General features: G+C 43.6%; 2 protein-coding genes across 4 annotated transcripts; both read right to left on the bottom strand.

Moving 5' to 3' along the window:
• Positions 1 to 45,658: 45,658 nt before the first annotated feature.
• On the bottom strand, positions 45,659 to 148,201 carry TBX15 (T-box transcription factor 15). Of its 2 annotated transcripts, none has more exons than XM_047082451.1 (8): positions 147,997 to 148,201; positions 90,335 to 90,548; positions 84,913 to 85,014; positions 82,965 to 83,136; positions 81,783 to 81,950; positions 71,607 to 71,671; positions 56,546 to 56,643; positions 45,659 to 46,443 (listed from the first exon to the last, which is right to left on the bottom strand). In XM_047082451.1, exons 1-8 carry the CDS (start codon positions 148,199 to 148,201, stop codon positions 45,659 to 45,661), a joined length of 1,809 nt encoding a protein of 602 aa, XP_046938407.1. The 2 variants fall into 2 exon arrangements, with proteins under 2 accessions (XP_046938407.1, XP_046938406.1); XM_047082450.1 differs by lacking the exon at positions 147,997 to 148,201 and adding an exon at positions 143,874 to 144,180.
• A 36,291-nt stretch (positions 148,202 to 184,492) lies between these two features.
• On the bottom strand, positions 184,493 to 280,956 carry WARS2 (tryptophanyl tRNA synthetase 2, mitochondrial). Of its 2 annotated transcripts, XM_047084281.1 has the most exons (6): positions 280,867 to 280,956; positions 229,425 to 229,682; positions 203,889 to 203,969; positions 200,036 to 200,121; positions 187,707 to 187,825; positions 184,493 to 185,014 (listed from the first exon to the last, which is right to left on the bottom strand). In XM_047084281.1, exons 1-6 carry the CDS (start codon positions 280,954 to 280,956, stop codon positions 184,566 to 184,568), a joined length of 1,083 nt encoding a protein of 360 aa, XP_046940237.1. In that variant the 3' UTR covers positions 184,493 to 184,565. The 2 variants fall into 2 exon arrangements, with proteins under 2 accessions (XP_046940237.1, XP_046940236.1); XM_047084280.1 differs by lacking the exon at positions 280,867 to 280,956 and having other exon boundaries at positions 229,425 to 230,448.
• Between the last annotated feature and the right edge of the window lie 7,402 nt (positions 280,957 to 288,358).

Genomic DNA, 288,358 nt, shown 5'->3' with positions numbered 1-288,358 from the left:
ATTCAGTGTCATTTATACCCTCTTGAATCACCTTCTGGCACAGCAAGTGGAAGCAAAACCAAGAAGGTAAAAACCTATTCACCCTCCACGATCTTTAACGAGCTCAGTTTAGGGTCTTCTGTTTCCTTGGCAACATACCTGACACTAAAACTACTTCCAGTTCCCACTTTTCTCAGCTACTTTGAGTGTTTCCAGTAAAATACTTCCATGCCTTTCTGCTTTCTTGGCACACTCTATTGCTGTCACCCCACATGAGCTCTAGGGATGGTTTCCAGGCTGGGCCCCCCACTTTAGCACACAGCCCCTTCCTTAAGCTGAACTCTAATTGAGTCCAACATTTTCTTTCCTGCAGCGTGGGCTGGACAGTCTAAGTGCTGTCACTTAAGGAACCCCAGGTGCAAAGGCTGGGCCTCCCCCAACCCCATACTGTCATCTGTCCACCTCCCACACTCACCAATTGACCTACACTGTCAAGATCTCCTAAGCCAGTGCCTGAAGTCAGGGGTATTTGTGGGTTCCCCTTGGAGACTATCCCATCCTAAAGATGATGAAAGGATTAAGGCGAAACCAACTTGAAACGATACCAATAGGTTTCAGCAGAAATGCCTCCGGAAAACACCAAGGCTGTGTTTCTGCACAAAATCCGTGGCCATTCACCCCTTTGTTTTTTCTCTATTGCTCCCAATTTCCCTCTCTTGGCCTTCAAGCCCCTGCCCCACCCCCACTGCTCCAGAGGGCTGGTTCCAATTGCAAGGCCATTCCCGCAACAATCTCTGGCAACTGGAGTGAAAGGTGCCGACAAAGAGGCCCTCTCCACAGCTCCCTTTTCACAAGAAGCATGTATCCAATTAAAGGATTTTAATTAAAATGCTTTCTGTAGCATCCTGTTTCTACTCACTGTTATAAATTAAACTTGACATTCTCTGATTTAACAGGTGGGTGAGATTATTCTGAAAGCTGCCAGATGAGAGGAAATAGAAGCTAGGCTAAAGCAAGCTGTGTGCCTGGGAGCATGAGCATGTGTGTGTGAAAATGTGTGTGTGTGTGTGTGCGCGCGCACACGTGCTGTGTGCACATGTGCCCTCATACTTGCGTGAGTGCGCAATTAGGTGTGCATGTGTCTATCTTTAAATTGGTTTGAAATTGTTCCATTTTAAATGGAAAAGTCATGACACAACAAGGGGGACACCAAGAGAAAACAGAAGCTCCATCGAAAAAATTCGATTCTCATGCAACATCCGTAAAATCTCCATCAGCTCCACCCATTGGCACATTTCTTGTGGGTGACATTCTTTTCTAAGTGTCAGCTCAGAAAAATCTGTAACCTCCATTTGTTCTTTCCTATAAATGATGTCTTAATCCACACTATTTCTTTATGCAAAGTGATAAGGAGGGAGGGAGTTTTGGTTACAGGTTACAGGTTACACCTCCACAGTGCCTTATAGTCATTGCTCAAATTAAACGCTCCAAGGAGTCCTTATAGATTGTGCATCACACCTTTGTATGTAAACTGGCCACCTCAAGGACCCTCTTTGTTCCAACCAAAGTAAGTTACCCACAAAACTGTCACAGCATATGTCATCTAAACTCCACACTGTTGTCCCTGTCATTCTCCCTGCCTAGACCTCTTCTCAACAAAACTGCCTCTTCCTTCCAGACTCAGCTGCTGTTTCTACTCCCCCATGACACTCTTCTTGACCACCATAGCCATACTTTCTGCTTTAAGAACTTACATATTCATGTATTTATTTAGCAGGACCAAGCAGTGCCATAGATGTGGAAGGTACAGCAGTGAACAATAAGAAAATAAGCAAATATAAAATTTGTTCATCTGGATACAGATTCGGAAGAAAAATAAGACAAATTGATGTGGACAGAGTGTTGTTTGTGTTTTTATCGAATTCTATCATTTAAAGTTTTATAGGTTTATATCACATTTCCCCAATTGGATTATACTTCCCTTGAGGATGGGAATAATGTCTAATACCTAGGGGTGCATTCAAAATATTTAACAGCTAGTACAATAGAGAAACTAACCAGTGAGAGTGGACCTCAGCCATCCTAGCGTGTCCCAGCCGAACATGATCCCTGGTAAACTTCATTGTATCCTCCAGGTTACGGTGTTACTCAATATATTTTGATCCGCATATTGATTTCATATGATTTGGTTTCTCATATTATCTAAATGGTTCTCTAGTGACCTGAAAGAGTAAATGTATTTCAATCAAACAGTCTAACTTATTTTTTTATAATGTTTATTTATTTTTTGAGAGGGAGAAAAAGAGAGCGTGCATGTGCACATGCGTACAAGTGGGGGAGGGGCAGAGAGAGAAGGAGAGAATCCCAAGCAGGTTCCATGCTGTCAGTGCAGAGCCTGACATCGGGCTTGATCCCATGAACTGTGAGATCATGACCTGGGCAGAAATCAAGTGTCGAACAACTAACCACCTGAGCTGCCCAGACGCCCCTAACATTTTTTTGTAATTTTTTTAACGTTTATTTATTATTTAAAAAAAAATGTTTATTTATTTTTAACAGAGAGAGAGAGACAGAGCATGAGCAGGGGAGGGGCAGAGAGAGAGGGAGACACAGAATCCAAAGCAGGCTCCAGGCTCTGAGCTGTCAGCACAGAGCCCAACACAGGGCTTGAACTCACAAACCTCGAGATCACGACCTGAGCCGAAGTCAGACACTTAACCGACTGAGCCTCCCAGGTGCCCAGCCCCTAACTTATTTTTAAAGAATATGCAGGTTGGGGGGTGCCTGGGTGGCTCAGTCAGTTAAGCCTCCAACTTCGGCTCTGTCTCCATCTCTCTGTCTCTGCCCCTACCACCCCCTCAAAAATAAATAAACATTTAAAAAAGTTTAGAATATGCAGGCTGAGCACTCCTCAAGCAGGGCCAGACAGTTACCACTGAGCAGGATGAGTGAATTTCCTTTCAGTCTTGACAACTCATCTGATGTCCTGCTCACCTAGGAAAGATTTTTCAGGAAAAACAGGCCCTTCAAAGCCTTATCTCTGCTGGAAAAGTCCTCGTTTGCAGCTTTCCCATTTTAGTTCCCAAGGATAAATGTTTTATTGTGTATTAGAAAGATCGTGGACTTTGGTTTAAAATTTTTTTTTTAAGTTTATTTATTTTAAGAGAGAGAGCATGGGAGGGACAGAGAGATAGGGAAAGAGAGAATCCCACACAGGGGTCAATGCCATAAACCATGAGACCATGACCCAAACTGAAAGCAAGAGTCAGACGCCCAACTGACTGGGCCACCCAGGTACCCCTGGACTTTGGATTTAAAACAGATCTGAGTTTGAGGAGCCTGGGTGGTTCAGTCTGTTGAGCATCAGATTCTTGATTTTGGCTCAGGTCATGATCCCAGAGTCGTGGGATCGAGCCCCACATTGGGCTCCTCACTGGGCATGGAGCCTGCTTAAGATTCACTCTCTTTCTCCCTCTGCTCCTCTTCTGCTTTCTCTCTCTCTAAAATTAAAAAGCAAACAAAAAACAAAAACAAAAAACCAGATCTGAGTTTAAATCATGACTTCACCTGCCATTTGTTTCAGGTACTAAGTTAGCCTGGTTAATGAACTTTTCTGAGGATTGGTAATGTTTACTGTAAAACAGAAAGCATAATGCCAACCTTGCAGTGTTTTTGTAGAAAATTTAATGAAACAAACTGAAAAAGTCCATGGTACTTACCTGATACAAAATCCATGATTTGTGAATGATTGCTATTGTAGGTGTTGTCATTATCAAAAATGGTACAATCATACATGTGGTCAGATAGTACATTATACAGATACAGATCACCCTCACATGTTGGTGATATTAAAAAATGAAATTCAAATGAGTAAGCTTGAAATCTAATTTGTGTGTGTGTGTGTGTGTGTGTGAGAGAGAGAGAGAGAGAGAGAGAGAGAGTGCACAGGAGCAGGGGAGGGGCAGAGAGAAAGAGAGAGAATCTTAAGTAGGCTCTACACTCAGCACAGAGCCCAATGTAGGGCTCCATCCCATGACCCTGGGATCATGACCTGAGCTAAAATCAAGAGTCTGATGCTCAACCAACTGAGCCACCCAGGGCCCCCCAAAAATCTAATTGGTTTAATTAAGCAATCCATGAATCTGGAAGCATCCCATCTATCAAGTGGATGCTCCGAGTAGTTATACCTTAATGGAAGGTTTTTATAGGAAGGAGGGTGGGACAAGGAAGTCGACGGCAAAAGAGAAGAAAGGCTTGTTTTAGACCACGACAGCTTTTGTGGGGGAAAGGACTGACAGGATTTTTATCATGCAGACTACCTCACTGGTGCTGATCAGGACATTTAAGATTGTTAAAAAGCTGCATTCCCAGGATAGGCTGAAACTATACTTAAGTCTTGGTTTGCTATTGTAGGGGCAAATGACTCCATTTTGGGTTTGTTTCTTTTTTTAACAGTGGACACCTATGTATGGCTTATACTCCAAAATGCTCAGAGTTCCATTTTTACTCTGCTTCCACGACCTCATATCCAGGAAAGAGAAGAGGCATGTTCAGCTCAAATACACAGCGTCCTGCAAGCTCCTTGAGGACACGTCATCCCAACTTCCATCTAATCTGTATCCCACCTCTTCCCACCCTATTTCTGTGCCATTGCTGGCATAAGGCTCCGCCCACAAGCTGAAACAGGACAGGAAGCTGCAGAACTGGAGAAGAGTAATCGAAAGATTGAAGAGCTGTGGGGCAGGTAATCGGATGACTTAAGACTTCTGAGCGAGACTGAAGGAGAGCATTCTAGAGTCTACTGAATCATAAGCCTGCCCATCCAGTGAACACACTCTTTCATTAGGAGACCCTGGCTCGAGCTGGAAAGAGGCAAACCTAGAGGGAATAAATAAATATGTCATTTTCCATGACAGATTTTATGATTATGGAACTCATTACTCCCGTGAAGCGATGCGAGCCAAAACTATAAATGGCTGCAAAAAACGAACGAGAAAAGCCCACGGAAAACCAACCTATCTCAGGGTACATTAAAGGGAATTAGACCATTTGCCGCATAGTGGCAACAAGCACTTGCAACAAGCACTTGCTGGAGCCCCTCGGTGCCAGGACTTGTGCCAAGTGCAGATAGAGAAGCAAAGGAATAGAGACAAGGCCCCAGGCCTGAAGGCTCTCACAAAACAGGGGAGGTGGGCTGTGCCGGCAAACGGCTACAGGGCGAGTTAGAGTCCATCGACAGCAATGAAGCGCTATGCAAAACAAAAAGGGGAGAGCTGTGGCTTCTAATTTGAAGGCTTCAGTGAAGAGGTAGCATTCGGATACGCACTGAAGATGAGGTGAAGGGGCACCTGGGGGCTCCGTCGGTGCCGACTTCGGCTCAAGTCATGATCTCACAGGGGCGCCTGGGTGGCGCAGTCGGTTAAGCGTCCGACTTCAGCCAGGTCACGATCTCGCGGTCCGTGAGTTCGAGCCCCGCGTCGGGCTCTGGGCTGATGGCTCGGAGCCTGGAGCCTGTTTCCGATTCTGTGTCTCCCTCTCTCTCTGCCCCTCCCCCGTTCATGCTCTGTCTCTCTCTGTCCCAAAAATAAATAAACGTTGAAAAAAAAAATTAAAAAAAAAAAAAAAAAAGTCATGATCTCACAGTTCGTGAGTTCGAGCCCCGCATCCGACTCTGCGCTGACTGACGGCTCAGAGCCCGGAGCCTGCTTCGGATTCTGTGTCTCCCTCACTCCCTGCCCCTCCCCCACTCACCGGCTCTTTTGCACACGTGTGCTCTCTCTCTCAAAAATAAACAATTTAAAAAAAAGAAGAGGTGGAACGGGGCAGTGGGAATTAGAGGCAGAGCCACTGACAGGGGATATGGGAGGTGGGCTGAGGGAGGATGGACTGAGAGTGATCTTCAGTGTAATGGCCCAAACATTCCCCCTCCCTTCCCTGCTTGGTGGAGGCAGGGAAGGGTCTGAAGAAGCAGAAAAGTTCAGGCAAAGAGAAGAAAAGGAAAATGACAAGAAGGTTATGTGTCTATTGAATTATAGGGGAAGGGATGTTTGAAAAGATGACATCTAAAATCTCTGGCAGCTCCTGAAGAGCCTTAATTTATTTTATATCTAACTCTTGCCCCAAAGGAGTTAACACCCTGCCCACACCACCCCACTCCCTCAACACGCTTACACAATAAACTCTAAGGGGCTTAATAAATTCCATTTCTTAAATAAACTTATAGTCTCATTTTGGGGAGATTTGTATACGGTCTCACAAACATGAAGAAACTAAGCAACTAGCACACTGGAGAAGGACAGCCAGCCCTGGGACCAGATCAGAGGGGGCCAAGTAAGGATTGAACACTAAACAGATGGAGACACAAATAAATACATGCTTTCAGTCCGTGACACAAACCTTACAGAAAGAGATTGTGTCTGGGTGGGAGAGGGTGACTGAGGGGTGACAGTAAGGATTTCTGTCCCTCTTCATGGGAGATGTCTAAATTTACCTCAGATGTCACATTTAGCTTCTCAGACGATTTCCCATCCCTATCTCCCAGCTCATTTTCAGCCCCTCACCATTTAAATACTACTTTCACATACATCACCTCTTTACAGCATATATAAAAGAACATATAGAAGCATGGTTGAGAAAACCATCATTGTAAAGCCAAAAGCCAAGTTTTAGAGCATAGCTGGGCACGCACTAAGCATCTACCCTTTAAGTCCCTGGGGTGGAATCTATATATGGGTCAAAACATTTTCCCCAAAGCACCCAAGGAGATGAACTTTCCCAAGAACTCTCCCCCAAGATGCACCGCACTTTTCATCCCAGGAGGAAGCCTCCTTACAGACGAGTCCACGTTTGACTTGCTGGTAAAAGAGGAATTTGTTGAGCAGTTACGTGGGACACCCTGTCAACTCTTCTGGCATTGAGTAAGAAAGGCATAAAATATTCTGTTTCCTCATGCAGGGACTCAGTTATTACCCATCAAATTCTTGCTGCGAAAATACGGGCAGCAAAGGCCAGAAACCTAGGCCCAGACTATCAAGATTAAGCAGGGGAGCGTTCAGGCACCCTACGAAACATTTGCCCATCTTCTGTGAAAGATGAATCAGCTGTTAAAATGCTCAAGGAACCAGGGCGCCTGCCTAGCTGAATCGGAAGAGCACATGACTCTTGATCTCAGGATCATGAGTTCAAGCCCCATGCTGGGTGTAGAGCTTACATTAAGTGGGAAAAAAATGCTTAAGGGAACTATGGGAATGCCCTGAAGTTAAAACAGAAAAGGTTTGACCAGACCTTTCCTATGGATACACACCAAGAAACTGCATTTTATTTCTCAGTAGAAGTAACAAAGAGGGTCCTTTCAGGATAATTTCTTCAGTTCTCAACTGCCTTTTGCCCCAGCAGGCCCACCCAAACAGTGGTTTGGCCAAGCATAGATTTAACAACTGCTGTCTTTCAGACATAGAATGTAAGCCTGTTCTTACTCTGGAATACTTGCTGACGGCATCTCAGAGACACGGAAGAGAACGGTAATCCTTTCTTCTGCTGGTCCTCTTACAGGCACAGTAACTGCTGTGGCCCTCCCTGGGACTGACCTCCTAGCACTGAAGATTCTAGCACCTAGCACTGAAAATCTCACATCCCAGGGAACCCCTTGGTCCCAGGTAAGTCAAGTTGGTGATCCTTTTAGAGCACACCAAGTCAAGTCTTGACCCACCACTGAGGCACAGGCCTGGGGAGTAGCATGGAAATGCTGACTGAAACAACATAATAGACACTCCCAGACTCCTCCTGGGGCCCGGGTCTTGACTGAAGAGAAGCTTTAACTGTTACATTCTTTGGCACTAAACAGTATAAAAATTACCAAATGGGAGCAATATCCAAAACTTTTCCTTATTCTGGATAAATTAAGATGCTCATGACAAGAAAATATAAAATGAAAATTTTATTCTTCATATTAGTTGTTTTAAATGGAAAACAACTAGCCATTTGTGGTGAAACAGTGGAACCATTGAAAATATCTCAGAGAAGTCTTGGCTTTCTGTTTCATGGGTAGCAGAAAGTAAAAATACAATCCCTCAACTATAAATTGTACCTTGAATAAGTGGAGAGGTTGAAAAACAGTCTGAAATGAATGCAGAAAGAAAATTGTTAGTTCCTGTTGAGCTTCTGTCTTATAATCAAGGAGAATGTTCTGAAAACTGGGAAGAATAGAACAAGCACCATTAAGAAGGAAATCTGGGGTGGGGGGGACATCTGGGTGGCTCAGTCGGCTGAGTGTCTGACTTCGGCTCAGGTCATGATCTCGCAGTTCGTGAGTTCAAGCCCTGCCTCGGGCTGCTATCAGCACAGAGCCTACTTCAGATCCTCTGTCCCCCTCCCTCTCTGCTCCTTCCCCGCTCATGCTCTCTGTATCAAAAATAAATGAATATTTTAAAAAAAGAAGAAGAAGAAGGAAGAAATCTGTTCTCAGGAGAGAAGGCAATAAAAGATAACTTATATCTCTCATTCCCAAATGTTCTACCATAGATTGGCTATAATAAAATCGCTTGGAAAACTTGTTAAAGACACAGATTCCAAGCCCCAAGTCTAACAGTGATTTGGGTCTGGGTGGACCAGGGAATCTGACTTTAACAAGCTCTCTAGGCGATTCTGATGAACAGCTAGTTTTGGAATCGTTGACTCAGATGATTAAAACGGTTTAATGGCAAATTCACATGGATTGTTCTCCAGACATCTCCTCAGCAGTCAATATAGTTTGATGGTTAAGAGTTTGGGATCTCTTAGGGTATAAAAGGTCCTAAACAACCTAGGATAGAATTCTGGCTCTGTAACTTGTTAGCTACATGAACTTGGAAAAGTAAATAAGTGTCTTTGTTTCTCAATTTCCCCTTCTAAATATGGGGATAATAATAGTAACCTCCCAGAGTTGTTGTAAGGTTGAAATACAGGCATACTTCATTTTATTATGCTTTGCTTTATCTTGCATTGGCAACGTGGCATTTTTTTTACACATTGGAAGTTTGAGGACAACCCTGCATTGAGCAAGTCCATAGGTGCCATTTTTCCAACAGCATTTCCTCACTTAATGTTTCTGTGTCACATCTTGGTAATTCTCACACTCCCTCCAACTTTTAAACTATTTACATTTGTTATGGTGATCTGTGATCAGTGATTATGACTTGCTGAAATCTCAGGCGATAGTTTGCATTCTTTAGCTACAAAGTATTTTTTGATTAAGGTAGGTACACTGGGTTTTTTAGACATACTACTATACATGTGTAATCGACTCCTATTGGAGTCATGCATACATAACTTTTGTATGCAGAAGGAAACAAAAAAATTCTTGACTTGCTTTATTGCAGTATGTACTTTATTACAATGATCTAGAAGTAAACCCACAATATTTTCAATGTATGCCTATGAGTGACACATGTCACACTCTTAGAAAAGTGAGCCACATGGTAAGCTCAGTGCATGTGAGGAGTTCTTATTATTGTTGAAAGAAATGATACATGAGGGCTCAGAATCACCACTGGTGATTCTATATGCATTCACAATACAAGAAAAATGGCAAAGAGTAAAGACAGTCATACTAACTAATCTTCAAAGAGAGCAAAATGATTTCTAACAAAATTCTAGAGCAGAAGAGTGTGTTCGATTATTATGAGTACTCACATGAAACACAATCACTAGAAGCCAGTCTGAGTTCACCCACGATATGTAACGTGCATACTTCAATTCAGACATTTCGATCGTCTTTAAAAGCTGCTCTTTTATTTTTATTCCAGGAATTCTTTCCTAATATTTTCAGGGCATGGCATAAGGAGTTTGGAGCTCAGGTAAGAGGAATCTCCAGGTGAACATATTCAGAACAGCACTCAATTCTCCCTTGTGCCTCCTAAGTGAACTCTACCCAGCTTTCCCCCATCTCAGAAACGGTACCACCATTTACACAGAAACTTGGGAATCGTCCTGAGTTTTAATCCCCACATAGACACAAACAATTCGTCAAATAAGTCACATAAATTCTACCTCCAAAAAGAATCTTGAATCTATCCACCTGTCTTCGTCCTCACAGCTATCACCGTGGTGCATCTCACCATCCTCTTTCATCTAGAAGCTCCCAACAATCCCCTAACTGACCATCTTATCTCTGCTCTGGGTCCCTACAGGGCATTCTGTATACAGCAGCCAGAGTGGACTTTTGAAAAAATATTCTTTGGGTGCCTGGGTGGCTCAGTTGGTTGAGGGTCCGACTCTTGATTTCGGCTCAGGTCAGGATCCCTGGGTCATGGGATCAAGCCCCACATTGGGATTTTCGCTGAGCTTGGAGCCTGCTTGGGATTCTCTCTCTCCCTTTCTTTCTGCCTCCCTGTCCCCGCTCACGTGCACATGCATGGTCTCTCTCTCTCAAAATAAACAAATAAGCATTTAAAAATACACCTCATGTCACTCCCCTGCTTAAAATTCTTCAATGCTTGGGTGGCTCAGTCAGTTAAGCATCCGACTTTGGCCTAGGTCATGATCTCATAGTTCGTGAGTTCGAGCCCTGCATTGGGCTGACAGTGCAGAGCCAGCTTGGGATTCTCTCTCTCTCTCTGCCCCTCCTCCCTCATTTCAAAAAAAAAAAGAAAAGGAAAGGAAAGAAAAGAAAAAAAAGAAAAAAGAAGCCTCATCAATGCCTTCCCATTGCCTTTCAAATACTAAGTCAAAATTCCTTGCCATGGTCTATGAAGCCCTGCATAACCTGCCCCCACCCCACCCCTGTCCACATTTACTTCTCCACTAGAGTCGCCTGCCACTCACCCTTCCTCATACACACTGGCCTTCTTTCAGCTCCTCAGCAGATAAAACTCCCCCCTGAGTCTCTGCGCTTACAGCTTCCCCAGTCTTCATGCTCTTCCCCAGCTTCTCACATTCCTCAAGTCTCAGTTTAAATGTCCCTTCACAGAGAAGGCTTCATTATTCTACATAGCCGCACCCTATTTCTTAGCTTTCTACTGCTTAACACAACTTGTCATTACCTTTATTTAGCTTATTTGCTTGATTATCTTCCCCAGAAGAATGCAAGCAGCGTGAGAACAGAGACCATGTCTGTTTTATTCAGCAATACATCCCTAGTACTGTATCTGGCTTATATTAGATACTCAAATATATTTGATAAGTGAATACATTCATGAAAGAGGTAATCATAGCCAAGTAAATAGCCATACTCAAAGACTTGGCTAATGGGCATGTGTTTTATAAATTTATATGTAAATAATTGATAATATTTATATTATTTATAAATAATGATATACACGGAGTGGGGAATGCTATATGATAAAACTATGTGATCCTTAGAGTACAATTTCAGAAGGCATTAAGGGGCAGCACCTAATGAGTTGTCCTGAAATCTTGCATAGTTGTCTTTTACTTACCCTAAGGCCAACCCTGTGAACATTGTTTAATCTGAATCTTCACTCTGACCTTGCACAATGCTTGGCCAGATCCAGTTAATGGAATTAACTAAATTGGCCACCGGTGAAATGTATTAAAGTGCCACAGAGCAGGACAACAGTTAATGCAACTAACAATGATGAGTGGCATCGGTTTAAGGGGGTGTTGGGAGTGGGAGAGGCAGAGCTGGGGAGCTCAGCTGAGCAAAATCCACATTTGCTAGGGATTCACTACCTTGTCTCTAAACTACTCCTCCCAAGGAAACCTACATAAGAGCTGTTGGCAAGGAGCCAGAAGGGCTGATGAGAGTTCCACACCCACTCACTCCTTTCCCCAGCCCAGGTCTCTGGAAGAGGTGCTAATGAGCAGTAAAAAGGCCAGAAGGTGAGGAGGAGGAGGGGGTAAGAGAGCCTGGATTATCCATGACCTGTATAATCAGTCCCTGAAGATTTGGTTTAACTAGATTTGCAGAATCCCCTTTCTACCCATGAATGTGTGAGAAACCCAGAGGAGATGGTAAAGAACCAGGAGTCAAGACACTGCCTTGTTAAGTGTGTGCAAACATTGACACAACTTCTATAAGAAGTGCTTTATGGGGGACAGAGGATAGATGTTGAGTGCTTGTCAATGGGAGCTCTCTAGCTGTAGAATTTTTATAGCTCATTCAGTCACAAAAAAATACTATGACATATTTGGGCAAAGGTTTCTGGAAACTATTTCCCTTCACCACTCCCATGGCTTAATTCTATGGGCTTCCTCTTCAGAGGAGTAGTTTGTCAAAGTACAACATAGAGAGTGGTAAAATCAGGTCTCCAAAGGGAGCAGAAACATCAGTGGGTAGAATTTGCAGATATTCCACGGTGAAATACTACCAACATGATATCACTGAAGACAGAGTTGGGAAGAAGTAATCAGAATCAGTGGTCACAAGCTAGTAGAAGCTGGCTTCATCATAGGACTGATCTGCACACTGATTTTAGGAGCCAAACAGATTAAGCCCCAGTGCTGGGTCTGTCCCTTACTAAGTATGTGACCTTGGCAAATTACTTAACCTCTCAAAGCCTTATATTCCTCGTCTTTTAAACGTGGGTAATGCAAATAAAACTTAGTTTAAAATATATGTTTAAAGAAAATAGTGTTGAGCATATGATAGGCACTCATTAAATGGTGGAAGATGGTGGTATTACTGATGAGTTACTTCAGCTAAAAGATCAATAATTACTGTAAAGACCCAATGAGTAGCCAAGGGTTCCTATATTGGAAATCCTCACAATAACTCCAACAAGTCAAATAAACGTAACTATTTAGGCACAAGGGCTTCTAGAAGTATGTATCTTGAGAAGGAATTGAAGAAAGAAGGAATACTATAACTTTTTATTAAAGGTATAGTTTGAATTTTTAACAGCAAGAATTTTTTAAATATTTTAAGTGCATAGTCATTTTTAACTTTTAAGCAAACCATGGAGAAAAAAATTCCAGAACTAATGCTTTCAGCATAGTAGAAATAAGGATTGAACATTAAGATTGCCTGAAAGTTGACAATTATATACAGTTCATTTACTGTGATCCTCTAGTATAGACCCAGAAAAAATTCCTGGGGAAATCTTATCAGAAACTATGAATTTGGACAGTGGGATACAGCAAAGAAGTAGGTTCAGCAGAATTCCTGGAGTGAATTTTTACAGATGAATTGAGGACATACACTCTAATGGAAATTGTTTTAAAAGAAATGTAATGATCATGTGAAAATTAATAAAAGGAAATCTTCCTGGAGTCAGAAGAAGTCCAGAAGAAGTCAGGAGCTCTTATTCCCTACCACTCATAGTCAACTGCAGACCCCAACAAGAACAAAGTAATTTACATTCCCAACAAGAGGAATGTACTTTACTACTCCAGCAAGAGGAAGAAAAATTTTCTCCTTGCCTGGCAACAGCCCAGCCAATAAGAGACTATCACGACTCAGCCAATGAAAACCCACTACCCTTCAGTCTTCTAGTTTACTCCAATGGACTTTTTGCATGTAGCAGCCCCTCCCAACTCTGCCTTTCCTCTATAATAGAGCATTCCTCTGCTTTGTTCTCCCAACTTGCCCATGGTTTTACTGCAGCTTGCATGTCCTGGACTGTTAGTCCCAATTACACCCATGTTTACTGATAAAATACCTGAGTTTTGTTTTTAAGGTTACAATCACAAAACAAATAAAAAATTCAGTTTGAAAACTATTCATGGTGGAAAAAAAGTGTCTAGATAGTATGGAGTGAAAAACACATTAACCTCATGAAATCACAGTTGACAGATATTATGTAACAACAACTCACAAAGTTTAGAAAATAGCCTGTGGGGGGGAGTCTTAAGAAAGGAAGGTGTCAGGATGGTGAATTTCAGTGATTGAGCAATGTGATTAGAAAAGGCATATATTTCATAGTTCCATTGTCCCCGAGATCTATGAACAGACATTTCTCAGTGGGGCAGTCAGATCATCTACTCACTTGTATATGATTCACTGAAAGCTGACCAGGAGCCAGAAATCAACTCTGTGTGTGATGTAATACTACCAGCAGTCTCTGGGGTGTCCTGGGATAGGCCTGAATACCACCATCATCCAACTATTTCTCAAAGTCCTGCCTCAGCTCCCTTTGGATCAGGGCTGGAGGCAATACCACCATTATGGTATTTGAACATTTTTTAGCTCACATCTTGAGAACAGTGACATCATGGTCCAAGACTCAGGTGGTTGTGCTATCCCCGACACCTCAACTAGAACCTGGACAGAGGGCCATACTTGTGAAAACTCTTTGGACTTGGCTTTGTGAAGTACGTCAAAGCATGAGTGCAATAACAAGGGAGGCTGCATGGAATGATGGAAACCAAGACTCAGCCTGATTCAGATGTTGAAATGTAGCTACATGTGTATGCTGGTGGGGTCACTTTAAGAAAAGTCAAGGTATGGAAATCTAAATTGATTTAAAATATAAACCAGCAGCCAATTCCTCTTGTCACAAATGGAATCTTTCTCTATAAAACTGCTCAAAATATGATTATCCTATTCCCTACTACTGTTAAAAATATGCTTGGTTCACAAAAACTAGATCCATCCATCTTTCACTGAATGTACCTTTTACATAAAATACAGCGTAGCTGTATTTAAATGAATTTAAATGAATGAAATATGAGTTTGGTTAATGTGATCTAGGGGATCAACAGTTTTTATAAATATGAGAGTCAGTTCTAGTTCAAACTGTTTCATTAGAAGTATTTTTATTTCTTTGCTGTGTGTGTGTGTGTGTGTGTGTGTGTGTGTGTGTGTGTGTGTGTTGGGGGGTTTTTGATCATTATTATTGGAGAAGAAGCTTCAATCCAGTTCAAGGCTCAGAAAGAGATTCATAGGTGGTTTCTGTTTAAATTCAGCAATTCTGCCAGGGATTTCTGATTTCGTTCAGTTAAAGCTCATAGATTTGTGTGTGTTGTATGTGTGGATGTGTATGCATCAAGTATGATATAATACCTTGAGTTTTATTCAAGCTCATTTCACCAGTCACTAGTCACTTGGCTCTTGGTTATGGAAAGAGACCTCTGGGTGCACAATAAAGTCTGAAAATTCATAAAGAGAGAAACAGCTCCCTGTGGCTGAGTAGGAAGGCCACCAGGGTCAGCAGCCTGGGATGAACGCCTCCTCGACAGCACTGCTCAGGCAGTGTCCTACTGCTCCGACCCCAGCTCTGACCCCATCCTGAGCCCCCATTTCTAGCTGGAAAGGGAGGACAGGGCAATGACCTCTACTACGTTCATCCATTTAGTAGATATTTGAGCGTGTTACAAGCCAGGCTCTATTTCTAGGCTCCAACGATTCAACACTGAACCAGATAGACACATTTCTTGCTCTCATAGAGCTTGTAGTGGTCTTCACTGAGATACTGGCTTCTTGAGTTCTAATAATTTTCAGCAAATGTATATTTAACTTTATGAATGATAATATTCACTAACACTTGGGGTACACAGTTTCAGTCTTGCCTCTCTCTAGTCAGAAGTCTATAAATGGCCACCTTACCTGGCATTCGCTATTAAATGAGATGATTTCAAGGGCTCTGAAAATGCATCTGAAATGCAGATGATCCTTGAGAGATGTTTAGGTTTATGCTACTTTTATATCAAGTGTGGGGCTTGCCTTCAAGAGTTACCTGTTAAAAGACCTGGTGTGAATAGATACCATAGTAGATTTGGGGAGAACGTCACTTACTATAAATCCATTATTCAGTTTGCTACCCAAAAAATATTTATTGAGCCATTATTCTGAGCCAGGCACCTGTGTCTCAGGGCTTATTATAAATGTTGTCATATTCATCACCTGCGATGATTCAGAAAATTGTCCTACGACATAGATATGATAAATCAATCATTGTTATTGTTATTATTGTTATTATTATTGTTATTATTCCCATTGTAGCCCTGAGTACCGAGGGTCAAAGGGTTCAAAATGCCTCCTCAATATTGCTTAGCTCAGAAGCAGTGCAGGCAACTAATCAGGGGTTATGAAGACAGTCTGGAGTTCTGCTACTTGGGATCAAATTCTGCCTCTGCTGTGTGACCTCAGGCAAGTGACATCTCTGTGCCTTGGTTTCCTCATTGGTACGTGGAAAAAGTAATGGTTCCTCATAGAGTTGTTGTGAGAATTAAATTAAATTAAATTAAATTAAATTAAATTAAATTAAATTACAAATTAGACACTGAGGACTGTGTCTAGCAGCTGGCAAGTGCTTAATAAGAGTTTGCCATTATCATCAAACTCAGTCTTATGGGGCAGACACCTCTATCTGCTGCCTCTGTCCATAACTCCTGCCTGATTTTACTTTGCTCAGTGTTTTACTCCCTCAGATCAGAAGCATTTATATTTCAAAGTCTCAAATTCCCCTGGAAATTCTGAGTAAGCCAATCAAAACCATAATGACAAAAAGCCTTAAGACTGGTGGCCATGAACCAATACAGCCTAACAAGTTTTTCACTTTCCATAGGAAAAAAAATAGTTAGATTTTCCAAGTCTCTCTATCTTTCCTTATAGAAACTAAACCGCCTGGAATTCTGGGAAGCATGTATTCTTTTCCTTGAAGCACTGATTATTTTCTTTATATAGCAGAAGTAAAATTTGCCTCTAAGAACTGATACACGCTTTAATATCCTACACTAAGGATCCCTTGAGAATTAAAAAAGAAGGTTTAGTGTAGTTCAGTTGAAGAGAACTTCTATGATTTTTGTTCTCACACAATGACCCCTTAGCCAGCAGTTAGCACACATTTCCTGAACACTTATCTTATGCTGAGCCCTGCGATAAATACTGGACATTCAAAGATAAGTAAGAAGTGGTTCCTGACATCATGGCCAAAAGGAAATTGGAGAGGCAGCTGCCCTCTAAATGGGTATCCACATGTTGCTATGAGTTACCTTGTTTGAAGAAATCTGACTTGGAAGGAGCATTTGAAAATTGCATGCTGAGCTCACTTCCTTTGGTGCTTTAAGCAAGTTGAAGGTGCCAAGAAACTGATCAATCTCTTAGGTGCTATGACCTCCATAGCAAACACAGAAAATATTGGATCCATTCTGCCTATAAAGTCACAACTGGGGGAAACCCTGCAACCTCATGTCCAGAATGGGCAGACACTTTGGCCAGGTGGAGAACCCGATGAGGTGGGCAAACGTCCTACAGTAGGGCTCTCAGGCCCAAGATCCATGTTCTCTTGGCAAAACAGCAACTTCCTGCTTCAAAGTAAATAGGTTTAAAGGCTTATGGAAATGGTTCTGAAAGATGCTTGGCTATCCAAAAGTTCTTACAAAATAACCTTTCAAAAAGTCAAGTGTAAAAGAATCAGAAACAGATGGATTAAGTTTCCTACAGAATACCCAGGGCTTAACAATTAACAAGGAAAAAAAAAAGTTTTAAAAAGGGAAGAAGGAAGCCGCGTTTGGCAATTGTCCAAGTCAGAATCCTTGAAGGAGGATTTGGGATGGTCTGTCAAACACCTAGCTTTGTCAGGTCCTTTATTTTCTACCACTCCACAACTGTGGAGCCTCAAATGAAGTTGAGTTTGTATATAGCTGCAGCCTTCGCCAAAATCTGAACCATGAAAGATCCAGTCAGATGCCCCTTAGTTGTGGAGATCCATTTCCCAGTATATGTTCCACAAACCTCTGGTTCCACGAGATTCAGACCTCCATGCCTTGCTCATGCCATCCTCTCTGCCAAGGAGGCCCTTCACTGCTGAATTAAACCTTCACGTCTTTCAAGGTGCACCTCAAATGCCAACTTCCTGGAGACATTTTCTTCGATCGTTTTTCAGCTGGGTCTCCCACACAGCACGACAACCGTGATTCCTGTTGGGTGGCTCCAGACAGCCGCCACCAAAGAGAGATCCTAGTTGTCCACAAACCAGAGAAAGAGCAAGAACAAGTGAGCACCTCTGAGAACTAAGTCTGCACTCCATCCCCACTGCACAACTCCAGGGGACACTCGTAACCTTGTATTCTGTGAGAATGGCACCTTCTATAGCGAAGTGCAATTGCATGATGCCTCTTGAGGTACGCAAAAAGGCAACCATGCTGTACTCATTCATGGCCCTACCTCCTCACACTTAGCCATGTACATAGATGACCATGCTACCCAGGATACAGCAGAAGCAGGAGACACACCGTAGTTTGAAGAAAAACAGGAGAGAAAAATAGGACCTAGGAATTTCCTCGGAAATTCCTAGGAAACCAAAATGTGGAGCGGTCTACACATTGATCCTGATTTAATAATGTTGGCCAGTATTTTCCACACTATATTCTGTGAGACATTTAAGGTGTTAAAAATATAAGATTCCCTGGTCAAATTAATCTGGGATTTCTCCAGGATTTCTGAGAGCATGTTATTTTGCATTGTGAATTTCCAAAGTGGGAGTGGAGACAGGACCAGGTACAGTGTTTCCCAAACTCATTTTACCAAGGAACCTGTTTTTGCAAAGCATAGTTGAGGCTTTCTGAGAAATGCATAAAATAAGAAAAAGAAATGGTTTCCTGCCTTTTTATAGTACTCTACCTCAATCTGACTGTCTCACTTTGATCCCATAATAGTTATTTGGCACCGTTTGTCATTAATGTGGGATCCATGAATTGGTTACAGGAGGTCTGTGAATGCCCTGAAATCGCATGCAAAATTGTGTTCCTGTATGTATTCTCGGCAGAGAGATCCCCAGATGTGAGGAAGTGTTCAAGACTCAAAGTAAGGCAAATTCTCAAGCCCTCTTTAATACCTTAGTTCTAGGTGGATGGTGAAAGAGAAGAGTTCCTTTTATGCCCAGGTAGATAAGCATGCCAGAAACAAGCTCGAGAACATAAATGCCTACCTTAATAGTATCCCCCTAGTCTGTGACAAGGCAAATGATGTTCCTCATTTGGCCCAGAGTCCTTCTCTAGGCATGATATGGAATTTCCACTTTGAAAGGCTTGATTTGGCATTTAACCTCATGATGAGAATTCTGGTTTCCAAGGCCTTCACCTCACCCTCTGCCATTCCAACGACAGGCCGGCTGGCAAAGGCATGGATGGCAAATCCATTGGAGGGGCCCCCAGATGCCTTCAGGCATCACAGAAATGGGCCTCATTGTACAGGAAAAGGATCTAAGGAAAAACGAAGGAGTTCAAAAGATCAAGATGCACTTTCATTGATCTTGGACTTGTAAGAGCCACACCATCAATCACAGTCATTTAAAAATTCCTATTAATGGCCCAGAGTGCCGGGGCTCCCATATGGTTTGTCTTTGTAACATTTGGTTTGAGCATCTCTTTGGAATCAGCATGAGAATTCGTCAGTGTCAGATTCAGACTTGTGCCTGCTGCCTCACTCCCAGGCAACAGTGTAAGGGAGGGAAGGAAGAACCTGTGCTTAAATACAGTAGATGCTTCAAGACGATGGATATTCAGGGCTCCAAGAAGAAGCCAGAAGCCTGAGAATTCCTTGTCCCTGGGAGACAGCAGAAAGCTGAAGCAAGATTCAGCCAAGCCAAGGAGAAGGTCCTAGGACATGTCTGGAACAATAGTGAGGAAGGAGCATGTCTGGAAAGGAATTCTGCCCCATCCCATCTATCTCAGATGTATTAGTAGCACCAGGGGCAGGCCTGGACCTGATGCTCCCTGGTAGAGAAGCAGTGGGCCCTTGCAAGGCTTTGTGCTTAGGACAAATCAGAAGGAATTGGGAGAGCACCAGAAGGCACAGTGCAAAGGGCAAAAGCCTTCCTTTCTAGCTCCCTCTCCTGCCGCCACCAAAGCAGTGCAATACAATGCTCACCGACCTGGCGCAGGGAGGGGAGAGCCCAGCACTGTGCTATCCAAGATGGAGTACGTGACAGCTGGTCATGCGTGACAGCTGAAGACCTGAAATGGCTGGTCTGAACTTGAGATATGCTATACATGTAAAATACACATCAAATTCAGACTTGATGTGAAAAAAGGATTGTAAAACAAATAGCATTAATAATGCTATATTGATTACATGTTTAAATAATTGTTTTCATTTTTTTTAGCCTGATCTTTTTTTACAGTTTTATTAAGGTATAATTGATATACAAAAACTATACATGTTTAAGTATTTGATGAGTTTGGACATAGGCAAACACCTATGTGTAATCCTTACCACAATCAATGTAACAGACCTACTCATCACCTCCAAAAGTTTCCTCATGCCCCTTTGTTTTGCTGTTGTTTTGTTTGCTTTGTGATAAGACCACCTAACATGAGACCCTACCCTCTTAACAAAAATTGTAAATGTATAATACAGCATTGATAACTATAGGCACAATGTTGTACAACAGATCTCTATAATTTACTCCTCTTGTGTAATTGAAACTTGGGTTAAATAAAATATATTGTTGAAATTAATTTATCTCTTTAACTTTTTATGCAGCTACTAAAATATTTAAAATTGCACATATGAGTCACATATGTCTATCGGACAACACTTTTCCAGAACATAACTATATTAATTCCCTAGGGCTGCTGTAACAAAGTGCCACAAACAAGGTTGCCTAAAACAACAGAAATCTATTTTCTCATAATTCTGGAGGCCAGAGGTCTAAAATCAAGATGTCAACCAAGCTGTTGCCTTCTGGAGGTCTCTGAGGGAGAGTCTGTTCTGTGCCTTTCTCCTTGCTTTCAGTGGTTGGGCAGTCTTTGGCATTTCTGGACTTGTACAAGCATTGCTCCCATCTCCACCTCCGTTGTCATATGGCCTTCTTCCTGATGTGTCTCTGTGTCTGTGTCTTTTCTTCTCACAAGAACACTCGTCATATTTGGGACCCACCTTACTCCAGTATGGCCTCATCTTAACTTACTAATTGCATCTGCAAAAACTCCATTTCCAAACGAGATTATATGCTAAGGTTTCAAGAATGACATGAATTTGGGGAGGGGGGACAATGTTCAACCCGATGTAATGGCTAAACTTGTCATTTTAAGGAAAAAGGAGCCTGTGCCTCCCTACCACGAAGAACACACATTTTCTCATCATGGAGTGGTGAGGTATGTCTGCCGTATCCCTTTCCAAACTCAAACCAAGAACACCCAAACAACTACTGCCTGATAAGGAGCTTGCTCAGGTAAAACACACTCAGGGCTGGAAATGAGGAGATGTAGATTCTAGCCCTGGCTCTATCATCAGCCATTAGCAGCATTTCCCTGTCTCTGCAGTGGAGGTACTGTCCCCTTCACCTCCAAATTTGCAAGATAGTTGTGAAGATCACATTGGATAACTATGAAAGTGCTTTTAATCTACATGCAAATGTAAGCCTGTGTTACAGGATGCCAACTCTGGTCCTTTCTCTCTAGCTTTGAGAGAAACTGGAGAATCACTCTGAATGCTAGAGGATCTGGGATCTCTCAACCTCTGGCACAGTTGGGATGGACTCCTGCAAAATTCTCCCTACTGAACTCCCTACCCCAGAACTGTCCATTTCTTTTTTTTTTTTTTGATGTTTATTTAGTTTTGAGAGAGAGGGAGACACAGAATCTGAAGCAGTCTCCAGGCTCTGAACTGTCAGCACAGAGCCCAACACGGGGCTCGAACTCATGGAGTGTGAGGTCATGACCCAAGCCGAAGTTGGACCCTCAACCAACTGAGCCACCCAGGCGCCCCAAGAACTTTCCCTTTCAATCCAACCTTTCCACTGCAGCTTGAGGGTTATTCAGAAATTTTTTTAAACATCAAGTATGTCCCTTGCTCCCTGATATATATAGAGAGAGATAGAAAGATGTATTTAAATAATGAATTAATGAACGACACAGAGCTTGCCTACTTCTGATCCAGGGACAGAGGGAGGTTGAGATGGTCTTCTGCTAATCTTCCTCTCACTGAGGCTCCAGGATTAGAGTCAGGCAAAATAAACAGAAGAACTTAACTGATGAAAGATTTGAAAAATTGATGTCTGGAGAAGGAAGTGGACACTGTGCTGCATGGAATACATGAAGCTATTCAGAGGAAACCCAGGACAACTAAGCCAACTGTGAAGGAGGCCCAATCGGCTGGGCAAAGAGCAGCAACTTTTGCAAGACCAGGTTCCAATGGCACATCAGAGAGAGGAGGCCCAGAGGAAGCCTGAATTAGAAACACTTGCTGTTTCTCATTAGGTCTGAGAAATCTATTTATTTTGTTTTTCCCAGACTGTTTTATTTGGCAGATCCTGGGTGAAATGGCATCCTCTTTTCCCAGGGTCCTCGAAGCTGCTTGTTTGTTTTTGCAATTGGCCATTTTACAAGTAGGAGTCATAGGCACTCACGCGGAGACCTGATGCCACCGGCGAGCACATTACTCCGCTGAAATACAGGGCGCGGGTAGGGTCAGCTGAGTGGCAGAAAGTCCTGGCCCGAGGATGGCAACGTACTTCCCACCTCCATTACTGATGGCTACTGTTTGCGGCTCTGCCAAGGAGCCTCCCAAAGTCCTCCTCCCTCACTGTGCGCTGAGAATCTCTAAGTCAACTGTGAATTTGCTGTTGATGCTTCCTGCATTGCCAGCCACTGTCTCTCTCAGTACCACCTCCTCCCTAAGAAAATCCCAAGGCTCCGAAGCCGTCCCAGTGAGCCGATTCTGCGAGAGGCTCGCCTCAGACAGTTCTAGTATACACTTGTTCTACAGATACGATGGTGCCCCCTTTCTCTTCAAATTCCCCTGGCCTGGATGACAAATGAGAAGAGCATTCTGTTTCCAAACTGTGTTTTCTGAAGAGTGTTCTTCTGAATGATTGTACCAGCAGGTGTCCAGAGCAGTAAGTTTGGAAAATATCATACACCTTGTCTTAGTTCCAGTTCATGTTAAGCTCTCAGAAGTCCCTGAGTAGAGATGTTCCCAATATGTATTAAACCACACTCTGGTTAGAAAAAAACAAACACTTATTAATAGTTTCTTGGAAAGGAGTTGGGAAATGCTTCTCTGCAGTGTTAGAGACCTAATGTGTTGTTCCTCTCAGATACCAGATTTCAAAGATAATCCTCATAGAGAAGCACGCATTCGTCTGAGGGGTAGACGGTGCCCTTTGCAATCATCCACATTGGTCATAACCATATTTTTTGAACTAAAAACCTGGCAGTGTGAGCTGACACATAGTCTAAAAATGAGACAAGAGATTTGAGGAAGGGACAGACCTACACAAATCTGAGTCTTCTATACACAGCCCTGCCTCCATTCTCCCTCAGGTCAGCCTCAGGACAGCTTTTCAGCCTCTTACCAGAAACCTGTGTGACTGGTGCCACTGCTATGCCCCAGCCTCCCAGAGCCTTGCTTGCTATACTGTACAGAAGTCATCCACTAAGAGGCCAACTGCTCAGGCATGAAGGGAGCTCACACATCCCTGCAGGAGGCCTCCCTGCATGGTGTCACAGTGGCCTCCTCTCTGATGGGGTAAAGATAGAAATAACTAGAACTTGCCCACCCACCCAATAATTGTTGCCATGGGACCAAACGAAAGCCTTCTATACTAACAAATCTGGATGTCTAAAAGAGCTAAAGCCTTATTGTGCAGTGCCCTAGACATAGGAGGCATCTGCACATACAAGCTGAAGACACTTACAGCCTGGAGAAGCGGACATCTATGTTTTCTTAGTCATCAATTTAGGGGTTTTCTCCTCCTTTGTTTCCATCATAATCTCCTATTTCTCCATTCAGAATATCCATAAGTAAAATGTTTCTGGCTTTGAAGCCCTTTTTCCATTTGTGACAGGTTTGTTCATAGTTTTACATATCATCTTTAATGTTCCTCTGAAGTCTTAAATGGTACATAGGTGATGTGCCAGCACCCCCTCTTATAAAATGACTTCCCCCTGATCCTCAGCAGAGAGAGTGAGACAGTATGGACTCTGAACATTTCTGGGTATAAGTAGGGGATGATATAAGAACACAATCTGGAGGTGGGCTTCTGGCAATCCATAAGCTATTATAACCTCCTTATAATATACTATCAACTATCATAGTCCATTATAATAGGTATTATTTTTTAAAATAAATTATTATAATCTATAACTGTGATAATAATAAATCACTATAACATATTATATTTAAAACTATTTTAAACTATTATTATATTGACATTGACTATTATTATAATTGACATACAATATGTGTCATATTATTTGATAACACCGAATCACCTTAGTGTAAGTTTTAAGACATAGATCCCCTTTAATCTTCTGGGGAATTTTTTTTTCTGGGCCAAGGTGAACACTAAATTACATAATACTAGGAGAACTTATACAGCTGGACTCTCCTTGTCCTGTCATGCCATGCTGACTGCATCCTGGCCTCCTGAATATTGAGGGCTAAACTGGAAGAAAGAACCCTGCTATTTGGTATGACTCCATCCTATAGAAGTTTCTGGGAAGAGCATTGGGTGTAGCTGAATGGTTGAAAACTTAAGGCTTGCATGACTTTATTAAAGAGACAAGGATTGTTTCTCTGTGAAGGTGAAGGATGAGGATAGTCTACAGCTTGTTATACAGAAATGACGTCTACATTTCCGCTGAAACCAGCGTAAGAGGAAGTTGGGAGTAGGAAGCAATTTTGTTCTGTGGCAGGATGCTGGGAAAGACACTCTGGACGGGGGATAATTCACTCATTTACTTCTTGTTCATCAGTGACTTAATGAAAACTTACCATGGTTTGGACACTGTAGTCCTCTACAAGTCCAAGCTTATAGAGACCAAGAAGAACAACTCCAGTTCTTTAGGTACACACCGACTAGTTGGGAGGGCAGTATGCAAGTGAATGGTGGCCATATATGAGTTAGTACACACGTGCATAGTACTAAGAGAAGGAGTGGGAGCCCAGAGGACGGAGCAAGCAACTGAGATTTTGAACAACATCTTCAAAAAGTAAGCGTTCTTCTTGTGGGCAAACAAGGGCATTCCAGCCCAATTAAATGAATTCCACAAAAGTAAACAAGAGTAGAACAGTATGCCAATAGCACAAAGAACAAATGGGGGAAGTGGTGAGAGAAGAGGCTGGTGCTAGATTGCCCAAAGGCACAGGGGTGGACTACTGAGGTCCCCACAATTCAATAACTCTAAGATTCATGACTGTTTTCCTCCAGGCTGTCACCAGCTTTTATGCCATGAAATGATAGAGTAGCTCTTAGTAACCATGTCAAAAGCTCAAAGTGGAAGGTCAGACCCAAGCAGGAATGAGGACAATGCTGATGGATTTCCCTGCCCAGTTTAAGAGGATCCGTATGTTCACTGGAAACTAACTGCACCAAGGGCCAGGATAATGTGCGTATACACCTCATACTGCCTTACAAAGAAGCTCATGTAGGTTTTTCCCGATAATAGATATTTGACCCAACCAACAATATCCCCAGCCGCAGGAGAAATCATACTAGCTTGTGCCTACCTTAAAATTTCATAATCATACCATAGCCAGCCATCCTTAATGAGGCTGCTTGAATCTGAAGTCTCCACAGAACCACGGTGCCTCCCATTTGGTTAAGCAAAGTGGGTGTGAATTTCTGCTAGACGAGAATTAGGATTTGCCCCACACTTGAAGAAAGCAACACTGCCCTCAAGAAAGCAAGCTGCCCCCAAAACCGAACCCAGAACTAATTTAGCAGAAATGGCTTTATGGAGTTCAGTGGGGGAGATGGCAGGGCCCAGTGCTTTTCCATGAGCTGTAGCTTGGAGTGGAGGCCCCTGGATGTCTTCAGAAGAAACCTAGGCATCCAGCACCAGAAACACTGGAGCTGGTAAAAAAAAAAAATTACTACAGGCACATCCTGCCCTCTGGCCCATATGTTGTCGTAAACATTACTGAATCCCTCTGGCTCAGAATTCTGTTTTTGTTTGAAATGTATGTGACTTCTCCTAAAGACAACCGGAGATCATTTCTGTGACACTGAGAGTCCCAGGGATCTATGTGGGGCTTTCTTTTCTACAGGATCTTGATGAACAATTAAATGTTTGAATGATTCTTCTAGGAAGTTTACTACAAGCTCAATTCAAATATCCCTGTATTGACAATTCATCTGTTACCAGGGCTGACTTCATAGGTCCCACACTCAGAAGGGCCCACACTTGGTTTAACGCTCTGCCATGCCATCTTAAAATTCTCAATAAAGTTTGAACAAGGAGCCCCACATTTTCATTTTGCACTTGCCTGTAGTGTTCCTGACTGCAGCCAAAGAAAGACTAATCTCTGGTTTTGGAGTAACACAACTTTACAGTTTCAGAGTGCTTTCATATCCATTATCTCATGTGAGCCTCACAACTAAGCAGTCAGAAAAGAAGAGGAAGTGTGGAGGAAACATAATGTTGAAGTTAGAAGAGATCTGGGGTCAAGTCTAGACTCTGCAGTAATCTTAGGCTAATGAGTTAATTCCTGTGATCTTCAGCTTCTTCTGTAAAACAGTGCTACCGGCCGCATTGAAGTTGATGTGGTAATTATGTTTAAAAAAATGCATGATGTTGTCTGGCACAATGTAGTCACTGAGTCTTTTCCCTTCTTCTCTTCTAGATCTTCTCTCTGTCCCCCAACTCACTCAATTTGCAGGGTATAAAAACTGAAACTGAGAGGTTTACATGATCTGCCAAGTGTGTTATTCTGGGTCCTCTGAAAAGCAGAAGTCAAGCTGGGACTATGTGTCCAACGATTTTATTAGGGGGAACGCCTGTGTGAGCAAAATGGAAAGGGAGCCAGAAAAAAAGACGGAAGAACTGTCAGACCAGGAAACCCTCAGAGCAAGACGTGAATCTAATCCTGAGGGAAAGGAAAAGTGAGAAAAAGTTGAATGGGAGTGTCCTAGAGTCCTGTACCATCTAAGGAAGATCATTTAAGACCACTGGGGAATCCTTGAGCCAGCAAGAGTCATTTGTCGTCAGAGTCCCATGCCTCACAGAAATGGGCTTGCCTTAATATCCTAGCAGCAGCTCGTTGGAAGTGTGGCCTCCATGTGAATGGCATGGTGGGTTTCAGGGTGCAACATTTAGGCCCTTGGTCAATTAGTCTCCCTGTATTTGGAGGGTTGTACATTTTCATAGTTTCCACATCAGACTTGATGTTGAGTTGGTGCCAGAGCCAAATCCCCCTTGACTTTTACCTGTAAGGAATTCAATTAGTCTAGTATCTTCCTGGAACGTGAAAGAAGTGATTCTTGAGCCACTGCTTTCTGGCAGATCAGAAGACCTTTCTGAATTTGTGACTCTGCCTGGTCCTGGACCCAGAGGATCTATCTGCTTGAAGATGCCTTTGTCCAGTCTCTGAGGAAGCAAAATATTTCCACAGAATGCCTCCATTGACACTCAACGTATCTCCTGAGCCCAGAAGAGGAGACTCCTTCAGCCATGGAGACAACTCCTTCCATACATTAAGAGTCATTCAGGGGGGAAAAAATGCTCAAAAGTGAAATATTTGGTTGTAAGCGTCCACGAAATGATTTTTAAATAAAAGAAGGGAAAATAAAGAAGGACACAAGGGTGAGGGAGAAGGAAAGCAGCTTCTTACTTACAAAGAATGTTCACATGTGTTACAATGTTGACCCATTACTATGACAAGTGGGTGAAGATAAGTTGGGTGATCTTATTATTCCCATTCTTAAAATGTGAGATTCTTAAACACTGAGATTCATGAACAGTAAGCCATGTTCCCAGATTTTCATAGTTTATGAAAGACCAGCTGGAACTTCCGCCCATGCCTTCTGCCCTCTTCCAGTAAGACTGGATCACCGACAAACACCAGTAAAGTCCTTCAAATGATTCATAGAAAATGTTAGTCATTTCAACAGATCATTATTCTAGCAGTGTGATGTCCTCCCCCAGCTCCATACACTTCCTCTCAACCTCTCTTAGGCTCTAGAGCCCATTCATGGGAGGGAGAAGGGAGAAATCACACACCAAAAAACAAAGTCAAACAAGCAGTGGTGGGCAGAGCAGAAGAGGGAGGAAGGAGAGGACAAGGCTCTGGCCCTAACTAGGCATGAATCTAAGTAATCTAAAGTAATGTTTTCAAAGTAAATTCTGCTTTACTTTGTTCTTCTCACCTAAATGAGGTTTTAGCGGAAATTCTTCAAAGAGTTACCTTAAGGAAAAAAATTAATTGTAATATATGTTTCTCATTCACTCAAATGTAACTAATTCAGAGCTTTTGATGTTTAGAACAGGGCCTGAAACATAGTTGGCATTTCTAGTACATGTTAAGAAACATAGTCTAAAGCAGTTAGTTTGGGGGAGTGGGGGCGAGTAGGAAACAAGAATAAGAGGGAATTTGTCATTAACCCACTTAAGTGAAAACTAAAAGCCATTTACTCATTTAGAAGCTTGATTTATTTGTCAGAGAAGAAACATACACAATAAGTTAGGCTTATTCACCAAAAGCCTACCTAAAATGAGGTAAGATTTAATCAGGTTGAAAATCATAGAATGAAACCATTTTTTTTAAATATTATTTTATTCATTCTTAGTACCTCATTCAGACCAGCCTTCTTCTATCCTCCTTCCTCTTCGTCACCACCCCCCACAACTTCACACATACACACCCTGCTCAGTTAACCAGAATTAAAGACATTTTACTGTGTTTGCATGGCAAATTTGTAGGAGCCTGTTTCCGTCCATGATGCCAACTGAGAAATTGGAGGCCCATGGCAAAAATTTTAAATGGGCATAGTGTCTTTTTTTTCTCCCCACAGAATCATAGAACCAAACCTTCTACCCAATCTGGAGTCACTGCAACAATATTTTTCAAAGTTACCCCTTCTTCCGCCACAGGAACTCTCTGGGGACAGACAGCTCTTAGCAATGCCAGGAATTGTGGCTTTACAGAATGAGTCCAACTTCTAAAAAATCATTTCTTCTACCTCAAGTTCAAATCGACTCTTTAACTATTTGAAGGTATTTATCCTCCCATCCATTTGGCTTCTCCTTTCCAAGTTATACATAAACAATTCTGTCAAGCTCACGGGACATCTATAAAGAGGTTGGTCCTGTTTCTTCGAAATATATAACTTGTCATTATTCTTCTTTAAGATTAATACATAGATCTGAATGGTGCCACCACTGAATCTGTTTCTTCTTTAAAATGAGATTAACAGTAGTTATCTACCTCCTAGGTGTGTGTTGAATATGTAAAGAAATAATACAGACTTTTAGTGCTTACCAGTGTGTGTGTTGTTCATCCTCTTGGGCACACAGTGGGAGTACACGTTCCAGTCTTCCTTGAAGTTAGGCAAGGCCGTGTGACTGAGTCCCGGGCAATGGAAAGTGGACAGAAGTGATATCTACCACTTTTAGATATTCTTTTTCCCCGACACACACACAAATTTCTTGCGTGGGACCTTCCTTCTCTTTTTCCACCTGCCTACTGAATGAGGATTATTTCAAGGGCTTAGAAGAAGATGGGGCCATAAGATAGAAAGAACCTGAGTCTCTGCATGACTGCATCCCCTCACCCCAGACTCTCCCCCGTCCCTGTGAGACACAGGCAAGAATAACACTGTATTATATTAAGTCACTATGATTTTAGAGTTATTTCAGCCATTCGCCTAATACTGCTATGTGTATTAGGCTAATGTATTCATGTAAAATCACAGTACCAGGTATAGAGAAAGTGCTTGATAAATATTAGCTACCATTACCACAGGCAAACCCCTCCATCACTACTACCTCTGCAATTACTCCTACTGCAGACATAGTCTGACTGGAGTCCAAGGTCTTATCTCACTTGATCTAGTCACTGCAGCCTGAAATTGAATCTATGACTTGAGGAGTCACAACAGACATGGACTTATGTTGAAATTCCAATCGCCAACTCTGAAAAGAAAGAGAAACTGATTTATTATTATTATTATTGTTTGTGTGTGTGTGTTTGTGTGTGTGTGTGTGTGTGTGTGTGCTTCTTGTGACATAGTCCTCCCCCTTCCTGTACTTTGAAGAACTGAAAACTTTGGAATTTAGAAGTACAAATAAACAAGCACCTCTGATGAGTTGGCTATTTTCATTATTGGCCCATTTTCAAGATTGGCAATATATGTGTGTATACATTTTTATTAAGTTTTTTATTGTAATACCAAATTTTCATTATTAGCCCATTTTGAAGATTGGCAATTATTTTTCAATCTTGATCCTCTTGTTCACTACATTATTTTCCTCTCTGAGTTTTCATATGAACTACACATCTTCCTGACATGTACTCTATTTTCATACAAATTGCTGATGAAGATGTCACGAGGAGAAGGCCAAATAGAGACCCCTGTGGTGCGGCCCTGGGGGCTCCCTCAAGAATTGAGAGTAGTCCACACACTTGGACTATATTGTCATTCAATCCAGTCTCACCATCTCGTTCACAAAATATCTTGCAAGCTTTGTCAAATGTTACATCAATAGTGTGATTAATCCATAGCATTCTCCTACTCAATTAGTAATTTTGACAAAAAGTTAAAATGGTATTTACTTGCAATCATTTTTTTCCTTAGCAATTCTAGCTGACTCCTACTAATCATTGCTGTCCTTTCTAAACTATCTGTTGTCTTTTCTAAACCATTTGCTGTCTTTCTCTAAAACTTTCTGCTAGTTAACATATGCCAAAATTTTGCCTGGGTTGGACACCAAGTGTGTGCCTTTGAAACCCTCTTCCTTCCAACTCCCCTTTCAAAATAATGACATTTGCCCTTCTCCAGTTTTTCTAGGAATCCTCTCGGTAACCATGATTTCTTAACCATTACCAATGACAGTTGCTTAATCTCATCTATAAATTCTTCCAGTACCCAGGGTACAACTCACTTGTATCTAAAGAATTGAACTTACTGAAGTCTGAAGTCCCCCCCAACCCCCCAGCCTCCCTGGTCACAGAAAGCTCTTACAGCTACCAAATACTGTAACCATGACTACAAATAGTCCCAGAGATAGGTCAGGAAACTTTATCTTACTTATGGAGCACCTCCAGTCTGGGAAACCTGCGTATCCACTCAGCTATGTGATGAGGGTCTGCCATGTGCCAGGCATTTAACACACATACCTCATTTAATCCCAACCATGAAAACAGAAGTTCAGAGAAGAAAGTTGACCAAGGTTACACAACCAGAGTCAGGCGGAGTCAGGAGCCAAACCCAAGTCTGTTCAATTCCAAAACCCAGATTCTTCCCACTGAGCCATACCTACCTTCTCACTGGGACTCTCATTCTGTCTTCCCACCTACCTTGGCCTTCAGTTCCCTTTTGATTCTATCTGTTCTGCACTTCACACTATTAACACCTCTCCTTGGTGAAAAAAATGGGAACTTGTCAGAAACAGAGATGCTTTCTTCCCTCTCATGTCTGTCCTTACCTTTTAAGCATTCATCAGATAGTTGAGCGTGTTCTAGCAGAAGGAGCTTTATCATTTTTTCGCCATTTCAACTTCCACTTTTATGTTGACCCCAACCTCACCCCCCATATTTCATCAAAAATTCCCTTGATCATGCTGGTGAGCCTTGGTTCCTCTGGATCCTAAGGATATGCATTCTACTCTTTATCAGAAGTCCATATTTCTTATATCAACACTGTTCTTTGACTCTATCCTCCTAACATTGGGGCCCTTTCCATGCTTTTCTTTCTATGCAGGGCAAATCTACAAATGGAACTTTCCTCTTCCTTTCTTTGCAATGCCTCATCCACCTTCTTTCAGGCCCATTCTGTGCCCTCATGGACTTATAATCTAAAAACATGGCCTTCAACCAACTGTCCTTTGGTATCAGCTGATGAGCACTCCAAATCTCCCTTTACTGGGAGGCATTTTCGTCTTTGGAAGGGACTGACGAAGTGAGGTATAATGATTCCCACCACAACATCTGGAGAATGATGCAAATACCAACTTTACTACCTACTACCTATGTGACCTTGGCATTTACTTAACCTCTCTGGGCCTCCATTTATTTCTAGGATGGGGATAATGGTTTTATAAGGATAAATGTTGGCTATTATCATCAGGTGAATCTTAATGTTGGCATTTTGGGCCTCTAGGTAAATGAAAAAAGAAATATTGAAGAGTTGGGAGCTTTGAAGTCAAATGAATGCCACTGCATTCATACTGTGCGAGTGGTTAGCTCTTCTGCTTAGCAATGGGTAGCAACAGAATTTCTGAGCTATAAATGTCATCACATCGAAGCCAGAGGCCAGAAGTTACAGACTCAAATACCAGTGGAGCAGACCAGTTAAAGACCCTGCTCATGACCCTTCGGAGAGGATGGCCCTACTTGGCACCCACATGAAACTGAGGCCTCAGTGTTCCAAATCTTTCTTTGGTTTTTCCCAAGAGATACCAAATATCTAGACTTTTATGTAAAATCTCCCAATTTTTAAATATTGGCAAATTATTTTCTAAAAAGTTAGCATTTTACATGTTTGAGAACAACATACGAGCAGTTTGCAGTCTCTGGCCTAAAGCCTGAAGTCTGAAGCCCCACACCTCTAGTCACAGAAAGGACTTGTAGTTACTACATGCTGTAACCATGACTACAAATAATCCCAGAGATAGGTCAGGAAACTTTATCTTATTTATGGAGTACCTCCAGGATGGGAAACCTGCGTGTCCACTCAGCTATGTGCTAGAGTCACCCTTTTTTTGCCACAGATATTAATTTACCACAAGACTGCTCTTGTCGGATCCCCCAGAATCTCCAGGTCAAATTCCTGGCCCATCCCAAGATTCCAGGCACTCACCGGTGATCTTATTTATGGTGTCAGTTACTAATGGTGCTGAGATTAAGAACCTGGTGAAACAGATGCCAGACAAGCTGTTGCTAAAATTGTCTATGTATGGTTAGAGACAGAACCCTGCCCTGGGCCTGAGCATCTGTGGAAGAGAGGGGGGCGGTCATTGGAGCCAGCACTCAATGTGTTCACGGTCAGGCCTGCTGAAGCCCACAAGATGATCCATTTGGGGAAACCAGGGCTGGTAGCAGCTGTTGAGTAAGCCTTACTCATTTGAGGATTATGAGAGAGTTGAAGAAGCCTTGATAAGTTGCTAAGAGCCAAGTCTATCTTTGGAATCCAACATAATTTTCCAGCAGACTCAACCCATAAAGGCTAGAGCTAGGATTAGCTAAGGTTTAATGCCTACAAGTGGCCAAAATATATATTTAAAATTTTTATTTTGGCATTGTTTGTGTTGGCTAAATAAATAAATAAATAAAATAGAAGCGAACTAAATATTTATCTGGAGAGAACTGGATATAAATTATAGTGCATTCATCTAATGAAATAGTATACAGCCAGTTATGGGATAAATTAAATTAGTTTTTAACAGCTATTTATAGAATAATATGTATGGTATTATCACTATTGGGTTAAAAACAGTTGAAGAAAAGAAGGAAATAAAAACCTATGTGAATGCATGTGTAAGTGTGAGCGGACATGTGAGTGTGTGGGCTAAAGAGTCTCAGGAAAAGACTCTAGAAAGATCCATACCAAACAATTAATAACAGCATGCCAGGGGAAAAATAATTTTATTGAATATATGCTTTTCATTTTACTTTGTTACAGCAAGCAAGAATACTTTTGTAAATTAAAAAGGTGAATATCTAAAGAAAGTATTTAATTCTTAAGAGAGAAAGAAAATATTTAATTCTTATCAAGTGAATTAATAATTACTACAGCATCCATTGTGACTCCAATACTGTGCTATATGCCATCAAGAACATAAAAGAAAAACTCCTCTTATCCTTGAATATTATGATTTACTAGGAGAGCCTATCTAATGTATGTATAGTTTATAAACACTAGTCAAGCCCAAGTAATTGAGTCCTTCCCATTTTATACATAAAAGAGTTTATTATTCCTTTTTCATAGATGAAGGAAACTGAGATTCAGGGAAACTCAGTACCAGCAAGGGAGGGAACTGAGTGCTGGTTCTAAACCCAGGGATCTTTGCTACTGAATGCCTTTAAGTAAAGTAAATGTCTTCTTTGTGAAAAAGAAAAAATATTTCAATAAAAACTGATCGAGAAGCATTTAGAAGTGCTTGGGGGAAGAGGAGATACCCGAGTTGTCAAGTATGACTTTCTACACAAGTTAAATCTGTCAGTTTATGGTTGATCTTGATTTTCACTTATTTCTTTAAACAGAATCCACTGCAAAGATTGACCAAAAATCATGGACGAGATCCAGCTATGTTTCATGGGCCATTAGAGATGGCAGAGACCCTAAAAATCACCTCTTGCGACATCTCTATTTTTAAGACAGGAAACTGAGGCCCAGAAAGGCCTGAAGACTGTCATACAGCTGACCAGAGGCAGGACTAGAACTTGAATCTACTACCTTTTCAACCCATTCATGCCTTGCTCATCCTCATGAATGACCCAGTGACTCATCACTCTTAGGTATCCCAGTTGACAAAGCAGGTACTCCAGTTGCTGTCTGACCTTGGCAAGATCCTCACTGGTTCAAAGTCCCCCAGACCAGCTTTGATGGAGCAAGAAGTCACTCACTTTTAATCATGTCTTTCTTGAAACAGCCTTTGATATCATGTTATTTTCTATCAGGAAGACAGAAGGACCACCGCTAGCCCAGCTAGCATTTATTAACAAGTGGCTGTCCTACAGCCCTCACTGAGAGTAGGGTTTTTGATTACATTATCTTTTAACAATCTAGGAAGTAGATTATGATCTCCATTTTACAGCTAATAAATGACAGAACCAAAGGCTCAAATCCAGGTTTTTTTTAAAAATATGCCCAGGTCATGTTCCCTGTGTGCTGCCTTCCATGTAGCAGGGGAGAAAAGAAAAGAAGAAGAAGAAGAAGAAGAAGAAGAAGAAGAAGAAGAAGAAAGAAACATTGGATATGGCCCAAAGACTGTAGCTTCTTTAGAAGCAAAACATGCTAATAAAATCTCTGCTTCCAGGAGGGAGTCAATGGAAATCAAATAAGAGTGCATTTCATTCTGTCATCTCCTGACCTATAAAAGTGAGTTAGAAGACTAGACTCCTGGAGAGTCATTGCCTCCAGGCTCTACAAGAGTCTCTGCTCATTTCTCAATGTTCCAGATTTCTGGGTCTTGTCTTCAGGCCAGCTTCCTGCTCTCTTCTAATCACAGCGGCACTCCATTCTGTGCTTGGACAGTCTGTGAAATCTGTGCTCCCTTGGAGCAGATGATAGGTCTCAGGCTTAAAAATCCCATAAATCCCATCCACTGAGGAGAGCTGAAAACAAAAATTAATGTGCTTCAGTTAAGTCTAAGGGTTATTCTACCATCCCCCCATCTCCTCCTTAATGTCTCCTGGTTCTGATGCGATCTACCAGTTAATGTAGTGGGAGAAAAAGGATGGTTTTGTGTGCACCAGCAGGTCCCATTAAAGTTCATGCTTCTATGGTACAACTCTTCGCAAAGCAGCATTTTCTAAGATAATGACATGGAATGAATAAATCCCCTACTGCTGGTTCTTCTTTAATTATTTCCCTAAACAGAAAGGACTATGTCACTGAAAGTATAAAATGCACCTAAAAAAATATTCTTTGGTAAAATGCAACAGAATCAAGGTGTGACATCCCCAAGAACAGCCAAGTCACAAAAGAGCTAGTCATGCTAGAGGCCAAGTTAAATAACTCATAATTTTGGATCTCTGGGTCCTGCTAGCACTCTTGAGTGTAGGCTTATGAAATGCCTGAACAGGCAACACGGCCCCTGTTGAATCTTGCTTGACTTGGCCCTTGCATGGGTAACTCTTCTGTGATTTGGCTTTCCTCACACATCTCACACCTTCCCACAAGTGACCTTTTCACTCTGTGCTTGGCTTTTCTATGGTGGGTTAAGTGTCTGCACACATTTGCGTCATCAGGTTCGTGGTGTGAAGATGATGTGGTCATGCATGGTATTGCTCTCCAGATATGCAAGAGGGGTTGAAGTTCTGCTTTGGTTCCTGCAATCTTTTCTGGGATAATTATGGATTAAGAGGATATGACAAGATGATGTATGCCCTACGTTTTCTCCATGACACTGCCTCTTGTAGCTCTTTGAGCTGCCCAGCACTTTATATCAAAATGAACTTCCACATATCCAGTGGTGCCCATTCCCTTGGACTCTAAATCTTAGACCATGTGTTATTATTTTCTACCATTCCAGAGCCATTTCCTTTGATACGAAATTTCCCAGAATTCCACAGGCCTACTGCATCATGTGGCACTGGGCACTGCATTTCCTTGGAACATTACTGTAGGCCAACCTGATGACAATCACGGGTCCTCCACTTATCCTATGTCTATGCTCAGCACAAGAACTCTTACTTTTAGCCACCCATCATCATCTCCAAGAAGTCTTCCTCCAACTCTGGACTGACCCAACTGCTTCTCTTTTGTGTTCCCATAGCATCCATGTTTATTTCTATCATAGCATTTCCTCACTACAACAACTGTTTCTGTTTATGGCCTGTCTCCATACTGGACTGTGAGCTCCTAAATTGTATGGGCTAGCTCTCATTTATCTATGCATTACTAACACCTGGCACCATGTCCTGCACAAAATACTTGTTCATGCTGATGAGCCATTATTGAAGGTTTGGTTGAATGAGTTTGGGTTAATACTATTTCCAGGCCTGTGAATTACTTCTACTTCAGAAAGTCATTTTGTTGTCAGTATTAGTTTCCCATGGTATATGTCAAGTATGGCTTGCGCTGACATTCAAATAGGAGAACACACATCCAACTGAAGTTGTCACTACAGAAAGACTAATTAGTTTAGCACTCAAAGGGTAATGTGATTTATTAGGTCTTGTGGATGGGCCATGTTGACAGAGATGACTGACTTTCCCCATACTTTCACCTTGTAAGAGACAAGGAATTTAGCAGCCACTTTGGGTTGTCCTTTACTTTGGTGTACAGCTCAATATTCTCTGACAGTATCTTCTTTAAATCCTCCCTAAAGGCTCTGCTGATCTTCACAGACATTATCAAACCAAAATGCCTGATAGGACTTATGAACCTCTAACCCTCTGTATCAACTTTCCAGCCACACTACTACCATAAAAGCATGCTTCAGTCTTAGATACAGATTGGGAGCTGCCAAGATCATCTTTGCCGATCTCAGCAACTTCAGTTTGCTTGAGGATAGCTCTGTTCAGCTACATAATAAAGGATGTCCTTGAGTGCTTAAGTCTCAAGGAGTCTCACATCCTAAAGCTTTGAGTAGAAAAATGAGTCTTTCCAATTCTGGACTTACTGACTTTTGCCCTGATTATTTTACTAGGGCCTCAATCTTTCTAATTCTGAATGGTTAAGGAAGTCTTTCCCTGGCCATGTTTCAGGAGAATGAGCCCAATTTAAGGTGGGACCTGGAGACCTTAATGAGAAGATGTATGTAACCCATATCGCAAAGAAACAAAACCAACATTTAGGAAAAAGGCTCCATTGATGGAGCATTAAATCCTCCACAGACAAGCAGACTCTGGTAATGGGATATGGAACCTGTGGCAGGTTGCCTAGGTGTTTCTGGGAACCATTTCTGGATGATGGGATTGCTAATCAAGTTCCCTGAAAAGAAGACTGACTGGCAAGGGGACAAGATGGTTGTTGGCTTGTTGTCCTGGGGGCCTCACTCTGTGAGTGTTCTGAGGGGCATCACTGGCAGCATTCTGAGGCCAAAATCTGGTGCTGTCACAGGGTTAGACAAAGCCTACTTCCAGAAACCCAGTTTGGGAGTCACGTAGGAGGATTTTACTGGCTCCTTTGGGATTGCCCAGAACATTATATGACAAGGCTTTCCATGATCCTACTTTGGGGCAGAAATTGTCATCTGAAGACCTGCAAACCACAAGCTGAGTAGAAGATGATCCTGACACTCTAGAGATGGCTTACATATCCACGTTCATTTTGTGTTCGCCTCAGCCTATTGATAGTGATGCCTGGGGCATTTGCTTGAGTCCCTACTACTCTTGCTGAACCCCCACAGATATCTCCCTGATTGACTGGAGCCAATTTTGTGGATGGACCAGCCCTTGTGGTTCTTCTTATGATTGCATGGTGCATCTCAGCAACAACCATCAGGGCACACTGAATAAACCTCCAGGTTCTGGAAGGTACATGGCATGCCAGAGCCCCACAGTGAGGTCATGGGAGACATGGACCTGACCTGGGGCGCCGCCTTTGCTGGGGCTGCAGGTGGAGTGCCTAGGGTTTCACAGGTTCACTCTTGGTGAATTTAAAACATAAGAGCAGGAACTGGAACACTGGAAAAGAAAAGGGTCACTCGAGTGGGCTTTTCTAAAACGGGGAACTTTGTGGGCATGGGCGGGACGGCCTTTATTTTAGTCGTGTAGCTAGCAATACGTTTGGAGATGGATGTCTGGATGTCTTTGAAATGGATGCCTCACTAATCAAAAGCTTACCACCTGGGCACTTACTTCTAAGGCACCTAACACCACAGTGTCATGCTTGAGATCTTTCTGGATGAAACACAGTAAGAATGGATTCCTTCTATACTTTAAGTTTTCCTAGGGCAGGGAATATGACTTACCTATAGCATTCTCAGCATTGCCCAAGTAAATAAATATAAAAACAAAAATCCTGCTGTAAATTAGCTAACTTCTAGTAATTAATAGTGCAAACTCTAAATGGGACAGCCTGAGTATGACCTTGTGTAAGATTTTTAGCATCTGTAATTTTTCTCTCATCTATTATATTAGCATAATAATAATAATAATAATGCTGGCAGGTAATAATAAGCACTTGATAAATGTGTCTTGTTCTATAGTTATTACCACATGGGAGAAGCTCATTCTGCATTGCATAAATCCTCAAGATGTTTTAAGAGAATGGGAAAGAACGCCTACTGAAAGATACCTCTTACGGATAACTGACCTCTAGTGGGGTAAAGTCAACTGCTCCAAATAGTTTTGCCAAACATTCAAGAAGCTGGGACTAGAAGTTAGACTTACCTTTACCAGTCTGGGGTTACAGGAAGAGCAGATCTTCGAAAGTGAGTCCAGATCACTCAGGGGCTTACAGGCACTCCCTGATACCTACCAAATCCATTTCCTTTTCTTCCTAGATTCTCAACTAGACTGTATTTCCCACCTTCTCCTGCAGGTACGTGTGGCCAAACTACACGTGAGTTCAAACTACAAAATCAGGAGGAAGTCATGGAGTCAGTTCCAGGCCTGATTTATAAACATCTTCCATGTTCAAGTTTCCATTCTTTCTCCATCTGCTACTTGAATGGAGAGGAACCAAGCTTGTGTGTTGAAGATAGTGGAGCCTGGAAGGAGCCTGGTTCCTGGAATCACTGCTTGGAAGAGAGCCACCTAATCAGGAAGCCCAGGTAGGATTGCAAGGTGAAGGAGAAATAAACAATAATGTGTTGCTATTTGAGAGTTTGGCTGTTACATCATCCAGAGACAACTTAGGAGAGGCTTTCCCTGCCCATGGGTGGAGGAAGGATGGGCAGTGTGGCAAGAAGGGAAAAACTTCACAAATTCTCTTCACGGAGTCCAGAAATTTCTCCTAGAATGAGAACTGCTGGAGGGTTGACCTGGCAGTCCTCTGGCAGTCCCCTTTGTCCACTTCAGCTTCACTGGGTGAAAATACTAAAAAGGACTCAAAACCTCTTTGGTTTTCTGTGCCTCTGCAGGGCCTGCAGTAAAGTCTAATAAAAGCAGAAAGTGTGAGTAGGAAGCATCTGAAGTGGGAAATGCTGTTAGGCTGGCCCATAAAAGATGAGTGCTATGAGCAGTAAAATGAGCTAAGAAGGAAAACATGATGAATGTTTTCTCGGCCTTAAACAGCAAGATCCCCTTTCACAGTCCCACGTGGCGCTGCATGGCTGGCTGTGGGATCAAGGGGCTCTATGCAGAGCTCGACGCCGGGACTGTGGCAGTAAGCTTGGCCTAGGGGCGCTGGCGGGTTTCGGGGGGGTTGTAGCCTGACTCCTCTGTGGCCTCCCAGCCCCCACTGGTTCTTTCCAGGATAAAGACTCCCACTGAGACCCTGGAGGAAATCCTGAATTGCCCACGTTACAGTCAGGACAGCTCACATACAAAAAGGAAATCCAGACTCATGGTACCAGGAGCAGGAGGGAGAACATTTGACTTAAGACATTTGAGAGTTGACTTAAGAAGGTGAACATCCTCTCCCCACTGCCAACCGCCATAACTCATTGTCCCATATAGAAAATACTTGTCGTTAATGTGCCGCTTCCCACCCTCTCCTCAGTTTACACGGTTGCCAGTTCTGCAAACAATTCAAATTCCGCCTTCTCCGTGAACACTCCTCTCTTTACTACAGTCCCTTTGAATCTCATTCTCAGAAAAACATAGTGGTGGAAAGACCTGGGCTGGAGCCCTGTCTTTGTTACTTACAAGCTCTTGTGATTTTGTGCACACTGCTAACCTCTATGAGTTTTTATTTCCCCATCTATAAAATAAGGATTGAAATACAAATTCTGTAGAGTAGTTGCAAGGATTATAGGATAAACTTGCCCGATGCATAACATGTAATAAAAACTCAATAAAAATGTGTTTCCTTCTAAACTTCTCTAAAATACACGGTCTTTACAACAAATGCAATACTTTCACTGTTCACTGTTTCACATGCATATTATCTTGACTCCTCAACTAAGCTGAAATCTTTGTGAAGGTAGACATTTTCTACATCTCCATATTACATAGAACGGTTCTGAGAAAATTATAGAATGCCAAGCCATATTTAATACTTTTTAATTATCTGTTATTCACCATTTACCTGACTGTTATTAATTAATTGATCCCTTGTTTAGTCATGAAAATAGGACATTACTGGGGCCATGTGGAAGATAGATTTAGATTTGAGGAGTCTCTAAATGACCCCCATCCCAGAAGGCCAGCATCCAGGCTTCAGCAAATAAGGAATGATACTACAGAGCCCAGGGAAGAATGAAATACCCAGCCTCAGCTGACGGAAGACTAGCAGAGCACATCTTCCAGTAAGGATACGGCTGCCCTCGGTGTAAGTTGGAGAAGCAAATTCTGAGGCAACTTCCGCATTTGTACTTGCTCAAATGTCATCTCCTTAGAGCAGCCTTCGTAGAAAACCCTATTTAAAGGAGTCTCCATCCTCATTCTCCAATTACTCTCTAACATTCCTATTATTTGTAATTACCTCAAAATGATAGTTGGAGCCTGGAATTACATTGTTCGTTTGCTAGCGTATCCCATAGTAGTCTCTCACCAGATCACGAACTCCTCAATGGCAGGAACGTGTCCAATTATTCACCTCTACACCCTCATGTCCAGGGCAGTGCTTGACACAGAATAGGCATGAAATACATGCTTATTGAAATTGATCCAGATGAATGAATGAAGCTGTCACAGGCATAGCCTTCTCTGGAAATCAGATCTCCAATTGACAATCATAAACACAAAAGCTTTGTGAAAATTTATCTTTGTGGCTGGGTTTCCTTAGGAGGACAACTCTCCTTTAGTTTACTGAATGCACATTGGTACAGCAGAGCTTCTCCGAAATCCTCCAAGTACTAAGCAATAAATCAAACGTTTAGCATCAGCCAAGAAACTGTGCCCTTTCATCTCAACCTTTATACCCCCACTAATGATAAAAGATTTCATAGAAGAGGGTATTAGTCTATAGGTTACAAGAAGGTTCTGAATGTCTTGTTTTATTAAATTACTAAATTTGAATTGAGATGCTATCATTTTTCCTCCAGAAGTTACTTATTTTATTGACTTTTAAGTTATTTGATTCTTTTTCTTATATATCTATTTATTTTTGACAGAGAGAGACAGAGCATGAGCGGGGGGGGGGGGCAGAGAGAGAGGGAGACACAGAATCCGAAGCAGACTCCAGGCTCTGAACTGTCAGCAGATGCTGACAGAGCCCGATGCGGGGCTCGAAACCACAAACTGCGAGATCATGACCTGAGCCGAAGTCTGACGCTCAACCAACTGAGCCACCCAGGCACCCCAAAGTTATTTGATTCTTAACCCATCATTCCTTCCATAAAAATTCTGAGCATCATTCAAAGCTCAACCCGTGAAAACAGTTCCAATGTCACCTTCTTACACTGAGCATCTCCTCTGAATTTTTGGTCTTTTATATCATTTGCCCCACAAGGTGCATGACTGCCTCAATAGTGAATGCTTTGAAGAAAGAAACTATGACATGCCTTTTTTTCTTTTCAGCACTCCATTATGTACAGGGGATCCTGGCAGGCTAGTATCAAAATTAAATTTACATTAATCTGCCATGGAATACGAGATGAAGAATAAATCTTTGTTAATATGGGCCCATTCCTTTGGCGTCAATGCTAATTCAGCCATGCAACCATTTTGCACTGTCCTTGAAAAATGGGTTTGGTTGACAAATTCAGCAGTAAGAATGGCTATGTATTGAGATTCTATACTAGGTCACAAACTTTCCTGGGATGCAAAGAGGAACAAGACAGCCTTTCCTCCAGAAACATGAATGAGGGCAGAATAGCTTTCTACTACCTCTATGTATGTAATCAGTGTGCCAATTATAATGAATTATCACCATTACCTAAAGAGAATGGGGTAAGGCATATTCTTGACAAATTCTTTATCCAGTTTGTTAAAATAAATGTTTTTATTACTTTCTCATTTATAGATAGAAACATATGCCATAATTGAGATGTAATTGATTTGGACCATTCTAATTAATACAAATTACAGGAATTTTTCTGTAATTAACACTCATAAATGATTATTGAAATTATTATTCTGTTCAATGAAAGTATGGAAATTTCTATGTAAAGTTTGCTTCTTGGCATATTATGATTATCTGTTACCTAAAACCTCAAACACTATTAGGCCAGTGCATAATATTTGGTATGCTGTTAAATCAGAAAGAAATAACTGTAAGCTTTATATGTAGTTGTTTTCTATCTACCATCATGAAGCCAAGGATTGACTGCAAGATTTCCAAGTAAATAATGCCTATTTAAATCTTGAGATATGTCATACCCACAATCCATTGAGATTGGGGATCTAGCCCAATGGAGATCCAGCCATTATCTCAGCTATTTTGGCAACCACGTGATAGCTAATGGAATTAACTTGGCATGCCAGTCTTTGAAGTTATTTATAAAACTGACGCAATGATTGGAGAAGTTTTTACTCCCCCAAACCAAGCTCCATTTCCAGTGAATGGGTGTGCTCATGGACAACCTGACCCCTGAAATCGAGCCCCGATGAAATGGGTCAGTGGACTCCCAACGTCGCTGTCAACCGGAAATGATCCAGGATGGAGGGAGAGCAGGGGGCTCTGCTGTTTGGCTCTGCTGCTTCCCATCCATGTTGAATCACTGGCGGGTCACAACTTTAAGAATCCTCATCTCCCATTTGCAAAAACAATACTTCCCACCCTGTCCTTGGACACTGTGAGGCTCAAATGAGAGAATATGGGAGTGTTTATAAGTGAACAGCCTGAGGCACTTTATTAGTCTCTTATCAGTCATTTGGTGCATGAGAACTCAAAATCACGCCTCTGGTCTTGCGGTGGTGTGTTTAAGGGGGGGGGGTATAAACTTATGATTAATCAGCCTCAGAGTCACTCTCCCCTCACTCCCTTTGGATAGAATTTCTTTCCTGATTGCCCAAGTGCTTCATGGGACTGCTGGGGCCCTGCAGGACTCGGAGGTCAAATCGCCAGCTCAATCACTTGCTACCTGAGGGCCTTAATCAAGTACTCAAACTTTTTAAAGCCTGTTTCCAGATCTATGAAATGATGATAAACTAATATCTCACAGAACAGTGGGAGGATGAGAGGAGATAGTCATAGAAGGGTATCACGCCGGGCACATAGCCAGGGTAAGGATCGCTGTTAGACTGGCACCTGCAGCTAATGTGAGAGGCGAACATCCCACAGAGTTAGACCTGGTTTCAAGTCCTGGCTCCCTCTCTGACACTCTGTGATCCTGGATAATCCGCTCAACCTCTCTGGAGCGCAGTTACTAATCATAAAATGAGCATGGTAATATCTACTTCATGAGGTCTACACAGAGATCACGTAAAGTGGTATAGATGACCGTGCTGTGCTTATTACAAAGCATAATGGAAACGCATAGACTTTTTACTTTTTCCATACAAACACACAGGAAACAATTGCAAAGATTTTATTTAGCGGCTTTCTGTGCTTGGCACTTAGAAACAGTTCCGTGCATAAGGGCAAATTTTTTATACACCTTTACTTCATACATATTTTACATACCCTTTTTATTGCCCCCTTTTTTAATATTCATAATATTGGATTCCCCACTAGGCACATAAATACATTTATCTACAACACCTCAAAACCAAAAATCTTAATAATATCTGTATTACTTGGTATTATTTGCATTTCCACACCACTTAAAAAGTTTAGCTTGCACCAAACTTTGTTTTCTTAACATTAAAGGATTTGAGGGGAAAGGGAAAGATGAAGGAAAAAAACCCAAACTTCAAAATGCAATAAACTATTTGATAAAAATGGAGACCTAAGGGCATGTGGAAGGATGCAGAAAGGCCCATTTGTAATTCCCTGGAACGTGACTGGATTTCTCCTGCCCCGGGGGCTGCGGGGCAGACAATCCAGGTCAGGTGTCTGGATCTGGCATGCAGACGGCCAGGCCTCGATTTGTCGCCTCTGCTCTTGGTATCATCTGTCGGGATTATAACACCCTTCCTTCTTCACACTCCTGTTCCCCCTCCCCCGCCAGGCTTCACGCTCTGGAATGGGCACTTCCCAGGCAGCGCACCCCTCTTCTAGATCATGCTGGTCAGAGCTGTGGGATCCAAGTGCATTCCTTGCCCGGGTCCTCTCTCCAGTGCCCTGACTCTGCACAGTGTCCCAGAGAGGCTTACTCCTCGGTAACGCCATGATTCTATCACCTGTAGGGGGGAGGGGGAGAAACGACCCCAAACCAATCTCCTCGGTGCATTGTCACTCTCACCATTGCTCACACTTCCTCTCTCAGTCTCGCTCTCGGCCTCTCTCTTGCCCACTACTCCTTCTCCTCTTTTCTCATTCGGCTACTCTTACTCCCTTTTCACAGGTACCACTGGGAACGTCAGCGATCGAACAGAGTGAGGAGAGCCAAAGTTCAAAAGCCATCTTTTTCAGGAAGCCAAGTCCAGTTGTAGTGGTGGTGTCTGTCCACCCTTGTGGATAGGAGGGGGTTCCAGGATACACGGTTCATTCCAGAAACAGGGTAAGCTGCAGGGGAGAAAGGTTGGCAGCTACTGCTGGCCCAGTCCATCTAGCGTTGTACATAGACCGATTCTTGGTGAAAGCACCCACCTGGGCCCCCCTCCACAGAGTTCGCCCAGTTCCAAGTCTGTGTGTGTGTGTGTATCGCTGTAGGTAAGTTTGTGTGTGAATATGTATGTGTGTGTGTGCATGCATGCACGCATGTATGTATGTATGTGTGTACGTATAGGTAGGTCTGTATTTGTGTGGGGGTAACTTTTTATGGCTGCTACATGCTAGCATCTCCCTTAACATTATTATAAAATGATAATTCAGTTTCTTCAAAGGCCACTCTAGAGTAGACAATGCTTTATAAAACTAAAGTTTGGGAAGGCAGGAGAATGGCCACTGAGTCGGAGATGATTCCACACGGTTAAGTATCCTTCAGTGGCTTAAAGGTCTTTTGTTCTTCTTCGGGATGTGCTTTCCTCCTCCAGAAAAAAAAAAAAGAAAAAAAAATACACAGTTCCCGTTTTTCAAAGGCGGTGGGCTCCCAAAGAGGAGGATCTGCCCGTGGAGACTCTGGGGCCCTGGCTCCCTTCTGTTCGGCCTGGCCATTAAACCATGTGCACGGACATCTGGGAGGAGGAGCCTGGGACCGCCCCGTACTGCCGGCCGTCACAGGTGTTAGTCGCCTGCTGGTTGTTGGGCGAAGGGCTAATCATGTGCATGCTGTGCTCCATCCCCGTGGGCAGGTACTGCCTCTCTCCAAAGGCCCCGTTGGAAGGAGAAGAACAGAGTAAAGTGCTTTGAGAGGCGCTCAGTTTTTCCGGGCTTGCGGCTAGCCTCGGAGAAGTGGGGAAATTGTATCCGTACAGATTGTAAGGGTTGTGGAGAGAGAAGGCGTTATAGGAGCTCTGCTGCATGTGGCTGCCCCCGAACATGTGTGGTGAGGAGGAGCTCGAGGCTGCATTGCCGGCCTGCATGACATACTGGAACTGGGAAGTGGGGAAGGACCCCAGCTGGCCACCGTAGGCTTCCATCTTGCTGTTGCTAGGCAACGAGGGAGGAGTCGGTATTCCTGAGATCAGGGATGGAGTCCTCTGAGGCATGAAGGTTTCGGAGGGCTGAGTGGCTGAAGCAGTGCCACTCTGGAGCCTGTTGTAGCCACTGTCACTCAGCCCCGGGTAGCTCTGCAAGGCAGCCATGTTGCTTCGGGCACATGGTGGATAATCAGAGAGGTTTAGATTGCACAGCTGGCTCTCTCGACAGCCCACGTTGAAAGTGTTGGGGGCCAGGTGAAATGTTGGAGGAGAACAGGATGGAGACAAAAGGTGAGAAGAAGCTGAAGGCGATGGTGTCCCAGTGCTGGAGGTGGTCGGGGAAGTGCCTGTGCTGCCCCCTGAAAAATAAAAGGTAAATACCATTGAGACAGAGGTCCGTCCAGGCCAGAGGCAAGCCATGCAGGAGGTACCCTCAAATGTCCCAGACGGGCTGATTTTTACAGAACCACAGCTTTCTCTTAACTCAGCAGACCTAAGTGATTCTATCTGTGCACACATACATAGGCATACACACACACACTCTCCAAAAAAGACAGAGATGACACAAAAGAACACTAAACTTTTGTTTGTGTGTAAATGCCTTCAAAGTCTTCTTTAAAAAAAAAAAAAAAAAAACCCTTCCAATATTCACTTTGCCACTTCTCACTTGAGGCACGAAGAAGAAACAAATTCACTTTCCAGTAAGACCTCTGGTACTCAGCATTAAAATCCCCCCACAAAACTTCTTCCGTTCTCAGTGGAAAGGCATGAAATATATGTTTTCACCAGGGACTGTTGCAGACTTTGCCATATTTAGTCTTCCAGGTAAAAACACAGCATACCAAATCTCAGGACCATACCCACAGAGGAAATGGGGCATTGGGTCAAGGTTGAGGACTGAGAGGGGCCCAGGTAGTGGGAAGGGAGGCACTGGCCTGAAGTTCTGTCATATGAGAGGTATTATGAGTACAACCGAAAGAGCTAAGCAGAGCTAACCTGTAACTAAATCATCATAATCTAGAGGGTCTGCCAATCTCCCTCTGTAAGACCCTGTCCAGTCTCAGAGACTGGAACAAGGACTGTAAATGTAGTCTGTGGATTTGGGATATTTGTGAGGGCAGGGGTTCAGACAGTCACAAAGTCAGGAGACCTGCGCCCTCACAGCTCTGCCACACGAACCCCCCCCCCCCCCCCCAGCTAACCCTGAGCACATCACTTATCTTCTCTGGGTTTGTTTCTTTATCCAGAAGATGAGAAATTGAATTGGATAAGTTAGGAGAAGCTACAAGCTTTAAGTGACAGGATCCCACCTCAGACCAACTAAACAGCAATCAAATGATTCTAATGTGCAGCCGGGGGTGAAAAGCAATGATAAAACCCAAATTCCTTATTTCAAAGTACCCAGAATAGCAATCCTTAAACTTTAAGGGCCATGAGAATCACCTGGAAGGCTTGTTAAAATAGATTGCTGACTGTCCCCACCCACCACCCCGAGTTTCTGATTCTACACGTCTGGGGCAGGGCCTGAGAACATGCATTTCTGAGATTGATGCTGTTTACTGGCATAGAGACCACACTTTGGGGTAGAGGAACTCCAGCTCCCTTTCATTTCCTAAAGTCCCCGTATCTGTGTTTGAAAGAGTTGCTTCTCTGACATGTGGATATTAGAACTGGATTGGCGGCTGATGCACCAACAGATGAAGGGCCAGTTCAACCCAACCTACTTCAAATGTGTTCTCAGAAGCCAAAAAACAAATGGCCTTTCCAAGGAAGCCAAAAAAAAAAAAAAAATGGACTTTCCAAGCTTCTCCTTTCCCAGGGCTAGGAAGCAGCAGGGTAGCAACCGCTTTTTGCCTCGCCCACTGGCAAAGACAGTGGGGACTGCTGGGGCCGCTGGACCTGTTATCTGAATTCCAGAACGGGAGGCTGCTTTGTCCTCCACAGAGACCCTCCGATGATGGACTCCCTCCTTCCGGGCAAGGTTGGGAATTTCCCAGAGTTCTTTAAAAGCACAGCTACCCCCCACCCCCACCCCACGAGCCTGGTTACCTTCAGGTCATCCACAACTCATGTGAGGAACCTGAGCTGCTATAAAAGGGTAAAGGACATTTTAAGTGGAAAGGAACAGGAATAAGGTTTTTATCCGTGAGAGAAATGTGAAGAAAACCAGCAGGATTCCAGGGATATTGAGATACAGAGGAACCATCCACAGTGTGCCAGGGAGGAAGATCCAGATGTGCACACCGAGACGCAGATACCTCAAAGAGAAACCCAAAGTTAATTTTTAGCCTCAGCCTACGTGCACAGATATGGTAGTAGTATTGAAGTACAAACTTAGCTCCTGTCAACAGCTTTGTCAGAGTTAAATTTTTACAAAACCCAACTAGTATCACTTCTTCCTTGGTCACAAAAATTTCCCCCATGAAACTTCCAAGGTAGAACTACAAACAGGAGCTGATTTTAGTTAGAGTCATTTCAGGAAATTCTCCTTCTTTGTTTCTTCTTCATGCCTTAAATTCCTTTAAGAGGGTTCGCGAAAAGATTTTTATTCCACAAACTGAGAGAAGGCCAACATTGTCAACACCCCTGGGAGAAGGAAGCCAGCAGCTGACGGTCATAGGAACAGCACCCAGACAAATTCTAGGTCTGCCGGCCTCCACCCGGCTCATGACCACAGGCAACGTGTCCTGCCTCTTCGTTCTCCTCATCTCTGAAAGACGGTCTCAAACTGATGAGGCTTCACTTTCTATCCTTGCAGAATTATATTTGCGTCTGAGGATGAAACTTACACAAAAGTGTGCATGGCCAACAAGGACTTTTCAAGGAATCCTTTTAATATAAAGGAGTTTGGGGAGGGGACAGCTGAGAAGGAGGAGGAAGAACATCTCCCACTTCTTGTTTTTGGACCACTGCGTGGCCTTGGCGACAAGGGCCGGCCGGGGAAGGTCAGAGATTCGTTTTCTGCAAGCGGCATTCTGCACACATCTTCCTCCTCTTCCACCCTAAACACTGTGAGCTTCGGTGAAAGCAGCGCTGTGGCGCAAGTGGAGAAACTTGACTCCAGCTGTAAAGAGGTTTGTGTTTTATGGGATATGTATCTGGTCTCCTCTCTTTGAAGGTCCGTTCTTGCTCTCCCAGATCTGGTGTTTATGGGGTCCCCGAAGAGACCCCCTGTTCGGCACACTGTACCGTCCTGTTGTGGGTTCGCTCTGTCAGGCACTGGCCCTCGCCCTGCAGCAGGAAGCGCAAGATGCAACAGATGACTTTTTACAACTCTAAATGGTTTTCTCAGATGGCCCGAGATGGAACGAATGGTACTGATTTAAGGCCTCAATTGGTTTCACTACAAAAAAATAAGAAGGGAGCTATTAACAAGTCACAGGGATTTCTGCTGAGCAGATGAGAGGTACATGTTAAAAAGTTTGTAGTCAGCTTGCTTTGGCTTTTAGATGACACTCCCTGGAAATGAGACTTGGTGGCCTGCTGAGTTTCAGGGGGCGGGAGCCCCCACATGAACCAGTGTTTGAAGCTGGGGAGCAAGCCTGTCCAAGAGAAGGTCACATTGCTTCCATTCACTTTGAAGAAGTGCTCTTGTGCACTTAAAGTACTCAATACAAACGACAGCTAGTTTTCAAAGTCCACATAGAGAAGACTGTGGCACTCATTTTGCAGAGAAGCAAACGAGATACCGAGAAGTCTTTACTCTCGCATGATCTAACAGCTTGTCGGCTGTTAAACAAGATCGGAAGTGCCAGCCAAGCGCTAAATAAGCATAAGGAGGCAGGCTGCCCTCCCTGTGCATCTCAACACTCGGCTGCCTGAGGCCTCTCATCACAGAAGAGCTAGGGCAGAGTGGAAAGCTAGGCGACACTGATACAAAGGGGGCAGAGCTGCCTCTCAGAGAAAAGCACACCTCCCTTTCTTGTATAACATTCTCGCCTCACCCCTCTGCCACAGCCAGGTCCTGAATGCTCTCAGGGTCTTGATTGAAGCTTTATTAATAGAGGAGTGTGGGCTGTAGCATTTGGATTGCCCAGCTGTCTTACTGATTACGGGACCTTGCAAGTTAGCCTCTCTCTATACAAATGGAATTTCGGGTATCTACCTTTGTAGGGATGTTCTGAGAAACAGATGAAATAACATATAATACAAAGTGCACAAAGGCATTAAATATTTATTTCCATTTCTTTTCCCTTCTGTCAGTGAAGAAGGAGTGAAAGAAGGAGAAAGGAATCACAGGGCATTTGAGTTCTGATGGGGAGACTCTCAGGTGTTGGCTTCTGTCCACGGAGCTGAGCATGTCTGGCCTCCCCGCACTCTGGTGAGCATATGTCACAGCTAGATGCCCGGATGTAACAGGCTGGAGGAGCCTGGTTGCGAATGATAGAGCACTGGGCCCGTGACCACTATGGGCCCACTAAGCCTGTACTCCCAAAGGCTAAACCAGCTCTGTTTCCTCTCTGAACGATCTTTCCCTCTCGCCTCACCCCTGCCTCATGCTCTGTGTCTCTATTCTCAGATCAAGCAAGCGGAATTGAACACAAATAGGTAGGTTGGTGTCTTTCCCACTGTCCCCAGAGGCCTTAATCCATGTCTGAGAGGTGATTAAAATGTAATGCCCTAAGTAGCTGAAAACTCTCTGGTATTCCAGGACCAATCCCCCACCCGCCCCACCTCCCTGCATCTTGTTTTACCCATGGACCCAAGTGAGGAGATACTCATTGAAATTCATATTCAACATTAACTTGTTCCAATATTCAAGGCTCACAGCCAAAATAACCAAAAAGAATACATGTTTAGCAGTGATTCCATACGAGGACAATAACCTAGAATATACTTGTGTACCATGAAGACAAGTACAATGTGACCATGAAAATCCTGAATACCAAACCTGCTGACTTTTGCATCTTTAAATTGATCACTTCCAGATTGTAATATGGAGGCGTTCACATACAGTTTCCTTTTGGGTTTATTTTGTTGTGCTTTCCCCCCACCCAAAAAATTGAAAAACAGTAAAAACAAGACCCCATCTGGGCTAGTAAAGAATAAATTTCCATGTAATTACTTGGTTGCGTAAGCCAGACTCTTCTCTCATATAACTTGGTGGCATGTGTCCCTTGGAGAATGTGGGATCACTGTGTCCCTGAGTAGCCGCCTTTGAGGCGTTCAAACGGGGAAAAGGTAAGATGTCAGCACCCTGTGGACTGATCCCAGGGAATAAACCCAAAAGCCATAAAGTTAAGGGTAACAACTCCATTCCTCCCTACTATGGAATTACCCTTAGTTGAAATGATGGCCCTTCTTAGAATGCAAATGTGAAACATTATAGTGCTAATGAGAATTGTGTGGTTTCAATCTTAGAAAGACTCTTAATGCATCCTTCTCCATAAAGCTTAAAGATATACATAGATCCAGACCTCTTCCTTTTTTTAAAATGTTTATTTTTGAGAGAGAGAGAGAGAGAGTGAGACAGAGGATCAGAAGCAGGGTCTGCGCTGACAGCAGAGAGCCCCATGTCAGGCTCTAACCCACAAACCGTGAGATCATGACCTGAGCCAAAGTCAGATGCTTACCTGGTGCCCCTAATCTAGCTTGTAATATATTCACCCAATTCTCATTTTTCACATTGGTCTTTTGGGTTCTGAGTCTCTCTGTTTCCTGAATGGCCCTGTTTCACACCTACCACCGTGCCTAGCTGGGCTGGCCCTGTTTTTTCACATTCCATGAACTGGTCTGTTTTCTCTGCTCCTTGTTTTACTGCCTTCCCTGCGGCCATGTACACACCAATTGTGATCGCCATTGAGGGCCAATCTGCCCGTCTCCTGGCCACAGTACCCAGCTTCCCACTGAGAAAACCCCCATCCCCCGCTCTCAGCTCTCCACCCCTACCTCCAGGGAAGGCATGTGACTAAGAGCTGGATGGTCCACGCATCATATTCCCCACCCCCGACCACAGTAATTGGTTCGGGGGTGACGCAATTTGAGTCAATGAGACTCAGAGATTTTGCTAGAAACCTTAAGAGGGGCACATGACCCTTTCCCTCAAATTGAAACTTAAGATGTAGGTCTACTGCTGCTCACAGCTATGTTACCATCATGGGGGTCTGAGGATGAAGTCAGGTGGGAGCCTGGAGCAGGTGGTGGCAAGGGAGATTAGAGGTGTGGATGGATTCCAGAACTTGGAGATGGGGGCTACCTACGGTGGGGAAGAAGGCAGGGAAACACCCAGGATGATGCATATATATATAGTGGTGTTCTTCCCCCAGGAGAGGGCGCCAAGTCTGTAAGGTAAATCGTGTGCTAGATTTCTGGACACGTTGAGCATCAGGGACTTTGGGACAAAACAAAATGTATGTCGCCACTGTTTTAGTGGACTGAGTTCAGACACCCTGTCAATCCCTGTCACGAGCTCCTCACAGCCATCCTTCCTCACCTCAGTGATACATGAGATCTGCGTAGCTATCTCGGAATCATTACAGAGTAATCCACAGTAATTCAAAGACAAGCTGTCCCTTGAACTGTCCCCTTTCCCTGTGTTTTACTGGTTTGAATTTCTCAGTTTCTGATCCCTTTCCAGGACCAACCTCTAATTGTTATAAATCAAGCTGATGAAAATCCCAGCACCAACAGAGATGCTCATATCCTTTTAACTGCCTGACAAACATTAAAAGACCCAATAGTGTTGAGGTCTTTTCTGGTGAGGTCTGCTACCATTTGAGGAAGAGGGAGTGTTCCATAAATGGCAGGTCTCATTTCCACAGATGGAGATGGACTGCCAGCTCTGGTGTCACTGGTCCAAGATGGTTCCTTCCTGGTACTAGAGTTGTCAGCCCCTTGGACACGGATGGTGCTCACACAAGCTCTTTCAGTTTGGGCCGTACAAACAGCTCCACTGTATATATCATCAGAACAACAGGACTGCACTTGGCCATAACTGACCTGGGCTCTTCTTTTTTCTTCTCTACCTGTGTTGCCTCAGTCAACGTCCCCAAGCATCACCTACTTGGTTAGTTCATTTTGTCCCTGCCACTAGCAGTGTTCAGGCAGAAGCCCCTCCTGAAATAGAATCCTATCTCCAGACTCTCCAAACATGTAAACTCCCTTGCTGATTCTAAATGAAGACATCTGAAGGTAAGACCATACACTTGACTTCATAAAAATAGAATATCGACCTATTTAGAATTAATGCTCAAGGTGTTGGCAAGAAAACATCAATTGGAAGTGTAAACTAAAAAACAATGTTGTGGACAATCAAAGCTCTAGTAAGAATGAAGAAATAAAATGTGGTCTAATGGAAAGGGAACTGCCCTGTCAAGATGGAGACGCACTTCGGAATCCTCAGCTCACTTCTGCCACCATTTACCTGCAGATATGTGAGCAGACTTTGCTCGGTGCCTCGGTTTCTCTGTGTGTAAAAGGCAGAGGATAATGAATACCATGCATGCTTCTCCATAGGAGAAAACAACTATATAGAATACCCATTCAATATATTTTTTTAAACAGAAGGATTTGGGTTTTTGCAAAACTGTGGCTAATTCAACTAAGGGCTTTCCTTGCAATGTTATCAACAAATGGGACTTCATGAAAGAGAAATAAAAATGACAGCAAGGACGGGATGAAAAAAGCATCTGTAACCTCATTCAGACAGAAGAGTCTAGCTTCCAGCAACAGCAGCAGAAGCAGCAGTAGAAAACAGTCTTAGGGCCATGTATTTGACATGCCAGATATTCATATGTCTGAAGCAGTGAGGTTATATGGACACTGGGTAAGTCAGTCATTATGTGGAGCTTAGGTTTTGTGTCAACACTGCCAATACTCTCTTCACCAAAAGGGAATTACTGCAAGATCAGTCTGCCACCGAAGTTCCCTCTAGAAGGTCATCACTTTCTACTCCTTCTAAGACACGAGACAGTTCAACACAGGTGGCTATGTCTCTTTTCTTCGTTTCATGCGTGATACTGTCCAGAGCTACCGGAATTCTTAGTTCTTAAGGGAGGAGGGAGTGAATGTTGTTTCTTTTATGTCCTTTGTTAATGTGAAGAAACCAAGCCACATATTTTTTAATAATGAGAATCTGGATCAAGTTCAATGTATAGTTCAAAAATGGATTCCAATTAAACAATTGAATAGAATTTTGGCTCTCCCTCCAGCCCCATCCCACTACCATATGTATCTAGTAATTCCAAGTTCATCCCCCACCAATAAAAAATGGACTCCCTAATTAAATGTGACATTTTACTTCAAAAGTCCAATTTCTCTTAAACCATTGTTTCCCAAGTGTCAACAATAAATTTATCATATGGATAAATTTTCGATAGAAACACCGTGAAACCGGCCATGTTACACACCTAAGCAACTCACGCCAGTTCCCTCTGCCTGTGCCTGCCTAACGGCCCCACGTGCTGCTGAAATACAGGTTGCCAACCCCAGTCATCACTCCACATCCACATCTACACACATATTAGGTAGTTGTGCTCCAAGCACATGTATCAGACAGTGACCCTGCCTACCTGAGCCACAGTGCCACCAAGTGACTTCACTTGGCATTGTTCATTAGGTACTTCCAGGGTGCCAGGCCCTGTGACAGTTCTTGAGAACACAGCAGTGAACACAATGTCCCCACCCATGCCTGCTTCTCAAGAACTGGCAATACCCCTGCCAACATTCTCACACCAGCCTCCATGATACAAACTCTTGCTTAGCTAGAGCTTGCAAAATCGACATAAAGCAAGGGTAAAGAAGCAAGGAGCCACCTCAGAAATAAACAGGATCAAGTAAGTATCTTTGCATGAGAATGACACATATTCCTTTATGAAGCATGTTTACATAATGATCTTGTAAAAAAATTACCCCTCTTTGGTGGGTGAGGAAAACAGATTCACTAGAAGTACCTTGCCCAAGGTTATAGAGAGGTAGTGGCCATCCAAGATGGAGACCCAGATTTCCCAACTGTCAGAATACCTCTGCCTCCTAAGGGCCACAAGAGCCTAGAAGCAATAGCAACACCCTGAAGATGCATTGACCCTTCTTTTCTCACAGGATTATGAGGAGAAGGCTGCTTCATGCAGAGGGCTTCCATTTCTCCTCCATTTATTAAAAAAAAAAAAAGAGAGAGAGAGAAATTCTGGATCACTTGCCTCACCAGATCCCTGTGAAGGTGAATGGTCTAATCATGTTTTAAATAACTAATCATCAGAAAGGCAGTATCTCTTGTCCCTGATGCATCTGCCTCTCAGGTATCCATGTACAGGGACAGAGAGGGACAGAGATGGTGGCAATGACGACCACTGCCACCACCACCACGAGAGCTAGCATGTCGTGAGCGCTTCCCCTGTTTCCATTGTCTCATTTAATCCTCACAAAAATTCTCCACTTTGCACATGAGAAAACTAAGTATCAGAAAGGATTAGGGACTTGGTCAAGGTCCCAAAGCTAGGAAGAGCCTAACCCAAGCGGTCTGACTCCAGACCCTATGTTTTCAATCGCTTTATCTTACAATCTGTGAGAGAGTGCAATAATATAGGTTACAAAACCTAATTTAGTGAGCAAACCACCAGAAGCTCCCCTGGGAGGGGAATGTAATATAATGTATCATCAAGTCCTAGAAGGGTCTCCCATATGGCAGAGCCACAATTTCAAAACTCAGGGCTCTATTAACGGCAGCCATGTGACAGAACAGAATAAGCTTTGTCTGTAATTTTGGCCCGTGCCACTCTGGGACGGGAGGAGGTTGGAGAGGGAGGCTTATAAAGCATCTGACACTCTGGAAGCTTCCCCAGGTGAACGGGGGCTGTGCTGGGAAGAGCCACCGATGGGACTGAAGAAAGGAGTTGAGGTCAGCCCACGAATCACCTGTGAGCAGGCCACAGGCTTCCCGACCTGAGCTGCCAGAGAGGGCAGACCCTGGAAGAAAGGACAAAGCAGTGCAAGGAAAAAGTCCACCCAGCCCACCAACCTGAGGCAGGTGTTGTTCCACGTAAGCAAGAACAGGAGGGAACACAAGTCGAGAGACTCCGACGGGCTTGTGGCAGCCCCCCACCCCCCTTGCTGTCAGACCTGAGCAATTCACTGCCGTTGTGCGGGCCGAGTTTGTTCTCATCTACAAAACTAGATTAAGAAAACTGATAAGGCTGCCATGAGGAATAAATGATGTTATTATGAAGATCTCTTCGAGTACCAAGGGCTATGTGAACGTTCAGGGGTAGAAGTAATAATTTCACCACCATCATAATCGTGAACCTAACCCTGCTTTTAGGAAGAGTGAAAGCGTGCTGCCTCTGGAACTGGCTTGTTTGAGCAAGTGGTTATGCTTTGGTTATTTAGGGCGCTACCAAGTACTCTTCGTTCTAGAAGAACGGGTGTAACTCATGGCTTGGCTTGGGGCCAGATGTGCTATATTCAGTTCTGCTCCCACTCTCCTCGGCACTATCACCAGGCAGAGGCCGTGCCCCACGACTTTACCTTGTTGCTTTTGCATGGTGGTGAAATCCTCAAAGGTGAGTGTGCGCACAGGGGGTCTCCAGAACGCGTAAGTCTCCATGATGGCTTCCAGTCCGGTCCTGCCAAGGAGAAAAGTCAGCAAAGGGAGTTGTAAATAACGCCAAGAAATGCACTGACTTTTTAAAGATCTGTGGTGATTTGTCTGAGAAGTGGTATAGACATAGGCACTGAGAGATATCACCACTGGGGGCAATTCGTCTGGAAGAGCGCAAGGTATAGATGACACTGAAGTGCAAAAGGAAGAAGAAATTAGCCCAATTCAGATTATTTGCGAGTAAGTCGTAACTATGATGGACTTTTCCTCTGAGCTTTCTTCAAAGGATGTCTGGTCTGCATGGAAAAAAAAAAACCCACCTTAATTGTTAAAGGTCAAGGTCACTAATATCACGAATGGAGTTGAACAGAGAGTAGCGCTGCCGGTTTTTCTAGCACAGGACGATGTCGTCATCATTACCACAGTGACACAGACACAGACTGCCCCAGCTCTATCAGTGAATATGTGGAGTCAATGAAATTGTCAAATACCTGTGGCTTTACAGGCTTCTTAAATCAACAGAGGCAAGCAGGGCAGATACACTTGAGTTTCCGTTGCCTTAAAAAACACCCACCTGAAGGCAAAGAAAGGGTTTGGTCCCAGAAACTATACCTCAAGCAAAAAGGCCAAGACCTTTCTGTAAATATTTACCTGTATTTTATCATCTAATAATCAAGCTGGTCGTTGAGGGTCACTTACTTGAGACAGTCAGACCACAGGAAACATCCAGGATTTTACGAATACATTAAGGCTTCTCTGTTTCATTGATACTGGAGGTTCCATTAATTGAAATATGCACACAGTGCCTACTTTACCCGTCAATAAATTCTCTGTCATATATATGAGGTGCTGATGGGCACAATTTCAACATAACTGTCCAAGTTATCTCAGACATATTCTTGCTGATACTCCAAGTCCTCGGAACAGAGTCCTGGCTGGGGCTTCGTTTAAAGCTTTGAACATAGCTTCTGATTATTCACTTTTCTTTAAAATTAACTGCTTCACTTCTAAGTGGAGGGAAGGGAAGTTCAGGGACTACGGGGAAGGCAGGACAAGGAGGGTAGAGAAAACGAGGTGACATAGTCCTTTCATTGCAAAGTTACTGGAAGGTAACATGGCGTCCCTTCCCAGAAAAGACAAGCTTTCCCTCCTGAGATGAAAACACGCTGCCTGTCCTGCTCCCTAGGCAATACATTTCCAGAGTTGTCTTCAGTCCTGCAGACCAAGAACAAAGTGAGAAGTTTTAAGTGAGAACAAATATCCTTTCCTTATAAATGACTATAAGATCCCCTGAGGTTCTTCTCAGATGAGCTGCTGATACACTGATTGGCTCTTTATGTTGGAAAATCTCCTCTCTGAACAGCCCTTACTTGCACAGTTAACTTTCTAAAGTCTTCCCTGGAATCTTGGAGGCTTTAAATACACCAATGTTGGCAAATCGAACTCTGTATTTTTAGAAGAGGTTGAGAAGAGAGGGTGTTGCATGGTGTTTATTAGCTGTTAATCTGTTAAAAGTAGGAATAGAAGACGTGTCCACATACTCACCTACATCAATGCTGAATACAGTACATGAAACTATTTGTGGAGAGAAAGAGTCCAGGCAATTAGGGAGTTCACAATAATAAGGGGATAGGCAGATAAAGGCATGCCGAGCTTTGATGATTGTAAGAAAGAGATAGGCCGGGCCTAGATCTCACTGCCTTGCTCTGGAATGCTGGCCACCCACCAGAACATCTTAGGATTCCCTTTAATGGCACGGCAGGCTCCCTGCAAATGGCAAGGCCTTTGTTGCTCCACCTCTGATTCCATTCTTCCCAGGAACATGTACTAACGAGGGGCAAAATATTAGCTCAAGGACAAAGAACAGTCCCTTCTCATTTCCTAATAAAGTGACAGAAGACTGAAGTAACAATAATACACTGTTATACTTGCCAATATTGTATTTATTAAAGAAATATAAAAAGCTTTGATTTCATTTTCACAACAGGCAAAAAGAATGTGGCAAAGGTATTCATGATTTTATTTAAGCAGTCAACTCTCTATAGGATAGTGGCCATTTGCCCATCTGTCCAAGTCTAAAATCCAACTGAAAGACTGAGTCATGGAATCAATAGGTTTAAAAATTGGGAAAGTTGGGGTGCCTGGGTGACTCAGTCGGTTAAGCATCTGACTTCAGCTCAGCTCATGATCTCGCAGTTTGTGACTTCGAGCCCCACGTCGGGCTCTGTGCTGACAGCTCAGAGCCTGGAGCCTTTTTTGGATTCTCCGTCTCACTCTCTCTCTGCCCCTTCCCTGCTCGTGCTCTGTCTCTCTTTCTCTCTCAGAAATAAATAAACATTAAAAAAAATTTTTTTTAATAAAAAAACAAAAGGGAAATTCCTGGGTATCACCTACTTCTACTTCCTGTGATGCCAGCTTGGATGGTTATTCAGCCTTTGTTGGAGTATTTCCCAAGGAAAATACTCAGTTTTCTAACAGACGTTAGAAAGTTCTTTCTGACCTTGGGCTGAAATCTCTGATGTAACTTTTACCCTCTGGTTCCTTTACCAATGAGGAAATGGTGACAGTGCCAGACGGTTTCCACATCCCCTTCAGGAAGACTTTCCTTAGCCGTTAAGAATGTAATGTACGAGATTCCACATATGGACACAGCCATGGTCTATCCAGTCCAGGGGTCGGTCACAAGATTCATTTTGGTGGTGGGGTGGTGGGGGAGGGGTCACGACTACTGAAAAATAATGACTAAGACCACACATTCCTCACCACACTTGGCCGTGGCTCCATCCTTCACAGAATTATCCTGGATACTCCCTGAACCTATTTATATATGCAAAGCATGTCTCTTTTTAGAAAAATTAATCCTATTTGTTTACTATATGCCACATCTTACTTGTCCTCAAACTCCCATTAAGCTTCACTGGATAGATCTAATTGTTAGAAAGTACTAGTTCTATGTATCAGGCTCGGGTGATGGGCCACGGCAAGATAAGTTCCAGGTAATCCAGCCCTCTCCATTACTAGCATGTCTGCTTTGGATCCCATGTTTCTCTGTGTCCCAGTGCTTAAGGTGATGCCTATTGCCTGGTTAGATCTCAATTTACATGCACTGAATTCATTAAAAAGGAGTGAATTTTCACCCTGTGTTTTATTACTGAGCCATCGTTTCATGAACTGTAGCCAGCGTAAAACTTAGAAAAACAACTTGATGGAAAATCACGACTCTGAAGACAACAGGACTCCTTTGGTATTGGAGAAGTGGGACTTGTTTCCATAGCTGTTTGTGCCTTTCTTGACTCAGGTCCCAGAGGGGTTTCACTTTTCCTTTGGTTTCTTCTGTTCCAGTCACAGAATTTCTGACCTGCAAGTCTGAGTCCCCTATCAGAGGCCCGTCATTTCTACCCTCATCTTCTCTTACAAGAGTCTTTGCCAACTACCCATTAACATCTTCGGCCACTTGGACATCTATTCAAAGTTTATCGTGAGCAGCACATTGTTTACTTATTCATCACCATTGAACGCTGGGTTTGTAAAATTTTATCTTAAGGTTCTTAAAAGTGAATTCATTGTCTAGCAGATTTAAAAAAAAAAAAAAGGCAGTCTTAGGTAACCTCACGTCATTAACATGTTCCACATGGTGGGCCTCTCTGGGTCCGTTGCACACCAGAGACCTGATGTCACGTCTGAGGTTTCCAATCAGAGATGATCATATTGGCAAGTGCCTCCTTCTTGCTTACTTTTCCTTGTTTGCTCCAGTGACAAGAGAGGCCATATCTAACCCTTTTTGTTCAGTGCTTTGGCTGGAATCATCTCTCTGATTTCCAGGCCTCTTCTCTTTAGACTTTTCAGTCTGCTCACTGGCCAAACCAACAGAATGTGCTCAAGAGGAGGGAGAAAAGGAAGGAAAGGAAGCAAGCCAAAGATCTCTTTTACAAATTGATGATGCCTCAAGATCAACTGATTTGAAAAAAAAAAAAAAAAAAAAAAGCCAGACTGCAAAGAATTATTCTTCCAAATTCTCATTAAAAATAAAATGTGGGATTGCCCCGCTTTGGAGTTCAGCAAATATTTGATAATTATAACAACAATTATAACTACATTCATGAATCTATTAGGTAGCACATTGATGTATACTTTGTTTTTTTATTTGTGTTGAGAGACAGGGTTGCTTTTTATGATTCTTCTATTTATTTTCTCTGTAGTTCTGACTTTTAACTCTTCCCCAAGTTATTTGCTGGTGATTCCGGCAACAAAGGGAACCTATACTAGGGATTGATAAGGCCATCGGCCATCTGTCAATAACAGACAGTCAAGAAATACAGAGATGGGGTTTTGAAGTCACAAAGAAGTTTTCCAACCAGTAAATGTGCCATGTTCAGGAGATTTAAAAACAAAAAAGAGCAGAGGGTCTTTACTGTAATTTGGGAGTGTCCTGTTTAACAAAAAGAGAAAAACGTGTAGGGGTGCCTGAGTGGCTCAGTTGGCTAAGCGTCCGACTCTTGATTTTGGCTCAGGTCATGAGCTCACGGTTCACGGTTCCAGCCCGACACTGGCAGCATGGAGCCTGTTTGGGATTCTCTCTCTCCCTCTCTCTGTCTGCCCCTTCCCTGCTTACACATACCATCTCAAAATAAATAAATAAACTTAGAAGAAAGAGAGAACAACATGTAAATGACTAATTCTGACCTGTGTGATCAGTGCTACACTGACGATACATAGAAGATGCCATGGAGCCCTGAACAAGAAGTACTTCCTACACCTGGGAAACTCCAGGATCACCCCATGATAGGCCAGTGACTTCAGCTTTATATTAAAGGTTACTCAGCAGTTTCCCACACAGACAAGAGGCAGAAAGACCTTTCCTAGGAGAGCTAACAGTGTGCGCAAAGCCTTGGAGGTATGGAAGGGAAGGCACGTTCTGGGAACTGAAAATAGTTCAGGGTGACTGGAGCTCCAGGTGCAAGATGAGATGATGGGGCAGATACTGTGGATATTTATGCCATGTTAGGTGCTTGGATTTTATCCCATGGGCGGTACTGCACCTCTGATCTTTCCTCTCTCTTCCTGTTCCAGCATTTGAAAAGACACAGAACCAGAATACACTGTTCTTTCAGATCTAATTACCATATCTCAACTTTCTAATCCTTTTTCTTAGACTGTCCTTCATCCACTGAGGTGAGGGCAAACCTTCCACACCTCCTTCTTTCCTGGATCTGGAATTGGCTCCTACGTATTTGTTGTCCAGGAATATTTTAAAAGGCCCCCCAACAGAGGTCTGCAAATTGGAAACAACACCAACAACAAGCCATCATTCAAAACTTGGCTTTAGATGGTACAACAAGTATATCTACACGCTGATTGGCTGTCACTGATGTGCCTTACAGTGGTTTGGAAGAACAGGTGTCCAATGGGCACATGCTTGGAGTTGAGTCAAAACTGTTCCTTCCCAAGGGATTCCCAGCTCGGGAACCCTGCCCCCCACCCCACATGGAGTCTGAATGGGTAGCAATGGGACTCTCGAAGGAGTTTTCATTGCCTCAGGAAGTACAGTAACAATCCCTGATGACACAAAGCAGGCTAACTAAAAGAGTAAGTTTCTTTGCATTTGCCTGGAATGGTCAAACTTTAATTTGGTAATCACACGAGATGCAGATTAGCACAGTGGTTAAGAAGGACCAAAAGCGGGGCCCTTGGGGGACTCAGTTGGTTGAGCGGCCAACTTCAGCTCAGGTCATGATCTCACGGTCTGTGGGTTCGAGCCCCGCGTTGGGCTCTGTGCTGACAGCTCAGAGCCTGGAGCCTGCTTCAGATTCTGTGTCTCCCTCTCTCTCTGCTCCTCCCCGGCTTGCACTCTGTCTCTCTCTGTCTCTCAAAAATGAATAAACGTTAAAAACAATTTTTTTTTTTTAAAGAAGACCAAGAGCTTTGGAGCCAGACTGCCTGGGCCCAAACTGCAACCCGGCTGCTTATCAGCGCAATCTTGACCAGGCCATACAACCTTCTCATGCCTCAGCCTCGCTCTCAATAAAACGGAAATAATGATACTACTCCCTCCTCATTGTTACTTAATAAATGCAGATTGATTAAAGACAAAATACATCCGAACAAGAGAAAAAAACATAATGAAAGCTTGAGGACCATCAGTCTAACTCAAGCAAATAAAATCCCACCGTCAGCTCAGGTTGTGACCTGAAACAGGAGAAAACACTCTTATTTCCCTGGAATTCAAAACTGTGTCAGCCCTCTGGTTCTGGATTGAATGTGGAGGGACCTGCATGTTACCTAATTCCATCTCTCATTCTCTCCTCAAGGAACTGAAAACGTGTCCCTCAAGCCTCTGTAGGCCTCATTATCTTGCAGATATTTCAGACTCCAATATGTTAGCCATTAAAAAGACGTCACTCTGTTAGATGACACCATCCCTGGGCGAGAGCCATAGATAATAAAACAACTGCCAACTTTCCCTGGCAAACCAATGGAGCCAAGAGGACAATGGTGGAAAAGGTTCATGACAGAGGAGAGAGAACAAATAACAAGGCAGAGAAAAATGTTAAATACTGGCTGGAAGACCAAAAGCCAGGGGACGTGATAAACAGCCATGGCCTGGAAGAAGAGGGGGAGTCTGGCAGGACGCTGCCACCAGAGTCTAGTACAGGGCCAGCTACCTTGACCTGTAGATGCAGCAGTTCCCAAGAAGGAGTCTAGTGCCGATTACTTACTTTAGATCTGCTAAATGGCACCCGTGCCAGGGATAACAAAAGAGTCTGAAAAATCTACAGGGGCTAGTAAGAGTGCCAGGAATGAGCAGGATGAGACTGGCTGGAAAAACACAGTCAATGGCTTTAGGGAGAACAAATAAAAATATAGAAATTGAAAGTGAGGGAGACACTTGGAAGTCATGCTGGTTGAAAGAAGGCAAGTGGTCAGTGCATTGGCTCTAAGTTTGCTATGTGAGCCTTCATGAGCGACAGGGACCCGGAGAGGGACAAGAGCAAAGCTGTCTGCTGACTGGCAAGCTGTGCCTAATAGAGGACGGTGACATCACCCTCTGGATGCTGCCATTGGCTGGATTTGCAAATTCTGAAAGCTAGTACCTCACTCTACTCAGCTTTACCATCCGTCAAATGGGAAACACTCTAACAATACCAATCAACTTGGAGATAAAAAGGGAAAACCTGGACCACCGATACTACGTGAGATGATTATTACTAATGTTATCGTATACTTATGATTCAAATTCCTGGAAATGAATATACAAGGTTGAACGGTATGAAACTGCCGATATTTTACCTCTTTGACCCACAAATATAGTAATTTCATATGTTCAGCTTAAGAGGTAGGCCAGGGTGTGGACAAGACTGGAAACACTTGGTTGTAACAGAATTCTTCTAACAGACTTTGACGGAGACCCACCCTGCACACTTCTTCCCCAACTCACAAAGAAAAATGGTTTCTTTCAGACCTAAGCACCGATGACCTGGCCCTGGGGCTAGTGTCTGGCTGACTCTTCCTTTTCCTTCCTTTTCATTTCCATTCACTGGAGGCATTCTGATTCCACTCTGGGTTTTGTGAGAAAGGGCTGGGCCTTCACAAGGTTTCCTGTCTGTGCTCAAGAAGGTGATTCTTCACTCTATGAACATTGTCTTGGGACAGCAGCTGCTGAAGACGGGGGTCACAGGAAAATCTTTTACTCCCAAATATCCACCCCCGCCCCATCAATGGAGATTCCTTCCTTTGTGTTAAGTATTAGCCTCATTAAGCATCCTCCTCCTGCAAGCAAATATATCCATTCCCGTAATGCAGTTAATGGCTCCATTTTTAGATCACTCTCCCCTGAAATATTATGTAAAGGGACACTAGGCACCAAGAAGGACAGCCACCAGCCACATTCCCAGCAAACAGCAGTGCTGGCTGAGAATCAGCCTAGACACACATTGCCTCATACACCTTATCCTGAAGTGCCTCTTGTTTTTTCAGCGAGGGACAACCTACAGTTACTTGTATGAACCAAGTGCCCCATGATATGAGGCCTGCCTCCAGCTCCTTTCTGATAGTTCCTAAGTGGGATTTGAGTGTCATGGTAGAAGCCTCCACAGGTGGCCTCCAGAGAAAAAGATACCCTTCTAAAAAGGTCCTGGTCCACCAGTTCCCTGGACCGCAGAAGGGCCACTCCACTGGGGACCTACAGCAGTGGAACCAACAGCAGTGGCTTCTGAGGCACCACATGAGCTGCGAGTATCTGGATGAAACCACATCACGTGGGATAGTCGCCCTTGCAGTTGTCTTAGATGCAACGGAGGCTGGGAGTAAGGTAAAACCCAAGGTCAAAGACAGGATGAAGGCTACTGAGAGAACCCAGAGTCATGCACTCCATGCTACTATTAAGACAAGTTCATAGAACCTTTCACTCTCCAGACAGATCATAATTTTAATCCTCTCCTTTTTATGTATGTGTTTGCTTTGGAGGAAGTCCCTGGGAATTGTATAAAATTTCCCAAGCTGACTTGGGCTTTCTGTAAAATCTTGGCAGCCACTCCTAGCAGAGACAAGGCCTTCACATTAGATGTGGACTGAGAGACCCAGAGACTCTTCGTTCCTTCTGTTCCTCTGCTATCCCTTTCAAGTGCAAGGTCTTTGCAGGTGTAATGCTCCCCCTAGCTGAGCACAGTGGGCTCGTCAGGCTTGTGGACAGATGTATCTCCCCAGGCTGCTTCTTGACCATGGGACACACTGCAAACACTTGGTTCTCTTCAGCTCCATGACCTTTGTCTTCTCTTTGGAATACACTATCCACTGGAGTGCCCAACCATAAAGATGTAATGTTACCTCTCCGTTCGCTACTGAGCAACCTTTCTCAACTAAATTTCACTCTGCCTGGACTCAGTCTCTGGGACTCCTTCTTTCCTGCACTCACAGACTCTGAAACTAGCAAAAAGCATGTTCCCACTGTTCAGAGCCAGCTGTGACGGCCTGAAGGGTGTGTGTGTCTAATCTAGGATGAGGCTAAATCAGTGTCCACAGCATCAGTCCATCTCAGATGGACCTGATCTCAGATTTGAATCAACATTGCCCCCAGTCTTGAGACTAAGCCTATTTATAGATTCACTCTTCCTTCCCTTCTTAGTTCGTGTCCAAAACTAGTTCTCCACTATTGTTGCATTTGATTCACCCTTGGTTGGGCTAAGGTTTTCTCACTCCAGAGTTCCTGGTTTTTAATTTCTCTGCCACTCATCAAATCTTTTTGCTGTTTTGTAAGTAAATGAACAATTATCATTTTACTCTGTGTACCTGATGCTGTAGGAAATAGCTTAAGACTACCTGACATAGGTACAGTCTTCAAGAAACTCTTTTTCTTTTAATTTTTTTAATGTTTATTTATTTTTGAGAGAGAGAGAGAGACCACAACCAGTGGAGGGGCAGAGAGAGAGGGAGAGACACAGAATCTGAAGCAGGCTCCAGGCTCTGAGCTGTCAGCACAAAGCCTGACACGGGGCTCGAACCCACAAACTGTGAGATCATATCATGGGCCAAAGTTGGACACTTAACCTACTGAGCCATCCAGGCGCCCCATGGAACTCACATTCTAACACTGGGCAGAGCCCAGGAACACAGACCACAAGACATAAGCTAATCAAGCTGAGGGGATCTGTTTTCCCTAGGAACAGGAAGGTGTTACTATCTCCTCCTGGAAGGAGAAATCTCCCAGAGCTAACTCTGGATATCGTGCCTGGGACTAGGCCTGATTAAAAGCAAATATACATGGATCTCCTCCAACCTCCCTAAAGCCAGATTTGGGCCACATAATTTCTGAGAAATCTAGGAGGAACAATTTAGAAGTAAACACAATTGCCCTCCCATTGCAGAGACAATGCCTGGAAGCAAAATCTGTGAGTGTCTCCATCCAAAGGACCACCTGTCTACCACTCTTCTCAACATGAACACACACACACACACACACACACACTTCTGGTGGAGACTTCTAATCAGGGGCACAATCACATGGCAATGCAAAGTAGCAGCGCCATAAGTACAGCTTGAGGAGTGGTGACCTTGTCACACAGAAGCATGTGAATGGCACTTCCTAAGGAAGCAGGGAGGACTGTGACAGGCTCTGGTGATGATGACACCACAGGGATGACACCCTGCCTCACTGGGGCTTCTGGTGGGGTTCTGAAAGGCCCAATTAATGTCACCTCTTGTCCTCATTTGAACTCAGAATAAAGTCCAAGAAAGTCCTGGGAGCCTGAAGCAATGGAGACTGAAATACCAGCTTTATTACTGACAAAGGTGTCTGGATACTAAGGCGTAGGTGTGGAGGCTGAACGAGCGGGCTAGAACTGCCCTGAAGAGGGACCACTCCCCAGAATGGCAGGCTGCCTCTTCTGGACTTACCATCAATGGCAAGAGCCCAGAATGTACACTCGCTCTAGGGAAGCAGGTCCTAAAGAGTCCCCTCTCCCAGGCTCAGCAATCAGATGGGGCACTGCGGTGCCCAGTGAGGGGAAGGAAAGAGTGATAGGGCTGGGAGTCAGGAGTACTCTCCATGGGTTTCTCTTTATATTAAAATATGAGGTGGGGCGCCTGGATGGCTCAGTCGGTTAAGCATCCGACCCTTGATCTCAGCCCAGGTCATGATCTCATGGTTTGTGGATTCAAGCCCCGTGTCAGGCTCTGCACTGACAGCACGGAGCCTGCTTGGGATTCTCTCTCTCTCTCTCTCTCTCTCTGCCCCTATCCAGCTCAGGTTCTCTCTCTCTTTCTGTCTCTCAAAATACATAAACATTTAAAAACTATATATCAGTAATGGAAATAAGTGTCCTCACCCGAGCCTCCTCAGTTCTTCTCTGTGCTCAGGACACTGTGGTCGCCTGGCCGCACTCAGAGGGTGCTGCAGAGAGAGGCTGGCAGGGTGGGAGAGAGTCTGGAGAGGCATTTGAAGAGAGGGCAGCGGGTGGCTGTGTCTTCCCCATCTGCCCTCTACACCCCTCCCTTCCTGAGCCTTTGGATCGCGCTGGAATAGATTGAGATCGACAAACCTAAACGTGTTTTGGTTTGAGGTTTGGCAAATTCTGTAACTGCAAAGTATTCCACAAATGTTTTGTGTTCTGCAAAACCAAAAAACATTGGCCAAGCACTTTCCCCCCTTAATTTTTAAGCCCATGTGTTTTTAAAGGAAATGTAATCCGTATGTTTTGGGTACGTTTATATGCAACTCATCAAACCATGCTCCTCTGTATGAGTCATTTGATGTCTAAAAGGCATGAGGAAGATCATAGATTTATAAGAACTCTGTTAGCACAAGCAGGGCAGTAGGTGAGGCACTGGCTGGAAGGTGATGAACTGGATTCTGGTGTTGGCACAGAGCCCCCAGATCCCAGAGGATTTACAAATAATCCCCTCTATCCTCATCAGTCTTTCTCATCTGCAACTTGACATTAATAAGTCTTGTCCTTATCAGATCCTGCAGGCAGGTAGTGAGATTTCAAGCCTGATTATCAGGTAATTTTGACCTTTTTAAAAGAGAAAATACAAGGGCCACTGTACTAGCCCCCAGAGGTCTATTTTAATCTAGCTTCCCAGAGCACTGGAGGATAAAAATGGCTTCTATATCTAATGATTCATCTTTGCCCTATTGTGAGACAGGGGACTTCAGGGTCATCATGTCATGGTTTCACTTGCTAGGGAAGATCAACCTGACTTCCTGTCCTCTACTAGGGAATTCCTTATTTACAGGGGGGCACAGCAAGCAAATGACAAAGCCACGGGGAAGTCTACAAAGACAGACAGAGAACACACATTATTGGCCATTAGAGGAAGAGTTCTAGTCTCTAAATCTGTCGAAGGTAACATAAGTTAAGTTTAAACTCTTAGCATGATAGAGCACAGAGTGCACAGGTGGACCTGGGAGTTAGTGCTCCAGCTTTCCTGTGTGACACTAGCTCCCTGAGCCTCAGTTTCCCACAATATACACAAAATATAGGTCATTTTAAAGATTAGAAAACATGTAAGTAAAAGATCTTGGACACAGTAAGTGTTCGATCTGAGATAATTTCTATAACTATTAACATTACTTAAAATAAAATAGCCTGCAGGTTTTAATGGGACAGAACGAAGAATCACACTACCAGAAAAATTATATATAAATAAGCCACTGAAATGGGCTAATAAGGATCCATAGTTCTGCCCTCCTGGAGTCCTTACAAAGAAGAGTAGCCCACTAGGCAAGACAAATAACTGTCTGTCTGAACAGTAAGACATTCACCAGCCCTAAAGCAGACCCAGGCCAGGACCAAATGATGTGTCTAGCTCCCTTCTAGCCCAGTGAGGGGATAGGAGAGTCTCAGGACCTGAACCAAGATGTCATCACAACTTCCTAACCAAGGCAAATGCTTCAAGACACGTAGACTTATTCCCAAGATTGAAGTGTGGCTCCAATTCCTAGAACATAGCTGCAACACTGGTCAATACAGCCTATCCCAATTTTCTGTCCTAGGTCAGGCCTCAGAAAAACAAGGACTCCAATGGGAGTAAAAGGCAAAGAAGAAATCAAAACAACCTTTAGAGCGCCAAGAAGAAAATAAACAAATAATTAAATGCCACTGGAGATACAGAAGGAAAGAAAGAGAAAGTGGTTGAATAACGAAAGTCATTAGGGTTGACCCCCAGCTGTGTCTAGGGCAGAAATTCTTAACTTTTGGTGACGGAACCTTCCAAAAATCTGGAGAAAGCTAGAGACCTCTCCTAAGAAAAATGCATACCTGTTCATCCACACACGATTTTCCTTATAGTATCTGGGAACTCACAGAACCCCCAAAATCCAGCCACGGGCTCTTAAGCTAAAGATCTTAAATACCCTAAAGACTTCTTTATCAAAGGCCAAATTCTATTCTGAGAACATCATCACTAGCAAGGTCCTCAGTAAGTCTAGAATGCAGAGCCCTGAGAAGGAAGCAACGGGAAACAGCTCACAGGCAAGTTCTGTAACCTGAACATGGGATATAAACTAACTGGCAGAGAGAGTACCCATTCCTCACTGGCTACATTTTGAGGACAAAGGTCTTTCCTGAAAGGGAAAGTATTTGGCCTGGAGTCCTTATGCCTGAGTTCTAGTGTGTCCACACCACTAACCAGTTGCTTGATCTAGAACACATTACTCAATTTTTGTCATCTTCAAATTAGAAGTTCAGCTGAATTGTACCTTAATCAATAGGTGTAACCTCAAGAAATTCTGAGGTAAATAAAAATTTCTAGAAATCTAAATGGATTTTAAGTATACAAAAAAAGAGTTTCATAAAGAAGTTCTTCCATAGGGGATGAAGAATATACTTATCACAATGAGCACTGAGTAATACATAGAATTGCTGAATCTCTATACTGTATACCTGAAACTAAGGTAACACTGTACATTAATTATCCTAGAATTTAAAAAAGCAAATAATGTTTTAAAAAAAGAAGTGCTTCCATTAATCATTTTGTGAAGGAAATGATCACTACAGATGACTTTTAGCATACATCTGGGTTCTAACAGAATGTGCTATAAAGTTCATGAAGTGATTCTAAATATAATACTAAACAGTTTCTCTGAAAACTCTTGCAGGGAAAATAGCACAGATAACTCTTGACAATCTGTGTCATTTCGATGTAAAGAAATGCCCCCCGGATGAGGAAAATGTCTGAACACTAATGTAAATAGTTACTGCAAAGCCTGCACACTTTAAAATTTTTTTAATGTTTATTATTTTTGACAGACACAGAGAGGGAGCAGGGAAGGGGCAGAGAGAGAGGGAGACACAGAATCAGAAGCAGCTCCAGGCTCCGAGCTGTCAGCACAGAGCTGAACACGGGGCTCAAACTCACAAACCGTAAGATCCTGACCTGAGCCGAAGTTGGACGCTTAACTGACTGAGCCACCCAGGCACCCCTTAACCTGCACACTTTATAAAACATGCGTGTCACATTTGTGGTTTCAGTACAGTTTATATAAAGTGAATTTTTCTGACTGCATAACTTTAGATAGATCTGTGTTTCCATTTCAGTTCTCACCTAGCTCTCTGGATAACAGATTTTAATTTTACAGAGGAAGGGTGAGAAAGAAAGGATTTAGACAGAAGCAGAATTAACCAGAAAAATGCTATGTCGCTAAGTCCACTTACAATAAGAGCAAACAGTCCCTCAAACATCAGCTGTTCCTCAGAATTTCCCTATATGACAACCTAATCCTAATGATGCTGGGCCATCAGGAAAGGTTGGGTTTTAGAAACTGTCTTTATCAAGGTAGACAACATCTAATATATTTTGGGAACACGTCTTAGGAGAAAAATGGCTAATTTCTTACCAATGTTTTAGCTCTTAAAGGTAATAATTTCCTGGGCGCCTGGGTGGCTCAGTTGGTTAAACATTTGACGCTCGATTTCAGCTCAGGTCATGATCTCATGGTTTGTGAGTTCGAGCCCCGCATTGGGCTCCACGCTGACGGTGCAGAGCTTGCTTGGGGATTCTCTCTCTCTCTCACTCTCTCTGCCCCTCCCCTGCTCATGCTCTCTTTCTCTGTCTCTCTCCCAAAATAAACTTAAAAAAAATTTTTAAAGGTAACAATTTTCTGATAATTTTTATTTGTCCACAATTCCTTGTTTCCTGATAACGCAAAATAAATGAGATGTCAGTGTAAGTGCTATAGCCACCCATGCACTTATCAGAAAAAGTGGCAAAATCTTCTGAGGATAATAAAGCACCATAAAATTTGTTTTAAGTGACTGGATTACCAAGTATTGATGTACAGTGTGTTAACAGAAAGTTGGAAAATTCAACTTTTGGGGGACAGCTCTTTGATCCTCGGATCAGCTGTCCATTTCTCTTTGCCTGAGTCAGCAGAGCGGCTAGCATGCAAGCAGTCTCCGACAAGTAGGAGCCAAAAGCTACGCATGGGGAGCCGGGGGAAAAATGTCACATAGAAGAGAAATGTCGGTGAGTCTCTTTCTCAATTATTCTTACCTGTTTCTTCCAGAATCTCTGAATCCTTTAGCAAAAGGGTTTCGATCGATTTTTAATCTGGTGATCTGGAAACAAGCAAAAAACATAAGTTGTGTTTGTATTAACGGATTTCTTTTTCGGTTGCTCCTAGAAAAATAACAAAAATCACTCTGTTAGTAATGGCCCTTGTTTTTATTTAGTTTCCATTAAGTTTGAGATTTAAATTGAAATGGAGATAGGACTCGGGCCTGGCACACAGATGTCTGACCCAGCTGACACACTGCTCCCTAAAAAACCCAGGTTTTCCCGGTATGTGACTGTAAACTCCTCTGCTCACCTTTCCTGCCCTCCCCCCCAAAAGAGGCTAACTCATTTGCCTAGACAAACAAAGGCATGGAAATGGAAAACTGGGCGATGGTCAAGTCCATGGAACATGACACACAGGGAGCACCTGAAAAGTGTTTGCTGAGCGAGTAAATAATGAATGAATGGATTCAATCCAATCCAGTGAAATGAGGGCACCAGACAACTGCCTCAGCCTGAAAGACCCAAATAATTGCACATCCCATCTCACTTAAGTTGCCCCTTCCCTGTCCCTAGAGATCATTCATTTAATGACCTAAAGTGGTCTTTTTTTTTTTTTTTCAACGTTTATTTATTTTTGGGACAGAGAGAGACAGAGCATGAACGGGGGAGGGGCAGAGAGAGAGGGAGACACAGAATCGGAAACAGGCTCCAGGCTCTGAGCCATCAGCCCAGAGCCCGACGCGGGGCTTGAACTCCCGGACCGCGAGATCGTGACCTGGCTGAAGTCGGACGCTTAACCGACTGCGCCACCCAGGCGCCCCTAAAGTGGTCTTGTAAAAGACACAAAAAGCAGCTAGACCTTCATCAAGTTTGCACCCAAGGCAAAATCTGCAAACGGGGACTCAAGGGAGCTGGCTACAGTGCATTTCTTCCAGTCTCCAAGGCTCACAAGCAAATCAGAAGACACAAACCACTGTGTGGCCCAGGTTGGGCAGGTCCTCTGGAGCATCTGGCTCAAACTCCACTTCAGTGCAGAAGTCCCTGCCTACTGCATCTGACCTCAGTCCCCTCGAACTCGGCGAGGTTTGGACACATCACCCTCATGCCTCCAGACTAGACCAAGCCTGACCAACAAATTCCACATGTGCTCTTTCGTTTCCGCTCTCAGCCTTGGTCATGGGAGGCCCTTTCGAGATCTTTGTGTCTAAACCAGATGTGAATGACTCACTACCTTCAAGCAACAGAGACTTAGGGGTGGGGGCGAGGGAGCTCAGGAAAGGATGAAAGGCACTCTCAACGGAAGGTAATTCTACACAGAGGGAATCTCATTATTTAAGACCACCTTCCCATTTCTGCTCATTGCAGACCTTATCAACTAGGATGGCTACAGTTATTTCTTATGGAGCAAGTCTTTCCAAGTCCCTCTTTGGCTCACTTTGTCAGAGTGGAATTTCCCAAAGCCGCAGTCTTTAAAGGTCTTTAAAACGCAACGTGAGATTCCAACCAACAGACTCTGACTTGAAAGTATCAAAGTTAATTTTTTTCCCCTAAAACAGTCCTTGCCTCTAGAATGGCACACTAATAATGTAGCACTAATAATGTAGCAAAAGCAATTTTACATCTATTTTATAGACCAGAGCAGGAGCCTGAAGCCTTTGGCTTTCTAAAGTCTAGTGTCTGCCCTGTGAATATTGTATTGCGTTTAAAGACTGTCACTGCTTTTCTGTTTTTGACTTAAAATCCGTTCTTTCTTCCTCCATAATCCGCAGCAATAAACCACACACCATATTTTCTTTTCAAGTTGGGGTTATAATATTTTATTTTCTCTTTCAAGTTGGCTTATCCTGTCCGGCTCATTTATGATAGGGGTTCCTGATATATGATTGTGCTGCCATGTTTGGGGGGCCTCCACAGGCCCCTGTAAATAAAATGACATTCTATTTCATGGGCCTGGGAGAAAAGGTTGAAAACCTGTTTGCCACAGCTCATTCTATCTCAGGCCAAGAGGTCTGCATGGCAATTTAATAGAAAAATGCCACCAAATGTTAGGAAAAACAGCACCTCTATACTTGTTTCAAAGCTTTTAATGTGAGATTTACAGAGCTTTATGTAGTGTATACTCATTATTTGTTGATTATCAAGTGCCTTTGTGTGCAAAGCAAGGTGACAGGATGCATAGGTGATAGTGATATATAGTCCGTATTTGGCTATGTATTGTCTGGCCTTCCCCCCCCCCAGACAGAAGCTTCTAATCTAGAAGTAAAAAGCAGATATACACACCAACACAAAACAGAAATTGATAAGGTTCACAACAAAGGCAAAGTGCCGTAAGAACATAAGAGGAAGTAGCAATGGGTCCAAGTTGAAGGTCTCTGAGGCTATCTCTCAGATATAGCACATGAGCCAGGCCTTGAAGGATGTGTAGGATTTTCATGAAACATGCAAAAAGGGGAGAAAGGAACAAGGGAAGTATTTACTAAGAAATGTCCTACATAAGCCAGTGCACCGAGGTATAGAAGCATGAATGAATGAAGCATACTGGAAAAACACTGAGAAGTCCAATTTGGCCAGGGCATGGGGTAGGAGAAGAGGGGCAGAGAGAGACAGCTAGAGGCTGCCCTCAGGCCCTATCACAGAAAGCCCTCATTGCCCTGCTTAGGCATTTACACACCCTACAGGCAGAAGAGAGCCATTTAACAATATAAGCCAAACTATGACCCCAGTTAATGCTGATGCTGACAACTTTGGCTGTGCCTACCAATACCAAGTGTAACAAGGACAATAATTTGGAGGAACAAACCAATGTATTCTCAACCTCAATAAATCCATAGGCCCACAGTTCCCATATGGAGAGCCAGCCTGGTAGCCTCAGATCTTGTGAATATCTCATATAGCATAGGAAGGGATGCGAATGACAGCTGGGCCATAAAGCCTGCTGTCCTGCGGAAGACAAGGATGGGACACAAGACGAATTTGTATCAAGTGGAAAGAGAAGTAAAAGGTCTTCCCCTCGCACCCCAGTGGAGTAGGGAAAAAGAGGAAGCCTGGCAGGGCCACCTCCATACATACATAGGGCTGGCCGCATCGAAGTGAAAATGCCGCCTGGTCTGATGAGTCAGGAAGAGAGGCCCAAGCTAGCATCTGCAGGCCTCCTATTGCCCTTCCATGGGGGGTCAGGGACTCAGAGGTCCTCACCTGCCATGCCAGGGAAGGCAGGGTGGCCCTAACCCCAAGGTGCTACAGCCTAGGCAGGAGCCAAACAGAGGACCTAGACGAGCCCTGCGGGGAGGCGGGGCCAGCCAGGGAGGCCCAGGAGGTCCAAATGACGCAAAAACACAAAAGCACAAGCTGAGTAGTCTTCTATCAGTAAAGCATGTCCACACAAAGGACCCAAGGTCGAGAGCAGATAATGACAGCCACCAGCAGAGGCCAGTGAGGACCACAGCACAGGGACCCACAAGTAACCACTTGAGGACATGTCGACCCCTGACGCCTCTGCGCACACGCCACACGTGTGGCCATCTGGGATAGTGCAGAAGGCTCACTGGAATAATTTTCAACTCTACTCCATAGTTCTGTTTATCAATTAGACCCAAATATGGCTGTCAGTCTCCACCTCCCCACCTTCCACCAATACATTGCCATCTTTTCACTAAACTACTCTACATAACCTTTAAACTGATCTCTCTTCTCTACACAGCCACCAAAGTGGTCTTTGTGAACGTGTACATAGATTGTGTCATTCTCTTCAGTGGTTACCACCCCACTCAGAACCGAATCCAAACCCCTTGGCTGGACTTGCAGGCCCGGCGTGGCCCCTGCCTAGCTCTCCATCCCCACCCACACTCCTCTACGCCTGGGCCACAGGCTCCCGCCAAGCTCAAGCTGCTCTGAGTGCTGGAAAGTGCCAAGGCCCTTCCCTGCTCAGACCCCTCACACTCAATCAATCCCCAGACGAAAATGTTCTTTACTCTTTACCCAGCTGCTGCCTAGTCATGAGTCTCAGTCCAAATGTTATCTCCTGAGAGAGATGTTCCTTGATCATCCCTCCAAACAGGGTGCTTTCAAGGTAGGAACTGCATCCATTTCATATACCATTTTATCAAGAACCGAACATGACACGCTATTTGTGTTCAACGAATGAATGAGTGCGTGAGAGCATGAATGAATAATGTGGAAAACAGGAATCACCAGCGCCAGAGCAGTAACTGGCCCTAGAGAACACAGACCAAACAACTCCCTCGATCCTATCTGCTTTCACTGCAGCACTGCAGACGAGAGTCTTCAATGTCCCACCAGGCAGAACGAGAGGTCGATTAGTAACTCTCCGTATATCCAAAGCTATTCTACAGCGGTCATGTTCAAACTTGGTCCAATGATAACGAGGAGGCATGGAAAGTCCAGAGGTTGGGGAAGCGTTTTTCCTCACTGATTTGATTTCCACGACCTTCTACTGATTGGTAGAGTCTGTGTCACTGGGGGCTGTAGCACACGAAGAGGTGGCTGCTGGCCTGCCACCATTGGTTTGAATAATTTTCACTGACCTTTCACCAAGGCAATTACTAAATGAGGGACACCTCACGGTACACAGCGTAGACATAAATAGCACAACCCACAAAGACAAGGAAACTTTGATATCCTGAGTATGATTTTATAATACCAAGGCTGAAAAGGCCTTCCCTTATGAACACTCTCTTAGTTATTCTTATTATTTTTTTTTTTTACTATATTGCTTGAAGGGTGTTCATCAGGGAAGAAAAAAAAACTTAGCCCGTATAAAAATAAAAAATAAAAAATCCTCTGCACTGACTCGATTGGAACGTGAGAACACAACTGGCTCGATAGTTCAGTACATAATGAGCGGCTCAGAACTCCTATTGGATTTGCTTACACAGACCTGGCTGTGGTTTCAGACTTCCGATCTGGTTCGTGTAGCCAATTCTCATCAAGAAATAAGACTGTGTTACCTGAGGAGAACAGGGCTGTGTCTTTTTGAAATCTAGTTTCCTGTTTGGGGGGGAAAAAAATCAAGGTTCAGCAGTCTTTTCCCCTTAGAGAAGACAAAGACTCTGCAATGGAAATTTCCTGCTAATTCCATGAGGACATGCTGGCGTCAGCTTCTTCCAAGAAAAAGCATAAAGCGTAGAGTCGCCTTTATTCCCACCTCTACCACTTTATTCTCCACGATGAGATTCTGGGCATGGCGTACCCTCCTCTCTGCCTTAGGCCTGCCAAGTTGGCACTCCAAGAGCAAATAATAGTAATAATAACTTCAGTATGCTAGCAGCCCTGGGAGTCTACGGGTCAGTCAGCAAGGGTGGGAGGAAGGAATGGGAGGGGGGAAAGAAAAGCATAAAATATTTTATGAAAATAGAAACTCTTTCTTCACATTTCACTACTACTTATATCCAAAGAAGCGAACCACAGATCTGTAAGGAAACTGGTAGTGAAGGTGTGTTGGCTAATTATTCATGCAGTCCTTTTCCAGGCACATATTCAGTGCTGTGCACTATGAGATAGACACGAATACCTTAGCATTTTGGAGATGGAAGTGTCCTTCTTCTTAATTAGTGGTTTCTGGGCTTCAGGCCAATTTTAATACCCCCCCAAACATTTGAGGGATCAACATTGATATTCCAGTTCTTTATTCTACCAAACGAAAAGAGTTACATCTATCTACTACCTCCTGCCATCATTATTTAATAAAATAAATGACATTTTAGTATCAAAAAAAGTGAAAAGGACAAATTAATATATGGTCTATTTAAATGAATGCATACAGGTATAAAACGGCCCTATACTGTCTTTATTGTTACATCTTGCAATGGATTATAAAAAATTTCTCCATAGACTGGTGGCTGAGAAGCACTGATTCAGAGCAAACCATCAACTCCCAAACGAGAATTCTGAGGTGGAGTGATTTGTCACAGGCAGTACAATCCTTCAGCTACAGAGCTGGGTCTAGAACCTGAGTCTTTTCACCCCTGACCTGGTGATGGGGTCATGAGAGAGGGATAGCACACTAACAGTTCGATGAAGGAGAGCTCATCTGCAGCTGAAAAATGTAAGGGATGTTGTAGGAGGGAATGTTAGGAGGGTTTGTATCTGTACCGAACTTGAAGAGTGGGAGGAATCTAGACAGATAAAGAGGAACGGAGAGGTCATTCCTGGAAAGACAACAGCACGAGCAAAAGCAGGGCGGCTACAAAGCGCAAACCATGGTAAAATTCAAACCAGACCACTGAACTCTTGTGGATGCATGACGAAGACGAGCGGAAAGTGAGCCTAGAAATGTAGCTGGTGACTAGCTGCAGAGGACCTTAATAGGAAGACTTGGGATCTCGGGCTTTACTCCCTTAGGCGCTGGGGAGTCATAGACAATTTGTGACAGAGAAAGGATGCAACCAGAGCTGTGCTCTAGGAAGATCCATCCCTCAGCGAATATACGTGATGGCTCATGAGACATTAAGCGTGTAGTCCAGGTGACTCAGTTGGAAGCTGTCACCACAGACTAAGCTGGAGGGAGGGCAGGTCCAGAACGAGGGCACAAGCAATGACAGTAGAAAGTAGAAGATATTCCACTAGTAGAAGCAACACAGTGTAATGGCAGATGGGACGTGTGGAGAGTCAGGTGTTCAGCTGGTCTGGCTGACGAGATAGAAGCCAAGAGGAGATAGACCTTAACAAAGGAGAGGGCTAGGAGGAGTGACAATGAACAGTATCGCTTGGAATATTTTGCTGACCAGCAACAAAACACCAAGTTCCTGCCTTTCCAGTGTGGACTTGCTACAACTCTGTTGGTCTAGACCGTTGTGGAGGTTACTAAATAGTTGACAGACATGAACATTCTAATAATTTTTAATACTTGTGTGTGTTGACTGCCTCTGCTTGAAAACAAGAAATTGTTTCCAACCCTCATTAAAAATCATGCAGAAAAAAAAGAGGAAGAAATTACGATTTCAGAGCTAACAGAGAACTTAGAAAACACAGGCCAATTGCTCGTTTTCCTGAAGAAGAAATCGAAGCCCAGAAAGAGAATACCTTGCTCAGAGTGACACAAGTAGCTAGTGGGACACTTAGGACAAAAACCCAAGTCTCTAAATGCCTAGCCCACTGCTGTCCTTCCCTATCCAGGAAAGGACACTGCCTGAATCTGACTGACTGAATAACATTTCACTTCAATTCCATTCCTTCCATTGTCCTTCCTTCATTGAGTTCCTGAGAACAGTGAGGACCCCCCACCCACCCCCTGCCCACTGACTTTTCCTCTTTCCTCTCTCACCGGCCTCCTAACCATTCCCTTAAAAAGAAATACATGAGGTAAATACTTTTGCCATAAAATATTAATCGTTCCCATTCAAGAAAGTTGAGGGAGATAAAAACAGTAGTAGGTGATATAGCTCACAAAAGAGAATAGTTTATACTACCCGGCATCTTCATGACAAGTCTGAAAATTATGGCTAGGTAGCAGGATGCAGACCCCAAGATGCCTGGGGGAGAGACCTGAGGTTAGTTTGCTTTATTAGGAGACACTGTGTTATATGAAATCATATCTACACAGCCAAAGGGAATGTTAAATAATCGTGCCTGTTGATGTGAGACTTGTTAAACAGGCAAAAGCTGTTATCTTGATTTCAAACTGCACAGAATTGAGTATGTGTGACTCATCTATTTTGAATGTCAGCACATCATGAATTCACCAACGTGACTTGAGAACAGAAAGATCAAAGTAGTTGCCTATTGGTTATAATCCCTTCAAGAGCCAATGCACGTCCTCCAACTCCCAACGATCCACTTTCTCCTTAACGAGCAATCTATTCTGTAAAATTGCCTCTACTCGCCACTCCCCTTCATGCCTGTGCAGACCCAGCTGTTTACCAATTCAGGCTGACTGCTATGAATCAGATGCCAGGTTTGCGTCAGCGACTTGACGCGTGTTCCCTCATCGAGTCCTCGTCACTAACTCGATGAGGCCAGGACATTTTCAGACCAGGAAACACGAGTGAAAGGGGTTAAGAACCTTGTTCAAGGTCATACAGTTTGTCAGTGGAAAGGTCAGAAATCAAGCCAGGTATGTCTGCCACTGAATGCCATGAAGTTAATCATGGCGTCCTGCCCCCAGCAAACCACCACTGCCCCCCCCCCCGGTCCAGAAAAAGACAAAATATTTATACAAGTAGAATGTACTCAGACACGGGAACGCTGTCTATGAAAGAAGGTAGAAAAGTGCAAGGGATTTCAGGTTTCCCTGTTAGCTCTTCTTTTATTGTCACAGTGAGTTGTGGCTTTCTAATTTCAGGTTGGGTCACAGTACTGACCCTATTAGCCTCTACAACCGATCTCGGCGAGGCAGTAGAATGTTCATTCGCCAGTGTCCTAGTTTGCTGCACACACTAAATTCTGAAGTTGTAATATTTGTTGCCACAATCTCTGCCTTCATGAGAAACTAATGATTAAGATGGTGGGTGAGTGTTTTGGAAAAAAGTCCAATCAGTGACTCAAAGAACTTAGACTCGTGCTCCCCCTCTCCTGAACCACAGTTAATCCCAAGGTCCCAGTTGCTGCAACAGGCATATCTATATTGATGCTCTATCTTGTTTCAGAGTTTGCAAAAAATTTTCTGATTATGAAAGTTTCCTGTAAGGACCCTCGATGGCCTCTGCTCTTTTACTATCTAAGGCGTTTGAGAGGGTTCAATAGTTTTTAAGTAGCACCCAAAGCAAACTAAAACTCTTCCTCTACTTTAGATCAAATGTGGCACCCACCAGGAAAATCTGAAGTTGGGAATGCTTTACAGCTGCTGAGAAAGCCCAGCAAGCATACAGTACTTTTCTACCAGACTAAGGGGCTGTTGTATATCAAATGCCTCTGGAGGCAAAGAACATCTAAAAAGTCTTATCCAAATGCGCTATGAAAGATTAAAATATTCTTTCTCTATGAACCAAAGATTATATCACTTTCACTTGCCTGGCACACAGTAAGCACTCAATAATATTTAGTAAATGATTATTTTTCCTCTATTTCTTTCTTAGAGCACTAAGCATAGTATCCAAGTACGAAAGGTATTGAGTGTTGTGGTAGAAAGTTCATTTTGCTCCAAGCAGGCCCAAAATAAAAATATGCAGGCATATTAAAATAAACAAGCGAAAACTCTTATTTTCAGAAAGGGAGTCACTGCAGGATCCTATTGATGAGACAAATTGTCAAAAGATGAAATACACTCTAATTTACAAAAACAAAATTCACATGCAACTGTCGGGAATTGCATAAAGTGAGATCACTTGTAGATCCATCTAGCCACCCTCCTCAAAACAAGAACATTGTCTAGAATGCCGACAACAATTGCAGACTCACCGTCTCTCCCCCTCTCCCTATGCCCCGTCCCCACATACTTCCCCCATTAGTCTGGCCAATTTTTATGCACGTCTCAACATCAAAGAAAGCATCGACTCCTCCGGGAAAACATCCCTCATTCCCCAAACCCAAAAGCACCCTCTCCGCGTCTCTGTAATTCAATTAGTCCACTGTTTTATCCTTGTGTATTTACGTGTCTTTCACTCAACTCAAACTCTTCTTTCCTCGTGGAGAAATAAGTCTTCACCTGCTCGATCTCCCTACTAAACGTGCAATATTGTAAGTTCTAGAATATTTATGGAATGAAGGAACATATTGCTGACATCAAAACACAGATGTTAGGGTGTGGCTGGTGATCACACAGAGGTAAATTTAGTCTGATAGTGTAAATGAAAGCAGTTGGGTCTTCAGTGGAGCTGGAGAGGCTTGATGACTTTGATGTAGCTGATGCAGGGATACACAGAAAGTTGCAGAGAAGAGGGAAGGAATGAATCAAACCTTGGTACTTGCAAATGATGAAGAACATTTGCCAGAATGCAGGGGAGATCATGAACACAGGTCCAAGTACAGGTTGAAAATGACTGAGGAGATTCGGTCCTCCTGGTCAAAGATTTTGTCTTTGATCTAAATCTAGACTATACCAGCTGCTACCAGGCATCACGGCTTGTCATCACCAACATGGTGTTTGCAGAGCAAGCCTGGCATCGCTCATTCCAGCTCTTCAGTATCACGTAGAAGGACTATTTCTTACCAAGAGCATGAATAAGCTCCTTTAAAAGCTGATGCAGCAAGAGACTCTCAAAGGCAGCCTCTTACCTGCTGGTTCTGGTAGGCTGTGACTGTGGTGAACACGGTCTCAGGAAAGTTGAATGTTTTCACTCCATCCCCAACAGGGACAGGTTTGGTGGGCGACAGGTCACTGCTGAAATCCTTGCGGATCACGTGAACTCGAGGCTGGTATTTGTGCATAGAGTGCAGAATGATCTGAAATGAGAAGGGGCAGCATTATGCTAGACTCAAAGAGCGTTTTGAATTCGCAGGCAAATACAATCGCAGGACAGAAGCATCACAGGAAGAACAGAGACTGGGACCGGGATGTACAGGAAACCGGAAGTCAGTGTTCTTGCCCGCGGCAGGAAGGACTAAGTGATTGGATAGCACTACACGGAACCATACAGCAGAGTACCCCAGTCACAGGTGGTGATGTAGTATGCTTGCTTTAACCGGACATACTGAACAACTGTCCCAATCCCAGAAGACAACACTCTGCTAAAAGATCTCAGACCCTCTGCTATGTGACAGCTGCTCCTTCCTGCTTCAAATGTTCATCATGGGCTCGTGCTGTCTTTAAATTCTATCAGCTATTATTTGTACCTTGTTACTAAATTTATGGACATTCCTTATGTCCTGTGAGAGTGAATGGTATTCCTCAGAATATCGTCATTTCCGTAAAGATGGGAGCCATGGTTTTCCTTCTTTGATCTTCCTGCAGCACTCAGTATGGATCTTGGCATCAGTGAAAGTTATAAAGATAAATTAATAACATCAAGGGCTCTAATTATACCTGGAAAGTCTTAAGACTTATTCTTCTCTTAAAAATGCATAAATTACTTGGCAAATCCACCCAAACTGTCACCTTAACTGTTTCTCTGAGTTTATTGCCCTGTGAGTTATTCCACTGAATGGTGTGATTTCTTTCACCATTTTAAAACATGTCCTGTACTTCTGTCTTTAACCTCTCCCTTGATTAGACTGTGGGTCCCTGGAGCATGAGAACGGGGTCTGGTAAACACAACCTGATGCACAGCAGACATTTGCTAAATGTTAGATTTGTAATAAATGAAATTTCGCAGGAGGAAAAAAGAACTTTTAGGATTACTCACTTAAAATGACTCAAAGTGGCATAGAGATTCTTATTTTACACATTTGGAAAAGCCTGGGGCTAGTCAGCTTTAGAGCCAAAAGGGAGGAAGAGGGAGATGGGATTCTTTGACTCACATGTCCTTGATCATCCAATTCATTGTTGGTCAGCTTGAGTTTGTCGAAACTGACCACCTGTCTCATCCAAGTGTCTCCAGAAGCTAGAGAATCAGGGTGTATATAAACTCTTGGGGGCACAGGGGAGTCCGCATTGCCAGCCACCATCCACTTGGAGCTGTGGTACACATATCTGAGGCAGAGAGGGAGAGAGGAGAAATCAGAGACAGATACAGAGGGAAGAGAAGCCCAGGACGCCAGTAGAGACAGGAGAGGGGAGAGACAGAGAGATGACAAGATGGAAACAGTAGGGATTAAAGAGAGAATACAAGGAGAAAAAGAGAAGGGCAGATAAGCAGGACAATCAGACAGAGATGAAAATGGAGAATGAGGTGGGGTGGGGGAGGGCAGCAAAGTGTTGTGGTTAATGATCAAAGCTGCAGCCCTCACAAGGAAAACATTCTCACAGTCCTTTTTCTTTCTTCTCCCTCTCCTTGCCTTGCACCCCTGTGTGCACACAGGCATCCTGAACCCACGTGTCTAGCTATGGAAAAGGTATTTTACTGCAACCTTTCACCTTTCAAATGCAAACCATATAATCCGTTGGCCACTTGTTCAGGATTTGGTTCCTTATTAAAAACATCTTCCATATTGTCCTATAAAACACAGCCATGTGCAGAGACCTTCCAAGCCTCTCACTTGTTAACCATTTCTTTGCTGGTTAAATTTTGAGGCATTTCTATGAAAATAGAGGGTCTCTGTCTTAGTGCAACCATTCCCAGAAACACCACCAAGTCTTCCCAGTTAGTGTTTTAGGGTTTCTTTGATGAACCCAGTTTGGAATGTCATCATCCTCCATGTTATTTTCCCACAAAGCCACTGAAAGTAAGAGATGTTGTTGGTAGCAAAGGAGGTCAGTTTTCCAGAATTTGCCAATTGCCCTATATACAGTTCTGAAGAGAGTGCTCCGTGGATGTGACACTTCCCTGCTTTTCACTTATAAAGGACCATGCGGGACCTGGACCCTAGCAAACAGAGACACTCAGTCCAAATCACAACTCCCATGATCCTCTGAAACAGATCAGAAGCATCTCCTGTCCTGAGTCCTGTATCTAGATCACTTCTCTCTTAGCCAGCTCTCTCCCTCTACCATACTAGTTCTGGTCTTCCCCCTTCATTCATCTCTTGCCTCCTAATTCTTGGGGTTAAAGCCAAGTACTCAAATATTTTGAAAATGAGTCATGATTCACTGATTTGATTGAAATCTCAAGAGATTGATTATGCCACAAACTTGTTTTAAATAAGAACTACATAATAAACAAATAAATAAATAAATAAATAAATAAATAAATAAATACGTGTAAGCCATCCAAGAGACATAGACATTGTATTGGCCTTTAATGACTCTGAAAGAAAGCTATTTAACAAACTTACTCACAACACAGTTTGATAAACAATAATTCACCTAACTAAAAGTTATTCTTGAAATCTTACCCAGTCCTCCTCTTGTTGCCCTCCCTCATCCACAGAGCAAGCCATCAGCTATATGATTGAATATACTACACTGGTCCACTTCTCCTCCACCTCTCCAAAATAAATCATCTCAACTCATTTAGCATTCCATAAACCGAATCATTCAATATGTTAATCACTTTCAATGTTTAACTGACTTCATTTTAGACTTAACATTCATTTGATTTCTGCAACCCTTGCAGACACTATACAAGCTCACTCTTTCCAGAGACAAGGGAGGATTCCACTCTAACCCGTTACCAAGTCCTGATTTCTAAGCACTAGTGACTACTTCCCGCCTGGTGCTCTGCTATGGGTTATCGGCATATCTGCCATCTTCGTTCCCTGTTTAGTGCATAGTACAGTGCACTGTTAAAATGCTTCATGTAATGAGTTTAAAGAACTGTCTTGGAATGCTGGTGATGTCCACAGTTCCACACCCCAGAGTCATCATTACCTGTATCTTTTATTGTCCACAGGCACAATGTCCATTGCTATGTAGTATTGCTGGTGTGGGTCCAGGCCAGTGATTTTTACTCTCATGGCAGGAAACATCCTCCTATGAAGGGGAATAGACAGTAAGCTCAATAATCAGAGCAGGAGAAGTAGCAGGAATAAAAGCTTAGACAGTCTCTTCTTATTTCGAACTCTAAGCACACTAAAGTCCAATTCTTCTAATCCTCAAAGTTGGCTGCTTTTTCACACTTTGGAAATGATTGCTATAAAATATGCTGAGGATTCACTGCTGAAATAGTACGTCTTCTTAACTTAAATTGAACTATTTGATGATTCATACACTCCAAATGCTCATACCTACCTTGATTTATATTATTAGTTCATCTTTAAAGTGATTAGACAGAAAGATACATAAATAGATAGATAGATAGATAGATAGATAGATAGATAGACAGATAGATAGATAGACAATGTGTGTGCATCCACACATGTATTTCTTATTAGACTATAACATCCTTGAAAATACACTCTTACACTTAATGTACTTGAATAACTTATGCTCTTACTAGTCAAGTAGCTTATCACAGTTGATTGTAGGTGATCATGAAATAGTTTTTGATTGACTGAGTCTATTTAAAGGTAATCTTTTGAGAAAATAAGTAAAATAGAAGAGGCTATCAATCCCCAAACAAAGGGCCAACAAAGTTGGGGTTTTTTTTAAGGCATAAAACTGTAGAAAAATTTCTGCAAGTTCTCAGGCTGTCAACATGTGTGTCAGAGGGAGGACCCTGTGGAATAGGGAGCAAATACCAAATGAATTCTAGTGGCCTCTGGGCAATACCTTGTTTCTACCACAATGGCTTGTTAAACTTGCCAAAGCAAGCAAGGTCAGGATATGGCACTTTACAACTACTCTCATAATTGAAGAGGAGGAGAGGGAGCAACCCAGAAGAGTATTGAGTTTCAAGGGGTCTAGAATAAAATTCTCCATTCTTCTTTAACCATAAGAAAGAAGGAAAACATCAAGCTCTTTTGTATGTCATTCATTTAGGAGTCAGACATAAAAAGTGCTCAGTTCAAAACTTTGCATTGCCTGAATGTGCTCTAGGATACTTGTACACAAAATGCTGCACTAAGCTTAACCATCTGGGGCCAGTTAGTTTAGCTGGGCAGAGCACGGTGCTAATGAGGTCAAGGTCACAGGCTTGATCCACATACAGCCTAATTGGCTTTGCTCCATTTCACGGCCATAGACCATACCCTGACCCCAGACAGCCATCTTGCATATGTGCCCTAGTTGTTTACATGAGGGCCTTCTGTGCTAGTCACACACTGAACTGCCCACCAGAAGCAACTCAAAAAGCAAATGTTCTCTGGTAATAGGTCAGTGACATCATAACCATATTTGAGGACAAGGGGGACCATAGACTTTCAATAGGGATGCTGGCTAATTTGTAAATAGTTGCAAAGAATAATGTATAACCATTCCTTCTTTCCTACTTTATAACTTTTCAGAAGCTTCTATTGGTATATCATCCTAGATTTTCTCCCTCTAGCTCACAAGTTTAATTAGAAAGCCTTATATTTTAGTCTTACAGTCAGCTATTGAAACTCAATGGTGAACTTCTCATAATAACTAAATCCAGGATTCACTATAGGTTAGGCACTTTGATACACATTAATTCTTTTCCAAAATTTGGGAACCTTGATCTATACATTTAAATTTATTTTTTTAACATTTATTTATTATTGAGAGACAGAGAGAGACAGAACATGAGCATGGGAGGGGCAGAGAAGGGGGGAGACACAGAATCTGAAGCAGGCTTCAGGCTCTGAGCTGTCAACACAGAGTCCCACGTGGGGCTCGAACCCAGGGACTGCAAGATCATGACCTGAACCGAAGTCGGACACCCAACCGACTGAGCCTCCTGGGTGCCCTGATACATTTCAATCTAAACCATTAATTCCCTTCTTAATAACAATGACTTATGGCTGCCTTGTATTTATAAATGGTTGGAGAGTACCTTGCCAGGGATGGAAAGAAAAGTCCTCTCACTTGTTATCTGAGGTAAGAAAATGTGGTTCCTCTAAGTCATCTAGAGAGGCTTACATTGCAAAAGATGAATGTTTTTCTTCATGACTTCAAGAAAAGGGGTTAGATGGTCTTAAATTCAATACCTGTTTTGTCTGGAACATTTATATGACCTTGAATGGAGAAGTTACCCATCCTTTACCAATAAATACTCAAGTTCTAAAATGAATGAATTTGGAGAAGTTATTTAACCTTATTACCTATAAAACAAAGAAAAGGGACTATCTAGTCTCTAAGGTATCCTCTTGGTTTAAAATTCTATGACAACATGTGAATTCTCTTCCTAAAAACTTACCAAAAGTTGCTTTTTCTTTTGCCGGTATTTTAGCACAGAATATCAAGTGAAGTCATAACACCCTAGGGAAAAATTAATCTTTCATGTTCAGAAAATGGGATGTGTTTGGTTTTAATTTTATGGCTACGTTTAGGCCAATTCTTGTGTCTTCCAAACCCATTAATCCCTACAAGAACCTCTGTCCATGGTGCTGATTATACAGATTCCATTGGTACATTCAAAGATTGAGGGCTCTGTAGACTGCAGTAGCTCTGAATCAACAGGATTACAGTTTAAGGTGTCAGAAGAAGTAGATGGTGACTAAGATCTTCTGAGCATGAAAAAGAACAGAGAGTCATACAAAACAAATGTAACTAAGAAAATGGAAACTGAGATTAACATTGAAAGGGACACTACAAAGGAAGGAAAATGGAGTGAAAAGGAAGAAACTGACTTCAGGAAAGGGGAGAAAGTGAAGAAAATTCACAGAGAGAAAGCTAGAGAGAAAGCTTTATTTGTCTGTTTCCGAGTTGTTCCAGAATTACTTGAGCAGAGTTACATGTAGCAATAGCAAAGGCTGAGGCAACCCACTACAGAAGTAATGAATAACATTTCTAAACCTAAACAAAGGATATGACTAAAGAACAAACTGTGTATGTACTGGGAATATCTGGGTGCATCCAGGTATCAAGTGAATTTGTGAAGGCAGAGATGTGGGAAAGAAAACACTGCAGTACAAATCATGAAATGAGGTCACAGGAGAGCTGTGAAAAGGGTGTCGGGGTAAACTGAATTCACTGAAGTGCAAAAAACAAGGGAATGATATCAGAGACAAAAATGACTGGAAGACACATACTCAACAGTAGTAAGTGAAAACCTCAAATAAAACTGGAAAATCTGATAAACAAACAAAAAAATGTAATATTTTCCCTTCTATTCAAACCAACCCCCTTGCCAAAAACTAAGAAGAATAAAGGGGCACCTGGGTGGTTCAGTTGGTTAAGGGTCGGAGTCTTGATTTCGGCTCAGGTCATGATCTCACAATTTGTGAGTCTGAGCCCCTCATCAGTGCAGAGCCTGCTTGGGATTCTCTCTCTCTCTCTCTCTCTCTCTCTCTCCCCCCCTCCCCCACTTGCACATTTTCTCTCTGTATCTCTCTCTCTATCTCTATCTCCCTTTCAAAATAAACAAACTTTTTTTAAAAAAGAAGAATAAAAACTTTTTCCTTGAATTGCTCTGTTTCCTTCTAAGCCATAACATCTCAAAATGTAGAACAGAAGTAGACTGAAAGCCAACTGACAAGAGATGGTATTGAAAATAATTTCCCTTCATAGGTGTTCTCCTAAAGTGCTTTTTAATGGTTTTGTTCACTACTAAAACTTAGAGAAGGAAGAAGCTTCTTTTTAAAAATTTTTTTTAATGTTTATACATTTTTGAGAGACAGAGAGAGACAGAGCATGGCGGGGACGGGGCAGAGAGGGGGAGACACAGAATCTGAAACAGGCTCCAGGCTCTGAGCTGTCAGCACAGAGCCTGATGCGGGGCTCGAACTCACAGACCGTGAGATCATGCATGACCTGAGCTGAAGTCGGACACTCAACCGACTGAGCCACCCAGGCGCCCCAAGAAGGAAGAAGCTTCTAAAGGAGAAACAAAATGAACAAGACTTAAGGTTCAGTTTGACTTCATGTTTTTGTGGTGTCTTGTTGAATTGGAAGGTTTCTCTATATGCATTCAAATATTCTTTTACTTTAAATGTTGATGTTCACATGACAGCTTATGATCAGCTGGGTGGCTCTTTTTGGTCCCCAGGATGTGAGACTATGTAGACTGGCTTTGAAAATATGAAAGCAGCATAATTGTTTTAACTTTAATTAACTATTCCTATATACTCAAAAACTTAGTCTAAATTTATTTTTATTTAAATCATTTTGTTTTAATCCAAGGGGCAAAAATTACAACCATTTCTTAACAGTGCAGAATTATAAATAGTTAAGAACATTGTTTTTAGAACCAGACAGATTTATGTGGAATTCTGGAGCCGCCCTTTACTACCTGTGTGACCTTAGTCAAGTTAATTAACTTCTTTAAGCCTTTTAATCCCCATCCATGTATGGGATTATAATGTGTCTAAATAGCATAATATACATTGAGTATCCAGCACAAAACAGATACCTAACTATGAAAAACTGAAAGATGCCAATGAAGGAATAAGCTTAATAAAAAGTGCTTATTTTAAGAGAAACTGTATTTTAAAAACTTATATCATTCGGGGCACCTGGGTGGCTCAGTTGGTTGAGCGTCTGACTTCGGCTCAGGTCACAATCTCATGGTTCGTGAGTTCAAGCCCCGCAATGGGCTCTCTGCTCACGGCTCGGAGCCTGGAGCATGTTCTGGATTCTGTGTCCCTCTCTCTCTGCCCCTCCTCAGCTCATGCCATGTCTCTCTCTCTCTCAAAAAATAAACATTAAAAAAATAATAAAGAATTGTATAAAAACATCTATCATTCTACACAAATAGTTTTGCAAAAGTTTCCACGGGGTCACCATTAAAGTTCTGTAATAATTTCAAGCCAACAATAAAACACATGGATCAATAAGCAGGGCTCAGACGTGTACCAAGCCCAGTTCTTACCAAAAAAATCTTACAAAAACATCTGGCTGTTTTAAATGCCTTAGAAAATGCAAGCTGTTGCTTGGGGAGCAAACTTTCTCTCTTGAAAACGTTGGATGGTGACATAATACTTGCTTTGGAAATCTACCGTTTGGCCCTTACGTACCACGGATCTCTGGTGCGAGCTGAAATACATTTGTAGGCAGAAAATGTTTGTGAGCATAGGAGTGATTCAGAGGTTGGAATGGCCCTCGGAGGAAAAGAGCAAAATCACAGTAAACACAAGATCACTTTACCAAGATGTCCACATGCAGAAAAGTGAGTACAAGTTGCTTTGGCTTCACCAATGCTACCTACCACAAATAACGGGAAAGAAAAATGTAATGGCTCCTAGTTTTTTTCTCCATTCCTGGAAGCTGGTGGTGCAAAGGAACGTGTCCTTACCTGCCTGCTTTGGTGATGATCATCTCAGTTCCAATGTCATGGAACCGCTTCCATAGGTCAGCACATTGCAGCTCCACCTGAATCTCTTCCATGGAAGACATGGCGGCAGGCACAGGGCCTGCAGCACCAGGGCCCAGGTCAGTGTGAGTGTCAAAGGAGCAGGAAGTCCGCTCAGTGAGCACCTCAGAGTCTGAACCGGTGCTCTGCTCGGAATCTGCAAAATAAACAAGCAAGTCTTAGGTGAGAAACTTCAGAGCTACTTCCCGCCCATCACCCTAAAAGATGGGAGGTTGGATGGGGGGCATGGAGTGGGGGGGGGGAGCTGAACAAAAGGAGACTTAAAGCTGGGAAGCTCCAGAGCACAGCACTCGGCGTATTTTATTATTTTTTTTTATGGTTTGTTTTTGTGATTTACGACCATCTTTTAGGTTTCGTGTTTCCAACATGACATCTGGCATTTTAGTAAGTTTTAGCAACAGCTGAAGAAAACTAGTCCACAACAGGCGATGTAAAGAGTACCAATGACAGCATGGTGAAGGCATTGAAGCCAAACTGGGGCAACGTAATACATAAATGCCAAATTAAAAAATAATAATAATAATAATAATAATTAGACACCACACAGCTCCAAATCTAGACAATTTCACTTGGAGGGGGGTGTTAAATGCCAACAGTAACGTGTTCTTTAATTCCATACCACTCGGCATCATTGCCCACCAGTCAGCTATTTTCAAACACAGCATTTTCCCCTCTTATTTATATATCTTGGTCATCAAAAGTAAAAGTTTTTTGGGGCTTTTAGAAGCACTTGGTCATATATTTGAGTAAATGGTTTCTCCTAAGAGTCCAATCAGGCCATTTTGGATGAAAAATGAAAAAAAAAAAAAAAGTCTGTTGTAAGGCAAGGATATAAGCATATGGAAAAAGTTACCCAAGAAGGCGGTGGAAACAAAGGGAATAAATGAGTTCAGGAGACACCTTGATTGGTTTCTGAAGTATGAGCAGAGGGGAGGGGTGATCCAAACAGGAAGGTAGGATTGAGAGCAACCAAATAAAAAGCTGGCATGCTGTGCCAGATGGTCCTTTCTTCCTGTGTCTTCTGTACTCAACGAAGGGGCTGGGGGCGGGCGGGAGGGGGTGGGGGGGCATGAAGACTGATGAAGAAGGCTGGAGTCAGATTTACCAGGGAATTTCCTACAATTTTTAAAGCTTTAAAGGCCCAATGCCAAAAAGCTTGTCTCCTAAGACTTTCCAAACTCAGATGGTGCAATCTCCTTAGGTCAAATACTGCAAGCTAAGCCTGGGAACCTCTTTCTCCAACCCACCCTTACCATCTAGGATTCTGACTGCTTCCCCTGTAAATAAATACATACATGAGTAGAGGCCGGAAACAGCAGTGTCTTAGGCTGACAACTGACTGTTCATTGATGTCAAAGGTCAAGGCCTCCTGGGCATCAGTCCTCAACGTGAGCAGGATGAAGAAAGACGGGACAGAAAGTCAGACCATCTTGTGGCCATCCTCACTTACCCGTAGCAGGTTTCTAGGCTTGTGAAAACCCCTCCCATGAGACCTTCCCTTTTCTTTCCTTCTACCCCTGGTGTGTTCCTCTCTCACACCCAGGCACCCCTCCTGGCAAGAGTCTCCCACAGCACTGCTGGCACCCACAGGGAGCAAAGTGCCATTTCTCTCCATCCTCCTCAGTTCATCACCCTTCACTTCTGAAGACATTCAGGGAACTGCAGAACTGAACCAAGCTCTGGCCACAGGAAAGTCTGCCCCAAAACTAGTTTACCTCTCATCACTCACTAGTAAAGTCACCATCTTCACGAGAAGAGAAAAAAAAAAAGTTTTATATCTAGGTTTTGTGTGCCTAAGCACATAATGGTTATACTTGGAGCCACACAGGGGCTAATTTTGGTCCCCTTCAAGCACAGAAAAGTGGAGCTTCTCGTCTAAGATGAGAGCCGCTGCTGAGTGACAAATCTCTGTCCCAGCCTGCTTCTATATGCCTTTCCGCTGCAGAGCTGTGGCATGGTCTCACACACGTGGCCACACACAGTAATTCAGATCCCCTGAGTCAGGGATTCCCACATCCCACTGTTTCTGTGATAAGCCAAGAGCTCCTCACTTATCACAAGTCTTGTGAACTTTAAAAAAACTTCTCAAAGCAAGAATTAAAAAAAAAAAAAGTCTTGTCCTACCTTTGGGAACAAAGTGGTATGAAATCCCCCTTACCACAATGTGCAAAAATTATGAAAAGGTGGGAGGTTTTGGATGTGTGATTTCTCTAATGAGTGTTTAGGAAGAGGGAGGGGAGGGAAAAAGATCACTGCATTAAACGATAACTTTTTAATGACGAAAATGGGGTCTGGGATTGGAATGGGGACTATGGCTGGAGAATTAGGAAACCAGAGATTCTGCTCTTATCTCCCTATGTCATCTGGAATAAAATGGGAGCTCAAAGTGTAACATTAAACAGACTAATGAGTCACCTTGAACAAGTCACTTAACTACAATGGACCTATTTCCTTATCATGTATTTAGAAGGACTGAGCTGAAAATTTCATAATCTCTTCAACCTCTAATGACTTGAAGAATGTCAGAATCTCTTCTAATGTAACTTTCAGTGATAACTCAGGCAACTTCAATTAGAAGCATAAAATGAAAACTGCTTGGGCAAGACAAGTGAAATAAGGAAAAAGGCTAGGGGCTCAGATTATCACAGAAGTTAAAAAATTCAGTGGGTACTCTGTTTATAGTTTCAATCAAATCAATCAATAAGCACCTATCAGCATGTGGCCCTATATGAGGTACCATGTAGATAATTTGAAACAGAATCCCAGACCTTGAGAAGTTTCCCGGTTAGTGTTGATTAATTATGTGTTTATTGGGTGCTTACTATGTGCCTGGCACTGTGCTAGATTCTGGAAAATACCAAAGTACGGAGTGGGGCTCCTCCTAAAGGTATTTACAGTACAAGTGGAAACTGAGCGCATTCACAAACAGAGACCAAGAGACCAAGAGACCAAGGTAGTATTTACTACCACGCAGTTTTCCACACCGTTACGCACTGCCTTGATGTCTCCTAGGAATCCAGAAAAGAGAGGGATTTGCTAGGGCTAGAACAGCCCTGGGAAACTCATGCTGACTAGAAAAGAAATGGACAAGATGTGGAGGCATAGGCAGTATATGCCCAAGGAGCATTTTCAGATACATTTATTTGTTTCCTGGAAATACTCTGTGTTCCTGAATTCTCACTCCCTCACAAAGTGACTTTTATATACAGAATGGAGGCACCAGCTCACATTTTCAATAACATAAATTAAGCTACCCTATAATACTCTTAAAACAGGAAACTCAGAGTCAAGATCAACACCTTACATAAAAATAAAAGTTAATCCTTTGGAAAATACATTGCTAAATCATAGCTATATAAAATCTTTAGGCTAACCAGATCAGTTATTTCAGCTATTAATCAGAATGTATACTCAAGTTAACTAAATCATGATTATAAGAAATGCAGAACAGGTTATTTCAATCAAATAGGGTCATGTATTCAAAAATACAATCAGAGGGGCGCCTGGGTGGCGCAGTCGGTTAAGCGTCCGACTTCAGCCAGGTCACGATCTCGCGGTCCGGGAGTTCGAGCCCCGCGTCAGGGTCTGGGCTGATTGCTCAGAGCCTGGAGCCTGTTTCCGATTCTGTGTCTCCCTCTCTCTCTGCCCCTCCCCAATTCATGCTCTGTCTCTCTCTGTCCCAAAAATAAATAAAAACGTTGAAAAAAAAATTAAAAAAAAAATACAATCAGAAAACACCTCTGTGTTTTCAAGCTTTTTTTTTTTTTAATACTCGGCAATTTGTGACTTCCTGCCTTCAAAAAATAACCATTAGGAATGCATTTGCATGACCTGGAAAGACTTCTTGGCCGTCAGATGTTTGTTGTGGATAGTATTTTAACAAGGGAAGTTTCAGCCAATCAGGAACATAAATGATAATGTTATACCTGACTAAGGAAGTTAAAACAGTCTTTGGGAAATTTCATTGGAGCCAGTTACAAGTCACTGGAGAACATCATCTGATTCATATAGTCAAACTAACATTATCTATTATCATCCAAAAAAATTCCCTGAAAAAGAGATTCTAACCATCAGCTCATAGTGTCACTCGCTTTCTCTCTCTGACCTGTTTCATGTTGATAAAATGGACATTGTAACACTAAGTTCTCATAGCAAGTTGAGTTTAGGGAAACAAATTGCAAGAGGCTCTTGATAGAGAACGAACTGTGGGTTGAAAGAAGAAGGTGGGTGGGAGATGGGCTAAATGGGTAATAGGTACTAAGGAGAGCACTTGTTAAATCACAGAATTCAACTCCTGAAACCAATACTGCACTGTATTTTAACTAACTAAAATTAAATTAAAAAAATAAATAAATAAAAATAAAAGTTTTCAGAAAAGAAAGAAAGAAAGAAAGAAAGAAAGAAAGAAAGAAAGAAAATTGAGTTTAGCTTACAGCAAGTTCAATTCTCAATTCATGCAAAATAATAGCAATAATAAAAGTTTCTTAATTTACATTTTACACATTTAATACATCCTTCCATTTGATGAGGTAGAAATGGCTTATTCTTATGCCCATTATATAGATGGGGGGATTGAGACTAAGAAAAATTAAAATGAACATAGCATAGAAAGGAGGTCTTCTGCCTTCTGATCCAATGACCAGGTCTCTCCCAAGATATTAGGTTCAACCCTGGCCAAAACAGCCAGCAATTCTGTAACAACCCTCAACTATTGTAACCATCCTTACAAATGAAATGGTTTAATATGTTTGATCCTAGCAAGTCACATGACTATTCTGACCCTCATATTCCTTAATCGTTTTAGCACAGCACATGCACATTTAATTAGAGGTGCTACAAAGTCCCTTTTAAGTCTAATGAATCATGGATGGATTAGTAGTGCAGCTTAAAGACCACCAGGTCAAACAACAGCAACTCAACCATGATAAGTTGAGTTGATTGACATATGTAGAAAATGCCTCACTCATGTGCATTTTGACTTAATATCAAAACCAGACATTCTTAAAACATATTTCACAATCTTCCAGGTGATTTTCATCTCCACTTAACTAATAATTTGGGGGAACAATTCATTAGTACAATGAACAGAGCACATTTATTCCTGGGGCTCCACTACTTACCATGAGTGGGGTCTTGGAAAGTCACTTCATTTCAGGGAGGCTCCGTTTCCTTATCTTTACTATTCACTTACCTTTATCTGTTACTATTTCCTTATCTTTACTATTAGGAGCTGGTGGGAGATACCCTCCTGCTTATAAAATTATACTTATATCCTTATTATAAAACAGAAACTAATGATTCTATTGATAACAATGCCAGTGACTTTGGACAGTGAGATGAATATAAGCCCACAAGAACTATCCCACCAAAGAGTTAACGGTCAACATCTATTGCACATTACTATGCATCTGGTGCTCTGCTAAGACTTTATATAACAAATTTAATGAAACAAATCTAAAAGCTATTATTATTATCTCCATCTTATATATTATTGACACCAAAATCCAGATCACATCAGCTCTATTTTCTAAGGATTTCAGGCATATGAGTCTATATTTAATTCTGCTTTTATTTCACCAAACATTTCTGCTTTGCATAGATCAGATTATATATTAATGGACCAAGACAGATAAGCTCCGAAGGAGCTCACAATCTGATGCGAAGGACACACAAACTGTTAAAGACTGACTGATAGGCAGCCCAACAAATATGGGAGTAAGGAATCCAGGAGCTTTGGAAAGCAAGCAAGTGGTTTATATACACAATGGAGTACTACGCGGCAATGAGAAAGAATGAAATATGGCCTTTTGTAGCAACGTGGATAGAACTGGAGAGTGTGATGCTAAATGAAATAAGCCATACAGAGAAAGACAGATACCGTATGTTTTCACTTTTATGTGGATCCTGAGAAACTTAACAGAAACCCATGGGGGAGGGGAAGGAAAAAAAAAAGAGGTTAGAGTGAGAGAGAGCCAAAGCATAAGAGACTCTTAAAAACTGAGAACAAACTGAGGGTTGATGGGGGGTGGGAGGGAGGGGAGGGTGGGTGATGGGTATTGGGGAGGGCACCTTTTGGGATGAGCACTGGGTGTTGTATGGAAACCAATTTAACAATAAACTTCATATATTGAAAAAAAAATAAAAAAAAAGAAAAAAGAAAACATACTTGTATCTCTAAAAAAAAAAAAAAGAAAAGCAAGCAAGTCAATAATTTAGGATCAAAAAGCCTTCACGAGGTGATATTTGAGAATAGACTTGAAATATAAGTTCAATATAAGCACACAAAGAAACCATGGAGATGGAATTTAAGGTAGGTGGAATAGCACAAGTAAGGACTTGTCATTTTTGGAGAATGACAAGCACACTGATATGGCCAGAGCTTAAAATACATACGAGAAGAAGGGAGGTGAGATAAGAGATAAAGGTGGAAAGTCAGGCTCAACTCAAACTCAAATAAATGACTATTTATTTAACATTTACTATGTGCCAGTCACTCTTCTAGATTCTTGACACATCAGGGGAAAAAATCTCTGGCCACATGGAGTTTATATTCCAGAAGAAACTTGGGTGTCATAATATGGAGCTTAGACTTTGTTTTCTTTATTCCAAACTCTTCTTTCAAATGAAAGTGATGATAGCTGTCTACCCTTCCAGATTATGAATTCTACAAGCTGAGTTTAATGCTTTGCTACATCTTCTATATGAATGAGGTAGAATAGCCTGTTTTCATGGTGGAAGATGGGTCACAGAAGACTGCTATAAGTCAGATAAGAGATCCAGAATGTTCTGAGATTAGATGTACAGTGCCACTTCCATAAGCCTGGACTTCAGCTATCATATTTTACTCCAAAGAAGAAAATAGTTTGAAACAAAGGAGAACGACACAACCCAGATGATAATCAAACAATCATTTTTTTTCTGCCAATAAGTGGGACACGACTACATTGAGTGGTAGATCCTATCTGATATTGGTGGGGCAGCCACTCCTTGGTCTATTTCCTAAATCCTGAAGTCTCCAAAACCAAGACTCCCACAGCCATCCAAGGGCTCTCATTCATTCATACCAGGACAGGCAGCACTCGCTGTACCATGCTCAAGTAAATTCTTATTTCTAGAGGACCTGTGCCGTTGAAGTTGGTTCTGCGATGTCAGATTTTATCAGGTAGCTTAGCAAAATCTGGTGACGAAATTTTTCACAGAGTAATTCTAAATATGGCAGAAGCAGAGCATTTGGCACTGACCCGAGTACGGACTGACCCCAAATTTGATACCCAGTCCAGAGCTTCAAGGGAATGAACTATAACCCAGGTTGGATTAAACTAAAATTATGATGATAGCAAACACTCAAACAAGCCTGTTAGATGACTTTAGTGATGGAATGAAGTCTCTGAGCTCTCCATGCCCTCCAAGTTCTATTTGGGAAAAGGAGGAGGTAACCTGAAGCCTGCGATTCCTATGCCAATAAGCCAATTAAGGAGACCAAAAGCACATTCTCTCTCAGCTGCCTAAAGCACTCTCCACCTGACAACCAGCATCTCACCCAGTGATACACAGAACCAGAGGCAAGGACCCAAAGTCATCCCTGAGAACTCAGTCTTTTAAAGAGGCTTTGCAAAGAAGTGGCAGCAGTAACTTTTATATTAATTTCTTTGATCAGACAAAGGCTCAACGTCATTAAAGGTTCAGCCTCTAATGCTCCAGCATACTTTGAAGGTGGACGCAAAAAGGGAAGAGGTTATAAGCACTACACTAGACACTTTGTATACATCATCCCATGCAATCTTCGTAGAAAACTCTATGAAGTAAGCAGTACTGTTGCCACTTTACAAATGAGGAAACTGAGGCTTGGCAAGATTGAGAGACACACATTATATAATAGGTGTCATCGTGGGATTTGAGTTAGACTGACACTAGAGTTGACATTCTCTCCACCGTATAAGATTTTCCCATTTTCAGAATGAGACCTACAGAGCTAGGTGCTTCTCACGCTGAACTTGGAAATGTGGAGCTAAATTCAGGCTGCTCAGTCAGAAGACAACTCTATGGAAACTAAGACATTGTCAGTTCTTTTGGGAAAGGAGAAAATTCAAGCCAAAGTCAGACAGGAATGTTCCTTTCTCAGTAGTGGGACAGTTGTATTCAGGAATATTTGAGGTGTCTGCCCCAACTTAACATTATTTAATAAGTTTAAGTACAAGCACACAAGGCCCCCTTTTGTTGTATTTCACTTCCTGTCCCCAGTACCCACCCTGGGGAAAACATCCAAAGGTGAAAGTTCACTGAAGATCACTGTCAATGTCAAGTCACTTTCATTCTGGCCTAGACCATAAGCAAAACAACATTAGGAGGTACTTGGAAAATGTTTGGACTTTGAGAAATATGTAATGACAGTATTGAAAGACAAGAAAAAAGCAGCTGAGGGAGTTCCTACTCGTGCAGAATTTGGTTAATTTAGGCTTAACTCAGGTCATAGTTCACAGCCCAAAAGTTTTGATAATCCTAAATGGATATCTGTATTTAAGGAGAATCCGTCTGGTAGGTAACAATGTATGTGAAAGCATTTATAAACAAGAAAGTATCAAATTAACATATAAGATTAGATGCCAATGAGCAAGTTAATCAGGAAGACCAAGAAAAAATAAAGACAAATATGGGTCTTGGATTTTCCAGAAGAGTCCTAATTCCAAATATTTTATTTAATTCTTCCTACAGAATTAAAATTTTTCAGATTGACTTTTGGTTCACAAAATATTCCCAATGGAAAGCCCAGAAAACGCATGAGAGAAATAATAAAAAACTGGTTACAAGCCACATGGCAATATTCAGTCTAAATACCTCTTCTACCAGAGGTCCTCCAAAAGTTGATCCTAATTGACTGGGTGGTCTTCAAGATTTACCAGTCAATTTTGGGCCAGCAGCTGTCAACACAGGCCCCGCCTTGAGGCTCTTGGCATTTTTTTTTTCTGAGTGAAGTAACCCATCAGCTCATCCCCAAGCCAATGCTTGTTTGCTGTTTGCAACCACAACTACTTTGAACCTCCCACCACCACCCTGGCCACTGCCATAGCACCATCAGACATCTGTCATAGTGGTCTTTACATTTCCATGAAGTGCGAAGGAGGCCTTCCCCCAAAGGCCCTAGAAGAACTTGCCTTCTACCTTGTTAGGATATTCCCCCTGAGCACCAGTAAGTAAACAAATTCATGCTAATACACTAACAGGGAAGGAGTAAGAAGCCAATTTCCAAGCAGCAAGTATAATTTAGCTCTGACTTCCATAAACAGTGCCCTTGGAGATGGCAATTTCAAACGCGTAAGTAGATTAGACATTTGTGGACAGCCAGGAAGATGAAATTCCCTTCAAATTATACACAAGAGACCACCAGCTACACTAAGTTGAAAACCCAATGTATCATGCCAAACATACAGAACCATCCTGTTTAATGAATATAAGGGAGCTACACAGCCAGCAAGTATGTAACAATCTCCCCAATAATCTTCTAAATCCATCCATTCAATAAATCATTTATTTATTCAGTAAATAGTTACTTATTAACTAGCTTGGACCTAGCAATGTGCTAGGTATTAAGAGGGGCACAAAATTGACTAAGATATGATCTGTGTTTTCAGGAACTTACAAAATCACTTAGGAGACAGGACAGCACAATAAACAATCCAATAAAAGTAGAACAGTCAAAATCCAATAGGGCACAGAGCACATTGGGGATTGGAATGTGGAATTCAAAAGACTGAGTTCTAAAGTTCACCTCTTCCTTTCTAACGGTCTAATCTTCAACAAGTCACTTAACCTCTTGAAGCCTTAGTTTTATCATTTGTGATACAGTGGGTACTGTATCACAGTAGTAATACCTACTATGTGAAATTTTTATGAATCACTAACCAAGTATGTATGTATGTTTATGTAAATACCTTATCAATAGTAAAGGGGATAGATAAATGCTAACTTTCATGCACTACATCGAAGGGTAGTTTCAACAAAATGCTCTGGAAGTTTAGAGGTGAGAAGAACCCCTTCTAGCCCAGTGGTCTTTTTTTTCCTGGCCTAATGAAAAGATGTCTGCAAGATAAGAAGAAAGGAGGAGAAGGATCTTCCAGGAAAAGGGAAGCATGGCAGTAATGTCTCCCAGACAGCTTAGAAAACGGCAAGTGATTCAGACCACATCTGCTTTAGAACTTGTATCCTCAGCACCTGGGACAGTGCCTGGCACCTACTAGGCACTCAGAAAATGTCGGTTTTTATTGAATAAAGGAATAGATGAAATGTTGTATGTTTAGCAAGGCAAGTGATGGTAAGACTGTTCTCTGAGACAGTAGACTGAAGGTGAGACGAAGAATCTCAAATGCTATTCATTTCCTCATCTTCTTCCGGAGACCAATATATCTCTGATAATGAGGTGTCCTCATTAAATGCCATGCTCCCAGTGAAATCCCAACAGGGTCACCTCTACATAGAACCTAAACTATTGGAACCCTACCCACTTTTCCTTCCATGACTGAGTTGTGTTAAACTGATTGACAAGGTCTGACCTGAAGCCCATGAGAGCCTGTGCTGACAGCTCAGAGCCTGGAGCTTGCTTCAGATTCTGTGTCTCCTTCTCTCTGCTCCTCCCCTGCTCATGCTCTGTCTCTTGCTCTCTCAAATAAATAAACATTAAAAATTTTCAAAAAAAAAAACCCCAGAATCACATAGACCCAGATGTATGACTTTGAGCAAGCGACTTAACCTTTCTAGGCCAATTTCCTCATCTAAAATAGAGGTGCCAGGGGCGCTTGGGTGGCTCAGTCGGTTAAGCGGCCGACTTCGGCTCAGGTCATGATCTCACAGTTCGTGGGTTCGAGCCCCGTGTCCGGCTCTGTGCTGACAGCTCAGAGCCTGGAGCCTGTTTCAGATTCTGTGTCTCCCTCTTTCTGACCCTTCCCCGTTCATGCTCTGTCTCTCTCTGTCTCAAAAATAAATAAAAGTTAAAAAAATTTAAAAAAATAAAAATAAAATAAAATAGAGGTGCCAATAACTCTCAGTAAAGCTTCTGGCACACAGCAGGAGTATATTAAATGTTAGTTCCTTCCATCGTTTGGGAAGGGGAGTGACCACAAGGGTTAGATCTTTCCCCAATCATTCCCTGTCCATATCTGAGAGAGAAAGAAGATTTGTATTCTCTCAAATGGAGAAAAGCAAATCCTAATAAAGAAAATGTAAAATGTGAAACAGGAAAAGATCACATGGTGAAGAAAGTAATTCAGGGCCTGGAGCAGAAACTACCAAAACTGAATAGTGTTAGAAGACATGATGGAAAAGCAGAAGGAAGGAAATATCAGCGAAGTGAAAATATCAGCGAAGAAAGCATGCTTTTGTGTGGGTCTGCTTGCGTGATGCCCTCCTGGTCCACAATGGCTGCCACGCTGTAGAAAAGGGAAATGACCAGAATCTGAAAGAAGAGACAACAGGGAATACCACGGGGCAAAGATGTATGCTGGACCCTCAGTAAGGAAATGAGGCTGGAGAAGCAAACTCTAGCCTTGAGCAGAGAAGCAGAAAGGTCAACCTTGGCTAGAGAAGCAGTCCAAGGGCACTGTTCCATGAGAAGGGGAAAACACAAGAAAGAGCAGGGAAGCTGCAGCGTACCTTGACTCCAAAGTTACACCCTTGTCAAGAGCACTCGCCCTCTGTCTCAGGATAAGGAACATACACACGGAGGAGGCAGAAAAGATCTAGAGCCTGAGGGAGTCTCCCAAGGAGCATAAGGATGAGGTCTGAGAGCTGTGCCCTACAACCCTATCACTGAGACTCAGCCAAGGTAACCTGCACAGAAATACCAGAGAAAAGAAAAGGACCGGTGTCTTACTCCAAAGCTTGAACTCATCCACCGGGCCACACGATCTTCAGAAATCCTAAAGCCAAATGCCTTGACAAGAGAAAAGAATCCACTTTTGGGCTGCAGGGCAAGTGCTGAGGGGGAAAGGAGCACCCTGGATTAATCATGTTCACAACAGCGTCTTTATATTTACAACTCAGCAACCCCAGCTGGAGACGCTTACAACACTTGGAATGCCATCCTCCCATCCCAAGTCCCCGGAGCCCTCCAGGAAAAGCCCCCCTCTTGTCTTCTCTGGTCTTCTTTTTTCCCTCCAAAGCCCTCTCCAGAAGAGAATGAGTTGTCAAAGGATGCTCACCCCAGGCAGATTTCTGGTGAGGGCTGAGAAGAGGGTGGGGCAAGGTAAGAGATTGCCTAACACTGTCCTCTGCGTAACGGCTGGTTTGGGAATCCCAAAGTCAACATGTTATTCCTAACTCCATTACTGACTCCTTTAGTCACCTTGCCCAGATCACTGAACTCCACTCATTCCTCAGCCAACACCTTGGCTACATACAGCATGCCTCTGCTTTCCCCCAGGCCTACCTACCTCGGTCAGAATGACTCTTGAAGAGACCGCGTCCTCCAAGTATGTCAGCAATTCAGAATCTGACAGCTTCTAAAATAGCTGGTGTGTCGCCGGGTGCCTGTTGCTTTCTGAAAGAGTGGTGGTGTCGTCGAGGCAGCGGGATTTCCTTGCCAAAGTTGCTCCTGTCCTCCTCCCCATAAGACTCTGCAGGGCCTCTTCCTGTCCCAGCCCAGGAGGGCCTGGAGCCCAGGGGCAGTGGCATTTAAGCCGTCAGAGCTCCCACTGCAAAGCCCGTGGGGGTGCCAGTTCAGCATCTGTCATGATGACCCAGCCTGAACTGTATTTAGAAGCTTCGGACATGGCACCGTGTCCCGGCCCATCTCAGAGTGACAGGAGATTTCCTGAGCACCTGGGTCTGTGATTCCCTCCAGGGAATGGGGGTCAAAATGACTTTCCTAATGGCCTGTTTCCTCCTCAGGAGGGTACCCTTCTGATGGAGGTCTGTCTCAGAGACCCAACCTCCATCAATGCTATTAAATCATGCTATTTTAAAAATCCAGACTTTTTACAAAGTTTGTAAGCCACGTTAGAGAAAAGAGAGAATGAAAAAATCTTTCAGAAAAGGGGTTTAGTGCTCTGTCCGTGGACTATTCTTACAAAGATAAATTTCCCTGGAATTACATCTTGGGAGTGCACAGAATCTACCAGATATTGTCAGGGAACAGGGAAAGCCTGACTAGCACCCTTGACTTCTTGGGGGACAGTACATAATAATTCATTTCAGCTTCTTGGCAGCCTCTATGTCTGTCTTGAAAGTAGCTTACTGGAGTCCAAAAAAAATTGTAAGTTATTCCCGTTCAGTGGTTAAAAGAAACAAACAAACAAAAAACAACTCTTTTATTTACACTTCAGTGTAATCCCCACCCACACAGGCAGACTGATAATTGTGTAACACTAACAGAGTGGGCTGTCCGTTCTGAGGGTTACTGCACACAGAGCGGGTCTAGTCCTCAACTCTGCTAGAGCACAGGAGAAAGAAAGGCTTCTTCCCTATTGACCCTCAACTCTCTGCACCAGTGTCCCTGACCAGAGTCCCATGGAGATACCCTGTCATTTAAAAGGCATCAGTGTTTGGCCTCTCCCATTTCTGGGCAAGTACCCAACACTCAGAGAATGTGGTTTTAGGATCATGGCATCTAATCCATTCAAGGATTATTTTCCCCCCTACTGCTCAGATGGGTGTGTTAATCATCACCTCCCTTTGTTCTGTAATAAATTCAGCCCCAGCTAATTCCAAGCCTCTATGCATCACTGAAGTTTAAAGATGGCGTTTTGACAGGTCAGATACTTAGAATCAATAGACCACCAACCAGTCAAAAATCCTAAGTAGTTTTAGAAACATGTGGAAGTAATTTTTTTCCCAGAATTCACAAGTCTGGAGGATGAGATCTTACTGATGGCGTGTGGGCCGTTGTATATATTAAAATATTACTTTATATACTATATTCTACATGTAATCAAAATTGATTTAACAGTGAAGGCAGATTTTCCTTGTTATACCAAATATTACATGTGTTATCAGATACAAATTACAATGGAGTAACACTACACAGCATCTTTATTTTTTAAATTTTTTTTTCAACGTTTATTTATTTTTGGGACAGAGAGAGACAGAGCATGAATGGGGGAGGGGCAGAGAGAGAGGGAGACACAGAATCGGAAACAGGTTCCAGGCTCTGAGCCATCAGCCCAGAGCCTGACGCGGGGCTTGAACTCCCGGACCGCGAGATCGTGACCTGGCTGAAGTCGGACGCTTAACCGACTGCGCCACCCAGGCGCCCCTACACAGCATCTTTAAAAGAACCAATAAAAAACTAAGATCAAATTATAAGTGAATGTGGTCGTGCCGGGCTAGCTCAGTTGGTAGAGCATGAAACTCTTGATCTTGGGGTTGCGAGTTCAAGGCCAATGTTGGGCATAGAGCTTCCTTGAATATATATGTGTGTGTGTGTGTGTGTGTGTGTGTGTGTGTGTGTGTGTGTATACATACATATACGAACGTGCAATGACTACAGATGTAAAATACAAATGTTATCAGCTAGGGAACTTCATAGAAATCAGAATATTTTGTGTGTCACTGGATGTATACCTACGTTTTAATTGTAACCATCTCAGCTGCATGTAGTGAATCCTTCTGTAAAGAAAAAAACTATTTCGTAAAATATTAATTTCTAATCTTTCCAATGAAGAAGATATTAACCTAATGTCAGCGGATGGGCTTTCGTGGTTTATCTGACCTAAAGTTGTGTCAAATTTGTAAGTGCTTGAGTTTGTCTAGGAAGGGAATGTAGGGTATTTATGGGATTCTCAAAGCAATCTATGACTTTAACAGGACAAGGGCCACTGGTTTGATAGGCTTTCTTCAAGTGGGGAAAAGATCCATTTTCTAAGCTCTTCTGCTACAATGTAAAGCACGTCCTCTTAACCAGATATTTCCAACAGGAAAAATATTCAAAAGAATATAACCCAGAACAGTAGTGATGCATCTTCACAAAAACACATTCTTTGTCCCCCTTCTAAAGACAAAGTGGCCGTGTTTGTCTGTGAGTGTTACACTTTCTCTGTACGATTCCTTTTTTCTCGAATAACTGTATTTTAACCACATATACAGGTATGTATAACTTTTTTCAATTATAGCACAATCAAATCATTTGCCGGCATTAGGGGGATTAAAAATTATCTTTAAGAAGGGGCGCCTGGGCGGCTCAGTCAGTTGAGCATCCAAGTCTTGATTTCGGATCAGGTCACGATCCCAGGGCTGTGGGACTGAGCCCCAGTCGGGCTCCGGGCTCCGTGCTCCTTAGGATTCTCCCGCTCCCTCCCTCTGCCCCTCTCCTCCACTCTCTCTCTCTCTCTCTCTCTCTCTCTCAAATGAAAAAATGTATGTATATCTTTAAGTGCATGTTAATGGGGCTTTTTCTTCAGCCTTGCCACCTCTAGTCATCCATCCTCCCTTGCTCCCCTTCCCCCTGCCCCTCAGAAAACCCTCAGTGACACAGAAGCCCGGGCTCACTGGGCTGTTTCTCCTCGCACGTGCTAAACCACAGGAAGGTTGCTACTGTGGGACACACAATCTGGCCCCCTGCCCAGGGATGGGCTCCAGGTCGGTGGTTCCCGCACCTCAGAAGAAACCCTCCTCCCAGCCCTCCCCTCCACCCCTCGCCCTGTGTCCCCTAGGGCAGGGCCTGCGTCTGGCCCTGGAGCCCAGAGGCAGCTCCTCCGGGAAGGCGAGTAGGTGACGCTGCCCGCCCGCCGCAGGACTGCCAAGGCTCCCGAAAGGCCACGGCAACCGAGCCTGCCCACGAGAACATTCTGGTGAGCTCAGTTTGTTTGCTCCTGAGAACCTCCTCGCCCTCACGGTCTATTTTTACCATGCCGTGACGCTGAAGTCTCCGCTGCCACAGAAGTGAATGATAAATAAACTCTCCATTATCTATCATTATGTGGTGAAAGGAGCCCTGGGTCCAGAACCAGAAGGCAGGAGTGCAAGCCCTGGGTCTGACCTTGGTCTGACCTTGTGGAAGCCATTTCATCCCGCTGAGTCTCAGCTGAGGCATCTGGGCTGGGGAGAGTGGATAAGGAACCCTACCGCTTACCGTACGCGCGGAGTCCTCGGCAGGGTCAAATAATGTAGACGAAAGCACTTTATCAACTATAAAGTGCCTTCGAAATAGGAGTCATCAGCATGACACGTGATCATTTAACCCGCAGAGATTTCTCCCTATGCTCTAAACACCATGTTAAACCCGCACCTATTTTTCCACGCCCATGAAAGATAGGAAACTGAGGCTCAGAAGCAAAGAGGTGACGTGAGAAGGTCTGCTGGCTGGGAGCCTGCACTCTCTCCTCTCACTTCCCCACCCTCCCCTCCCCCAACCCCTGCACGTTGTGCACTTAACTTACTCTTGCTGAACAGCTACTGCCTCGCTTTAAAACGGAGATGATAATCCTTGAGGCAAACGTCTAGACAAAATGCTCTCCCCAGCGTCTCATTCCATGCCCTGTGATTCTGCTAGATCTGAGCAAGGTCTCGGGGCACCTGCTGGTGGGGTGAGGACTAAGCACCCAGGTCTGCTGACCAATGGATCCCATCGTATCATGGCTGCCACGGCCTCTGAGCTACAACACCTGGCCAATGCCCCAGTGAGCACTCTGCGGCATGACAAGATCCCGAATAATCAATGAGAAATCACAGTACAGTCAGGGTCTCTCCCATGCTATGTGCATTTTACCATATTCCAACTCTCTGTTAATCCAAGTATGTTGCCTCTTTTCACTGATCAAGAAAAATAGCCCATTCCCTAATGGCGGCAGGCAGGTAAATATCTGTAAGTGATCAGATTATAGTATATTCCAGGAGATCTGTTCCATCACACACCCTTTTACATGGAGATCACTGGGCTATAGGATAGCCAAATTGTTTTATTTTTTTTTTAATTTTTTCAAGTTTATTTATTTTGATAGAACACATGAGCAGGGGAGGGGCAGAGAGAGAGAGGGAGAGAGAGAATCCCAAGCAGGCTCCAGGCTCCCAGCACAGAGCCCGACGCAGGGCCTGAACCCACGAACCATGAGATCATGACCTGAGCCAAAACCAAGAACCAGACGTTTAACTGACTGAGCCACCCAGACGCCCCTTACAGCCAAACTGCTTTAGCCATTATCAGTGACAGGAGGCTTTGTTCACTCCAGTGGCAAAACGTTTTGTGGATTCCACGGGATTCCCAGACCTGCCACAGAACTGGTCTTCTGCTCCTTAGTGTGAAATGAAGGCCAGTCCCATGGAGACTTCAGGTTTTCCATAAAGCTACTCAGCTTCTCCAGCGTCCAAAATTCCTGTCTCTCTTCTCCCTGGGCTCCAGTGTAGCTCTGCTCGCAAAACCATACCTCACTTCTGTGCCCCACTGAGTCACTGTTGTGGCTGGACTCAACAACGTTGACAACTCTGCAGGGAAATGCCTAATGAAGGAGGCTGCTGTTGCTTCTCATCCCTCAGAAGAACTTTCTGGAGCATGCTGCTTATTGCCACAGAGGAAGTGACTTCTCTTCCTTCCAAAAAGACCCTTCTGTGGTCTGAGTTGGGATTACACATCTGGATTCAGCTCTCGCAAAATTGGTTATCGCTGGGGATGGATGTTCTTCTAACTCAGTCTTTAGAAGAAAGAATGTGACATGTTTTTGTCAGGCTCTTAAACTAAACTATCTGTGAAAGACTTCCTTCTTGTCATTATTTATAATTTAATTATGAGCCCTTGTGGTCCATGATAAAATATATCCTCTCAGGCAAAGAGGGAAAATGAGTTTTAACACATATGTCAACTCTGGTCATTTGATGGTGACAGTCAAGAGCACAGAACTAAGGAGGCCCAATCCAAGCTCAAAGAGAAAAGTACCAGATCGATTAGCAATGTCTGCCATGGGCACAGAATAGAGGATAGCAGCCTACATGTTACATAGTCACTATTATATTCTTTCCAAGGTTTCTACTACAATGCTGTCATGCATGAATCAGCATACTGTCCCTCTCACCTGCTTTCAAGGAATAAAGGCTATTGTGTTATTGTTCGTACTTTGTGCCATTCTTTCCAAGTGGACCAGGTTTTCTGGAGGCAGCAGATAGGCCAGTAATCTCTCTTCTCCAGCAATAAGATCATCATGTTAGCAAACTTCCTCTGCTCTGACACAGTTGTGGCTTTAATGGAGAACTAATGTCTTCATCAGTATCTGTGCTATTTCACACTTCATTTCCTTCCCCAACTCTTGGATGAAAACCATCCGGTCCTGGTGATTTACTTTGTGGGAGTTTCTTTCAAGTTGGTTTCCTTCTCTAAGGATGCCATGCAAGCATTTTCAGGACTCCAGCTGGGGAGCACCCAGCCTTGAAACATCAGGGTGTGATCAAGCCATTTAAAAAAGCCAACGGCCTTGGCAGGGAGCTAGTGGTAAGGCCCTTAGCCGTGGCCTTGGAGCCTTAAGGTAACAGACTTTTTCTGCCTCTCAGGAAGCACTGGTACAGTGGTGTGAGGTGGTCCAGATTTCCAGGATCCTGAGAAATAGGAGCAGATCGAAGGAAAACACAGCTGCGTTCACACTGTGATCCACAATTCATGCGTCTCCATCTTCCTCAGGAAGGTTCACAAAATCTCCAAACAACCGCCAGGCAAGAATGGTCTTCAACTTCTTTTCTATGCCCTATGGTTGTACCAATCACCTAGCCCGGATTCTCTAAGAGAGTCCTAATTTTAAATACTCCATTCTGCGACCATTGCAATACATTTGCACTGGAAGCAGATAGATAGGAGGGAACATCCTAATACCTGGCTTGAAAAGCCATCCCTCAGCGTAAGTACACAATAAAATACTTCATGTTCAATTTGGTATATTCTGGCCAAATGGCACAATTGGCAGGAGTGGATGGGGAGAGTAAAGGAAAAAGTACAGCGCCCAGCCTGAGGCCTTCCCAGAGAAGCCTGTTTAAGTGGCACCGGCCTGAGCTGCGTGACTTGTGATGTGGTTTTGCTGTTACGGGTTTTTGTTTTGTTTTGTTTTGTTTTTTTAATGAATATCCGATACTCATATCTTGAGAACTATGAGCCTGTCCTTCACTTTTAAAGTAAACAGGTAGGGGCGCCTGGGTGGCGCAGTCGGTTAAGCATCCGACTTCAGCCAGGTCACGATCTCGCGGTCCGTGATTTCGAGCCCCGCGTCCGGCTCTGGGCTGATGGCTCAGAGCCTGGAGCCTGTTTCCGATTCTGTGTCTCCCTCTCTCTCTGCCCCTCCCCCGTTCATGCTCTGTCTCTCTCTGTCCCAAAAATAAATAAACGTTGAAAAAAAAATAAAAATAAAGTAAACAGGTAAACTTTAATCAGAATACCAGACAGAGTTCAAACACTATTGCCAAGAAGAGTAAGAAAGGACAGCTTCTATTCCCCAAAGCCCGTGGGTGTGAAGGCACCTTGTGCTCCATATTTCCCACTGGAGAACAGGGTTGGGGGGGGCGGATGGGGGGGTCATTCTCAACATCAGCATGTGTGACCTTAGGCCTTTGCCAAATGAGGCAGTCAAAACAGGAAAGCCCAGCGTGTCACTGTGGCACTCGGAATGAGTGCTAGTATTTATGCCACCAAAAAAACAGCACCCATGAGCAATTTTCATACCACGACACATGTAAACTTAAGAACAGGCAGGATCATGACACTGTTCAGGTGTCATCTAGCTATATAAAATAGAGTATAGAATATTCCAGAACACAAATGACTAGGGGGAAAAAACACATTGGGAATATCATACAACATCTATATCTCCACCGTAAGAGATGCTGCCCCTAATTGGCTTGATATTCTAAGTTCTTAGTAGAGCCCTACATGGATGTCGGTAGGGTTCCACACGCAGTCAGCTGCTGACATGCAATCCCCCAGAATATGACTCGGGGACGTCTCTCCGCTAAGGAACAGGAGTAGCCTGTGCCTTTCCCCCTTCTCCCAGCTGGAGAAAAGCCACCGGAGGGGTTTTGAGTAACAATAATAACAGCCATTGGCTTGCAGCCTGGGGCAGGAGATCTGCGGAATCCCAGGCCCTGGTCCTCCCCCTTTGGCTGGTAGGGTCTCCAAATGGCGCTTGAGCTCTCCTTGGCAGTCATTAAAGTTCACCTGCTGCAACCACAGGTGCCATTTTCTGCTCCGCTCATGGCCTTGGTTGCAACACCCCATTGTTCCTGATCCCAGAGGCGGGTACACCTGAAGGTCACCATTGGCCTGGGCCAAAACCGCTTCCTGCTCCCATCCCTGCCAATTTGCACCACACACTCCAAAAGGTCACCAGCTTGATGTCAGGGCTTCTTACCCCTACATGGGCCTCGCTGCTTCTCCAGACCTACGGCCCCTACAAGGCTCTCTCTTCAGTGCCATCCTTGCTGCACATGAGACAGGGCCCTGTCCCCAGCGGTGTTAGAAATCCGCATTGGACTCTCGAGCAGTGCCTTCAGCTCATAGGAATGTAGGGTTGTGGCGACAGATGATGTACAGTTTTTCTGTGCTTGAAACCAACCAGGTCTTCAGACCGTACCCAAGACTCTCAGTTCTCAAATGGGCCCTCACCGAGGGGCAACCCTGTTAGGCCCTCTCTTTTTATAAGCCTGGTTAAATCCTGGAGCCAACCAGCAGTGAGTGCTAGCTGTTTAACCCCTCTGTCTCCTTGGCAGCCTGCCCTAACACAGGCTTGAACACCCACAAATGCCCAGACTTGGTGCCCCCATGAAGTATGGCTGAACTTCCCAGGTGGGCTAGCAATAGGAGGCTCCATAGATAGAATCACAGTTACTCTTTGGCTCTGGGAAGGCTGACAAAGACTTTTTTCTTATCCAAGAACCCGCTCTAGAGCCCCCCACACATACAAAACAAAACAAAAAAACCTTTTACCTGAAATTCTGCTGTCTCAGAAAACCAAGCACAGGGCACTGGGGGGGGGGGGCCCTTCGCACATTAAGGAATGGTACATCCTTTTCTTATTTAGATTTACCCTCACCTCAGCCATTTTAAAGCCGTAGAAACAAGAGAAAGAGGGGCGCCTGGGTGCCAGTCGCTTAAGCCTCTGACTTCCGCTCAGGTCATGATCTCACAGCTCACGAGTTTGAGCCCCACGTCCGGCTCTGTTCTGACAGCTCAGAGCCTGGAGCCTCCTTTGGATTCTGTGTCTCCCTCTCTCTCTGTACTTCCCCCACTCATGCCCCCACTCTCACCTCCCCCACTGTCTCTCTCAAAAGTAAAAAAAGAAACATTAAAAAAAAAAAAAAAGAAACAGAGAAAGAAGCTCCAAAAGGATACTAGAAGAGAGGAGACATTTCTTTTTTTTTTTTTTTTTTAATATATAGACCCAATCCAATCCTGACCTTTTTCCACATTGCTAAGGACTGGTTTCCAGCCTGTGGCCAGCTAAGAGTGTTCTCTTGAAGACTTAATTTTGTGACAAAATTCATCAAGGCCACTGCTTCTAATTATAAACTACATTTTAAAATGCAGTTTCATTATTTTACAGTTCACATAATAAGATTTCAGATGGGAATGAGAGATGTAACCTATGATGTTACACACAACTGTCTGAAACTTGTGTCCTCCTAACTCAGCACTAATATTTTACACAAAGCTGTTTCAATTTCCTCCCTCCCTCCCCCTTCCTCCCTTCCTTCCTTCCTTCCTTCCTTCCTTCCTTCCTTCCTTCCTTCCTTTCCAGTTTATTGGCCTTCACACTCAACAAAGTCAACAATTCTCTTCATGAAATTTTTTCAGTAAAAATTGGTGATTATTCTCTTACCCTTTACAAAGGCAGACATGATTTCAGCAAATCTGAATTCATTCTAAATAAGCATTCTAAAATTAGAAAGGCCAGGGAGTGGTCTGTATTTGGAGTGGGAGTGGCCCTAACGTGAATACTGTAAGCTGTCTATAGTGGCTTTGCTCACCTTTCCAAGTCTCATAACCAGGAAGCCCAAACAAAGCCCAATAGCCTGATGTCCTCTCCCTCAAGAATTGTCACATGACAGCCAGGTGACAACTGGGAGGAATACTAATCTTCATGTGGACACTTGGAAAAGCCTACTTTCCGGCAGACCCTCAAAGCCTTCTTTTTCTCCAACCTGCAATCAAATCAAACTGTAATTTGAAGACTAAATGTCACAAATGTACAAAGTCAGATGAACCTTTGGGGACCAAGGAGTTCCCCTACTTGGCTTGCCAAAGTCAGGATCAAAGAAACCTTGGAGTGGGTGCAATATCACAGCCCTGGAACAGAGGTCAGGTATGTGGCCTTTTCCCGGCTTCCAATGATATTGAATACAACAGATAAATTAAGATCAAGGCACACGGCAGTTCTAAAAGCACCAGCCTGTCCCCAGGAGATCCCAGGGGAGAGCCATCATCCACCACAGGCCAGATCTTGTCGTCACTTGGAGGAATGCCTGTTAACACGGGGCTGGACTGCATACAACAATGTCTAATCAGAAGCCGTACAACATGATCGCAGATGGGAGTGAACTCATCAAGAGCACTCGCTTGGCCAAGGAAGGGATCCTAATGCAGCACAGGACAAAGTCGACAACACTCCCTATGCTCCGGCTCCTGATTAAGCATATGTGTGTGGAGAGGTGATTACCCAAAATAGCAAGAGAGCTCAAGTGCTTACGGGAAAATCTGACCCTTTAACTTAAGGCAAGCATGGCCTACCAGCAAATCTCAAAGACAGGAAATATTTCTGGGCTTAATAACTCAAGCCGATATTCATTTCAGTTTGGAGAATTTCCTTAATCCAACTGCTGATTTCCAAAGTTGATGCACACGGGCATCCCAGCTGTGAGCACTGCATGATCTGATAGTTCCTTATTCAATACAGCCTTCAAGTTTTACCAGAGCTACCTCTACCCTTAAGAGGGCAGAACCCTAGGGTGCCTGGGTGGCTCCATCGGTTAAGCGTCCAACTTCGGCTCAGGTCACAATCTCATGGCTCGTGAGTTTGAGCCCCATGTTGGGCTCTGCACTGACAGCTCAGAGCCTGGAGCCTGCTCCGGATTCTGTGTCTCCCTCTCTCTCTCTTGTGCTCTCTCTCTCTCTCTCTCAAAAGTAAATAAATGTTAAAAAAAATAATAAAAATAAATAAATAGGGCAGAATCCCAAGTGCCTCCTTGGCTGGAAGAATTACCAAGCTTCAGGCTTCGCTGGGCCCAAGAAAGGAGCATGAAGAATGTAAACCATCCAGGACCCATCTTCTGGGCAGCAGAGAAGTCACCTATATGCTTTCTTTTTTTTTTTTTTTTTTTTAATTTTTATTATTTTTTTTTAATTTTTTTTTCAACGTTTATTTATTTTTGGGACAGAGAGAGACAGAGCATGAACGGGGGAGGGGCAGAGAGAGAGGGAGACATAGAATCGGAAACAGGCTCCAGGCTCCGAGCCATCAGCCCAGAGCCGGACACGGGGCTCGAACTCACGGACCGCGAGATCGTGACCTGGCTGAAGTCGGACGCTTAACCGACTGCGCCACCCAGGCGCCCTATATGCTTTCATTTTAGAGTTGCCAGGAGGGCCTCTCTTGCTTTTTAAGTTTGCCTATAGCTTAACACTGAAGATTGTCTAGGTCATAACTTTACCTTTACCCAAAAGAGACTTTTCAATATATAGAGTACCTTTTAAAAGGCCATCTGTTTTTTAAATAAGGAACAATGTGGTAAAAAAAAAAAAAATGTTTAGGAAACGTGAGGTCTGGAACTACTATATTGATTTTGCTTCTACAAGGGAAAGTCTAGGTGCATCTGGGTGGCTCAGTTGGTTGCGTGTCCAACTTCAGCTTGGATCATGATCTCACAGGTCATGGGTTCGAGCCCAGCACTGGGCTCTACGCTCTCAGTGTGGAGCCCACTTTGGATCCTCTGTCTCCGTCTCTCTCCCCCACCTTCTCTTTCAAAAATAAATAAACATTTAAAAAAATGGGGGGAGGGAGTCTAGAGCCACTCTACAGCCACAAGTTTAAGCTAACACAGCAAAAGTTTTATATATACACAGTTCAACAAATCTCATCATTGTATCTCCCGTGTCACACATCCCAAAGCAGTTAGAGTTATTTCAGAAGAACAATCAATCAATGACTAACTCCTATGCACATACAATGGGAGATGCCAATAAGTAGAATGCAGGGCCCTTTCCCCAAGGCATTTACAACCTAGAGTGTAGACAGGATGGAGATATAAAATTATTGGGCCAGAAAAAAACCTCGTCATGCTTCTCTCCTAGGTAACATTCTTTCTGCAAGAGTCTGACAACATTGCTCCCAAGAGCAATTTTACAAAGCCCCAGAGCCTCCTGCTCTAGGACAATCGGGAGTCAATACAGGCAAAGAATCTCATAAGGTCATGCTCTCCTACCTCAACTTCATGACCCTGTTCTAGGCTCCAGGGAATGCTTACATATGGAAAGTTAGTGAGACCCGGCCCACTCTTCCCTATGTGTGTCCCATGGAGGTTTATAGCCCAGGTGTTAAAAGGTCATCTATGAAACAGTTCATCTTTCTAGGCAAAGCAAATATGCAGGGTTCCTCCTAGGTCTGGAAAGACTTCCTGTCCTGATGGTTATGAGCTGTGGGGTCTTGCTTGCCTTCTCCATCCTCATCCATAAGATCTGGCACAGACTAACTGTTGGCTCCCCAAAAAATGCAGTGACGGTTTATATACTTGCATGAGGCATGTGCCACAGGTTAACGTAGAGTCTTCTCGCCTTCCCTACTAGACTATACACTTCTTGGGAGTAGGTACTGTACTTTATTGCCTAGAGAATCAACAAGGGCTAAGCACAGAACCAACCATCACCAGACATATTGAGTTAACTGAGGGCTTTCAATTGTAGTGCTTGGCAAACAGATCCAAATAAAGCAATTAACCTAAATCAAAACAATACATGAATGCAACCGTGCGAATCACACCCTGGCCTGAAATGCTAAATTAGAGCGGAACAATGAATTCAAAGAAGACTAACGGATGATACCTTTTCATAGGAAATGCTGATGACATCACACACAGAATTTGCTGCATGGCACAATGGACATAACAAATAACATGGAACCCAAGCTCTATCTTCAGCTAGAATAACGTCTCCAAAAAAAGAAAATAGCTCATGAACTCCAGTTGAATCACATTGTGCCAGGCCTGGAGCAGGAAAAGTACAAGACAAGCCTGGAACATCTTGTTGCATCAGAAAGTAAGAAAGCACTCAAAGAAAAATGGGAACATGTCAATGCATTCAAGAGTTAATTGGAAAAGACTTCCACTGGCCAAGTCAGGAGTGATCTGAGTATCAAAATAAGTAAGAACAGGTTATAATCCATTAAATAATACAGGAACTTGGGGCACCTGGGTGGCTCAGTCAGTTAAGCGTCCGACTTTAGCTCAGGTCATGATCTCGCGGTCTGTGAGTTCAAGCCCCGCATCGGGCTCGGTGCTGACAGCTCAGAGCCTGGAGCCTGTTTCGGATTCTGTGTCTCCCTCTCTCTCTGACCCTCCCCTGTTCATGCTCTCTCTCTGTCTCAAAAATAAATAAATGTTAAAAAAAATTTTTTTAAATAATACAGGAACCTATGAGTCTATGAGTCTGTTTAAATAAATAAATACATAAATATTTTCTTTAATTAATAAAAAAGAAAAGCTCCTGCTTGCACTAGACAGCTAATAAATATAGAAGGAATGATAGAGATAAAAATATCATTTATCAATGGGCTTCTGGTTTCTGGCCCAGCATGTAAGGAGCTTAGAAGCCATCACTCCACCTGAACAACAACTAAAAACCTCACAAACTGAAAAGTCAACAACTCTCCTTAGATGTGTCAGAGAAATGAGGTCACAGGGCAACCGCTCCCCACCGCCCCCCACCCCGAATTGAAGAGACAGGCAGATACTGAGAATCAACTTACTGGAGCAGAAACCCACGAGCACAAACCGTGCAGGAACAGTGCCAGGGGCAGAAAACCTGACTATAACTGACAAATTGCTGGAGGCTCAATCTGGACAAGTGTGAGAGTTGGAAACTTCAGGGGGACCCAGTCATAGGAGGCTCCCACATTTGTGTGAGCTCTTCATAACAAATCAGAGAAAAGTCCCCTCATATTTCCAGCCTTGGGAGAAAACAAGGAACCATTCTGAAATATCCCACAGCCTTCTCTTCTCAACAAGGCCCACCCTCAGAAGAAATGATTTACCAGAGCTTAACCTTACCTGGGGAAGGGAAATAGCCAACTCTTGTCCCCCTCTAGCCATCCTGTCCCACCCCCAGGGGCGGGAGGGGGAACCCTAGAAGTACTGGTGAAGTTCACCATCTAGGAGCACAGTCTCACCTGTGTCCCAATCACAGAACACTATAGAACACTCCCCTCCCGGCCCCACAGTGTCTGCTCACAGACTACAATGGAACCAAACTAAAATTCAGTAGCAGAAAGAGAGCTGGAAAATCCCCAAATCCTTGGAGATTAAACAATACACTTCTAAACGACACATAAATCAAAGAAGAAACCTCAAGATAAATTTTTCTAATACTTTGAAATGAAAACGGAAAACAATTATCAATGGATGCTAAAACAAGTGAGTGAAAGTTTGATTAGGAACAAAGATACACAGTCTCAAAATAGCTCTCTATACATTATTTATTAATTTCAAAGTAGAACAAACTAACTTTATGGTGGAGAAAACTGTCTGGCCCTACCTTAACAAAGTGCCCAAAGCGAACATCACCAAGATGGAAGCAACTAGGCTATTATGGTAATTATTTCTCAACATAGTCAGGTATCAACCTGTCGCATCATACACCCTAAACTTACACAATGTTATACGTCAATAAAATCTCAACACAATGGGAAGAAAAAAACTAGGGGGAAAAAAAAGCAGCTGGGTGATGTCTTCACAAAACACACACACACACACACACACACACACACAGCGAAAAAGAAGTTAATATCATCAAAATGGAGATAAACCAATAGACTTTTGATATGGTAAATAGAAAACACATCACTCCTGTGGTATTTCTGCCAAAGATGTAAAACCTCAATCTAAACATGAGAAAACATCAGACATCCAAATTTAGGAACAGTCTACAAAATGAGCACTTCAAAACTAAAAAGGTGAAGAAAGACGGGGTGCCTGGGTGGCTCAGTTGGTTAAGTGTCTGACTCTTGATTTCGGCTCAGGGCATGATCTCATGGTTCATGAGTTCAAGCCCTACATCAGGCTCTGTGCTGACAGTATGGAGCCTGCTTGGGATTCTCTCTCCCTCTCTCTGCCCCATCCCTGCTCGTGCTGTCTCTCTCAAAAATAAAAATAAATAAATAAACATTTCTTATAAATTAGAAAAAATAAAGTTGAATTATTAAAAAAGAAAAGACAGACAAGAAAAGGCTGAGGAACTGTTCCCAATGAAAGGAGATTAAAAGAATTTGACAACCAAATGTGATGCATGATCTTGTATTAGATATTGGATCCGGGAAAAAAGAATATCTATAATGAACATTACGACAAATGATGAAAATTGAATATGGACTGTGGATTATATAACAGATTATATCAATTAATGGGGTCTCTAATCTACTAACAAATGGCTCAGAAAACAATTACATATTTATGTGTGTGTATATATATGTGTGTGTACATAGGTGTGTGCTGATATGTATACTCGTGTATTCATGCGTACATGTGTATATGTGTTCACGTATAAATGTGTGTGTGCTCATACATATACGTGTGTGGTCATACCTATATGTGGGTGTGTGCATGTATACATGCAGTGAGAAAGAGAGCAAATGAAGCAAAATATAAACAGTGAAACTGAGTAAAGGATATAACGACAGAAATTCTTTGTACAGCTCCAATAACTTTTCTGTAAATTCAATATTATATCAAAATCAAAAGTTAAAAAAATGTTTAACTTGGGGAAACCATCAAAAGGATTTTGAAAAAGGTCACCGCATTACTGGAGAGCTGAAAAGACTTTCATAGTCTTTAAAATTAGATTAAATCTTCAGACACACCAAAATTACAGAAATTACGGCAAAAGTTCACCTGATAAAGCTGAAGATTCAGAACGGGTTCTCTGGTTCCTGACTACCTCCATTCATATGAGAACTGTTAAAAATCAGATTTGAGGGGCGCCTGGGTGGCGCAGTCGGTTAAGCCTCCAACTTCAGCCAGGTCACGATCTCGCGGTCCGGGTCACGATCTCGGGGTCCGTGAGTTCGAGCCCCGCGTCAGGCTCTGGGCTGATGGCTCGGAGCCTGGAGCCTGTTTCCAATTCTGTGTTTCCCTCTCTCTCTGCCCCTCCCCCGTTCATGCTCTGTCTCTCTCTGTCCCAAAAATAAATAAAAACGTTGAAAAAAAAATTAAAAAAAAAATAAATAAAATAAAAATCAGATTTGATTATGGAACATTACATTTAACTAACTATTGCAGTGTTGGATGAAATGCCAAGTCCTGTGGCACAGAAATAATTAAGTGTTGAAAATGCAACCATACGCTTGACAATGATTAAGGAAGAAAAAGGAAATGAAGAATTGGTCAGCATTGGATTGGTCCAACGAGTGGTTGACCTGGATCCTTTAGCTCAGGATGATGCCTGGGCCCAAAGTCCCTTCCCCAGATCCAGGAGTTGGGGTTTCTCTACAGCAGAGCCACGACAAGGACAAGGTGAGCAAGGCAAAATTGAAGGTGGCAACGAAAACTTCAACAGTCCAAATGAACAATGTTTTAATGCAATATTTTTTAAAATAAAAATTAATACAAAAATCAATGATGAACAAAATATCAAAATATTAAAGCCAGTATTGTGAACTGAATGTTTGTGTCCCCCTAAAATCTGTATGCTAAAGCTTTAACTCCCAGTGTGATGGTATTTGGAAATGGGGACTAGGAGAAATAATTAGGACTAGAGGAGGTCATGAGGATGGGGCCCTCATAATGGGATTAGTGCCATTTAAGGAAGAGATATCAGAAAGTGTGCTCTCTTACTTACACCCAATGCTCTTTTTCTGTCTCTGTCTCTTTCCCTCTCTGCCTCTGTCTCTCTGTCTCTCTTTCCCTCTCTCTGTCTCTGTCTCTCTTTCCCTATGTCTCTGTCTCTGTCCCTCTCTCTATCTCCCTACCTCTGTCTCTCTGTTATCGCTCCCTCTCTCGATCTTTGTCTCTCTCCTTTGTCTCTCTCCTTCTCTCTGTCTGTGTCTCTATGTCTCTTTCCCTCTCCCTCTCTCCCCACAACCAAGTGCAGACACAGCGAGAAGGCAGCTGTCTGCAAGGCAGGAAGAGAGCTCTCACTGGAAAGACTCTGCTGGACCTTGATCGTGGACTTCCAGCCTCCAGAACCAAGGGAAATAAGTATTGTTTTAGGCCACCCAGTCCGCACTTCGTGGTTGCAGCCCGAGATGACTAAGACAGACAAGATCTGTATTACTATCACCCCAATATTTTGATACTTGGTTTATCATGGGTTCTTTTCACATTAAATTTGATTATTTTTTTACTTAAATTCAAGCTAGTTAACTATTATTTTTAATATTGCACTAAAACATTACTCACCTTGATAGCGAGGGAAGTGTTGCCTCACCCGTGTGCTGGCCCTGCCCTGAGAAACGCAGTCTAGGGCTGAACTCTGCTCCCACTAAAATATCCTCACGTACTGCCAGGAGCCCTCCCTCCCGCAGTCTAGTAGCCAAATCCCCATGGTTCCCGGCCTGTGTATTACCAACGTCTTGCCTCGTTAGGCAATGTTGAGGTGCTCACCAACTCCCTGCCAATTCCACCTGGCTGGCCCTGCCTCGTCTGCTTTCCAATGGCCTGGTTCCAAAGAAGGAAAATATTAAACAGATGTCTCACCCTAGGAGGGGCAAAGATAGATGCTGGAATAGTAAGTGAGATGGCAGATTGATGGGGGGGTGGGGGGGGGGAGAAGACCGTGATCAGTGGTCCAGTGTGACTTGCACTCCTTAAGGAGGAGTCTCGCCCAGAGAAGAGGTGTCGTCCCACTCATCAAAGAGCACAACATCTTCTATTATACAGATACACACAAGGGGAAATTAAACCCATGTTCTGGTAGCTTCCCTCCAGGGGGAAGGTAGGAATAAAGAAGAAAGGGGAGGCAGAATGGAGGAAAGAAGGCTGGTGATCGAGTTCCTGCTCTGCACCAGGAGCTGTGCTAGGCGCTTCCCATATGAGCTCAGAGTCCTCCCGCCTCGGAAAGCTGGGCCGGGAAGGATACACTCTGCCCTCCTGCCAAAAGCTTTCAGGCGAATGAGAGCGTGTATTTATAGACATCTGCGCGTGTGAGAGAGAGAGAGAGAGAGAGGAGAGAGAGACCATCAGCTCTCCCTGCTGGAAGGCAGAAAGCTGCGGTCTGCCAGGTGTGCTTCTGCAGCCTAACATGAAATGTACGAGGTGTCTCGGGCTGGTGCCTGAGAGATGATGGTCCTTGATATTTCCAGTACCTGACCTCTGTCAGCACTGCGGGGGCTCCAGTCTCTGTAGCTGGAAAAAAGCACACCACCGCTGCCAAGCTGGGCTGAGCCCTCCCTGGAGTGACTGCTACGGCAGCACCTGTTTCGTTGCTGTTGTGTTTTACCCATCTCCTACAATCTCCCTACTAACTCAGAGCACTAGCACAATACAGAGCTTTGCTCGGTGGAACAGCTTCAGTCCTCCTCCAGGCTCCTAATTCATCATTTTCAAATAGAGGATGAGCTCAGTTCAGCGTGCTACAAGAGCTACCTACAGACCAAATGAGAAAGAGATGAAGTCTGACTTCAAAACCAGAAAAAGCACAAATATCGGCAACGAATTCGACATATCCAAAAGCACTCTGATGAAAACGTGAGTTAGGAGCCAATTCCTCCTCCTTGTAGGAGAAACACCTGGAAGATATTGCCTTGGGGTGGAACAGAGAGGCATGTTTCCTACGGCTTCCCAGAGAGGAGAAACCCTTGGAGAAGGCCAGCTTCTCTGCATCTCTCCTGCACTTGCAAAAAAAGACCCAGCAACTCCACGATTATCAAGCCAACTGCAGCCCTGCAGGCCAGCTGAGGAGTCCCTGGAGCAAAACAAAACTTGGAGAGAGAAAGAAAAACATGAGAAAGAGGGAAGGCAGAGCGAGGGAGAGGAATGTCTGGCGGGAGCTGGTGGGTTTGACTGAGGCGGGATGGGGGACCCCTCGGCTATTTCTGTCTCTGCTTTTGGCGGCCTCTCCATCTTGCTGTTTATGGGCCCGACGTGACTTTCCACCCAAGTACACTCCCTGGGCTTGCACTGGAGAACTTGCCACCTTCCCCACGGTTCAGGTTTCATCTGATTCACACCAGGAAGCTCTGGTTTAGGGAGCCCGGTGCACTTGTGCTCCCCACCCCCCCCACCCCCCCCCACCCCCCCCCCCCCCCCCCCCGCTCCGCCCCATGGAAACAACTATGCGAATCTGCAGCTCCTCACTGCACTCCCCGGTGGCCAGCTCCCCCATCTAACCTTCGAGGTGACTGACTTGGGTGAGCAGATCCCATGATTGAGCTTCTCCAGGCTCCCGTGTCCACCGCTGCCAGTGCCCCACGCCCCCCCAAAGAGGGAGCCAGTCCCCAAAAGCACTGAAGTTTGCACAACAGCACAGGGTGACCAGAAGCCCAAACCGGAGAATGAACCTTAGGACCGCGGGAATGCAGGCCAGGGCAAGAAGCACGCGGTTGTAATTGACAGAACATGACACAGCGTCCCAAGCAGGCTGGTGTGTGAGCTGGTGGTTGCCCTCACGACCTGGCCCTCGTGTTCCAAAGCTGAGCGGGTGTGAGGAAACAGGGACGGGGACGGGTGGCCACTCTGACTCTATCAAATGTTTGCTACTTGTTGCTTTGAAGGGGGGAGGGGGGTGGCTGGAACAGAGGTCTGGTCAACACAGCAGTGGCTCGAAGTGCAATTTAATCATCCTGGGCTTGGTCCAACCCGTCCTCTCAGTGTGAGGGAGGAACAATTTGTTACCGCTGCTGTCATGGGCACTGGGCAGCCTCAGCCAGCGACCTGCGGCAGCCGTGCCAGCAGAGGCTGGGAGCAGAAGGGGGCTGGCAGCGGTTTGGACTGTGGCGACAGCAGGAGAGGGGTGGCCCCACAAGGACAGGGAATTCACGCAAGGTCTTCCTTCATCCAGGCCCTGCTTCTGGGAAACCTGGTGGGAATCAAGAGACTATAAATGAGCGCCGGGCTCCCTCCCAGCCCAGGACGGGGTCAGGTGTCCTGCTCTGTCCACCCACAGACTCTGCACATACACCCTGGGAGTACTCGTCACCTGCGTCACATTTATCTGGTGACCCATCTGTCTTCTTGAAAACAGCCACTGTGTTTATCTGCCTTTCTGGCTCCCAGCACCTCGAGAGCCTGTCTGCCTAGGTTCGTGCTTGTTGAATGAGCGACTGAACTACGAGTGTGATTCGTTCCCTCTGCTGACACGGAGGAGGCGCTGCTGTGCCGCACAGCAGTCTGTTGGCACAGCAGCAGGGGGATACGGCAGCCATCTTTGCTAGGACAAAGGAGCATGACTCGGGGTTTGCTGGTCCCTGCCCTGCAGACTGACCTGTCCTGACGAAACTCTGATCTCCCCATTCTTAGCTTTCCCCATCCCACGCTTTATCATCTTATTTGCTACTGTCTCATGAATCTTCCTAAGGCACAGGCCTGATGGCCTAACATTAATTGATCACTAACCATGGACAACTTGATGTAACTCTGAAACCTTTATAGGTAAGGAAATTGACATAAGGAGAGTTAAGCGACCTCCCCAAGTTTTCAGAGCCAGTAAAGGACAAAGTCACAATTGAAACCCTGTCTAAGCTCATCACTATTCTCCTCAAAATCTTGCAGGGGCTCCAAATAACCCCGCCATTTATTCTTTGTGCCCACATTTTAAAGTCCTTAGAGCTGGGACCATTTCCTACTCATCTACATACTTTAAGTGTTCAACAAATACTTATTGAATTTAGTTCAATGGACTATTTGTCTTAGGGTTCTTGTAAAAACAACCTGAAGAGCTAACGCATGGCTCAAAGAAAGCATAGCACAGGGATGGAATATGCACTATGGATCACGACTGCTCATGGCCACTCTTTGGGAAAAGGGGATAGTCATGTAGGAATCTTACCCTGGATGCCCCTCCAGGCTTTTCCAGTGGTCCCAACTCTTTCCTACTACAGGAAGGGATAAACACCCTTCATATATTTCCTCTCACTCCCAACTGCAAGGAAAACAGTAACACTAATTAGTTGTAACAGGGTGTTCATTTCACACAGTTCCCAGCAGGTTGCCCTGCTGTTCTTTGAAATGGTCTGGAAACAGCCTTGATTTTAAACATCTGAAGATAATTGAACCAAAGTTGCCCCCAGAAACCCTGAGTGATATGCCTTTTATTCTCTCCCTCACTAACAAGAAATGTTTGCTGCCATTTCTTATTTACTCAACACCTTGAAAGCCTCCGGCACTGACAACTTGCACCCCAGGATCCTAAAAGAATAAGTTAAAGTAATGATTGGTAGTAAATGGAGGAGCAGGGAAGCCCAAGGGATTAAACAAAACCCTATGCCTGTTTAAAGGGAAGAAGGAATTGCCCTATAGACCTATAAACTTAAGCTCTGTACCTGGAAAAAATTGGAAAGTCGGTGGGGAGAGCTGAAGAGAATTTATGACAAGATCAATTTGCAAACATTTTTCAAAGACAAGGATATTAGTTAGCAAAGATGGAAACATTTTCTAATGTATTGTTGGCAGGTGGGTGGGAAAATAGGCTGTCATATACCTTGTGGGTGGAAGTGTAAATTGCACCTTTTGGGGAGGGCAATTTTGGAACACCTATCAAAATTTTAAATGCCTTAACTACAACTCCACTTCTAGAATTTATTCTATAAATGCTATCACAAGGGGGACCCAAAGTAACAAGGGAGCTATATTTATAGAAGCAAATGACTGAAAACAACCTGAAGGTCCATTAACATAGGTTCGATAAAAATTGTGATAGACCCACAAAATGGAATGCTACGTGTCCTTTAAAACAGCAGGAAAGGGAACTCCTAAGTATGTCTATTTAATGCTCTCTAGTATAACAGTTCAAAACTAAAGTCATAAAGTCCAAAATTGTGTGCATTATGCCACAATTAGTGTTTTACTTTTAAAGGTTTGCATATTTGCATGTTATGTACTTACAAATAATAATTCACACATATCATTCATATAACGACTCATATACATCCAACATATGTCTGAAATCATGCTAAAGAAACTGGTAATGTGACTGGTCCTGGGATGATAAACTAGGAGACCAGGGATGGGAGACTCCTTTTCACTTCATGCTTTTCAGTAATTACTTTTTGTGCTGTTGGAACTGTTTAATATGTGTACAAATTATCTGAGGTTTTTTTTAACTTTACTTATTTAGAGAGAAAGAGAGAAAGCATGGGACAGGCAGAGAGAGAGGGAGAGAGAGAATCCCAAGCAGGCTCTGAGTTGTCAGCACAGAGCCCGACACAAGGCTCAGTCTCACAAGCCATGAGATCACGACCTGAGCCCAAATCCAGAGTTGGACTCTTTTTTTTTTCAACGTTTATTTATTTTTTGGGGGGACAGAGAGAGACAGCATGAACGGGGGAGGGGCAGAGAGAGAGGGAGACACAGAATCGGAAACAGGCTCCAGGCTCTGAGCCATCAGCCCAGAGCCTGACGTGGGGCTCGAACTCACGGACCGCGAGATCGTGACCTGGCTGAAGTCGGACGCTTAACCGACTGCGCCACCCAGGCGCCCCTAGAGTTGGACTCTTAACAGACTGAGCCACCCAGGCACCCCTGAGGTTTTTTTTCTTTTTAACTTATAAGTAAAAGAGGAGAGTAAGTAACAACCGTCACAGCCTATTAAGAGAATGGAATCTTAGAGGCCAGCATGAGCAGATACAGATACTGGTACTTTAAGGGGAAATGGAGACTAGAGCCGATCTTGTGATGTTGAGGCTTTGATTCAGTCTCTCAGGGAAAACCTACAAACACACTTGATGAGCAGAGAGAGATTCAACAGGCAGAGAGGTAACCAGAGGCCCATCCTCGGAAGGAGGTACATGACGATGTCTGTCATTCAGTAGGGATATAACAAATAGCAGAGCAGATGCTCCTGGGCCCACTGGGCAGCAGCCGAGGAAACACACAGGTAAGTATTTGGGGGACTCTTGGGTGGCTCAGTCCGTTAAGTATCTGACTTGGGTTCAGGTCATGATCTCGCGGCTCATGGGTTCTAGCCCCGTGTCGGGCTCTGTGCTGACAGCTCAGAGCCTGGAGCCTGCTTCAGATTCTATGTCTTCCTCTCTCTCTCTCTCTGGGCCTCCCCTGCTCGCAATCTGTCTCTCTCTCTCTCTCTCTCTCAAAAATAAACGAACATTAAGAAAAAAAGTATTTGGGGCCAAAAACACTGGCTCTTCAAAAAGAGTGAAGGAAACCTTCCACATCACTACCACCTGCCTGAGGCTCAGCTCAGCCAAACCCCTGTAGAACTAGAGGAAAACCCATTGCACAGACACCCTCACACAGTGTTCCACCTGCCTCCAGCACATCCTCTAACCCCTCACCGGACTGCCAGTGTAAGGAAAGTATAGTGTACTGATGTGGGGCGGGGGGGGGGGGGGATAGGGCGGGGACAATGCTCATGGGAAAGCCACAGAAATCTCAGCGCTCTACTCATACTTGGCTATGATTTGAGGCAACTTGTCTTCCTTTGTTCTCCCACCTCTAACCTAAGATGTCCAGTGGCTCTGTTTTGGGTGGTTTTTGAGAAAATCAAATGAGATCCTCATGATTTTCCATCCTAGGCCAGACACTACTTTTGGAGAAAATAAAGCAACGTAGAATACACCAACGTAAAATATTAGCAGCATTACACAAGCGATGTTTTCGGTGAAAAGACAGCAACTGGACCCCATTGTGCGGTCAGCTGGTTCAGTCAAAACAGTCAATCACACACACAAAAATCAAGGTTACGATTCACTCACTAACTGCCACACATGCAAATTAAGCACTCGTGGCAAGCCAGGACTGGAGATACAGAGAGAGAAGCCAGACTCCTAACTTCTAGAAAATGCCATGTCTAGTCAAGGAAACACATGAGCAAATAATTGTAATCCAATATCTTCGCTACTAGTATATTTTATTAGAGGTACAAGCAGAGGGCCACAGGAGAAAAACAGAAGGATTGACCCTGTGATCCTCACAGACTCACCAAATACCATGCATGGTACACAGACTAATAACAGTTGTTCAGTAAAATGCACATGTATTTGGTAAGCAATCTGTAAGTGATCAGTAATAATTTTTGTAACAATAGTAATCAACATATTTCTTCAGTATTGTTTTGATTTAATCAATGTTCTCATTGAACAACCTCAAAACTAAATGACTAAACATGACCCTCCCACGAGGGGTCATTGCAGATTTCGCAATCACAGGAACCCTGGGTAAAAATTAAAGAAATGGCCTGCAAATAGCCGCATCATTAGGCAATATTTCAATCAAGATAACTTCAAATAATACATTCACCACCAAGCTCAGGTTTGATGGTCTCCATGTGCCTGAAGAATATAGCTGTATTCCTTCCTCCAACTCAGTGGATCCCATGCATCGGTTAAGAGGAGGAGACTAATAGGGGTGCCTGGGTGGCTCCACCGGTTAAGCATCTGACTTTGGCTCAGGTCATGATCTCACGGTTTGTGAGCTCGAGCCCTGAATCGGGCTCTGTGCTGACAGCTCAGAGCATGGAGCCTGCATCGGATTCTGTGTCTCCTTCTCTCTCTGCCCCTCCGCCACTTATGCTCTGTCTCTCTCTATCAAAAATAAATAAATGTAAAAAAATTTTTAAAAAAAGAGGAGGAGACGAATACATAAAAGATAAAGTCCCCCAAGCAGCTGTCTAGAGCCATGTGGACAAAAGGAAAGGTTAACCAAATGTTTCACTTTTAAACCTGTGTTTTATTCAACTTTGTATTTCATTCAGGTCTAAATATCAGTCGAAGAGTTGCAAATGTTGGGCCGAGCTCCTTGAATTAACCTGCATAAAATTAAATTTAATTCTAATTTAATTCACTTCCAGAAAAGTATTCTGTTGCCAATACGAAAACCCTGAAGGAGTTTCGTTTTCCATGACCTCTATAAGACAAGTTGTATTTGCCACAACCAGAAAAACATCCTCAGTTTTATTTGCCTGGGGACTCTGTAATCAGATATTACTTACTGGCCCACATTATTTCAATGTCCACTAGTCATTCCTATTAAAACAAAAAGTAAATTTCTGATGTTGTTACAATAACAAATGTTCTCAGATATGACATTTATTTGGGTGCTGGTAGAACAATAGTTTTAAAACTACAGGTTCCAGAGCATTCTTGTCACATGCCAAACACGTACTGACCAGTCCTTTGTCTCCCGGGCATTCCTAAGGAGAACACAGTGGTAGAGAACAGTGCTTTCCAGACCTGGTTGCCCATCAAAATCATCTGAGGACTTTTCCAAAACACAGGCTTCACCACCTGTTCAGATCTCCTGAAAGAAGTCGGCCACTTTGGGGACCCCAGAATCTATCCCGGAAAGGCACCCTTCAGGTACAATGGGCAGTCAGCCTACTACAGGCCTTTGTTTGGTGTGTGACATCCTTTAAAAAACAAACAAACAAACAAACAAAAAACAGGTAGGCAAATCAGAGGAGAAAAGTTGGCCCTGAGGGCTTGACTAAGATGATATGTAGGAATCCGTATTGACCATGGTATGTGTGATGTTGTCATTGTATCTAGGGCAGCAGAGGATCCTCTTTGGAGGTCTACTCAAGTACTAAAGTACTTAGCGTAAAATGCCATAAAGCCGGAGGTTTGCTTCAAAATGCTCCGGCAAAAAGAAGATAGAAGACAAGTGCAGCAAACATCATGATGACTTTGAAGGTGAAGGAAGGGCTCATGGGGGCTTCTGGTACTTCCGTGATGAGAAATTTTCATAATAAAATGTTTAGTTGTCTGGAAGAGAACAATCATAATAAGCAGAGCCTGTTTCTGCCACACAAGGCTATTTTCCACTACCTCCGAAAGACAGCACGTGGCATTATCCCCCACTGACATGGACACATATGCATGCGGAGAGGGCACGTGATCTGCCTGGACAGCCAGGAGCCCGCTACTAGGAGGTGTTCGGCATTTTTCCCTTGGAAGAGGACTTTCCAGGCAATATTCTACCCCAAAAATAGGATGAGCGCCGTCTCCCTAACCGTAACCTGAGCCATGTTTTTGCCCTTGACCCTTGTAAAGTATTTTGAAATTCCCTGAAACAAGACACTTTCATTTTCAAGCAGTAATACACAGAATCAGTGAGTCTGGTAAATGCAGGAGGTGAAATCCAAGTCATCAAATGTACAGAATGGGTCCATTTTCAAGCCCCAGCAAAAAAACACAGAGTCTGTTCCAGGAAGATAGGACTTTTTGGCATATTTGGTATGTGAAGATCTGGCATTACCGAAGTGATAGAAATCTGTACTCATTTTATCAATGAGTCCTTTTATCGCCCCACATATTATTTCACTCTAGAATACTTAAAAACAGCAAACAACTTTGTATATTGAAAAGTGGGTTTATCATCCCAAACTTCTATGTGCCCATGTGGTGAAAATTCACATACTTCAAAGGGTAAGATACAGCAGCCCCTAACTGTTAAGTCCCACTGGTTAAAGTTAAGTGTAAGTTTATTTACAGAGTTTACTCAGACAGCAGAAGAGTTGGCGCTGATAATATCTCGCACCTGTAGGTAATCAGGCTGCTTTGTTGATGCCGCCTCATGAGGAAGGAAGGACCCAGAAGCTCTTAACACACATAGTTTGAGGGGCTGGTGGCTCTGGCTTGGGCTTCTGAAAGAGGATGCTGGTGCCACTACTCCCATCTAAAGAGAAGCATGTGACGTGGCTGTTGAATTCCAGTTTGCAATGAACCCAGCCCCTGGACCACACTTGGGGAGCTTCTCTGTCCAGAGCACCTTCCAGGTAAAGATACAAGACCTCAAACTCAATCTTGAGTACCAGGTGCCTCAAGGTTTTGTGGGTTTTTTTTTTTTAAGTATAAACATGGGTGACATTAGAAAGTCAATCTGGGGGTTTTCCTAAGACAGAATAACCCAGGCATCATAATCACTGCATCACCTACCAGGGACTATTAACAAGAACTGGGTTAAAGAGGTTTGCAAGCCATGAAAGGAAACTGACACAATGGTCAGAGCATGTCTTTCCCCAGAGTATCTATGCCAAGTTCCTTAGCACCCTGGACGAATATACTTACTCCCTGTACCTAGTGCAGCTCAAAGGAAAGGCCCCTCCCCTCATCGATAGCTCACGGTCCTTCATATCACATCTTTGTGAAACAGAAAAGAAGGAGCTCCATCTGTGTGATTAGTACAAGGGCCAGAGGGCAGTGGCCTCCTGGGGTTACTATCTGTGGTTATTTGCTCCTGACCTTCAAGACCATGAGAGACCTTAAGGGAAGCCTGTCATACTATTAAGAATTAGGATGTCAATGAACAAACAATGGACTTTTAAACCTCTTGTGGACAATATATACTCCGTAGGCTGCACTACAGCATTGGAAGAGCCCTGTTGTCCTTCAGAGGTGTGCAAATAGGGCCCTTCGTGACCCGTAACTAGATCGTGGTTAGTTGCCATGTGCCCCATTCCCAAGTCTGAGTTTCTGAAGCACATTCTCTTTCTAAGCGGATCTAGAATAAGCACCTATGTTGGAATGGTGGACTCCCAAAAGACACGGGACACTGGACAATTGCTAAAATCCGCTGGCAGTGAACATTCAGAGGCCACTAGACTCATCTTGAAGAAGCATCCTCAGGATTCAGGATCAAGCATATTCAACCAGAGAAAGAGACTCAGAATCATCCTACTTGTTTACATATAAAGTGCAGAAAAGCTTTCTTTCCCATAACTTGGAGCTCCAGGTCTATTGACCGCCATGTAAGCTCGTCTCCACTTGGCTGCGTTCACAATGTAACAATGGCTCAGAAGCCACGAGCCCTGAAAAATCCCTGAAAACTCCGTAACGACAGTGGGTTGGTCCCAACGATCGGCCGCCACTATGGGCATAGTGGCTGAGAGCCCAAACAAAGACAAGTTTGGGAAGCCTTTTCCTCTAAAGCAAGTTCCAGCTACTCCCAGCTGTAAGGCATGTAATGGTGAAGGCATGTAGGATGAGGGGAGATAGCAAAGTGAGGCTGTTTTTCCCCTTGATGATCTGAGTCAGACCCGGGACAGTACTAAGGATTTTATATGTAATTTGACAGGCACCAAAAAGTACTTGGCACTTTGTACGTCTCAGTTCCTGACTCTTCTTTGTGAACGTGCTGGTTCTGAAATGTGAAATACATTTTCACAGACCTGCCTTACATTCCTCGGGCCCCCACCCCGCTCAAAACTTACCTTATGTTTCAGAGGATGGTCTCCTTTCTCCTCCTGACACTCTGCCTTCTCCCGCATCATGGGGCCGAGCCCTGAGCTGGGACCTCCTGTCGGTTCACTCACATATCCCTACTGCTCATGGAAAACAACCACCAGAAGACTATCATTCTGCTCTAGCTCAGTCTAACTCTATGCTGCTTTCTCGGGCAAACTCATGCAATCTGTCTTTCATTTGGATATATTTTTGCACTTCTGTGTAGCACGGGGGATTTTCAGACTGCCTTTTATTCTATTTCTTTTTCTCCCATGCTGGGCAGAAAACAGAGGCTGCCATGGACATAAGGCCTGAAACAAATTGGGTGAGATGGGGCAAAGTTACTCCCACAGACTAACCGTGCTTCTGAATGTTAATGCTTCATCAGGAGAGAGCTTCCAAAATAGGCTCCGTGCAGAAAACATTCAGCAAGTAGCTACAAAATGCCTTGTTAATAGTACAGTTAGACACAGTCTCCTTACTAAAGTCCCTTAGAGATAGAGAAACTCCAGAGTATAGAGACATCAGTTGACACGTCCAGGATCACATCTACGGGCAACTGGCAGACACGTCATGCTGGGTGTCCAGGACCATCTTGAAGCCAAATCATCTGCAAAGTGGCTACAGTGGTTACAAAACCCATCACTAAAGTTTGACAAGTACCAGTTCTATTTTACAAGCGTTCATGGAGAGCTAACAGGGATTCAGAGATGAGTAAGCCACAGTGCTTCCCCTGGGGTTTCCACTGCAGTGCACTTATCAAACAAATAGGTCCTCCAAAACATTATCAGTCAAGACAGAATGTGTTCAGTGTCATAAGAAAGGCACCAAGCATTAATTTTTAGAGACATCTACTTTACCCCTTCTTCGGTGCCCAGTTTTAAAATGCAGAGAAGAACAATCACAAGCAGTGCGTCAGTGTGTGTGTGTGTGTGTGTGTGTGTGTGTGTGTGTGTACATGTGAGCAAAGATAACCACAGAACAAAGAGACATTCAGGCACGGTCTCCTTGACGGTGGTCATTGGTTACTTAAGAGTCCAAAGGTAAAGGCCAATCTAATAGGACAATAAGAAGGTAGCAGGCATATATCCTGCCAAGGAAAGAAAGACTAAAGTCAAATTACTGGCCTGTTGGTAACACGAAGTCAAAAGTAGGACAGAAGCCTTGCTCAGAAATGGTCTAATCAGATCCTCGGTGAAGACTTCCTCTCCAGGGGAGCGCACTGATGATGGCAGCCAATGGAGCCAATGGGGGTCCCCTGTATTTTTACCACCTTGGCTGCTCAGCTGAAGGTCACCTAACTGAGACTCCTTTGTGACTATAAAATGACAGAAGTGCATAGCACCATTTTGAGAGGAAACCACAATGAGTCCCCTGAAAGAGGAGCTCTAAAACAGACTCCAAGTGAAGGTAAATCTCGTGGCATTCAAGAACTTTCTTCCATTACCATAATGCCCAAAATGTATGTGAGCTCCGCACGGACACATGTAGTTTCCTATGGAGCTCATCACGTTTGAATCTGTACATCATGCCAATTCACATTTGTATCAAATCGCCCTTGTACATCTTAAAATGTTTCTGTCCTACTAGGTGCTTACAATGGGTCTCGAAAGCAGGATAAACTTTCTTCAGGAGGAATTTTAGGAGAAGAGAAGGAAAAAAGTGTTCCAAACAGAAGCAGGAGGAGCAAGTGCATGAAGGATGATAAGAAGCCTGTGAGCAAAGGAAATGAAAACAGGAGCTCAAAAAAGATGTCAGCACTCACATGTCCACTGAAGCATTCTTCACAATAGCTAAGATATGGAAACAACCTAAGTGTCCATCAATGGATAAAGACGACAGATAGATACATGATAGAGAGAGAGAGAGAGAGGCAGACATTTGCCACAGTATGAATGGACTTTGAGGGCATTATACTGAGTGAAGTAAGTCAGAGGAAGACAAATCCTGTATGATCTCACTTCTACATGGAATCTTAAAAAGCTGACTAGAACGGTGGTTACCAGGGGCTACGGGTGGGGGAATCAGGGTAATGTTAGTGAAAGAGTACAAAACTCGCAGTGAGAAGATAAACACACTCTAGAGATCGAAGGCAAAGCACTGTGATTAGAGTTGACAGCACTGTATTACATACTTTAAAGTTGCTAAGAGACTAGATCTGAAATTTTCTCACCACAAAGGGTGGCAATCATATTGCAAATATATAAACATATCGAACCAACGCACTATACACTTTAAACTTACACGATGTATGTGTCAAATATGCATCCATTTAAAAACAACAGCTTGGGGCACCTGGGTGGCTCAGTCGGTTAGGCGTCCGACTTCGGCTCAGGTCACGATCTCACTGTCCGTGAGTTCGAGCCCCGCGTCGGCCTCTGTGCTTACTGCTCAGAACCTGGAGCCTGTTTCAGATTCTGTGTCTCCCTCTCTCTCTGACCCTCCCCCATTCATGCTCTGTCTCTCCCTGTCTCAAAAATAAATAAAACGTTAAAAAAAAATTAAAAAATAAATAAATAAAAACAACAGCTTATGGGAAGGGAAGTGCTATGAATGGGGCAGCAGTGGAGACAAGCTAAGAAGGGTAGCTTGGGGTGGTCCTGTGTCTGACCCTCACCAAAACGTTCCTCATAAGAACCCCAAAGAGCTTCTGAGCTTTTGCAATTGACTAGAAGTCTAATTATGAGCAAGGGAGGCAGAGGCTAATGCTGAGCACGGTCCATGAGCCTGGCACTGTGCCAAGTGCTTTGCATTTGCTATCCCACTGAATTCTCACACCAGCCCTGCAGCAGGTGATATTACCCTCTGCTTACATGTATTCAACTGAGGCAGAGTTAAGGCACTTGCCCAAAACCAGAACTATGTGCCCTGACCCACACCCCATGCTCTTCACTATGTTCTGCTGATTCCTTGGCTTCCATCTATTTGGATGGAGTTTCTTCTGCTTCTAGGATATGAAGGACCCTCTGCTTTCCAAAGCATTTCATACTCATTCCCCAATGCACTACAGGTTGGTACTCAGCCGACAAGATGATGGCCAAAAAAGCAAACCCTCAAAATTTATGAAAGATGCTGGATGAAAACCTCTCAAAAGTTCACCTATATGCGTGCCCCCAAATTGCCCTTGCAATAAAGCCAGATCTGTCATTCCCAACACTCACCAGCAATGAGCCACACAGCTGTGGAGGCCCAACAGTTTGGGCAGGAAAACAGACAGGCAAAGAAAAAGAAGAATGTAGTCAAGCCCCAAGGAAAAAATGTTAACATCCGGAACCAATTCACCCACGCAGGCTGGGGGAACCGTTACTCCCAGCTCTCCATAACACCCCCTCAGCACCCCTGTCAGCCCTCCCCGACACACACACACACACACACACACACACACACACACGCACACGCACACGCACACACACACACACACATGCACGCACACACTCGCCAGGGATTTGTTCAGTATTTGCTCATTCCTACAGCACTCACATCATCCTGTGTCCACAGGAAGCGTCTCCTGCAGTACCTACCACCCAGTCAGAATATCACAAAGATGCCTTAAATCTCTGTGATGTCACAGTCTAATCTGGGTAATGCACAGTTGCACCAGATGGAATCTAACATTCCCAGGATGAGTGCTGGCCATGCAACCAGTGCTCTGAATGCTGGAGGAAAAAGGAGGTGGCCAAGGCTGGCCAGTTTCCTGCCTTGCAGAATCTACCTTTCTAATTGGACAGACCTCTTGAGTGAGGCCCAGCAAACCATCCAAGACTGCAGCCCTCACCTCACCTTCTGCCACACTCTGTATTTCAAGAGTCTGGCTCCACATGGGTTCCTTGGTAAAGGAAATGGGCCCGGAGATTCATATGCTTCTGTTGATGCGAGAGCATATTGAAACCCATCAATTTCTGCCTACACAGAGTGGGGCTGGCAGTAGGAAAAAGCAAAGCTTTAAAACAGAGACAGACTTTACATCCCTCTCATTTTACTGTCTAAGAGCCACTTTTCTGTCACTGGGCACAACAAGCAGGAATCTGATAGACCTTACAGTTACACAGCCAAGAACCACATGAATGCTACAGTCTGCACCCTGAAATGAGGGGAGTAGTTTTTTCTCCAAATCCCTGTTAGAGACATCAGACTTCCAAGAGGAAGGTTACTTGGAGTGGGAGGGAAAGTGATGGAAAGACAGGAAACAGGTGGACCAGAAATCCTGAGGCCCATTGTTAAGTTCACTGCTGGGGGTGCGTCCACGTAGAGCATGCTAGAAGAGTGAAGGAGCACGGGGTAGAAGTGTGTACAGGGCTGAGAGATCTCTACAAATAACTGATCCCATACCAAACGAGGCTGCTCTAAATAGAGCTGTTATAAAATAAATGAATCAGAGCAGTCACTCAGAGGTTAAAGTTAAAGCTGTGGCTCTGAGAGCAGGCGTACTTGCTGTGGGTCCTCAAGGCAGTTACCAAATCCTTGGGCATTAAAAAGAAGCCACTGTGGAAATCAGAATCTCTTCCTTTGTAAATTCAATCCATGGCAAAGGGATTTCAGCTGTGATTGCTGAGTTTGAAAAAATCAACAGTACTTAGAAATGCACAAATTGCTCGTCACTGCAACTGATATGTGTCTAAGCTGTTCCATTTTGAATCAATTACCAATAAGATTCCATCCAACCCATTGTGAATGGAGAAGGATATGGGTAAAACAGGGCAGTTAAAGTTTCCCCTGAATTTCACTGCATGAGGGGATTTAGGTTGAGGAGGGTCTAGATCAAGTTCAATATGTAGCCACATTTCAGACCCTGAGATTTCTGGGCATGAAAGTCAAAGAAAAGCAAGTCAGGTTGGGGTAGCAGCACATGCCGTATTCCACAGACCATGGTTCAGAAACTCCGCCCCGTATCACTGTGACACAGAGGCTTCCTCCAGCCTGTATGGAGAAGGCAGCTTTAGACAGAGACCCAGAAACTGTAAATGAGCTCTTTCTCATTTATGATTTAATAATTTCTGTTGGGGGGGGAGCACAGGCAGCAAGCATAAATTTCCATCTCCCCAGAGCACTGAAGAGTCATCTACAGGAGAAGTCAATGTTGTCTGGTGGCTAAGGGCACTGCAAGTTACTTAATCTCATTGGGCCTCAATTTCTGCATCTATAAAATGGGGAAACATGTACCGCCCTCTGAGGACCATTGGGTGAATGCAATGAGAAAATGCGAATAAAACCATAAGCACAGTGCCTGGTACAAAGTGTGCCCTTGATCCATAAAAGTGCTTCTTGGTTAGCACTGGGGGCACTCTGAGATAAGAGGATGTTTGTAAGATTGGGGAAGTACAGAAACAGCTGTCTTGGAGATGAAATGTGGTGTGCAGATCCGTTTGGAAGACTGAGACCTGAATTCCTGCCGGGACAGAGCAACTCCCTCCTCTTATGTATGGCCAGGCAGTGCCCGAAGGGGACTGGGCTCCTTGAAGGAGGCCTTGGGAGGGATCTTCCCTCTGTTCCTCTTCCCCTGGGAATGCACTTTCCCCCTCTGCTACCAGGAATCAATATAAACAAAGTCTGGGGTGTAACTAGTTAAAAAAAAAAAAAAAGTAAACGATCAAACCCAGGCTTCTGTTTTCTGGAAGGAAGAAAACTGCGAAACCGTGCCGCCAGATGTAAGTTCTAACACAACGGCTGGGGCTTCTGCTGTTTTTCTAAAAAAAGACTCCTCAGTCTCCTCTTCCTGACAGTCAGCTTAGTTATTACAGATTTTCCTTAAGTTTAGTCCCTTTACTCTTTTGGTTTGTAACTCAACCAAGCAACACCTACAAAGCCTTTACTGCAGTCTCAATTAATTGATACAACTAGCTCATTTAACCCAAAAAAACCTTGAGGAACACAGGCTTTACAAACAAAAGCCTTATGAAAATGAATCTTCCTTATTTCCCATCTGATAAAACCTGACCACTTGGGGATTTCTGGGCTCCAGGTAGAAATATCAGAAACTAACCAGAGAAACATGCTTGTGTTTTTTCACTTCCCCACATCCAGAAAGGCCCCTCTGTCCTCTGCCAGAGCCCAATTCCTGGGGAGCTGGTAAAGCTGAGGTTCCCCGGCCCCCCCCTTCCACCTACCCTCTCTTCCTACCGCATGCCAGACAGCTGGTCCTCACCCTTGAGGCCCTTTCTCCCTCCCTCAAATATTCACTCGGATGCTGGCTTTCTGCCCCAGCGGAACCCTAAACAGCAACAGCCCTCAAAGTTCTATTTGACTTCATTAGCCAGCCATTCGTACTCAGATTCTCCTCTGTTTCTAACCATAGGCTATGCACCAAGTGCTGATCCCCTCCAAGTCCCAAACATCCCATTTAAAGCCAAAGACTGGGGGAGAGAGGTGGTGCCTGCTAGATTCACAATTTGCAACAATTTATTATCCAAGCTGGTCACTGAGGTAATTACTATCAATTCACTTGATAGGAATATAGACACTGCTAAACCCTGTGTTCCTCTATGTGCACTAATTTAATCCTCACAACCACCTTTTGATGAATATGTTTATCATTACAACTTCATAGGTGCAGAAACTGGGGTTGGGAGAGATTAGGAAACTTGTCCAAGGTCATACAACTAGCAAGTGTCGGAATCAGGGCTCAGAAACGAGAGCTCAAAATCTGTATGGAATAACACACACACACACACACACACACACACACACACACACACATTCCATATATATAGTTGTATTTATCTGGAATATATGACTGTTACATACTGTGATTTGGAATACATATATCATATAATAACATACAGCCATACTGTATGAATTATTATATGTATTATATATAGGTATACATTATATTTTACTACTTTATATATAACAAATAACATAGGAAGCCAGACGGTACATAGTGTTCAACAAATAATGCTATTCATTATCATTATATATATATATTAAGTGTTGCTCTGTGCCAGCCACTTGTGCTAGGCTCTAGACATACAAAAGCAAAGAAAACAAGGTTCCTGCCCTTCAGCAGTATATTACAGGGTGGCAGTGAGACAGGATGACCAGTAAATCCATAAGCTCCTTGATGACTCCAGTCTACCTAAGGGCTGGGGCTGCAGAGAACGGGGACAGCAAATAAAAGTGGGGAGCTGTTGGGGCGCCTGGGTGGCTCCGTCGGTTGAGCGTCCGACTTCGGCTCAGGTCGTGATCTCTCAGTCCGTGAGTTCGAGCCCCACGTCTGGCTCTGTGCTGGCAGCTCAGAGCCTGGAGGCCGTTTTCGATTCTGTGTCTCCCTCTCTCTGCCTCTCCCCTGCTCACGCTCTGTGTCTCAAAAATAAATAAACATTAAAAAAAATTTTTTTAAGTGGGGAGCTGTCACTAGCCCAGCCATATAAGTCTAGGGGGAGAGACAGTCCCCCAGAGAGAAATATAAGAAACCCTCCTAGGTGTGTGCTGGGCCCAGTTTTTTGTCTGACCCTGCCCTCAAGTTCAGCAGCTATGAATAGAGGTCTCCAACGCTAAGCTGTCTTCTGATCCATCTTGTTGACAAGCGTTTTGCCCGTTACTAAGTCATCCTTTTAGCATTCTCACATCTCTGCCAGATCAAGACCTCGGCTTAGCAGGCTAGACATGGAAAATAGTTACTAGTGCTTTCCATCAGGCTCAGAGAGTAATGAGGGGCAACTGATTTCCTTGGGGGGAGTGGAGGTCCCACTAACTCAATTTACTAGTGAAGTTGCTCTTCTCAGTCTGCATTTTTCAAATCCAGAGTTTTTCCAGCTATTTCTGGGAATGGCACAAAAACAATGTCCAAAGCATAAATAACTTATATTTCCTTTAAATACACTAATGCCATAGAACTCTCCCAGCAGGAGGGTCCTGGGCAGTCACACAAGCAACAATAGGTTACATCAAACAGAAAGGACTAGATCCAGAATTTCTGAACATGTGATATTAATCTAAAAACTTTTCAAGAGCCTTATGGAAGCTCTCAATTCTAGCTGTAAAAATCCTTTTCTGGTTGGGACGGGGGTCCTTGTGTTGCTATTACTATTACTTTCTATAATTGCAGTAATACTCCCCTTGTTCCAACAAAGGGATGAGTCCAGTGATAGCCAACGTACATTAGGAGAAAATGTTAGTATTTTTTTGTAAAAAGTTAACAGGATCACAGAATCTTCTAGCTAAAGGGGCCTTAGGGGCCTTTGAGCTTCATTTCACAAACCAGGAACCGAGTCCTCATCAGTGGCTATCAAACAACTTTGAAACGCTTTTTGCCACATCTGTATGTCTGCCTTTAGAACAAATATTCCTGGTTCCAAAAAAATAATGATAAAGCTAGCACTAGACTCTAGGTCTAATGTAAGCTAGTCGAGCCCTCTTCCTACCATAATGCATGGATATAATCTAGATTATGAGAGCCTGTGTTGAAAGCTGTGTAGTATAGTGAAGACTCATGGATAGCCACATAAGCAATTAAGGTTTCTGAAAAGTTTTGCAAGTCAGTATTTTTCTGCAAACTTGCTCATACGATTAATTTTCTCATAAATCCTTTTAATTCTAAATAGTGCATAGGTATATAAACCCTCCCTCAGCTTTCCTGCAAATAAATAAATACATAAATAAATAAATAAATAAATAAATAAATGTGTGTGTGTGTGTGTGTGTGTGTGTGTGTGTGTGTGTGTAAGGCTTCTAAATGGAGGAAGCTTTGTCAAATCCAGAGAAAGAAAGTATTGCTATGCTCACAATCACTTATTGGCACAAATGCTTGCCCCTCCCTATGGTAAAAACCAATTCTGTACTTTTCAGGAGTAAGAACACAATCCCGGAACCACCCAAGTCCCCTAGCCCCTAGGTTACAATTCTGGGCCTTGGGACCTGGTGTGATTGACACTTTGGCGCCTCAAGGGAAGACTTCCCTCTCAGCTCACACGGAGCTGTAACAGGGAAGCTATTCCTGCGAACATAGTCCCCCAGTGACTAATAGGCATTTCTCAATCCACTTTGGAGAGATGGGCGGGGGTTTGTCGTTATTGTTGTTTTTTGTTGTTTCTTGTTTTGTTTTGTTTTGTTTTAGAAAAATAATAACCTCACTGTTTTTAATCTCCAAGAATAGCGTAAAGGACAATTGTTTGCTGTCATTTTGTCTCGGCTGGGCAATGCCCGCTCTCCAGAGAGCAGGGGGCATCTCTACCCTCATGACCCTCTGAGGCACCCGGGGACCCTGCGCTCCTCGAACCGACAGAATGCCTTTCCTTTTTAACAGACTAGCTATGATATTTACTGACCCTATTATTACCCATTTGGAAATGGTTAGGGATTAAAAGTTCTTCGGGCCGAAGGATTCTTGGTTTCTAATTGCTGATGTTTGAAGTCAGTTTGATTCCTTGGAAATTTGCTGAGCCTGATGAAAGCCAAGGCTCAAACTCCCCTCGGGGCGCGAGGTGGAAGATTCTTGGGTTCCGTTTGGGGGTTTTGTTTAGGGTTTTTTCCCCCTTGATTTTTTGCGGGGAGAAGGGGGCCTTCCCGATTGCCCCAGAGACCCGCATTTCTCCAGGATGTAGCGGGAGCTAAGAAGGGTAGGGACACCCCTCGGGACTGCCAGCGGCGGCGCGCACCCGCCCGCGGGTACGGAGCCCCGAGCGCCGGGGCCCGAACCGGGGCGCGCGCACCGAGGCCCGGCCCGTACGCTCTTGACCCGGCCGCCGCTCCCGCCCCAGGGCGCCGCCGCGGCCCCGCTCTCTGAGTCGGGAAGGTCCCCCGAGCCGCCCCAATTTCCCCGGGATGGTTTCGCGGGAAGAGCTGGCCATCCCCAGTCAGCCCTCTCTGGAACTTCATCTGAATTTTTTTTTTTTTTTTTGAGAAAGAGAGAGGGAAAATATGGGCGTTTCAGCATACGTATAGGAAGTGGGGGGAGGGGGACAGGATGTGGGGGGAGGGGTGCGGGGGGACTACGGGGGTTTACTGGGGCTTCGATCATATCTTCGGGGCTGTGGGACAGCCGAGAAGGCAGCGGGTGGGTGTTGGAAGGAAGAATTTCGGGTCACCCTGTTGAGAACCACGCGCTGCAACACCAAGGCACCGGCTAGGTAATGACCCCTAATGATACCTTTCAAAGGAACTCTGCTCTCATCTGCAGTATTCCGGTTTTTAAAAGAAGGCAATATTAGGATATTACGGGTGCAGTTCAGACTTAGGGGCTGTGTGGCAATTTGGAACCGGCTCATTTAGCCTCGGCAACTATTCTGAATAAAATACAAGAGGACAGACACATAGGGAGAAGATTTTTGCACGTATCTCCTATGTTCTTAAGTGATTTCCCCCAAATCACAGTTTCTCTCGTTATTTCTATTAACCAGATTTCCCTTAGTGATTCCGTTAGCTCTCTGCATGGAAGAACATGAAATTATTCAATAGAAGTCAGCATTCTGCCCGTCTGAAATGAAGGTAGCATTCTTCACAAAATTAAATGCCAAAGTGAGTTAGAAAAAAACTTCCACTCTCCCCGATCTTTTAAAAATTGCATCTGTACAGCCTCATTTTCTGCTGTTTTCTCTTAGACTTTGGTCAAAATGTTCACTTAATCTGGCAGTTAAGTGAAAATGCCAGTGCCCAGGAGCTTCCAGTCTGGGATTCTCTTGAACTGGCAAGTGAGTGATACGTACAGATGACAAAATTTCTGGCCTCCCCAAATTTTAGGTATTCCCGATTTTTTAACTGGCTCCACAAAAAAGCAAGAGCAGTTTATTTTCTCTAATGTTTTTCTAATATTTCCTGAGATGTTATCTATGTGCCATTCCGAGCTGTCAAGTTCACACATAAACTTGTGTATAATCACATACAGTTGTTTATATACTCTTTAATACATTTTATACACTTCTGTATGAAGGGCATAGCTAAACATTGGCTGGTAAAAAGAGTATAGAATAGAGTATCAATTGCAAGGTCTATTTTCATTTCTGGTATCAAAAGCTCATCATCAGTTTGTAGTCAGCAAAATGTCCTGCCTCAAAGTGAAGCCATTAATGGCACTGCATAAATGTTGATTTGTCGTCACCAGTTGCTTAATTCCCCACCTCTTCCCATTTCACCTCCTGTCCTCCCTACTGAGTCTCATTTTCCATCCTGACACTTAGAGCAAGGGCCTCACTTAAATTAAGTAATGATTATCCTTGCCCAAAGACGTGTAAACAGACTCTAATTTATAAATTTGCTAATTGCCCTTCCCAGCGCAGACCCCTGAGTATCTCAGTCATACACGTATAAAATTCAAAGCTCACTAGAAACCAGAAAAGGCAAGGCAAAAATAAACCACATGGATGAGAGAAAGAAGGGGGGAAGATTTCACATTCCACCAGTTCCCTAGTTTTTTTTTTCCCCCTGTGGAAAAATATCCCATAAGGTCAAAACTAGAAAACCACTTAAATATTCTCTCCTGCTGAACTACTTTGTCTTTGTCTTTGGGGAGTAAAAAAGCAATAACCAGCTACCCACCCCCAGAACAATCATTAGATGGATTTCTGCATTTCCAGAAAGGAAAGTGGAATGCCAATCTGCTCTCTGCTCTTTATCCCTGTGGAATCTGCTCAGTTCAGTCTTGTTTTTGTTTTTAACTCTACAGTCACCTAGAGAAGGAACTTACAGATTTAAGAAGCAATGATTTTACTCCTGGGTGTGGGAAATAAACTTCTAACAGAGTCCATAATCGGGATCTCAAAAAAGTTCTCTCGTCTTATTAATATTACATTTTTTTGGCAATAGAGAGAACGATTGTGACAGACCTGGAATATTTCACTCTTTAATACTAGCGCTGCCCTTGGAGAGGCTTGGATGAACAAAACGTCTCAGGTCTTCTGAACCAAAACATATTTGTGTCTCTCTCCTTGTGGTCCAACATGAAGGATTAACGATGAGGGACTTGTTCCCATTAAACTCATGTCTGCACACACAAAGGAAATTATACAAATAAATGGGGGAACACAAACCGATCGCTTTAGTTTGGGCCCCTGGGTTAGGCATTTCACACCATTCTTCAATCGCTCCTCACGTGCTGGGCGTATTAATTAGATTTTAAACTAATTTTTCTTTAATATTTAAAAGATGGTCGTGAGACCATTTGAAGTGATAGTGGGGGGGCCAGAAAAACCGTAGCGGCTATGTGTCAATATAATTGCAATACGAATTCCATTATTAGAAATTTAATTCCCCCTTCCCCCTGCATGAACGTCACCCCGCGAACTTTCCTTTCCGGGAGTTTAACCTATAAAATCAGGAAACCTAAAAGTGTCCAGCTCTGAACCCAAAGAAAAATGTTCGATAAGAAACAGCGTTGGGTGGGGCGTGGAAGGAAGACACGAATTCAGAAGCGCTGCGCCCCTAGGCTGTGAGCTGATCTGTCACGTCCAGAAAAGCCTGCTCCCGGCGTTACGCTTGCGGCGTACCAGTCTCCGAGCGGCAGAGGTGGGCGGCGGGGCCGGGCGAGGGGTCCCGCACCGCCCGTCCGCGAGAGACCGTTCCCCCCGCACTTGCCTGTTACCCTCATCACAAGGACCGGTGAAGCTCTCGGGGGACACCGGTCGACCTGGCGGGGGGTGCAAAGCACAGCACACTCCGTCTGCCCCCCTTCCATCACATTCCAAACGCTGGGCATTAGGGTGTTTCCCCCATTCCTCGTCCTCCCCACTGCCCTCCAGCAGTTTGTTCCATCCACGGAATGCTGGGGGTTAGAACTGTTTCCTTCTTCCTGGGGGTGGGGGTGAGGGTGGGGGGCTTCTGTTGTGCCACTGCACCAGAGCTGGTGTTTTACACAGAACGCTCCAGAACCCTGCCCACCTCCCGCGAGCCCGTGCAGCGCGCTCTCCCAGCCCCGCGACCTAGCCAGCGTCCGACCAGCTCGACCAAAGGGCGTCGGCGGCCCTCCTACAACACACCCGTCCTCACCAGCCTGGGACCAATTCAGATCTCGCCTACCCCCTCACTCCCGTTCACGCAAGGTCACTCACCAAAGGCGCGGCCACCGCGGAAGGCCGTTTTGACTTGGCAGGAGAGAGCGTTGCGCATGTCCAGCAGGCACCACGCTTGGCTCATCCTCCGGGCCCAGGCCTGGCATCTTTGAGGCCTGCACCGGCGATGGGGCGAACGCACCGCTGAGGAACCAGTGTTCCTCGCCCCGGACTCTACCTCAGGCATACGCTTTGGCGTCCGGCCCGGAGCACCCCACACCCTTGCCCTGCGGTCCAAGCCCCGGCGTGCGCCCTGTCTGGTTCTTGCCCAGCACAAGCATACTCTCCCCACTGGCTTCAAACGCATCGCGTTTTCTCCATTACTTAAACGTCAGTGAAGAGTCACTTCCTCCGTTTTGACCCTGTGTTTCCCTATTGGGGATTGGGGGTGGGTGGAGGGGTGATGTCAGGATTAAAATCTTGGGAGTTTTACTCTGAGCAAACAAGCCATAAACTGGCAGCTTAATTCGCGTGAACAGCTGATCTCGGTAATTCGGAAGAAGAAAGGGCCCTGGGGCACCGCCCGGGCTGTTCCCGTCTCATTCCTCTAGGGATTGCGTAGATGGGTGCAGGGACCCCGCGAGCCTGATGCATGTGCACGTGCGCGCGGAGTGCGGCTCTGCACGCACGTTCTTGAGTGTGCCTGCTCTGTGTGCCCACCCGCGTACGCCGCCACCTTCTTAGGCCTCTGGAGCGCCACGGCTGCAAGGCATAGGGCCGCAGGCCCTGAAGGGGGAAATCCTTTCGCAGAAGGTTTGAATTATTTCGCTCCGCGGGAGACCGGACCTCGGCAGCACTCGGCTGTGGATTTGGGCGGGAAAAGGCCCAAACTCGAGCTGGGGAAGCCGGGTGGAGCCGGGGCTGGGGTCCGAGCGCAGATGGCGCCGCCGCGTGCCTGAAATATACTTCTAAGGCCGCAGCCGGAGCAGCTGTTCCGGGCGATCCTGGCTCAAAAGTTTTCCCTGTTGCTGCTCGGTGAGAGGCGGAGGCAAGCAGGCCGGAGAGTCAGGCTCCTGGGAGACCCTCCCGAGCCCGCGGCGGCTGCGTCCTGGCGGCTTCTCCAAAGACGCGGAGTTCTGGCAATAATGAGGGCATCTCACAGGCCCTTCTCCAAGGCCCTTAGGGCCTCAGGGTCTTTCAGGACCAGCAGACTCGGTGGAAACGTTTGAAATACATACTGTGTGTCCTCTGATGTGTGAGCGCCCACGGCGCGCAGGCCGGGCTGGTCCCCCGCTGCTGCAGGTTGGCGCCCCAGGCTGCGGGGCGCTCGGCGCCAACTAAAGCCAGCTCTGTCCGGACGCGAAAAGAAAAACGGGCTGTGAAAAAGCAAAAGGCCACGTCTTTGAATAAAAGTTAAACATTAAAATCTGACCCTTGGGTTGTCTGAGGATCCTCGGATTTAAAGGCACGGACAGAGAAGGCTGGAAACGGAGGTCCCAGTCAGGGGGGCGGGGGGAGGGGGAGGGGGAAAATGATAAATAGAGTTGCTCTAGGCGGGTGTCCTGTGTATGTTTGCCTGTTTGTTTAATCCTTCCCCAAGCTCCGTGGCAATTTTGGTTTTGTTGTTGTCGTTTTTATCCCGGTTCCTGACTTATCACCGGCCTAGCGCAGTTGAGCCACGCAGCGGGTCCAGCCTGCTCTCTGTCCTAATCCGGGAAGAGAGTTTAAACAATTGGAGGCTAAGACCGGCATAGACACGGCCCTGGGCACAAACGGAGTCGCCTGTGCCCCCTCCCACCTCCACCACCATACACACACCTTAACGGTGGCCCAGTCTGTATGTGTTCGTTAGGGCGCTCTATTAGAGGAAAAAGAAAGGCCTACAGGGGACCCCAAGCCCTGGCCTTGCCTTCCACCACCATCCGGGCCCAGAGCCTGCAGCTCCGCCTCCTCCACTCCGGGGGCTGCCTAGGCTCCACGATACCGCGCAGTTTTTCTGAAAGATCTTTTTTCTCTTCGTACGTCCGGTTCGTCAGAAAGCTTTGGCCACTAAAGGGGCTCCAACTTGGAGATCCCCCCGGCGCACCTCGCAGCGAGGCCCGGTTGGTAGCCGGCCCCGCATAAGGCCCGGGAGTGCTCTCCGCTTTCAGCTTCTTCCTTCCTCCCAGACCGTAGCCCCACAAACATATTTCGTTTTCTCTAATACAAAAGCACATTTTTTTTCTTTTAAAAAAGAATGATACAGAAAAGGAAAACGGTCAACTGAGCTCTCTGTGTGCCACAAAGTTCTAGATTAGGTCCTCACCCTCTGGCCCCCATACTGTGGGAGCGAGGGAACCGCATTCTGGACAACAGGCCCTCGCGTTTATGTCTCCGGACTGGTCTCACCTTGCTCCAACCTTTTCTCTCCTCACTATGGCTGAAAAGAACGGCGATAAGAGAAAACTGCGAGTTCAGCCTCTGATTATGACCCCACGTGCTGGTCCTTTTGAACGTGCGACCCAAGATCAGCTCCAGCCGACCTGGCCCCCCTCCTTAAAGAAAAGTCCCGTGGACAAGGCGTCTGCCACACGCAGTTAAGTAACTTCTGCCTTCCCACCGTCGGGAAAGTAAAACAAACTAACCTCCCAAATCGTGAATTGTCATGAAGCCTGAAAGAACTTCCACTAAACTGTGCGAAGGCCCGAGTGAGATTTTGACAACATATAAATGCGGTGAGGAAGTAGGGTCTGGCCAGAGATGGGAAACACACATTAGCCACGCGTTCTTTTCTGGATTGCCCACACAGGGGTCCGCGTGGGCAAGCACCCGCATCCAAATACAGGGAAAGACTTGAGCGGACGAAATAAATCTCCCTTTTAATTTTCTTTTCATCGACTAATAAAAATAATTCCCCAGCACTAAACCCAAATACCGTAACGGGCCACAAGAACACGGAGAATTCATAAAACCCTGTCTCTGCAAGTCACACGCTAATCGCGTTATTATTAGCCTCAGGAGCATGGAAATTGAACTGTCACTGCCGAAAGAGAAAATGTAAGCGACAGCTGTCCCTCCTTGGGTCGGCCAGCTTTCCAGCCCCCAAGCCCCTGGGCCCCAAGCTCCGTCCCAGAGCTCTTCGACCCGTGGCCACCCCCATCCCTTTGCGGGCCGCCGCCCCCACCCTGGCTTTCCGCTTTCCGGCGCGCTGACCCAGGTTTACTCCCCAGCCCTAGCTGGTCAGCAGGAGCACCTCCAGAATGGCTACATAAGTCCTGGCTGGAAAGTTTCTGAAACCGCTAAACCCAAGCTGCGAGCGGCTGTGTGTGTGTGTGTGTGTGTGTGTGTGTGCGCGCGCGCGCGCGCGCAAGATTCTTCCGACAACAGCTGTTCCCCGGGGCTGTTTTGCACAGTTGAAATCTTGGCACTTAATACAGAACTTTAAGTTGTCTCCCCCCTCAACCACCCGCCCAGGTTTCTGCTAAAATACAGACACCGACATCCGCTCTGAGTTTTACGTGTTGTGTACATATAATGTGCACAGAAATTAATCGCACCGCTCCCCCCGCAATACACAGAGGTGTGGGCCCTGAAGAGTGGCCCAGGGCGCAGGGTGAGAGGTCTAACATACATTCTCTTTCCATAAACGCCAACGAAGTAGAAATATAATTATGCTCCGTTGTCGCCGGCGTAGGGGAAACACAACAACTTGAGTCCCAGGAAAGTTGGTGGGGGAAGGGCGAGGACCGAGGTCGAAAGCTAAATGGGGCAAACCGGGCATTTCCCGAGACTGGGTATGGAGCCCGACAGCTCCGCGCCAGTCCTCTGGGGCTCTCAAAAGACAGTCCCAGCCCCTGGGGCTCCCGCCGTCGCCTTCGACCTGCGCCCCTCCTTAACCCCAAGGGCCTGCGGCCGCTCAGCCGCGCACACCAGAACACTGCGCTCCGCTCCCAGAAGAGAAAGGGATGCGAGTGAGGCCTCCTTGCTTGAGGTTGGCGACGAAAATGCAAGGCTCAGTTCCCTCAAATTGCTTGCGGCGAATTTGGGGAAGGCTCAAGGCGTTTGCGCGAAGAAAAGGAAACCCGCGTTGGAGCAAGGCAGGGCGTCAGCGAGCAGGGCCTCCCTCCACACCGCTCCGCCCGCCCGCCGGCCGCCCGGCGTCCGCTCTCCGCCCGCCTCCCTCGGTCCGGTCCTGCGCACTCACCCGGGTGAGGCTCCAGGCCGTGCGCGGCCGCGTCCTCCGCGTCTCCGAGTGGGCCCGCGGGGCTCAGCGCCTCCATGGACAGGTCCAACCCCTTCTCCTCCCAGTCTCGCAGTTTCCGCTTTTTATTTGAGCCGATCAAGGCTTCAACGGAGAAGGCATGTGCTCGCGAGCTCAGGGCGACTGCAGATCTTCTCCTTTCACTCATCTTAGCCGCCCGCACCCCGGCCTCCGCTCGCCCCCGCTACTGAGGGAGCAGCCCGCGCCCTCACGCTCCGAGCGCCCGCCGGGCCGGGCCCGGGAGAGGCGGCGGCGCGGCGGCCGAGACTGAGGCGGCGGCCCTGCGGGTCCCCGGCACCCTCCCCCTGCGTCCTCCCCCGCCCTCCGCCGCCGCGGGTCGGACCTGCGCCCCTAGCTGCCCCAGCCGCTAGGAACGAGCGCCCGGAGCGCCGCCCGCTCGCAGCATGAGCGCCCGAGTCCTGCTTCCCACCCTACCCGGGCAGGCGCTCACAGGCTGTGCAGACTGGACTTCATCTTTTTTTTATTCTCTCTCTCTCTCTCTCTCCTCCCTCTCCCTCTCTCTCCTCCCTCTCCCTCTTCCTCTCTTGGTCTTCCCGTCCTCCCTCTGATCCAAACTTCTGGGAAACTTTTTTTCTAAATTCCTCCCTTCCCGAGGAGCTGGGGGCAGGCGGTGCGCTCCTGTCCGAGGGGCGAGGGAGAGGGAGGGGGAGGAAGAGAAAGACTGAGGGGAAAAAAAGCCAGCCCCCGACCAATGGCGAGGAGGGAACAGGAGAAACCCTGAGAGCGCGGGCCAATGAGAGGAGGGGAGAGACTGAGGCTCGGGCCAAGGCTCCGCGCCGGTAGTCCCGGGGATGCTCCAGGGCCCACTTTAACCCCTGGCTTCCCGGTCCCCCACGGGTTCTTCGTGGGGGAGGGAGGAGAGCTGGAAGTCGAGGTCTGATCTGTGCCGGTCCAAACTCCTGCAAGTCCCAAATCCGTATCTTTTCCTTCCAAATCTGATAGGTCTCATAGATGCTGCAAGCTCAGAGTCATTTAAATTACCAATCTGGATTTCGGGGGCTCTCAACCTGTCCAAAAACACCAGAAAACGCCTCTGATAATCTCGCTCCTGCTCCCAGATGCTATTAGCTTTCCTGGTTCTGCCCGGATTTCTCCACACAGGTTATTTTCCTGTCGTACGATTTCCAATCAACTCTGGCTAAGGCAAAACGAAAGAAACAAACAAAGACGCCCCGTTACTATCCAGGGTCTTGTAATTGGAAATCTAGAGATCGCTTCCTCCTTCCAGTGCTACCTGGCGGAGAAGAAGACGTATGCTCGCTCAAAGCAAAAGGCCAGCCGTGGGGCGCCCGGCTTACCGCGCGCTGCGAAGACTTATCCCGACTGGGCCCGCACGCAGCAAATGCTCGCCTTCGCTTCGGCGTGGATGCTGATCTGAGCTTCGCCGGCTCGGGGCGCTTGTTCTGGAGAACCCACGGAGAGGGGCTGGGCGAGGGCAGCCAGTAACTTTGACAGCGGAGGAGCTTTTTCAGAATACCCTTCAAATCTGATCATCTCGGGAACCAGGCTCTCCCCGCCAGCTGATCCTCCCTCCACCCTTTAAAAAAAAAAAAATCTTTCAGGATAGTGCGGTCGTCAGGGATTTCTACGGAACTTACAATCCAGCACTGAGGCCGTTCTCATTTCCCACACCCGCCCTCCTGGGTTACGCTGCTGGTCGCGGGCCGCCGGAGACCCCAAGCGGATCCCAACGCACAGCCGTTTCAGAGGGCCGAGAAGTTGATCCTGCCAAGCAGAAAAAAAAGGTCTCGGATTTCGCGGGCGATGGCCTAGCCACAGCCCGATCTTCCCGTCCCAATGCCCTGGTGGAGACGCTTCTGTCCCAGGGCGAAGAGGCAGGAAAGAGCCAGCTCTCGGGTTCGAGCGACAGACGGAAGAGAGAGGCTCAGCAGATAGGTCTCGAGGACAGCCAGGCCCTGAGTACAGTCAGCAAGCCTAGGGCAGGGGGGCCCATTGCGTGCCACCGGCCCCCCAAGAACAAGCGCCCATCTGTCTTTCCACCTTGGGGCGAGAAGGGAGGGCCTGTGGGCCTCTGAAATGCCACATTCCCCCTCCTGACCGAAGGGTGAATCTAGTCCTTGATATTACACTTAGAAGCGCTCCGGTGCTGGAGGCATCGGCAGTGTCATGAATGTACCTTGGGCCTCTTCAGAGGAAAACAGAAAAGAACACTTTTGGAGCCCCCTCAAATTGGGCTCCAGCCAGACTAGAGGAAGCTAGTGGCGCAGCAAATCCAGGAAGAAAAATGGAAAAGCCATGGGATGTGTGCGATTCAGCCACGCTTGGCCTCCGGTGACAACACAATCACCACTACCGGGCCTCAGCAACAGAGCTGGAGACAAGGGCAGGCCCCAAGCGCGCAGTTACCTTCTCCTGGCAGCTCAGACCTCTCTTAAGGCTCCCGATTCTGGTGTGACTGCCCCTGGCTGGGGTCTGATGGGACCAGGCCCTGTGGGGTCGACGGGGCCAAACTCTATTCCTTCCCAGCGTTTTCCTCTTCTCCATCCCTCTGGCAGCCTCTTGCCTTGACCTTCTCTCACAGACCTAGTTTGGATTGAGAAGTAGCTGCACCCTAGGCCATACACTCTCCCCGAGGCTGTGAAAGTTTCTCAAAAAAAGAACTTTTGGTTTACTCACGTACTGACGTGCAGGCCCAGAAAGCCTGCACAACGTAGGTGCCCATACACACACGTGGGAGAGACATGCATGGAGAAGAGAGCAATGGCTTCAATGGCATGCATCTACACCTCACCCCAAAGCCTTCGCTCCGCATAGAGTTCTTAGAGGACCCCCCACATGTAGGTGGCCACACCTCTATTATATATTCATATATCCTAGAATTGTGGGTTAGGCCATTAAAATAAATCAGATGGTAATGAAGCCAGGTTGTTTTGGATCTGTTAGGAAAACAGGAATTTTCCTCTAGGTAAAAGGGAGGGGCAGGAATATTTCCTTTTTGTGACAGTAGGGGTCAATCTAAGGTGCTTTGTGGTTTCCTCCACGCCCCCCACCCCACCCCCAGGGGCATGCAGTCTTTGGTTCACAACCCGTACTGATGGGGAAGAAGGCCTGGGACAATCTTAAGCAGGATGGTTTAATGTCTATGACTGAAGTGTATAAATTTATGTGATTGGGGAGAAGAAGAAAAAGAGGTTTGGGGGCATTGAATGCAAAAATCTGGGAGTGTGCATTTTCTTCCCCTCATTATATCAGTGTTTTCAAAATCTCATTACCCAGTTTCTCTCTTCTTCAACCTTTAGGAATAGAAGTGGGGCACCCAGCGTCTGAGGCTAACTCCTGAGGCAGTCCCCAGATTTCCCAGCCAACAACCTTGGGTCTTGGGTGGAGTCTACGGGTAGATTTCAGGCCTGAAGCTGACCGCAAAGGAACAAGCTGGAGCTCGCCACCCCCCTCCCCTGCAGGGTCCCCAAGAGGCAGAGGTTATTCAGCACTGGAGGAGTCAGAGGGGATCGAGGGGGAATGGGGAAGAGAAGCTCACTGACTACCGGTAGGGACAGATGGGAAATGGGTGCCTGGTCCTAGCCTTGACAGGAGGAAAGCCAAGAAGGAAAAGGCAGCGTGATGACTGCTCACCTATAATCGACCATGTCCGGATATTTTGATTTTTCAAAGGAACACCAGAGTTCTGCAGTGTAAAAACAGGAGTCCTGGAAACACAGCTCCTGCACCCCCCCCCCCCACGAATCAGTCTTCCTGGGGTTTCTCCCCACTAAATACCACCCTAAGTCCCACCCCTGCTAATGCCTCAATATAAGGTGATCTGTGTGATGTTGCAGTCTTGAGTAATTGAAAACAATGTTAAAAATGGTTGCCAGCAGGACATGTTAGTGTGCCCTTAAACACGTGGGCAGGACACTCTGTTGGGGGGAGGCAATTACAGTGAATTGAGCCTGTCTAGGCACTAGATATAAAACATTATGAGGCGACTATGGGGTGGGAGGTGACCCTCCGGACTCCAAGGCAGGTGAAGCCTAGCTGAAAGTCCCCTTCAGCTCTAAACTGTGACCTCAGGCAAGCTGATGAATGACCGGTGCCTCAGTTTCCCTGTGAGCAGAGTGAAGGAGTCCTAAATACTTTACAATTAGGCAAAGCAGGCAAGATAATCGGTGGGAGGCGGAACAGACCTGAGGTCTTATGGTTGCTGTGACCGCCTCTTCGGGGAATATGAAGCCAACGTACCCACTTTTCACTTCTTCTTCCAAATTGGCGCCCAGTTACAGGGTGGCAAAACTGGCCTGGAGCCCTCGGGGAGGGCGTGGGAGGGGGTCGATTTCTGGAAACGCCTGCCCGCTGGCAGGCCTGCTCCGGTAGACCGCATCTCGAGTCTCTGGGTTGGTTCAGGTTGCCAGGAGCTTCGGGACCGGCGTGCGTCGTTGACTGCTCAACAACCCCCTCACACTTTTTAAAATAAATGTCCGTGGGGGCGAAAGGGTCTTTAATGATGTTTTTTTGTTTTCGCGAAATAAAATCTTTTGTTTTTATTTTAAACCAGCAGCGTGCCCACCTCTTGGTCCTTCCAGATGTTTGCAATAAAATCGCAGGTTTTGCCTTTGGGACTGGAAATAAAATTTAACGGCCTTCACCCTGTAATTATTCTCTTAGCTCGCCCTTCATAAATTTATCTGCTTTCTATCGGCGTTGGGGTAGGGGGCGAGCGAAAGGGGAGAAAGCCCCGATTTTATACTCGTGACTATAAAAAAGCGCCACCCGGTTTCCTCGCCTTCGGCGGCCGTGGTGTAACCGGGAGAGCCTGGCCCGGCGAGCGGCAACATTGCGCTATTGTTCGCCGCCTTCGGTCTGCGCAGGAGCTGGGCCCCTCCACAAAGGGGGCCTTGTGTGGCCTTGCCCGGAGCGGCCGCGCCCAGGAGGCGAGGAAATCCTGTTCCCCCAGGCCCAGCGCCTCTTTTCCCCGGGCGAGTCGCGCAACCCGGCCGCCGGACCTTCGCCTTGAGCTTGCCCCCGCCGTGGGGGCAGCCGGCTCCTGCCCTGCCAGCCTTCGCAGGAAGCGAAACCTGGAGCCTGCGCTGAGCCCACGGAGGGTGAGGGAGGAGCCAGCCTCAGGGTACCTAGGCGCTAGGAAAGGCAAGCCCCGGGCGTGAGGCTAGGGGGCTTCCCGGAAGGCCCTCCTGCCCCTGGCCTTCGCCCTGCTCGGCCTGGGCTGCAAGGCAACATCCCAGCACCTTCCTGAGCTCAGGGCGGCTTGGCTACCTGAGGCAACCAACCCAAGGTTAGCAGATTTTGAGGACACCGGCGCGCACCCCCAAGTAAACGTGGGTACATCAGTAACTGCTATGTACTTGTATAGGAAGTTTGTAAGCACAAGGTTCGTGCATCTGGTTTGCACCATCATGACTGTGCGGAGCCATGGTTATATCTGTCACGGAGTGCCGCTGCATGCATGTACGCACATGCCTTTCTAGAATCCAACACGCACGTAGAAACGCAGCATCACGCACAGCCATATGGGGAAGCATTTGGGCCACACACTCAGCTAGCCCCGAAGTCTGCAGAAATCTACCGGGATTCCGCCTCTCCTTCCCAACTCCACAGCTCCCTTGAGCTCTCCCCGGCCTCCAGAAGCTTAACCCACACGGCTGTCCCCACAACCTCCTCCTTCATCTGCGTGGAGTTTCATCTGTGGTGAAGATCACTTAGGGGCCAAAAGAAGGGGAAAATGATGAGCACCCAGCCTCGAGGCCTCAACCCTTGGGAAAGTTACCCAGTGCCCGGGAGAGACCAGGGGGTCCCCAAAGCCCAGGAGACCCAACAGGGACTGAAAGATGGGTCAGTGAGAAATGGCACCTAGCAGGGAAAGCAGTGTTTTGTCAAGTTTTGTTTTTAATCGCATGCAGCCCGTTTGACCCTTCAGCCAGCTTGCCTCGACCAGAACGCCAAACCCCAGGAGCCAGACGCTTCCCAGGCAGAAGATTCTTTTGAGTTCTTTCTGATCCATGTTCTCCCTGCTCTTCCAGGTTTGCCCCTAAATGTGACCCCATCTCTCTCTTCCTGCTGGTTTTTGCAGGTGCATGGCTGAGCAAGGTTAAGACTTCACTTTGGTTTTTCCACTGAGAGGAAGGATTATCTAAAGCTTATGGGGGCGAAGGGGGGAGAAGCCCCAGGCCCTACAGTGGAACACAGTGGGCCAGAGCCCTGAAACCTAAAGAGGATACCAGGGGTTCCTGGGCTCCGGGTTGGGGACTGAGCGAGGAGGGCACCGAAATGGGGCCCGCCCACGACAACCACCAGCTAAAGGCTTTTTTTTTTTTTTTTTTTTGCCAGAAGTGTGTTTGGATTTCACTTGTCACTAATAAAAATTGGCCACCCAGGAGCAAAACGTCCTTGGTAGAACTAGGCAAGCCGGCTGGGCCTGAGCCGGCACCGGCTAAGCTGACAAGTAGATTTTTACAGCCTCCTTACGGATCAATCTCTCCCTCTTCAGGAGTGAGGAACGAATTGTCCATTACACAAAGAGTGGAAAAACAGCTCTCTGACTGCACAGCTCCAAGGAGCGGTTGGGGAATTAAATCCTGCAGAGGTAGGGCCAGACCTACGCTTGCTTCTGCCCCCGGGCTGGGGAAGCAGGAGCTGGGGAGAGGCGTGTGAGCTAGGTCACGGGAGGCTTTTTATTCGTGTTGGTCCATAATTCATAAGCCGCCTCCTTCCACCCTTCTTGAGTGAAACCAAATCAAAAGGGGTGGAAAAATATCCAGAACTCATGAGTGATGTGCATCACATCCCTGGTGACTTGGAAACGAGCTGGCATAGAGAGATTACCAACACGGGGAGCCCCATTGTCCCAGCAAAGGAGCCTTGAAAAGATATGTGTATGTATGTGTATATATGTATACACATATATACACACATATGTATTATTATATTATATGTTATGATTATATATAAAACATATACCATAGCATATAAGACTAATTACAAATACATGCATATATAGTTCTCTCTCTCTCTCTCTCTATATATATATATACTATATGCTCTACTATATGTTCTACTATATATATACTTGTCTATTCCAGTGGTCTTTCAGAGCAAAGACACACGATGGGTGTCTGTGGAGAGGCCAACACTGCCCGTTACAGGGCCTACCGCTGGGGATGGGGGAGGCGGTCCCACGCTGGAGGCATTCAAACAGCAGCAGGAGGCATTGCACTCTGGCTCACAGCCAAGTACCCCAAAAAGCCAGGGGCAAGGAAAGCTATCTATCCCTAATCAGGAAAAATATTTGCTTAACTTTACATACTTTCCAAACACTTCACAGGACAGCCCACAGATCCAGGCAAATGAAGGCGCTGCCGGGGCAGAACAAACGGGTGCGTCCATAGTCTCCTAGAGCTCAGTTGTGTCTGCAGCACCAAAGGCCCAAGAGGTTTGGGGATTCGGCGGGGCAGCAGCAGAGAGCAGTGGCACCAGGGTGGGCCATGGCACCACTGACACCTGCCCCCAGTGTTGCTGTTCTCCAGATTGCTTTCGCAGGAAATGAGAACCTCTGACCCAACTCGAAAAACAGCAGAGGCATTGCCATCCAGAGGCCCCTGCTTCCAGGAAAATCAGAGAGAAAAGATAAGAAGCATGTATTTCCATAGTCTTCTTCTCACGCCATCAGGTCTCATTTTTGTATCTCCTCTCTTTCTATTCTGCACCACGTACGAAGGACTAATATTAACTGAGCCTTTTTTACTTTGTGGCAGGCCCTGTGCTAAGCGTGTTACATAAACTAACCCATTCCACCCACTTCAAGTTCTGTGAACCAAGAACCAGTGTTACCAGGCCCATTTTACAGGGGAAAAAACTGAGGCACAAAGGGGTTAAATAACTTGGCTTGGGTCTCACAGCTTTCAGCGCAGGTATTATAGCTCTAGAGCCAGAATGCTTAATCCCTATACCCACAGCCTCTCTGGGTGCAATTCACACACCCAGTTTGTCTCTGCGGTGAAGTGACCCCGGCTAAGGGGGCAGGGGTGGGGAAGACGGCACCGATGGAGTTGGCTTACAGAGGTAGAAAAAAGCCCACCCCATCTGAAATGCACACAGAAGGCCTTCCCAGCCTGAGCGCAGCAACCCTGTGAGCAAGGAGATAAAAGGAGCTCCATCTGGTCTTTCCCGGGGGTGAAACGCAACGGGTGCTGAACAGAGAAGATAAAACACCACCAGCCACGCGGGATGGGAATCGGGGGCTGCCGTCTCTGGAGGGGCTCAGTCAACTAAGATCAAGCTGCCAAGCTCCGGTGGGCGCCGGTGGCTTTGCCGCAGGACCGGCCTCAAGCGGATGTCTCCTTCCGACTTGCCAGCCCCCGACCTTCCCTCCTGGCGCTGCCCAGGCGGCCAGGGCGGCTTCGCTTTAGCACCATAGGCTTTTAAAGCTCAGATCCTTTATTGGTCCAACCCCCTCAAACCACCTATTCCTTGAAGGCTTCCTGCCTGCACACCGCCTGCCCCTCCCCCAGGCGCACATCTCCCATAAGACACTTCGGGGGGGCGGGGGATGGTAACTGCTCAATTAGGGGGCAGCAGAGCCCCCCACCCCTCACCCCGGCTCAGTTCCAACACCTGTCCTTCCCCAGTGGACTTTGTCCACCCAGTGGTGGATGGCAGCCAGTGCCTTGCCGACCACCTCTGCCCTCAGACTGGAAGTTTCCCCGAGAACAGAGTGTGTTGATCTGGTAGGGAAGCCATTTCTGCAACTGGAAGGCCACCAGGGACAGGCTGTTTCCTATGGTGGACCCTCAAAGGTATTCAAAGTGAGTTTTCCTCCCACCTCCCCCCCCCCTTCAAAACACTTTTTCACAGGGTTCAACTCTGAGGTCCATAGTATATTTTAGTCCCCATTTCTACAGCTCAGGTCTGTTTGAAATGCAAATAAGGAACAGGTCTTGTGGCCCCAGCATTGGCTGGTATCAGCAGTTTATTCCTCAAAATAGCTGAGGCCCCAGATATCAGATCTGTTGCATAAAAGGGTTCAGAGAGGGAAAACTCCTAGGGCCTTGGGGCCCAGCATAAGAGAGAACTTTGGAGTTTGGAAGCAAAAGCTCGGCTTGGGAGAAACAGCTTTTTGGTTTAATCTGGTGGGAGAGGGAAGTAAAATAGAGGACCCTGGTGCCCAAGAAGGGCTCCCTGTGAAGCCACCGACCAGCGGGCTTGGGCAGGAGACAGATTCATCATCAAAGTCCCCACCTCTCAAAGGATGCACCTTGGCAGTGATGTGTCAAAGTCCCCGGAAACCTTCAGACTCTGTGGGACTCAGAGTCACTGAGTCTGATCGTGTTTCTGTGCCCAGGGACTGCAGCCTCCTCCCTTCACCCAGGTTGCAGGTCTGACTCCTTCCTCCCACACCCAGGCCTGGGGAGTTGGGGCGGAGGGTGCGCAGGAAGCAGCGTTTTGGAGAACAGTCCCAAGGATGGCCCTGGGGCACTGGCCCCAGCCAGCCACTTCCTGTGGGATCCAGAAAGAAGGAAGAGGGTGAAACTCAGGCCGAACATCCCTCTCCTTTTCCCCTTTTCCCAACGTTGGTTTCTTGGTGGAATGTTGGCAGCCTCTTTTCTTGGGCTATTTTTTTCTCTCCCACTGATGGCAAATCCAGCCTCCCTAGCAGACTTGCTTTGAGCAAACACCGAATGAAAACTCCTGTCGAGGCAACGTGGTGTTGTGTGCCCAGGTCCTTGGTGTGGCTGTTCCCCCAGATAACAGGCTCCGTGCTGCTCTCCAGCCTGCCTTGCACCCTCACTGGTTACGTCCGCCCCTGTCCCTCTTGCAGGGGAGTTTCCCTCAGCACCACAGATGTACTTTTCCACTCAACCAGCTGACTGAGCCCACTCTTCTACCTACTGGGACTCCCACTTGTCTCCTTTCCATCTATTTTTTCCTGAATTTTTACATTGTAACTGGAAGCAGAGCTCACACGTGTCCTGTGGGCTGGAGAGAGAGGTGAGTGAGTGGGGGTGGGGGTGTTAGAGCAACGGAGAGGAAAGGAATGTGCGGTGGGAGCCAGTCCCTCTCCTGGGCCTTTGCCTCAGGCCCTTGGGAGGCCCTTGACCACTCTCAGATGGCCGGCTTCTGTTTTATTCCCAGCTCCCCATGCGGCCCACAGGCTCTGTCGGGGTCTACCAGTGCGGGTGGGCAGGTTGACAGTGGCCTCCTTACAGCCTGAGAAACTTGACTGAAACTTTTAGGACTGGGAGTCTACAGAAAACAAGAGCCAGAGAAACATGAGAGGGGAAGGAAGGCTAGAAGGAGGAAACTAAACTGAAGGAAGAGAGAAAGAGAGAAAGAAAAGAAATGGAAAATAACAAAAGGAAAGAAGAGGAAAACAAGAAAAAGAAAAAGAAAAATCAAAGGAAAGAGGACAGGACTACCTCATCTCCTGAAACCCTAACCCTGGCATGGGCATGAAATCAGGGTCCCCCCACTCTGATCCACCTTCCCAAAGTGGGATTTAGGGTGACGCAGGACAGGATTAGCCAGGGGGCCTGGAATGGGTTTTCCAAGTAAGTAACTCTTGCAGAGCAGAGCCCCACCCCCCGCCCAGGACAACCGCCTAACTTAGGGTCCTTAGCACAAACCAGACTCCCACAGAGACCCCATTGGCCTAGTGGGACCAGCCTGCAGACTGAAGATGGGTGGCCTCCTGCACTGCTTCCTCAAGCTCTGACGTGTGCGATAGGCAGTCCCCAGGTCTCGGAGGAAAGAGAAGAGATTCCACTTGGAGAACAGAAAGAGAATCCAGTTATGGGGAGAAAGATCTGGTGGGCTGAGGACCCCAGGGAACCAGAGTCTCCAAGCGGGCCCAGGAGCGGTGGGAGTTTGCCTGGTCGACCTGGGCAGAAAAGGGAGGACCTGTCTGCCGGGTGTGCGGGTGGGAGGAGCCGGTGGGAAGCCCGCCGTGTTTGGCGCTGTACCGACTTTAGTATTCTCGAGAATTTAATCCAATTTGAGGTTATTAGGCAAAGTGCCAGACAAAGTTGCACGTCGGTTTTATTTCAGTAAATCCCTGTGGCGGGAAAGACCGACGGTACGGGTTGATGTTGGCCCTGCACCCACAGAGTCTGCAGCTGCCCTCACCTCTTTCCTGGCAAGGAAGAGGGTAGAGGGTACCGAGTTCTTCGCTGGAAGGCAGGAGGCGCTTTTACTCTCTGAGCTCCTCCCCTCTCTTCCAATTCAAATCAAGGAAAGCCTCAGAGCTTTTCCGACGGCAATTCCCCACCCCCGCCCCGGCCAACCTCTCCACACCTCTCCTAGCATCTCCAGGTCAAAGACAAATAAAGCCCAGCTTCCTGCCTGGGGTGAATCACGCGGACCGGTCCACCGAGGGAGAGGAAGAAAAAAGCCTGGAATGCGGCAAACCCGGGCGAACAGATGTGCCGGCATCCCGGGCCCAGCCCTGGCCCGGCCCAGAAAACCGCTCCTCAACCGCGCGCCCGTGGAATTGTATTATGTTCACCCCGGTCCCATCATCTTTTTTACAGAAAAAAAAATTTTTTTTAAAAAAGAAATGTGAATTACTGCTTTGCAAGATCAAAGTGCCGCTTTCTGGTGCATCTGGCTGCGCAGGGAGTTGGGGGAGGGAGCGGGGCAGAGTAGCGCAGTCCGGGTTACCCAACTTCAAAGTGTTCTCAAGAATGAATTTTGGCCAATGTATTTAAAATTTTCTTCCTCCTCCAACTTCGCGGGGTGCGCAGCGGGGAAGCGCGTAACGGCGCTCGTTCTGGGCGCGTGGAGAAACCTTGCCTTCGCCAACTCCGCTCGCTCGCAAGACGTTCAGAGCCCCCAAGGCTCCTGCCAAAACATTGACTCCCGGGCCGCACGGGGCGTGGTGAGCGGGAGGGCCTGGGTGGCTAATCACCGACCGTAGGGTCAACCAAATACGCGGATAAAACGCGGAGACGCCAGCAAAACGCCAAGTTCCTACCAAGTAGCCGCCAGAGAGAGGCTCCTTGTCAGCCCCCTCTGCGCTCAGGCTGGCAGGTCTCTTCTGCTCTGCGGGAAAAACTGGGGACAACTAGGTTAGGATTCGGATTATTCGGGGACTCGGGTCAGTCCCGGGCTTTCCAGGCAGAAGGTAGCGAGGATCTTGATTGTGGGCTTGTTTCTAAGGTCCACTGGGAGACTATGCGGTCCTGGTCGATTAGGCCGGAGGTCCCTTGGGCCCCCTCGCGCCTTCCTTAAAGGAAGCCAGGGGCTGCCACGCCAGAAGCTCGGAAGTGTGCGGGGCCCCAGCGCTGGAAGCCGCGAGAGGTGCAGGGCGAGGCTGCGGGGCTTGGGAGTTTTTGCGGCCGAAGAGGCTGAATCCAGGTTGGGTTGAATCCCAGGGAGGGGCCGGCCGCCTCTGGGCGTTCGCCGCCAGGTTCTCGTGGAGCCGGGAGGCAGAGGTGAGGGCTTTTTCTCGCGCGTCTGCTGAACCCACCTCCCGAGCAAAGGCGCGTAGCAGGACCGCCACGTCCCCACTGGGCTCCCTGCGCCCTTTGGGGCCGGCCCGCGGGAAGCCGGAAGACTCGGCTGCCCCCACGCCGCGGCGGTCTCTCCTTTCCTGGAAAGACCAAGCGCGCAATAGCACCTCGACTGTACTTGACCGCCGTTGCCCCTGCGTGGCCATTTCTGAGGTTTTAAATGACAGCTTTTCCTGCCACAGCAGGATGGGAGAGCGCCTGCTTTCTCCGGCCCTGGGTTCCGCCTCTCCCCAGCCGCCCTCGGGACTGCACCTCCGATCAGAGAGCTGTCACTCCCATGGGGCGTGGGGACAGCGTGATGTTATTCTCAATCCTAGATAAGAAAACCACGGTCCCTAAAACTTCGTTCACTGGTCCTGAGTTTTCGAGAAGCAAAATGACATGGGACCTTTTACCCAGGTCACCTAAAAATTCTTATTCTTCCCACTCCCTGAGGGGTGATTCCCTCCCTACCCCCCCCCCCCACCGCCTCGCACTCCCTTCTCCCGCCCATCACTAGAGGTTGTCGCCCCGGTAGGTCCGGCAGCTGAGCGCGGGCCTGTGCGCACCGCCCTCACCGCGCGCGCCGGGCATCTCACCTCAGCCTGGCAGGTGCAGAGGTGGCGGGCGCGGCAGCCGTAGGTCCTCCAGCTGAAGGGCAGGAGAAGGCTGGCCGCCTCTTTCTGCTGCCCGGTGGCTGAGGGGGGCAGAGAGGGGGGGAACGGGGCTGGGGAAACCGCCTTCAGCGGGTCCCGGCCCCGCCTCCCGAACACAACATCCAGGAAACCTCGTAACTTTCCATTGTCTGAGGAGCTTCACTAAACAAATTGTCTGTATAGCTTTGGAGCTACTGAGAAGCGCGGCTAACTGGGGGACCGAGTGGAAGAGCGGGCCTGGGCAGGCCGCGGAGGCGCCCAGACCCCAGAGCCTGCCTGCCGGAGACGGTGACCAGAAGCCCTGCACCTCCAGGGCGCCGGGAGGAGGGAAGAGCGCAGCGCCCGCGCTCGCCCGCGCCGCGCTCAGGGAGCTGCGCGACCAGCGTCGAGGCCCCGGGAGAAGGGGGTGTCCAGGCCTGGACTCTTGGTTCCCGGACGGGCGAGGGGCTGGTCAGGCAGCGGCCGCCTCCTGGGAGAGCGCTAGTTGCTTGGAAGACCTGGTGCCAGACTACCGACCCGAAGCGCCAGGCTTCCTGGATATTGAATTTTGTAGGGATGCCCACCCTGGATAGTGGTGGGTGGGGAAGCTTCCTCTTCCTTGTCCGCACAGAAGTGAGACTCCTCCACCCCGCAGGTACTTGCTTTCCTGTCTCTGCAAGGCTCCAGGGTGCCACTTTCCCAGGCACGTGCCTTCTTGCTACTTGCACTACCCTTAACCCCGCCTTGCCCTCAGAGGTGGATTCCGGAGAGGCCCAGGGACACTGAACGCGAATCTCCTGTTCTTCTCACCACATTGGGTAAAACAAACAAACAAACAAACAAACAGCTGCCTTTTCTTGGGAAATAGATACGTGCGGGAGTGGACCCGACTCACTGGGCCATCAAGTCGCGAACTAACCTTGCACAAATCTCTTGATTATCAAGTCCACATTTATTTGCAAAATTAAGGCTATTAGAGCAGCCCAAAAGAGCTTAACGGTTTCTGGGGACCATCACCCGTGGCGCTCATTCGGAGCACATCGGACACCTGAGCACAACTGCATTGAAATCTCTCCACCTGAGCCCCTCGAATACCAGCGCACAGACCTGCACTGTCTCTCTGTCCCTCTAGCCACTTTTCCTGCTTGCTGGACTGGTTTCTGCTGGGTGATTAACGACTCCAGATAGTGTAAGGAATTCGGCTTCTCAAGCTCAGCATTTTCAATTCTTTAATTTGTCCCTAGGTGACCATTAGCGATCGTGGCTGTAGATCACATCGGGGGCGGGTCAGGTAGAATGAACAGCTGATTCAACACTGTTGCCTTGGGTTTGATTTCGTTTTATTTATTTATTTATTTTTTATTTTTTTATTTTAAAGGCGGTTCAGAAAGCAGCCCTGGGAGAACTTCAAGAAGGCAGCAGGCGGCAGGCTGCCCAGATCCCTGAGCTAGACTGGCCTTTGGGTTGTCACCACTTTCATTCTTTACAAACCGTAAAGCGCTAGCAGATCGCAAGGCCCCTCTGGGCCTTAGCCTCTGACGTGGGTGGGGCAGACAGGTGAGGAAACGGAGGATCACAAGTGTCCTGACCCAAATTCAAGGCCTCACTTGGGAGAGCCATGCTCTGGGTCAGGCCTGTTCCTGGAGACTGCTCACCATGGAGCAACTCCAGAGGCAAGCACAGTTAGACATTTTTCTAGCAGTGCAGGCGAGAAACAAGTTAGACTCCCCTCCGCCATGAGTTTGCAGGTCCCTTTCTCCGACCCCACTGAGTCCTGATCACTGTTCATCTCATTAAAAGAGGAGGTACTATCCTTCCTGTGGGGCAGAGGTGGGGGCTGAAACATTCCAGGTTCTCCCCAATGAGCTGCCGTTTCAGTTTGGCTTTAGTGGAGTTTTAAATACTCCTTTCTTGGGGTGCCTGGGTGGCTGTCGGTTAAGCTTCTGACCCCTGAGTTCAGCTTAAGTCCTGATCTCCTAGTTTGTGGGTTTGAGCCCTGCACTATCAGTGCAGAACCTACTTGGGGTTCTGTCTCTCCTTCTCTCTCTGCCCATTCCAATCTCTCTCTCTCTCTCAAAAAAAAAATACTCCTTTTTGGGGGCGTCTGGGTGGCTCAGTTGGTTGAGCATCCAATTTCCGCTCTGGTCACTGTCTCACAGTTCGTGAGTTCGAGGCCCACATTGGGCTCTGTGCTAGCAAACAGCTCAGAGCCTGGAGCCTGCTTCCGATTCTGTATTCCCCCTCTCCCTTCTCCCTCCCCTGCTCATGCTCTGTCTCTTTCTGTCTCTCAAAAATAAATAAATGTTAACAAATTTTTTAAAAAATACTCCTTTCTTGTCCCCGACCCCACTCTCCTTCCTGATGAAGCAGGCAGCAGCCCTGGAGGCAAAGCCTTTAGAGACAGCTCCCCTCCAGGACCTCCAGGACTTCCACAGGCTGGAGGAAGGGGGGACAGTGAGGGAAGGGGTAGGGGATGAGGAAGGGGAGAGCAGAGGAGAAAGGAGAGAGTCTTTGTCCTTGTTGTCTTGGGTCTTTTAGGCTCAGGCAGAGTCTGTTCAGAGTCAGGGCAGAAATTAGCTGGGTTCGTGTCCTACTTCTCCCAGCTTGCTACCTCTCAAAAAGGGTGTGGGGGAAACAAGAGGAAGAGGGAACCCTTATCCTCCAGGTGGCAGCAGGCTGGCCGGGGCACAGAAAAGGGTCCTCCAGCTCCCTCAGAGGGATGATGAATTGGGGTCCACTGGAGAGCGAGAGTGAGACCCACTGGGCTCAAAAGGTCCTGGCACTGGACTCTTTTCTCTGAGGCACCAGGCTTGTAATTTCTGAAGTCACACAGAATTGCGATTAAATACATGTTTTTGTAGTACAAACCTAGAGCGTGAAGCGAGTCTCAGCCAGACGGGGAACAGTGGCTTCTCTCCTTCCGGGGAACTGGCAATCCTTTCCCATATTAAGATCCAAGCTTTCCTGGGAACTTGGGCCACTCTCTGAAAATGCTGACTGAGGCTGGGTCTGTTAACAGAGGCGACCTGCCTGTTTGCAGGCCTGTGAAACCCAAGCACTATACCACCTATAGAGAGTATAAAGGAATGTGGGGGTGTGCAGCATGAAATTAGCCGAAAAACCTTTATAGAAACATGAGTGTGATCTGTGAGGGAAGTAAGGACGTGACCAAAGCAATGCATTTGCTTTTACTGGCTGACTGACAGGCTTTGGTGGGAGACGGATAAGTTTACCAACTAGTTGCAGAGACCTGTGCCTCAGGCAGGGACTTGGGGGAGGGGTTTGCTTGCGAAAACTGGAAAGCAAGAAGGGACAGATACAAAAATCCCCCTATATTCGGGGCACACGATTCTTTGTTACATATATATTACATATGCATATACAAGCCTATTTAGTTAAAAATTGCCTTGGAAACAATAAATGTACAAATGAGTTCCTTCATTCACTCAACAAATAATCACTGCATGTCTACCATGTGCAGAACATTTTCCTAAGTTCTCCTTGGTAAAAATGTGTGTGTATGTGTGTGTGTATGTGTACAAATTCATCCAGCAAACTGTGATTTGGCTTCATGGCAGGTTTGTGAACTTTCAGCTCTGAACAATCAGAGTGATGGGGGCTCAGACTTCAAGATACACACACACTTTGGGTCATTGCCAGAGGTGGTAACGAGTCTGCTGGCGCCCTAGGAGTTCACACTTTTCCTCCTGTGCCCTTGTGGAAGTGGGGGAGGGGCAGCCTTGAGCTCCAACTTCCAGTCCTACTACCTTTGGGGGAAATGCTGAGAAGCAGAATGTGCTAAATCCCTTTTAAATAACGCTTGCCATTCCTAAAGCCTATTCCCCTTCCAGGAGCAGTCTAAGGAGGCTGTGAATCATAAACCCTGCAACCAAAGAATTTCTTTTCAGTTCATACGCCAGAGAGGAGAGACTGATTTAGGGCAATCTCCATAGGTACACACTTCAATATCGCCCTCACACACAGAGACATATGTACACACAAAAACACACATTATTACATTACTATACCAAGTCATTTGCACATAGTGCAATCACACCTACAACAAAAGCAGAATGGGAGGAGAGTGTATTTAGTTTTCCCTACTTCCCAAATTCAGAAATTCTGCAAGTAGGCTCAAAATATCACTTAGTTTTTTAGCAGTCATTTTCATGTGTCCTTGCTAACTTATCTGCTTTATCAGTGTGTGACCTATCCTGGACGGGAAGCAGCAAGTGAGCCAGTGGCCTGTGGTTTCATGGCATATTCGGTTAAAATCCGGTCTATACTACCCGGTGTTGAATGCTCCGACTCTCTGAGGCATGCGGGAACAAGGCTTAGCAGGCTTGGCGTAGGCATTCCCACGTACAAGCATATTCCTGGGTAGTGACTTCGAATCCTACCATCTAAGCCAAGCAAAGAGGTACTAATATGGGGATTCCGTCTGGAAGCGACCCCTCCTTTGTGTTTGGTCAACTAGGGTCGAGGGTGACAAAGGAGTAGGGAGGAAGGTAAAATGCCCCAAAAGACAGAAAAGCCGGCCACTAGATGCCACGGATAATAATGCCGCTGGAGGGATTGGGGGCAAAGGCAGGGGTGGGGGTTGAACGTCACCCAAACTCGTCCAGATGTGGCTGCGCTCCAGCACACCCGACTCCAACGGCCGAGGCGGGTACAATTCTTTCAACGCGAAGGCAGTGATGAGAGGGCACTGCGAAGAGCCTTTCCTCGTACGGATTCCGAGGAAGGGTAAACTGCACGCGACCTCCCCAACTGCCCATCCGCCTTAGCTCTATCTAGTGAACCACACGGCAGAGAAAATCCTCCAGCTCTGTCAAGCTGCAAACATTTTCACTTTCACCTTAAACAAATGAAGCAAACGGCTTTTCCTTTCCTGAACATCGCTCTTGTTTCTGTCACTAGTTTTTGGAAATGTAGCCTCGGACTTAAACGCGCGCAATGATTTTCACTGCACCTGTACAGGTGAGACACGCTCACACCCCTTCCGGGCTGGATCGCTAAATTGCAAAGCCAGGCGGCTACCAGCCGGCGTGGCCGCGAGCTTCCCTCCCGGCCCGGGTTCAGCAGCAGGGCCCGAAGTGGTGCGGGCCGGTGGGAGAGGCAGCGAGGCTACCTGACTACCCCGGCCGCCCGCCGGCGCTGCAGTTAGGCGGGCAAAGGGAGTCCGGCCGGCCGCCGCTCTAGCGCAGGAAGCGGGCGGTGCCCAACGCACCCTTCGCAGCCCCTCGCTTGCCTCTCGTGGCGGAGGAGAGTAGAGGCTTCTAGGTGAGGTTCGGTCCCCACCCAGCGAAGCGCAGGAGCTCCCTGTGCGATTCGGACACGTCCGTGGTGTTCCGACGGGAGCGGCTGCTACGTCTGCCTTTGTCCCAGGCGGGAAGGGCCGCGCGGAACTCGGGTGGGGCCGCAAGAGGGGAAGAAGGGAAAGGCTGGTGGGACGGGGAGCGGCGGGGCCGAGCCCCTGGCCGGGGCCCTCTAGGAAGCCAGCCCCGCGTCGCAGCGCGCCTCTCGGACTGAGGCTTCCGCGGATTGCACGCTCTCCGGGACCCCGAGGAGGCTTCGGCAGGAGCCCTCCGGCGCCCCGTGCCCCCCTCGAGAAGTTTCAGCGCGGGGGCTCGTCCCCGCGCCACGCGCCGCGCCGATTCCCTACGTGGGCGGGCCGCGAGGGCGGCTACGGCAGCCCGCGAGGGGGCAAAAAGGCGCCCTCGCCTTATTTGTGGGGCTCGAGATGCAGGACTGAGGCCCCTCGTCCACCCTAACCCAGATACTCCTCTTCCCTGTCTTCGGGAGCAGGGGGAGGGAGGGAAGACGTCTTGAGTTTTAACTGTGTTTTTGTTTTTTTAAAAGATTTTGAAAAGCGACGGGCTCTCCCTCCTTTCCACTAAGGGCCTGTCCCTCGGGGCACAACTCCGGAGAAATGGGTCCGCGCCGCAAGTTCCGTGGAGCCTGCGGGCGCTGCCCCGGCGCTCGGATCGCCCACCTCGCGCCGCGCCGAACGGCGTGTGGTCCTGGGCCGGAGGAGGCCTCCGGAGCAGGCTCCCGGTGCAGCCGAGGCCAAGTCCTCCAGCAGGCTTCCCCTCTTCCCGACTTTTGCGGGTGCCCCCTTGTTCTGCGTGCACGGTGGGCCTGTGGGGGGAGGTAAAGTCTTGAGGAAGTCCTCCCTCGTAAACCCGGGCTCCCCGCCGCTGGTTTGTGGAGCGAGTATCTGGCTTTGTTTCGGGCTCGGGGCTCTCAGGTTTTGCTTTACACTCTCACGGCTCGCACGCCCGCCTCCCCTGGCGCTCAGCCGCTTCCCGGGCCGCTCCAGCACACGCACGCGGAGGGACAGAACCCTCTAGGCTCCGCGCTGGGGCCCGCGGCCCGGGGGGAGGCTGCTCTCGGCTTCCCTTACACCGACTGGAGCCCCTAGCCCAGGTCTTCGGTGCTCTTAATGCTACGACACGAAGCCCGTCGGAAACGGCACGCGGGGTTCAGACAGCCTCGCGTCCTGACTGTCAAGGGCGCGGCCTGTGAGCCCGGGGCCCGCCTCGCTGCGACGCGCGTCCCCGGCCGGCCGTGGGCGGAGGCGGGCGGCCTTGGGCCAGCTCTGCCCCCTGGGGGTCGGCTGTGGATGCCCAGGTTCGGGCCGGGAGGCTCCCCCGGCGCGGGCCAAGGAGCGCGCTGGCTGGTAAGCTAGGGCCTATACGCCGTGGCCGCAGCCAGAGAGGGGCAGGCCTGGCTGCCGCAGCTGGAGTGACCACGTTGGTCAGTGAGCGCCCCGCACGGTCCACGTCCCCCACCCCTGAGCTAAGTAGTCCCCGTGCGGTCGTGGGCCGGAGCCAGGGCGTCTCGGCCCCCGCGGGGAAGGCCTGGCGCGGTGGGGCAGGGAGGCGGGGACGCGTGTGTGCAGGGGTCGGGGCTGGGGTTGGGGGGAGTCTCCGTAAATTCCCGGAATCTCGGGAATCCCGGGCCACTGGCCCTTGCGGTCCGCGCGGGGGTCGTTAGTATCCCAGGACCCGCCGTCTGCGGCCCCCACCCCGCCGCCTCCTCGGCTTCTGAGGCTTTCCATTTCAAAGACCCAAAGGAAGATCTTTGTGACTGTTCTCAACCTCCTGCACGTTCTCGGGGTGTCGCCTCCCGCCTGACTCGGGAGGGTGTGAGGCTTAGTTCCCGAGCCTCCTTCCCCTTTGCTCTTTTTTCTCACTCTTCAATCTCAGATAAAGAAACTGAGCACTTGGAGGAAAAAAGTGAAATCCCTACTAGAATGGGGCCGAGGAAACTTAACAGTCACAAGACTGCCCCCAGGTGATAGTTTACAGCAATGACTTTTTTTTTTTTTTTTCTTGGGCAACTTGAGGTCGCTTTATCTCTCTTTTGAGCTAATGTCATCTGCGGTAGAAAAGTTATTGAATCCAAACGTTTACGTTAATCCCCCAAGAAAAAGAGAAAGGGCCCTGAGAAACTTCCTTTCCACAGACGCTGAGAAATTGTTCAATTTGTCTTTCTGGCCTCACAACCACTAACATTGATAACTGCACCTTCAAAATCAAACTCTCCCCTCCCTAAGGACGGACCTGCTCCCACCCATCCCCTTTTCTCCCTCCCCTTCTTCGTTGTTTCCTCCTTCTGAAACAATAGCACGGGCTGCTGGAGTCAGTCTGATGATATAATCCTTAAGGCATTCACAGGCCGACCAAGGGCCAAGCTATCAAAGGGTTCAACTTCTTCTTTTTTTAAAGCTGTTTACTATTCAGGAAATTTGGTAATTATTTTTTTTTCTCCATGTAGTGGTATTACCCTCTTCCTTTTGATATTAGATCCTCTATGGGCCCCTAGCTTCATTCTGTAGAGAAAGGAGAAAGATGAAGGGGCTGAATTCTGCATCAGAATGTAATTTTCCTTTATGTCATCATTGCCGCTAAAGACCAGCTGAGGGCTCCCAAAAGAACAGGAACCCCCAGAGCAGGCAGAGTCCTCATGTTTCTAAGAGGAGAAGAGAGTGCCAATTTCATTTATCCTTTTACACCACACTTGTTTTGTTTTTGTTTTGTTTTTTTTTCACATTTCACTCCACCAAAATACTTTCAGTACTTTCATAGTAGGATTAAAAAGGCATATCGGGAGGGGAAAGGGAAGATAATAACCAAAGTTTAAAAACCATTTGTTTGGAATGCTTCACAAGGAATCATTTTTAGGGGGCTTTATTGATCAGTATTAATATCCTTGATACGTTACCATGTTTACCATGGCTTTCTCTGTGCCTAGCATAGTGCCTTGCTCAGAACATTCAAGAAATATTTGTTGCGTGAATGGACAAATTGAAAAGCATAAAACAAAGCTGCACAAAGGGGATCAGATATTTAACTCCATTCAGTTGAACACTCCTCCAAGATACATTTCTTGACTGAATGTGTGATACAAAGCAAAACAAGTTTTGCTGGATTGTGAGGGACTGACCTTGGTTAATGGGTTTACTTTTTGGGGAGGGGGTTCCTGACAGATGGTAGCATACTGAGATGAGGCTCAAAATTAATACTTTCTTTATGTACACACACACACACACACACACACACACACACACACACACACTTTCAGTACATCCTGCTGGGTATATTGATCCATTATCTTAGAGTAAGGGGAAGGAGAAGACTGAATTTAAGTTAGGAAATGTTAAGAGAAATTTAACATTTAGACATTCCTTTGGGCAGTGCCAGGTATCCTGCGGGACCATATATAGTCCAGGGGTAGGGAAGTTTCTGTTCAGATTTCTCCTTCAATTGGGTCAGATCTCCTCCCGCCCAGATTCTGTCCAGAACCAACATCCTCTCTCCCCTTATCTTCCCCCAGGAGGCTATGAAACACAGAGAAGGGGATGAGTTAAGCTGAAGAGGACTCTTCCATATGAGCTCCCCCACTTCCCCCACCCACAGCTTTCCTTAGCTGTGTCATTGTAAACTGTGAAGACGGGTTAACTCAGTGGGGTTGTATGGGTCCTAATGAGATCATCCCAAAAGTTCCATCCACTTGGGCATTAGTTGATTTGGCCTTATTCCAAGTACATCCTTGATAGCCTCTACTATAAATGTGTGCAGTTTGGCAAAAGAGAACTGGGAAAGAGCCACCCTTAATATGTCCTCAAGGGAAGCTATATTTTTGGAAGAGCTGTGCCAATCAATTGGATTTTCCCAAGGAAGTCAAAGTATCACATAGGCTTCTGTGCCTGTGTCAGACTATGTAATGAAAAGAGACATAAAACCCACTTTCAAGGAGCTTTCTGTTTTCCACCCCTTTTTGTATTTTGTCATTTAAAATTTCCCCATGGCAAACATAGGCACTCAAGGTCAAGTTGTTTGTCATTCCTTGTGACTTTCCAAATAGAAAGACTTTCTGCTTTCTTAAGGAGCCCTCTCATTAACGCCCTGTACCTAGATGTAAAGCACAATACACAGACATTTAAAATGCTGGCCTTCTCAATAATGAGTACCTCCTCCTTTGATTCCTCACTGTGTTTCTCCGTTAACGTGTTCAGAAGTCTCAAGTATTTGAATTGGATGTTGGCTAAATTAGAAAGCGAGCAACAGTGTTGGGGGCGCCTGGGCGGCTCAGTCAGTTGAGCGTTCCACTCTTGATTTCGGCTCAGGTCGTGCTCTCACGGTTTGGGGGATCGAGCCCCACATCAGGTTCTGCGCTGAGTGTGGATTAGGACTGTCAGGTGCAAAGCAACATCTTTGCCTAGAGAAAATATGTCACTTTAATGGTGTCCCTGGGAGGGAACACACAGAGGGATTCTCTGTCTCCCTCTCTTTCTGCCCTTCCCCTGCTTATGCTCTCTCTCTCTCAAAATAAATAAAGAAACTTAAAAAAAAAGTGAACAGTGTGGAGTTTGGTCCCAACTCCACCAAATCAGAAGTATTTTCTACCTCAGCCACACATCCTGCCTGTTACAATGGTGAATGGCAACTGTCACTAAGGCAGGACTTCCCTTTGATCAGTTAAATTTTCTTTAAAGGATTAAAGGGTAGAAAGCTGACTGGGGAGCAATGGGGCGGATATATATATTTAAATACCAGAATTTATTCAAATTAGATTGTCCTTCAGAGAAGAAATTCTGGGATTCTCTCTTATACAAATGATTGCTCAAAACATTTTTGGAATGCCTTTTTTGGAAATGTCTTTAGGAATAGCTTATGAGCCAATTAAAGACCACATCACCACGTATTCCAGTACCCTTTTCCTCTTAGCTGGCTAATATGGGTACCCTTCTGGAAATCAAAGCTGCCCAAACTAAGGAACCAATTCTAAAAATTAGGACTGTCAGGTGCAAAGCAACATCTTTGCCTAGAGAAAAGATGTCACTTTAAGAGTGTCCCTGGGATGGAACACACAGCAAGCAGAAGCCTGCAGCATCTGTCATCAGTCCCACCCCCATCCAGGGGCTTCAGAGCTTCAGAACGAGGCAGCCCCGGGAAATCAGAGCAGATTCCTAGAAAGGGTGCCTGCCTGGAGAATCCCAGATATTCTGGGTCCCTTTATTTGAGAGAGAATTTGTTCCAAGGAAGCCTCCCTATTCGGAAGTGTCTGAGATATTCTGAAATGGTCTCAGAGGACTCAGACTTAATTTAGCTGTCAGGCCCCTCACTTTCCCAACCCCTCTAAACAAAATAAACAAGACAAAACAACAACAACAAAAAACAAATGCTTTAGATTAAGAATCAGACCAGCAGGGCCACACCGAAATTACAAGTCTGTTGAGGGCTCAAACAATGATGGATCATCTATAGGTTAAGAAATAACAACCCAATGGCCAACCACCTGTCTCTCAATGCCCTCCCGACCTTGTCATCTTCTGAAGTGCAGACCAAGGAAAAACTACCTTGCTCACTACCCGTGGTCTCTACCCAGCCCAGGCCTGCTGCCAGAAGGTGCTGGAAATGTGGGGGAGGGAGGGGGTCTCATGCTCCAGCTGAGATGCAACACTGGCAGCTACAGGTGGAGGAAGTGTCCCTTTTGTTCCTCATTGCCACTTCTAGATCATTATCCCTCATTCCTCCCTAAAACCCCTCGATGGGAACTGGGGCCATCAGGCTACAGACTCCCAAGGCCACTCCCTTCCATTTCTTGGAGATTTCATTCCTGGCCCCCTCTCCAGTACCTCTCTGGGCACAGTCTCAGTGGTTGCACATTGAAGTAAATAATCTTTATAATACCCTAGCTTCTTTGACTTTCTCTTCTCCAGAGGTCATCTTTTCCACCCCATATATACAACCATTCCTTAGGCCATCCCTCACGTTTTACCAATACCAAGAATTACATGCCCAAAAGCTTGAAATCAAGCTTAGACCATCACCTCCTGTCTTTTCAGCTCACTCCTTCCATTCTTGGGACACCACTGGGACCTTTCATCAACTGATCTTGCTATCTTTTCACTGTTTCCACGCCCCTCACATCCTCACTTTCCCCCTTGCCCGGTTTGGATGCTATGGCCATTGTTATACACACTTAGATCCTTCGCCACTTCGACCTTTGTTGCAGTTACCTTGCTGAGCAAAGCCCAGCTCAAGGTGAAATGCAACTTTCCCTACACTCTGCCTACCCCCGCACAGTGCAATATGGCTGGAGCAAAATAATCAACTGCATTGACTGCTCTCATAAATTCACGAGCCTCAAGTGAGCCCATAAATGCTGCCTGCCAGTTCCATTACACCTGCGTGGCACATTCTCTTTCCTTTTCCCTATGACTGCCCCTACTCCTCAAACCTCCAACATGGCCTTCCGTGTCCTAATTCTCTGCTGTGGACCTTGATCCCTATCTCACTAAGAAAACTGAGGCAACAAAGAGACTTTCTACTACTTGCTTTACTAGCACTTGCAAAAATCCATCTGTACCCGTTTCCATCTATTCTTCCTCCTCTTCCGTGCCCCCCCTCCCTCCCACCATGTAGCTCCAGCCTGTGCACACGTGCTCTGGATCCCATCCCTTCTCACTCGCTCCCTCAAGGATGTTCCTTCAGCAGTTGTCCTCTGAGTGCTGTGTCACCAAATTTCCATTCTCCACTGGATCATTCTCATCAGCGTACAAACATGCAATTGTTTTTCCTCCCCTGATTCCATATCGCCCTCCTCCTGTTCCATTTCTCCGCTTCCCTTTACAGCATTACTTCTGCGAGTGCTGTCCAGGTCACTCCCTCCCATCTCCCTCTTCCCATTTCTCCTTAAAATATTCAACTTTTTCCCCTCCCTCCACCCGCCACTGGTCTGATCAAGGTCACCAGTCCCCCCCACCCCAATGCCAAATCCAGTGGTCCTTTCCAGCCCTCATTTGACTCAACGTAGATCAGTCCGTTTTTTGGAGAACAGCCTTTTTGCTTGTCTTCCACTCTCATGGCAACACTCTCGTCTGGTTTTTCTTCTGTCATGTTGGCTTTTCTTTCTCAGTCTCCTTGGTTCATATTTTCTCATTTCCCTCCACACCGAAACAGGATCTGTCCTTGGACCTCCTCTTTTCTCTGTCCCCAGTCACACATGCAGAAATTCCTTCAAGACTCCTGGCTTGAAATGCTGTCCCCATCTTGATGACTCCCAAATTAATATCTCTAGCCCGGCCCTCTGCCTGACCTCTAATTTTAAATATCCAACTGCCTGCTAAATATGTCCACATGTCAAAACCAAACTCCTGATCTTTCCAAATTTGCTTTTCCTGCAGCCTTTCCCCTTTCAGTAAACAGCTACGCCATGCTGCTAACTTCTCAGGTCAAAAGCATGAAGGCATCCTTGACTTCCTTTTGCTTCTCAAATATCACAACCAATCTGTCGGCAAACCCCGTTAGCCCTGCTTTCACACATGTATCCCAAATTGGATGGAGTCCTACCACCTCATCACTATTCTCCTATTCCAAGTCTCCCCTCTGATATGGATGATTAAAATGCCCCCCTAACTCATCTTCCCTTGTCCATCTCTGACCCCTGTAGTCTCTTTCCCAACATAATAGCCAGCGTGAAACTTTTATAACTTAAGCCTACAATGGCTTTCCAATTCCAGTGCCCTAAAGGAAAAGCCCAAATCTTACAATGGCTCGTAAGGCCCTGGCTGAACTCCAGTTCCGTCCTCATCTACTGCTGTCCTTCTCATTCACCTGACTCTACCCGCAATGTTCTTGCTACTCTAAACACGTCAAGCACGCGCCTGCTTTTGTGTTTGACATTCTCTGTCCAGATGGGTCTTACCCCAGAGGTGACATCACTGCCTTCCTCCTTTCAGTCAGTTTTCTGCTTAAAAATTAACCTCAGTGAAACCATCCTTGATAACCCTATTTAAAACAAGTGCACTGGGGGCGCATGGGTGGCACAGTCGGTTAAGTGTCCGACTTCAGCTCAGGTCATGATCTTGCCGTCCATGAGTTCGAGCCCCACATCGGGCTCTGTGCTGACGGCTCAGAGCCTGGAGCCTGCTTTGGATTCTGTGTGTCCCTCTCTCTGCCCCTTCCCTGCTCATGCTTGGTGTCTCTCACTCCCATAAAAAAAATAAAATAAAACAAGCACACTGTATGAGTTTAGTAGGGCTGCCATAACAAGGTACCGCCAACTGTTGAACAACAGAAAATGTGCGAAGGCTGCAAGTTCTAGATCGAGGTGTCAGCCTGTTTGGTTTCTTCTGAGGCCTCTCTCCTTGGCCTGCAGGTGGCCACCTTCTCTCTGTGTCCTCACACGGTCCTTTCTCTGCGCAAGAGCACCTCTGATGTCCTTCTGTGTGTCCTAATCTCTTCTTATAAAGACGCCAGCCAGATTGTATTCTAGCAGCCTCATTTTAAACTTAATTACCCTTTTAAAGGCCCTATCTCCCAGTAAGTCACATTCCCAGGTGCTGGAGGTTAGGGCTTCAACATAGGAATTTTAGGGAGTGGCAGGGGGAGCCACATTTCAGTCCATAACACACCCCACCCCCATTTTCTGTATATTTCCACATCATTCATCACCTTATGACTTAATTCGCTTTCCTTGTTGGTTTGTTGTCTGTCTCTCCCCACGACAACGTCAATTCGAAGACATTGATTTCTGTCTATTTGTTCACCACTGTATCCCTGGTGCCTAGAGCAGCGCCTGGCACATAATAAGCGCTGAATAAACATTTGTTAAGTTATTTAATGAATTTATACAGTTCTCTGTCTTGTGAAGCCATATGACTTTGCAGTGCCCTCAGAGGCACTTACAAACAAGGACACATACGATGAATGAATAGAAATTTATGGTGCAAATGTCCAGTGTGATAAGTAGGTTAGTCAGTGCCGAAGTACACAGGGAAAACTTCACTGTACAATGGGGATAAGATTTCTTATGCTTTATACAAGCTTATGAAGATGAAATATTGTTACAGTTTGCCAAATATATCTCCACATGTTAAATTAGTAAAAGATTTGAAAGCTACAAGAAGAAAGTGACTTCTGGAGGCCACATGAGCTCTCTTCTGGAAGGTTCCTGAGGATTGACAGGAGTGAACCTGCCTGCAACACCCAGGAGTCTGTTTGGCCTGGTCAGCCAACAGAAGCAGAATTACACGATGTAATTCTTGTAACGTGAATCCTCGCGAGGGTGCAATGGTGGGGCTGCTGGAGCCTCACAGAGGGGTCCCTTTCTGGTCTGCCCACACAGCTCAATTTGCTCTCAATAAAAATGCAATTAAGAGCTCGCTCACCTATAGACTGTTGAATGCTTTTGCCTCCATGTTATTTGGAACAGAACGTCTGACTGACAGTATTTTGGGGAAAGAAGACGAAATATCCTTAAGGGGAAAAGGAGGGAAAGAAGGAAGTAGAGTGATTGTCTCTTACCAAACTGGATGGTAGTTTAAAGACACTGCAAGATTTTGAAAACGTGTAAGCCAGGGCTAGAATAACTTCTGTTTGTTCCTAACAGTTGGTGGGGAAATCAAACCCTTTCTTCTAAAGACTCACAGAGCTTTCGGCAATGCTAACTGCTGCCTCTTCCTTATCTCAAAGAGTCTAGCATGCCTAAGTTTGGCAGTTTGGGGACATACAACACTTATTTTACATGTTAGCACTATCTAAAGTGTGTAGCTCCTATGCCAAAGACATAAGATCAGTTTGCTGTGTTTAGTAATAATAATATTTCATGTTGTTTTTGGATTATCTACAGATTTCGATGATCTGGATTGTCTCTTCTCTTGTTAATAAGAGTAATGGCAAACTGACCTTACTCTGGAATGATAACAAATTCTTTTATGAATTGCATCCATTGTCTCCTTTATTTCCTCTACCTTTATCACCTGTTAAATCTGAAGTGTGTACAGGTTTTATACAAAACACACTAAACACAGGAGTCTTTATTCCTGGGTATTGTCCTTTCGAGCCCATCACCGATGCCACCTTGGCCTAGTCCGGTCTAGCCTAGAATTCTGAACACTGAAGATTATGATGAGAAGTAGAGTAAAGATGGTATTTTCCTTTTAGGATACCGTCGTCAGAGACTTTGAGAATAATTTGAACCTTCCTAACTTGTGCTCAATGCCATTTTCGGACTTTCTCACCCATGAATTTAACCCATGCTTGCATGTTTTTATTTCTAGGCCATATAATCCTTCATAGGGAACTAAGTACTGTAATTTTACTACCCACAGTGTAAAAGAACTCTCTCCTCCTGTTTTTCTTGGCTTCAGGAGAGCCTCATCAATTCTAATATTGATGATCAAATCTCTGTTTACCCTATGACAAATGTAACTTCAGTTATCTCCCCCTTTAGGATTTGCATACACTCATATGACCTAAATTTTTAGGCTGTTTATAAACAATTGCATATGTAAACAAAAACAACGTAAGCTAAATATTTGAGTTAATCTGATGAAAAGGAGGAGGAGACAGGAAAATAAGCCAACAGTCAAGGCGATAATTATGTTTTTCTGACTGATTATCCATTTGTACCTTTTACTCTCTAATGTAAATTCCTTGACAGAAGCCGGTTTTTATCCCTTTTTTATCCCCCAGCACAGTGGCTCTTAAACATGAACATGTATCCAGATCCAAGCCTGAAGGGCTTGTTAAAACTGACTGCCGAGGGGCGCCTGAGTGGCTCATTTGGTTAAACCTCCGACTCTTGATCTCAGCTCAGGTCATGATCTCACTCTTCCTGAGTTCGAGGCCCACATGCTTGGGATTCTGTCTCCCTCTTTCTCTGTCCCTCTCCCACATGAGCACGTGCTCTCTCTCTCTCAAAATAAACTTAAAAAAAAAAAAACAAAACCCACTGCTGAGCTCCACCCCCAGAGCTTCTCATTCAGGAAGGGTGGGGTAGAGGTTTGTGGATTAGCATATCTAACAATTCCCAGGCGAGGATGATGCCGCTGGTCTGGGAACCCTACTTTGAAAAACACTGTCTCACCACATGGTAAGGCTCCCACAAAATGTTGGTTGAAGTAACCCAACTGGAAGGAAGACATTAGACAAAGAGTCTAGTAAGATGAGTGTATTAGTTGGGATAATAGCGAAGGTACAAAGAGATCTCAAGATAAAGTGGCTTAAATATGATGAATGTTTATTTCTCACATAACAGTCCAGCGATAGGTGGTGTAATCCAGGGCAGAAAGGCAGCACTGCTTATTGAGTCCAGGGACCCAGGCTCAGGAGTTGATTCCCCCTATCTTTCTCTTGTGTCTTCCAGCCATTGGTCCAACAGGCTCTTCCAGAAGTGGGGGGTGGTGGTAAGGGGAAGCAACTTCCTTTAAAAAAGCTGTGTCTTAGAAATTGCACATATCACTTTTGCTCGTATCCCATTGGCTAGAACAAACGCACAGATCCATACCCCACTGAAGGGTAGGCTGGGAAATGTAGTTCCTACTTGGCAGTATGTTCTCTCCTAAAACTAAGGGAGAGGATTCCATTACTAAAAAGGAAGGAGAGACTAGATACGCGGGCATAGTGAGGAGTTGCCACACAACAACTTTATGGCAAATCCACACGTAAAATGATGAAAATCTGAACCATAAGTACAGTAAGTACTCTTTGTGTATCTGGACCTATTGTTTTCTGGGGGTGGGGAAGCATAAGCTGAATAGAGAGGTTGTTACTTTGGAACTTAGATGGATCAAAAGGCAAAAACTCTTCTGTCTACCTTGACATAGTAAAGTGCCAGTACGTCAAAGGGGCATCAGGATGTGCTTTCCTCAAAAGAAGAATACAAAGCTGTAGAAGGTGTGAGGCTGACTTGGAAGTCATAATAGTGGCTGATCCAGGGAGGACAATGCAGGAATCAGCAACTTCAGAAATACCGCAATTTGTTAATTCCCAGGAGGGGAATCCATCATAAAACCCAATTTTGTGGCTTTGCATTCCCACAAGGACTCACCTCTCCTTTTAGTATAAGAACTTTCTTCTAGAATACAGCTGAAGAATAACACCCATCTTGCTCACTGGCTGTCTGGTTCTTAATGGGAACACCTCTCCCCAGGTCTGGTCCCGTGGTCATGTCTGGACTACCCGCATAATACTTGTGTGTGTGTGTGTGTGTGTGTGTGTGTGTGTGTGTGTGTGTGTTTTAAATTATTATAGGATTTCCTCTTTTTTTTTTTGGTGGTGGTGGGGGGGAGGCTGCTGCAAGCTAAGGGAACTCTCTAGATAATCTATTTGAACTGACAGTTGCTCTCGATAGGCTTCTCTGTGGACAGGCTAGTGGGGGGCGATCTGGTGGTAAATGCCAGGCACACATATTTCTTCACCCTGAATTCACAGAAAAAAGAAGAGCCACAGCTGTCTTCCCAGGAAGCCCGTGTCTAAAAATTTTATTTGAAAACGGGGTTAAGGTGGATATGATAAGACAGTGACTATGTAAAATCAGATCAAGTTATTCTAAATTTTTTTATTTTTATTTTTTTAAACATTTTTATTTATTTTTGAGACAGGAGAGACAGAGCATGAACAGAGGAGGGGCAGAGAGAGAGGGAGACACAGAATCTGAAACAGGCTCCAGGCTCTGAGCTGTCAGCACAGAGCCCGACGCGGGGCTCGAACTCACGGATTGTGAGATCATGACCTGAGCCGAGGTCGGACGCTTAACCGACCAAGCCACCCAGGCGCCCCAGATCAAGTTATTCTAAATAGAGTCATTTAAAGCCACACCATGGGCTTTTCAGAAACACTTTCAGAAAATGATGACCGTCAGCCTGGTTTACCATGTGTGTATGTGGGTAGGGATGGGGTGGGGGGGGTATTAAAAAAAAAAAGAGTCTGCATCCTACAGAGCCAACATGGTTATATCAAATACTAAATATTCTGTTTATTTCAGAGCCACCGAGTGAGCCATTTTTCAAATAATTAAATGCCACAGTTAATGGTGTGTGTCCAGGAGACGTACAAGACCCAGAAGCCTTTGGTTCTACCTCTCACTGACTTTCCATGTTCATCTCTGAGAGACATCTCTTGAGACTGTGTCTCATTTCTAATTCTTGGTGCTTTGATGGTACCTGTAAAACAGGTGCTTGACAAAATGCTTGTTCCTTGGATAGATGAGGTTGGTCCACACTGAACTACTGGTGTTTTGGTAAAAAATAACAATCCAATGTTGACAACTTTGTATAGTTTAACCTCGTATTTCCACTCTCATTTTGCCACTTACTGTATGGATTTGCTTTTCCCTAAATGCTTTCATGTTTCCGTGACCTAGTTTCTGCGTGGAAAGCCCTTTCTCCTATCATCTATTTTACTCCTTCCCCAAACATCTTGGTCAATCTTTCATTCCTATGCTATTTTCCAGCTAGCGTCTCTGTGGGTCCTCCTTTAACCTACTGGCATATTATATTTTCCCCTGTGCCTTTCACAAAGGAGGCCCTACGTAAACGTTTGTCACAATGCTGAATTACATATCTGAGGATAAGTCACCGAAGCTCTAAACCAGTTTCCTTCCTGGACAAAGAAGGCAACCCCTGCCTCGCCAGTAGAGCAGAATTATTGGAAGTTAACAGATGAGAACTTTAAATGATTAACAGTAAAGCCTCCAGGTTGTTCTGGCTATGGGGGTACTTGGAAAAGTGACATGGTAGTGATAGGCAATCTGTTTTCAGCTCAACTTCCGGGAAGAATGGACTCTTGCCGGTCGAAGACATTCCAAAAGACCCCTCTGGTTGACAGAGTGAAAAGAGCATGTTGATCACACAGGGAGAACACAGAGGCAATGAGAACAGAGTTGTCACGTGAAAGAGACCAAGAGCCGCCACGTGGCACGGTCACCGCCGTTAAGCTAGGAACACGGGCACACAGCACGTGACGGTGAGAACTGGGGGGAAATAAAGGCTGCAGGAAAAAGCAAACTAGACCCTGCTGGGTGCACACATGAAGAACTTTTGGGGAAGAATTGTAGGAGCACTGAAGCAAGAAGCATAGGAAGGAAGGAGGCAAGGAGGGAGAAGTGAGGGCTAAGGTCAAGGGACACACAGGAGAGGATCACAAGTGCTTGAGAGAAGACTCTAGACTAGTCAGGGAGGGGCGGACCCCTCCCTTGGGCATACTAGTTAAGGGGTATCAGCGAGCTCCTAACTAGGAGATACTAGAGACTAATATGTGTGGGACTTTATGCAAGTTGCTCTTTGTTTACTTACTTGAAAAAGTAGCACTAATAATTCCTATCATATAGCCTGATAGAAATATTAAATGAGATATTGCGTCTAAACACACAAAGTGCCCAGCATAGAGCAAGTGCATGTAATACATGTTAGCTCTTATTACTGAAGTATTGTTTGGGGAACTCAATGGTCTGTCATTCTTAACTCATCCTTTTAACATCTTCATGAATTCTCTAGTTGAAGAACTCTCCAGAGAGAGTCCTGACCTATATGTGTTTGACCTGCTACAAGCAAATTCAGTAAGCTGAATGCTTCACACAGCCTTGTCCAGTAGACATTCTGGTGATGATGGAATATTCTCTATCTGCACTGTCCAGTCCACTAGCCGATAGCCACTGAGGCTGGTGAGCACCCACAGAACACTCTCATGCCTCAGTTTCATCCTTGGTAATATGAAATTGACAATAGTATCACTGTATTGGGATAGAGAATTAAATGAGAGAATACATATCAAGCAGTGGTTCTCCAAGTTTATTGTTCATCAGGATCACCTGGAAGGTTGTTAAAACACAGATTGCTGGGTTCATTCCCCACATTTCTGACTCAGTAGGTCTGGGTAGAGCTAGAGAATCTGTATTCTTTTTTTTAATTTTAATTTCTAATATTTATTCATTTTTGAGAGGAAGAGACATATAGCCTGAGTGGGGGAGGGGCAGAGGGAGAGGGAGACACAGAATCCGAAGCAGGCTCCAGGCTCCAAGCTGTCAGCACAGAGCCCGACGCGGGGCTCAAACCCACGAACTGTGAGATCATGACCTGAGCTGAAGTCAGACGCCAAACCAACTGAGCCACCCAGGCGCCCCCAGAGAATCTGCATTCTTGACAAGTTCCCAGGTGGTGCCCAGGCTGCGGGTCAGGGAACCACACCTGGGAAAGCACTGTGGTAAGACACTTGGCATGGTGCCTGATACATGTGAGAACTCGGGAGTGTTATTTAGTGTTTTAGGATCAGCATCAAGGTTTCTGAAACACAAACAACCCACGCCTCAATAGATCTCTCTAACTCATTTTCTGACATTATTTTCATAAATGTTTGTGAGGCACCTACAAAGGACAAGATACTCCCAATGTATTCCAAGCGACAGTCTGTCAAAGTGGGTTTGAAATGGGGTTTGTCAGTTGCCAGAGCTCCAGAACACCAAGTTACGTGGCCATGATTATTGCTGTCTGAAATACCTTTCATCATTTTAATTCTCCACAAAACATATGGAAAATGACAATTAAAATCACCTCCTGAGGTGAGCCACCGGTTAGACTTCCGATTCTTCATCTCTGTGAAAAGACTGTGCTGAGGCCTGCAAATGGTAGGTGGAAAGGATGTGAGAAGAGATCTAGGTTCTTGTCTTGGCTCATTTTTCTACTTCCTGAGATCACTGGGCACATCTCTCAATCACTATGCGCGTGGATTTTGGACGTGATGAGCCCTCAGGTCACTTTCAAAGACAATAAGAGCAGAACACACCCTCACCCTCGCCTGTGAGGGCTTTGTTCTTTGGAAGTTATCACAAGTCCCCTAGTTTTTCTCCTCAGAGGTTCTTTCCATGGTGCCTTTAGTTCTGTGGATGAAAGGTGTTGTAAGTGGGTTACACACACACACACACACACACACACACACACACACAACATCACACAATTGGTTTGGTAGATCCATCTTTAATTTTGTCATTTTCCAGTATTCATACTACAGTTCCTTTGAAAGGAAAAAAAAAAAAAAAAAGAGCTTTGGAGGAAATATGCCCAAAGAAGTTCTAGGACTATAGATACCCCTTCCAAGAAAAGATCCCAAAAAGGATTTGGACTTGGGGTGGATTCCAGGATGCAGTATCTTGTGTTTTTATATCTGTTCTTCTAAAAGGACCACTCTACTTTTTTCTCTTAAGAAACATGAGTAAGGCGGGTGCCTGGGTGGCTCAGTCAATTAAGCGTCTGACTCTTGATTTCGGCTCAGGTCACGATCTCATGGTTCATGAGTTCGAGCCCTGCATCAGGCTCCAGGCTGACAATGTGAAGCCTGCTTGGGATCCTCTCTCTCCCTCTCTCTTTGCTCCTCCCCTCACTCTGTCTCTCTCTGAAAATAAATAAATAAAACTTAAAAAAAAATATGAGCACAAATTCTTTGCCTAACATACTAGTCTCTTATGTATAAAAGTGACCATTGTACCCACTGGCAAAAAATTTACATGCAATTTTTCTTACAAAATCAATCATTTTAACAGGTCCTGGTGTGGTAAGTCAGGATTGTCATTTCCATATTCAGAAAGTGCAGAGAAGCTAGGTTTTAGGGTGACTGGTTATGATTCAGGCTGAAGTAGAGGTGAGGTGAGAAGCTTCTGGTAACTGGGAAAATCTGATCTGGCAGGCCTCACTATTCTTGTAGTCTGGCAAAATATACTTTGAGGTGTCTCTGCATAAAACATAGGAGACAGGGCTTAGGACTTGCCTTGGGGATTTTGAGCAAATTTAAAGCAGGCGGCCATTGGTTGGGTTACCGATATAAACAGCCTCCATAGCTCAGGTCTTACATTTCGAGTAGTCACCTTCAAAATAAGAATGTTTGGAGTCTCATACGCGTGGCCTCTTTTGGTTCTGTGCTGATGAGAAAAGTACTACTCTTTAAGGAGTGAAGGCTTTTATCTTGCACTTGCTTCTTACTGAGTGATCTTGCACAAGCTAACCCTCACTGTCCTTGGGTGTAAAATGGCACTCCCCCTCATATACTTCCCAGAGGGGTGGTGACACTGAACTAGAGGTGAAGGCAAGGAAGCACGTAGTACAAAAAGAATCCAGGAACTTGCGTTCTTGCACTAGAAATAAATCAAGTTGAAATGCAACCTTCTCAGAAGATTGTATCATGCGTTTCTGAATTAAAACAAAACAAAACAACTTGTTAGGACAGTCAACGCGGTCTCATAGGGAGCAATTTAAGCAGCTTAAATACATTTAGGCAGGCACTATCTTAGTGACAAATGAATCATAATATATATCAACTGAGTTTTTATAAAATCTCAATACAAATTGGCCCAAATGGGATCCTAAGGATTCTAGACTCTATATACTACTTTTTAAAAGGTTTGGGACAGAGAGACACCTGGCTGGCTTAGTTCGGGGAGTGTGTGACTCTTGATCTCCAGGTGATGAGTTTGAGCCCCATGTTGGGCGCTGGGCATAGAGATTACTTAAACAATAACAACAACAACAACAATAACAACATTTCAAAGTGTTGGGACACATAAAGTGGAGCAAGCCTAGTAATACGTACTCTGGAGACACAAATGATACCTCCATTTGCCAAATTGCTGCTCAGCTCAATCACATTTGTGTACCTATTCAGGGTAAGGAATGTGCCTCAAATAATTGAGGGTTCAGATACTTATGCCTGCCTGCCTTCCTTCCTCCCTCCCTCCCTCTCTCCTTCCTCCCTCCCTACTTCCTTCCATCCCTTCCTCCTTCCTTCCCTCCCTTCCTCCTTCCTTCTCTCCCTTCCTCCTTCCTGCCCTCCCTCCTCCCTCCCTTCTTCCCTCCTTTCTCCCTTCCTCCCTCCCTCCCTCCTTCCTCCTTCCCTCCTTCTTCCCCCACTCCCTCCTTCCTTTAGCCACAGCATTTTGCTGATGATTTAGAATACTGCTCTATTTGAAGGCTACAAATCATTATTTATCAAATGAAGCAAATAATCATGGGTATCAAATTAAACATCCCCAAGCCACAATTTTTCGTTTGTGAGGAAAGCTGCCTTTATTGGAGTGCACAGACCACAAGGCATAAACGCCTTTCTGGGATTGAAGCTTCCTACAGAAACCCTACCAATTTCTTCACATCCTGGCACACGGGGTGTGCCAATTCTTTGGCTTTTGCTGACCCGACCTGTAAAACCTTCTCTAAGTGGCCCCTGTCCATCTTCAGTTTTTCAATTTCCCTCTTAATTGGCGCAAATTTCTCAATCACAGCGTCGGCCACCAGCAGCTTGTAGCGGGCCGTGTCCATGCCGGCGCCGCGGCGGAGCGCTTCCTCCACGGGGAGGCGGGTCACGGCCGCGTGGATGGCCACAAGGTTGGAGACCCCCGGCCGGCGGGCCGGCTCGTAGGTCACCTCCGACGTGAAGTCTGTCACAGCCTTGCGGAATTTCCGCACGATCTCCTCCGCGCTGTCCGTTATTCTGACGGTGGCCAGTTTATCAGGGTCCGATTTGGACATTTTGGCCAAAGGATCACGGAGGGATTTGACCTTCTTCATCGATGCTGGGGGAAAACGCCAACGCACACACACCGAAACCAAAACCAGAAGACAACACCAAAATCAGAAAACATCACCAGGAATGTCAGTGTCTAGATCTTAAAACGTGCAGAGAATACCAAATGACGTTGTTATTATTATTATTAGTAGTAGTATGGTTGACACACAGTCGTACACCAACTCTGTCGTACAACGTAGTGATTTGACAAATCCAGACATTATGCCATGTTCACCGCAAGTATAACTACCGCCTGTCCCCTCCAATGCTATTACCCCATCTACCCCATCTAACCCTCCAATGCTATTACCCCATTCCTTACGCTGTGCCTTTTGTTCCCCCGACTCCTTCATTCCATAACTACAAGCCTGTACCTCCCTCTCCCCTTCACCCCTTTGGCCCAAACCCCCTTCCCCTCAGGGAATCATCAGTTTGTTCTCTGTACTCATAGGCCTGATTCTGCTTTTTGTTGACTCTTTTAAGATTCCACTTATGAGTGCAATCATGTGGTAGTTGTCTTCCTCAGTCTGACTTACTTCACTTAGCATAATACTGTCTAGGTCCACCCAGCCTGTCTCAAATGGCATGATCTCATCCTTCTTTATAGTCGAGCAGTACTCCATTGTGTATATATACACCACATCCCCCTTTTCCATCACCTGTTGACAGACACTTAGGTTGTTGCTTCCTTATCTTGGCTATAAATAAAATAATGCTGCGATAAACATAGGGGTGCATATATCTTTTTGAATCAGTGTTTTCCTTTTCTTTGGGTAAATACCCAACAGTAAAATTATCAGATCATACGGTAGTTCTATTTTTAATTTTTTGAGGAACCTCCACACTGTTTTCCACAGTGCCCGCACCAGTTTGCATCCCACCGATCGTGCATGAGGGTTCCTTTTTCTCCACATCCTCGCCAACACTTGTTATTTCTTGCCAAATGACTTTGTTATTTTTATCTGATTATATAAATACCAAATACTCATAGTGAAAAATTCAAGCCATTTATATAAGCATGAAAATAAAGATTACCTGTAATATGTAATAATACTGTTAACATTTTGTTGATCATATTTTCATGCATCTCTTAATGCATATATACTCATAAAATGTATAATTGTACACAAATGAAAATATATCAATCATACTTAGCTGTGCCTACCTTTTTAAAAAGTCTGATCTATTTCTTTCCTTCTCTCTTTCCCTATTAGCTAATCACTCTCTGCCCTTTACAACCACTGCCCTTCCTGCCCCCAACAAATTTTAACAATCTGTGGCAATGCTTTCATTTCTTTATCCACAGTTATATAAGTATATCCCAACGCGTGTGCGTGCACGTGCGCGCGCACACACACACACACACACACACAGAAGTGACTCACTGCTCTGATAGAATCAAGATGTTAAGCTGTGCTTTATAAACCAGTGTTTTTAATAATTGCCTATTTTATGGCTATTACAGAAACATATCAAGTTGAAATAGGAAAAACAATAATAGGCAAAAGCATTAAAATATTACTTATTGCTAAACGAAGGTTTCAGTGCATGGAAGGCCCGGTTTTTATTTGTGCGAACTGTTGCAATAGCTTAGAAATTTATACCTGCCTTTTGCTTCTGATCAGATACTGGGCCCACGTAAATGCAGTCAGTTGAATAAACGCTCAGTTTAATTGGGCTCAGTGATCTCTGCCCTTGCCACAAATCTGCATCGCTACTGAAATATTGATAGAGATTCACAGCTTCTTTCCTCGAGAAGATTCCAGACCAGTACTACCTCACAAGCTGCAGGTGCCGTGTCAGATCCACTGGGTGGACGGTACATTCTGTCGATGTCGTGCATTTAGGAAGGGAGAGTGTGAGAACGATCAGTGCCCTCTTGTTTTATCTAGCTGATGACTCAGCAGTTCTCAGTCTTCTGACTGTTCTCTTGTGAGCAGGGAAGGCAAGGTCGACTGGCTTTGAAATCAGAAGAGTTTTCAGAACCTGGGGTCTGCTCCAGATTCTGTGTCTCCCTCTCTCTCTGCCCCTCCCCCGCTTGCACTCTGTCTCTCTCTCTCTCAAAAATAAATACACATTAAAAAAAAAAAAAGAAATCAGAAGAGCTTTGCCACCAACTTGATATATGACTTGGATGCAAAATTAGCTTTGCCAACCATTAGTATCCCCATCCATAAACCAGGGAAGTATGTGTGTGCATATATATATGTAATTCATTATAAAGTATTAAATATATAAAATATTAATATACGATATATTAATAATACAATATTAACACATTGATTTATTAATATGTTTTCAATATACATATAAAATAATTTACCAAATATATATAATTGGTAAATTATATAATCCTTCTTAATAAAAATGATTATTTTCCATTTTAAGTCTTTCTCATACTCTGAAAATATTATATAATTTACCAAATATATATATATACGTATTATATAATTTAATGAATTTGATTATTTTTCATTTTTAGCCTTTTCCATACTTTTCAAACTTTTTTAGTTATTTTATCCAATAATCTAACAAGGTCTACCACAGTACAGAGAAAGATGGGGATTCTAGTTACAAATCCTGAAGCCTGTCCACAAGAAAGCCGAGTTTAGCCCCGGAGAAATCCCAAGCCTTGGTCCATTATCCAGTCCTGTCTTGGAAACATGGCCTGATTTAACAGTCATATGTGTGTTACTTACTTAGGATAGATTTGGGCACCGGGAAGAACTCCCCATACTTCTTGTTAAACCCTTGTGCTAGATCCTGAACTAGCTCCATGTGCTGGACTTGATCCTCCCCGACAGGAACGTGTGTGGACCTTTAATAAAAGACAGACAGAAACACTCAGCAAGGCTCCTGCTTATACTGAGATGATATTGCAAGCAGCTGCCTTTCCTGTGCCTACTTCACTGTTGGTGTTCAACAAATGTTCACCAACTACAGAGGGAATATTGAGGCCCAAGTCTTTATCTACGTATCAGACAAATGCCAAAGAGACATTTGTCAACTCTAGTTCTGTTTCTCCCATAGCAGAAGAATACAGCCATCAACACCAGTGTGACAGGATCTTGCTGGGAGGGAGGAATGGTATCTTAAATAGCATATGCTCTAAGCATAATTGTATTTTAAAACCACTCCTGTTCCCTCGCCCAGTCAGCACATATTACCCTAGCCCTGGCCAGATGCTTTTTACTCCAGAGCTTGCGCTCACACTTGAAAGCCGCTCCAATCCACTCTTCAAATCAAAGATGGCAGAAAGCTCTTCCGGCAAGGGTTTTTCCTCCCTGTCATACAGGGAGTAACTCAAGATCTTTTTGGAATATGCTCCTTCGTTTTTCAGTGAATTGCAATCACAGCACAATTAATATGCTGCAGGGAACTTGAAATAAATGAACAAATCTATCATTACAATGCAGACAGATCTTGAAAACAATGTTGAATGAAGAAACCAAGTCGCAGAAGACACGTAGAGTACACGGACGTGCAGATCTTAAAGTACTGTCTATTGTTTACAGCTGCATATGTAAGTAGGATGACACAAGGAAGCGGCCCCCACCCCTGCACAAAGCCATGACTGTAGCTGCCCCCAGAGGAGGAGGGAAGGGCAGTGGGTCTGGGGAAAAGCAAAAAGGAGACCTGAATTGTATCCTGCAATATTTTATTTTATTTTATTTTATTTTATTTTATTTTATTTTATTTTATTTTATTTTATTTTATTTTATTTTATTAAAAAATAGAGATGTGAGACAAAGATGTCAGAATATAGGAGCTTCACTAATGGTTATTTTAATCCCATATATAACATTTGCAGTGTTGGATCATGATGCAGCATGTCAAACAAGGGAACAATGAGCCATTACAGAGAAGTCTTGATGGGGAAAACTCTCTCCGGAAGCATTACTAGGGAAAGAGACAGGAGATTTTAAGTCTTTATTTATTTATTTATTTATTTATTTATCTGTTTTTAAATGTTTACTTGTTTGAGAGAGAGACAGGAATTGAGCAGGGGAAGGGCAGAAAGAGAGGGAGACACAGAATCCGAAGCTGACTCCAGGCTCTGAGCTGCCTGCACAGAGCCCAACGCGCGGCTCGACCCCACGAACCGTAAGATCATGACCTGAGCTGAAGTGGGACGCTTAACCGACTAAGCCACCGAGGCACCCCATAGGAGATTTTAAGTCTTTAATGCTTGGCTGGGGAGTTTACGTTTGATAATATAGATAATAAAGTGCTGTTGTTTCTTGATCAAAACAGTTTCATGTTCTTCCTGTGAAAACAGCTGCCTGAAAGTGAATTTGGATATTTACACGATAATTGTACATTTTGAGTGGGAAAATAACAACTTTTTAAAACAGCCTCAGAAGAGGAAAACTATTCTACTTTGTTATAGAGAGGAAAATCTCCTATCCCTGTGGTTAAGCAGTGGTCCTTAAAAAACTGGCAGAGATCTTATGTTTCCCTTGTGAATTACTGCCCACAGGCTACTTACTGGTCTACTTCACAAAGCTGTCCAGAGCATGAGCAAACAAAGCGTACAGACTGGCTACTTTAATATAGTAAAACACTGGAGAACATTTTGAAAAAATCTGAAATATCCCTCATTTTGCAATCATTTTTATTTTTGCCAATTACTTTCTAGTCTTTGTTCTTGTCTCTATGGATGCATATTTTTACATAATTGCAGTATAATATGCATACCATCTTTCATGTTAACATAATGGGTATTTCCCATGTTTCTATGTGGTCTTCATTAATAAAATTTTTTAATAGCTGCATAAGAACATTCCTGTGCTAGGGCACTTGGGTGGCTCAGTCAGCTAAGCATCTGACTTTGGCCTAGGTCATGATCTCACAGATTGTGAGTTCCAGCCCCGTGTTGGGCTCTGTGCTGACAGCTCAGAGCCTGAAGCCTGCTTCGGATTGTGTCTCCCTCTCTCTTTGCCCCTCCCCTACTCGCACTCTTTCTCTCAACAATAAATAAACATTAAAAAAAAAAAAAAAAGACCATTCCTGTGCTATAGTTACAGAACCGTAAAGAATTTACATGATTTTGTAGCAGATTCTTTTGAATATTCATATAGTGGGAAATTTTGATTCGAGTGAAAAAAATAATCTTTTACAATAACCCAAAAGTCCTGTGGAGGTAAATCTGGTGAATGTATGTTTAGTACTTTCTGGTCAATAACAAGGTATGATTGTCAGCTAATGAAACTAATATTTGTTTCTGTCATAAAATAACGCAGAGTATATTTCCAAAATGAATGCTGATAAATGTTTTGAAGTTTAGAGTAAGTATAGGTTTGAAAGCAACTCTGACACTTCTTTTGCATGGAAGTAATATATTTTATTTATTTAAAAAAAATCTCTGAATATTAGTTGTTTTCATACAGCCCCTCAAATACCCATGCAGTTGCCCTGTGTGCATGTGTGCATGTTTGTGTGCATGTGTGTGTGTGTGGGTGGGGTGGGGTGGGAATGCAATATGGCCCTCAGAGCTCAGGCTCTGAGCTTCAAATCCTGACTCTGCCACTCTCGTTTTGTGTGACTTTGGGTAAATCATAGAATTCCTACCATAGGCAACTTTCTCACTATAAATGGGAGTAATAATATTTACCCCATACTATTGTGGAGGTGCAATGAGACAACGTGTGCTTAGTGGAGTTGCCTGAAGTCTGTAAGCCTTCAGACACCGGTAGCTATGTAGGGAATAATTCTAAAATGGTACTACACTGTATTTCAGAAGGATGCTCACGAACATCGCCTATGCAGCCAGAAGTTCGCCCGTGACCTGACTCTCATTCCAACTTCTCTCTAGCTTGGCCCCAAAGAGGGGACGTTTGTAAGGGGAAAAAAGCCCAGGGTCATCTGTTTGGCAAAGCGGATAATCAAGACCTGATGAATATTTATTTATGTATGTATAAATTTTCACAGGGGAGGAAAGAAGAAACAGAATCAACAGAGAGCAATGTGTGGCTTATTTCCTCTCCCTTTTGTCCCTTAAGTGTTGATATTTCTAAAAACATCATCTTGGCTCACAGGTTCTCTCTCATCTCTAGAGAGCTCATCAGCTTTCCCCTGGGGATCTACACGTCCCTTCTCCTCTGATGATTCTGGGGCTATGCCTCTAGCTCTGCTGTGTCTCTGAAGGCTTAGGACTATATCTCTGCCTTCCTGCTAGACGTTGGCACTGACTATCCCACATTTACTCCCCAACTCAACATCGGAGAGCCAACATTGCAGGTCGGCACTATATTCCAAGAGAACCTATGTCAATTTCGTATTAAAATACCCATAAAGGCAAAGAAACTATAAATAACTTAAAACTAGCAGCAAGAGTTACACCTGAAGACGGAATTTGAGAAGACTTTTCATGAACTGTGAGGATCAACAGAAGCAGTGAAAAGAGCGACTGGTGGAGCTGGTGGCCATGTAGGGTCAGAGCGAGAGCCCCCATTGCCGGAAACCCATCCCCCGCGGGATGGGGGCAGACACCCCTCTGCTGCCGCCAGGGCGGCCCTTGTCTCATCAGCCTGACTCTTTAGACACTCAGTCACGACAAGAGGAAGTAACCAGACAAGCAGCGGAGGCGGCAGGAGCAGGTCAGGGTGCATTGTATCCTCGCAAGAATGGGACGAGAGCTCCGTGAGGGCAGGGCCTTGTTTGTCTTGGCCACTGCCGGACCCAGGACACAGAACACATCCCGGCCAGCGAAGGACGGCACTCAGGTTACAGGTGTTGAATGAAAAAGGGAAGTGCAGAAGGTGAGACACTGAAGCAGAAAGCGACATGGGAGCAGTGTAACCTGGTGAAGGCTCTTTTGCATGTAATGCCTCTGTTCAGAGAGTGAAAGAGCCAGACAGGTGGTAGGAGAAAGCTCTCTCTCAGGCCAGCGGTACCAACCTAGCTGACTGGCATGTGCAATCGGACACACTGTCCTGCCCTCCTGTTGAATTCTGGGCAGGGAATTCAACTAGCGGCCAGGGAGGCAGAAGATGGACACAAGGGCCTTTCGTAGACTGGCAGACCTTATTTGAAAGGTTCCCTTGTTCCAATATGGATTTAAAACACCCGGCCCATAAAATTCAGACAGACAAGTAAAAGAGCCCAATATGGGACCGTGAAAAGTACTGTGGAACAAGGGAAGGGGGACTTTACCCTTTAGATCCTGAGGAAGATCAGACATTTGAAAGCGAGCTTTTACAAGAAACAGATAGTTTTGCATTTTAAAGAACACTGCTTGGGACGCCTGGGTGGCGTTGCTTGGTTAAGGGTTCAACTCTGTATTTCAGCTCAAGTCATGATCTCAAGGTCCGTGAGATTGAGCCCCACGTCGGGCTCCATGGTAACAGTGTGGAGCCTGCCTGGGATTCTCTATCTCCCTCTCTCTCTACCCCTCCACCAATTATGTGCTCACTCACTCTCTCTCAAAAATAAATAAATAAACATAAAAAAAAAAAAAAGAAAACTGCTTGGTTCCCTCGATGGGATTCAAAAAGGCATCACTGGGGCGCCTGGGTGGCACAGTCGGTTAAGCGTCCGACTTCAGCCAGGTCACGATCTCGCGTTCCGTGAGTTCGAGCCCCGTGTCGGGCTCTGGGCTGATGGCTCAGAGCCTGGAGCCTGTTTCCGATTCTGTGTCTCCCTCTCTCTCTGCCCCTCCCCCGTTCATGCTCTGTCTCTCTGTCCCAAAAATAAATAAACGTTGAAAAAAAAAAATTAAAAAAAAAAAAAAAAGGCATCACTGCCACAAGATAAAAGCAGGACCACGAAACGGAGAACATAGGTGGTGACAGAAAACCGATCAAATGAAAAGAAGTGAATTCATGAAATAAAGAAAACCAAACACAAAACAGAAGAGTCAGGAGCAGTAAGGAGTGAAATCCCACGAACAGGTCGTATCAGTGACCTGGGTGAGCGTGTGAGGCTCTTCCAGAATTTGGGAATGTTCCTCCCTTAGCTGCCTCAGCCTGGCTCCTTTATTTCAGGTCTCAGCCTACATATCACCTCCTCAGAGAAGCCTTCCCCAACCATACTCTCCAATGTTGATTTCTCCCTCTTGTTCTTTTCCACATATCCTATTTATTTTCTTTATAGTATTAATCCTAATCTAATTATGTTCTTTCATTTGTTTATTTAATTGTATATTGTTTTCTCTCTGGCTGAAAAATAAGCTTTTAGAAAGCTTGTTTGTCTTTTTTTTGAATCTATTTCCAGTACCTACAGGAGTTGTCTGACATATTTGAGGAGCTCAACAAATATTTGTTAAGTAAGTAATGGCTTCTCGGCCTTTTGGTTAAGATCAAGTGACAATATTTGTTGAATAAATGAACGATGTTAAGAGGAGGGCACTGTGACCTATATAGATTTATACCAAGCGAAAAATCATAGTAAGATCGGTGCATCATCAGTATAAGATAAGAGCACAGAGTCAGAAGTCAGACTATCTGAGTTCATATCCCAGCTCCACCAGCTACTAGGTGAGTTACCATAGCCAAGCTTCCTACTTTTCTGTAAATTGGGTGTCATAATGGTGCTTATTACCTCATAAGATTATCTCAAGGATTAAAGGAGATAAGCAAGCATAATACTGGACAGTAGAGCTCAATAAACACTAGCTGTTGATATAATAGATATTCATTAATATCTGACATGATGAAGTATGAAATGGTAAAAGACTGATACTATCAGGGACCTTGATGAGAGGTACATTGTGACTTTTTTCAAGCCAGGATCACTTTCCTTTTTTGCCAGGTGATTTATACCACAAACATAAATACCAGCATATAATCCCAGAGACAGTCACAGACCTGGGCAGCGATCCTGATACATATAGAAAACAAATTTGATGGTTCACATATCTGATTAGGCAATCCCCAGGTATAAATAGCATGTTATAGGAATTCTGAGAACCCCTTTAATTTAAGCAAAAACAGAGACAGAATAACGAACGGACAGGCAAAGCACAGGGACCGTGACGATGGATCAGGAAGTGGTTTCTCTTTGTCTAAGGTCAGTAAATGAATTTAGGAAGTTCTACAAAATGGTTGCTTGGCTTTGTCCATTGTTCTCTTCCACACAGAAAGTCACTGGCTTCCTAAGTGGTAAAACCAAACATGTTCCTTTTTAGGTTTCCTTCCGTGCCCATAAGCCCGCATGCGTGCCTCTCGGAGGTAAACACACACAACACCCCCCTCCTACGTTTCTCTTCTTTGACTGGACTTTGGTTCTTCTGTCTTGTGATTCTAGTCAGGCTGACGCGCAGAGGTCACTTTGACTCCCCCAAACCAAATTAGCCAACAGGGCAGGTTAAAAAGCAATTACAGTAGCCCATAGGAAATCACAATGGACTGCAGCTAACATAGAAAAAGCAATTACCATAATCAATACACTTTAGGCACATCAAAATGAATATTTCCACATGTCAAAATGGTTCCAGATCCACAAAGCAACCAACCTAAACAGAAAACACATTTAGTTTTCATAATGACTCTGCATGCCTCTTGGCTTTCTGTGAGATCCGTGACTCTTTTCTTACAATTCTGTGAGGTTGTGCTGTTTTGAAAAAAGGATTAAAAAGTTTTAATTTTTTTCACCTGGTCCTATTGCCCTGCTTGGCTTTTTCCTCTGATTTTAGTTTGTTTGTTTCTAGTCTTTTCTCCCTCTGCTCCTACTGCTCTCCTCACCTCCTATAATTTATCTTGGCCCTTACTTCTCATTCATTGGGTTCACACTTCACATTAATTCAGCCTGTCTTTGATTCTGCTCACTTATGGGCCTTATTCTCTTCATATTTTCAACCTCTGTCCTCATCATCAGATAATTTAGAGCTGCTCTTTTAAAATTTATGCCCTATATAATGATATCCATATTAATATGTCTTCTTTTTTTCCCCAGTTTTTTTTCCCTTCTCTTCCTTCCTCCCTCCCTCCCTTCCTTCCGTCCTTCCTTCCTCTCTCTCTCTCTTTTTTTTTTAACTCATCCTGATTGTGCTTCCTTCGATACAACAGAAAACAAAAGCCTTTCATAATTTTGATTGTTATAACTTCTGTCACATAATAATGTGTCTGATCTTCTTCTCTGGTGACTAACTCATGTTTTTTCCTTTTGTTCGGTTCCTAGTTGTATCCACATTTATTCGGGATCCACCCCACCCTCCAGCAAAATTAGTGTCCAGATGAATAATCATTGCCTACATATATCTGCTCACAGAATTTTGTCCTCCTCTCTTTCTTTCCTACTTTGGTTATGTTGGTGAGTTTTCAGTGATGTTGCCTCTAACCAGCCTGGGTGGGGTGGAGTTTGGTGCTGTTTTTCCTTTTGCAAAGGACGAATTCACCATCACTGGCTGCTTGTTGGATATGCTGTAATGATGTCTAATTCAGGGATTCTTTCCCGACTTCGGGACTATGATGTGCATGGCCTGGTGCTGGGTCTTGTGAGAGATACAATGAAGATTTTTACCTCTAGTGAAGTTGAGGAGAGAAAACACCACGTGAAGTTATAAATTCCTCTGGCTAGTCCACTTTCAGTATTCCCAGTCTCCATGGATGGCGACACCATCCATCTAGCCGCATGAGTCAGAAATGTGGGGTCACCGAGACCCCCTTCTCATACCCACCACTCCATTGGGAAGCGCTATCCCTCTTTCCTCCCCAAATCTCTTACATTTGCCTACTCTCTTCATCTTTACCGACACCATCACGGTCCAGACAGACTAGTGAAAGAGCCCCGAACAGACTGTCCCAGCCGCTCTTGGCCCCTGCAACTCACTCTCTGTACTTCCATCAGTTGACTTTTAAAAGTATACATCAGATCATCTCACGCTGTCCTGAAAATCACAAAGAGCTTCCTGTTGCTTTCAAGGAGAGTGTCCTGGGTTATCTGTTGACATCTCAGCCCCACCCTCTCCCTTCTAGGCAATTTCTCTATTTCCAGGGGCTAGCAGCCTGCAAGCCACATTTCCAGAGGCTTCTGGTTTACCGCAGGCACTTGCCGCAGAGCTGGAAAGTGAAAGACCAAGAGGAGACACTACTGCTTGGCAGTTGTGGGTGAGGATGTGGCCGGCAGCTTTCAGGATGTCATACAAATTGGGGGCAGACCGGCCTCGTAGAGAAAGGATGTAGTTCAACAGCCAGAAGTCTCCAAAGCAGTTTCAGGAACTGATTATCTCCACTGTCCTCAATGGCAGTGGTCGGATTCTGATTCTCAGACATTAGGGCTGACTACGCTCTTCTCTGGAATATTACCAAGGGTGACGTTTCTGACCAGTCATCAGACTCTGTATACTCTGTTCCTGGCGGGTCTTGGTTCTGTTGACTCACAGTTCCTGAGGCCTCTGTTTCCCCATTTTCCTATGTCGTGTCAGCTTTTGCTTTCACTATCTTCTTAGCCTCTTCCTGTATTTCTCTGTTTGCATTCTTGAGAGAGAGAAACCGATTGGCCCAGGTAACCACTGTCATCTCTATCCGAGCAGGCTTCGTGGCACCGCTCTAAAATTTCACTTCTTTATCTGTAAAACGGGGATAATATCACTTACCTACCTTACAGAGCTGTCCCAAACTCTGAATAGATGACAGGTGTGCTGTGGCTAGTACAGTGACTGCCAAATAATGCCCCCCTCATGTTGATTCCTTCTTTCCCTCTGCCTCACGTCCATGCATGGTGCCTCTCTCTGGGTTAGCAGCAGTACAAGTACTTAACATGTATTTGCTGTATGTTCATTACAACTGTGTGTGTGTGTGTGTGGAGACAGAAAGACAGAAAGTGAGAGAGAAACATTTACTCAACAGATAGCTAGTTATTTGAAATTGGATATTCAGAAAAATAATGCAGATGCAAAATAATACTATGAGCAAATGCTACTTTTGGGTATTTTGTCTCTCTTCAAATATCCACTATTTTAATATTTTTAATCTTTATTTTTGAGATGGAGAGAGAGAGAGAGAGACAGAATGCAAATAGGGGAGGAACAGAGAGAGAGAGAGAGAGAGAGAGAGAGAGAGAGACACCGAATCCGAAGCAGGCTCCAGGCTCCGAGCTGTCAGCACAGAGCCCGACGCGGGGCTCGAACTCATGAACCAAACCATGAGTTCATGACTTGAGCCGAAGTCGGACGCTCAACCAACTGAGCCACCCAGGTGCCCCTGGATCAGAAGTCAAAAAAGGAATATTTATAAATAGTATGATAACTTCTTTGCTTCCAGGGAGTGGGCTGGAGGGTAGCTGAGGCTAGAAAGATATTATTTATCCTTGGAAGCATTAACTAACTATGAGAACCTGCTAGTGTCAGGGCAAAGTGAGGCAGGAAGCTACTGAAAGTTCTTCAAGTATACCAGCCACATCTGAAATACTTATTGTTTTCTGTAAGCGAAGAAGACATCCACAAGCTTAGGCAGAATATGTGTCAGATTTGGGGACCTTGGGCTACTTTTGCCAATGTCAGCCTTTTAAAATGTTGCTTGTACTTTTAAAACGTGTGTAGTGAGCATATAGTAGGTGATGTCAACTCACACATCATTTGTTTAATAACCCCTGAGCTATGTCCCATTGGCCCACTTTATAGATGAAAGAAACTGCAGGATTTTATCAGCCTGCCAATTGTCTTTTGGGCAACTGGTAAAAATAAATTTGTCATCACTTCAGTATATATGACCTTGTATTGTCCTAGTTACTTATGTGATGATCTTGCCCCCTAATATAACTGTTGACTCCTTAAGGAGGGTCAGCACAGGCCTCAGGAGGCCATAATCATGCTCTGATGCTTCCCTGTCCATTGACAGGCTGTGCAGCTTTGGATAAACTGCTCAACCTCACTGGGCTGTATCTGTAAAGCTAGGAAAATGAAAGAGAGCCCTGAAAAGTTCCCTCCCTCTCTGTGCTCCCTGGTATCACAAAGGAGGCAGTCACTTTTGTTCAAGTTTATTCTTTTTTCACAGCCCTGAGCTTAGAGGACTTTTACATTGTAGTTCTTGAACTGTTAAGGAAATCAACTGGCTCGATATTCTGGTGCCAAAAAATCTCAGCCTTTGCTTCTATACAGAAGACCCCCTGGGAAGTGAAATTTCACCATGAGTTTATAATCCTTAAAGACAATCATCACTAGTTATGACCAACTGACAGATCCCAGGCACAGCACTTCCTGGCCCATATTTCATGTTAATCCCTTAATAATCCTGTGCATAATAATCATGATTCCCATTTTACAGGTGAGAAAACATGCCACTTTGCCGGAAGATATGTTAGATCTTTATTAGACTTTCATTTTGCTACTCCTGGAGAAAAGTGTTCTGGATTTTCCAGGCTAAGTCAAAAGTTTACTATAAGTAGTAAATGCTGTTGGGAATCCAGCATTCAAGTTAATACAACAAACAACACACAATCCTTATGTGTACGTTTTAAATGGAGTTAAAGATAGCCTGCGTGTAGTAAACGACACTCCTTATCTGTAAAGCTAAGAGGCTGTTCTTCTGCTGTTTCCATCTTAATTGCACAAGGGCTCTGGGGTCATAGTACAAGGTACATATCCAATCATCTCCATGCTGTTATCATAATTACATGCAAAGAATTCTAGTTTTCCTAGGGAAGGATCAAGGCCGTAGAGGGGCGAAAAGATTCACGGAGTTTCTCTTTTTCGTCAGAAGTGTTCATAGTAGCAAGGCTTGGCTATGCGCGCACTGATTGGGAAGTTTTCTCTCTAGAAGGCCAAATGGAGGGCTGAGGGAGGTGACTTGGGGATGGCAGGGAAGAACTGGGAGAGGGATGAGGTCAGAAGCTCTGGCCAGCAGTAAGAGAGGGCAGGCCTTGGCGGCCTCTGGTTGTAGGGTTTGAGGCCATAAAGGACAGCACTGGCTGACTGCAAGGACTGTGGGTCCAGGACAAGCAGAGGAACTCTACATCATGCTGAAAAACTTGCACAGGTGGCCATTCAAACTTAAATTAATTACACTGAAACACAATTTAAAATTCAGTTCCTCTGTCAACAGTCCATGCGGCTAGCCGCTAAGGTCTTGGAAAGCATGGGTTGACTGCCATAATTGCAGACAAGTTGTATTAAACTGCCTTGCTTGAGAGTCTAGATTGTAGAAGTCAACACTTAAAACCCCTGAAGTTTAATTATTACCAGGGAAGTAGATATTACAGAGTGGTTAAGAGCACAAAAACTCGGGGTGCCTGGGTGGCTCAGGGGGTTAGGCATTCGACTTCGGCTCAGGTCATGATCTCGCAGTTCGTGAGTTTGAACCCCGCTTTGAGCTCCATGCTGAGAGCCCGGAGCCTGGAGCCTGCTTTGGATCCTGTGTCTCCCTCTCTTTCTGCCCCTCCTCCATTCACAATCTGTCTCTCCTTCTATCTCTCAAAATACAAAGAAACATTGGGGCGCCTGGGTGGCTCAGTCGGTTGAGTGTCCAACTTCAGCTCAGGTCATGATCTCACGGTTCAAGAGTTTGAGCCCCGTGTCTGTGCTGACAGCTCAGAGCCTGGAGCTTGCTTAGGACTCTGTGTCTCCCTCTTTCTGCCCCTTCCCTGCTTGCACTCTGTCTCTCAACAATAAATAAATGTTAAAAAAAAATTTTTTTTTAAATATAAAGGAATATTAAAAAAATTAAAAAAAAAAAAAGAGCACAAAAACTCTGCACTCAAACTTTCTACACTCAAGTCCTGGGTCCAAGCTTTGCTAGCTACATGATTTTGGACAAATCACTAACTTAATTTCCTCATCTGTGAAATGGGGATGATAGTCGTGCTATCTTTACAAGGTTTGGTGAAGATTCAGTGGGCTAATGCACATAAAGCACTTATGACAGTTTTGAACACGTAGCCAGTGCTATTTAGGTGTTAGCCCTTAACGTTACTCGTTCCATATGGAAACATACTTCTATCATTTTGTATCTCCTACTGGGGAATAGATGCGAACTGATTCACACAATCCTTTCTATGTCCCCTTGCCCCACGAACCAAATCTTTTCGGGATCAGTTCACTCTCCTGTCAGCATGAGTACGTGTGAGACCAGAGGTAAGCTCTGCTCCTTACTTGTACAGCAGAATGTCAGCGGCCTGGAGCACTGGGTACGTGAGCAGGCCCGCGGTTCCGCCATGCTTCTGGGTGGCAGTCTTTGCCTGTGCGGTGAAGAGAGAGGAGAGAATGAAATCCGACATGCACCTAATTATATTGCTAAATAAAGAAATCTTTAAAGCACGCAAAAGGTAATCTGAAGCTACCAGGACTAGCATTATATCTCAGTTCCTTTTAGCAACACTAGCCATGGGGCTGGCTTGTCTTCATGCTGCAGGCTCAGGCAGGAATAAGGGACATCTACTTCACCACTGCCCCTCTAACGGGTCCTGCACGGCCACTATTTCTTATCCATTTAATTAAAACAAGCATATAAGAGTTGCTGGTTTTTGGGGAGCCCTGGGGGCTCAGTCAGTTAAGTGTCTGGCTTCGGCTCAGGTCATGATCTCATGGTTCTGGGTTCGAGACCTGCGTCAGGCTCACTGCTGTCAGCACAGAGCCCACTTTGGATCCTCTGTCTCCCTCTTTCTCTGCCCCACCCCCCTGCTTGCACTCTCTGTTTCTCAAAAGTAAATTAAAACATTAAAAAATACATAAATAAAATGAAAAAAAAGGGGGGTTTCTAGTTTCCAAATAAGATGAACTCTGTATTTCACAAGTAAGGTCAGAAAATATAATGAAATTAGATTCCTGCAAATTAATTAATTTGATAAGTTAACATCAAACACCATATCGTGTCTGTGGAAACCTCCCAGAAAGTCTCACCCTGTGCTGTTGACCAAAATGTAAGGTCCCCCTTAAAATCACATTTAAAAAACCAAGCCAAGGGGCGCCTGGGTGGCTCAGTCGGTTAAGCGTCCGACTTCAGCTCAGGTCATGATCTCACCGTCTTTAAGTTTGAGCCCCGTGTCGGGCTCTGTGCTGACAGCTCAGAGCCTGGAGCCTGCTTTGGGCTCTGTGTCTCCTTCTCTCTCTGCCTCTCATGCTCTCTCTCTGTCTCTCTCAAAAATAAATAAACATTAAAAAAAAAATTCTTTAAAAAACCAAGCCAAACAACCAAAAACAAAAAGTTGTGGCATTTAAAAAACGAAACTAAGAGAAAATTTTAATCTAATCAATTGTGAATCTGTCTTGATCTGTAGGCACTGAAAACTAGAGGGCATAAAGTGATTCCAGTGTACAAGACAGACTGTATAGACGAAAAGTATTTCCTTAATGGGGAAGCTGATAGTAACACCAGAAGAGATACGACAAGTATTTAATTAATTAATGGATACCAACCACAAGCTACGAGTATGTACCCACCGAACATAAGCCCTAGTGATAGCATTTCCCTTGCCACAGCTAAGCATTGATAACAGGTAATTTGGGCAGAACATTTGGTAACAGTTCTCTGGGCAGAACTACTTAATAGGGAATATTGTGTACAGTTTACTGGTCATTGCTTCAAGGCCTAAGCGTCTCTCTTGTAAAATGATACATGGTTATTTTGGTGTACAGACATTATTCATTTAGTTAATATGAATCACTTCCCTGAGGTCTGATTATTTCTGAATGAACTGAACAACTGAATATATACACTTGCATGATTCTGAGGACCAAGTTCATGGGCTCACCACTTGGGCTTCCCCAACCAACATGCAGATACACCCTTTGAGTCTGGGTTTGAAAAGCAACAGCTCCTCTTTAACCCTCTTAATGTCAGTGTTCCACAAGTCAGGTACAAAGTTAACTCTTTAGGTTACTTCAAGTAGTTTCTGGCTTATAGCATCTAATGCTATAAGGCATTCAAAGGAAACTTGAAAGTTTGAATGTATAATTCCTTCAGTACATCTCTTGATTACAATGTCCACTACAAAGCCCAGTTTGCAATGATCACTGGGGAAAGATAATGAAAGCTCAATTTGGAAATGAGCAAATGGGAAAAGAACCCAGTTTTTAAAAACTGTTACTGCATTAGCTTCATAGTCTTTCTATATTAGAATACTGGATCTCGAAATTACAAAGGAAGGGGGAGATGTGGAGAGCATTAATATTTACTGAGTGTCTATTATGTGCCTCAGATGCCTTACATCTGTGTTACCCCCTGTAGAATCTTCCAAATAACCCTGACCTCAAGCAACACTGACCCCACCTTTCTACCCTACTATCCCCCCTAATCAAAACCAAGCTAGGTGCTCGGAGATCCTTCTACAGTGCTGGAACTCTCCCCTCTGATCACTGTTCACACTTTCTGATGGCTTGTGTAATTGTCTCTGGCCAAATAGACCACAAGCCTCATGAGAGTGGCTCTGTCCCTCCTGTTGACTGCTGTAACCCCAGCGCCTAATGTGATACGAGACTTGATGGTATTTGTTAATGAAGGAATGACCACAGAAGGCAGGAACACGCTCTAGGATAAGGCTGGCATTTGAAACCCATGTTTTTCCCCACAAATAAAATATCACAGACTGGAGGGAAGGCTTCTCCAGAATATAGGTTTCCCCTACTACCTGAAAGTTCTCATTATGCCACTTTGCTTTTGCAAAAGACTTACAGTAGTGCCTGCTTTTGATAACTGGAAGAAATCGGAAGAGGATTTTCACCTTTATGAAGTAGTACTTGGTTCTACTCCACTGTGGCTTATGAAAGAGGAATGTTCTAGTTTTGGGTAGTGGGGGAAACCGTCTTGTGCATTCACTAGTAATGTGTTATCAGGAGCTCCTCAGACACAATTTTAAAGTGGGAACATTTCCCATTAAGTTAGTACTCAGTTCTTATAAAACGGATTGCAGTATTCAACTTAGAGTATTATGATCAAATGGCAAAGTCTTGCCTAAAACCAAGATATGGTAGAAAACATTAAAAATTTTTGTTTCTAATTCCTGGCAGGTAATGATTCTGCAGTATTAACTCTACCTCTTATTTAGGCGCGGCCACTTGAAAGCTCTGATTCTTGCTGAGACTCACGTGGAGGTTTCTGGACCAGCTTTTGAAGAAACCAATGGCCCTGAAAATATGCTGGAAAGAAGCTTGAAACTGAAATTCAAGGCTGACGTACATGGGGGCTACCTACCCTCAGGTTATGCAACTGCAAAAATAAATGGGAGTGAAGTACTATGAATTATCCGCTTTATCTTTCTCAGTTGAGCTTTCTAGAAAAAGTACAGCCTTCATTTTTCTGTGGGTTTGAACTGTTGCCTGGACTCAACCTGTATAAATGTTAAATAAAATATGTTGTTTCCTCTCCCCACAATGGAAACATTTGAGCCTGACTGCCAGTTAATTACAGTGGAGATGGGAGGCAACTTCAGAGCCCAGTAATCCAGAAATTGTGACTGTCTGTTAATTATAATGTTCTAAGTCATTACCAATCTATCCAAAGATCGCTCTGATTCAACCTACACAGATAAAATCAAATAGTTAATAAGTTGGACATTTGTATCCTGTTTTTTTTTTATTAAAATTTTTTTAAGTGTTTATTTTTGAGAGAGAGGGAGAGAGAGACAGACAGAGCACAAGCAGGGAGGGGGGCAGAGAGGGAGACACAGAATCCAACACAGGCTCCAGGCTCTGAGCTGTCAGCACACAGCCCGATGCGGGGATTTGAACCTACCAACCGTGAGATCATGACCTGAGCCGCAGTCGGACGCTCAACCGACTGAGACACCTCGGCTCCCCTATCCTGTTTTTAAGTTGAAATTTTGGAGAACACTCTTACTTCCCATTTAGGACCCTGAGGCAGAGAGGTTAAAATGCTGTTCTAGCCACTAGTGAGTAACAGACCAGGGAGGCCAGTAAACGCAGGATTCCCAGGGCCGAACACAAATATAAACAGGAGAAAAAAATAGCTTTGAACTCCTTATTTATTAATCGGATCACCAGCATTTACCTTCCACTGGTGTAAATGCTGTAACCGGGGCAGTCTGACCAGGCAGGTAAGGATCCAACTCAACTGTGTGTGTTCAGACACCTAAAGAAATAAAACAGAACGTTAGCGAAGGTGGTCAACGTTTTCTTGCATATAAGGCAAAAGTAAACAGGTGTTACCTTAAGTGACGGAAAGTGCAAATCAAGGTAATTTAAAAAACGACAGGCAAAGGGGGCTGATTCATAATGCACAGCATTTGAGATGAAGAAGAAAATTTTAAAACTAACCAATACAATTACTATTCTAGTGTTTAGATCTTCATGACATCCCTAGCAAGTGGCTGGCCAGACTCTGCTTCAGTGTCGTCAGTGAAAGGGCTTCATTATGTCCAACGCATCCTTTCCATCTTTAAAAAGCCAGGAAATTGACACATGCATGCGCGCGCGCACACACACACATACACACACACTCAAATCCTCTTTAAATAACTTATAAATATGTGAAAGCAACTATAATACCTTACATGTAAATAGTATTAGGAGAGGAAGGTTCTGGCCTCAAAATCAGTGATTGAATCTTTTAGATCTGGAGTAATTAGAAATTTGCTAATCACTTCATCATTCCAAAGGTGTTTTGTTTTGTTTTGTTTTTTTAGTTTCCATTTTTCTCCTCCTTCCTTCTTCTTTTGTGCTCCATTCTCCCTCTCCTCCTCCCTCCATCTTCTTTTTAAAAAGAGCTGTAGTCAACAAGAGAATATAACCTTTTCTCAATTTGTTTTAACCAAATTTAATCAAGTAACCAAACCTGGCAACAGCTGGGATGATTCCTGGGTCCAGGCCAGGTTCCAATTGATGACTTAGAATTTAAGGGCTAAGTATCCCATTTCTGGACTCTGGGGATTCCGAGCCCTTCATCCACTGTGGCTTTTTTTGGTGTCCATATGATTTCCTTAAAAAGCAGAGACTGTTGCCAACTCTGAAAAGTGGCCCCAAATGTGTTCTTTGTGGGTTTTGCAAAGGGAACATGAAGCACTGGGGCCCAGTCAGCCCCCGCCCATTTTACTAGCAAGGAATCACCATCTGGTGTAAGATAGTTTCTCATTTTTTTCCTCGAGTCATGGAGAGGGAAGAGTTGTTTTTCACATGTTTGACAAGGAATTGCTTTTAAAGTTTTGCAAGTCACTGGGCTGAATCCGTCATCTTTCTTCCAAGAGGCATTTGGGTTTCATTGAGAACAGCACTGTCCATACAAATTGCTAACTGCTGCTGTAAACAAACAGCTAACAGACAAAAACAGTAACCCTGCATGGGAGCAGGAGGATTATAGTTGCTTCCAATCATCAAGCAAAACACATTCCCATTAGAACTAATAAAACAAGAGTTGTTTTCTTGGCATGAAGAAGTAGGAGAAAATTTTTTTTCTCCTTTACTGAATTAGGGAAAGGAATGAAAATACAGAAAAATAACCATGCATATGTAGAAAGAGACAAGACGACTGACTCCTTTCCTTCAACTTGGCCTTCAATGCTCAGTTTTGATGATATGCAAAAAGCTTCCACCGTAGTTTTCATGAAATCAAGTATTTTCCTTGGAGTGGCTTTTTTATTTGAACATATGGAATGAAACCTACTTAATATTATACAGTGATCTTCCTGGTATTTCCATATAAGGGGCATAAGAATAATTAATCCAAATTATTCTTATACAGAAAAAGGTAGGTAAAGAGTCAAAGGCAACTTTCAGATCATTTGTATCATTAATCATTTATCATTAATAATTATATAAGAAGGGGTAAAATACTTCAGGATTTGGCTCTCTTAATGTATCCATATTCACAACAACTGCTTGGAAAGTTCAGATTTCTGTCTGGGGAGAAGTGGAAACAGTATCTAAATATAGTCATTCCCACTAAATGTTGTGAAACAAACAAAATAATCTGATCTGTTTTAGCTACAGAAAAATAAAAGCATGGGACACAGAAGGTGGCTTGTCAACCACCCACAAGCAAGTCAGCAGGGCCCGAAAATTCTGATCCCAGAGTTGTAACAAGTGAAGATACATACATCCTTCAGCTGTAGCAGAAAAGCAGAGTCTGGCACCCTGTGCTCAGTAAATACTGGCTGAATGCATGAACAATACCAAAGGCTGCGGGAAGAAAGGTAAGGGCCCAGAAGAATCCATTCCATTTAGTAACAGACTTGGTGGTCCAGGCAAAGCAGTTTCAGCCGAGTGACTGGGATGGGAGCTAAATTAAGGAGGGGTGGGTTGAAGTGTGACAAGGTGGCAGGAAGGCAGATACACAAGACGTGTAGCCGAATGAAGAGCTCTACCTTTGCAACGAGGCTGCCCGGATTTGAATGCTAAGCTCTGCCACGTGTGAGCTGGGTGACCCTGTGTAAGTGACTTCATCACTCTATGCCTGTTCTGTCAATGTATAAAATGAGGTTAGCGACAGTATCCGCCTGACAGTGCTTAGAACAGTACCTAGCACACAGCAAGCACTCAATAAATGGTAGTTACTCTTATGGATAAGTTTCAGAAAGACTTTTGTTTTAACTTTCTATTTTGAGATCATTGTAGATTCACATATAGCTGTAAAAAAATAATACAGTGCAACCCAATACACCTTCACCCAATTTCCTACAATGGCAACATCTTGCATGACTAAACTACAATATCACAACCAGGAAATTGAATTGGATACAATCCATCTACCCTATTCAGATTTCACCAGTAGTATACTCACTTATTGTGTGGGTATATTTAGTTCCGTGCAATTTTATCACATACGTAAGATATTCCTTCTTTAAGGAAGGAGAGAGATGGGAATAATAACTAGTAGGGGTTAGAGAATACACATTTTATTTTGTTTTTTAAGGTGGGATAGACCCACTTTCTATGAAGTGTCTTCCGCTGAAGCAGGAAGAGGGGAAATAAATACAGATGAGGATCTATTTTATGGGATAGGAGTGGAGAGCAAAAAGTTAGAGAATTTCACATCTAATAGGCTCTGTTATCTCTGAAAATAGAAGACAGTCCAGTAGAAACAAATGGGATGAGAAAATATACTCAATGGAATTGCTGGGTTTGATTGGAAAGAACAAAAAATCCTAAGGCTTGATGTTTTGTGGATGCTTTTGTGAATGAAAGAGGACAATCGTTCATAAAATACACTCTTGGGAAAGCACTGTTGTTCTTCAAGGCAGACTAAAATATTCTTCATAAATCGTAGGTGCTTTTAAAACTTTGCAGAAAAAATTAAATCAGTTGATTGCATTTGATTTCCTTTAGCCAGCAAAAAATCTTAACAGGATCCGATAAATACTAAACGTAAATAGCAAAGAATATTGATAAATTAAACAACATCAAGTTTACTAAAATTTTCTTTATCAAACACTACCATTTATTTTTTTATGAAATTTATTGTCAAATTGGTTTCCATACAACACCCAGTGCTCATCCCAAAAGATGCCTTCTTCAATATCCATCACCTACCCTCCCTTCCCTCCCACACCCCATCAACCCTCAGTTTGTTCTCAGTTTTTAAGAGTCTTATGCTTTGTCTCTCTCCCACTCTAACCTCTTTTTGTTTTCCTTCCCCTCCCCCATGGGTTTCCGTTAAGTTTCTCAGGATCCACATAAGAGTGAAACCATATGGTATCTGTCTTTCTCTGTATGGCTTATTTCACTTAGCATCACACTCTCCAGTTCCATCCACATTGCTACAAAGGGCCATATTTCATTCTTTCTCATTGCCACATAGTACTCCATTGAAACACTACCATTTAAAGAGGGAAAAGACATGGGGCGCCTGGGTGGCTCATTTGGTTAAGTGTCCGACTCTTGATTTCGGCTCAGGTCATGCTTTCATGTTGTGAGTTTGAGCCTTGCATCAGGCTCTGCACTGACAGTGTGGGGCCTGCTTGGGATTCTCTCCCTCTCCCTCTCTCTTTCTGCCCCTCCCTCACTTCTACTTTCTCTCTCATTCAAACATAAATAAATAAACTTAAAAAAAAAAAGAAGGAAAAGACAAGTCACAGTGTGGAAGGAGATATTTGTAAATCTACACAGAATATATTGATATACAAAATATAAAGGACTTCTACAAATTAATTAGAAAAAAGCAGATAACACCATAAAAATGGACCAAATGCATTAAGTTCAAATTAAAGTCATAATGTGACCCCATACATACACATCAGAATGATTAAAATTAAAAAGTCAAATAATACCAAGTATGGCAAGGATACTGGGTACATTTAATACTTTTCACTACTGTGAGAATGTAAATTGGTGTACCAACTTTGAAAACTGACTGCATCTACAGTTAACATTCATATAACAAACGGCCCAGTTGTTCCATTTCTAGGTATATATCTAACAACAGTATGCACATATGTTTGCAAAAATATATGTGCAGAATGCACTGTAACAACCCCAGATCGTAAGCGATCCAAATGTCCACCTACATAGGATTGATAAATTGTGGTATATTCATACAATGAAATACTATAGCAATGAGGATGAATGAACTATTGCATTCAACAACATGAATGAATTTCATAAATATAATGTTGAGTGAGAGAAGCCAGACACAAAAAAGTATACACTAAATAACTCAAATTATATCAAGGTTTAGAAACAGGTTATTTGGAAAGGGGCATGAAGAACATTCTGGGTACAAGTTCATGGGCGTGTTCAGTTTACAAAAATAGATAAAAAGCTAACAAGTCTACATGTGTTCTTGAATAAGATAAAATTTTTGGTGTTTCACTCAACATTATGTTTATGAAATTCATTCATGTTGTTGAATGCAATAGTTTACTCATCTTCATTGCTATAGTATTCCATTGTATGACTATACCACAATTTATCCTACGAAGGTGGACGTTTGGATTGCTTACAATTTTTGGTGTTTAAAATAAGGTGGAGGGACTTCTGGAATGGCAGAGGAATACCCTCTGACAATCTGCTCTTCCATAAAAGCAATGAGACCACCAGCACAAATTGTCAAAGGCAATTTTTATAGAATTCTGGAAAAGGAACCAAAGGCTTGCCATAATGGCAAGAGTACCTACTTCAGAAATAATCTGAATCTCAGTGAAAACAGAGTTGTGCGGCATTTAAACTCATCCTATTCCCGTCACCCCTGCCCATGTCTGTGGTGGCTCTGAAAACCAGCAGCCTAGCAGCCACTGGAAGGGAAAGACTGGGTTAGGAGCTTCTCGAAAAGTCAATTCTCATCTACATACAACTGTCACTCCTTGAGCTGTCTGACAGCTCTGTGGAAAAACCTCACTGGCAGGGCTTGCTGTTAATGGACCTCACTTCGAGCCCACTCAGTGGGTAAAAACCCTATCCATAGGACATTTTCCAGAAATAATCGGCAGCAATGATTTAATACTGCAGCTGTCTGAGGTGCTGATACCAGTAGGGGAAAACAAGAGGCTAGCTAAAAAGTAGGAAAAAGCTGGGGAATAATATGGCCATGGGGTACTGGGGAAAGATCTGACTGACATATTCGAGGGCATCTAAAAGGACACACGCACGTGCAGGGCTCTGCACATGTCCAGAAGAGATCCTAATCTTTCACCTCTGCCCCACCTTCAGACCCTGTATAAATCCCTCAGCAAAGGGTCAAGAATACAGGATCAAGGCATTTGGAAATGTCTGTTCAATTTTTACCTGAACACTAAGCTAACCCAACAGAGACTGAAGTGGCTAGACATGGCAGTGTAGACAGACTTTACAGAGTTGATGCAGGAAAGCCAACAAACAGCAATGACAAAAGTGAACCCTAAGTGTGTGCGGGATTTCATTAGAGAATTCTTACAAATTTAAAGATAATAAATACCAATTCTTCATAGTCTCTTCCAGAAAATTAAAAAAGTGTGCTTCCCTACTCACTCTAGGAGGCCAGTATTATCTTGGTATCAAAGTCGGGCAAAGGCATCACGACAAAAGACGACCACAGACTGATAGCCTTTACAAATATAGATGCAAGAATCCTAACAAAATACCAATGAACCAAATCCAGCAACATAGGTAAAGAATTACACAACATAATCAAGTGGGATTTGTTCCAGAAATGCAAGCTTGGTTTAACATCCAAAAATCCGTCAATGTAATACTACAGTAATCGAACAGTGCAGTACTGGTATAAGGATAGAATATATAGACCAATAGAATCGAGGGCCCAGAAATAAATCCACACATCTACAGCCCACTGATTTTCACCAAGGGTGCTGAGACAATTCAATGGGGGCAAAGAATAGCCTTTCAACAAATGGTGATGGGATAAGTGAATATCTACATGCAATGTTTACATGCACAAGAATGATATTGGACCCTAACCTCTCATCATCTATAAAAATCAACTCAAAATGGATCACAGACCTAAATGTTAACAGCTGAAACTATAAAATGTTCAGAAAAAAAAACATAGGAGTAAATCTCCATGGCCTTGGGGTAAGCAGTGGCTTGTTAGATATGACACCAAAAGCATAAGCAACAAAAGAAAAAAAATCAACAAACTGGACTTCATCAAAATTAATAACTTTTGTGTTTCAACGGACACCATCAAGAAAGTGAAAGATGATTCACAAAATGGGGAAGATATTTGCTAATCATACATCTGATAAGAGAACTGTATCCTGAATATATAAGAAAACGCTTTATAACTCAACAATAAAAGACAAATAAATCCAAGTAAAAAATGAGAAGGACTTGAAAAGATAGTTCTTCAAAGAAGATAAACAGCCAATAAGCATATGAAAAGAAGGTCAACATTATTAGCCATTAGGAAAAGATAAACCAAAACCACATTGAAATACCACTTCACACTCACTAGAATAGCTAAAATAAAAAAAGACAGACCATAACATGTTTTGGGAAGGAAATGGAGAACTTGGAATCCCTATACATTGGTGGTGGAACCCTCGTACACAAAGTGATGCAGCCACTTTCAAAACAGTTTAACAGCCCCTCAGAATGTTAGATATAGATTTACCTACCCTATGACTAGCAATTTCACTCCTAGGTGTATCCCAAGAAAACCGAAAACATATATCCATACGAAAAGCTTTACACAAATGTTCATGGCGGCATTATTCGCAATAGCTAAAAAGTGGTTACAACCCAAATGTCTGTTGACTGATGAATGAACAAAATGTGGAATATTATTCAACAATAAAAACAAATGAAGTACTGATAATGCTAAAACATGGATATACATTGAAAACATTATGTTAAATGAAAGAAGCCAATCACAAAATAACCCACGCTGTATGATTCCGTTTTTATGAAAGGTTCAGAAAAGGCAAATCCACAGAAGACAAGGTTAAGAGTACTGGTTGCCAGGGAGTGGGTGGAGAGGGCAATGGACACAACGTTTCTTTCTAGAGTGACAAAGTGTTCTAAAATTGATTGTGGTGATGGATGCACAACCCTGGAAATATACTATTTTAAGTTTATTTTATTTTTGACAGAGAGACAAAGAGAGCACGAGTGGGGGAGGGGCCGAAAGAGACAGAGGGAGAGAGAATTCCAAGCAGGCCCCACACTGTCAGCACAGAGCCGAACGCAGGGCTCAAACTCACGAACCGTGAGATCAGATGACCTGAGCTGAAAGCAAGAGTCAGACACTCAACCAATTAAGCCACCCAGGCGCCCCTGTAATCATGGTTTTAAATACAATCTATATAACTGATGACCTTTGAATTTGTACTTTCAGCCAGACCTCCTTGCTGAACTCTAGACTTATATACTATCGAGCATCTTTACATAGATACCTAGGGGACACCTCAAACTCAACACATCCCAAACTGACTTCCCACTCTTCCATCCTGCACCTGTTCTGTCCACAGTTGTCATCTCTGTTGGTGGCAACTCCATCCTTGCAGTGACTTAGGCAAAAACCTTGGAGATATTCTCACACCTCATTTTCTCTCACGCTCCACATCTAATCCATCTGCAAATCTTGTTAATTCTACCTTTAAAATATATTCAGAATCTTACCACTTTTTAACACTTCTGCTAGCACCCTGGTCCAAGGCACCATCAACCCTCACCTAGATTACTGTAATAACGTGCTGATTGGTCTCCATGCTTCCACCTGACTGCTCATACAATCTATTCTCAACACAGCTGAACTGATCTTTTAAAAACATAGATCATGCGACTTTTCTGTTCAAAACCCAGCACTTCCCATTTCCTTTGAGTAAAAGCCAAAGTCCTTATAATGGCCTACATGACCAGCCACGATCATCGACTCCTATTCAACCCTATAACATCTGTGATTCCAGTCCTCCAGCCCTCCTCCCTCTCTGCTCCCTCTTCTCCAGCCATGCTGGCCTTCTCGGGTTCCCTGAACACACCAGGCATGTTCCCACCCTAGGGGCTTTGCAAGGGCTCTTTTTTGTGATAGGAATTCTCTTCTCCCAGATAGCCAGCCACCTGGCTGACTCCTTCACCTTAAGTGTTTTGCTAAAATATCATTAAGGAGGCTCACCAGACTGCACTGTTTAACATAACAATCTGTCTCCCTCAGTGACACTCCTAATATCCCTTAATGTTTTTCTGAATAACCTATCACCTCATATACCTTATGTTTGGAAAATTTACTATAGTTACGAGTACCATGGTGGCAAAGCAATGGGAATACCTAGCAGAGTACCAAGAACACAGTAAGTGGTCAATAAATATTTGTTAAATGAATGCATGAATGAAATTAAAGATTGATTAATGGGGAAATGTCTAAATAAAGTGTGGCATATTTATATAATAGCACACTATACAACACATAAAAGAAATGAACTAGATTTATATGTATAAATGTGAGATCACAAAAACATACTGTTGCATGAAAAAAGAAAATTGCTACAAGCACCCCAATATGGCATTACTTATATAATTTTTAAAAACCATACAAATAAAAATATTATATATTGGTCATGAAATTATATGTGAAAACCAGTATGAAAGATTGGCTAGATTGACACACACCAAATCTATGATTTTGGTTGCCTGGGGAGAGAGAAAAGGGATGCAGGGAGGAGGGGTATGGGGAGTGGCAAGGGGAAGAATTAAAGGGGACCTCAACTTCATAATCATTTTTTTAATATAAGAAAGTCAAGCAAATATGACAAAATGTTAACAATATTCACCCTTGCTGTTGGAAACATGAATGTTTGTTACATTATTCTCTAAAAATATCTAATTAACAAAAAGAACATAGAATACCATGATTCCCAAAGCTATAGCTGTTAGGTAGCAATCAAATGCATGCAAGCAATTAGCTGGTTCAGTAAATAGTGGATCAAATGTCTAAAATACCCTCAGTGTCCCTCAGGATTTTACTATTTCCCATAGAAACACTGTGATCTTCCCAGGAATCAGGCCCTGTAAATTTTGGTTAGAACACTTGGAAGATCATTCAGACTCACAAATTCCCATTTATCATATCTTCTCAAAACCAACAATTTCAGGCTGAGTATTTTTATTGGACTCATCATCCCCATGACAAATCCCCTTCACAGAACCTTGTTTGGGGATCTGATCTTAATTAAAAGCAGTATGTTATCAATGATAAACTCTCACTCACTCTCTTCAACTGTCAGTATTTATGTGTACACATTTGGATTTTTTCTATACGTTTTCTAGTCCAATATTTCCAAAGCTAAATAAACAGTTTCTATCAGCCTGCAGTTGAGTTAAAAGTCATCCCCATCTAAACTGTATTGCTTACTGTGTATATGTATGTATGAGTGTATATATGGATTTAAAAAAACCTATTGCATTATATTAGCCAGCTATTTCTTGGCTATGCTGAGTAACAAGTAACCCCCAACATAAATGGCTTATAGCAATGGCTTCTTTCTCATACACGTTATATATTGGTAGCTGAAGGCTGGCTATAGCTCTATCTTATACACCTTCTCATTCCAAGACCCAAGTGGAAGGAGTATTCCCTATCTGGAACATGCCATTCTCAAGTTAGAAGAAAAGAGCAGCAGAGTTATAACAAACAGGAAATTGCTTTTAAAGGTTCTGTTTAGGCATCATGTATACAATGCCCACTCACTTTTTACTGTCATATGGAGGAACCCAACATCAGTGGAGTAGGAATAGTCACTTCTCCTATAGGATGCACTCATAGTCACATGCCAGTGGATAAGGGCACTTAATCCTCATACTACTAGCAAACTATTGCTAGGGTTAGCAAACTACTGCTCACAGGCCTTTGGCCTGTGGACTGTGTTTGTTCAGTCCATGGGCTAAGAATGGTTTCTACATTTTTAAAGGGTAACCAAATAGGGGCACCTGGGTAGCTGAGTTGGTTAAGCGTCCAGCTCTTGACTTCAGCTCAGGTCATGATCTCAGTTTGTGGGGTCGAGCCCCATGTCAGGCTCTGGCTGACAGCACAGGGTCTGCTTGGGATTCTCTGTCTCCCTCTTCTGCTGCCCCTCCCCTGGTCTCTCTCTTTCTCAAAAATAAATAAAGGATAATCAAATAAAAAAGAGAGTGAGAGGGAGGAGAAGGCAAAATAGGAGGAGGAAAAGGAGAAGAGGTGGTGGTGATGGCAGGGGTGACAGAGACTGCATGTGGCTTGCAAAGCCTAAAATATTTACTATCTGTGCCTTTACAGAAAAAGTTGGCTGATCCCTGTTCTTACAGGAAATGAACATGAATAATTAAAACAGTAACAATCTACCACAAGCAACTCTCAAAATTGGCTACCTTGAGGAAGGAAGAGTGTTAGCTATCCTGTACAGAACTTGATGGCAGACAGTTTGCTTATTTTGTAAATAAAATCCAATTTTGGGGCGCCTGGGTGGCTTGGTCAGTTAAGCGTCCAACTCTTGGTTTTGGCTCAGGTCAAGATCTCACATTTCCGGAGTTCGAGTGCTCCATCCACAGGCTCTGTGCTGACAGTGCAGAGCCTGCTTGGGATTCTCTCTCGAAATGAATAAATAAAAACTTTTAAAAAATTTAAAAAAATAAAATCCATTTTTTAGTAGCTTCTATTTTAGATTTCTGTGTGGGCATGTCCAATAGCCCTGGGAATTTAGGTCCAACAAAATAATGGAGGTTTTTTGGAGTACATCAAAATTAAAACCTTTTTTTCATCAAGAATATACAATCAAAGCGTAAAGGCAACCTACAAAATGGGAGAAAATAACTCCTACAACTCAACAAACAAACAAACAGTCTGATTTAAGAAAATGGGCAAAGGACTTGAATAGACATTTCTCTGAAGATATACAAATGACCAACAAGCATATAAAAAGATGCTCAACATCACTAATCATTATAAAAATGCACATTAAAACCACAATGAGGTATCACCTCATATCCATTAGATGGCTGCTATCAAAAACAAACAAACAAACAAAAAGCCCAGAAAATAACAAGGGCTGGTGAGGACAGGGAAATTGGAACCTTTGTTGCTGGGAGTGCAAAATGGTCCAACTACTATGGAAAACAGTAAGGTGGTCCTCAAAAAATTACAGATAGAATTACCATATGACCCAGCATACTTCTGGGTATAGATATAAAAAATTCAAAGCAGGGTCTCAAGCATTTGTGCCCCCATATTCACAATAACCAATAAGTGGAAGAAACACAAATGTCCTTTGGCAGACAAATGGATAAACAAAATGAGGTATATGCATACAACAGAATATTATTCAGCCTTAAAAACAAGAACATTTCTGACACATGCTATAACACAGATGAGCCTTGAGGACATGAGGCTAAGTGAAATAAGACAGTCACAAAAGACAAATACTGTATGATTTTACTTATACGAATTACCTAGAGTAGTCAAACTCATAGAGACAGAAAGTTGGTGACCAGGGACTGGAGGAGGTGGAGAATGTGAAATTGTTGTTTAATGGGTACAGAGCTTTAGTTTTCTAAGATGAAAAGTTATGGAGATTGGTTACACAACAGTGGAACTGTATTTAACATTTCTGAATGGTACACTTAAAAATGGTTAAGATGATAAATTTTATGTGATGTATATTTTACCACTATTTTTAAAGAATACTGTGTAAAGAAAAACATACAGATTAAACCTATTTCTCAAGTTAGGAAAAATGGCTAATTTTATGTTACATGAATCTCGCCTCAAATTATTTAAAAAAATCAGGTGGAGGGACTGGTCAGAGGCAAAAAGGAAATCCCTGGCTTCCGGTATGTTGAAGTTGAGATTTGGGAAAGTAATCCAGATAGAGATGCCTGGAAGGTAGCTAAAAGTGCAAGTGTAGAATTAAGAAGAAAGGTAGGCGCTGGCAGCAAAGATGGGAGAGAAAATGGCTGAAAGTTATAGAAGGAGGTAAGACTTTAGGAGGGCAGAATATATATGGAGAGATTTTTATCTCAGGACAGAACTGCGGATTCAATAGAGTCAGTAAATGAAACAAATGATCAGAGGAGTAGAAGAAAAATACATTACTGCCCTATCATTAGAGTCAGGAGAAAATCCTAAAAGGAAGAAGTGGTTATGTATCAGTGAATCAGAGAAGTAAAGAAGTATAAGAAGTAAGAACAGACTAAGCCCAGGTAAGGGGTCACGTTGCACTTCATTAAAAACACAAACACTTCGTTGTGTTCGTAATCCTGTGACGTAACGAAGTAGAAAATATGTTTGTAGGGGCGCCTGGCTGGCTCATTCGGTGGAGCGTGCAACTCTTGATCTTGGGGTTGTAAGTTTGAGCCCCACATTGGGTGTAGCGATTACTTAATAATAAGGTCTTAAAAAAAAGAGAGAAAGTATGTTTGTAAAAGATGGCTCTCCCTACATATTTTTTGTTTGCTTTGATTTGGATAAATAATGTTTAGACAAGGAAACACATCAATTTCAAAGCAAAAATAATGAAAATCTTAAATTATAAGATGGTTTTCATATTCTTATTTTAAGCTCTTTTCAGTTCTTGACTAAAATTTCCCGAAATTCTTGGCAGTTAAAATCCCTTCAATCTAGGGGCGCCTGGGTGGCTCAGTTGGTTAAGCATCCAACCTCGGCTCAGGTGGTGATCTTATGGCTATGGGCTCAAGCCCTGCGTCAGGCTCTGTGCTGACAGCTCAGAGCCTGGAGCCTGCTTTGGATTCTGTGTCTCTCTCTTTCTCTGCCCCTCTCCAGCTCGCATTCAGTCTCTGTCTCTCTCAAAAATAAATAAGCGTTAAAAAAAAATTAAAAAAAAAATCCCTTCAATCTAATTCTAAACACTGTCCTAATAAGCACATTGCTCTCACACTTTCCCTGGAGGGATGCCAATAGTTGTAACACTTGGTTTCACAGTGCTTCTGGCTGGTTTACAATCTGTACCATTTGAAGAAGTACAAGGAACACGTTACCTCAACAAATCAAATAATTTGTTTAGTTACTAAATCTGTGAGCAGGTTGATTCTTGGCTTCACTGTGAATGGATGACTCAAAGATTGGATGACATTTTCATGCCATATCTGTTTTGTCTGCGCCATTTTAAATGTCTGAACAACAGCTACATTGAAATACCTGTAGTGTTCGTACACAATTCCATGGTTCTTTTTTCTTTTGACTTATATAACGACATCCAGAGTGTCTACTTATTTCAAAAAAATTTTTTTTATATTATATCAACTTTGGTGGAGCATAATTTATACACAGTAAGATGTACCTATTTTAGCTGTTCAGTCCAATGAGTTTTGACCAATTTACATGTGTAAGCACCACACCCATCAAGACAAAGAACATTTCAATGTCCCCCAAAAGTTCCCTCATGCCCCTTTGCAACAAATCCCTCACCCCTGCTCCTGGAAACCACTGACCTGTTTTCTGTTATTATGGATTAGTTCTGCCTATCCTAGAATAGCCTGTAAATGGAATTATATAATATGAACTCTTCTGTGCTTGGCTTCCAGCAACATAATATTTCTGAGACTCCTCCACAGTGTGATATACTCCTTTTCATGGTTGAATAGTATTCCATTAACTGAATATTCTACAATGGTTTATCTATTTACTCGTTGATGGGTGTTTAAGATTTTGGGGGGCTATTAGAACTAAAATACTATGAACATTTGTGTACAAGTCATTTTGTAGGCAATGTTTTCATTTCTCTTGGGAAAATACCCAGGACTGGAATTACTGGGTCATTGGGTAAACATGTTTAATTTTGTAAGAAACTGCCATTTTATATTTTTGCTAGCAATGTATGAGAGTTCAATCTGCTTCATAACCTACTGAAATTTAGTACTGCCAGTATTTTTAATTTTAGTCAACCAACTGGGTGAAATGGTATATCCCTGTGGTTTTATTTTACATTTCTCTGACAACCATGCTGTTGAGCTTTTCACGTGCTTACTTCTTCATTTGTGAAATGTCTGTTCAAATATAGTGTCCAATTACAAAATTAGGCTGTCTTACTGAGTTAAGAGTCCTGTATATATTTGGCACAGAGTTTGTCAAATGCATGTATTAAAAATATTTTCTCCTACTTTATGGCTCACCTTTTCATTTTCTTTTTTTTTTTTTTTCAACGTTTATTTATTTTTGGGACAGAGAGAGACAGAGCATGAACGGGGGAGGGGCAGAGAGAGAGGGAGACACAGAATCGGAAACAGGCTCCAGGCTCTGAGCCATCAGCCCAGAGCCCGACGCGGGGCTCGAACTCACGGACCGCGAGATCGTGACCTGGCTGAAGTCGGACGCTTAACCGACTGCGCCACCCAGGCGCCCCTCACCTTTTCATTTTCTTAATGGTGTCTTTCAAAAAATAGAAGCTTTGGGGCGCTTGGGTGGCTCAGTCGGTTGAGCATCTGACTCTTGATTTCGGCTCAGGTCATGATCCCAGGGTCAGGGGATTCAGCCCTGCATCAAGCCCATCAGGCTTGGAGCATGGAGCCTGCTTGGGATTCTCTCTCTCCCTCTGGCCCTCTCCCCTGCTCACACACTCTCTAAAATAAAAATTAAAAAAAAAAAAAATAGAAGCTTTATCTTTTCAGGAACTCAAACAAGTATCAACATTTTCTTTTAAGTTAAATGCTTTTCTTGTACTTTCAAAGAAGGCTTTGCCTACCCTCAAGGTCTGGAAGATTCCCCCCCCCCCCCATGATTTCCTCTGGAAGTTTTATAGTTTTCACATTTACATTTAGGTCTATGGTAGTTTTAGGTTGATGTGTTGTGAATGGTGTAAGATAAGAGCCAAGGTTCATTCCCCTCTCCCCATATGGATATCCAGTTGGACACCTAAAACCATTTGCTGAAAAGACTATCTTTCTCCCACTGAAATGGTTTGACACTTTTGTTGAAAACATTTGGCTTCTGGATGTGGGTATACTTCTGGATTCCCTATTCCTTTGCATTGATCTATTAGTCTATTCTTATCTCAAAACCACACTCACTTGATTATTGTAGCTTTAGAGTAAGTCTTAAGGAAAGGTGGTATCAGTCCTCCAACTGTGTTTTCTCTTTCAAAACTGTTTTGGGTATTCTAAGTACTCTGTATTGCCATATACATTTCAAATTCAATTTGTCAGTGTCTGCAACATCTCAATTAGGATTGCAATGAATCTATGGATCAAATTAGAGAGAACTGACATGTTAACAATATTGAATTTCCTATCCAAGCACAAGCCTTCCACTTACGGTAATGGCTAAGTAGCTCTGTATTAATCTGCTTGGCTGTCATAACAAGATACCCCACACTGGGTAGCTTAAACAACAGAAATTTATTGTCTCACATTTTTGGAGGCTGGAAGTCCAAACTCAGGGTGCCAGCAGGGTCAGGTTCTGGTAAGAGCTCTCTTCCTGGTGTGCAGACAGCTGCTTTCCACTGCGTGCTCACATGGTAGACAGGGAGTATTTTCTCTTTTCCTTTTCTATTGGTAGGAATATAAACTGGAATGCCAATTTGGAGAGCAATCTGGCTATATCCAGTAAAGCTGATGATGTATGTCACACATTGTCATGATCCCACTTTAGGTACGCATACCTAGAAAACTCTTTCAGGCGTACACATAAAGCATATACAAGCATGCTATAGTATTGTTTATAATAACAAAAAACTGGAGAAAAAAAATCTAAATATTCTTTACTGGGGAAATGGATAAATTGTGATAGAGCCAGACAGTGGAATATCGAGAGCAGTCAAAATGAACAAATTTCAGCCCAGTAATGCTGCACACAAAACTGGAGATGCAGGAAGCTATGTGCATACCACCTATATAAAGTTTTAAAACATGAAAAATTAATAGTATGGACTGTTACGGCTAAAGCCTATGCAATAAAAATATAAACACATACATTGGAATGATGAATATCAAATTCAATACAGTGGTTACCTCTGGGGAGGCAGCAAGTGGAATGGGATTAGAGGGAGCTAAATAGAAAGTTTTTACCATACTCCTAATATCTTATTTCTTAAAAAACAAAAAGCATTAATAAATAAGTATGCCCAAAGGTTAGCATTGCAAAAAGCAACAATTCATCTTCCTGCTTTTTTGAATATCTGAACTCTTTTTTTTTTTTTTAATGCTTGTTTATTTTTGAGGGAGAGAACTTGAGCAGGGGAGGGGCAGAGGGAGAGGGGAGACAGAGGATCTGAAGCAGGCTCTGTGCTGAGAGCAGAGAGTCCAACGTGGGGCTCGAATTCACGAACCGTGAGACCACGATCTGAGCTGAAGTCGGACGCTTACCTGACTGAGCCACGCAGGCACCCTGAACTATTTAAGAAGCTCCCCCAAAACCTTCAACAATAAACTTTTCAGAAAATATTTGATTACTGAGTATCAAGATAGGTACTATCATTCATTTGAGCTGCACTTTCCAATTCCACTCCACCCTTAAATCTTCACGGTATCAAGAAGCCTCGGTGGGAGCAGTATTGTGTGTAGTGGGGTAGGGCAAGAAAGAAAGTTAACACTTACCAGGTATGATATGTCCTATTATTTAAATATCCCTCTTCTAGACATTAAAACAGGGGTTCAGAGAACTTGCCCAGCATGTGATAACAAAAAGAGGTCACAGTGCGATTCAGGTGAACTATAGCTGGCTGTAAAACCTGTACTTTTTCCACTATTGCTATGATAGTAAAATAGAACTCTTCCTGAAAGTATCATTATGATACGACTTAATCCTGTGGTCCAGGATGGAGGCAGCAAAACTACCATAGCTTGCTCATGACGTCACAGGGAGTATCAATCCAGGCGAGCAAGTGGTACCAGTGGAAACTTCTTAGAGAAAGAAATACTTGGGGAGCTTGGTTGTGTAATCTTCCTAACTTCTCTCTATTATTTATACCATGAGCCATTCAGATCCTTTGTCTCTCCCTAGAAACTTTGGAGGTAATGGCAATTTTATAAATTGATTTCTCAAGTCCATTAATCTTTACGGATGTTTGTTTGCTTTCTTTCTTTCTTAAAAAACTTACATTTTTTTGAGTGATCTCCACACCCAACGTGGGGCTCGAACTCACAACCCTGAGATCGAGGGTCGCGTGCTTTACCGACTGAGCCAGCCAGGGGCCCCTACTTTCTTTCTGAGTTGTATGTTGCACCTGTTGTTGGTAGCCTAACAACTTTGAGAGTTCAACAACTATAAATATGTATTGTCAAACAGGCTTCCAAAATTCCTGGGTAAGTGAAAACATGAGACTGTCTGTTCAAGTTTAAGTGTTGGGGGTCTCACACCTCTGAGATGAGGGACAGTGGGTCAGGTACACCTTTTGTTTGTGTACGTGAGCCAGGATACATGTGAGAGCTTGGTTACTATTTACTATCCTTTATTATTATTATTATTATTATTACTATTATTGATTTTAGTTTCCTGGAAAACAAAACATAACTCTAATTAGAGACTGAAGCCACATTCCAAAGCTGTAGATTCCACTCTTCTCCCTCAACTCTTCCCTGGACAGTGCTGGAGCTCTCTGTAACATACTGTCTGCTGGCCGAAACTGTCCTTTTCTCCTGGCTCTGGCAGAAAGCCAGCGCCTAAAGCTATGAACTCCAGCTTTTATCTTCCATCCGCAGGGTGATTAGTTCGCAAGGAAAGTAACAACTAAAGATGTGGAGAGGTGCACCTCAGAGACAGCTGTGGGAATCAGACTGGATGTGCACTGAGGCCTGCTGGAAATAAAAGACCATTGATTTTGGCATTGGGATGGAAACTTCTGCCAAACACACACACAAGTGGGCTTGCTTGCTCTCTCTCCTTCTCAGTCTCTCTCTCTCTCTCTCTCTCTCTCTCTCTCTCACACACACACACACACACACACACCTTTCAGAAGAGAGGCTCTGTAAAATTCCCCACATATGGCAAACATATTTTAGGGGAAGCACCATGACTAGAGGCCACTGGGAGAGAAAGAAAAAGAAAATAATGAGAAAAATCTTCAATAAGTCTAAATTGTTTCAGTCAGACTGCTGAGAAAGAATGCAGAGGATTGGAAATGAAAATTATTGGTAAAATAAGCATTATAGCACAGCTAAATTCCTTCCCTACTTCAAATGATTGCTAGAACTTACTCCCATGTACAACAATAGCACCTGGGGAACGAGTCTTGGATTTAGCTTCAAGTACTTTGCTTAACACAATGGATAATACACGAAAAGAGGGCGCTATGTAATTAAAAATTTTTCTCTAGTTCGCAATTTCAAAAATTCTTTTTTTAAAAAGTTTATTTAGTATAGGAGAGAGAGAGAGGCGCAGAGAAAGAGAGGGAGAGAGAGAATCCCAAGCAGGCTATGTGCTGTCAGTACAGAGGCTGATGTGGGGCTCGATCTCACGAGCTCTGAGATCATGACCTGAGCCGGAACCAAGAATCAGTCACTCAACCAACTGAGCCACTCAGGCGCCCCCAAAATTCTTAATTTTATTTGTAAATAACAGTGTATGGGGAGGGTAATGAAGGTATATCTAATTTTAGCTGGCATTGGCTTGAAGTACAATTGTTTTCTAAATCCCTACCCTCTTGGTTACATGTTTCATGATCAATTAAATGCTTGAATGCATTATAAAACTCCCAAAGAAAGGACCTAACAAAAACCCTTGTTAAATAGACAACTGACCTCTAAGTTATCTGCTTTGAAAGTTAAGAACTGATTTATCAAATTTTCTCAAAATAAAACCAGAACCTCCCCCAACTCTTACTTTAAAGAGTTATTCGTAAAAGCTAATCAGATCATCTAAACAAAAACAACCTGATGAATGAAAAGTGGTAGAGTGGAAACAACACCGGACTGATGTTCTTAGGGGCCTTGTTCTTTTTTTTTTTTTTTTTAATTACGTTTTTAATTTTAGTTCTGGTATAGTTAACATATAGTGTAATGTTAGTTTCACACGTACAATATGGTGATTTATCACTTAACATACATCACCCGGTGCTCATCGCAAGGGTACTTACTCCTTACTGCACACCACCTACTACACCCATCCCTCCATCCCCTCCCATCTGGTAACCACTAGCTTCTCTATAGTTAAGAGTCTGTTTCTTGGTTTGTCTCTCTCTTTTTTTTTTTTTTTGACTTTGCCCCTTTGTTTTGTTTCTTAAATTCCACATGAGTGAAATCATACAGTATGTCTTTCAGTGACTTACTTCGATTAGCATTATATGCTCGAGGTCTATCCATGTAGTTGCAAGTGGCAAGATTTCATTCCTTTTTATGGCTGAATAATATCCCCTTATGTATATAAATTATATAGATTATTTTATAATAAATATAATGTATATAAATATGTAAAAATATTTATAATATATAAATACAAAATATGTAGGTATATTTTATAAATACATATCAGGGGCCTCATTCTTTTTTTTTTAATATTTTTTTTAACGTTTTATTTATTTTTGAGACAGGGAGAGACACAGCATGAACAGGGGAGGGTCAGAGAGAGGGAGACACAGAATCTGAAACAGGCTCCAGGCTCTGAGCTGTCAGCACAGAGCCCGACGCGGGGCTCGAACTCACGGACCTCGAGATCATGACCTGAGCCGAAGTCGGCCACTTAACCGGCTGAGCCACCCAGGCACCCCACAGGGGCCTCATTCTTGAAGGGCTTTCTAGAAATTGAGTTTAGATTTAAAAAAAATTCTTTTAATGTTTATTTTTGAGAGACAGACACTTGTGAGTGGGGGAGGGGCAGACAGAGAGGGAGACACAGAATCTGAAGCAGCCTCCAGGCTCCAGGCTATCGGCACACAGCCAGATGCAGGGCTTGAACCCACAAACCGTGAGATCATGACCTGAGCCAAAGTCGGACGCTTAACCAACTGAGCCACCCAGGTGCCCCTTGAGTTTAGATTTTTAACCTGAGGATAGGAGAGAGGTGCTGAGGTATCTGAAGTAGAAAGATGACCGTGGCTGCAATGTGGGGGAAGGATGGCTGATATGAGGGCCTGAGGCAGGAGTGGAAGGGTGATATAACTGTCCAAGCAAGAAACAGTGAGGACCCCGAGGTCAGCCCTGGCTCTCTGCTGTCCCCCAGATGCCAGCTACTGAGGCAAAGGCATGGTGAGGGTGCAGAATAAGGTTCTCTCCCATGAGAATACCTTCCAAAAGTGGTGCCTTAGGAGGAAAAAAAGAGTCCTGGATTTGCCACCTGTATGACAGGTCAAATTAAGAAGCTACATTTGTTAAACATTTACTAGGTATCAGGCACCTCTCAGAGATGATTCTGAGGACATTTTATGATTTACTGAACATTTTTATACCTTAATGTGAAACCTGTGAAAGAACAGTAATCCCTGACTCATGTGCTCTTTTGAGGATTAAAAGAGATATCATACACATGAAAAGGCTTTTCCAATCTTATATATTTAAAAATATTAGTTTTCGGGGCGCCTGGGTGGCTCAGTTGGTTAAGCGTCCGACTTCAGCTCAGGTCACGATCTCGCGGTCCGTAAGTTCGAGCCCCGCATCAGGCTCTGGGCTGATGGCTCAGAGCCTGGAGCCTGCTTCCGATTCTGTGTCTCCCTCTCTCTGCCCCTCCCCCGTTCATGCTCTGTCTCTCTCTGTCCCAAAAATAAAATAAAAAAAAAGTTAAAAAAATTAAAAAAAAAATTAGTTTTCTAATAAACATGACTTCCAATTTTTTTCCTAAATGCAATGAGCATTTTCTTTTCAGTCTCCATCTATTGGAGACTCCACAGATTGATAAAGACAGTTGTTAATTATTGATTTTTGTATGGTAAGACATAAAACATGAACACCATGAGGATTCTTTCACTTAATAGAACACTGCAAATATGGGGCCACGTGTCTAGAATAATAACTGTTTCAGGGAGACTAGCTTGTTCGATTATACTTCTATTTGAGAATGGTTCTAAGAAGCAAATCCAATACATGCCTTCATACTTTCAAGATAAAGCATGAGGAAGAACTTCCATCATCCTCCATGAACAACTAGAAGCTTTATGGCCATTCTGAGGGAACTGACGTCCAGGCACTCTACGGGCACTAGACAAGCATAGTTTCTATTCCAACCATTAAAAACGGCGATGAGCAACTTTGCGAATCATGGTGGATAGCCACTAAACATGAGCTAATACACATCAGAGCAAAGAAAAAGCAACAACAAAAAATATTTTTGTGCTCAAAAGAGCTAATTATATAGCAAATAAAGGAAAGGCTAATCAACATATCAAAGTCATGAAAAAAAGTGAGAGTCTAAAAAAACCTAAGGTTTTAATTCTCTTTAAGTGGAGGATTAACTCTATGAGAAATAAAATAAAATTTGAACAACAAATCAAAAGATACAAAAAAAATGTAACGTGTGGACCATTATTCAAACAAGCCAAATATAAAAGACATTTTGGGAGACTCAGCGTAATTTGAATACGGACTGCGTAGTAGATGATCATATGGAATTATCATTAGCTTTGTTGGGTGTGATGACAGTATTGTGGCTATGGAAGAAAATATTCTCAGTTTACAGACAGGCACACTGAAATATTCAGGGGCTGCGATGCCATGATATGTGTTATCTGCTTTAAAATACTTCAACAACCACAAAAAACCACCTTGAGGAGACAAATCACAAAAGGCTACTCTTCTATACATATTGAAATTTTTCTTTATTAAATATTTAAACAAGGAAAGAAAACCTGATAAAACATTCAGTCCATCCACTCAGTTGTACTAAGGTGGGTTGTCTGAGTTAAAGAAGGAAATGGCCCAGACCAAACATGTCTTGAGGTTAGAAAGACACCTGAGGAAGTCTTCTCATATTGTCTTTGTGGGACGAACTGTGGACTATGGGCTGATGAGTACTTCCCTCACATTTTACTGGCAGGCTACCCAAATTCCCCGGAGGGAGCTGCAGTCAGGGATGGGAGAAGGGGAGCTTCGAGGCACTGTGAGGCTGCATTGAGGCCACTGAGGAAACAGCCAACACCATGACCTGCAGTCTCTGACATAGACCCACCACCACTATTGGAACCAATGAGCGTATCACATGCCGTACAAGAATCACAAGGAAGGTGACTTTCATTATCCCTCACTTATGGGGGAGTTCTCACAAAGTCTCCCATACTGTGGGCGCTCTTTCTATTGCTACTTTGAACAACAAAGTATCATGTTGAAGAAGAGACCTTAATTATCACAAATTTTAGATGCTTACAGATATCACTGCCAAACATCCTTTAAAAAGAAGGGAAAAAAATTATAATGTGATCATTCCTGGGGGTATGAGCTCAAAGTGCAAGCATTGGATGTGGTTGTAAATGAGCCTTTAATTTTAAACATCACTTAACAAGGCAGTCTGGCAAGTGGTTACTTTGTGGAGACATAGACATTTTCCCCTTCCAGAAGTATGGAAGTAGGTACTGGGAACACCATTTTTAGAAACAGTGTCACTTAAGGATCAAAAGGGAGCTTTTATCAAAAATATCTTAGATGAAAAAAAATAGCTTAGATGAACTTAAGGTGTACCAAGTAACTTAAAAAGTGGCTCTAATGATGGTCAGCAGTATAATGTTGGAGACAGATATGAAGAGTTTGAATAAACATTGTTTCGTGATATAGGACAGGCACGTTCCTTTCAGAGAGACAGACTGTTCCCGAGATGGGACCCCTAGCGTGAAGAAGGTTAAGACCTATGGGGTAAGGATCTGTAGGGTAAAGAGATTGCATAATAAAGGTCTCTGAGTATTTGAAAAGCAGCCATGTGGAAGACAGAGTTGATTTATTCTGCATTTTTAGAGAGCGTAAGTCAAATGAGTGGATGGGAATTATAGGGAGGCAGGTATATGCTCAACATAAGCAAGTACATTTATATTCTTATAACAATTAGATCAGTCCAAGATTGAATTTGAAAAGTTATGTGTAACTAAAGGCCAACTGTGAGGAATGAAATTGAGACAAGTTGCCTTTACGGATATTTTAATGATTAGATGCTATTATTTTATCACATTATCTCCAAGCTGGAAACACATTTTAAGCTGATAAATCTATTTATTTTTTGAAGATATTCATTTATTACATATTATTTATTCATTTTTATTTATTTTTAATTTTTTAAGTGTTTTTATTTATTTTTGAGACAGAGAGAGACACAGCATGAGCAGCGGAGGGTCAGAGAGAGAGAGGGAGGCACAGAATCCGGAGCAGGCTCCAGTCTCTGAGCTGTCAGCACAGAGCCCGACGTGGGGCTCGAACTCACAGACCGCGAGATCATGACATAAGCCAAAGTTGGACACTTAACCGACTGAGCCACCCAGGTGCCCCTATTACATATTTTTAAAATGGTCACAGTGAATTTTTATACTAAGTTTTGCGGGTGATAAAACATACATAAAAATGATGATTGCAGGGGCTCCTGAGTGGCTCAGTTGGTTCAGCGTCCAACTCTTTTTTTTTTTTTTTAATTTTTTTTTCAACGTTTATTTATTTTTGGGACAGAGAGAGACAGAGCATGAACAGGGGAGGGGCAGAGAGAGAGGGAGACACAGAATCGGAAACAGGCTCCAGGCTCTGAGCCATCAGCCCAGAACCCGACGCGGGGCTCGAACTCACGGACCGCGAGATCGTGACCTGGCTGAAGTCGGACGCTTAACCGACTGCGCCACCCAGGCACCCCCAGCGTCCAACTCTTGATTTTGGCTCAGGTCATGATCTCACAGTCATGAGATAGAGCCCAGCACTGCTCTCCATGTTGAGCATGGAGCCTGCTTAAGATTCCCTCTCCCTCTCCCTCTGCCCTTCCCCTGCTGATATATCTCTCTCACTCTGTCTCTCTCTCTTTAAAAAAAAAATGATGATTGTCTGAAGTTTATGATCAAGGAAGGAGATATCCACATGTATAACACATCATACACACATATATATACCATACATGTATACATGTTAACATGTGCCAAAACATGTCTAACACACTGTTCTTGGGCTGGGGCTTTGTCATAACGTTAAAGTGGATATGTAATGAGGGCATGATCCAGTTAAATTTTTCATCTTCTTTGCTAGGGAGTCTCTTAAGTGCCCTGTCTCTGGTCCAGGCTATCTGCCTGTCCAAGAGTAAACTGATTCATCCATAGTGACGATATGAGTCAAATATTTTGGCTTTGTTCTGAAGCCTTTCTTGGCTTGGACTCAAGAGAATGGACATGGTCTTCCAATTTCCCAGCCAGTTCTCTCAAATCTTCTCAAAAGCTATTATACAAAGAATGAACAATGGGAATTATCCAATAGGCCTTCCAAATGCAATACCCAGTAAAGCAAAATGGAATTATGCAAAACCACTGGTTGCTAAATTCTATCCTTGATCACCAGGAGATTAGTCAACAGTATGAATTCATCAGTTTGAATTCAATCCAGGATAGAAAAACAATTCCAGAGTTACAAGTACTAATGAGATGCAACATTTTGTTATACGAAGCAAGTAAAGTATAATGGAGGAAAAGGTGAAAAACACTATTGCCTCATGATGACATTTAAAGATATGAATGCAGGGTAAACATTAAAATTAAATCATTGCGGGGCACCTGGGTGGCTCAGTTGGTTGAACCTCTGACTCTTGATTTGGGCTCAGGGTATGATCCCAGGATCATGGGATTGAGCCCCGTGTCAGGCTATGCCCTTAGAGCAGAGCCTGCTTAAGATTCTCTCTCTCTCTCTCTCTCTCTCTCTCTCTGTCAATCCCTCCCTCCCTCTCTCTCTCTCTGCCCCTCTCCTCTGCTCACGCTCTCTCTCTCTCAAATCAAAAATAAAAATAGGGGTGCCTGGGTGGCTCAGTTGTTGGGCATCCGACTTCGGCTCAGTTCATGATCTCACGGCTCGTGAGTTCGAGCCCTGCGTTGGACTCTGTGCTGACAGCACAGAGCCTGGAGCCTGCTTCGGATTCTGTGTCTCCCTCTCTCTCTGCCCCATCACCACTCGTGCTCTGTCTCTCCATCTCCAAAATAAATCAACATTAAAAAATAAAATAAAATAAAAATAAATACAATGAAATCTTTGCATCTGATGAAGTCACTTCAACAATTTAAAAAGAATCATTAATAGGAGCTATATAAACCATTCACATTTTTCCTCAAATAATTTGAAAGTACAGGTTTTCTTGGTTCTCATCTGAGAAGCTGACCTGAGATTGCTGGAAAAGGATGCTTTTCTCTGGGTTTATGCCACAGGCGAGAAGAACAGCGGTCATGTCCAAGATGCTCTGCCGAAGGACAGCCGGGTCTTGGGGGACAGTGATGGAATGTAGGTCAACAATGCTGTACAGCACTGAGCCATGCTCCTCCTGCAATCTCACCCAGGTCTCAATGGCTCCCAGGTAATTGCCGAGGTGGGGGATTCCTGTAGGCTGAATGCCAGAGAACACTCGCTTTACGGCTTCTTTCTGGAACAGAGGAAGAGAGACATTTGCTTTCGAGGCAGAATCCATGGAGCCTATGCCTGTGTTACCATAGCTATGACTCGTTCTATTTTTTACAACTGCAATCTGACAGTCGTCATCCTTATGCATTTATTTTGTGTCTGTGCAAAGCACTATGTTAGGTGTTACTAAGGACAGAAAATGATATTTAAAATGTGGGTAGGTTTTTTTTTTTTTTTTTTTTTTTTTGCACTCAAGAACATACAAAGGCACATAAGAAAAGGTCTGGATCTCCAGGAGATGCAAGCTAATTGGAGATAGAGGATATGTTTACAAAGAGATATGTAATGGTACGTGGCAATATGATCGTAATCTGTTTGCAACCATAAATAGTGGGGTATGGGCAGGAGTTCCCAAGAGGAAAAGATGACTGTGGGTCTGGGGGTCAGTGAGAAAGACTTCAGACACAGAACCAAGTTTCATTGGAGATTAAAGGGCTTTTAATGCGATTTCAAAGGTTTTTCATGTGATTTCATTCATTTTGTCGTTCAGGCAAGGAAGGCATACCGTTAGAGCTAAGAGCTAGTGCTATTTAATTAATTCGGTTTTCTTTAAAAATAACTGCTGATATTACAACTCAGTGTGCAGGATCTTGGGCCAGAAATGAGAAAACCTACACACTATTTCTCATGTTGCTTCTTGATAAAGTTATGTAACTTTTTTTGTGTTTCCATTTCCTTTTATTTTTGATAAAATCATACTTTTATTTCTTCAAAAGTAGTTTTTAATTCTATATATTATTTGAAATTATAAAAACATTTTTGTTAAGGGCATGTATTCTCACTGGTTTGCACTTTCTAATATTGAAGTTGTAATAGGAAAATGAGAAAGAAAAAAGTAAAAGAGGATGAAAAAAGGCTATTTTTCTCTGGAATAATCTTGCATTCTGTAGTGAAACACGAAAAATGAATACACGTCAGTAAATGTGCTGTCATTAAAAGGTTCTGAAAAAAATAAAATGTGTCATTATCACTTTTAACAACAACAAAATATTAATAACAGCAGCCATAACTTGCTAGGCAACTATGTTATAGGCATTTATGCTCAGGGCTTTATATACATTAATGCATTTAATTCTTACAATACCCAACATGGCAGGCATTTTATTGCTTCCAATTTACGGAGGAGGTAACTGAGGCTCACAGATCTTTACAGATTGCCCACACAGCTAGTAAGTGAAGTTGGGATATCAAGGCAAGTATCACTTACTTCTTTCCACTAGCTGCTATCCAGGGAGACTTCATCATATTCATTGTATTAATATTGCAACTTTTCTGTAGGCTTGCAAGTTTCCAAAAATTAAGTTACGGAGAAAAAAAAACCACACCTTTGTGTTCTGTGTGCCAACCTTCTCTAGCGTATATACCTAACTGCTGCGTCATAAGGTAGGCATTATGGCTCTTCAGGTGTACTACAGGGTATTAAAACTACTCCTAACTATGTAACATATTGCAATTTCTATCGTCAATTTCTGTCCCTCTCCATCCTCATTAACACTGCCAGTATTTTTTTTTTAATATTTTTATTTTGAGCTAAGGTGATGGCTATGAGGTGGAATCTCATTATGGTTTAATTGCATTTCTTTGGTTGTTAAGGAAATTGAGAACTCTTACGGTTATTGGCTATTTTTATTTCCTCTTCTGTGGAGAGCCTATTGAGGTCATTTTGCCTATTGTTCTCAGAATGGATTGTCTTTTACGATTTAAGTATTTTTATATATTCTGGACACTAATATTTTATCAATTACATGTATAGCCAAAATGTTCTCTCATTGTGTAGCTATGTGTCTTCCTTATATTATCTTTTGATGAAGAGATATTCTTCATTTTACCAAATATATGATTTTTGACTGCAGATTTTTATGGCATGTAAGAAATCTTTCAATACCTTGATGTCATAAAGGTATGAGTGTGTATACATATATAAAGCATATGTATATGCATGTGTGAGTATGCTTTGAAGTTTCATCTTTTACATTTAAGTGTGTATCCATTTGGAGTTTTTTGCATATGGTGTGAGGTAGGCATCCAATTTCTTTTAACCACCCCCCCCCCCCATGGATATATCAGACTGGTCCAGTATCTTTATGGAAAAGACTGTCTTTGACCATTACTCTGGAATGCCACTTCTGTCATAAATTAAGCACCTTTTTATGCTTGTGTCTATATATGGTCTTTCCAGTCTGTCCCATTGGTCTATGTGTCTATCTCTGGTCAGCACTACAGTGCCTTTTTAGTAGGTCTTGGCACACAGTGGAGAGAGTCTTTTTACCTTCTTCTTCAAGAGTTATTTTACTCATCTTTGGCTTTTTATATTTCTCAATACATTTTAGAATCACCTTGTCCAGTTCCAAGAGAAAAAAAAACACACTGTTGGGGTTTGTGATTGAGATTGCATTGAGTCTATAGATTGCTTTGGGGAGAAGTGATGTTTTTATAATATTGGGTCCTCCAATCCATGAAACCATAATGTGTGAGGATCTAAGGTAAAACATGATGATTATACTTGATAATGCTGTATGGTATAACTGTAATTTGTTAAGAGAGTAGAACTTAAATATTCTCAACAAAACAAACAAATAAAAATAAACATCTGAGGTGATGGTATGTTAATTCACCAGGCAGAGGAAGTCCTTTCACAAGGCATGTGCATATCAAATCACTGTGATGTTCACTTTAAATATCTTACACTTTCACTTGTCAATTATACCTCAATACAGCTGAGATATTAAAAAAAAAAAAGTGATATAAGAAAAAAGTCTATATACCTAACTAGTTTTTAAGAGCTAATCTGCTTTAGATATGTGAGGGCCAAGGCTATTTAAACTTTGCCCTTCTCTTTCCTCAAGAATTCTACATCCTACAAATACAGTCTGCTTTCCCCGTATGTCATTATTTTCCCGTCTACTTCTGAGATAACAGCTCTACGATAGAATGCTACATTCTACTGATGTGTCATAGTTCTGTGGTCCAGAATTGCATTTGATCCAAGCACTCAGGAGACCTGAAAGATTTGTGGCTCCAAGGATATGAAAAATATCTTTTAAGTAACTGAGAACAAATATAATCTTACCACTTAAAACCATATGCACACACACACACACACACACACACACACACACGCAGCCCTCAGATGACTGATATGAGTAATTCCCCATATCATAATTTAGAAATATTTTTGTCCAAACAGTTTGTGGTTGTGAACCGAGGCTGGGGGTGGGGGGTGGGGGTGAGAGAGAGAGAGTGAGTTAACATGGAATAAACACATATCAGTGAGGCTTCTTCAGTACCTTGGGATCTTAACCAGCCCTGGGTTCCTGATATGGGAATAAGCAAAGGAGCTTTCAGTGAGGTAAAAAAAAAAAAAAAAAAAAATGATTAATGGGCTTTAGGGACTGATTGATGAAGAGAGAAAGCAAAGCAGAAAAACAAGCTCTGAACTTAATAAATGGAAGAGGAAAAGAAATACCATCCAGAAATACTTGACTTAGGATAAAGAGGGGCTGTTTATGCTAATGTAAAGGGCTATGAAGAGTAGGAATATCAAGCTGAAAAAAAAAAAAAAGACTATGAATATTTGCACATACATTCCTCCATGGTCAAACTCAGGAATCCTTCCCCCAGGAGAAATGGAGAAACTAATTCTTGAGAAAACTAAAAGAGAAAAGCACTAGAGGACAGACTGTGGGAAAAAAGAACTGTAACCAGCGGGGATGGGTCAGACAAGATCTAATGTATCTTCTCCATTCTCCAGTTTCTGTGATTCTATATGTCTACACAGAGGGAATGATGTTATCAAGAAATAAGAGCAACAAGAAAGGTTTTGTTCAATTTTCAAGGAGCTATTAAAAAAATACAGCCTCTAAATGAGAACTGGATTCCTGGTCTTAAAAATATACAGAGAGCATCCTGCTCTTGCGGGCGAGTTTATGTTCCCATCTGCTCCCCCTGCAAGAGTCAGCAGGCAGCCTGCCGGCATGGCAGGGGAGCTCTGCCGGGTACCATGAGATCACGGGGCTGGAATGTGGAGGCTGGGTGGCTGGAGGATGGGGGTTCTGTGTTCAAAAGCACTAGAGCTGGAAAAGAATGAAAATGAGAGGAGCGTGGGCTCCCCAGCGGACAGGAGGCAAACCACAAAGAAAACAGCTTCAGGACTAGCCCACAGGCTCTCATGGGGAGTCTGGAGCATCGGGCTGCAATCCCATCGCAGTGTGCAGAGGATAAGCAAGGAGCTCTGTACAAAAGAGGGTTTCATTTTTATCTCAGGTGTTATTTCCTTAACAAATGCCACTTCCAATCAATATCTTCACTGGCTCATTTTGTAGCAGAATCGGTGTTACTGATGGGCAGCTTCAGACCCGGGATTTGATATCTTCCAGAGGAGAAGCTGGGTGTTCAAATCAAAGGAAGAACATACTTACCAATCTGACAGACGTAGCTAACACCACTCCTGTCTTAAGGTACTGAGCGTATCCAAAATTCACGGCCATCTTCGTGTTAATTACCGTACCCAAAAGCAACTGAAACATCGGAAGCTGCCAATTATTGCAAAAGATAGTTTTTGCAATTAGCTAAAAAGAGCTTCTGTCTTTAATTCCAAGTGAATAAAATCCATGAAAAGGAGGCTGCCTACTAGCTTTGACTTGGGTATGGTGTTGGGAACCAAGGGCTTCTAGTAAGAATTTCAAGATTCTTATAACCAAGAACTGCTTGTAGCCAGCTATAATAGCAATCATTCATTCACCTCATCTGTTTTAGCTATAGTCAACACCAAAACCTTGGGGAACAACCACTGTGTCTAACCGGGTCTGTAAAGGGCATGTTATCACAGAGTATGATAAAAAAAAGTCACCAACATTATTAACTAACTGGGTTAAAAGTCTCTTTCTGTAAGTCTATATGTGCTTCTAATTGTGTATAAAGAAAAATACATCTTAAGATTCTCAACTCCTTGGCTCTCTGTCAGTGTTTCTCAATTCTATCCTATACATCACCCTACTATTTCAATCTTAGGCTCCTTGAACATCTCAACATTTTTTTTTTTTAAAGATCTCTACTAACAATTAGTGATTTAAGAGCTGAAACAGGAGACTCGGCACAGAAACACAGTATCTCAGCCGTGGCCGGGAATAGCCAGGTGCTCCTCTGAAGCTTTCTTTGGCCGTAGCTCACTGTTCGGCCACAGTCGGTTCTTCCAGAATGTCCGGAGAACCCAGGGTCTGGGGAGGAAATGCTGACTCAGCACCAAGAAAAATGGGTTCATTTCTGCTCAGAAGTGAAGCCAGATGCTCAGACCTGGGAATCAATATAGTAAATATTAATTCAGTGTAAGAGAAAGCACGTCTTACGTCACCCCCAAAGTTCCTTAACTCACCCCCGTGAGTTCCTTAATGGCATAGATGATAAAACACTTCATGTGTATCGTTCGGCTATGAAAGAGTCTAAAAGGAATAAACTTGACTTTTAACAAGTCTCCTGCAGACTTACTTAAGCCTTCCGAATTTCAAGAGCTGCGCATCTCTTTTCCCTGTGTGCTCTGTGCAGTCCCCAGCCTGGGATGGAAGGCTTATGCGCATACATGTTCCTTCTTGTGATGAGCGTACTTCCTGGTACTCGTGCATACCTTATGTCCTTGATGGAGTTGACATTAGTGGCCACACTTTCTAGGGAAGGACACTGTGGGGGGAAATCACTGGCAGGGAGGTCAGTCCCAGAGCTGAGCTCTGAGTTTGGCCCCTCCCTCGACACTGGGCTGTGACCCGTTTAGAACTTCTTCGCCTCTGGGGTGGCCCGGCCTTCGAGCACCCTCAGCCACCAACACCTGCCTCCACACACAGGCTTCTCAGAAGGACAAAGTGTGTCACAGCCATGTTTACCAAAAGGCCATGGACACACTGGCAGACAGCTGGGACCAGAATCCAGAACCCCAGAGCCCAGCCGCAGACCACAGGACACTCTGCCTCAGGTTGGGTGACTGACTGTGTTCTTTTCTTCTGTAGCGATTTCTTTTGTACTTCAACAGCTCTCTGGGCTTATATTCTTCAGGTCTTTCTTCTCTGTTTTGTTTCCTACATGTTAAACAGCAACGCAGCGAATGTCTCCCCATCAGTGACAGATGATAAAATACAAGGTCTGGGACTCTAGCTCCCAAGAAAGACTGCATTGTCACTTCAGGGCAGCTAAGTTATATTTCAATGCAAAGCTTATATGGGGTCATCTGGGTAGCTCAGTCGGTTGAACATCTGAGTCTTGGTTTCAGTTCAGGTCATGATCTCGTGGTTAGCAGGTTCAAGCCCTGCGTCAGGCTCTGTGCTGATGGTATGGATCCTGCTTGGGGTTCTCTCTCTTCCCCTCTCTGTCCCTTCCCCATGCTCTCACTCTCTCTCTCTCTCAAAATACACAAATAAACTTTGAAAAATAGATTAAAAAAATAAAAATAAATGCAAAGGTTATATGTAGGTACGGAATAAACCAGTCTCTTTAATTTTCATAGCAAAGGTGATCAAAACTAAATTAACATACTATATGAAGATGACAAATAATTATAATGTAACATGGTATGTGGTGAGAAATACTTTTAACTCCTAATGATGACACCACTTCCTAAACCAAATCAGCAAGTGTCAAATTCTTGACATAAATGCCTCAATGACCACCGCACATTGTATTTTTATGTTGAATGGAACAGTTAACACAGGCAAGGGATCGAGAAGTCCTCAACTTTTAAAAGTGTAAAGAATAATCTGAGATGCTTACAAAAACATTAGTTTTTCCTCATAAGAAAATTCAAACATTGATCTTAAAGTATTAGATCATCCTAGGGACAAATGATTTTGTCATTACCTCTTGTGACCAACTAAAGGCTTACCCTCCTAACCACTGTCACCGGTCACACATTGGCCTCAGTGCCTGCCTGATGTCCCGCCTTCAGCTGATGGTCTGAGAACCACAGTTGAGAGATTTGGCTACGCACACCAAAGTCCTCAAACTATTACTAAGCGTGTGAGAATTAGATTACAGTGGTTTTAAAGCCTTTCTTAGTTACATACCCATTTTCAAGTGCAATATTCTCACTAGATATGCCCAACATGTAAAGCAGTCCAAAGAAAAGCTTGGTAGGTGGGTGGATAATGGGAGAGTTAGGGAGGGAGGCCCTCCCTGCTCTTTTACCCTCACCCCACCCAGCCTCTGAGGGGGTGCCCAGAGCACAGGTCTGAAAACTGCTTGATTCAAGACATTTTCTAAGTATCAATATTTTGTTGGGGAAAAAAAAAATGTCTTCCTCAGGGTAGTGGGACACATACAGAAGAAAGTTCTTTAAAAAGAAGGTCTGGGGGTGCCTGGGTGGCGCAGTCGGTTAAGCGTCCGACTTCAGCCAGGTCACGATCTCGTGGTCCGTGAGTTCGAGCCCCGCGCCAGGCTCTGGGCTGATGGCTCGGAGCCTGGAGCCTGTTTCCGATTCTGTGTCTCCCTCTCTCTCTCTGCCCCTCCCCCGTTCATGCTCCGTCTCTCTCTGTTCCAAAAATAAATTAAAAAAAAACGTTGAAAAAAAAATTTAAAAAGAAGGTCTGAGATAACAATGCAAACACCATATATGCTGTGTGCATAAATCTCCTTTCTTCTTCTGGGTTAAGGTCCAAACTTCGTGTGGCCAGTAATGGCCTTCCCAGGCATCCTCCATCATCTTATGTGAGGAGCTGACCTGGTTACTGCCGGTCCTGTAGAGCTCATTCCTGTCGGCATTCAGACCGTTCCATTGTCCTGTATGCCCTAATCCCCTTCTCTGCTGGGCAACTCCCTTGGGTCTTCAAGGTCTAACAGTCTCTCCCTGATTCTAAACCTCTTAAACATGTCTTCTCCTCTCCCGCACGTGCACACACACACACACACACACACACACACACACAGTCACCCATCCTCCCTTCCCCCCTTCCTCTCTCTTTCTCCTCCCCTACCCAGTCTCTCCCCCCCACCCACCATACCCCCAGGGCAGAACAGATCCCTCCTTCATTAGTTCATTATTGCACATATCACACTGGCAACTTGGTAAATATTTTCTTATTTGCTTAGAAAATATTTTCCCTCTAGAATATGAGCTCCTCTAGGGCAGAAGTTGTCTTTTTCATCTTTATATTCCCAGTACAGGGCAGTGCCAGGTACATTGTGAGCACCTAATAAATGTTAGTGGAATGAATGACAAATCTTCCCCTACCCCACTTTGGCTCCAAAATGTAAAGGGCAAAATAACTATAAACAAAATGAATCAAATGTTCCAGTTATATGTAGTTCCTAAACAAGTTACGTTCTACGAGTTTGTTTGAAAATTGGTTTTCTGAAACTCAGAAACTCAGTTCTTTAAATGGTGGTTAAGTTCCTGGAAGGCAGTCCATTGAAGCCTCATTGAGCCCACAATATTCTTGATGAATGGTTTTAACATCACCATTTCAGCTGTACCTACACACCATTCATAAAATTGTTTCTGTGGGAAAGTGAAATCCAAGTTCCATACTGGGACACCAAAACCCTCAGCGGTGCCTCTGATTCTGATGTATAAAAGGTTTAAGAGGGTGATCTGGAATGAGGAGGAAGTTGCATTCAACTACTCTATAAGGAGTAGACTTTTAAAATTCAATTGTGTGCTCACTGGAGGTGGTGCGGTAGGTGTGGTATTCTCAAGCATCCCTTTCCTAAGGTGGATATTGACAGCACAGGTGGCCCTGGGGACAGGTGCCCTGGCCAGCCCCTGCTGGCAAAGAAAAGAGCAGAGGGAAGGTGGAGGGAAGGCACTGGAGCATATGTTCTCACAACGTGTCCCCAGTACCAGCAGCATCGCCATAACAGGGAACTTGTTATAAATGCAAACTCCTGGGTCCCAACCCAGACCTACCGACTCAGAAATTCTAAGACTGGGCTTATCCCAGAAGAAATAAGAGTTACATGATCTGTGCTTCAACAAGCTTTCCAAGTAGTTCTGGGGCATGCTCCAGTTTGAGAGGGGTTTGGGGCACCAACATCAATTCTGAAAATTCACTTCAACCACTTAAACTGAAGTACAGATGAAAATGCTGTGAACGAAAAAAAGATACCTTCTAAGTCAACAGTTCTCAATCCTGGCTGCACAGTCATCACCTGGGAGCTTTAAAAAATACTGATGCCTGGGTCCCATCCTCAAAGATTCTGATTTAATCAGCTTGGGATTTGGCATGAGCGCTGGGAGTTTTAAAAGCTCCCCAGGTGATTCTAATGTGTGGTCAAGATTGAAAAAACACTGTTCAAAGCCAACTACTACATAATTATTCTCCAAAGCTGCCAACCTGCTAGGAAATACACACACACACACACACACACACACACACAGACTGTAAAAATGTGAAAAGTATGTTCATTTGCTTATAATGTACATTTCAAGGTAATAAAACTCTTGAGACAGTTATTTCTTAATTCATGGTCAGAAGCCATTTGGGCATCAGGCAGTACAGATATCACATTTGGCAGCAGGGAAGACCAACAGATTATGAAGGTATGGTTACAGTCTCTACATTGGTGAGAAAAGACACCTGTAACAACAAGTAAGCACATCATCGTTGATGCCTAGGTAGACTTACTTGGCAATGTCCAGTTCCATAAATCCTTATGGCTCAGGGATTCAGGAAGCACATGTAGCCTGGGCTTTACCAAGAAAATAATCGCACAAGAAGGTTTTGACACCAGAATTGTAATGGAGAGAAAACAAAATGATCTCTATATAGAATGCTCTTTTCTACCCATTTTCCTGCCTGGAAAAGTCTAAGTCCTTCTGATGCCTATAAGAGAGTCTGGATTCAATAGTTAAGCAGTTGTTGGTAGGTCTTATGGTTACTTGGTTGACCAAAACCTCAACAAACAACAGGTGGTGTTGGCTATGTAAAAGCAGAGATGCTGGAAATTCTTATACACAGTGTAGGAAATAACTCCATGACTAACCCAAGTGTTCTGAACCTTTGAGAGAGACACAGTGTGAATTTGTTACATGCTATCATGTTATAAATGGAGAAAAAACTTCTAGTTATTTTCCTGGCATATAGTCCCTTCCAAAAAAGAATCTCTTTGACTGTCCTGACCACTATCAAGAGAAAGAAGTCTCATTTTCCCGCCACCCAGGACTGCCTTTCTCATCATGCAACCTGTAGCTCACACAATTCCTGGGGATGTTTCAAATATACCTGCTTCAGTTCAGATCCTTGTGTCAGCCTATATCGCTATCTTGACTTTAGTGTAAATGAGAAAAATGACAAAGTCAAGCAGTAAAATAGGACTATGATAACTTGTTTGGTTATTAACCATGGTAACAAGCAGGCTCACATTAGGTTGCCTGGGTTGAAGCCCTGGCCCCTATGACTTATATGGTTTTGAGCATCTATTAAATGGGTGGTTGGGGAGGGGAGGACTGTGATATGTTTATTAGTGTAAAGTGCTTAGTGCCAGGCATGTAGTAAGTAAGCTCTAAGTTGTCTGACCATTTATGGAGGTCAAAATTTTAAGTGTTTACATATTTTGATCCAACCATTCAATGAATAGAAATCTATCCTAAAGAAATATTTATACAAGAACGTAAGGATACCTGGCATTCTCTACATTATTTCACAGCGAGAGGGCCACAAGTAACGACATGTCCATCAGTAGGAGAAATATTAAGTAACATTAAATTTTATTTTTATGAGATGGAATCCTGTGGAAGAGATAAGAAGAACTTAAGTAGAATTAAGAAGAATTTAAGAGTCATGCAGAGTGGGTGAAGGGTCCAACTCTGGAGCCAGACACTGAGTTCAACACCAGCTCTGCCGTGCACTAGATGTGTTTCCTTGTGCAAGTCACGCAACCTCCCCATCTGTAAACTGGGAATACTAATAGCACCCCCCTCAAGACCCAAGAACAATGCTTAGCCCACCAGGGTTTGTTACATAGATGAATTCTGACAAGGAAGAAGAACACACTTTAACAACAATGGTTGTTACCCCAAGTGATGGTAATGACCTCCTTTTTGTTACGTTTGTATGGTTTAACTTTTTTTTTTAACGGCAAGAACATCTTCTGTAGCCATTTTTTTTTAATTTTAAATAAGTTTTTTTTATTTTTGAGAGAGAGAGAGAGAGAGAGAGAGAGAGAGCCAGAGCAAGCAGGGAAGGGGCAGAGAGAGGGATAGAATTCCAAGCAGGCTCCGTGTTGTCAGCACAGAGCACGGCATGGGGGTCAATCCCACGAACCATGAGATCATGGCCTGAGCTGAAATCAGGAGTTGAACACTTAACCAACTGAGCCACCCAGGAGCCCTAGTACAGCTAAATTTTTAAAATAGTTTTTCTGCATACAGCCTGATAATATTAATTGATGTAATTACAAGAGTCTAGTGCTAACAGGAATGTCACTTGTTACCATTTTTGCTTCATATAATGGGTAATAAAGTTAAATGAATTATTAAGCTCACATATGAAATTATCTCTAAGATAGAGCTGGAATGGAAACAACGTAGTCTAACAGAAAGGGCATGAGTTTGGGGGACTCAGTGCCAAATTCAAATTCCTTCTGCACTCCTATCACTTGCACAAATTACTTAACCTCTCTGAACCTCAGTTTTATTATTTGAACAATGAAGTTAACTATGGTAATTAACGGCTACCATTGGAGTGCTTACAATGTGCAAAGTACACGAGCTATGAATGCGTTACCTCATTTAACCCTCACAAAAAGCCCTATGAGGTAGGTAGTATTATCATCTCGGTTTTACAGATGAAGAAACTGAGGCACAGAGGGGTTCAGAGAATAACGCGTAGCTAGTGAGTAGTGGACTTGAGCCTGGCTAGACCAACCAGCTGTATACACTTACAGGGAGACTATGAAAATACATAAAGGCACCAAGAAATTATTTGCTTTTACTCCTCTGATCCAGTAAATGATGCTACCTGCTAGAATGCATGACCTAAAATCTGCTTGAATGTAAGGCTTTAATGAGCTTCTAAGGGGGTGTGTGATTCTGTTTCCTGCACTGTTCACAAAATGAATATAATTGCCCTACGGACTTCTTGCTTTCATTCAGAAGTGGTGGCCCGTACCAGGGCAGGTGACAGGGACAGTGGTTCTTATTCATCTGGGCAGCAGCTTCAATGCTAATTCTAAACACAGGTGGTGAGAGAGACAGCCAACAGGAAGGGGGAAGGAATCACTGCTGACATGTGCAACTGGGAAGATTGATGGTTTCCCTCCCTCTTTTTCCCCAATGCGCCGGCCTGGGGGCAGAGACGCAGGAGCCGCTGTGCGGGGGACAGTAAAATACACAGCGCGATGTCTACCTTGCTGCAGCGCTGATTAATGAGACTGAAATGACACAGAAAACAGGCGGTGCGTCGGAAAGAGAAGTCACAGGCCTTTCTTTCTTTAATGACTTCAACAAAAGCGGTTCCCATAAACCGCCGGGTTTGAACTGGAATACCCTGTGGTTAGAGCAAGGCGGGGGAACATTTGCTGGAATGCTGGAGCACAGGGTGGGAGTTGAGGGGAGTTTGTGATGAAGGCAATTCACCCACGATAGGGCGGGTGCACATTCATCACCAATGCCTCTCCTCTTCCTGTTTGGCCGAACAATGTCACAAAGTTCCAGGTAAGAGAGTCATTTACCTTCCTGACTTGATGTAGAGAGGATACACTATCACAAAGAATCTCACCCTATTAAAAGCACTTTCTTTTTAGGGGCTAGGAGACAGTATCACGGATTCTCCCCTATGTTTTACTACAGCTGCATAATGTATACATTAAAACAGTATTTTCTAGGGGTGCCTGGGTGGCTTAGTCAGTTAAGCATCCGACTTCAGCTCGATCATGATCTCCCAGTTTGTGGGTTCCAGCCCTGTGTCAGGCTCTGTGCTGACAGCTCAGAGCCTGGAGCCTGCTTCGGATTCTGTGTCCCCCTCTCTTTCTGCCCCTTCCCTACTCTCTCTCTCTCTCTCAAAAATGAATAAATATGAAAAAAAAAAGAAATTAAAACTATTTCTTTTAAAAGATTAATTTTAACACACTTAAAAGAGTAACAAATATTATTCTAGTACTTACTATCAACTATCTGCTGGACATATCCATTTGGATTTCCCACCCACAGCTCTTCAAACTTAATATTATACCCAAAACCAAATGTACTGACTCACAACCATCCAGTCAAACTCCCCCCCCCCACCCCTGCTGCACTTCTGTATCTCAGTCTTGGCTAATGACTTCTAACCTTCTACTCAGCTCCCAACCTTCTACTCAGCTCCCCAATCTCCAGAGTCACCCCAGACTCCTTCCTTTTGCTCACCAGATTCTGTCAAAATTCTGATTCCTCCCACTACTAGGTAGGTGACCTTTGGCAAGCATTTGTCCCACAGTTTCCTCATATAAAATCAAAATTTTAGTACTACTAAAGAACTACTTCATAGGATTATTGCCAGAATTAAATAAATTAGTACATAAAAAGTGCTTAGAATGGTGCCTGACACATAGAAAATGCCCAATAAATCTTACCTATGATTGGTCTTAAATGTTCTCACCACACACAAAATATAATAATTATGTGAATGTCTTAACTGACCTTCTTGCAGAAATCTTTTCCCAGCATATACATGTATCATATCATCAGGTTATACACCTAAAACTTACACAGTTTTATATGTCAATTAGATCTCAATAAAGCTGGAAAAAATATTAGCTATTATTATTGACATCATCTAATCAATTACTGAATCATGAGGATGTTATCCAATACAATCTCACTTCCCCATCCCCATCAATGTAGTCTAAACTCCACTCATCTCATCTGATCTGACTTTTGTATACTCCATACCACGACCTGGAATATCTTTTTGAAATAGTGAATCTCCACTGGTTCTTCCTTTCCTACAGGAACAAATCCAAACACCTGAATATAGTGTAGAAAATCCTTCCTAAGTGGACTTCACACACATACAAATTACTTAGACATGGTAGGGGCACATATCTCCATGAATGAGCCTTAATTTAAAAGAAAATTTTTTTAAATGTTTATTTATGTTTGAGAGAATGCGCAAGCCGAGGGAAGGCCAGACAAAGAAGAAGACACACAGAATCCAAAGTAGGCTCCAGGCTCTGAGCTGTCAGCACGGAGTCTGACCGGTGACTCAAACCCACAAACCACAAGATCGTGACCTGAACTGAAGTGGGACACTTAACTGACTGAGCCACTCAGGCGCCTCTGGATGAGACTTAACTAAGCAAGTGAGAAATCTGGAATTAATGTGTGTTTATTTTTTTAATTTTTTTAATTTGAAAGAGAGAGAGAGTGAGTGAGTGGAAGAGGGGCAGAGGGAAGGAGAAAGAATCTTAAGCAGGCTCTATGCTGAGCATGGAGTCCAACTTGAGGCTCGATCCCACAACCCTGGGATCATGACCTGAGCTGAAATCAAGAGTCACATGCTTAACTGACTGAGCCACTCAGGTGCCCCAGAGGTTACTATTTAAATTTCACTTTTTAATTTAATTTTTCACTTTTAAAAATTTACATCCAAATTAGTTAGCATATAGTGCAACAATGATTTCACGAGTAGATTCCTTAATGCCCCTTCCCTATATAGCCCATCCCCCCTCCCACAACCCCTCTAGCAACCCTCAGTTTGTTCTCCATATTTATGAGTCTCTTCTGTTTTGTCCCCCTCCCTGGTTTTACATTATTTTTGTTTCCCTTCCCTTCTGTTCATCTGTTTTGTCTCTTAAAGTCCTCATATGAGTAAATTTCACATTTTATAACAAGCTATTTTTCACTAATCATCCTAGCACTGGAGCCAATATCATATTCAACTGAAACCACAAGAGTAATCTTTAGGATTTATAATTTAAAGCCCAAAATGCAAAGAAAAAAAAAGTAACAATTGACATTATTCCAGATAAGATGAAATTTACAGTATTTCCACTGCTTGATGTAGTAGGTTGAATTTATCTCCCTAAAATTCATGTCTACCTGAACCTCAGAACGTGAGCTTATAGGGAAATGGACCTCTGCAAATGTAATCAGTGTAGATGAAGTCATACTGGATTAGAGTAGGCCCTAATTCCAGTGACTGTGTCCGTATAAGAAGAGGGAGACACAGAGGGAAAAAGGATATGTGACATGGCAGGCAGGGATAGGAGGGTTGTAGCCATAAGTCAAGAAATGCCAAGTATGGCAGGGAGCGACCAGAAGCTAAAGAGTCAAGGAGATTCTCCTTGAGTCAAGGAGAGAGTCAAGTCAGATTCTCCCTAGACCCTTCAGAGGGAGCAGGGCCCAGCTGACACCTTGATTTCAGACTCCTAACGACCAGAGCTGTGAGAGAATCAATTTCTGTTGTTTTCAAACATCCAGTCTGTGGCACTTTGTTATGGCAGCTAAACTAAAGCACTTGGCTAAGCCAGTGAACTGAGTGGGTTGGTGAGTCTTTCAGGATCTGTAATCTGCCAGGCCGCTGAGCTCCTCCAAAGAGCTGCACGAGCCCATGCTGGGGCAAGGCAGGGTAGAAAACAAGCATTGAACACTGGTGATTGGGACCGATCGGACTACAAGGACACACAGGCAGTGGTGCTGAGATGCAGGAAGCATTTTTGCACAGCTCATGACAAATAGACACATAGATGAAGTTGTTGTTACTTTGCGCCAGGAAAATCCAGGTTCTAGGGTCATATTTGCGTTCATTTTGTACAATTATTGCACGTGCTTGGCTCTGCTCCATGTATTTCTTACATTTGAACGGTAGCTCTGAAATTTTCACTATGCTGTAATCACTCAGAAAAACGCAGATTTAAACTTAGCAAATACTCTTGTCTTTGGTGAAAATACTGTGTGCCATTTATCTGATGAAGCAGTATATGCACTGTTGAGCTGCTATGATCTGTTGTTCTCGGAAAGAACGTTTTGTCCCCCTTTGAAACTTTAAGAGATTGTTTTTGGCATAATTACCCCAGCCCAAATGGCTCTGAGATATTTTCTTAGATCATAAGCAATGAGCTGTTTCTCTTACTTTTAAAGACCAAGTGAATATATCTATGATTTCTCATCAAAGCTTTTTAGAAAAAATTCTTAAAATGCTTTGTATGTAATAAATAAACATGGGGGGGAGGGAAAAGTTCACATTTAGAAATCAGTGTCAGCCAATCATTAATTCACTATTCCTCCTTACGTTTGAAAGATTACCTGGATTATCTCTGGAAGCCCTTGACAACAGCCCGTAACGTTAGAGAACAAATAGTCTAACATATTTTTAACATCTCACATAGCTTCCTGAGTGTCACAGCTTTGAGCACCTTAAACAAACTTTTTTTTTTTAATGTTTATTTATTTTTGAGACAGAGAGAGACAGAGCATGAACGGGGGAGGGGCAGAGAGAGAGGGAGACACAGAATCGGAAGCAGGCCCCAGGCTCTGAGCCATCAGCCCAGAGCCCGACGCAGGGCTCGAACTCACGGACCGCGAGATCGTGACCTGAGCTGAAGTTGGACGCTTAACCGACTGAGCCACCCAGGCGCCCCGCCTTTTTTTTTTTTTTTTTTTAGATCTTAAGTAGTCTCTACGCTTGAACTCACAACCCTGAGATCAAGAGTCACATGCTCCACCAACTGAGACAGCCGGTGCCCCTTCTCTTAAACAAGTTTTGATAAAATTGGCAATCTTTGTGTAGATGTGAGAGACTGTGTGGTCAAAGAGGTGTCAGTACTGGGGACTTCAGAGTTTTCAATTTCTTACACTTACTAATAAACCTTAGAATTTTGCACAATCGAGCACTTAGCTGTTCCTCTAAAACTTTACCACATTTAATTTTCTACTCCTGTTAAGTGTCAAAAATCATGGTTCTGATTTGCATATACTGTGTGTGTGTGTGTGTGTGTGTGTGTGTGTGTAACTCCCCATTCCTTAGTCAATTCTCTCAGTGTGCCTATTAAATTTGAAAATATTTCTTTAATCAAGATAGCCTTTCCTTTCCTGATTGTTTACACAAATTGATGACATTGTTTTCATTCTGTTATTGAATTGTCTCATCATGTATTATTGAATAAGCTGAAGAAACATGTATCTCATTTATAAGATAATGTAGCTAACTGCAACCAAATGCAGTTTTGTTTCCAATTCCAATGATTTCATTTGGAATCTATACATTCTTAGAGCAAACAAGTTGTAAATGTATAAACCGAAATAATTATTCTCTTTTATATTTTAGTTTCATTTCCAACAACTCCCCAAGTCTGCGTTTATTCACCAAATGGTACTAATGTCTCTTTTGCAGTGAACACTGTTTTCCAATAAACTTTCAACTCTTGTTTTATTTTTATATATTTTTACACATTTTCTATTTTTATATGGGTACATTTTATTTTTGTAAATATGCTTTGAGTCAAAACTATAGTTTTCAACAGCTTCACCACAAAATCAGCACTCACACTCAACCTGTAATGATCTTAAATGCAGTTTACTCCTGAGTTTTTGAGACTGAGTTTTGCTTATGTTGTACATAGTTCTCCTCTATGACTAAATTCTTGTAGGTAAAATAATCAGTGTGATAATAGAACATTACTCTTATTTTCAACAATTTCAATCACATGGTTTGAAAGTGTACTTGCTTTGAAGGTACATTATTTTTCATCTGCTTACATAACCAATTACTATATGCTGAGTAATTTTTTTTTTAATTATTTTTTTAACGTTTTATTTATTTGTGAGAGAGAGAGAGACAGAGCATGAATGGGGGAGGGTCAGAGAGAGAGAGAGACACAGAATCTGAAACAGCCTCCAGACTTTGAGCTGTCAGCACAGAGCCTGACACGGGGCTCAAACTCACAGACTGTGAGATCATCAAACTCACGGACCTGAGCCGAAGTCGGATGCTCAACTGACTGAGCCACCCAGGCACCCCTATATGCTGAGTAATTATTAATGATAAGATACTTGGTACCACAAGGGACATGACTGCTTGCCAAGACTGGTAAACTCTTTGACATTTTTGTGAAAAATAACACAGACTTTTGTTTTGACATTACCATCAAAACATCATAGGTACTAAGTAAGTAACTGCAAATATTCACACCTGAATCAGCAATTAGGGAAGAAGAGTGAGAAATGTAGGTACCAAGAGGACAGGGAGCTGTTTTGCGTAGAGAGGAAGAACCCCCACTGGTAAAGATGATGCTGTTGAAATGTCATCGGTTGAGTTATACGAAAGGGATTTTGTTTATTTTCCATCTGAATGAGAGTTAAAAGAGAGAAAAACAGAGTTGCAGAAAAAATTGCCCAATTACCTACCTATTTATGTAACAAACTCAAGGTATTTTTTCAAATTCTCTCAAGTTTCCAGCAATGTTACCTTTTGTGCTAGCCCTCAACTCCCCCACCCCCCGCCGCCAGCACTCTGCAAGGCCCAGGTCTACTTTGTCAATCTTTTTCTTCCACCATTGCATTCCATGAATTAACACACTTCTCTTACTGCCCTGAAGAAGCCATACTCTTTCTAAACCCTAAACCTTTGCACGTTTGGTTCTTTCTTCCTGGTGTGCCTTTCTCCACCTGACACATTTCAATTTCTCTTTTAAGACCCAGTCCAGATGTCACCACATTTGTGAAGTCTTCTCCATCTTCCCAAGGTGAGTTACTTGCCCCTAGAAGTGCTCACAATTCTTTGTTCTCCCTCTGTTATAGCACGTAGTTGTATGTAATTTATTTTTCCTGTAAGTCTACTCCCTCACCAGCCAATGAAATTCTCAAGGGTGAGAACCATGTTTTATTCCCAGCAGCAGCAGGGTGGAGGTTCAATACATGCATGTGAATGAAGTAGAAGTGAATACTATGTGAAGCTTATTGAATGCAGGAGCTTGAAGTCTGATGTTAAGTTCTATGGCTCTCAGTAGTGCCAGGGGAGAGGTGGAGGAGGGAAGGACGTTTACCAAGACTAGTAGGATAGCAAATTCCCGCCCCCCCCCCCCCGGGTTACCTAAGCAAGTGGTAGCCATCGTTTAGTCAACAGCACCTACAATCCTCAGAACAGTTTCCCAAATTCTTAATGTATTATAATTTTAGCTGAATCTATAATAAAATACTCTTTGGATAAAATGTACTGAAAAACATTATTTTTGTGAACTCCTTATAAAGTTGTTCAACTCTCTCCTTAGAATCAAGCAATCTTATCTCAAGGTTTAGAGTGGATTTTACGTGACAATTTCCTGACCTTTTATTTTAACCGTGTGCTGTTAAAGAGGCATTCACAAGCACACGGGGAGCTCATGATATAAATCCAGTTTGATTTCTGACTAGTTATGCCTTAGGCTGAGTGTGTCTTGCCTATAATACGGTGCTATTTCCCCTTTTCTGGAAAACAAGCAGTGTGTGCCCCCACCAGGCATCTAGGAGCACACCCATCTGGCAGGGACAGGAACACAGCAGAACACTGCAGGATCAGGCTGTTTGGAGTTGAGTGAAGGGATGAGATTTATGAGAAAACCAAGGGGAAGTGTGTTTACTGTTTTCTTTTTTTTAGTCTGAATCTTTGAGAAGGATAAATTAAGAATCTCAAAATCAACTTCAGATGTTGTGTGACGACTTCAACACAACAAACAACCTCTTAAAATATTTTGAAACCGAGTTACTCCTCCGCTCACCTGCTGCTGCTGTGGTTCAAGGGGCCAGGGTTTCCACTGTAACAGTTCTTAACAACCAGAAGCAACATGGAGAAAAATGCTTTGGTCCTACCAGTGTCCCCAGTAGTAATGGAAAAACAGCCAACTCCTGATGTAAACTGGTAAGGGGAGGAGAAATGTATGTTTTAGAATCAGGATGATTTCAACATCCCTTTGTTAGACAATAACCAATTTGGAATCTTCACTGATTTAAAATCAAAATAAGACCACGCTGTTTCTTTAATGAAGGATAACAAAAAACTTTCCTCAGTGAACAAGTTGCATTTCACTAGCCTCATCTTAACGAGACGTCCTCTGTAATCCACAGGTGCTCAATATTGAATTACTGGATGAGAGAGTTTCATCACCAGTTTCCTTTTTATTCTCATAGAAAAATAAAAGACTTGAAGTCTTTTTCTTTTCTTTCTCAAACAGCCCCTGTCCTCTTTTCTCTTCCAAGTCTTTTCCCAAAGTAAAGGCACATGCCATGACATCTGGAATCGTGAGGTTCACTTATCACGTCTCATACATGCTTCCTAACGTGGGTGCCCAAGCCCCTCTAACACACACACTAGCTGTTCAGTTTTATTTTATTTTATTTTTTTAAATTTTTTTTTAACGTTTATTTATTTTTGAGACAGAGACAGAGCATGAACGGGGGAGGGGCAGAGAGAGAGGGAGACACAGAATCGGAAACAGGCTCCAGGCTCTGAGCCATCAGCCCAGAGCCTGACGCGGGGCTCGAACTCACGGACCGCAAGATCGTGACCTGAGCTGAAGTCGGACGCTTAACCGACTGCGCCACCCAGGCGCCCCTAGCTGTTCAGTTTTAAACAGGGATATCTGAACTCTCTCAAAGTTACTGGAACATTCAGATGAGGATGCAAGAGCAGGAAGGTGCAGGTTCCTCGGAGGCTGCAAATATGAGCCCAAATATGACATTTCTGAACTTGGGCCAGATTCCAGAGCCAAAAGCAGCAGAATAATGAATGTGCGCTAGACATAACAACGCACCCTTTCACCCACCTTGCCAAAGCAAAATACCACCGCTACCCCTTATCCTGCAGAAAGCCAACACACAAAATTTGGGCAGTATAAAAGGGGTACCAGCAACTTTATTTAGTCCTGATTCCAAACTGTAGACTTTTAAAGGCTTAGTTTAATGATATAGTTAATTTCACCTCAGCCTTCTTTAGGGATCAAGTGTAGTTTAATTCAATAAAATAAACTCTTAATAAGCACATACTACATACCAGACCATTCATCTATCCATCCATCCATCTATCCATCCAAATATCCATTGAGCACTAACCATGCACGGAACATTGTACGGGGCAGTGGGGATACAGGAGTAATAAAACACAGTATCTGCCCTTGAAAACTCTATAGTCCAATGATGATTGTGCCAAGCCCAGCTAATTCGCTGGTCCATTTTCCTCAGAGCTAATTTTATTTTTTTAATGTTTTTTATTTATTTTGAGAGTGAGAGAATGTGAGCGAGGGAGGGAGGGCAGAGGGAGAGGGAGAGAGAGAATCCCAAGCAGGCTCTGCACTGCCATGGGGCTTGATCTCACAAGCCGTGAGATCATGACCTGAGCCAAGATTAAGAGTGAGAAGCCTAACCAACTGAGCCATTCAGGTGCCCCGCTTAGAGCTAATTTTAAATCTCCAGTCTACTACTTAAGCCCCAGGAGTTAGATGACCTCACTTCTTGCTTTACTGAGTTCAGTGTATAATATATCTTCTCTACTCTGATTCTCCAAATATTTCCATGTAGATAACCATCTACTCTCCTCTTTTGTTTTGAAGAGAAAAATCTTTCTGAGACTAACCCTTTCCCAGTGTTGATCTGTCCTTTCTTGTGTTCTTCAGACTATTTCTCTATCAAGTTTTCTTTTTCTATTTTCTACTTTTAATCTTTATCTCTTTACACAGTCTTTCCTACTATGTAGAGATATAAAAAGGTCTACCCCTATCTGCAGTTATTTGTGCTCTCAGTCTACTCTTCCCAAATATTGCTGTCACTACCTTAACTCCCCATAATCTACACCCCACTTAATCTTCCCCCATAATCTGCTTTCTCATCCGCCAAGTTACTAAAACTTCTCTAAAACCAACAGTGGTCCCATAATCCTTTAATCCAATGGCTTTTTCTGTCTTGTTGCTCTTCAGTGATCTCTTTGAATCCATCAACTGACACTGTTTATTACAATCCTTTCAAATACTCTCCTTTGATTTTCACGAAGCTGCACTGCATTGTCACTTTGGCCTATGGTTTCTCCAATTTTGTCTTTGTTATTCCTGATTTTCTATTTTTACTCACTACATTGGGTCTTACCCCATAACAACAGTTTTCAACCTTTTCGCTGTTGTGACAAGTAATGTTCACTGAAAGGAGAACTTCCTTTCTTCCCGTGTCTCATTTTCCACCTGGATCAAAGAACTGCTTGTTGAACTGATCAACTTCAAGGACCATGACCGGGCCATGTTTGTTTCCAGATGAGTCTTGTCCTTTCTGTCATCCCTCCAAGCCTGTCTCAGAGCTGGGCCTGGCCCCCAAGATCCTCTTGCCCTCATTCCGGAGATGACATCCATCTCTGGCACCCTTTACCAACGGCAGCTGGTAATTCACATCCCCGTGTTTGGGTCTGGGTTTAGGGCAAGGGTCTCAGTCTAATCAAGTTTACCAGAGTTACACGTTGGGGTATCAGACCCATGCTGAGTTGTAATGAAACAGTATTTTAATTCTCATATGCTGTATCTACCTGTCTATATTTGTATCTGTATCTGTATCTATCTCCATCCTTTGGAACCTCCTAGAGAAGGAAATCCGAGGTTTGAAGGAGATTGGTACACTCTTGGACCTCAAGCCATAATGTCATCTTTTCTTCCTCCTCTTTGCTTTATTAGATTTTTAAAAAGTCAAATAATATAGAGGCATATAAAGGAGGAAGTTAAAAAAAATCTTTTCTGGGGCGCCTGGGTGGCGCAGTCGGTTAAGCGTCCGACTTCAGCCAGGTCACGATCTCGCGGTCCGTGAGTTCGAGCCCCGCGTCGGGCTCTGGGCTGGTGGCTCAGAGCCTGGAGCCTGTTTCCGATTCTGTGTCTCCCTCTCTCTCTGGCCCTCCCCCGTTCATGCTCTGTCTCTCTCTGTCTGAAAAATAAATAAACGTTGAAAAAAAAAAAAAAATTTAAAAAAAAAAAAAAATCTTTTCTTCTTCATATTACACCCAACTAAAGCAATGGATATTAAGACTCTGGAGTGTATATACACATACCTTTATCAAAAAATATGAAAAATTTTTACATGTGTAGGGTACATTTTTAAGCAAATTTGGGATCACATAACACATTACTCTGACCTTGCTTTTATTCCCACTTCACAATATGCCATGGTCAATGTACGTATATGTAACAAATTCCTTTTAATATATTAATGCCCATAAATTAGGATCCTTTTCCCCTCACACCTATATTTTTATAATCTTTGTACTGGTGTCCCTGTCTCCATTCTCTCCCTCTTGAGAATCATGGGACTTAGGAATATTAAAAAATCATTAAGTCAAACAGCAATACTTCTGATGAAAAATGTGATGCCTCAAGAAATTAACTGATTTGCCCAAGAACACTAAATTAGTGGGAGAAATAGCCATTCATTCGTTCATTTATTCAACAAATAGTTGTGAGCATCTATTAAATGGTCCTGCTATTGTGGAGCTTAATTCCAGAAAAAGTCATGCAAAAAAAAAAGTGGGTAAATGAATAACCATGATAAATACAGACTGTGATTAGTGCCAGGAAGGAAACAGAGGGTGAAATAACAGAGTAATGGGGTAGTGCCTACTGTACATAGACTGGACACAACGTATCTAGAAGTAAATGATATTTGATCTTTTATCTGAAGAATAAGAGAGAAAACAGATTGTTAGAAGAGGCAAGGCAAAAATATCGTGGGCCAAAAAACAAACCAGCAGGAACAGAGAGGACACCAGTATGGTGTTCCTGGTATGCACTGAGCAAACGGAGAAGAGTGGCCAGAAGTGAGGATGGAAAAGCAGACAGGGAGCAGGTCTCATAAGGACTAGTAGGATATGGTCAGGAGCTTGGGTTGGGAACTGAAGTCAAGGAATTTAAGAAAGGACTGACATGTATCCTGCAACTTTGCTAAATTCATTTATCAGCTCCAGTCATTTTTGGGTAGAGTCTCCAGGGTTTTCTCTATATAGTATTGTGTCATGTGCAAATAGTGAAAGTTTTACTTCTTCCTGACCAATTTGGATGCCTTTTATTTCTTTTTGTTGTCTGATTGCTGTGGGTAGGACCTTACGTACTATGTTGAATAAAAGTGGTTGGAGAAGACATCCCTGTCTCCTGTTTTTAGGCGAAAAGCTCTCAGTTTTTCACCATTGAATATGATGTTAGCTGTGGGCTTTTCACATATGGCCTTTATTATGTCGAGGTATTTTCTCTCTAAACCTACTTTGTTGCGAGTTTTTATCCTTTCTCTTGTTGATGTGATGTACCACGTTGATTTGCATATTATTTAGAACCATCCTTGCGTCCCAGGAATAAATCCCACTTGATGGTGGTGAATGGCTTTTTAAATGTACTGTTAGATTCTGTTTGCTAGTATTTTAGGATTTTTACATCTATGTTCATCAGAGATATTGGCCAGTAGTCCTTTTCTGTAGAGTCCTTATCTGGTTTTGGTAGCAGGGTAATGCTGGCCTCAGAGAATGAATTTGGAAGCTTTCCTTCCTCTTCTATTGTTTTGAATAGTTTGAAAAAAATAGGTATTAATTCTCTAAATGTTCATAAAATTCACCTGTGAAGCCATCTGACCCTGAATTTTTGTTTGTTGGGGGTTTTTTGATTACTGATTCAACTTCATCACTGGTAATAGGTCTGTTCAAATTTTCTATTTCTTCCTGATTTAGTTTTGGGAGGTTATATGTTTCTAGGAATTTACCCATTTCTTCTAGGTTTTCCAATTCGGTGGCACATAAATTTTCAAGCCTTTGTGTTTCTGTGGTGTTGGTTGTTATTTCTCCTCTTTCATTTCTTTCTTTCCTTTTTTTTTTTTTTTTTCATTTCTGATTTTGTTTATTTGAGTCCTCTCTCTCTCTTTTGAGGAGTCTGGCTAAAAGCTTAATCAATTGTGTTGATCTTTTCAAGGAATCAGCTCCTGGTTTCATTGATATGTTCTATTGTTCTTTTCATTATTTCTGCCCTAAGCTTTATTATTTCCTTCCTTCTACTGGTTTTGGATTTTGTTTGTTCTTGTTTTTCTAGCTCCTTTAGATATAAGGTTAGGTAGTTTATTTAAGATTTTTCTTGCTTCTTGAGGTAGGCCTGTATTGCTATAAAAATCAATATGGCATTTCTATACACTAATAATAAAATAGCAGAAAGAGAAATTAAGAAAACAATCCCATTTACAACTGCAACAAAAATAAATTTTTTTTAATGTTTATTTTTTATTTCTGAGGGAGAGATAGACAGAGACAGAGCACAAGTGGGGGTGGGACAAAGAGAGAGGGAGATACAGAATCCAAAGCAGGCTCCAGGCTCTGAGCTGTCAGCACAGAGCCCGATGAGGGGCTCAAACTCATGAACCACAAGATCATGACCTGAGCCGAAGTTGGACGCTCAACCAACTGAGCCACTCAGGCGCCCCCCAAAATAATAAAATACCTAGGAATAAACCTAACCAAGGAGGTGAAAGACCTGTACTCTGAAAACTATAAAACACTGATGAAAGAAATTGAAGATGACACAAACAAATGGGAAGATATTCCATGTTAATAGGGTTGGGAGAACAAATATTAAGAGGTCTATACTACCCAAAGCAATCTACACATTTAATGCAATCCCCATGAAAATACCAACAGCGTTCTTCACAGAACTAGAACAATCTTAAAATGCATATGGAGTAAAAAAAGACACTGAAGAGCCAAAGCAATATTGAAAAAGAAAAAACAAAATTAGAGGTACCACAATCCCAAATTTCAAGATACACTACAAACATATAGGAATCAAAACAGTATGATACCGGCACAAAAACAGACACATAGATCAATGGGAACAGAACAGAGAGCCCAGATAAATCTACAATTATATGGTCAATTAAGGCAAAGGCAAGAATATACAGTGGGAAAAAGAGAGTCTCTTCAGCAGACGGTGCTGGGAAAACTGAACAGAAACACACAAAAGAATGAAACTGGACCACTTTCTTACACCATACACAAAAATAAACTCAAAATGGATTAAAGACCTAAATGTGAAACCTGAAACCATAAAAATCTAGAAGAGAGCACAGATAGCAATTTCTTCGACATGGGCCATAGCAATATTTTTCTAGATATGTCTCCTTAAGGCAAGGGAAACCAAAGCAAAAATAAACTATTGGGACTGCATGAAAATTAAAAGCTTCTGCACAATAAAGGAAACAATCAACAAAACAAAAAGACACCCTACTGAATGGGAGAAGATATTTGCAAATGACATATATGACAAAAAGTTAGTCTTCAAAATATATAAAGAATTTATACAACTCAACACCAAAAAACACAAATAATCCAATTAAAAATGGGCAGAAGACATGAACAGACATTTCTCCAAAGACCTACAGATGGCCAACAGATACATGAAAAGATGCTCAACATCATTAATCATCCGGGAAATGCAAATCAAAGCCGTGAGATACCATCTTACACCTCTCAGAATGGCTAAAATCAACAACACAAGAAACAACAAGTGTTGGTGAGGATGTGGAGAAAAAGGAACCCCCCTGCACTGTTGGTAAGAATGCAAACTGGTGCAGACACTCTGGAAAACAGTGTGGAGGTTACTCAAGAAGATAAAACAGAATTACCATATGATCCAGTAATTGCACTACTGGGTATTTACCCAAGGAATACGAAAACTAATTCAAAAAGATTATATTGCACTCTTATGTTTATTGCAGCATTATTTACAATAGCCAAACCATGAAAGCAGCCCAAGTGTCCATCGATAGACGAATGGATAAAGAAGGTATGGCATACATAAATATATACAAAGGAATATTATTCAGCCATAAAAAAGAATGACGTTTTGCCATTTGCAACAACATGGATGGAGCTAGAGAGTACAATGCTAAGCAAAATCAGTCAGAGAAAGACAATACCACATAATTTCAGTCACATGTGAAATTTAAGAAACAAAACAAATGAACAAAGGAAAAAAGAAACAAACAAAAAACCAGACTCTTAAGTATAGAGAATCAACTGATGGTTACTGGAGGGGAGGTGGGTGGAGAGATGGGAAATAGGTGATGGAGATTAAGAGTACAGTTATGATGAGCACTGAGTAATGTATAAAATTACTGAGTCACTGTATTGTACACCTGCTAATATAACTGTAAACTACACTAGATTTTAAAAAATTAAATAATTTTTTATTTTTAAAAAAATTTTTTTTTCAACGTTTTTTATTCATTTTTGGGACAGAGAGAGACAGAGCATGAACGGGGGAGGGGCAGAGAGAGAGGGAGACACAGAATCGGAAGCAGGCTCCAGGCTCCGAGCCATCAGCCCAGAGCCCGACGCGGGGCTCGAACTCCCGGACCGCGAGATCGTGACCTGGCTGAAGTCGGACGCTTAACCGACTGCGCCACCCAGGCGCCCCTAAATAATTTTTTTAAAAAAGAAAGGAATGACATGATCAGATTTACATTTTACAAGAATTACCCTGGCCTCTAGATCAAGAAAGGACAGAAGACAGTAGAGAATGAAAGCAGGAGCAGAGGTAAGCAATGATGGTGGGTTTGATTAGGGTATTGGCAGGCAAATGGGAGAAATGTGGACAGATCTGATAAATATTTGGAAAGGAATTTCAGTAAGACTTGCTGATAGAATGGGTGTATGGCTGAAGAAAAGGGCGGTACCAAGTGGAAATCCTAAGTACTAGTTGGCAAAACTGGTAGCTGGGGCCATTTTTTGTTCTGTTTTGGACAAGTTTAAGATCCTTACTAGTCTTCTACAAGGAAATGCTAATTGGGTCGATGGATACGAATACAATGCATAGGGGAGAGCTGGAAGTGTCACTTTGGAAATCATGAACATATTCATGGTATTTGAAGCCAAGACACTGGACTAGCTCACTAGCATAAAGAGTGTGGTGAACTCAGGATATAGCTCAGCAGCCCTCTAACACATCACGTCAGAGAAGCCAGGATATGTGACTAACGAGGTGCAGCCAGAGAGGTAGTAGTGAGATCAGGAGCCTGTGTCCTGGAAGCCAACACATAAAATAAGTGTTTTGTAAAGAAGGATGGAGTTCAACTCTGTCAATGGCTACTGATTGATCAAGCAATATGATTACTAAATATTGCCCACTGGATTTGGCATTGTGAAGGTTACTGAAGACTTTGATAAGATTCTAGAGCAGGGAGGTAGAAGAGAAACCAAAGCCTGTTTGAGGAGGTGGAGAAAGCAAGTACTGACAACTTTTTAGGGAAGTTCTACCATGAAAGGGAGCAGAGAAGTGGGGCAGTTAAAGGGAGTTATTGGGTCAAGATGTGTATTTTTAAGATGGAAAATAATCAGAGCATTTTGTATGATAGGAATTATCCAGAGGGGGGAGACAGTATGATGCAGGCAACGAAAAGAAGAGAATATAGAAACAGGTGTTAAGTCCTTACGAAGGTGAGGGGGTGCCTGGGTGACTCAGTTGGTTGAGCATCCGACTGTTCATTTTGGCTCAGGTCATAATCTCATGTTTTGTGGGCTCAAGCCCCGCATCAGGCTCCATGCTGGCAATGTGAAGCTTGCTTGGGATTGTCTCTCTCTCTGCCCCTCCCCCACTTGCTCTCTCTGTCTCTCGAAATGAATAAACTTAAAAAAAAAAAAAAAAGTAGAGGGAACCCAAAGCACAGATGGATTGAGTGACCAACACAGGAGCAGGAACATGGCTTCCACTGTGACTTGAGACAAGAGAACATGAGCCTAGATGCTGAAACAAAAACAGGGAGCGAGTGTGTTGTGGTGTTTTCTTAATGAAGTATGGAGTGGGAAACTTACCTGTTTGCCAGGAGGTAGGGCAAGGTGCGGGAGTGGAAATAACACAGAGTCTCAGAGAGTCTACCTTTCAGAAAGGGAAACCGATTTACTAGACAAACATAGTTGCCAGGCAATAGTAAGTGCCTGTTTGAAGACTTTGGTCAGCAATTAAAGTTGAAGCAATTAGTCTGCCATGTAATATTCTGCAGCTACGTTTGGCTGCTTGGGTATAAGTGAGAAAAAAGTGAAGAGTGGGCTGGGTTTTGCTGAATGCAAACAGCACGGGGATTGAGAATATTCACCAAGGAGCGATTCATGATGACTGGCCGTGAGAAATGGGGTGGTGGATCACGAGAAAGGAGTCAGGTCAGTAGGTTGGGGGACATGATAGGGTTGGAACACAGTTGGCCTGTGAGTGCCTGATGAAGTGAAGAGGGGGTCAGCTGGTGGGTTTCATAAAGTAGGGTGATGATAGGTGACATTTGTAAAGCTATGCCAGTGAGGACAAGATCCAGAGTTGAAGCCATGTGGGAGTACTCAGAATTTCTTTCTTTTTTTTTTTTTTTAATTTTTTTTAATGTTTTATTTTTGAGACAGAGAGAGAATGAGCAGGAGAGGGACAGAGGGAGAGGGAGACACAGAATTCTTAGCAGGCTCCAGCCTCTGAGCTGTCAGCACAGAGCCTGACACAGGGCTCGAACTCACGGACCGTGAGATCATGACCTGAGCCAAAGTTGGACACTTAACCAACTGAGCCACCCAGGCGCCCCAGTACTTAGAATTTCTGAGTGTGAGCAGAAACCCAACTTGCTCTAACTAGAGTAGAAAAGACTGGCTAGCAGAAACAACCCAGCTAGGATGTTGCTGCTGCCACTGGATACTGCAGGGCCTATCCCACTGCCACCACAAAGCTCATCCCCCACCTCTTCCTCTTTTAGCCTCCCCACTGTAAGATTCAAAGGCCCAGGCAGGTGAGTACCAGTGCTGGAGCTTGGGTCCTGTGCCCTTTCTTACTCGTTCTACCTGAGGGCAGAGAAAGAGGGGAACTCCTCCTCAGGATTCCACAGTGATACAAGTTGTCCTGCCCCCCACCAAACTCAGAGGATTCTTTAAAACTAAGAAGGGGTCTGGACAGACAATGGCAGTAAAAACAAAACAAAACCAAAAAAAAAAAAAAAACGTTAAAAAAATTATTTTTTTTAACATTTATTCACTTTTTTTTTTTTAATTTTTTTTTTCAACGTTTATTTATTTTTGGGACAGAGAGAGACAGAGCATGAACGGAGGAGGGGCAGAGAGAGGGAGACACAGAATCGGAAACAGGCTCCAGGCTCTGAGCCATCAGCCCAGAGCCCGACGCGGGGCTCGAACTCACGGACCGCGAGATCGTGACCTGGCTGAAGTCGGACACTTAACCGACTGCGCCACCCAGGCGCCCCAACATTTATTCACTTTTTGAGAGAGAAAGAGAGAGACAGAGTGTGAGTGGGGGAGGGGCAGAGAGAGAAGGAGACACAGAATCCAAAGCAGGCTCCAGGCTCTGAGCTGTCAGCACAGAGCCCAATGCGGGGCTTGAACCCACAAACCGTGAGATCATGATCTGAGCCAAAGTCGGACGCTTAACCAACTGAGCCACCCAGGTGCCCTCTACCCCCCAAATGTTTTCAAGAACAAAAGGTAAAAGATAAAAAAAAATTTTGTGCTTAATCATATGAGTTTGTGAAGGACTGGACTGAAGAGGAGCTGGCCAGGCACTGTTCTAGATACTGGGAGGCAAAGGTGACCAAACAGGTCAAACCCCTGCTCTCTGGGCGCTCATCTTGCAGCAGGGGACCTGGTCTCTCTGCTCCTTCCAACAAACAAGGCTTCTGCTGCAATGTCAAAGCCACACGGCAACAGTGTGATCTTCAGGATCCCCTTTGCTGCAATCGTTCCTGCTGGCTAATCCTTGAAATTCTTTCCACAGAACCCCAAATCTTTTCATCTATAATAAATAATAAAGGGCTTAAAATGCCAAATGATTGGTTGAGGTAAAAATAACCAAACTCGTTTGTAGTTTAATATATCAAATGAGAACAATAACAACTGTGGTCAATATAAATTGAGTGCCCTGCTATGCCAGGCCCTTCCCAGTCCTTACTTGACCATCACAGCACACCCACAACACGGACACTATTACCAGTCCCACTTTACAGATAAGGGGACCAAGGCATAGAGGTGTTAACTTGGGTGGGAGGTGGCAGGGCCCAGAGGTCTGGCTCTAATGATTTGATTATCACAGCCTTTCCTTTGTTGTTGTTGCTTTTGTGTTTAAGTCAGGGGGGTGATCTGAGAGCAGGTAAACCCTACAGGAAAAGCAAGCCACCGAGGGCAGAAAGAGAGAGGCCAGCCTGAAAGGGGCCAGATAGAAGCCATGAGTATGTGTCCAAAACTCAGAGGGATAATGCTGCTAAGAATTGGCAATCTGGCTTTGCCTGATTTATGGTTCAGAAGAGATTTTGTTTGTTTTTCTTAATCGAGGAGAATTGCTGCTCTCAGTATCAGGAGATCTGAAGGGAGAACAGAAGGACAAGAAGATTCTGAGAGCAGAGTCCCTGAATGACAAGATGGGAGCGCAGACAGTCTGTACAGTTTGGAGCAGAATAAATTATAACTTTGGATGTACCGGATAACTCAAACAAGGCACAAAACTGGACCAATGCTGTCCATGATGCCCCATTTAGTCAGCTGGCCGGATCCCAGCAAGGGCTTCTCCAGCTGTCACTGTGGGAGATTTGGGAGCTGCCCTAGTATTTAGGGTGCAGCTTGGGGGCCATTCCTGCCCACAAGGAAAAGTCACGTTTGTGGTTAGGGTTTGGAAACCGTGCCTGAATCCCTTTCCTGTGTAAGAGACAAAATGGCAATTGCCCTACAGTTTTACCTATTGCAGAGGCTATAAATTCATCCCTAAGTACATCCTGCATAGATTCAAACCAAAGCTCGCTTTATCAGCACTTAGAGTTAGATGGCCTCCAGCTACCTTAAAACACAGCCATATGCTCTCTGACATTACAGGTCCTATTATGCAAGGCCCCTCCCCAATCCCAGAGGAGACCAAACGACATGCCATTGCTTGCTGTTGCTTCCTATTCACATTTTTAAATAACAGAATAAAAAGAAAAAAAATCCAGCCACAATTGGCTCCAGTTGGTGTGAATAATGAGATGTGGTTGTCAGATTCCTGGAAAGCCGCCAGCGTGGTCATTAGCTGGCCGGTACCAGGCCCACTTATAAAGAGGATAAGGAATACCACTTTAAATAAGGTCAATTTTAAGGAGACTTTAAGTTTGGCATTTGGGTGTGGGATGAAACAGTCTACAAATTAAAGCTCTCGCTGCATGAAGTGCCCTCCCAAAGAAAGGGAATAGACTGAGATGAGACGGAGCTTCCTCAATTTTGGAAATCAAGCTTTGCCCAATTAAAATCTGGTCCTTTTTTGAAGTCTATGATGGAAGAATCCTAGCTTTGACAAGCTGGCAGTAATCCTTGTGATCTATTTTACTGGGATATATATTGTCACAGCAAAAATAAAACATTCTACAAAACTGGAGAGCAGGCCCTGCCTGTGATCATTAGACAGACTGGACCAAGTGCCTCAAGCCTTTGATGCCCCCGACATATTATTTTCTGGATGGTGTCCAGCAACCCAATGCAGAATAGCTTTTTCTCTACTGTATCCAGATGGCAAATGGAAGAGATCAAATTCAACAGTTTCAGAGCTAACCTTAATGGATGTGAAAGGCTGGATTCTCTACTAGCTGCTCAGAGATCTACAAAATGAAAAAAAAAAGGGGGGGGCTTTGAACAAAGAGACAAATAATTGGCTTTTTTTTTCCCTCTCTCTCTTCAAAACTAAACCATGGATGTGGTAATCTGGTTCAAATCCATCTTCTGGTTGAAAGGACAGCCAAATATCTAATCAGTTCTAATCATTGACACTCTCATGACACTTTCTGTGAAGTTCAGATGAGTGTTGTTCTTAATCTTCTGCATCTTTTTTTTTACACTCTTCAAGCAAATATTTTCAAGCTTGCTCTATTTCCTCCAAAACTTTAATAAAAAATAGATATATTCCTAAATGTTTAAGCAGCAGCATCTTACAGTAAGATTTTATACCTACCCCTACAAATGTTGAATTTCAGAGTTGGCTAACATGACCTTACATATTTGTTTTTGTATACACATACATGAGAAGTTCACTTATAAAGTGATTTATACAGAAAGGAATAAGGTATGAAGGTCTACCTCATTCTCTAGACAAGAGGTTTTCACGTGTTGAAGTACCACAAATACTTCATTATAAAACAATTTCACACAAAAGTCCTATGGTGTAGATTGTAAGACCAGCTTTGTAACTGGGTAGCAATAGAGAAAGGCAATGATGAGGAGGAAGGCTCAATATTTGAAACAAGGAAAGTTTACCTTCTGCGAGTCTTAACCACGGTTTATGGACTTCTGAACTTGCACACAAAGTTTTGAGAGTTTATGTACATATTTTTCTAGGTGGAAGGTCCACATTGTAATCAAAGGAAATAGCGACCTCCCCCCCCCAACCCAAAAAGTATAAGAACTCTGAGGACAAGACTTAATAGAAACAAGATGAGGTACATTAACATATCTAAAGAAAGAATACCTCCCCTGGAGGGTAGAAGCTTAGAAAAGCAACACTGTTGGGAAAACCTTGGACATGTGTTTTCAAGAGCTGTCCAAGAGAAATGGTGCCCTGAAACAGGCCAAGAATATGTTACCCGAGGAGCAAGTATGTCCCATAATGAGATGAAGCTTTGGGTTATTATGACTTAATTACACAAGCCAATAAGGTGATCTAATGAACTCCCCTTGTTCTGATTCCCCACACGTCAAGCCACCTTATTTAATAATCTGGCTTTCCAGTTAAATTTGCCTCCAAGTAGAGACTCTGGTAATCAGTAAAGAAAAGCAGCCGGTACTCTGTCATTCTAAATTCATGTATGATATATGGTGTGCACGTGGGTGTGTGCATGCACTTGAGTGTGGATGCACACGCGTTCAGGTGGATTGGTCTATGAAACATTTTCCTCCTTTGGTGTCTAGGAGGTCACCTTTTTTCTACTTTTCCTTCTACCCATCTGGCTACTACTATCTTGGCTGGTCATTCTCATCATCTTCTCTTAATGTTGAAATGCTCACAGGCTCAGTACCTGGATCTCTTCTCTTTCTACAAACACTGCCTAGATGATCACACCCAGTCTCATAGCCTGAAGCCCAGTCTCTACCAAAAGCTCACAGATTTATAGACCTAGGCCTCACTCTTCAGCTTTGGTCTCATAAATCTAACTGCTTACCTGACATCTCCACTCAGATGTTCCCTGGGCATCTAAACTCCACATGTCTAAAACTCAACCCCTCATCTGCTCACCACCCCCACCCCCCCACCCCCCCACCCCCCGCAAGACTTGTTCTTCTTATAATCTTTAAGTGGCAAATTCATTTTTCCAGGTGCTCTGGCCAAAAGCCTTGGAATCAATCTTGACTCTTTTCTTTCTTTCATCCTATATCGAATCAGAAAATCTTACTGGCATTACCTTCTTTAAAATAAATATCCAGAATCTGACCACTTCTCGTGAAGCCAATTTGTACCACTCACCCAAGTCTGAGCCATCATCATCTCTTGCATGCATCTTGTACTAGCCTCTTAACTCATCTCCTTGCTTCTATCCTTGCTCCTCTGCATTCTATTTTTAACATGACAACCAGAGTAAGCTTTAAAACCTTCATCAGATCATATCACTCCTCTAAACAAAAGCCTTCCAATGGCTTTCCAACCCAATCCATGTAAAAGACAAAGTCTTTACAATTGCTTTTGAGGTGCTGTACAACTGAATCCCCCACTTCCACTTTTCTGTTAGTCACCTGACTTCATGTCCTACTACCATATTGGGCAGCATAATTAAACCTAAGGTTAGAACCCTCGCCCCCTCCCCTTTTTAGGTCTGTGCATTTTGTTGTTCCTGTGACAAGTTACTTAACATCTGTCTTACAGATCCTCATCTGTTAGCACTAGCACTGGGTTTATATAGGGTTGTTACGAGAATTAAAAGACTTAATATTGGCAAAGTATTTAGAGTAGTACCCAACACACAGTAAGTAAGTATTGCATAATATTTGTTAAACAAAGGAAACGCCCACTCTTCTTCAGCCATACTAGCCTTCTTGCTGGCCTTCAAACATGCTAGATTAGACTTTTTCAATTCTTATTTCCTCCACCTGGCATGTTCTTCCCCCACATATCCAGTTTGTACATATTCTCACCACCTTCAGGTCTTTCCTCAAATGATGCCTTTTTGGAAGCCTTCACTGATTAGCCTTCACCTAATCTAAAACTGCAGTTACCATCCCCTGTCCCTGCTTTATTTTTTCCATATCACTTAATATCATATAACATATTATATATTTTAATTACTTATTTTTATTTGTTTCTGCCTCTGAAATGTAAGATTTTTGTCGATGTTTTTCAATGGTCTATCTCCAACACCTAGCACATAACAAATATTCAATATTTGTTGAATACATCAATACAAATCAAATATTCATGACCTGGGCACCTGAGTGGCTCAGTGGGTTAAGCATACGACTTCAGCTCAGGCCATGATCTCGCAGTCCCCACGAGCCCCACGTTGGGCTCTGTGCTGACAGCTCAGAGCCTGAAGCCTGCTTTGGATTCTGTGTTTCCCCCTCTCTCTCTGCCCTTCCCCCACTCATGCCCTGTCTCTCTCTCTCAAAAATAAGTAAACATTAAAAAAAAAATTCATGACTTTATTATTCCCATGAATTAGAGATGAGGACATAGTTCACCAGGTGACAAATCCAAATAATATTCCATTGAGCAGTCTTTTAATAGTTCAGGAGACATTGGTTATAAATGTGTCAAAATCTCTTACATGGCTACAAAAATTGGAGAATAATTGTTTACACTTATTCAGCCCTTTGCTGTTATGTTCCCACCTCTTGAATACTCTCCTAAATCAATTAAAGGCTTAGGAAGCTGGCTCTCTTTCTTCCCTAACTTCCATCAGCCAAGAGAGTTCAAGGTACACTACCCGTGAAATACACTAGCATTCAATATACTCCTTTAGTCTTTCTAACTTCAACCACCTATTCCCATGGTCAGCCACTGGACCCTGTCATCACCCGTGATTCCTCCATTTCTGAAATCATAAATGTCAATATTCTACTCAGTCTAAAACCATCCCATCTGTCAACCCTTTCATGCTTTTATTTCCACTATACCTGCTCCCCAAGCTCATTTAGGAATCAAGGCCTCCGATTATTCCATTTTTTCTTGGTGCAGCAGTCCCTGTCTATCTCCTCCCCACCCCTCCCCAGCCTGGCCCCAGGGTCAATCACTCGGACTGCTCTCATTTGCAACCCAACTCCCTTTGCTATTATGTCTCAACAGCCACATAAAAACACCAATCCCAGATCAAGGCTAGAGAGCTGTTCTTCATTTATACACCTTGGTGGCTATGCACTTTGGTGAAAAATCTCAAAAACAATGCAGAATCTAGCTATAAATCTAATTTATGGTTTCTCATCTCATTTAGGGCCTCAACTCTCAACACTGCTAATTGAATCCTTTTTTTAAACTTACACAGCTCTTACAATATGCCTGGTACTGTTCTAGATACGTCTAAATATTAACTCACTTAATCCTCACAGTAGTTCTCTGAGGTAGATACTATTATTGACCCTGTTCTACAGATGAAGAGTTAAGGCACAGAAAGGTTAAGTGACTTGCCCAACACATAATGCTAGTTAGGGATTTAAGTGGTTGAGCTTACTAGCTCTGAACCCTGGCAGTTTGGCCACAGAGTTCAAGTTTTTAACTTTTAATCCATCATACAGATGAAGAAAATGAGATAGAGAGGTTCAGTAATTTGCCCATGGACATCTAGTTATCAAGTGGAAGAACTTGGATTGAACCCTGCCAGACTGTAGATGCCATATGCTAAACCACTACCCGATACCATCTTTTCAGGTCGTAAGCCCCTTGGGAGAATTATATCCAACAGGTTTTGGAGTTCCTGGATTTCTCAGCCCATTTGCAGCCAACTAATCTAGACACACAGCCATCTTTCCCCCAGTCTCAGGGTTGATCTCTCCCAGTGTTTAGTCATTTGCTCCAGATTACATTTCTTTTGTTTCTTTCCATCTCTTTCCTGTATCTTCAACCTCTCCATCTTTACTGACTCCTATAATCATACTCAAGTCTCTTCTATCCTAAAAGATCCTACCACCAAAAACTTTGCTTTTGTCAGATAATGCTTCACAGCTCTCTTCCCCGTCTCTGACACTTCTCAGTCAGCCTCCTCAAAACAGCAGTCCTCACTTCCTCACCTTTTGTCTCCCAGTAATTAATCTTCCGCACCAATAACTTTTCTAAAGCTGTTGTTGCTAATATCTTTAGTGACATACCAACTGTACAAACCAATGGATCATTTTTAGTCTTTATCATACCTTACCACTATCGTGCTCTTCACTATCTTTGAAATTCTCTACCTCTTTAAAATCCTTAGGTCCACACTTACACTCCAGTGATTGTTCTCCCATCACTGTTTCTTTTTTTAGATTCATCAACTTTTGGCTCTCTCCTAGAGTTTGAGCCTATGTAGGGTTAAAAACCTGTGATTTTTAAAAATTATTTTTCCCACTTTACATGCTTTTCTTGATGATTTCACAAAAGAAGACAGAAATTTAAGTGCCAGTCAGCTGGCAGTAATCCTATCAGTAGTCATGGCTTTGTTATTCCTTTCTGAAAATCCACTCCTTTCTCTCCCCATCCCTTCTAACATGTGGTCCAAATGGAAGCTAGACGACCCTATCTCTAAATGTAAAGGTGGGCATTTGGCTTTCAAGAAGACAGGTATCATGGAAGTCCGACCCCAAACTCTGCCATTTAGCCAGAAAAATAAGACTAGAGCATAAGCTGGATCTCTAGTTGAGTCATAGTTATGTTAATATATTCCCAATCAAAATTAAGGACACATGGTCTGCTAAAAAATTTCTGTTCCATTTTAGAATGTGAAAAACAATGCGGGAGATATCATGTGGATGCTGAAACATTGGAATCTGCAAGACATTTTAAAGATTTAGGGGTATAACTGGTCCCTGATTTAACAAGATATCTGGCCACTGTAGTCACAGACTTATCTGGAAGATGCTGCAAACCAACCCCTTTTAACAGACATGACATTCTGTGATTATGCTGGGATGATTTAAGGTTTTATAAAACATCTAAATGATAAATTAGTAACACATATAACAATAAAACTTTGCTTACCAACTACTAAAATGCCACTGGCCACTTTGAAAAGAAGAAAATATAAGTTCTTTGTAATATAGACTTAAATTCTGCTTGGATCACACTGCTGTATTCTTACTATGAAGCAAAGAAAAATAAAACAGCATTAGATTGGAAGCTTACAAGTGGCCTCACTGTCTACACAGTGTAACAGTGCAGTAGGACCTAAGGCTGTTTATCTATGTAGAGCATACCAAGATCTATAGAGCAAAGGTACCAGGCATAGTGTGACAGGTTGCTTTAAAGGGACTTAAGATGGACAATTAAGAAAAAATGCAATGCAATGCTGATATGATAAATGAGCTGCCTATTTCCTTCATGAGTTGCAGAAAGCATACTCTTGATTTATAACAGTTAAAAAAACATAACATCAGTTGTATAGATAATACAGCACATTTGTTGAACCAGACAGTCTTCTAAGGTAAAACCATGCTCAAAATAAAATCTTCTCATCTTAATCCTAAGTATGTCTATATTTTCCTACAGACAAAAGTAATAAACTTTAATATGATACGCAAAAGTAGCAAACTGCAGTGTAATTAGCTATGCCTATGAAAAATAAATTTAGAGCTAGAGAGGCAATAAAATCAGTTATAGGAACAAGTTGAAAATTACAGTCTTCTTGGAAAATCATTGAAATAAAATTGGTATTACCTTCCAATCACTTATAAATATCTGGATACTTAGGACAATAGTAAGATCACTTAGTAACTGCAGCAAACACTGAACATCTTCTGAAATTAAATACATAAAAATATATACAGAAACGTATGGTTTAAATTCAACAGTATACTAAATGCCACTCTCTCTTGTCTTACCTCCTTGGCTTTATTTTTCACTGAATTCATTCACTTAAAAACTTACTGAGCTCTTTCTGCTACAGGAATTATTATGCCAAGGATTTAAGTAATAACTCATTTTCTCACACATACAGTTATCATAGCCAAGTCTCAACAGGAAGAATCTTTCCCTCCCAGCTTTTATGACTGGTGGTGGCCTCCATGAATGGTAAAATCCATTCTGGTAAAATCTGTCTGCTGAGTGGCAGCCTAAGGCTGCACCTGTGGAATCCTGGTATTAATTAGAAGCCATTTCTTGCTGGAGTGTTCATAAAAGGTCTAAATAAAAAAAAGAGCATGCTCTCCATCTGTCCTAAAGCAAATGTCTATAAGCAGAGAATATAAGGAAGGATGTGTTAATTTCTGTAAGGAAGGTATAAAGTCCTATAAAACTTAAAAATGGGAGCAATCATTTCCAGCTTCAGAACAAAGTTTTCTGGAACAAGTATATAAATTCTGTTGTTGTTGTTGTTGTAAGTTCCAGTTAGCTAACATACTGTGTAATAGATTCAGCTGTACAAAACAGTGATTCACCACTTCCATACAATACCCGGTGCTCATCACAGCAACTGCACTCATTAATCCTGTTTACCTATTTTAACCATCCCCCCACCAATCTCCCCTTGGTAACCATAAGTTCGTTCTCTATAGTTTTCTCTGTTTCTTGGTTTGCATCTCTTTTTTTTCCCCTTTGCTCATTTGTTTTATTTCTTAAACTCCACACAAGTGAAATCATATATTTGTCTTTCTCGGACTGACTTGTTTAGCATAATGCTCTCCAGCTCCATCCGTCACTGCAAATGGCAAGATTTCATTCTTTTTTATGGTTGAGTAATATTCCATCAGCATATATACACCACATCTTGTTTATCTATTCATCAGTTGATGGACACGCAAGCTGTTTCCATAGTTTGGCTATTGTAGATAATGCTGCTATAAACATTAGGGTGCATGTATCCCTCTGAATTCATGTTTTTGTATTCTTTGGGTAAATACCTAGTAATGCAATTGCTGAATTTAACTTTTTGAGGAACCTCCACACTGTTTTCCACAGTGGCTGCACCAGTTTGCATTCCTACCAACAGTGTGGGAAGGTACTCTTTTCTCTACATCCTTGCCAACACCTGTTGTTTCTTGTATTGTTTAGTCATTCTGACAGTTGTGAGATGGCATCTCATTGCAGTTTTGATTTATATTTCCCTGATTATGAGTGATGTTGAACAACTTTTCATGTGTTTGTTGGCCATCTATATGTCTTCTTTGGAGAAATGTCTGCTCAGGTCTTCTGCCCCCCGTTTTTTTTTTTTTTTCTTTTTTTGAGAGAGAGGGTGAGAGCACCCACACAAGCAGGGGAAGGGCAGAGAGAAAGAGAGAGAGAGAGAGAGAGAGAGAGAGAGAGACACTCTCAGGCAGGCTCCACACCCACCTTGGAGCCTGACATGGGGCCTGATTTCTCAGCCACGAGATCATGACTTGAATGGAAATCAACAGTCAGACACTTAAAAAATGGGCTGAAGGGGTGCCTGGGTGGCTCAATTGGTTAATTGGATTATTTATTTTTTTGGGTGTTCAATTTGATAAGTTGTTTATATATTTTGGATATGACCTTTATCAGTTACATCATTTGCAAATATCTTCTCCCATTCCAAAGGTTGCCTTTCATTTTGTTGATTGTTTCCTTTGCTGTGTACAAGATTTTTATTTTGATTTAGTCCCAATAGTTTATTTTTGCTTTTGTTTCCTTTGCCTCAGGAAACATATCCAGAAAAAAAATCACGACAGCCGATGTCAAAGAGTTTACTGCCTGTGTTCTCCTCTAGGATTTTATGGTTTCAGGTCTCACATTTAGCTCTTCAATGCATTTTGAATTTATTTTTGTGTATGGTGTAAGAAAGTGGTTTAACTTTATTCTTTTGCATGTTGGTGTCCAGTTTTCCCAACACCATCTGTTGAAGAGACTATCTTTTTTCCCATTGGATATTCTTTACTGCTTTGTCGAAGATTTATTGATCATATAGTTGCAGATTCATTCCTGGGTTTTCTATTCTGTCCCATTGATCTATGTGTCTGTTTTGGGCCATTACCATACTGCTTTGATCACTATAGCTTTGTACTATAACTTGAAGTCTGGAATTTTATTTTTTTTTTTTTTCATTTTTAAAGAATGGTGGAATACAGACAAATAAGAATGGAAAGAAAGGCCTTTCCAAGAAGAGACAATGGCATTAACAAATAAGTAAAAGGGAAAAGCTCTGAACAAACTTGGAAATTCTATGAACTCCAAGGCAAAGGATCCATGCAAGACAGCAAAGACCTAGAGAAGTGTTTTGGATCTAGACTAGGGAAGGTCTTGAATGTGGAACTCGAAGGAGACTAAACTTCACAAGAGGCCTCAAAGGTTGCTAAGCAAGGGAAAATGCATAATTAGAGTGCTGCTTTAAGGAGATTAATCTGGTCAGACTAATTTTGTTGGGGTGGGGACAGGATGGAAGGGCAAGAAAGTGTGGTGATGGGGGAATCAAAGGATTATTAAGATTGATAAGGGTAGAGGAGAGAAAAGTTCACTGAGAAGACTTAAATGTTATTGAAGAAATAATCACCATCCAGCATGGAGGACCCACTAGATGCTGTGCACTAGCAAAAGGAATATATATAAGGAATATATATACACACACACACACACACACACATATATATATATACATGTATATATATGTATATATACATATACATATATATGTGTATTTTATATATATATACACACATATATATGTATATATATATGTATATATATATAAAATCTCGAATCCACATAAATTCCTACAAGGCATTATTATGAATAACTTACAAATGAGAAAACTAAAGTTTAGTTAGGTCAAATATTTGCCTGGCATCACAAAGTTAGTACAACCAGGCCTAATTGATCCCAAAAGTCATGTCTCTTTTGCTTTACCACACTTCCTCTTAGGAAGGGGCCAGTAAATTAAAATGACAAGGATACTGTTCATGTGACTGCTTATTCTCTAGACACTTGCTTCTCTAGGTTACAGAGTTTCATAGCTTGATGGCATGGGGGTGGCTGAAAAGTTGCCAGCCATTGGAGAAGCCAAAGTTGCCTGCCTACAGAGAAGGCTCTTCCTTCACAACCAAGATGGCCAGGTAACTAGTATCCATGGAGGGGCAACTTGGCTCTCTCCCCAGAACTGGCACGGGCTCCACAGTCTGGTTCTTAACATCTCCCTTGAGACTCCACCTTCGTCCTGCACACTTAGCCCCAGCTCAAGACACCTCTTGTCTCTTGCAGAAAATTTATGAACTGGCTACTTAGCCCATTCTCCCCATGGGAGGACAGGAATCTAAATCAGGGATTTGAGTAAACAGCTCCATATCCCTTTTCCATTACATTCTCCTGCTTCCCAAAAGGGGCCCGAGGTAACATAGAGAGTAAAGGGTGGGGCTGAACGAACATAAAGTAGAACAGCCCACGCAGTCTCTGTTCATGGGGAGTATAAGGAAAAGGCCACGAGGAGCCCTTTGGTGTATAAAGTAAATTCTGTTCAATTTTGCTCATTTTAAAGCCTCAACAGCACCCTAATTAAGGTACTAACTGGAAATGATTCACTTTAATTCAATTAGTGAATTAGAGCCCCTTTTAGGAGCTCCTTGGAATAAGGATCCTTTGGAATAAAATTCTTCCTTATCACTTGCAGAAATGGCCCACACAACACTAATTACTTTCACCTCTCCCATCTTCCCACTTTGCACCTCTGCTACTTTTGAAGAAAGTACTCTCGCCATAAATCCCAACAAACCCTAGATAGTAGCCCCTTGGTCATCCATCAGCTTCAGCACTCACCACCTCCCCTCTGCCTGCAGGGCTGTGCACAGGTTGACCTTTTAGCTATAGACTGTGTATAAACAGAACTTCCTACATGCACCTTGGGACTCATGCGTTTAAAGCCCTTATTTTACACAGGGTAATCCTAGTGGCAATAGCCAAATAGAGACATGGAGATAAATTTACAAGACAGCTTTGCTCCTTCTTCATAACTCATGGAGCCAAACAAGAGTGTAGGAAAAGTGACAACAAGGGATGATTTATAATTTCTACTCTGCATGTCACCATGGCAAGATACATATCAGTGGCTTTCATGGAACAAATTTAAAAGTTGCAAGACAGTTATCACGGGTAATGTGTTTTAGAATTTAGCAGTTAACGAACAGAGTTTGGAATCAGGCTACCAGGGTTTATATCTTGGCCCTAACACTTGCTAGCGATGTGACCTTGGGTGAGTTATTTAACCTCTTACTATTCTCATCTATAAAATGTGGCTTATATTAGCACAAACCTCATTGGGTTGTGAAGATTTAATAAGCGAACACATGTCAAATCATGCCTGGCACATAGTAAGCATCCAATAAATGTTTGCTAGTTCTACCTCCTCCATCATCATCATGTTTATAATAACCAAAATGATCATAGTCCTATCAGACCAGGGCCCCAAAAGAACTTAAATACTAAACTGATTTTAATACAAATACGAAAATAACATCTAGTGAACTAAAACTTTAAAGAATACTGATATTAGGGGTGCCTGGATGGCTCAGTCAGTTAAGCGTCTGACTTCAGCTCAGGTCATGATCTCACAGTTCGTGGGTTCAAGCCCCGCATCGGGCTCTATGCTGACAGCTCAGAACCTGGAGCCTGCTTCAGATTCTGTGTCTCCCTCTCTCTCTGTCCCTCCCCCACTCACGCTCTGTCTCTCTCAAAAATAAACATTTATAAAATAAAAAAAACAAAAAGAATACTGATATTCACTTATTCATCACCCTTAGAAAACTGGTTAAAAAAAATGGGAAGACACAATGAAAATTTAATCAGTGAGTAAAAATTTTAGATGACCAAATAGTGAAACTTGGTATGTTATACTCAAGATTAAATGAGAATATGTGAAGCATTTTGGAAACTACAAAGTGCTATATTACAAAAGGATATTATTATCAGTGAAAATAACAGATTCCATTTGAAAATGTTCTACAAGGTGAGATTTGTTATTTTATTTTATGCTTTTAAATACCTTGATGAAAAATCTGCAACTACTGTCCTAAAGACCTGGGACAATAAGCAGTGTAACCTAAGTCATTCATTCAGGGCTCTATCCACAGTGGCATTGCCTGGCACTGTAATGTGTCACCAGCAAAGGAATGCAACCTGCACACTAGTTGGTGTCCTGGCCGAGAGGGCAAGGGATTGAGAAGCAGAAGTTGTGAGAATCCCCATGGGTTAGAAATCAGCTGGCTTAATTCCGCTGTTCAGGAGACAAAGGGGCAGTCAAAAGGCAGTTCCTTAGCCAACCAGAAGTAGGTTCAAGAGATGCAGGGATGACTGTGTGCCATGAAAAAAGAAAGCTGTAGATGAATTTTGATAAACGGTTTAGAGGCCCAACGGAACTTAGATGTCAGGGTAGTGTGAAGATCTTGATATGACCTTGATTCATTCAGGAGGCAGGGAAGTTAAGACAAGTGCTACGCCTCCGACTAGGAATAAAAGATAGAGTATTGCTAAGAAATGATATATAGGGAAAACAATAAATGCTCCAGCAGCGTTAAATTAAGTCAAGCTGGAGTCAACGTAGCACCTCTGTGCCTATAAATTACCTCTTTGTATCTAGTGTCTCACATGGGCAGATAAGCTCCCACCCTAAATGAGGAAATTGCTCCTGTGGAAATTCAAGAAGAAGCCTTAGGCCTCATGTTGCAGTCTCTAGAAGGGAAATTCCTGAACCCTGAGTGGTGGAATGGAATCAAGAGCAGAACTGGTTAAATGTTCTTTATGAGGAGGTGAGAGGCCAGGTTGGTTATAATAGTGACTGAGAGAATCCATAGAACCATCTTTGTGCAGAAAGATCAGCAGAAGTCAGCTATGTTGAGAAAGAAAGAAGGAAGGAGAGCAGGAAAGAAGGAAAACTGACTACTATTAATTTGAGTACTTGTATAGCCTAAGATAAATAGGGGGCTGGCTCAGTCGGAAGAGCATTCAACTCTAGACCTCAGGGTCATGAGTTCGAGCCCCACGTTGGGTGTAGAGATTACTTAAATAAAACTTAAAAAAAAAGATAATAGAATCTATGTTGCATTTTATTGATAAAATACATACATATCAAAGTGAATACTCTCAAACTACTTCTTTACAGGGTAGCTCCTAAAACATAATTCATCCATCATATGTGGTCATCAGCCAACAAACTTACTCGGATATGTTAGGAAGATGAAGTGTTTTTCAAATTTCATCATACGACATTGAAGGTTGTGTGGCACCATCTCAGGGGCCTCTGTTGGTGGGCGGCAGGTGGGAGGAGTGGGAGGGGGCAGTGAGGTCACACAAGCAGGGCTCCAGCTACTCCTCTATTCCTGAAACAGGAACAGTTCGGCTTTTATGTTTTATCTAACAGGGATTGATGTAAGATTTTATTTGATGAAAAAATACTCATCAAAGTGGAAAAAGTACAGGCAAGGCTGAGTCTGAATCCCGGCACACCCATTTACTAGGCTTGGGAAAGTTATCTAATCTTTCAGAACTTTAGTTTCCTCTTGCATGAAATGGGTAGAATAATATTTCCATAGCTGTGAGAAGAAAATAAGGTAAAGTGTGTAGAGCACACAACACAGGGCCTTAGCACATAGAAGACGCTAGCTGAATGTTAGTTCCTTTTCTGAAAGACTGGGTTATGGATGTACATAGGCTTAAAAAAAAACATATATATATATATATATATATATATATACACACACATATACATATATATACACACACACATATATTTGTGTAAGCCTCTGCAGACACTTCTGTAGCCTGCAGCCATGCAGCAGATATCCCGACAAAGGATCTCAGCCTTACTCTCCTTAGCATTTCCTAGCTGTGGATGTCGTAAGAGTTGCTAGCAAAAATCCTCAGCATTTACTCACTGTTCCTCCTCTATATTTTCATCAGTGACCATCGGTAGTTTTCACTATCTACTCCAATGTATTTTTGAAAATTATTATTTCTAATAAGCTAAGTCAGTTCACAAGGAAAACCAACCTAAAGAGGATTTTAAGCGAATGGAGTCATAAGCTGACTGAACTTGAAAGGGGCTTTAGAGTGGGTCCCGGTAACACCACTGGAGAAAAGCACAGAGAGATGAAGAAGCCCCATCAAACCAGCCCAGTTACTGTTTTACAAAATAATGGCTATGGAAGCTCCTGGTAGCTCTCCAGGCTGATTAGCTCTTGTTGCAAGTTGGACGGACAAGACGTGGCAGAGAAAAGCTAAGGGAAAAGTCACTGGGAATATCACCACATTTGAATCTCATTAAGATCACAGAAACCTACAGTAACAAATATTAATGGAAAAATATGGAATGAAATCCCAATAGTAAATTCTGGTATCTTAATTCCACAATTAATTAGCAGTGTGACATCAGGCAAATTACTTAACTAAAGTCTGTTTCCTCATGATTTAAAATAAACCTGCCTTAAAGCCTTGTTATGAACAGTATCTCTTCTGTGGTATTCTTGCCAAAATCCACAACCCAATCATGAGAAAACATCAGACAAACCCAAATTCAGAGACGTTCTAGAAAATAACTGACCAATTCTCTTCAAAAATGCCAGGGGTCATGAAAGACTGAGGAAGTGCCATAAATTGGAGGGGACACAACAACTAAATATGGGATCCTGGATTTGATCCTGGACCAGTAAGAGACTCGTGGAAAAACGGGTGAAATTTGAAATAGGTCTTTAGCTACTATTGTACCAAATTAATATCTTGGCTTTAATCACTGTGTCATGATCACGTAAAAGGAGGCCTGGTGAAGGGTGTACAGGAATACTAAGTACTACTATTGCAACTTGGTAAATCTGAAATTATTATAAAATGAAAAAATTAAGGGGTGCCTGGGTGGCGCAGTCGGTTAAGCGTCCGACTTCAGCCAGGTCACGATCTCGCGGTCCGTGAGTTCAAGCCCCGCGTCGGGCTCTGGGCTGATGGCTCAGAGCCTGGAGCCTGTTTCTGATTCTGTGTCTCCCTCTCTCTCTGCCCCTCGCCCGTTCATGCTCTGTCTCTCTCTGTCTCAAAAATAAATAAACGTTGAAAAAAAAAATTTTTTTTTAAAAAATAAAATGAAAAAATTAAAAAAAAAAAAAGAACAATTATTTAAAAAGCCTAGTCAAGGGGTGCCTGGGTGGCTCAGTCGGTTGAGTGTCTGACTTCAGCTCAGGTCATGGTCTCACAGTTCAGGGGTGCAAGCCCCGCATCAGGCTCTGTGCTGACAGCTCGGAGCCTGGAGCCTGCTTCGGATTCCGTGTCTCCTTCTCTCTCTGCTCCCCCCCTGCTCACACTGTCTCTCTCTCAAAAATAAAATAAAGATTAAAAAAAAATTAAAAAGCCTAGTCGTGAGAACTAAATACAAGATCACTAATTTAATACATTGCCTTTTTTTTTTTTTTTTTTTTTTGTAGGCATGATTCCTTCATCCAATGGCTAAACTCAGTGGCCATTAACTGTAGGAACATTATGTTAACACTGGCCAGACCCAGGTTGGGACAGCTAACAGTGAAGTGTGTTGTTCAACTGCAACAAAATGTGGACGTTTTATACTGAATGATTACAAATATTCTTGCAAAGGCCTACTAACCATCAATATTTCACTCTTGGTACAACACAATCATTCGTTAGTGCTTCAAGAAGTGTGGATTCTGTGTTTGGCCAATGATGACAGGCTTACATTTACCTAATGCCATCAGCATTTAAACGTAGCATGTCAAATCTTCATTCCCCAGACTGTGACTACTCTCATCTTGTCAAACTTCAACAGTTTTTTTGTGAGGTAACACCTGGCAAAATAAACCTCTTTCACATAAATTGTAGACAGCTCACAATGAACATGGCTTGAAACACTGTTATTCGTGGTTTCTATGTTTTATTTTAAACTTGAGTCTACCTCTAGCCTTGAGGGGCAAAAACCTGCCTTTGAGATAACTAAAGGTTCCCAATGTCAACCTTATTATTCAAGATTTTGCTTTTTTAAGAAAACAGTAAATCAACCTAGGAATCACAATACTTTATCAGTCATTGTTTCCAACAAAGATCGGCTATGTGCCCCCCCACCCCCCACCACCCTGACTTCTGCCTCTCACCTCAGGGAATAACTGTGTAACCAAATAACAAGCAATGTGGCTATTTCGTAGATTTGATAGAATCATCCATATGATAAAAATACATTTTCTATTAGACTATACTGTTGCAAAATAATTTCTGTTTTCTACAAAGGTTATGAGATATCATAAAAACGTCTAATCCATCTGGTTTAAGAATCCAATTCTTCCTTCACATATTTCTGCATCTGTTCACAAAAATCTCTTTGACTTCAAAGGAAGCTTTTCAAGAGAAAAAGAAGATACATACAGGAAAAGTGGCCATAAATTTCTAGTAGTCCTTTTCTAAGGCCATTTTAATAATAGCACTGTGGGACAGGTATCTCTTTAGGTCTTTAGAGATCTAAAATATCACAGATGAGATTAACGACTATGCATTTATATGGAGATTTATGCCTTAACACTTTATTATGGGTATAAAAGTGATATATCTTCAATTTAGAACATGTGAAAAATACAGAATGCTTAAAGAAGAAAACTTCAGCCACTTTTAACCCAAATTTAGGAAGACTAAAGCAAAACAAAAAAGTTAAGACTGGTTGTTTCCTTCCAGTCTTTGTGTGTGTGTGTGTGTGTGTGTGTATTTATCTAAATATTTATTTACAAACAATATTATAATTATACTATGAATACAATTTTGTATCTTTTCTCAACAGGCCTTTTAAGCCATCATATTTAATGACTAAATATTACATGTAGGTTTATACTTTAAAAGAAATGCTCCCACTTACACATTTAATTCCTATTAAATGTAATTAATAAGATCATAAAGTAATAAAAGTACTCAAAGATAAATTAAAGGTTTGTAAACACTAATCTGTTCTGGAAGTTCTACATTTTGAAACTATCTAGCTTAGCAGTTGATTAACTTTAACATAACCATATTCATTAATTCCACTAGAACAATAATAGAAGTTTAAGAAATTTTTTCTTTGGGGTGCCTGGGTGGCTCAGTCACTTAAGTGTCTGACTTCAGCTCAGGTTATGATCTCATGGTTGGGAGTTTGAGCCTTGCATCAGGCTCTCTGCAGACAGCACAGAGCCTGCTTTAGATCCTCTGTCCCTCTCTCTCTCTCTCTCTTTCTCTCTGCCCCTCCCCTGTTCATGCTCTCTCTCTCTCAAAAATAGATAAAAACATTTTATTTTTATTAATTTTTTTAATGTTTACTTATTTTTGAGACACGGAGACACAGAGCACGAGCAGTGGAGGGGCAGAGAGAGAGGGAGACACAGAACCCGAAGCAGGCTCCAGGCTCTGAGCTGTCAGCCCAGAGCCTGACGTGGGGCTCAAACTCACAAACCATGAGATCATGACCTGAGCCAAAGTTGGATGCTTAACCCATTGAGACACCCAAGCACCCCTAGATAAAAACATTTTTAAAAAAAGAAAGAATTTTTTTGTTTAGAATTTATAATAATTTAGTGCCCTAGAATTCCCTGGGCAATTAGTGGGCTCTAGCTTGCTTTCCTTTTCTCTTTGATTTTCTATTTCTCATAACATCCTCACTTCTTGGGTTCGAAATGAGAGGAAATTTGGGTCTAAGGCTGTTACTTTGGTATCATATGTTTTAACACGTTATTAGCTATAAAATAGTAACCAGCCTATTCTGGTTCTGCAAAATCAAACCCTCCAACTTCAAAGAGAGGGGTATTTAATGGATTTACCTAATTATGAATCAATTCTTACCTAACACTGCTGCCTGACATTTAAAATAACATTTAAGTAGCTGTTTTGCTCCAGTGTATCCTTGGTCCTTAAAAGAATCTTGTGAGACCCATATCAATGAAGAAAACTTAAGTAAAGAACATTAAATAGTTTATGGGATGACTACTCAAATCTTGGTTTTCATAATTTATCTAATTGCTTTACTTTGGCTTCATAATTATGGAGCCATAGATTTTCCAAAGCTTTGAAGAACATTAACGTGTCAATGGGTCCAACCCTTCCTCCACCCATTTTGCTAAAGAAAAAAAATCCAGTGAGATTTGTCTTGTCGTGTCATACAGCTAGCAAGTGGCAGACAAATCCCTTGGACTTTTATTTCTTAATTTCAAGTCTAATGCTCTTTCAATATACTAGTTACCACGCAAAATCCACACCTATGCATTATGACAACGAATACACAAGGCTGCCAAGAAATCATCTCATCATAGAATCTCAAGTTTCTCCCTACTTCCCCACAGATACGTCCCAAGAGATGTACAGCAAAGCGCCTACCACCGAGAGATTGCACTTGGAAGACATTTAGTAAACGTCTGAATGAGTGAAGTAAATAACTGAACGAGTGAAAGGGGTATATATATGCGGCGTATATTCACAGACACTGACGGGTGGGTTGAACCGCATCCACACTCTCAGCACGACACAGTAATGGTAACAGCAGTGCTGCCGGGCGCAGGACAGGACGATGCACTTTGGCAACGTGCTGTAATTCCTTCCCAGAGCCTGCAAGATACAAGTCTACTTGGGGAATGAGGAGGAACCAGAGAGGAAGACGCACCGACACTTGACACTGAAGTGCCGCACGGCCAGAAGGAGGACGTCAAGTGGCTGCTCCGATTTAAAAATATCGCCCAATTCCTCACAAGACCTCCTCTCTGATTTCTGCGCTGGCCCCTCGGCTTGCTGTTAGGGAAAGGAGGGTAAAACAGTAATAGAAAGAATAGAAAGAGGGGACCTTGAGAAGGCGGGCAGCCTGGGAAAGACCTGCCCTGGGGTGTGATGACTTCACGCGGGACTCCGCTTCCTCGTTGCCCGGCAACAGCTGCAGGCCAACTTTCTACGAAGGCCCAGGGGGCAGGCGGAAGAGCGCTCCTCCCATCAGGGCGCCTGACATCATCGCACATCCTTGCAACGTCGCCACGTTCCGAGTAGGAGGGCAGTCTTAGGCGAGTCGGTATTAGGAGAGAACCGTCTCGGTGCTCTCCAGAGGAAACAGGAAGAGAGAAGCAAACGGAGGGAAGGGAGACGGGAAGGATCTAGCGGGATGGGAAGCTGGCGGGAGAAAGACCGGCTTTGGTTACCTGGGGAGCGTGAGCAGCTTCGGGTCCTTTATGAAGTGCCCGGATGAAGCTCCAGCACCCACGCGCCTTCCGTATTGAGCGTATCGCCATCTTGAGAGGGGCGGAGCCGTCTTGGCTTGTGTGACGTCTGCTCAGAGAACCAGTCCCAGCTGCCTTGCTTGCTGCGCATGCGCGCGTGTATCCGGGCGTGCCGCGGTGCCGCTGCTTTCGGGACTCGGGTCTTTGCAGAGCAGGTGGGGACAGGAACGGGGTGGGGCTTGGCGTTAGTGTTTCCGCTAGAGTTTAGTCTTTGTGTAGGCTTCATGATGGGAGAATTTCCTCCCGGGACAGTAGTAGCAGCGTTTTAGACTGGAAGAAAGCCCATAAATTGCCTTTCGGATCCTAGCCATCCAGAGGCATCTTTTAAGAAGTTTCTCTCGGAATGGGGCCTTCCCAATCCTGTTAGAGCGCAGTAAGTGGTCCTTTGAGACTTAATGTGGCCTCATTAATTCATTCCATCTACAAACGTTTGTTAAACCCTGCCATCTGCTAGGTACCGAAGGTGCAAAGACATCTGTCTTATGCGGCCTGATGGGTAGCAGGTAAATAAACGATGCACTGGTGTGTTATGAAGCAAACACTCAAGATTGCGGAAGAGGGGTAGTTGAGATTGTCGTGCCTGAGCCTGGTCCAGGGAAGGCTTCAGAAGGTGATACTGATAGAAGAAATTGTTTGTGTTTGGGTTAAGTTTTGAGAATTAACACAGTGCTCCTGCTTCTGCTAATGCGCTCCAAAAGCTCCCAGATGGTAAAGAACCTATCAGTGTAAATATAACAGGAAGAGATTTGTCAGAGTTCCTTTATGTGTTTTCTTGTGTTTATCCATGGAACAAGTACTGACAATTACCACATTTCCATAGGGAAAGGTATGAGATGAATAAGGATGCCTGTACTCTTAAAGCAGCTGAAATCTTAACAGGTTAAAACAAAATGTGTGAATTAGAACCATCCATTACAATCTCTTAATAGTGGTACAAAGTACTGGTGGAAATTCAAGCATGATTGGAGTAATGTAGAAATAAGCAGAGAAGGAATCGGAGGGATAAAAGCAAAAAAAAAAAAAAAATCCGAAGGAAATCAAGACTTATTCTTGTACAAATCAGTTGAAGTTTGCTTTTGTCTCTTAAATTTGAGGTGTGTGCAGTAGTTCCAAATGTGATGACTATTGAATAGGTCAGGGGCTCAGGAGAGAGGTCCAAACTGCAAAACAGATAGTAGTTGAAAGTAAGGAAGTCTGAGACCACCAGGTAGTCTGTGGAATGGAAGCGGTCAGATGATGGAAAGTAAAAGGACTAGTCAAAACATAATTAAAACCCCCAAAATGTGGTATTACTCAACCCCAGGAAAGACTTTGCCAGTGGAAGTGATGATTGATCATTATAAAGGTATATAGTAGTGGGTCATCTGAGTGGCTCAGTCAGTTAAGCGTTCAGCTCTTGACTTCAGTACAGGTCATGGTTTCGCCATTCGTGAGTTCGAGCTCCGCATTAGGCTCTTTGCTGTCAGCACAGAGTCCACTTCAGATCCTCTGTCCCCCTCTCTCTTTGTCCCTTCCTCACTCTTTCTCTCTCTCTCTCTCTTAACAATAAGTAAACATTTAAAAAAAAGTAAACATGCAGTTTTAGAAATGTTTTGTACTTGTATATACAGCAAAGCATTAAAATACAATTTTTTACAGATATGTTATTAATTAGATTAAAGGACCCTAGGAATTCGTAAGATTGGACTTGTGACATCTTCAGCCCTCTGGATTGTGTGATAAAGCCTAGCAATAAGATGAGGGTTACAATAGAAAGCTGTCCAAGGCTTGTCCACTGTAGCTCCTCAAGCAGTATTTTTAGTCTTTTTTCTACAAAAACTCATGTGGCTGACAATATTTCCACGGGAGATATTTCCAAGGCATACTCCCATTGAAGAAGGTGTATGGGAACACAGTGTAACAACTTCAACATCTGTATTTTTTTAATGTTAATTTATTTTGAGAGAGAGGGCACGCAAGCAAGGGGGGGTCGTATCTGTATTTTTTAAACAAGTTATTTTCAAACTTAGAAGTAATTGCTTCCCACCACAGAGGTGACCAGTGACTCTTGAGTGTCACTCAGCCAGCCAGGTTGCCCCTTGAGCAAGGACTGTGTTTTATGTTTCTTACATTTCCCCGTGCATCTGTGCTACCTTGCACAGAGAAGGCACATCTTTTATATCTAAATTTTATTTTGACCAAGTATGTAACTAATTGTCAGAGGTTGGTATGTTTTTAATAGCCAGGAGGGACAGCTGATAGTGGAAAAGACACTGGATTTATTTAAAGCAAGTTAGTTTCGTCTGTTGTACTTTTTTTACGTGGCGTTCTGAAATCTTTGGCGTTGGGAAAGGATCATGAAAAAGCTCACCATTGTCTAAGTCCACTGCCTTCTGCTCTTCTAAGAAGTGCAATATATTCAGCCTATTTTAATGAGTATTTTAAATGTTAATCCTGAGTCTTCAGGAAAAGGTATGTTATTCAGCGTACGGTTTAATGAACCATTGTGTAATACACTTTTGAAATGTTTCTGTACAAAGTGATTAACATTTTAAAAGTTTGTATACTGCAGGGTTAGTTTGGTTACCTGAGAAGTTCACTTCATGGAATATTTCATTGTCCAACAGTGTTGTTTAAATGAAGCATCGCTGTATTTATTGGCAATATTTCACACTGCTCTCATTTGGTAAGCCGAATAACTTTAATAAAATGAGATCTAAATGTTGTACTTAAAGCTTACCCCAAATATACTTAGAATTAAAAATTTGTATAGTCCTGTGCTTATGGCATACACTGTGTGTCTGCAGCTGTCCATGCATACTATTTTGGATACTTGTTTAAAATTTGATTTCTCATCAACACTTTTATAGTACGTCCTGGTAATTTTGCTCTTTCCTTAACATTCCCTGCAAATCCCATCTTGCTTGAAACAATAGATTAAAACCAGACTGGCAGTTGGGGAACGCTTTCTATTGCAACCATGTGTGTCAGAAGAAAGGATTAGGTTTCCTTGTCCAAGAACATCAAGGGGAACCTCCACCTCTGCAGACACACCTTTATTCCTCAGTAATGGAGAGTTTATATCTAGTTAGATTTAAGTGGGATAAGGAAAGAGTTTAAATCCACTTTCAGCTCTAGTAGTATAATCAGCCCTCAAGTCTCAAAGTATCCAATTTTGTCTCTCTAATTTAATTCTAAGTGTCAGGTTGGTATTAGATGCTGATCAAGGTAATGGAGAGTTGCCCTACACATTTATTCACTTAAAGAAGAATTTTGCAGACTGCAAAGACTAGATGGCATCTATGTTCAAAACTTACTTAAAGCACAATCCATTCACCTCTGGCTTTTCCTTTATATTAAATATGTTTTTCAAATATAGAGGAAGAGATTCCACAGTGAAGGTAAATCTTCCTCTTCATAATTTGGGGTACAGCCAAGCTATCTTAGGCTGGACTCATTCTGAGGATCTAAATCAAAGTGAGGCAGAGTCCGCCTTTGAATGAGATCACTTCATCAGAGTGTCATCAAAGTATGCCGGAAACCATAATAATGACGGGGAGATAATTTCTTCCCCTCCCCCACCTTTGGCTTAATTATCTAGTTCTAGCCCTCATTTCATAGTGGTGAAAGTCGTCCAAAGATATTAAGTACTTTGACAAAAATCACACAACCAATAAGGTGCAGGATAGACAAGTGCTCTACAGTAACATACACCACTGTAAAGCTGAAGTAGCTGAGGCAGGACTGATGCAAGGGCAAGGTTTCATCTAACGGCACATATTTGTGTCATGCTTCCAAGTCACAGCAACTCAACAGCTAATTTTTAAAGGGTTGATGCGCTCATCTCTCCTCCCCTAACATTAAAAGATGCTGTTTTTCCCTAGTAGCTTTTGGGGAAGTGTACATTATACCATCTTTGTATGAGGATCATAGTCAGAAGGCCCATCTGGTCTTTGGAAAAAGAGACTTAGAGGTTTAAAGGAGGCATTACTATCACTTCCCCCCCCCCCAGAAGATGCCATCTAGCAAAATTAAGGGAGAGACTTAGTGATGTGAATAGCAAAACAGAATTTTTCTCAGAGCACCTTTTCCTTAAAATTAAGGGCCAAGGCCATAGCTTTTTCCGGATTCAACTTCTTAAGGACTTAGCTACTCCACAACAATGAAAACATTTGGGAGTGGGAGAAGGTGGGAGGGGTGGAGAGAGTCAAAGCTAGGAAGTGAATGATTTGCATGCCTCAGTCTTCAGACAAATGACTCCATTGCTTGTAGAGTCCTTAGCGTGGGATCCCAGGAATAGGATATGGGGCTGGTGCAGACCTGGGGATTCCTGTTCATATTTAATAGTTTCTCTCTATACTTTTTTTGTAAATGGCTGTTTCTTTTTTTTTTTTAATGAAATTTATTGTCAGATTGGTTTCCATACAACACCCAGTGCTCATCCCAACAGGTACCCTCCTCAGTGCCCATCACCCACTTTCCCCTCCCTCCCACCCCCCATCAACCCTCAGTTTATTCTCAGTTTTTAAGAGTCTCTTATGGTTTGGCTCCCTCCCTCTCTAACTTTTTTCAAATGCTTTCTAAAGTATTTTGAAGATGTTTTCATTTCAGCCTAAATGGCTGTTCAACATCAGAGTACAAGTCTTCAAAGAAGAGACTTGCCCCCTTGACTATGGATCCAGAATGGGGCAAATAATTTTCTGGAAATGTAAAAGACAACTTTCAATATTCTCTATCTCCATTGTTCACCCTCAGTCTTAGGAGAAGATGTTCCATGGAAGAAATGGAGCTTAGAAATTAGCAAATTAAAGTTTTAAAAGAGCATTTTACTTTGTTGTCTCGCTTTGGATGCCATAGCTGCTCCAAATGGTATGGCCCCGAAGACAAGATCTTTATGTTGTCTGCACACTTGTTCTGTTTTTATTTTTTTTAATTAAAAATTTTTTTTTTTTTTTTTTTTTTTGAGACAGAGACAGAGCATGAGCAGGGAGGGGCAGAGAGAGAGGGAGATACAGAATCCGAAGCAGGCTCCAGGCTCCGAGCTGTCATCACAGAGCCCGATGTGGTGCTCGAACTCACAGACTGAGATCATGACCCAAGCTGAAGTTGGACGTTCAACCGACTGAGCCACCCAGGCGCCCCTATATTTTTAAATCACTCCCAGCTACTTCATAATGGGCTCCCCACTTTGGAATTTATGTTTTACAAAAAGAAGTAGGTCTGGACAAAGCTTCCTGGAGTGTCTTTCAGATAGGTTCCTTCCTATTTTGTCTATGTAATCAAACTCCATTGATCCCTTCGCATACTCTATCTCCGTGGTGTAATGCTAGGAGCTATTAAAGTGAGACACAATGCTTAGATTTTGATCTTTCTAAAAACAACATGAAAAGATCTCTCTGAAACAAGGGACGTGTTAACCTCACTGTCTCAGTCAAATCCCATCTTAACCAGTTAGAGTCTGTTGGACTTTTCCGAAACCCAGTGATGGTTGGAGTCAGCTGTGATTGTCTTCACTTTTTGTCTTTAATAAGAAGTGAGCATGATCTTGGAGAAATTCTGGATGCTAGCCCCATTACTGATCTCAGTGAACCGTTTAGCGTTCATGTGCCTCTTTTTTCATATCTATAAAATGAATAAAGGGCTAGGGCTACAAAGAAAATGAAAATGCTAATTCAAAAAGATATGCACCCCTATGTTTATTGTAAAATTAATTACAATAGCCAAGATATGGAGGCAACCTAAGTGTCCCTTGATGGGTGAATGGATAAAGAAGATGTCACACACACACACACACACAGGAATATTATGCAGCCATAAAAAGGATGAGACCGTGCCATCTGAGACAACATGGGTGGGTATTATGCTAAGTGAAATAAGTCAGACTGAGAAAAGACAAACATCATGTGATCTCCCCCATGTGGAATCTTAAAAAACAAATGAATAAACACAAAGCAGAATCACACCTATAAATACAGAGTAAAACTGATGGTTACCAGAGGGGAAAAGGGTAGAAGGATGGGCAAAATGGGTGAAGGGGAGTGGGAGATACAGGCTTCCAGCTGTAGCATAAATAAATCAAGGAAATAAAAGCACTGCATAGGGAATATAGTCAATGATATTATAATAATGTAGCATGGTAATGGTAGCTACACTGTGGTGAGCATAGAGAAGTTAGGCATAGTATAGAGAAGTTGAATCACTATGTTGTATACCTGACACTAATATAATGTGTGTCAAGTGTATTAACAAAAAATTAAAATGGGGGGAGCTAGATGACATGCATTGTAACTCTTGTGATTTTAGGAACTAGTTTCTGTTTTGTCCCAAATTAGATTCATTTAGAGGTACAGAAATAGGTATTACAGCAGGATCCACATTTCAGAGCACATCCCCTGACCACGTGCCCATGGCAGATACTGACATACAGATATTGAGAATGGGCTGCAAAATTTTCCCAAGACAGCTCCAGGCAGCTACTCTCAACCAAATAAAATGGGCCCTATTCCTTCTGTCTTGGAAGGGTTAGGTTTATGAAAGACAGGGAATATGCAACTTTTCTCACCCAACTGTGAGCAGGAAATGGCTTTCCACATATCTTCCAAAGTGTAAGTAAGAAGAATATCTTAACCCATTTTCATTCACTCTAGCTACGTTAGGGCAACCCACTGGGTTCCCAACTGTATTGCTTTCGTTATTTGTCAGAAACACAGTCATTATTTTGTAATTGGCAATCAGTGACTTATGTAACAGCTGCTGACCCAAGAGTTCTAGTAGAGGGTTATCAAGCAGGTGCTGTGATTTTAGGAGAGGAAGGTAGCCAGTGTCCACCCACAGCTAGGCAGGTGTGGGGAATGAGGTGTGGGGGGTGGGGCAGCCCTGCCTCTCTCTACACATCCTCTGATCTGATCTTTTGCTTCCTCCCATTTGCTGAACCTCAGGATGAAGTAACATGATTTATCTGGTCCATAAATGTCAGTTCTCCTCCCCACCCCCCACCACCACTTCCCATTTCCCAGAAGCACAGAACAGCTGCAAAATAGGAACAGTGGATCTTGAAAGTCCAAATGGAAATATTCAGTACAGAGCCACTATCCATTTACAAAGCTAGAAATATAACTCTGAAACAATGGTAAAAATCTAAAGCGTATTAGGTTAACTTTCTAACCAGGCATTACATTTGAAGGCAAGACCATGTTTTCACCTCTGACATAGCAGGGTACTTGGGACATCAGAGGAGGGCTCAATAAATATTGGCAGATTGATTAAATGAGCAAATGAGCACATGTGAGGAGGAAGAGGGAGGTGTGCAGTGAGATATTTTAAAGATAGTGCAGGGAGTTGGAGGGAAAAATTTTAAGCCTAAAATAAGCCCTGGAAGCATTTTTAAAATCTCTGATATATGCCCGCTTTCTTGTGGTTTGCTCTTTCCACTAAA

The sequence above is a fragment of the Lynx rufus genome, unplaced genomic scaffold (assembly GCF_022079265.1).
Source record: "Lynx rufus isolate CCGP_SWC_20201006 ecotype Redwood Valley unplaced genomic scaffold, mLynRuf1.p SCAF_2, whole genome shotgun sequence".
Lineage (NCBI taxonomy): Eukaryota > Metazoa > Chordata > Mammalia > Carnivora > Felidae > Lynx > Lynx rufus.
This window is presented reverse-complemented; position numbering and strand designations above follow the sequence as displayed.

What these genes read in the sequence shown, in the direction of transcription:
- TBX15 (XM_047082450.1), bottom strand. Translation starts at nt 144,180, where the DNA reads ATGCGTTTGAAGCCAGTGGGGAGAGTATGCTTGTGCTGGGCAAGAACC. An exon ending in AGAGATTCTGGAAGAAACAG is followed by an intron (nt 56,644 to 71,606) that starts GTAAGAATAATT and finishes TCTCCTTGGCAG; the next exon opens with GACCGGACTGGAAGCCATCA. An exon ending in CACCATGCAAAAGCAACAAG is followed by an intron (nt 46,444 to 56,545) that starts GTAAAGTCGTGG and finishes TTTATTTTTCAG; the next exon opens with GGGGCAGCACAGGCACTTCC.
- WARS2 (XM_047084280.1), bottom strand. Translation starts at nt 229,808, where the DNA reads ATGCATAAGGATGACGACTGTCAGATTGCAGTTGTAAAAAATAGAACG. An exon ending in AGCATTTACACCAGTGGAAG is followed by an intron (nt 200,122 to 203,888) that starts GTAAATGCTGGT and finishes TTCACCGCACAG; the next exon opens with GCAAAGACTGCCACCCAGAA. An exon ending in GGTGCCCAAATCTATCCTAA is followed by an intron (nt 185,015 to 187,706) that starts GTAAGTAACACA and finishes GTTTTCCCCCAG; the next exon opens with CATCGATGAAGAAGGTCAAA.